This window comes from Erithacus rubecula (genome assembly GCF_903797595.1).
Source record: "Erithacus rubecula genome assembly, chromosome: 4".
In the NCBI taxonomy this organism is placed as follows: Eukaryota; Metazoa; Chordata; class Aves; order Passeriformes; family Muscicapidae; genus Erithacus; species Erithacus rubecula.
In genome coordinates, this window is record NC_136686.1 from 62,927,349 (window position 1) to 63,166,205 (window position 238,857).

Below are 238,857 nucleotides of genomic sequence, written 5' to 3' on the forward strand. Positions count from 1 at the left end.
TGGGCACCAAAATGACAGCAAAGAGAATGGGGCATGAGTCAAACTCTGGGGACATGATGAAAGACCTCAAAATCCACAGAGATTTGGGGTCTCAGAGCAGGAGGGATCCCAGTGTGTACTCTAGCCACTGGGCTGAAGTTCTGTTTTGGGATATAAGTGGGTTTTAGGTGTTCTCCTTTTGCTAGCAAAGTTGAAGGAAGTCTGAGAAATGTGAACTGGAATCAGGTTTAAGATTCACGTTTTACTGTTTTCTTTCTCTCATTCTTCTTCTGTGAGGACGTTTGTTGAGGTGCTAAGTTTTCTCTTTCTGAAAACGTATTTGGAGGAAGAGGCAAGGACACTGCAGATTGATTTTCTGAGTTTTGCTCAGACTCCATAATACAAGTAGCAATTTAGTAGGATAAGCTCATTCCTTTTTTCACTTTTATGGATTTCATTAAGAAGCATGAACAGGCAAGAATTCCTCTAAGCAATCATATTACCAGCCTAATTTGCTAGACTTTCATTAAAGCAATTAAAGATGGAATGATGCAATGACCCAGTTCAGGACCCAATTAAGACTGAATCAATAAATCAGTAGGTTTAAATCACCACCATAAGGCCACAGATAATCAAAACAAGTTATGAGGCTGAAGCTGAACAGAATTACTGTATTACATTGCCATAGGAGAATTTAAAGAATTAAATACTTTGCAGTTGAGGTGCTCAGCTCATCTTACTATAACCAGCTTAGTGGTAACAGGCACAACCTGGTACAGGTCCATCAGCTGCTGGGAACCATGGTCTGGGTGCACAGCACAACAGCCCTGCCAGGCCATCCACAGCTGTAGGTATTCCTGGCCATGGTGACTTCCAGGAACAGGTGTCAGGACCCTTCCATCTGTTCAGACACATTTGGTGCTAAACCATCTTATCAGTCTGTCACCACCTTCTCTGCACAGATAAGTGAAGCCCCCAAGGTCCTGCTAACAAACCCATCTTGACCACAGCTGTTGTCTCTTTCCTGAAGGTCTCTGACTTTCTTCCAGAGGAATTGCTAGACAGTCAGTTCTTTCCATAGGTTTAATGAGAACCTTCAGTGAACTCAAGCACCCTCTGCATACTGCAAATACTCAGGGAAGAATTCCTCATTTCAAGCCTGGAAGGTGATTGTCATGGACTCAGCAGTGAATTAGGTGTTTGGTGGCAGCAAAGCTGCACACTGTCTTCATAATTCAGTCCTAGCTTGATCATAGATGAATTCCCTCTGATGGAGACAATGTAATAGTATAATATTGTATAATTCTGCTGGTTTGAAAGCAAACCAGTGGGAGATCCCAAGTCAGAACTACAATTTGAGGAAACTTAAAATAAAATGCAGTAGTCAAAAACACTGTCTGAGTCAGAATACAACCTGACACCCTGTCAGTCAGGGTGCCTGCATCCTCCTGCAATGGCAGGTGTGGTTCAGCTGAAGCAGTGCTCCTGTAGAAGGTGCAGTTTCCCTCTGAAAGTCCAGTGATGATGCAGAAGGGTCTGTTTTTCCTCTGGAATCCAGTGGAAAAAGGCTGCTCTGAAGTTCCAAATCTCAGATTATATTCAGGTTGGAAATGCTTGGCTCCTCCCTCCGGGTGGAGCATCTCCCAGTGGGATGATGTAATTTTATCAGTCATGCAGTGGGACTGAATGGCCCATTAACAGAAGATATCTCCCTGGAGGGAGGATGGGCATGGAAGAGATTAAAAAACATTCCCCCCACCAGGTTTTAACAGCTGGCCCATTACAGAGGATATCTTCCCTGGAGTTATGAGAGATGGGTCATGAAAGAGATAAAGAACACTGCTCCACCTGGTTTTAGCAGATGGTAATGGAATCCATGCTTTTGGTTATATCTTGCATTGCAACCTAAGAACATAACATAATATAACATAATATAACATAACATAAACATAACATAACATAACATTCTATTGTATTACCATATATTATAACTCCAAGTGTGTCATGCACCTGTGTTCTGTTTGTTGAGAACAGGGTTTCATCTGTCTACCCTCATTCAAGATTAGTATGGGCTCACCTTGACTATAATTTTGGTTTTTCTTTGCAGTTGAACAGGGATCTGATCCACTTAGGTGCTACACTGAACTGCATTGGGTCAAAGACTGGGAGGAAAAGTTACATTTCAGATGGTACTTTGAGCAAATGCAAACTTGAAGATGTGATATGTGATTCTCAATATGGTTGGTACCTGCCCAGCTGGCCCAAAACAAAAAGGAGCATTAGTTTGAGATTTATTGTGCATTTCTGGTCACTGTTAGACTGCAGGCTGAGGCACAGATGTGAACACAGCTCTTGCTTCTGCCCTAAAGAAAGAAAATGAAAAACATACAAGAGTCTATATGGCGCCAAAGAAAGCACAAAGTTCGTGAGTTTGATGGGAACAACAAATTGCCTCTCAGCTCTATTATTATTAATTTCCCTAAACAAAACACTTCCATGAAGAAGGTAAATGAATCATCATTATTTGACCATAACTTTATCAGAGTATTGAAATTCTAAAAAGAAAAATCCCAAAGATTAAAAAGGAAAAGAAACTCTTGAAATCAGGATAAACAAAGTTTGGAAGTCAGGAATTTATCCAAATGTAATCCAGAATGCCCGAACACCAAACAGTCTGGAAATACTCAATTGAATACTTGCAGTGTTAATCCAGATGGTCCTTCTTCCCCAGCCCACAGATATAAAAAATGGCCATAATCATAATAATTCAGCATGGCTGAGAGGGCCCACCAAACAGGGACTCAGATGTGCTAGGCAGGGCACACACCCGTGGTGATGTAGGTGGATTTTCTCCCTGAGGGGTGTCCAGAGCTGGGAGGAAGCACAATATGGTGGGAAGAGTGCATCCTCTTATCCCTGTGACAGCTTAGAGTGTCCTGGGATTGCTTTTGGGCAGTGCAGGCTCAGGTTGTCTCCCAACCAATATGGTTTTGTGGATTCACAGGGCTGGGAAGGTTTGGCTTGAATAAAAAATTCAATGTAGGCATGAAGAGGATAGGACTGTTTACACTGCCAAGCACTCACTAAAAAGCTCTGTGCAGAGTGAATCTTCCTCAGCATCACCTGCTCCTGAACCACAGGGGTCAATCCCTACCCAGGCTGGATGGTCTTTGAAGTTGTGCACCTGCACTTTGCTTGTGTCACTCATTAAAAATTCCTCTTGGCTGAGAAAGAAGAGCTGCCGCAGCCCACTGGAGCCTTGGCTCTGGGAAGGGACAGCTCTGGGGAGCAGGAGTGAGAAATGCTGTTGGTGTAGCACGAAGAAAGGCTGATGTATGGCATAAGCCATACCAACACTCTGAAAGCCTCCAAAGAAAGGACAGTTCCCTTCCCTCCAGTGCAAACATGGCTGTGGATTTTGGCAAGGTTGTAAGCAAAATATTTTCTACAGTTGCATCTTGGTCTTGTTCCTCTGGTTTCTCTGTAGTGATATTTTATCTCCCTTGTGGCAAACAGCCAAGAATTTGTGGCTGTGCACATAGCAGCAAAGAAAATGTGCAAAGATTAAGTGAATATTGACAACATCAGGATGTCATGCATGAGGATTTCAGTGGTCCTGGGATGATCTTCTGCCCAGTCTCCCTGGGAGCTTAGAGGAGCCTGGTGCACTCTGTGACCACTGAACCTATAGAAGGATCCATGACTTTAAAACCAAAACATGAGAAAGTTTTTCTGGCTGAGATTTTAATTCCATGGTGAAATGTGGGATAGACCTTTATCCAGTCTAAGTGCCAAATTTGAGCTAAATCCAGCTAACTTGCACACAGGTGGGAGTGAGGACCTTAGTATGAAAGGAAAGTCAGAGTTCAGGCTTATGTCAGATGGGAAGGCTGCGCAATCTTTCTACAGGATCTGCTTCTCCTCCAGACACTGCAATCACGTGTTTGTGCCTCAGTGTCACACCCCACTTCCAACAAACTTCCAGACAGCATTTTTGTGCATGAATGTCCTTTTCCAAAGATGCACCTTGCCATGGATGTGCTTTCTCTAGAGCACAAATTGGTGGTTATCTCACCTGTCCTGGTACAACCACCATGAAAACCTAATTCTGAGAACACAGTTCCTTACCCCTGCTTCCAAACTTAACATGTTTCTGTGGGTTGTTTCTTCATTCACATAGTAAAAGCTTTATAAGTAATTTGCCTCTCTCTTTATATTGCTGTGCATTGACCACCATCACTGCTGTTTGTTTCAGCTCTGTTACTGAACCAGTGTCTAAAACCACCTAGCTTTGGCCTCAAGCACAGACTGTGCTGGGCATGTTGGCTTTGCCACCTATTTTAACAGGGGAGGAATTCTTGTGTGCCAGTGAGTGAAAACCAGAAAATAAGAAACAACAGTGGAGAAAAATAGGAGGGAAAAATGAAAAGCAAGTACTAACACACCTCAGGAACATTGTCTGGAAGAAAATTAAGCCAATAATGGAGGACACTCAACAGTCTTTGGAGAGCACATCTGACTGCAGAGGGACTCAGGAATTCTCACTGATGAAAATCCTGTCTCCTTTGATAATTCCCACCACAGGGTGTGTAAGTCACCAGGACCAACTCAAAGGTGCAGCAGTCTCCAACAAGTGCATATCCTTTCCCCAGCCCTACACAGATATTCTCAGTGCCCAGGAGACAGCCATGTCTCCATATGTTGGCATTCAACACCATTTCCATCCACAGCCTTAGGAAAAATCCAAAGGATAAATCATCCTTTTTATTCTTTTCCCTATGGAGTGAACTGGGGAGAAAGCCTTATCATTCTCCTTTGGAACATAAAGGAACATCATTGCATAAAACACATCAGGGCAGTGGAGCAGCCACAGAAATTATTCACTCCCTTTCTTGCATGTGGGTGGAGACTCATGCACTCAAAATCATCAGACTTCACATCAGGCTAGTTTAATTGGATTTATTGGAGGAAAACAATTAGTAATCCCTTTAAATTGTCATTATGATAGAAATTTCGATATGTATACATGATTGTCAAGGCAGAGAACCACTTGCAATGTAGCCCCATTAACAATTTGCAGAACTGCAAACTCATTACGCAGATAAAACTTTTGCAATGCCTTAATACATGCATGGAGTAAATACACATTTTCCCTTCTTTTTGGACATGGATGCTGTTACGAACTTGTTATCAATCACAAGACCTGCAATATTAGGCACACTGACATTCCTTGATTAAGAGTTAAGCCTTTGTAGAAAACATGCTTGCATTTCCATTAGAAATCAACTGAGGGATGTTTTGCAGTTTGGGATATTTGGGGAGTCACTATTCTGGGCAGACTAGGCTTTTATTTATTATTTATTTATTTATTTATTTTTCCCCACAATGTTTTCTGGCTCAAATAAAATATCTATCTAAAAAAGGCCCAAACAGGCCAAAATACTGTTTCTGAACTAGAGGTCAATGTACAGCAGATCACTGATGTTGTGTTGACCAAAACATGAGTTGCACCAACTGAGTTGCAACCTTCCACACTTCACTTTGGGGGTTATGCTTGATCTAATAAGACTCAGCCTGTGTGATGCCATGCTGTGCTCAGAGGATGCAAGATAAGAGATGGAAAAGCTCAGAGCTGCTCTGACCAACCTCCTGGGAGCTCCCACCCACCAGGAGCCACCACATCCACCTCCTCACAGAGCCTGGTGCTGCCTCAGCAATCTGAACTCAGGCTGGTTTACAGCTGTAATTGATGATTTGTTGTGCTGCCATACAGTGATTTGGCAATGGCACAGCCCTGCCTGAGCACCAGCCTTCAAGGGGAGGATCAAGATTTCTTGGTGTTTTCAGCCACCATGGAGAATAATTTCCAAGGACTATACACCAGCAGGGTGCTTGCTCCCCTGGCCTGATGCTTGGCATGCCCTTGCCAGGAACTCAGAGCAGTTTCCCAGTCCTTTCAGATGACTCTGCTTTGAGTGTTGGGAGCTCGAGCATCTTCCACACAACAGCCACTCAGGGACCAAAACCCTGCTGATGCCCAAAGAGGTTTGGGCTGGAGCTAATTCAAGAACCATCCTGTACCCTGCCTTGGAAAGACCAGCACAGATGAAAATGGGTCAATGACTAAGGGGAGAGAGGCAAGGGCATGGTTTTCATGTGAAAGAAGGAAAAGTACCACACCAAACTCTTCCATGGATAAATGGTATTACTTGGAGGTTCAGGGATTAAATGGCAGTATTTAGGTGGTGATGCTTTGGAAAGGATGGGATAGTTTAGCTCAGCTCTCTGCCCTATTTTGTGCAGGCAAAGAATGTTAGTCCCCAATATACATTTCATTCTGCAACAGATGAGAAAGAACTCTCTTGTAGGAAGAGAAAAATACTAAGAATTGAGTGAACCAATCTGAATTTTCACTAGGGAAAACAAACCAAAAAGAAAAAAACAAAGAGACATACCAACATGTTTCTTGGTAGCTCTAAGCATTAGTGACCCAGGGAAGAAATTTTTGATGCAGATCAAATTTGCAAGTGTTGTATAAAGAAAGGGATTCTCACCTCCCCAGCTCCCTGCTTCTACACTTGTGTATGTGACTGCTGCCTAATTTTAAGCTGCTCTGGATGGTGACTCTTCCTGTACATGCTGCAGAGCACTCAACAGAAAGACAAAATACATTACCAGGCTTTGCAGTATCTTGTTTACAAAACATCAGCTTTTGCATTTACTGAAACATAACAATGGATTTCGAGTTACAGATACATTGAGTCATTTAAAAGCAATACACAGAAGTAATTCCCTCAGAGAGAAGGTTGGGTTGAATGTGCATAAAGAAAAGGCTTGGGAAATACAGAAACAGTGAACAGCAGTTGAATACATGCAGTGCAGTATCATGCATTTATTGGACAGCTGATGCCATCACCAGCTCAGCACTGTTTTTTCACAATGCTTGCGAGCGCACATGCCCTGGTTCCACTCTGGAGTATAGAAAAACTGTAAGAACCATTCCACTGACCTTAGCATTTATGAAGAGGAGGGGAAAAAAATGTTACCTGGATAGATAAGTGGCACTATATGTGGTGGGGAAGGGGGTCTTGAAATCCAGAGTCCAGGCTAAAGAGCCTCTATGCTCTGCTACAAACACTAATCACACAGCTTGACCCAACCACGCAGCCAGACCAAAAACCTGGGCCAGCTCCTAATCACCCACAGGAGGGATCTGTGATCCCAATATCCACAACACATGTGCACACACAAACACACACGTGTCACAGAGATCAGAGCACCCACAGACAGGGTGGGAAGGCAGGACCTGGCTGTGGGGATGAGAGGAAAAACAAAAGGGATTGGGTAAAACTTGCAGCAGGGTGTGAAATATGGGATGGCTGGTTCACCAGGGGAAACAAGAGTTCATGCAGCGTTTGTGAGCAGGCTGCTGTTCCCTCACTCAGCCATTGCTGACAGTGATTTGCCAACCACTCCTCCACTCTTGGTTTTGATGCTGTTTTCCTTGGATACCATAATCTCCGTGTGTGTTTCTGCTTTTTGCTTGAATGAGTGTTCGAGTTTCTGGTGCAAATAAACACAATAAGGAAGGCAAAACTCCTTCCCTTTAGTAATTTTTGGGATGCATTCAGGACACAATTCAGACAGGTAAATATGTATGGGAGCAAGAACAGGAATAATTGCATCAAATGAAAATTTCCATATACTGAATGGAAGCCACTTCTGTACCCTGGGGCTCAGCCTAGAAACTGTTATTTTGCCAGTAGATGAATCCCCTGGTTCTTTGGAAAGAGCAAAAGGAACAAGCTACAGCATGCATGATCATGCTGGCAAAGTCAGTCTGGTGTTTTTATCTGGTGCTCTTTCAGTGCTGCTCAGAGCTGGAGCTGTTATCACAGGAGGAAGTAATAGCACAGGTTTCCCTAGAGCTGATCTTGTTAATGCCAAGTTCACATCAAAGGGCAATATCCTCTTTGTTTGCCAATGGCTGAAAGCTATCTGGCTTTCTCTGGCAGTTTGCTTCCCTAAAAATAGGAAGGGACAGCCTTGGGGCCAGCTGCAGCCACATTTCGTGGGCACCCTGGAGGCCCGTGTTCTGGTTTGCAGAGGGCTTGGGGAGAAAAACCTGAGATTAGGGGTTATGCTGGCCCTGGCACAGAAAAAAACCTCAGGACAAAACCTGAATTTCATCAGAAGCAGCCAGGGACCCAAAAGAACTGGTAATAAAAAAATTACTGTCAATAGTCATGGAGGAATGCAGGACACAAGCACAGCAGAAACCTCTAATCAATGCCTACAGCAGAACTACATGGACATGTCTACCAGTGGGATCACACCCCTTTTTATGGTTTGATACATGTCAGGAATGAACCAAATTTCTTGGTTTTATTTCAGCACCACAACCATAACAGATATACAAAGCATAGGTAAAATCCTACCTTTTTTTTTTTTTTTTTTTTTTTTTTTTTTGTACCCACTACTCTAATGCCACCTGTACAACAGCAACCAGGACAAAAGAGACAGCAGCAGCAGCAGAGTGACAGTCTCAGGAAAGCAACACTGCCAGGTTTCCCCCCACTCCTACTTCCCCACTGGCCAGGCTGCAGGGCCAATATCCATTTTGTGCTGCAGAAAGGGTGATCCAGCAGAGAGTTAGGGTGCACTGGGAATGAAGTCACATGCAAAATCATCAGCAGAAGCCCTTGCCACTGCAATACTGACTTTCAGCTCGCAGAGTTCATGGGCAGCCTGTCCTCACAACTTCTTCTGAGGCTAAGGGGCCAGCTGGAGCTTTTCTGGATTTTTTGTTTGTTTTGTTTTCCCAGCAAGAGCACTGCTGTTGGCATCAGAGATGGCCTCTGTGACTCTGGAGGTAAAAATCAACAATCAAAGCTGCAAGCAAAGAAAAAGAAGGGGAAGGAGCTGAGGAAAACAAGTTACAAAGGAAAAACACATCGGTACCAGTAAAGTAAAGCAGAAAAGGGTAACAAACAGAGTCCAGGCTGAAGTCCTCATGCAAGCAGCAAATCATAGATTGTTTAGTAGGACAGTTCATTGGAAAAGAGCCCAGAGTGATTTTTCTACCTAGTCCTTCATGGCAAGGCCAGCTGGGAATTCGCTTTGAAGCTTCTACTGTGGAGCTATTTGGCCATTCCCCCATATCCACATTATTTATTCTACACTTGCATTCTCCTGTGAGTGGCTGAGCAGAAGCAGGCTGGGGCAGGGGAAGGACATGCAGAAGCACTGGAGCATCCCTGGCAAGCAAGGCTGGAGTGTTTGCCCTAACAGGCTCTGCTGCCAAGGGCCAAATCCCCCGAGGTCTGCCCTGGGTGCTGCCAAGTCACCCCTGTCGACAGATTTACCCAGATTCAAACTGAGAGGTTTTAACCAAGTGATGCTTCAGGAGAGATCTCTAAGCATTTGGTGAACCTCTGTCAGGTCTCCAGCTGTGTTTCACTGATACCAAAGAGGAGCTCCCCACCACAAAAAAGTAGCAGAAAGAAACAATTTTGCTCTTAAGTGCTTCTATTTCTTATCTTATGACCCCAGCAGTTGATAGCAAGCCAAAGAGAATGATAATAAATTACACAACCAAGGCAGAATATTACTTGCAGAAACAAAACCAAATCACACTAATTCCAACAATAGAAAGAAAGAATACCCCTCCCAACAACAACAAAAAAAAAGCCCACAGAAAGCACCTGGCAAGGAGGGGCAGCCAGCATGGGAGCCCCCATCTGCAGGACAGCATGTCTGCCTTTGCTCCTGTCACTGCTCTTTGTTTTGGAGATGGAAATCCATTCACTTTTCTTTTTTCTGCAAGATTGATTTGGATGCTGTATTTTGATCAGTGGCCACAGCAACTGCTGAGGTTCAGTTTAAACCAGACCTCAGGTTTCAGAAGAGAAGGCGCAGAGGGAACACGTGAGCCCAACCTTTAAAACTGCTCTACAGAGACAAAATCATTCCCTAACTAAATCCTGCTTTTGGTTGCATGTGTGTAAACATGGGGAACTCCACTGATGCCAGACTGGGATATTGTCCATTTACAGCCTGCAACTGGAGCAGAATAGAGTCAACTGTGCTTATGAAATCACGGGGTTCAAAATACCATTAATTTCTCAGGGCTGGAGTCTCTCTTGGGGCTTTAGTAGTGTTCTACTTGTGTTTTGATGCTTTTGCAGCAAGACATAAAGAGCTCAGATGTAAATGCTCGCAGAAAGTGTATGGTGGCAATGGCCAGGGTATGGGGACAGGAGTGTGACTTGCAGCAAGGGGATCCCCTTCCCCTCAGTCTGCCCTAATCTTGGTCAGAAATCTTCACTGTGCAAATTATATGGAGTTTTGCTGTAAGCCCCCAACAGTTCAGTATCTGCCATCTTTCCTAAAATGAGGAATTGAAGTTGAAGCTTTTCCTGTGTGAGTATCCATGCCAGCTGCAGCACGGTGAAGTGCACACAGAGCACCCAGGGCTCAGCCAGATGTGCCACAGCCCTCTGGAAACAGGGAGCAACTTAGCACAGAGGAAACCAGACATGTGGTGCAGCAGATTCAAGTGCCACTGAAGGAATGGCTATTTCAAACAGAGCCAGTGCTCACTGGCACCTGCTTTCCCAGCTTTTATTTTTTTTCCCAAGGGTTTTTTTAGTGTGATGGATGAAATCCTAGTTCTGCCATGTGAAGCCAACCAATTAAAGCTGGAGCAGGATATAGAAGTCCCAATGAAAAATACCTCTCTTATGGCCTCTCCCAGCACAGGCACTATTGCCTGAGACATTCAGTTCTGTCTGTGACTGGCTTTCAGAATTTCTTGTGCAGGATAAGTGAGGCAAGTGTGGCAGCAGAGCAGGCTGCAGGGAATTGTGCCTCTGGCAGGGATGGATCTATCTGGGATGTGAGAGGCTCAGAGTGCCCAGGGAAGAGCCTGTGCCACCTGCCTCCCCTCCCACCTCATCAAAGCAAAATCAGATGGGAATTTCATTGAGGTAACCTGGAGGGAGCCCTTTAGCAAATTGGGCAAATTTGCTCTCTTCTCTGTTTCATGATGCTTTAATGCACAGCAGCACAGCAGTTGTGGTGGCTGTTCCTGCATAGGCACCAGCACAAAGAGCCCGGGAAGTGCATGCATTCAGTAATTTAAAAAAGGGTAAATTGGGCTTGCTTTGGTATATGAGCATCTGGGGAGGAGAGAGAGCCAGTGCCACCACTGCCACCAGCTGTGCCTTTCAGTGGGGTCCTGCTTTCCCAGCTCAGACTCCTTGTCAACCCTCACCTGATCATGATGGAGCTACACTACACCAGACCCTGCACTGGCACCCAAGAATCTCACAGTGCTTTACAGAGGGCTTCAAGCACCTCTCCTCTCCCCACTTTTGGCTACTCTGAGAGGTGCTGAGCATCAGCAATGCCAGGCAAAGCCCCAAGGAGCTGTGGGTGCTCAGAATCTCTCTCATGAAACCCTTGGGCTGGATGCACCCCATGAGGGCTGCACAGCAAATCAGTGGTGGAGGAGGATGATTGTCACCTGTGTATCTTCCTTTTCTTTCCCTCTGCTTACAACACATAGCAGCTAGAAGGAGATGGGAGCTTCAGGATGAAACTGTGCTCTGTCATTTCCCTTTCACAGCCTGACTCCATCTACCTGCCTCTCCTCTGAAACAAGGGTGCTGATCCCCAGCACACCAGGAATGAGGCCAAGGATGAGCTGAGTCCCAGCTGGTGGCAATTTAATTCTCCCCATGGCCTTCAAGGAGGAGGATGGGGGGGGGGGAAAGCAGAAGTTTCTTATTTTGAGCAGTAATAGCTCTGCTAAAGCCAGATTTGCAGTCCAATTTGAGGAGCAAGAAATGGCATGCCATTGAAATCCTCCCATGTTGCAAAGTTAATGCCGATTCCTACCTACAGAAATAGCCTATCCCCCAGCAAACTGGAAGAGGGATATTACTTGAAGTAATTTTAAAAAGAAAAAAAAGCTCAGAAAAGTATTTCTATTTAAATAATCCAGTTGAGATGTTTGTAGTTAATGGAAAAAAATACAACATATACTGTTACCTACACTGAGAAAAAGAGTAAATCACTGGGGGAAAGAATGAGTGTTCATTAGTTAGAACATTGCTAGACTGACATACATATATATATTTATGTATATATGTATATATATATGTATATATATGTACAGCACCAGAGACTGTTAGATTCCGTTCCTCCTGGAGTCATTGCAGTTTGTGATAAATGAAACATTTCAGAATCGCAGTATAAAATATGGCCATAAAAAAATCTTCTTTCTTCTAGTCCTTGGCCGAGCAGGGCAGAGGGCCCGGGCCCCTGGCAGCCCCTGCTCCTCGCCGCCCCGGCGCTCACTTGCTCCCTGTGTGCACTGTGGTCACTGTGGTGGCTCTGGGTCTCCGGTCCCCTCCTACCGCAGAAACGCCTGAAGGAGCAGATGAAACAAAACTACAGAGAGTGGATGGAGACATACCTAAAAGGGAAGCCAGAAACACAGTTAGAAATGTTATTTTTTTGGAGGCGGGGGCTTGGGCAAAGCTGGGTTTGTTTCGTAGCGCGGTACGGAGAGGATTGCGGCTGGAGAGGGGCTGCTGCTCTTCCTGCAGGGTGGGTTGGCTGGGAACATCCACAGGGCATCCTCTGCCCATGGCCATGCACCTGCATCCACCTGCAGGGCACACACATCTCACAGGGACCCAAGGCCCAGTTTTGCTATGGATTCAGCCACACTGATGCCACGGTTCCAGGGCTGAAGGCAAAGAGTTGTGGGATGCAAAAATCCCTCCAGCACTGCACTTGCTGAGAATTATTTCCTCTTGGGCATGTTAAAGATGATTAAATGCCTCACCATGGCCATCTAGCTAAACAAATAGACTGTGCACCTGGGCTAAACACTGCTCCCCAGGCATCCTGGGAAGCTGCTGATAAAGAAGTACAGTGGGTGAAATTCGCTGTTGAGTTCCAATAAATCTGGAGGGAATGTAAATGTGTGTGACTTGGACATCACTCTAGTGACAGCTCACATTGCTCCAGGATTTGTTGGGATGTCTCCAGAACTTCCAGCTGAGATGTAGGTTGACGTGAGGTTGAGTATCTCTTGAGTACCAGCATTCTGGTGCAACAAAAGCTGTTGGGTGGGAACCTGGCATGGTCACCTTGCTCTGATAAGATGCAGGCTCAGAGTGATTAGAAATATAGTTCATTTTTCCAGACTGATGAATAAAGGATGGATGGAGCCTATCTTAATATACTCTCAGACTGAAGTTTGGCATGGCCTTTTGACTCTTCAGGACCTTTTTGATTCTTGTTAGGACTTTTAACTACTTTTCCATGCTCCAAGGAGGCATTTCAATTTCAAGGATAACTATGCTGCACCTATACTTGGCCACATTCCATTTCCCATTGACATTTGACAACTTGGCTGCAATTTATCTAGTACCTTAAAAACACAGAGCTCTAGGATCTATAAGTAATCTAGGCAGTCCAATCATGACTAAATTAGATAAACCAGTACAGACTGAGAATCAGGCCAATACACTTGAGAAATCCTGACTGATTCCTTAGGAATCCCTTCCTGTTTCCTCACAGGTAGCATAATCCAGCCTAATGCCTGATCTCTGCCCTATTACAGAGGTTTTAGATGAAGCCTGACATAACTTACTCTCAGGAAAAGGCTTGCACTTAATTGTCTTCACTGATGTGAAATTGCTGCATTTGAAACTACTTGGAGAGTTCATAAAGTGTCTATTAATAGCATCAGGCAGCATTCTGTTGTGCAATGGTGGCACAGCTGGATCATGTAACTTTCTGCATGGGATCTTTCTCGTGCAAGGAATCTGTACCCAGAGAAAACAGACAAGAAATAAAGAGGTAGGACAGAGACCTCAGAGATTTCCTTTTTCCTATCAGGAGTTATTGGGTGGAAAGTATTTGATATGTCAGCTCTCTCTTAACTCCTTGTATTTACTTGTGGCTCTCCTTATTGGTTCTCTGGGGCTCCAGTATCTCCTAACTCTTTAAGTGATTTCTTTGTGGAAGGAAAGCTCTTATGCATTGTCTGCCAAGCTGGACTTGATCTAGGATGCTTGGAAATCTTCCAATGTTTTTCTGTCTCGTATTTCGGACATGTAAAAACTCATCCTATCTTAACACATCTGGTTTAATCCTTCATGTTCTGGTCGACTTCATCACTGCAAAATATGGTTGGATTCTCCACAGGGACCTGCTGGTTCTGTAGTGGTTAAACAGATTTCTTTCTCTTCCCACCGTTCCTGTTCACACACATTTTAATACTTTTCAGACCACTAATTGCCATTAATTAACACCATTTGAGATTAATCAAATGGATGGATGGAGATTAATCACCCACCAGTTTAACTGCATTAATGACCCACCAGTTTAGCAGCATTCATCAGATGCTCTAGACCTGACTGGGGTCCAGCCTTGCCATACTGCAACAGGAACCAAAATCAAGGGACATTTCTCCCACACAGGGGATTTTCTACATTGCTGCTTGGCCAGTGTGTGGTTGGAAGTGTTCTGAGGATGGTCAGCATCACTCCTTTGCAGGTGCCAAGTGTGTGCCAGCAGCACAGTGATGATTTTATTGGCAGCAGCTGTAGGATTTGGCACTGGGCATCACAAACTGAATTCCCACCAGTATGCAGAGGGAAGGGGCTCACCCCTGGCTCAGACATAGCACAGGCTGAAAAAACATCTCACAGAGCACCCACAAGGCAGAACCCACCCCAGCTGAGGGGGAAAATGTGCCCATTTTGGCAGCAAAAGGAAACAACTTCCACACAGGACTGTGGATGGTGGCATGTCCTTGTCAAGGAACAGAGGGTGGCAAGCAGGGGTGGCAGAAGCAGAGAGCAGCATTATCCAAAACCCATCCTGAGTTAATGGGTGTTTTCAGCTCCAGGATAGTGCAAGGTACAGTCTAGAAATGACTACTTCAGTGCAGAGCAAAGCATTTATTTTTAGTGTTGCACTTTGAAGCAACTCCCCCAACTGTAAAGCCCACATCCCTCCATTTCATGATACAAAATATCTACAGATGGACACGACAGAATAAAATAAATGCTCGGAAGCCAGAGAATAAAAAAGGCTTCATTGCAAAGGATGCATTTCTGTCTTCTAAATAATCCCTTTGCTGCCATATCCTCTTTCCTGGCGTTCAGAAAAAATATATATCCCAAACATCTGAGTCCAGTGGGCAGCTTGCAAAGATCAATTATAGCACAAAACAAACATGGCAGAGGGCCAAGTCCCATGGTGGTGCACAGAGTCTGAATCCTGCTCAGACAAATGAACCTCTTTGTGCAGGAGCTTAGCTTGGCCCAGGAAGAAAGAAGATGGGTCTGACTGGCAGGATCAGTCTTCTCCACAGAAATGGAAAGTATGGTAATTTTTATAGAAAATAATAATACTATAAAATCATATACTGTATGTATATGATTTTATAAAAATAAAAATTTTATAAAAATGTATAAAAATTTTATAAAATAATATACTGTATGTATACCTATCATAATACTGTAAAATCAAACATAAGTTCGGCTAAACTTTTTCAAATTTCAACCAAATACAAAACTTTGTTGTTGTGGGGGTCTGGGTCTTTTTTCCAAGCAAAAGCCCTTTTTCTCCACAAGAAACTGTGATTTTCTTGCAAAACTCAACAACGAAAACCTCTTTATTTTTTTCTAATTTTTTTTTTAATTTTTTTTTTTTTTTAAGCGCATAGTCTTTTCCAATCGAAACACATTTTCCACATGCCCAAAAACAACAGCCCGTTCCGAATCCTTATTTTAAACACCTGCTTGCACAAAGCCAAACCTAGGGGCAGCGAGGACTGCAGCCTGGGGCCGGGGGAGGCGGGGATGCCGCGGGTTTGTCGCGGTAGGAGCAATCCTGGATTTTGGCTACTCACAGTCTTTGCGCGTGGCGGTGTCGGGGAGTGGCGTGGCCAGGCTGAGGCTGCTGGGCACGCTGGCACTGCCACTGTCCAGGCTGCTGCCGAGGTGTAGCCGCCTCATGTGCCGCACCACTGCCGTGGCGTTGAACGCTTGCTGCAGGAAAATGGCAAGAAAGGAATCGGGAATAGCAAAAGTTGGAGAGGGAAGGGTTATTTGTGCTCCTCTCCCTGCTGCTCAGGGTCAGAAGGGAATAAAGTTGCTATCTTTCAAATTTTTCTTGGATTCTAAACTAGGAAGTGCATTATCAAATCTTTGTTCTCCTAAAGCTCAGCTGGGATGCAGTAGTCTACAAAAAATAACATTTGACTGTCTTAGGTTGCAATACAGGATGTGACCAAAAATATGTATTCTATCACCATCTGTTAGAAACCAGGTGGGACAGTATTCTTTATATTTTCCCAACCCATCCTCCCTCCAGGAGATATCTCCTGTTAATGGGCCATTGAGTCCCAGTTCATGACTGATAAAATTACATCATCCCATTGGGAGATGCTCCAGCCAGGGGGAGGAACCAAGCATTTTCTACCTAGATGAAAACTGAGATTTGGAACACCAAAGCAGCCTTTTCCACTGGATTCCAGAGGAAAGCCAGACCTTTCCACATCATCACTGCACCTTTCTACAGGACCACTTCTTCAGCTAAACCACGTCTGCCACTGCAGTAGGGCTGCAGCCACCATTTAATGAAACTGTTGCCAACACGCTGACTGTTGGGGTGTCAGGTCACTGACTCTGTCAGTGCTTTTTTTGGAGGGCTTTGCTTTTTGTAATACTGTATTTTCTATTTTAATTTTTCTAGTAAAGAACTGTTATTCCTATTTCCCATATCCTTGTCTGAGAGTCCCTTAATTTCAAAAGTATAATAATTTGGAGAGAAGGGGTTTACATTCTCCATTTCAAAGAGAGGCTCTGGCCTTTCTTAGTAGATACCAGTCTTTCAAACCTGGACATTGACAAATCCATCCCTGCCCCAACACACATTTCTTCATGTCCCTGCATGGTGCTGACCCCACTCCACCAAAAACCACAGGTGCTTTAGCTATGAACAGCCCCATTCCCATTTCTCACACTCATTATATTTGATATTTGGCAAACACCATCCTGTATAAAAGGCCCTGCAGGGTAACCTAAGCCTGGACCAACCCTTCTGACCACAATTTTGGGCCACAAAAGCACTACGCTGCCATGGGGGTGGCAGAGCTGTGTGTCAGTGTCACCCCTCAGGACACGTCACTTACTCTCCATTTGCTTTTTGCAAAGTTCTTCCGGATCTGGGCGCTGACCGACTCATGGATGTTTTTGTTGAGTGCTGTATCTCCAGCAATCCTGAAATGGACAGAGCAGGCACATTTTAGAGATCTTTTCGTCTCCTTGAATACTCTTACTTTTTCCCCTCAGCAGAGAGGCTGCTGCCAGGTGTGGCTGCACCTGCAGTGACAATGATTTCATTCACACAAAGGCTCAAACTTCCCACGGCTGCCTCTGCTGGCAGCTGTGCTGGAAAATCTGGGGCAATAAAAGCCAGTGTAGATAAGGCTTGTAGGTCTGGCAGCTACAAAGAGGAATGGGCTGATTTTGTTGGTGCACGGCTGCTTTCTATCACCATTACAGCCCCAGATGAAAACATTCTACCTTTTTTTTTTCTTTACATCCAAAGACTTTACATCAACAGGCTGAGACTACTTTTAGCCTCAGCTATGCAGAAGCTTCCAGAGCCACTCCAACCTGCCTGATTTCTGTTTGCACTGGAGATTTTCCTGCCACCCTGCAATGTACATAGTCATTCATCGTGATTAATGCAGATTTACAGTAAAGCAGAGACATGGACACTCATTGAAGCAGCACAGGCTGCACAAAGAGCTTAAGCTGAACAACACTTAACCTAAAAGAATTGATTTATCTTGCATAGTTTCCTTCATAGATAAAGATATCTTCAAATCTTCACTAAACTCTGTTATTTCAAGGGGATTTTATTGATTCATTTAACTCCTCAAGGCATGACATCTGTTGAAAGAGCAGGCGCTGCAATGAACTGATGTTGGGCTATATGATGTGGTAATTAGAACTAATGTAGGTGATGCAAGGAGGCAAAGATTGCCTTGCATGTTGTATGTGATATTTTCAGAAATCAATTTTTTTAGCCACAGTGTAGAAAAACAATGTGCATTAGCAATAAAAAAATTATAATAAATTTAATAATCCACCAGGACCAGAGTGTCCCAGTCTGGGAAGCTCCAACAGGATAATCAGAAGGTCTGGGAAACTCAGCAGTCATCTAGTCCTTCATCCCACTCCAGCTCTGTCAAAATAATGTTGACAAATATTTGACAAACTAAAAGATCTCTGAAAAGATGGAGACTCCTCAGGCAACCTATTCCAGTGCCTCACTATCTCCTAGAAGACATGGAAAATAATTTATTCCCTTTGTCTTTGAAGCATCCTTTCACATATTTGAAGACTGTTATCATGACTTCTCTCAGTCTTCTCTTCTCTAGACTAAACAGATTCTTTCACTGTTTCTTCATAACTCATGTTTTCTAATCCTCTGATCTAGTGAGCTCCTCTGGACTTTCTCCAGCTAGTCCACATCTTCCTTCAAGGGCAGCACCCGAACTTTCTCTGTTTTCCAACTAAGGCAGCAGAATGGCAGCACTGCTTTGTGCTTCTAAAAGACAAGACTCTGCTTACATTCCCCAGCCTGCTGCTTCCATTTACGTGTCCTGTGCATTGGAGACAGCCCTTTTGCTTTGCCCAGATCATTCCAAACTGTAGCCCTGTTCTTCTGAGGACATGCTGCCTTCTCTGCCTTCATGTCCTTGGCACATCTAAGAAATGCTGAGAACAGCCTTCTCCAAATTGCTGCTGCCTTCCAGCTGACAGCCACCTCCAGGATCTTCACCAGAGAGATGAGAGGAATGACTTACCCTTGGGAGAAAGGGCTAAACCCTCATGTCCTAAGAGTGGAGACCCACCAATCCCATCCTGTTGTAACTGAGCTCATCTCTATTGGTTTATTCAAGAGTGCTGGAGCCAGCATGACTGTGGGCAGGAAGGAGAAGGGCTCCCTTTCAGGGTGACTCTCCCAGCTGGGAAGGGAAGTCTCACTGCCACTGCCACGTAGCCTCTGCCTCAAGCAGACAGAAGAACTGGGCAAAGCACAGCTCCCAAATGGCTCCTGACTTCCTCTCTTGGGTCCCTGTGCTGTTGATAGAGAAAGGGAGATGTTTGGCTGAGAACTGGATGATCTTCAGATCTTTATTTGAAGATGGTTCTTCTGATCACCTTTCCCATTGACAACAAGGCAAGTTGGATTTCCTGGATTTCCCACTGGGGCCAGGTGACCAAAATCTTTGTGAGGCACTATCTGGGTTAAGTGTCATGTTCACTGTTCCATCCTCTGTCCTGCACAGTGAATAGTGCCAGGCTCAGCACACACCCTGATGGATCCCAAGCAGTCCACACTCCCAGACAGCCCTAGCAGAGTTTCCTGATGGGAGTGCAAACCACTAGTCAGAATCATTCCAAAATGTCACGAGCACCCTGCTCTGTCCAAGAACACCTCCTTGATGAGGGCAGGTGCCCTCAACACACACCAGCTGGGAGCACTGGCTGTCACACTACAGATCTCAGAAAAAACTACAAGCCAAACCATCCCTTCAGTAACTGATCAAAGAGACCAAGACAGAAAATTCACTTGCAAAGGACATTTTCCCAGCAAAGCTAATGACGCATTTTGCTTTACAAACAAGTTGGTTAACAAACTCTATAAGAACAGATCCTATTTCCCACCTGTCAAATCTTATTTTGGAAACATAGAACAAGTTCTTGGGGCATGATGCCCTTGCCAGCTCTTCCAGAAGACTGCTCTTGCCAGTTTCCACAAGGATTTGAAAATATTTTTTGTCATATGAAGCTTTTGATTGGGTGTGTAGCCCCAGTATAGGCTATATATTTTTTTTTACTATTTAGTTTAGGGATCATTTTCTGAAATGCTGGTGGTTTCAATAAGAAACTGCTGGTTCCAAGAATTCACAGACTGTCTTCTACCACCCCTAACTCTATGTTCACTATGCAATTCTTGTAATTCCAGGAAAAAAGTCTTGGTATTTGGGTGTTTTCCAGATAGGCAGAATAGTATTTGCTTACTTCACAAGGGGGTGGACATCCTGTAAACCCTCAGATGCTACAGCAGTGGAACCGTCCTACACCTTAGGTCTCTTCAGCAACATTAGCACCTTGCAGATGATAGTTTCTAATCAGAGCAAACTAACAGCACTGCTGGGGCTAATTGAGTGCAGCAGGAGCTGTTCAAACACGTGCTGGAAGGCTGAGTGGTGTGGCTCAGAATGCAGCCTCAGCTGCCAAAGTCGGGAGTGGGATTGTTCCCCAAGCTGCCTTTGAAGAAATTCCCTGCTAATCCTGTGATGCTGTAACAGGAGCACTGTGCTTCCAGACTGTATTTTGCACTTGGAGGATCTTGTAACTTTTATGAAATACTCCTGGTGTTATAGTGTTTAGAGTATAGTTTTATTTCTAGGAAAACAATAGCAATGTTATCATCCCTTTGCTGTTGGTGCTGTTCTGGAGATGTGGGGGTTTCAGGGCACAGAAGAGGTGGAGGGAGAAGGGAGAAGTCACATCTTTTGTACTCTCAACTGGTGGATATGAAAACTGAGATATGCCTTGGATACACAGATCTACTCTGTGGTGGGTATCATGAGCATCCTCACATCTATACCAAATGTATTTAATCATGAACTTTAGTTCCCTTGCTGATAAAAGAAAGAAAGAAATTAAGATATACTGGTTTTAGTGCATTTATAATTTCCTTCCTGCATTTCCCCAACTCTCCAGTCCACAGGCTATAAACCATCTCCTTTTTCCTTTTAGGACAAAAATACCTTAGTATCTTTCTTTTTTTTTTCTTTCTTTCTTCCTCCCTCTCTATCAGAACATACACTTTGCCTCTAGAAATCAGCTCCATTTTCACTGAGAAACTGCAATCAATTTCAGCTAATCAGACTGATGTTTATCTAGTTTTGAACAATAGTTTCTGGCTTTGCAGTTAACTTTGAAGTTAACTATGTCAGCACTGAAGTTTTTTTTTTTTTACCAACTGTACTACTTGGCCCAGTAAAAGACATTGTTTCTACCTACCACACACATACACAAAAATAAAATTAAACAAATCAGAATAATGTATCCTCTGTAATCCTGCTGAGCATCACCTAGAACCAAGCAAGGACTAATTAGTCCAAGTGGAACCTGGATTTTCTCTCAGGATTCTTTTTTTGCATCACCTGAAAGCAGCTGCATCCTAACAATGGAACTTTATGTAGAAGCTGGTTTTCCATCCAGTTGTCAATATATAACTGTCTCGATGCACAGAATTGGATACCAAGAGACCAAGAATGATGGCTCCCCATCCTGAACACATCCACTGAAGCTAAGAAGGGTATTTCTCATGAATAACCATAACAAGTCTAATCCTGCACATGAGAGGAATCTAATCTAATGATCAAATATTATTTCATAGTATCTAATTTATTTTAGCTCTCTAGCTGACTTCAAACTTATCACACCAATTTATCTGGCCATACCACTTCTAAGCTTTGAGAGGAACCTCCAATAAAGACAAAACAAACAAATTTCCTTTTGGGCAGTTCTTCACTAGCACACTGCAAGCAAAAGTCTCTCTCATCCTCCCTGCCCACCAAGGCAGGCAGAACCTTTCATCTACCATTATTTTCTGAACCTTCCTTCTGAAGGCAGCCAACTCAAATGCTGTGCTGGCCAAAAAGTGCTTGGAAATACTCCTGAGTATGATGACAGGAAACATGGAGTTAGCTGTAATGGATAATGCTGAGGGATCATAACTCTTCTATATGCACACACACATCCATGCATGTGTATAAATATACACACACACACTGTATCAGTGATGTTCCAAAATAAATAGAGTGCAGGGATGAACTCGATAAGAGTTTGATTTAATGTTGTAAACATCAGCAGTTCCCTTCAGGAAAGCCTTTTCACACTTCAAACAATTGTCTGAGAACTGAGCTCTTTGTAAACCATGGGTGGAAATTATTATCTGGCTTGTGCTCTCTGGCACATCATCAACACTTGGAGTCATGGTCACCATTTGCAGAGGCTCAGTCCTTGCCAGAGCTTTGTGGTTCCTCAGTTTAGGTGTGGCTGGACATTGGTACATCCCAAGGATCTTCTCTCCCTCTTCACAAGCAATGGGGAAAGGCCAGGACCACACTCCTACCTGCAGACACTGGGGTTTAACTGGTGCCACAAGCTCCTTCTCCCTTCTACAGTTTGTGTATTCACAATCTCTGTATGGAGGCAATTAATCCATCATCCTTTAATTTAGATGTCTCAAATTGCCTTTGATGCCATGAGTGCCTTCAGCACACAGACTTAAATCTCATCTAAGTTCACTTGTTTAATACATGACAGACTAAATAAATTCATGGCAGCCCTTCTAACTTCTGTATTACCTTCCTAACTACTGGACTTTGTCCTCACCCTCTGAGCACTGCTTTCTTTCCCTCTGATCCCAGCCTGGAGGCTGAATTTGGCTCTGCAGGACCTAGTTTGACCTGATGGGGAGCACACTTTGATAATCCTTGTGGGTCCCTTCCATCTCAGGATATTCTGTTTCTATGAGTCTATAGCTGGAACAAAACAGGTCCTCAGGTTTCTGCTGCTCCCCCCTAAACACTGCAGGCTGAGCCACTGCACTAAACAGGATGTGGGCTCTGACATGGCAATATATTTAATAAACTTAATTGCTGTCTTTAAAATGAGCCAGGGAAGCATTAAAATGTATCAGGCTGCAGCAAAATCACCCCATTCTTTTGTTAACTTCATTTTCCATGTCCTTTTTGAAAAGTCACAGTGGGAAAAGCTGTGCAGAACATTGCACCTTTGCAACACACCATAAACAGTGCAAACCTCACTGAAAGATACACTATAAAATAAATAACTTTTGCAGTGGAAAGCATAAGTCACCTATATTAGACTGGAGAAATCTGTATAAATGGACAGGCAGGGGTGGAGTCATTACACCAACAAGTCTCACACACTGTACTGTTTCTGCTACCATACTCCACTGCAATTATTAGCCTTGTTTTCTGCCAGCTCTGAACATACCATCCCCCTACCAAGGCCATTTGATTATAAATAGCAAGACACCACATAAATGCAGGCATGTGGTGAGCAGATACACTGCACAAAAGTGGGCCATTGGGAAGAAGTGTTGACTTTTTTTAGGGTCTGATCCCATGTAAAATGTTTAGTCATGTGAATAGCTGTCTATTCTGGAGCAGTTTCCCAAAATTCAAAGATATTATTAACTTTAAAGGCACAAATGTAATATCTTGCAAGATCCAGTTCCTGCAAACCCTGTTTGGAAGGTTTTAATGAAACCATGGTGATTAAAATAAAAGGTGTGTTTTAGAATGTCCAAGAATCAGTTTGTTCTTCACAAATGCTACATATTGAAACAACAAAATCTCCTGGCCAGGTACCCATGTCATGCACAGTTAACTACTTTCAGCACAATCAGATTATAAAATATGTATTCATTATTCATTATTTGATAGATTTCTTCCTAATTGGTGAAGATCCAAATGATCTGATACTGCAGAGGAAGATTTCACTGGAGGAAGCAAAAGGGAAAGCTGGAAAATGTTACTACATGAAGCCACCTCACCAGATACATATTAATTTTATACCATTTGCACAGCAACAGTGACCCAGTGAGGTCTGTGTTCTGCTGTTGAAACAAGGAGAGAAAGCCCAAATCTCACTGAAGTCTGGCAGAACTCCCATTAGCCTCAGTGGAATCAGGATTTCTCTTCATGAGACCTCTGGGGTTCAAAGATGCTTCTCCAGTTATTCTGCTTGTGCAGACAAGAAAAAACACCTTTTATGAGAACACATCAAGGGCTGCTTGCAATGCCAACACTCTGCAAAACCAATTAATGTGTCCATTCCATCTGATCATCTCTTCCCACTAAGCCAGCAGTCTGATGTCCCTCTCCTCTGATAACACACAGAGAAGATGCTCTGATAACACACAGAGAAGATGCTCTCTGGGCACTGTGGAAGGTGATGTATCCATGCTCATCTGAAAAGGGGGTTTGGGATGATACAGAAGCTGAGGTACCCTCTCTCTGCTGGCTGCACACATGCACCCCTGTTTCCTGCTGCTCCAACACTGAATGCAACCATGAGAGAGAGAGGAACTCAGGCCTGGAGCTGTTTGGAACTTAAAACCCCCAGGCTGGGAGAAGGACGCAGCTGACCACTGAGACAAAGCACAGAACTCTCTTCCACCTCCACTGAAAAAACCCTCCCTCCCTTCCAGGAGAAGGAAAGGATGTCACTGCCACAGATCTAATGGCTAGATTGAGAAAAGAAACAGTAAACCCCTCACTATTTCCTGATATAAGAGATCTAGGTGGAAAATGCTCCTTGAGCAATGCTTTGGCTAAAAGAGATCCTATCACTAATTCCAAAATAACATCTGGATAAGCAGCCATGATTATCCAAAAAGGCGTTTATCACTACGGGATCCAAACCCTCCAAAAAAAAAAAAAAATCACTGCACAACTCTCCAGAGAGGTCCATACCTGCAACATCCATGTTACAGGAAGCTTTTCAGAACAAGGGGAATGAGATGGAATGCTGCTCATGAGAACATGAGGAAGAGAAAGGCAGATCAGAAGCCACAGCTTTGGAAACCTCCATGCTTTGCCTTCAGTACAGCTGTCCTTAATCCCCTGGCACAGGTTGTCTGTGTCTAAGGGAGGTGGATTCAGGATGTGGGGTGGAAATACAGTGAATATTTTCATCCTCCTTTCTGCAGTGCCACCTGCATGTCTGACATTTCAAAGGCTGACCCTGAGCTGTGCTGGGAGCAGTGTCAGAACTGGAAGTCTTTGAAATGAACCACTGGATGGCAAAGTCAGCCTGGCAGAAGAAGATCCCCTGCCACAGAAATGGAGAAAAACCTTTTTGGGGGGGTTGTTTTTAAATGGGGGATTGGATTCTGTGGAAAATAGTATGAAATATGTAGCAGTCTGTGAGTTTCCATTGGGCCTTGGCCACGACATGCAAAAGAAAAAAAACAACAAACCACACAAAAAAAGGAATGAAAACACTTTTTATCATTCTGTTCCTTCCAAGGGCCCAGAAGCTGTGTGTGTTACCAGTGCCACGTTTCTTTGTTGCACTCCAGCCACCAACACAGATGCAGCAGGGCCAGGAGCTGGATGCTTACTTTTTGTGTATCTTGGATGTAAGGCTTTGGAAAATCTGTCTCTGAGTTGTACAAATGGTCACCTCACTCCCTACTGGGAGCTGCATTCCCATTGTTTACTCTGTATTCCTAGTACTGACTTGTTTAATTTCCTGAGGCTCAGGTCAGTATCATTTAGAACCAGGCTGGGATTTTTTTTCATCTCACAAAAGCAGGATTTAATTTCTCAAATTTCCTTTTTGTAGCACAGACAATGCCAAAGGAAATGGCATTTGGGGCAATTGTGATAATATTCAAACAGAGTCTAATGCACACCTGGGGTGAAAATGTCATGCCATTAACTCTTTTCTGTGCAGCTATTATAACAACAAAAATAATACCTCACCTTGCTTATATAATGTTGCCTGCCCTAAAAGAGTTAGATTCAGAGTCCATGTGTGGGTGCAGCTGTGTGGGATGATGCTCTCAGTCACTCAGGGCTGGTCAAAAGTACATGAGTCACCCTTGTTCAAGCTGCACAAACCTTGGGTAATGTCGGTGAAGTCACTCATATGCAAAGGCATCATTTAACTTAGAGCACTTTAATAATTTTGGCACATCCCACTGCTGCACTACAGTCAACATACATAATTCAGCATTTACTGATCCTTACACAGGTTGGTGCATTAAAGTCCATTATAGTTTTCCAGGAAAATCTGGAGGACAGAGGCAAAGGATGTAAGAATAAAAGCACAGAGTTTTGTAGTAGAGGTCAGTACAGTATGTGACAGAAAAACACTTCCATGCATGAATGTAAAAAGGTGCTCTGTGTCCTGAGGCTTTCTCAGAGCAGTGAGTGCTGCTTACCAAGGGTGCCTTGCTGCTTGCTCACAGGTGTATCTTTTATTAGGGTCCTTCTCCATCAAATTCCGAATGAAGTCTTTAGCTTAAAAAAAAAAAAAAAAGAAAAAAGAAAACAGAAAAAAAGAGAATGATTGAAAGCAATAGAGTTGATGCCCAGTTCTGCTGCCACATGATGAGCCAACAATACTGATCAGACTACCAAGTGCCATCTGGCCACAGCACAAGAAAATGGCCCTGGGTCATTTGTCATTTATTAGCATAGATAGAACCAAAGTGATTTAGGACCAAATCCAAACTATTTAGTGTATCAGATAAAATCTGAAGGCATCTACTCCTGCAGGTATATTTAGGAGTGGGATGGATAATTCAGAATCAACAGAGTACAACCCTGGCAGCTCCTGGGTCCCTGGTCAGCCACGTGCTGCATCTCCTTGGTGGTCTGAATGTGCCACTGGATGTGCTGAGCAGGGAGGGAGGAGGTCAGATGCCACAGCAAGGGGAGCTTCACATGGCTCCTTCCAAGCAGTCGCACACATGGACAGCTGTGAGAACATGTTGCCTATTTAAGAGGAATTCAGCAAGGCAAATGGACTCCCTGGAGCAGGAGGCAGTGTGTTTTTAATCACACTATAATGGAAGGAATGGAGGTTGCAGCGTGGCGTGCGTCCAGCAGTTCCAGGACAGTGCAGCTGAAGGAGCCACAGCAAAGCCAAATATGGCAGGAAAATCTTTGTGCTGATTTAGGTGATGGACTTTCCCCCACAAGGCAGAGAGGTCTGCCAGCAGACCTTCATATTTTCTCTGAAAATCCTTATTAGTTTAAAAAAACTTCTCATCACATATATTTTTGAGCAATCCATCACAATGATATCTGGACTGCAGATGTAAGCAGCATAAAATGTTGCTCTGTGTGGAGATAAGGGAATATATAATCATCTTTATAATAAAAACACTAAATTTTTATCTCCCCTGCCTCAATCAGTAGCACTAATAAATCAGAAAACTGTATTTTTAGGGATAATTTAACATGATGGAATATTCCTAGAATTAACTTCTTCTTCTGTATGAAGCAGCAGAGTTTCCCTGGGTTGGACAGAGCAAGGACACTGAGCTTGGGTGACCTCTTGGAGATTGCACAGTGTGTCAGGGACAGATGCAGGTGCAAGGCTGAATGTCCCCTGCTGTCACCCCTGGACACAGACCCACACTGGAGCCAGGAGCCCTTAGGAACATCTGCCTGTAGCACATTTGGTGTATCTGCCCCTCTGCCAGGCTGACTGGAGCAGGGGCAGGTGGGTACTATGGGTTAAATGTCTCCTGCACTGGTGAGGAACATCCACCCTCATGGACAATCCTTCAAGTTTCTGGATTTGTTCACCTGCCTCATTTGAAAGCCATTAATTTATTGGTTATTTGCTGCACCGAATGAGGACTTGCTTTGGAGCTGCAGTGTCAGCAACAGAGCCAAGCTCATTTGCCACCTTTTTATTAAGGACAAATTAACAATCTGCTTTTCATTTGGATACAGTGAAGAAATTAAGCTGCTTCTTCTTCTTGGGACTGCCATCTTTATCTGCTGTTTGAGTTATGTTTTTGTGTGTGACTGGGCAAAATAGTACATAATTTGTCTCCTGCAGAAACAAACTCCCGTGAGTATTTGAGCCAAAAGAAATACACATTTCCACTGGTGTTCAGTTTAAAGGATCTCTGCACAGGATGGAGAGTGCAGTTTCATGCCTGGGGGATGATGCATGCAACAGGCACATGTGCATGCATGGTTGTTGTAATTTAAAGAGCAGTAGCTACTTACCAGACTCAGAGATGTCATCCCAGTATGGAGAGTCAAACTCATACTCTGCCTTAAGGATCTGCTCAAAGAGTTTGGAGTCGTTTTCATCATAGAAAGGGGGATATCCACAGAGCCTAATGGAGAACAGGAAAAGAGAGAGGTGACCACTGGACCCATCTCTGCCCAGAAGGTAAGAAGGAAGGAGGGAGAAGGAGAAACTCTCACTTAAGGCTTGCCCCACTAAGTTTTCAAACAGGCATGTGCTATTTCTTCAGGGACATGTAAACCCACTTCTGTCCTGGGCAAAGTGGAATTCTGCCTGGAAACCTGGTGCTGTTTATCCCATGCTGACTCATGCAGATATCCTGGCCTCTCTCTGTGTGCTTTTGAGTGTTCAACCAGAGAAACAGTTTTATTTCACAGACATGACCCCTCTCCTGTACAAGTGCTGAGAGGAGATTTCATGAGCTAAGCCCCACATCCACAGAGCATCAGTCCCTCTAATCCCTCAGCACATCCAGAAGAGCTGGTGCAAAGCAGGACAAGGAGTCCTGCTGAGCTCTCAGGCAGAGGGTATAATGCATCTGCAGGGTGTGCTGGGCTCTGTGTCCCCTGGCACAGTGAGGAGGATGCCCAGGAACCCATCCACTCTGCAGCAGAGCCTGCAAGGGCTGCACATGGTCCTGCTGCTGCTGCAGACACAGGGAGAGCCTCTCCCTTTCTCACTCCTGCAAGTGATTTCGCTGACCACATCCAATTGCCTGCCTTGCCTGAGGCTAACAACAGTCCTGCCCTGGTTTTCAGCATTTATAGTCAGACTTCTCAGAAAACCTAGCCCCAGGACAAGCAGGACATTCAACATTAATTGCCTGGTTTGAGCTAATACATTCAGGGTGCACCCTCCCAGTGCTGCAGAGCAGGATAGCCACGATGCAGAGGAAGGGCTGGATGTGGAAAAAGAACATCTGGCACTGCATTAAGCAGTGCAGTGATAAAACTCGTGTGTCAGAGATCCCTCACACCCAGCTGCTGCTGCAGGCAGTATTCTGTCCCACTCTGCACAGACATGCCAGCACAGAAAACCCTTCTTCAAGTTTGGACACCAATGTTGCAAAGTGCCAGATTTACCTCTGAGGCTGGCTCAAGGTTTTAGCAAACCCATCCTGCTCACAGTTAAACAGACCTTCCTGCCTCTGTGTAGACATGACATAATTTTCCCCTCTTATCACTGTTCTATGGTCTAAGTCCTTCTTTCACATACTTTACTGGTATTGAAATGATCTTTTTTTCCTAAAGTTTTTTTTAAACTCTGAGTCAATCAATCTCAATAAAGCATTTAATTGGAGAGAGCCAGCCATTACAAACAGACTGTAGATCTAGCTCAGAAGCAACAACAGAGAAAGGGGGGGAAACTGCAAGAAATGAAATACTTGAGTTATTTATAACCCAAAGCCAGCCGGCTGCCCTGGAGGTTATTTGAAGCAACTCAACACTTGAGGGTGAAAGGAGCAATGTTTTGTTAGCTCTGAAGAGCCAGTGTGCTGGATAAATAATTTAAATACTGAGTGAGATGTTGATCTGCGTCACATCCACTGACCTGGGAGAGCTCTACTGAAATTTGCAGCATGACAACAAATCTGCTGTGGCTCAGCTGAACCAGAAATCTCTATCTCAGAGAGCAGATGAGCCAGTCCTCATCTGTGTCCCACTGGATGACTGCCATGATCAAAACCAGTCAGAGAACCTCATGCCATACAATTGTGTATGTGCAGAGCAGGACTGTGCACCCACTTAATGGGCATGTGCTTGTGTGTGGGGCTGGGTGTTGCTGTTTGAAACCCTGTGCTGCAGGTGGTGAATGAGAAGGGTCCTCAAAAATGCTGAATTTAAGCAAATGCCAAAATGCCACTATATGCATGGACAACGAAGGAAAAACATCTGATAGCTTAATGAAGAAACTGGATCCATAGTCAGTGTCCAGCTCTACAGGTATCTGTGAAGAGCTTCTAAGTTACTTGTTTTAGTGTAATTATCACTGCTTACATCCCACAGTCTTGAGGTGGGATGCACATTAACTGATTTTTACCTTCCTCCTCTTTTGGCACAACCCTCAAAATTTTGACCACTTTACTGAGGGGAAATGATGGAGCTGACAGCACCAGCACTGCAACTGGCAGGATGAGCACTGGGGTGCAAATGTCCATATTGGAGCAAAAAAAAAAAGAAAAAAGAGAAAAAACCCCAAACTTGAAGCCATTGCTCTGTCCCCTCCTCCCTGTGAGACTCAGGGGGCTGCATGTGAGAAGCCTGACAGCCCTTCATTAATTTCTTGCCTTCCTCAGCACTTTCCTTAGACAAACCCAAAGTGCTCCAATAAAGCATTTTAAGACAAGCAGACAGTGCTGTGCATGCTGAGGCATTGGCAGGCTGCTCTGCAGAGAGAAATAACTCTCTTCAAATGTGCTCTGTACTAATTGCCTTGGCAAAGGTACAAGAGCACAAGTTAGGACTGCTGTGATTTATACACACTTGTGGCAGCAAAAGGTAGGAGCAAACTGCTGAGCAGCACAGAGCTGGAGGGCAACAACCCTGCAAGGGGGAGCACAGAGACATGAGTCCCACAAGACCCCCAAACCCTCCAGAGCCTTTCAACCCAGCTCCTCTGCTTGGCTTGAGCATCCACACATCTGGGGAATCAGCCCCTGTGCCCAGGAGGTGACTGCAGCCCATGCTGGTGCACAAGGAGAGAGAGAGGGCACCAGAACCGCCAGGAGCTGGGCACAGGGCAGAAAACAGCCTCTTTTGGCACAGCTTTTCTCTTGCTAGGAAGAGGTTGAGAAGTGTTAGTTGCTTCTACAGGCAGGGAGATGCCCCAAAATCAGCCTCTCACCTGAGGGCTGAATGAGTGCAGGGCAAGGGCTGATCCTGGCTTGGCCAGGGATTGGATGAACCTCCTGCATGGGGGATTCAAGGATGTTCCTCTGGGAGAAAAATCAATGAGGACCTACACCAGGAAGCACATGAGAAGGAGCAAGCCCTGTAGGACAGAAGAGGTGGGAGAGGAACATCAGGGCAACCTGGCATAGGCATGGGTGAAGAGCCAAAACACAGGTCCCTGTATTTTATGTGCAGCCTTGCTGTCCTTTCCCTTACAAACAGAGTTTAGGAAGTCATGGAAGTTTTATTGTTACTGAAGGTTTGACATTACTGGCTTTGCAGAAGGGATGGGAAAGCCCCAGCTAATCAGCCTATCTTGCAATTTATGGCTGGAGGGAATCTTGCTGGACTTCCAGCAACTGGGCCACTTTCCAAAGTCCATAATGAGTTTTTGGTTAATTCTTACAGAATCAAAATCCCACCGACTTCATTTCCATCTGCTGGGACATTTCTGTGTGAAAAAAATGACCTCACTATCAGAGGTTCTGCTGCTTTTCTTTAGATATGCAGAAATGCAAAAATAACCCCTCTGTCTTCGATGTGAAAAAATCCTGCACTGTCCTGGGGGAGTTTCAGGCAGCTCTTAGCTGTCATCATTTTCTTGCAGTTTCACCAAATAAAAGGTTTTCAGAATTATTTAGCAACCTTATCACATAAGCAACAGATTTCCCCCTAAACTCCTATTCCCAGTCTTGCCTTAAAAATAATGGGATACAGATAAGAAAAACACAGGTGGATGTACAAGAGAAAGATATTGCCAGAGGTAATTTCTAAAAGTGATCCTGAGAGCACAAGAGGAATAGCAGGAACACCTTGTCCTCACCAGGCACAGAAAGCAAATCCCTGCAAGCTCCCATTACATATTGGGAGGGATGCTGAAGGCTAAATAACCCATTCACATGGTCAGAGTCCAGTCTGTAACACAAGAGGCCCCAGGGTTAGTTTCACAAACAATTCTACAGTTAGATTAGAACAAAGAATTCACTAAGTGCCCAAAGACCTGAGATGTATGGTGTGGGAAGACATCCAACTGCTATTTATAGGGAATAACACATATATTTCTTCTGTATATTTTGGGAACCATCCCTCATATTGGCTGACACTGGTGCCCCCACAAATCTGTGGACAAGGACATACCAGCATAGGGAATCACAAATTAAGAAGATAAAGAGTATCACAGACAAATTAAGCAATGAGGAATGATAATTTGGGGTTGTTTTGCCAAAGTTAGCTGGGTTTTCCTGAGCTACTCGAAATGCCTGTGTCCTCTGCCACCACTGCTTTTCCTTCCAGTGCCAAACAATAAGTTATTCCTCACTTTTTTGCTTAGGCTTTTGTGTGATGCCAAGCAGGCAAATGACTGACCACTTTTCCCCAGTGAATGACTCCTAGGGTGATGGTGGAAGCTTCTTTTGGCATGACATACTTTGCACTGCCCCTGGTTAATCCTTCCATACAAACATCACTGATGATTCATGCACATCTACTTGAAAATCAAAAGCAGCTCAGCAGCCAAGTGTGAATGTATCATTCCAAGATTTATATCTCCAGATAGGTAATTGTTTATAAACAATAACAAATCAGTAACTCTCTGTCCAAATAGTGAATGGAAATAGAGGAAAATTCAAGCCAGAATGTATTTGACCTGTTGCAGAAGACTATGAACAACCAGGGGCTGAGGCAGAGTATTCTGTGCCTCCAGGTTCTTTTCCAGTTTCAGAACATGATTTTCTATTTTTTTGCATAAATTAACCTAATCTTCTCTATATAAGGTATGCATGTGATCAGTATTTTAGTTTCCCAGGCTTTTATAATCCCTTATCTGACCCAGAAAGGTCCCAAATCCAGCTGCTGGGAATCCAGTGAAGGCTCTGGCTCTTCTTATGCTTTATATTTTTAAGCTGGACACATTATCAAAACTACCTTGTGATAAGTGGAAGGCTGAGCTCAACAGTGAGGCTGTTTCAAATTGGGAAATACTGCAACTGGAATAACAGGAAATTTCAGATCTAAAATTAGTTTTTGTGAATAATGACTTCTTATGCAAAACAGGTTTTGGTAAAAACTCTGCTAGTGTGGCCTCTGCAATCTGGCTGTCATTAACAAGAAGCATTAGAGACTGGCACTGAAACAAAGATATTTTTTTCCAAGACATCCTTGCATATCACGGAAACAAATATTTCTTTACAGCACTGGTGCCACAGAAACAGTTTGTTCTTCCAGTGTTATAAAGTGAGAGCTCTCAAGTGAGACTGAGCTTGGGTCTGGAGGCACTCAAACCACTTGCAGTAATATTAGCTCAAAGCATCTTTAATTTATGCCTGGCTTCTGTGTTGGTTTCCTTTGAGTTTCCACCTTCTTAAATGACAGCAGTCTGTCCAGAGTGGCAGTGAGGATCCGTGGGAGAGGTGAGGAGGTGAGGCAAGACATTGTGCTTGGATTGTCTCATGCAAAAATGCATCTCCAACTGGTTTAGGTAAGTGCAAGTAGCTCCAGCTGTGCTGATTGTGGAGCTGGAAATGGCATATCCAAAAGGGTGCAGCCACATATTGGAGCTAATAATTCCTGCTCAGGGCAGGTTTAGCTCCCAGCATTTCACAGCTCCTTGTGCTGCTGGTCCTTGTGGCATCTCAGTGCCTGGTCATGCTGGGAGCCCCTGCTGGCACTGCTGAGACCACAAACCTACATGTTAAATCTGTGCCCATCACTGCTGGCATCAGACACCCCACCAGGGACAATTCCCTCCAGCTTGGGGAAGGACCCTCCTCCTCTCTCTCTTTTTACTTTGTCCCAGACTGTCACTTTCTTCAGAGACCACATCTGCAATTTCGGGCTATGAGACCACATCTGCAGCTCCTGGCTATTCCTGGAAGCAAGAATGAGATCCAGACCAAGACTAGGACATGTGAGATGTGGACTGGGTTTCTAAGATCACATTGCACTCAGCAGAGATGGAGTAAGAGAGGCTGGAGAGTGATGCAAATGTAGCACAAAGCAGATGAACCCACACTGAAAGCAGGGCTCTGAGCAGGGAGCAGGGTGTGATCCACCCTCAGCATGAGCATCTGGTGCTATTTGACACAGTCCATGCTCTCCAGCTTGGATCCCTCTGCCTCTCCAGAATGAAGGTCTCTGCAATGTGTTACATTTTCCAAATCCATGTGGCTGCCCTGGACTGTCAGCATGGCACTAAATCTGCAAGTTTAGGCAACTGAACAGCCCACCCTGGTGAAATGGCAGCTTGCATCCACTCAGGCTGGGATTCTGGAGAAGTGCACAGGGCCCCTGATGCCACTGGCTGTGGGGGACCAACCAAAGGGATCCCCGGAGTGCTGCTGACTGCTTCAGGAGCTGAAGGATGTGGCTTAAACATGGAAAGAGCTGGTTTGGTCTCAGACCCAATCCCACCCAAGCTGTAAGAGTCTGGCAAAGTCATTAACAGGCTCCTTCTACAGCAATGCCTTACTGCTGCTTATTTGGGCTGTACGAAATACAAATCAAGACATTATTAGCTGAAGCACAGAAACCCTGAAAAGGTTTCCTTGTCCTGCAAACAGGAATTCATAGAGGCTCATTCTTACTGAGATGATTTAAGCCTTCTGGGTTGGGAATTCCCTGTATAGAGAATAGGGAATTTGAATTTGAGGAGTGTGCATGCCTTGCTCGACAAGCTGAGCATGTGCTGATTTGGAAAACAGAGCAGGAAACAGAGCTGAACCTTGAAGAGAGAGAGCAGCCTTGCTTAGGCAGGGGAAAAGATTGTGGAGGAGATTAAAACCTTCCACCTGCTGAAGAAATGTCCATAAACTGGGTGTGGAGGACACATTGCTTAGCACTGTCTCACCCCTATTCCCCAGCAAGTCCCATGAAAGCAGCAAGTGAAATCAGACCACAGGTCTGCCAGCAAAAACACCTTTGGTGCACGAGCCACTGGCAGTGGGACTGACAACCTGGGGGAAAGCTGAGCCAGGTTTCTCTCCAGGCAGCCAGATGCAACAGTTCCCAGCCCTCCCATGGGCTGCCAGATGGACACATATTTTCATGGTGGATATTTGGCAATAAACTGAACCCAGGCAGTGACTGAGCCTGGATGTGAGGCTGAGTAGTGCTATCTCCTGCCTGCACTCTCTTTTTCCCACTCTCTGAAGCTGGTACTCTGCAAAGTGCTAAAAAGAGCATCAGAAAAGGCTCCAGCTGTGTCCTGCCATGGCTGGCAAGGACTGACAATGCCAAAAATCTCAACCCCTGGGACTTCCATGATTAGATGTGCTTGGGAAAAAAGGTAACTGAGTCAGCACACACCATCCTCATCTAAAAGAGCACTAAGGAATGGTTTGTGAAGCAGCCTCCAAGATATTTTGGCATGTCTGTGCTCTTCCTCACTACTGCAGTAGGTCCTGCTGGGCATTGAAACAAAGTCAGAATCAGCACTGTTGATTTTTGCTTTGTTTAGCAAAAGCTTTTTCATCCTGCTATTGATGGATGCTCCAAGAGAAATCCATTCCCATGTAAGTTTTGTACTCAAGAAGTTTTCAAAACAGTCAGTCATAAAACTAATGTTTTCAGGCAGGATTTTGGCTTAAATAAATACACACACATGCAATAAACAAAGCTGCTTTCCTATACTATTTAATATAAAACCTCCCTGTTTTGGATAGTGTATAAATTATGCAAATTAATGCAAATGCAAAGAATGAATATTGCACAGAGTGGATAGCACAGCAATGAGGTATATCCTGGCAAAAATAGCTCTACAGCACCATCAAAAAGTTATTCATGTTGACAAGCCATGAAATGTCTGCATAAGGAGAAAAGGAACAAAGTAGGAATGCTTTAATGCTGTGCCTCATTGAAGCTGCTTTTTCCTTTAGTCTTGTGTAATGGTGACAGTTGTGTAAAAGGGAAAAGTTAAAAAAAATAAAGCAGAACTAATGTTGACAGGAAAAGACATTTGTTTCTGTGGCAGCTGAGTGGACAGAGCCAGATTTGTTTCTTCTCAAATCCAATCTGAGCAAGGAACAACAATAACTTCAATAATGTCACAACCTGGACAAGCCCACACTACTGCAGTGTAGCTCTGGTGGGAGCAAGGATTTGGTCAGTTGAAGGGTGTTAACCCACTTCCCACTTCAGCTCAAATTTCATCCTTTATGCAACTGGGAGGTGTCCAGGGTATGTGACAGGGAATCAGTTATTTTGCCCCAGGCTAAGCAGGTAACTCTGCAGGTCCCAAAGGTTCCAGCCCTGGGGACTCAAGAGGAACTCACAGGATGTAGGCGATGACCCCGATGGACCAGCAGTCCACGGCTTTGCTGTAGGGCTTCTGGGCCAGCACTTCAGGAGCTGCAAAGAAAAAGCCAAACAAGCACATGTTATAAGACCAGACATTTGAATGTGGTCAAAAGGTAGGACTCTGAAACTTGCAGACCCCCAAGACCTTGTTTTGCTCTCCACACACAGCCCTTGTGTTTGCAAATGTGTCCTGAGGTTTTTGAAGGTCATATTCTCACGAGAAAGGATGACTCCTAAAATTCACAATTTTTTTTTGTCTCCAGGCACAGAAAACAAAACAAAGCACAGAAAAATGCATGAGAGGCAGAGGGCCATCACCTCCCTGTTCAGGAGGAAAATGAGGCCAGGCTCTGCTCTGCAGAAATGCACATTCTCCCTGACAGCATCACAGCTCCAGAGAGGGGGGTCCAGAGCAGCTCAGGAAGGGCAGAGAGTCAGGGAGGAGACAAGCTGCATCTGCAGCAGAGGAAGGACAGCAGCCACCACTTCTTCCAGCAGCTGCCTTCCAAAGCCTGCTGGATGTCAGACTCAGAGGGAGGAATTTGTCCTTCTGCCTCTGAGAACACAAACACCTCAGAGGGAGAAATGGAAAGTAGCAGGAATTGGACATGTGCACAAAGGAACTGAGCCTCTGCCCCTATCAGCCACCATAGTCTGAATTTTGCTAGAAGCAAGAACCTGGGAATTTGTTGAATCTCTTTGCAGATCTGCTTTACTATCTTATACTACTGAGACTTAAAAAGTGTATTTTTTGTTTGGGATCCTGAGGTATTATGTTTTCCCTGTTGGGACCTTGCAGTGCAAATGCTTAAATCTAAATTTCAAAACCTTGTGACTCTAATATTTTTCATGTAAAAAAGCTTTTGCCTTTTTCAAAGCAAAACATCCACAGTAATGCAAGAAATCACTGATTGTGGCACTCCTAAAGCAGACTTGCCATACTGGGTTTAAAAAAGTACAGTATTTCCTTTGAGTAATTTGGAGTTCAAATGCTGAAAAGAATCATGAAGTGACAAGTCCCATAAAAAATATTTCTCTGCTAGGACTCTCACCAACACCAAAGCACTTAGATACTTGAAGAGGAGCAAAAAACAAATTGTGAAGCACAGAGATGTATTCAAACTTGAGCCCCACATTTAGTTGCTACCTACCCTCTGTTGTACTGGTAGGACTTTTCAAAACTTATCTTTTTAATCCAGACAAGCCAACAAAACCAAGGTCAATACTGCCAGCAAGGTATGGAACAAGAAGAAATAATGAGAAACAGAAAAGGTTTTTTGGTGCTTTGGCAAGAGAGCTCACAGAGGAGGCTAAAGGAAGACAGTGCATGAGGCAGGTGAGGCCATCTGCATTTCCACAAGTAGAAAATGATGTAAAGGGTCAAATTTCACCAGGGACATGTTGCAAAAATGAAGAAAATTCAGGGGGATGTGGGTAGAATTATAGCTGGCAGATTATGAAGACTTTGAAAAGTGTGATATGTCCCAGTCTGCAGCACAGGTTAAATACTACCCCAATTTTCAAGTCATTCAGCAGATTGGGACCACTGTATGTGAACTGGAAATTGGGACCACTGCATAAGAAATGAGCCAGTTTCCTGTTTAGTTCCACCCCTTGTAATCGAATTTTGTGACAAAATATGAGGAAGAAGGGAGTTAGTGTTCTCCTGGCTTTATGTGCTTAGATGTCTTCCAACTCCCCAGTCCTTCCAAATTCCCAGTATTTCATTCACATTATCTTCTACTTTTGACTGTCTGCACCTGTTTACATAAATTTCAAGACTGGTAAACATTACACATCTCATAGCTCCTAAAGAAAATATTATGCAAATGACTGCTGAGCACCAGTGAGCTCCTGACATTATACAGATATGCCACATTAACGTAGCAGAAAACAATTCTGAGATGAGGGGATGAGAACTATATAAAGATATTCCCTTTTAAACATCAAAGCTGTGCTGGGGCATTTCTCTGTTTTAAAGGAGTGAAGAGCACTGATAGCTGTTTGTTGTGGATGGCAACTCTGGAACAGAACAATACAAAGTAAGCATTAATGCAGAAAGGTAGGAGGTTTAAATACTTCTTTTAAGGCCAAATGGATGCTTTTGATTTTTGTTCCAATAAGCAGCCATGCAGCAGGAACAGGAGGACACAGCTCAGCATCATCTGTCTCTGATAGATGGAAATATTTAATGAGCTGACAAACAAGTCAGAGAAGCTCTCAGGAATGATGGCACATTGGTGCCAAGAGGCAAAAACAGGAGACACAGCAAAAAAATACAGGAGCTGACAGGATTAAACACAGACAGCTGGGGAGACAAAACAGCAGAAAGGAGAAGGGGAAAGCCAAATCTCCCATTTCTGGCACTGGGGAGATGCCAGCAGAGCAACACTGTCACACATCCCCAGGGAATCTGGGCTCAAATCATATACAGTGCTCATCCAGACAGGGAAATCAATGGAGAAAACCCAGACCCTTCCTTCACATCCAGGTAAGTGCTTCAGGCTGAATCAGCATTGCCACAGTGCCAGGTACAAGGTGGAGGCTCATTCCACCTTCAGGTTCATGAAGATGTGCTCCCTGGGACAGATGAGCCTGCTGTCTTACAGTCAGCTTTTTTTTTGGTTGTGTCTTGTTTTTAATAAGAGAAAAAATTCAAGGGCTTGTTTCAAATGAAGGTTTTAATAAAAGGTACAGACCAGAACATTTGGAACCTTTTCAGAACACTATGCCACCCTCAGAGAGCACAGCTATGTTAATAAGCCCCCTAAAAATGCAGCTGCTGGATGCCAAAAACCGCAATCCATGTTCCTGCAAAGAGCTCAGGTGATGGGGATTGCTGTGATACTTTAAGCCTGTTGATCCCACTGTACAAGCCATGAGGGTGCCTGTTCCTCCTAACAGCCTGGACTGACCCTGAAGGGCCACCCCAGCCCCTTTCCCTGAGTCAAATCCTACACAGCACCCTCCTCACAGTGCAAACAGGCTGAGATGCACATGGAGCAGCTTCACCACAACACCAGAGTCCTTACACTGACTGCTGGGGTGAAAACAGCTTCTTTCTATTTTTCCACACATTTCTACACTGTTCATCTTGTTCTGGTTGGCCAAGACTTGAAGTTTGAGGCTGTTTCTGAGAGAAACAGGGTTTCAGTGCAGCTTTGCTGACTTTCTATGCTCCTGTTATTCTTATTTCATGTTACTGAGTCAGATTTAGATATACGCTATGGATAATAATGCAGTTTATGTTTAGCAAACACAACTCTCTGTCAGACTTCAGCAACAGAGCTGAGAAGTTGCCCTGCCATGTGCTTCTGCCTGAGCAAAAATTAAAGCCCATGCTTTAATTTTACTTGATTACTCAGGCTACTGCCTAAAGGCTCCTGAGGTAGCTTATTGCTAATAAGGATATTCTGAAGGCTCATTGAATATTTCCCAACCTTTGACTCAAAATTCAACGTGATAAATCTATTGGTTACTTAAATGCTGTGGTCTTGCACAGGGCTAGGAGGAGCATTGGCTTTGGTGAGACCTGAAACTGCTGGATTTCTGGCAGAGCAGAGATGAAAGTTGTGAAATGACCTCACATAAAAGCACTACAGAAAATGAAAACAGTGAGTGAGGTGGGGTGTACAGGGACCAACCACATACCCAGGATCCAGACCAATTTTTATGAGAGAAAGTACAAGAAAATTTTACTTGAAGAGGGATTGGGACTCAGAGCAAGAATTTTAAATCTCAGTGGGATTAAGATATTAGTCAGCCACAAACGCAGCTCATAATTCAGTGTTTCTGCAAAAGGAGAGCAAATTGCTTCACATAGGCTTTCTAATATTTTTTTTCTAACTTTTTCAAGTGCCTTGAAAGTCCAAATTCTATCTGCAGAAATAACCAAAGCTTTTGAGGGACCACCTCTCATGGAAAGTCACTCAGTGAGACCCAATTCCCAAACATCCAAAATCTCTTTAGAAGAATTTGCTGAGTGACTGCAGTCACCTCCTGGTGGGTGCCCAGCTTCACACACCTCAGGGATGGCTCATTTTCAGGCAACTTTAAACAGTTCCTACATCAAAACTGAGTTATTATATAAGGTCAAGAGCTGACCAGCCCAAATCCATGATGTTTAAAATTATAAATCACTAATGGCTTATTGAGCTCTTGCCCATAATCACACAGATCACTCAGGGTTTTGAAAACACCACTTCTTCTCCACATTAGCCAGTGGGTTCAGACCCATGCAGGCTAGTCCTCACACCTAATTTGCAGTGAAATGAGCCACACAAGCTGCCTCCCCTTTCCCAGTTCAGGTGCTATCTAAAAGTTGGGTGTCTAGTCCCAGCTCATCACTCAGATTCTTTCCATAAGAAATGGGGATAAGAATGGTAAGCAGATAAGAAAATGCAAGATCTTCTTAGAAGAGGTTGTATTGTCAGGCCCTCTTTTCAGTAAGCAAACATTTAGATTGGCCTCTTAACAAAAGTGGCTCAGATAATTGGGTTAAATTATCTTAACCATCAGCTTTTCATCACAGGGCCAAAGTCTCTGACAAAACTCCTGAAAAAATAAGAACTCAGAACTCTTGACAGTAATTTAATATGTAAGGCAGAGCTTTAAAATCTGAAGTGCTAATGCACTACTGGTTATGCACATTTTAGATTTAGTCTCATTTGAAAAGTAATATCTTGATTTCCAGAAAGAAAACCTGATATTTGTTAAGGAATTTAATTATAATTACACCCTTCCTTATTCAGTAAATTTCCAGACCACATAAACAGGCATTTAGTGTCACAGATACTACTGTTCTTTGCAGATGAAAATAAGAAAAGTTGAGATAAAAACTGAAGCACAAGGATTTGAAAGTATATCCTGATCAGAGAGATTAGACAGGGGGGTTGCATACTTGCAAGTACTTGGGCAGCAGACATGAGTTAAGATCAGGTCTGCTCCTGAGTCAGAAACTTGTCCAGCCCTTTGCAAAGTGGGATCTGAATGGACCCATTTCTGGAGGTGAAGTATAAACAGCAGTGGATGCCAAAGACTTCTTAACAGAGCCCTGGGTGCCTCTGACATGTGATATGGGCCTAAATCTCTTCCAGCAATTAAAAAGCAAAGTGATTAAACTGATAAAAATAACCAATTCTAGTAAGATCTTAGAAAACAGAGTGTTCTACCTGTGTCTGAAGAAAATGAGGAAATGAGTTTTAAGTGATGGATCTCTGAGTGTTACTTAACCTGAGACAAAATACGTGGGAAAGCAAAAGCAAAGCACAAAAAGAGGTGGCAGAAAGGGCATTCCAGGGCTGGGACTGTGGCACTGGTCTGCCCTAGCCAGGCTGAGGACTCTTATTCATGCTGTGCCATTGGGAGGAATGACTCTTCCATTTGAGGGCAGCTGGCAGGTGCTGCAAGTTGGAGTGACGCTGGAAGGCATGAAAGCTTTTGGATGTGGGCAAATTTCAGACCACCACAACATCAGGTGTAACCTCAAGCAGGACCATTCATGGGCATCACCACAGTGACCAGCAACAAAAACATTCTGTTCTTGGAAAATGTTGTCTGAGCAACCTATAACGTTTAAAAAAAAAGTACAGCACTAAAGGAGGAGGGGGTGTGAGGGCATCCTGTGCAGGAGAAAAAAAAATAGGACAAATAGAACAAATATTTAAAGCTGTTTTCTTTGTGAAGGAGAGGGAAAAGTCCCATCAGCACTTCAGAAATAAGTGGCCATGACCTCCTGAACCAGGATGAGTAAATCCTACTCAGCAAGGTAACAACAAGCCTGGAGGCACTTGTGCAGCCATCAGAGCCCACACCACGGGTAAGGAGAGCTCTCAAACATCTCTCAAAGCACTACAGATCCTGTCACAGGCTCCAAGAGCTCCCTCTCCAAAATAACACATTTTCTCATGTAAATAGTAGTGATGAGAGACTGCATGAAATCACTGAGAGACCAAGCAGAGTCATTCCCTCATTTTCACCAGCACTTCTGCAAACATCATCTAAGCTTTCCTGTGGCTTGAGACTCACTCTAGTCAGTACCTATTCCAGAGCAAAATAAAACATGTTTGATAAGGACAGAAGAGCTGACAGCAAATGTTATGAAAATTGTTGTCTCAGCTCAATTCCTGCTACTGCTTTGGAAGATTTCCAGTTTGGTGTGATTCTCAGAGTGCCTCCTGGCCCATGTCTGATAATAAAACATTGATGGCCTGATGGCTCCACAATGGGAAAGCACAGAAATCTGTTCCTTTTCCTGATTTTATTGAGATAGAGTGTGTCTGCAGAGTGTGGAGACAAGGCCCATAAAAAGTACCTTGACAAATCTGTATCACCGTCATAATCACCTAATCTGAGTTGTTGTACCATGATCTCATTAGAACTATGAGAACAGGTGAGGTGGCAGCTGCAAAGTAAAAAGAGCTTCTGACAGCTGAAAAACATCCAGTATTTCCTGCTGGAAAGATCTGAGACACATCTATCCACTGCCAGTTTCATGGATTTCATGGGTACCCCAGAGTTTATTTTCCCACCTCAGCTGATGATCTTGGTGTGATATGAGGCACAGGCTTGCTGGATGTCTTGTACACAAAGGGAGCCTTTTAAATAGTGTTTGCTCAGACCTCATCAGCACCTGCCATCTAATGCTCACTTTCAGCCACTTTAACTGTGTTCAAAGGCTGCTGGTAAACATGCTGCTAATAGGCAGCCTTGTACTATCACTACCAAATGGACAGAAGAGCAAAGAATAAATGATAGAAAACAATTTAACATTGTTCAGGAAGGCCCAAGGATCTAAAGACCTTTTGTATTTTGGTATCTGAGCCAGTAACTTAATGTGATTGTAACAGAGGATTACTGAACACGTCTGAATAAATGCAGCCCTTTCATTTTACTGTCTTCTATCAGAGGAATCTGGAAAATGCTATTCTTTATAATTAAAATAATACATTTCATTAGGTAAAGCCTCTTGGTTTTCTAGGTGCTTGCAGAATCAATAAATTTGAGCCTTTTCTTCACATGCTGTGGTGTAGCTAAAGGAATGTCTTTGAGAACACTCATTCCTCAAAAGACTGAAAACATGGAAGTGAACCACACAAACCCAGGGCTGGATTGCAGGACTGTACCCCAAAGGGGAAGAGCACACAAGACAGAGCACAGGCAAACATTAAAAAGCAACAAGTATCTGTAAAATCTCACCTACATCACGTACCAGCATCAGAAAATGAGCATTATTTTATTTTCACTAAAATATAAGCAAATCTCTTACCGACATAGCCAGGAGTTCCACAGGCTGTGGACATCACATCTCCTTTACCCTCCATCTTTGACAATCCAAAGTCACTGATCATGATTTTTGATTCTTCATCCTGGCTGTAGTAAAGCAGGTTCTCAGGCTAGAAGGGAGAATAAGAACATGAGTTTTGAATATGTGAGTTCATTAACAACACCTGTTGAACCATCCACTGCATTTAATACAACCCCTAGTCACACCATACACAAATATAATTTGGTTCCCTAAGCCTAAAAAGTTGCTCTTAAAACATAGATGGAGATCCTCTCCAGACTCCTGTATGGCAATAAATGGAAGATCCTGACACCCTGAGCTTTCAACAACTTTTCTGGGATAACAAACTTCTCCTCTGGCTCCTCAGATAAGGCTCATCCCTTACTTGTGAGATATGTCTGGTGTATCATCACTTCAGAGTGGTGAAACAGAAGGATTCATTTGAAAGCAAGCAAATATAGGCAATCCAAGTAGTGTACTAAAAAAAATTATGCAGTACTTGAAAAAAGAAATAAGGAATCAGGAGGTATTACAGGATTTTTATATCTTCTCCACTGGAAACAAACTGTTTTGAGAAAGGAAATGCCTTTGCAGTTAATAGACTTAGAGCAAGGATATTTCAGCTAGAGCTGATTAGGAAAAAATGCTGAAGGAAAAATGTGCTATAGCACTAAGCACAGCAACTTGTTTATGGCAAGAGAAAACAAGGATCACTCCACAAAGCCCTGTGACATTTTCTGCCACAGTCAGGGGGGTTGGAGAGCCCAACCAGCCTCCATCTGCTCCAGACAGTTCTGCATCCATGTGTTTTGAATGTGCTGCTGCTGCACAGTAAAGCTCTTGCTGGGTGCTGTGAGAGCCCATCTCTCCCCTGCTCAGCATCTGGGCTCATGAAAGTCCACATCTGCAGCCCTGAGCCTGGACCTTTGGGTCTTCACTATAGAAGTGCTGGGTACCCAATGTTTCCAAATAGCCTCGGTGGATTTTCTGCCCAAAGCTGGTACAAACTCTGACACGCAGCCTGCTGTGTGCTCCAGGAAATGTGAGCAGCAGCTGTGGCCACACAGCATCCTCAAACTCCCTGGGACACATCCAGGCTTGGATTTGTGAGGAGGAGACACTGCAGTTTAGCAGCAGCAGTGTCCATCTTCCCTTCTCCATCTGCTCTGGGGAAAGGGGGATGGAGGAGTGAGGAGGGTGATGTCCCCACTCAGGGGTTGAAGCATTTCCTGCATCCCCAGCCCCAGCACTGAGTGATGGCTTTGTCCCAGGACTTGTGGAAACATGGGACACGATGGCCATGAGAGGATCTGCAAGCCACAGCCACAGCTGTGGGCCAGCAGGGATGAGGCAGAAAGGGAAATTATTCAGCTCCTAAAAATAAACATGCAGTTGTGCCATTTATGTTTCTTTCTCATGATAACTTGCAAGTCCAGTGCTTTAATTGGACTTTATAGTGTTGACAGTTTTAGGGACTACAGTTTCATGCCATGTTCTGTCCTTGGCTGGAGTCACTCCTAATTTTTACTACTGCCCTTGTGATCTGCTGAGGGGTTGGCAGATGTGGAATTAAGGGAAAAGCAGTTATTTCCTAAAACCTTCAACTAACTTGCCTCGGGCTCCCACATACTCACATTGAGTAAGGTCAAGAAACCCACACATTTAAAAGTCAAACTTGTTTAAAAGAACTATTTCCTCAAGCTAGTTAACTCAAAAAGCATTAACAAGGTGACTCTGTACCAACTGGAGCTGCTTGAGCCTTTCAGTCCTTTTTGTGCAACCTGGACTTGCCCTGGACATCACCTGCTGCCAGCTCTTCTAATCTACAGTTGCATTACTTAGACTAGAGACTTGGAGCCCAGAGCTGCTTTTATCAACTATTTTGGTATCTGAATAAACACATAATTACAATAAATAATTGTTATGGATGTTTTGTGGGTTGCATTTTTGTAGAGTGGATTCTTTTCCAGAGTTTCATTTTGAACCTTATACTTAATTTGTTATTTTGAGATCATAAAAAGCCTTATTATATCTCTGTTTTTCTCATCATGGTATGTTTTTGCAAACAGAAATTCACAGCAGGTGTTCCTCATATACTGAATTTTATGAGTCATTTTGACAATTGATACGGTACTGAGAAAAACCTGCAAACAAAAGAGAGAAAGATAAAAAGAGCTACTCTTTGCTACAAAATACCACTGGAGAAGATTGGTTTGATCTAAATTCAGCTGAAATTGATTTGTACATGAATTTAATTCCCAAATCACCAGATCCCGTATTTTATTACAGGAACTTTAAAATAAGATTATTTTTTAAAATGAGAGGTATAACCTGCTTTAGAGATTATAAAGACAAGTATATCAAGACCTTGTGCAATGGAATATCTGATTTAAGAGATCTTGGACTTCACTCCAAAAATGCTGGTGGCAGAAAGAAGCCTGAAGTTATTTCCTAAAAGTTGAATTTGAGAGCAAGATGGTAATTTTAAAATACAGCACTTCCATACTGGAATTCTGTGGAGGTCTTATAAATATGAGAATGTTTCTATGTACTTCAGCATAAATGCAGGAAATGAACAGGAACTGAGGGCAAGATGTGGAGACTGCAGGAGATGGAAGTTTAACCAGTGCCTCCTTACAGAAAACCCATTATTTGGGACTGTCTGGACTGGACTGCAGTGCCTCTTGACTCTATTAATGTTCATTAAGCCTTTTTATAAGGCTTATATAAGGCTCATAACATGTAGCCAAATTCCACTCTCTTTACAGGGGGAAAATACAAGCTCTGCCTCAACATCCAAGGAAACTCCTGTTCAGAGCATCCCTCCAAAATACAGCCAGAGGTGTTATTTCCATCACTGAAATCGTCATTTCTGGCAGCAAACTTTGGCAGAATTAACTAGCTCAGGAACAGAACTCACAGTTTTCTTTTGAAATTTGTATCTTTTTTCTAGTGTCTTCTGCTAATTTATTATTTGAAAAATGAAAGTGCTATCAAATCCAAGACTTTCTGCTTAACTTAATGACAGTTTAGGATACTGGAAGAAAACAATAAAAAATAATGTTTAGGGGTTTTTTACTGGAAAAGCTGAGAGGTTTAGATTGACAATGTGGTGTAGCTGAAAGGAAAATCATAAATATCACATTGGCACACAATGGTCCTTAGAAGAGCCCTTGCTGTTACAGTGTCTCCAGAAACACTGCTCCAAATTATAGGAAATCACTCAACTTTCCCCCACTATCATTACCAGTTATTATTAAGTGAAGGCAAATATAGCACAGCAAACCTGCAAAATGCTTTATAGCCGTGACCACACCTCAGCTGAGAGGGGTTTTCTGCCTTAGTGTAACATTTTGGGTCTTAATGACCTTTCCTCACACCACACATGCAAAACTCCCGCTGTAACTGACTGCAGAGTGTTGACTGAAACCAAAGACACAGGGAGGCTTTGGAGCATCTCTCCAGGGTAAAAGCAGTGCCCAGGGCCCAGGGGGGCTGTGGCCATACCTTGAGGTCCCTGTGCACGATGCCCATGCGGTGCAGGTAGTACACAGCGTCCAGGACCTGCCGGATCAGGGTGCTGGCGTCCTTCTCCGTGTAGAAGCCCTTCTCCACAATGCGGTCAAACAGCTCTCCCCCAGACACTCTGCAAAACACAGGGGCAGGAACAAGGGTCAGGGTGGGCTTTGCAATGCCCTTTCTGTGTCATTAAAGTGTGGCCAAGGTAGCCAGAGCAGATCTGCCTGCAGCTCTGGGGCTGCCCCTGCCCAAGCAGGGCCATGAGGATGGAGAAGGGCCTGGAAGGGTCTGGACCCCTTTGTGTAGGGGTCATTTGGTCAGAAAACTGAGGGGAGACCTCATTGTGCTCTTCAACATCCCCATGAGGGGCAGGCACTGAACTCTTCTCTGGTGACAGTGACAGGACCCGAGGGAATGGCCTGGAGCTGAGTCATGGGAGGTTTAAGTTTAAGAAAAATCTTCTTCATCCAGAGGGTGGTTGGGCACTCAACCAGGCTCCCCAGGAAAGTGGCCACAGCACCAAGCCTGACAGAGTTCAAGAGCATTTGGACAATGCTCAAGCACAGAGTGTGATTAAGGTGTCCTGTGCAGGGCCAGTTGGACTCGATGATCCTGATGGGTTCCTTCCAATTCAGTATATTTTATGATTCTATAAATTGGGTTTGATTTTCTCCAAGGACTGGTCAGGTTATAATGGAAAATAAAACCCATCACACATCAGGGAGTGGTCAAAGACCCTAGAGAACTTTGCATAGGCAGTTCCATCTGCTAGTGCTGGACCACTCCTCCTATGAACCCTTGGGGCTCTCTTTTCACTCCACTGACCAAGGCTTGGGGTTTGCCCTGGAGGAATGATCCCATTCTTTCCCCACTAGCAAGCTAAATGCATTCAAGAGTTGCTGCCATTACCTAGAGAGCATTAGTTTGTTAAAGTAGCCTGTTTTTAATTTTAAATGCTCTCCTTTACTCACACATGTATGTTCATTTATCTACAGTCACAAAGTCTTTAGGCAGAGCACAGCCTCAGCCTGCAGTGGTAGGAGAGAGTTATTGATGAGGAGCACAGATTATCAGTGCAATTAATCACCAGATGGCACAAATGAGGAAAGGATTCCACAACTCAAAGAGGAAAGAAAATAAAACCTTGACATCCCACTATTTAATGTCTGCTGTATTGCACTTTTTCCCTGCCTTGCTAGAAATAACACATTCTGAACCCAATCTTAAATAAAGAATGGCACATTAAAACTCCCTGGAGGAGTATCTGAGGAAACAAAAGAGGAAAGAAACGTCTGAGTAATTGAAATAATAAAACTGTCAGCAAAAAACTGCCCTACTAGGGTAAATAAAAGATTTCCATTTTAGCAAACAAAGCCTATTAAAAAATAAAATGTATGCGATATATTTCTTCAGCAAGTTGCACCACTTAGCATATCATAAATAGCACAGTAAAACTTTCTTTAAAAACAAACCTAATAAAGGGAAAATAACAAATGATTACAGTCATTAAATGCATATGGACTGAGAGCTTGCCATTACATGAACACTAGGTAATTCAGCCACTCCAGGCAATAATCTGCTTGAATAATAACATGAAGTCACTTCCTAGGGAAGTTTGGAGCCTGAATGGGAGAAAATGCTACCACTAAAAATGAACACATTCAGCTCTGAGAATTAAAAGCAACCTTGGAAGAAAAAGAAAAGAAAGCAGATAATTCTTCTATTAAGTGCTAGGCAAACAAAAAAGAACAGCTTACTAACATATTGTCACTAAATTGAAACTGCAGGAGAGGTGAAGTTCACCCAGGGTCTGAAGTCCACCAGCAGCCTGAATTAAAACCCCTTCTTTCCTAGTTTCTCAGAACAGGAGCTGTATTTCACACATATATTATACATTTATTTATAATAAATATTCATATTTATATCTATTAGAATTTATATATACATGTGTGTGAATACACAGAGTGTTGCTCCAAGCCCCTCCTGGCCCTGCACCCCTGCCCAGCCCATTCTGTGCTCTGCCAAGGGAGGACAGACACACCTCACCCTCACTGATGGCAGATACAACCTTACTGAATTTGGCTCCTATTAGCTGACTGTATTTTATATTTCCCTTGCAGTTCCTTTGTTTCCTGTGGATTTATTGCACTGAAAATTGAGCCCACACAGTAATTAATATCACTGAATACAGTACATTTCCCCATGAAAATGCAGTGTGTGCTGTTTTGCAGTTTCATACAGTTACTTTTGTTACATTCAAGCAATGGACTGCTTTAGTAGATACCAATTTATATCACATGCTTTCCTGCACAAGGAAATTCTCCTTTGATCTTTGCAGAGAGTATATTTCCACAAAATATTTTTCACTAAATTGACAGAATTTCCCTCCATTCCAGCCCACTCCCTGCCCCCCCTTAAGCCTCATTCCTTAATTGAAAGCTTTTCTTAGTTAGATTTAGTCCAGTGGATCTACTGTACCCAGGCTCAATCTGTTTATAATTTTATTTCAAAACACGGAAAATATTTGCAACCTCTTAAAAGATGCACTGCAAACCAGAGTTTAATCTAAGAATTCAGCCTCACATTTGCAGGCACTTACTCATTGAGAATGTTGAAGCACCCCAGGTATATGCAGAGACCCAAGGTCCCTGTTTTTAGTGTGGTATCTCTGTGTTATGGTGCATTTCATGTTTGCTCTCATCTCTGGAGTCTCCCTGCTCTGGGCAAGACTCCTGGCTGAGCTCCCCCTCCCTGGGATGCTCTTCAACTCAGCACCCAAGGCCATGGCTACTTTCCACATGGAGCTTATGTCCCTATGGCTTTTCCCCTCCAGGACAGGGTTAACTCAACTCTAGTGTCATTGGGAATGCTGCTCCCTGCACAGCACCCAAGGACTGGCCTAAGCCAGTGCAAAACAGGAGCAAAACAGCAAAGGCAGCTGTGGGAGAGCATCTGAGCTCTAAACTCATGGTGATGTGGCCTGTTTGCTGGTCCTGATCCCAAACCCTCTGCCCTGCTGAGATGGGACATGGCATCTGTTCTGGGCACTCACAAAGCTCTGCTGCAATTTATTCCAGTCTGTAATACTCCAGAATAATTATTTTCTTTTTAATGGCACCATCCAGCTCTGCCCTCTCTGTGGCAATTTTGAGGCAGAATTGAAACTGAAGGCAGTAAGAGCAGAATTAGGTCTTTGTTTTAAAGGAATTCAAGACAGAATTTTCTGCCCAGAAAGAGAGGGTAGGAGGTATTTCTCATTAGTGGAAATTAGAGGACTGCTCCTGTCTTGCAGTTGGCACTGGCTCATGGAGCTGGACACACAAAAAACATCAAAAGGAACCTTTTTCCCCTGATGATTTCAATCTTGGTTCCCAGCAGAGAAAAAGTCAAAGAACGACGAGCCAAGTTCAGGTACTTGAAAAGCATTTAACTCTGGAGCAGCTCAAGTGTCATGCTGTGCTCCAGAGTAGCATCAGCCCTTCCCAGGGACCCAGAGTTGGGAAAAACTCAGCAAACAGCCACAGCTGCCTCTTGTGTATGGCTGTGTCTGCTGGGACTGCCTGGATGGAATCTGTGTGGCTCCAACCCTTGGTCCTTGCTCAGCCTCTGAGCAGTTTCTTTTCCCTGGTTCTCCAATCAGCACAGGAAAATCCCAGCACTTGGAGAAGGAGCTGAGCCAAGTGTCCCCGTGGCACATGGACAGCCCAGCATATGCCTTGCCTGCCTCCAGCAACAGGAAACAATTTTAAAAAAATTACCAGAAGAATAATATTGTTTAGAATGAAAAAACCACAACCAAACCCTGCCATAAATATGAATACTTTAACTCCTGCTACATCCTTACCCGAGGCTACATGCCTTTAGTATATATTACTAAATCACATGAAAAAGGCCAGAACAAATATTCCAGGTGAGAGGAAATAGGATTTGAAGGGAGGCCTCACCAGTGCCCAGGACAGGAGGTGGTCACTGCCCTGATCCTGCTGGCCACACTGTTTCTGGTACAGGCCAGGATGTAATTCCATTACTCAGTTTGAGGAGGGACAGTAGAACCCAGCTTGACCATATGATAAGAGACATTATCTTCAATTCCACTGGGAAACACAGATTGCACTCTGTTTCCAGGGTTTCCTGAGATAAAAGCTTCTGGATCTAGTGTTTCATTAAGGAGACTTCATGTATGGATCATGCAGATAATACAAATCTTTCAGAGGACCTAGCCTGGTGATGGACTTTGCAATAAATTCCTACAGTTATATATGTATAACATTTTATTTTCTTGTTTGGATTTGGGGGTTTTGCTTTTTGTTTCTTCACAGTTTGATGCTTAAATGCAGATCTAAACCTTCAGCACAAGCTGCCATGCTGAGTGGCTCAGTTTAGGACAAGTTTCAAAAAACCTTGAAAGTACCAGTGGTCTTGTACATGGACGAGCTACCTTGTTAACTGGACTCTCACTGTTGGCTGAACACCCTGCATAGACAGCAAGAAAGGACCCTGAAAAATCTTGCAATGCTCATCAGAGGCAAAGGACACTCTAACAGTGTCCTAACTCAGGCTCACTTGAAGGATTGGTGGCAGTCCTTGACACTACAGTTTCCATATTTGTGCAATTTCTAATTTACAGTTGTAACTTGTGAGAGATGAGGAAACATTTCAGCATTACTATTATACCTTCCCTTTACATTAACCCATTTCACCATCAGTTGATCAGGAAAGAACCAAACTAGCAAACAAAAAGAAAACTGCCCATGCTGCAGGTAAAGAGAAAGGGCATTATCAACCTTTATCCAAAGCATCCAGTTCCTCTGCAGCACCATCAGGAAAGCAGAATGTGCAAGTTTCAGAGAAGTACTCTGATTAAAAATTATAATGAAACAAAAACTCCCTTGCAATTTAAGGCCCCTAAACTCATAAACAGAAAACAAGAGCCCATCTCTCTGAATTTCTGATGTTTTTGCCAGCAGAGTGAAACCTGCACCCACACATTGCAGGTCATGGTACCAGATACCTGCCAGACTGGCACCTCACTGGGGCTGCCTGGTGGGGGGACATCTCTACATATGTTAGCCTTCAGTTGAATAAATGCATGAATAAAAAAGCAAATAAACACTGGAATTAAAAATAAGTTAGTAATATATTAATATATTCATGTTACCCTTTCTTTCTGTCAGTGGGACTGTCTGTGTGTACAAATAAATCTCATTTCTTCACCCCTGCATCCCCCACTGTTACTGATTGTAGGAACCTTTCTGCTTGTTTTAGGAGCTTCAAAAATAACATCCTTTGAAATATCACTTCGACTTCTTTGGCATTTAGTAAAACATTGGTGCTTTTCTGCCTTTTTTGTACTACAGGTTGGAATTCCTCTGGATCATTTACTGCTTGACAGTTTAATTGCTTTTTATCAGGACTCTTATTGATGAACTCATCAGTGGTGGATTTACATGAAGAATCCCAGCAAAGCTATTCAGAGCCTGTTGGCTTTTCCCTCCAGAAGGGTGTTAAATTCACCTGATGTTTCCATGCAATTCAAGACATGGTCCATTCTGCATTGGATAAGTCACCAAAACACCATGCATCATGTTGGGTTAGAAGAACCACCCTGCAAAAGTAGACACATCCCTAATGCTGTTCAAACTTGCAGATTAGGAATGCTAAACAAAAAGAGGACTGATTTCAGAAATTGAAACAAGAGGCCTCCCAGGATAGCATGAAAAGTAAGTTAAATATGAGCACTACCCTATAATTGTGAGCAGCTTATTGATCAGAAATTACACATGCACAGTTTCCTACAATATAAATCAGAAAGAGCACTGAACTCAGCATGAAGCTGAAGTGTGACGGGAGATAAGAAAGACTGAAGGGACTATTCCTGAGAAATTCTGCCATTGAGTATTACATTCCTCTAGTGAAGGAATTCTTATTAACACAAATACTTCATTTTTTAAAATGTATTTTGATTTTAATGGGGGGATTTTCTGTTTGGCTTTAAACTTCCTCTGCATTGTGAAAAATGCATGAGAACCAGAAAGCAAACGTGGCCAGTGTGGTGTTCGAAAGGAAAGAGAAATTGGCTGCCCTCATCTCATTGTTCAAATGAAGCAACACATAAAAGGAAAATGAGTAAACAGATTAATAGATTTTAGACCCAGAAAGGAACATTATGATTATTTAGTCTGACCTCTTGCAAATAGAAGTACGTGATGAAAATTCTCCTTGTACCCATAATCTAGGGTGTTAATCAGGCAGGGACAGATATTGCTACAGAATTACTGTATGGCCTACAGAGATTTGCTTTATTCAGTAAATATGTCAGAAAACTGCCCTGGCTTTCTCATTTGCAGCAGATCACAAAATACACAGCTTGAAAAAGGCGAGGGCTTTCCTAGTTATTGCATCTTTAAATCACCCAGCTTAAAATCTGCTGGTAACATAAATAGATGCTCGAAGGCCACCAAAAAAAAAGGGCACAGGATTAGTTTTGGCTTATTTTTCTAGAATGCAGGTGTGTGCATATGGCAGGAAGGGATGGATAAGTGTTAGCACTCTCTCCTTTGATAGTGCTGTTCAATCATAGAATCATTCAGGCTGGAAAAGACCTTCAAGAACATCAAGTATAGCCTTTGACTGAAAACCACCATGTCCACTAAAACATATCCTGAACTACTACATCTACTCCCTTTTTGAACATTTTCTGGGATGGCAACTCCACCACTTCACTGGACAGCCTGTTCCAGAGCTTGACCACCCTTTGAGCAAAGAAAATTTTCCTACTGTCCAACCCAAACCTTCCCTGGTGCAACATGAGACCACTTCGCCTTGTCCTATCCACAATTTCCTTGGAGATCCCACCTCATTACAATCCTTCCAGGTTGTGTAGAGAAAATGTAATGCAACATTTCCATTGTATTTATTCTTTTTTTTCAGCCCTTTTACCACTGTGGTGATGGCTGCTCCAAAGGGCTGCTTCCCACCCTGAAGGGTTGTTTGGGAAACAATTGGGCAAAATGCTGTGGTCACTTTTCTGAACCAAACTGAGCAAACTAACTAACTTTCCCCTCACATTAAAAGTTTCATATGACATTTGCTGAGTAGCTGTGGCGAGGTTGTGCTTTGGAGAACAGACTTTTGTTTCCATAGGGTCAAGACTGTTAAGTCTCTGGAAAGCTCTGCTCTGGGATGTAATACAGTTTGGCAGTTAAAATCTTTGGAGACAGCATTTTCCTTCACAGAATCCCTACTGCAGAGATCTTTTGAAGTCTACGATTCTTCAAGGTCAACACTGTCTTGTTTTATTCAAAATTTTATTCCATATTCAAAGATCCAATATTATATTCAAAATTTCCCCTGATCCCATCAGCTGTAAAAAGTGTGACTGAACCAAGGGCAACCAAATGACAAAGGACATCAGGTTTTTAAGTCTTTTGTGATTACACTGTTGTGAGTGACAGCTTATAACAGCCCCTCAGATGGCAGCAGCCCACTTGCCCCTGTTCATGCTCATCCCCCCAGGCAGTGGTGCATGGGCAAGAGGTGGGACCTGCCAGTGACAGCAACACTCCCTCAGTGCTGCCATCATTACAAGGCACAGGAAAGAAAACAGTGCTTTGTCTTGGGTTGCAATACAGGATGTGGCCAGAAATGTGGATTCTATCACCATCTCTTGAAGCTGGGTGGGGCACTGATTTCCTTATCTCTGTAGCACATACTATCTGCTAATGGGTCATCTTTTCCACAACCCATCCTCCCTCCAGGAAGATATCATCTGCTGCTGGGCCATTCAGTCCCACTGTATGACTGATAAAATTACATCATCCCACTGGGAGATGCTCCAGCCAGAGGAAGGAGCCAAGCCTTTCCTACCTAGATAAAAACTGAGATTTTGAATAGCAAAGTACCTTCTTTCCACTGGATTCCAGAGGAAAGCCAGACCTTTCCCCATCATCTGGACCTTCAGAGGAAAACTGCACCTTCTACAGGAGCACTGCTTCAGCTGAACCACACCTGCCACTGCAGGAGGATGCAGCCACCATTGAATGGGACTGCTGCCAACACCCTGACTGACTGACTGACTGACAGGGTGTCAGGGTGTATTCTGACTCTGGCAGTGTTTTGGGATTGTTCTTTGTAATACTGTATTTCCATTTCAATTTTCCTAGTAAAAACTGTTATTCCTAATTTCCATATCTTTGCCTGAGAGCTCCTTAATTTCAAAATTATAATAATTTGGAGAGAGGGAGTTTACATTCTCCATTTCATAGAGAAGCTCCTGCCTTTATTGGCAGATACCTGTCCTTCAAACCAGGATGATTCCAGGTGGATCATACTCAAGTGGGATCCTTGTCATTTGAGAAATGAGCTGTGGAGGGTAGTGAAATATTGGTTTCCAGGCTGCCTAGACTGGTGTGGATGTCCCATCCCTGGAAACATTAAAGGTCACATTGCACAGGGGTCTGAGCAACCTGGTAGTTGTTCCTGCTCATTGTAGGAGAGTTGGACTGGGTGATGCTTGAGGTCCCTTCCAACCCAACCCAAATCCATGATTCTATGACAGAGATTGGCACTTCAGCCTGTTTATCTTCATGGCTGTGCATTAAATGGAAAGGTAAAGCTGAAACTCAGCAGTGTTGACTTTTACCTGTGTCTGTCAAGAGTTTGATATCACCACATCCCTGCAAACAAAGTATTCACCAGTGAAAAAAAACAGAATTTTAAAAAATGTCATTAAAAATACACACTATGTATTAAATAGCTCAAAAGCATAGTTTTAAAAGAATAAATTGCTCACTGGTTTATTCACTTCCTTCTGTGGGATGTCAGCAAATCAGCCCACTCTTGCTCTTTGTGTGTATGTGTGTGTATACATATATACTCATGTGATCTTTTTGCCTCAATCTTTTTCACTTTACTTCTAGGAAACAGAAAAGTACAGCTCTGTAGACAAACCACTGCTCAAAAAACATTTTCCAGTATCTGAGGGCTGGAACAACCTATTTCCAAACTGCTGTCTCCATCTCTCCATAAAATAAGTGAATAGTTAAAATCTGGAGGAGATTCCTCACCTGACAACAATTTAAAACTAGGTCATGTTTCAGCACTAATAGGTTTGGTTTATTTTCCTTTTCACTTGTTTTCCAGTGGAAACCAACCTCAATGTCCTGCCAGCATTAACTAGGAAGAACAGACCTAAAAATAATGTAAACTGATGCAACTGAAAACAGATACTGTAAATTACACAATGCATAGTAAACCATTTTGAAATATAAGGTGAATGCAGCACTGAGAATTGTTCTAAGTAATGAAAAGGGGCACAGGAAAGTGCAATAAAGTCAGCTCTCAGCTGCAGCTTAAACAGTCCAGATTTTCAGTGAAATATATTTAACAGAAATTTGGGGTGGTGTGTATATTCCTTTTTCTGGAACTGACCTGTTTTCCACTTCCATTCTCACAAGTAAGTTTGCAGGCAGATGTCATCATAGAAATAGCCAATATAAAGATAGTATTGACTAATACTTGCCTCAGTGCACAAAGAGCTTTGAAGATTCTTATATCCCCTGTATCCCCTGTATTATTTTTTAGCTTATCTGTAGGATTTACAACATTGAGCCATCCCATTGTCCTAGAGAAATACAACCCTGGAAATTTTTTTTGAAACAAAAAAAAAAAAAAGAAAAGAGAAATGCTGTCAGCTAGTCAAGATATATTGCTGCAAATACCAACTTACCAAGCAGTTTGTAGAAACAAAAAATTGGGAGCTAAATATTAAAACCAATCAGACCAATTTAAGTTATATAGGAATCTTGTTTTATCAAACTGTTGCAACAACTATATATACATTTAAAATGTCATTATTATGCTCTTCAACTTCTGAGTGCCAAGAAAGTTGCAGAGAATTGATAAAGAAAGCTTCAGAATTCTAATTGCTTATATGAAGTATTTCTTAAGAAATGTGCAAGTAAGTCAAGAAGAGCAAAAACCCATTTTATTCTATAAGCACTAATTTAGATTATACAATTTCTATAAATATCAGGAAATGCATATCAGTGTAGAAATATATGTTGGAGTTACCAAGAACAATTCCCTGAAACACTCTGTGGCCATGAAAAATGAAACAGAAGAAAACAGGAGAAAAATGAGTGCAAACCAGAAAATAATTTGTCCACCTAAACATTCATGGAACACTCCCCCTTTCAATACTTTGACAAAGTTAATCTCACCAAATCTTGCAAGTCTAGACAATAAACACCTGTATGAGAGTGACCACACTCCTCTCCTCCAACCAGCACAAGGAAGGGAGCATGTCCAGGATGTGAGGAGCAGAAATGTTCATTTCTGGGTTCATTTGGGCAAATCCCACCCTGATGATCTTTATGGGAAGAGTTCTCAAGATGCTTTGGCCAAAAGCATAACCAAACTTGGGGAAGTACAGAGAAGAAAAGCAAGCAGGACCAGAGAGCTTCTCTGTGAACAGAGAGAATGTGTTTTACAAAAAGAGATGGCAGAGGAGAACACTCTACAGAATCATAGATCCACAGAAAGATGGAATTATTTAGGCTGGAAAAGACCTCACCAAGCCCAGCCATTAACCATTAACCCAGCACTGCCAAGTCCATGACTAAACCATTCATGAGAAGGATGGAACATGGACAAGAGAAATATAAAGAATTATTTCACACCAGAGATGAGAAATGGGGGACCTAACGGAATTAGCAGGTGGTGGATTTAAGACAAAAGCCTTTGTCATCTGAAGAGCCATCCTGGAACAGATGAATCTTTGGTATGACCCAATAAAACTGCACTCATGTTCTTATGTTTGTGCTCATCAAATTAATTATTGAATTATTCACTCAGCTCTGGTCTGAATGTGCATACCTACGTTAAGGGAGTCTTTTGATTCATTCACTTAAAATCAAATATGACAGATTCATAGATTTTAAAGCCATTATGATAATCTAATCTGACCCCAGACAAAACAAAGACAGTGCAATTTTTGCCTCTGATCCATTGCTCCTGGCTGGACAAAAGACTATCATTTAGCAGTGTAGACAGGCTTGACTTAGAAGATACCACTAATCCCTTGTCTGCTTTGTCCAGTAGTTAATTACACACACTGACTAATTACACTGAGGCTTTTTTCCAATGATAATTTCAGATATTCTGTCACTGGAACCCTTTCAACACTGCCTATAGACTCTTTAGCTGTACTAGAGAAACTTCACTTAGGTCTTGGCAACCTCATTCTTTTTGCTTCTATCTGAAGTTTCTCTCCAAAATTGTTATATTCAACAGCCACATGAGAAGGTATCCATTGAGAAGAGCTAACTATAAGCTGAGTGATGCTCATTTCCAGTTCTCCACTTGGAATGCTAAATTACCATGTTAAGTATCTTCACTTACATATGCATCAAAAAATGAACTAACTGTTCCTGCACAGGATATTGACCTACTGGGTACCTGCATTTCAGAACTGAATCAAATAATCTAAACAGGATATACAGTTTCCAATTACTCCCTTCTCAATATCATTTAATCACTCTCCTTCATCTTGTGAGGTTTATCTCACTGCTGTTCAATCAAGATATTCTTGTTTTCCACAGTGAAGAGTGAATTTCTGCAATTTTGAGTGGTGTAGAGACACATTAATCTACTTTTTTACAGCTTGGATGAAATACCAGCTAAATAAAACTTACATGACTGTTAAAAGCAATACTGTATATTTAGCCACCAAATTCAGTTTCAAGAGAACACTTTGGAATGTCACTGAAATAAATAGGTATTGAATTTGGAAACCTGAGGATTGTACATAAATGGATTAATCTCCTGCCCAGTCACCTCTAAAGGGGGACAGTGAGCACATGGTGGGTGAGGATGAGCCATACACAGAGCCAGATCAGACCTGTCCAAAGCAGTTTATGGCAAACACACTGGTCTAAATCCCATTGCTCCAACCCCACTGCAACCCACAATTGCTGAGCTCTCCTTGATGTGTCCCATCTGAGGCTTTCCCCTACAGTTTTTCACATCACCCACTCCCTGCCAGCTCCCTCTGCACAAAGCCTGTGGGTGGGTTCATGATGCTGCTTGTGCATTGCTGAGGGGCAGGAGCTGCACAGGCTACTAAAGCTCCATGTTTATTTGCAGATGGCCAGCTGCCCTCTCCCATTAACAGCAGCTAATTTCCAAGCTGAGCCTTTGCTCAGATAAGGCACAGCAGGGACCAGCAGGACCCTCTGATTTATTGTGGTTTGGCTGGAGGGTGGGCAGCACAGATATTCTCTCACGGCCTTGAGGGAAGATTTATGATGTACAAAAGAGGCAGTTTCTCTAAAAAAAAAAAAAAAAAAAAAAAAAAAAAAAAAAAAAAAAAAAAGCATCTGGTCCTAATTCTTGATACTCTCAAAAAAAAACCCCTCAGAATTCAGGCATGTGAAATAGGATGGCTCATGTGATTTCTGCTCTTCAACTGCCATGGGATGAGCTCCTCAAGGAAATGCTGCCCATGGCACTCCCAGGAGAGATGGGAAGAATGAGGCACCACCAGCAGAAAATGAAACACAGGCAAACCTGGCCAGCAGAAAGGACAGCCTGCAAAAATGCTGGGAAACCATGAGGGAAACCAGCTGGGCATGGAGAGGGCAGAAAGGGAGATCCTGCCAACCTTGCTCACTCTGTATTGGCTGCCTGGCACTAAAACCAGGTACCACAGCCACAGATTTACTGCTTTTATTTTGTGCAATAGCTGAATTTACTGCCTTTAGAAGGAAATAAACCCCAGCCTTCCAGGAAGGCAAGTATTTGTTAAAAGACATTGTAGGAGCAGAGCTCACAGAGGAGAAAGTTTCCAGAATGTCCTACATAACACAAATGTGCCCCAGGGTTTATTTTAATCATTTTTCAATTATTGCCTTGCTGGTGTCTGTTTTAGTCCAAGCCATGGAGATGTTTCTAATGGAAATCATCAATTCATCACAGAGGCAATTTCCAAGAATATAATCACAGAGAAGAAAACAGACACATGCTCGTGCTAATAATGAGGACTATGGAAAAAAGTGGGAAGATTTTATGATTCTGTTATTTTTAATGGCAGCTATTTGCTCCTGTGTCTTAACAAGCCAGGCTGGACTATTGCCAGGCATTCTGGTTTTTACTGGGACTGTCCCTTGGCCTGGGGAGAGATTTTAAATATCCATTTATACATTATTGCTCCAAGGCTGCCATTTATTCTAACACTTTACATTTTCCTTGACACAGCAAATGCAAGGCTCCAGCTATTTCTTCGTTAATCAGCACAAGGAGCTCCACAGTAATTTTATTTTCAAGACAGAAGAGTGAATTGATGCCAAGAAGCCAACCCTCATAGGTCATGCTCAATATTTTAGGAGTTTGTGTTACAATTGCCTTGTCTACTTCTGTAATAATTTTTAATGGATGGATTAGTGACAAGCTGTAAAAGCTTATGTTTGTGAAAAGTAAACCCATGATTAATATAACAAATAATCAAAGTTAGCTGGGAAAATGGAGAAAAGCTTAACCAGGCTGCCTCACATGCAGAAATCTGTGGGAGCTGAAGTCCAACACAGGGCTGTTCAAAGACTCTTCTCTGTCTCACAGCAAACACCTGGGTCATCTGCTGGGGCAGGGCACAGTGACACTGCTGCCAATCCCACAGGGCAGCATCCTGAAATTCCCTCTCCCAGGAGGGGCACCCCAAAGGCAGCTCCTGGTAAGCCCCACCCCAAGACAGAGTGGTCAAGATATGGATATAATTCCTATCAGGTTCCCCAGCCTCCAAAACATCCAACAGGATCATCCCACAGCCTCAAAGAAACCTGGCTGATGCCTCCTGTTAGCCAGGCTCTGTGCAAAGCTCTTCCTTGAGCCCTACCCTGGGGATCATATAGGATGTCATTTCCCCATGTTTAACATTTCATCCTTACACTGCCCTGTAAAATCCCATTCATTTGGTCAGTATAGGATCTGTTAAGATCCTGGGCATTCCTGCTCACAAAACTACATGACCTCATAATGCCATGGATTCAACAGTGATTTAAAAAAATAAGTTCATAATCTTTCTTTTCCATTTTGCAGGGATACTCCTAGGCCCTGGACTATCCCAGTATCTCCAATCCTGGTTCCTAAGCATCTGTTGTGTATCTTAAAAATACAGAAATGTGGAAATTAAAATCAAAACCTCCTCCTCCATCCTAAATTGATCAAACCTAAAAAATAATCTAGCAAATATAACCCTGGGATGTGTGATTTATACACTAAGAACATTAGGGAGTTAATAAAATGGATGGACACAGGATTGGTTTTTTCCTAATACGGTAGTCAAAGCACATAGCAAAAACTCATGGACAAAAATGAAATGCAGACTTTGGCTACAGGGCTCATCAGCCCTGCACAGCAATCCTGAGTGTCCAGATTTTGGCAATAGCATCTGAAAAATGATGCCCAATGCACTTAGCTGAAAAATAACACTATTTTAACATTTTTTTTAAAAAAAATCTATGCCCTGTATGTGCATATAACCCACGAGAGAGCTTTTTTATGGTCCTTATTTTAGTCAAGCTGTTGCCTCCCTCCTTGGAGGGAATCTGCACACTGATGCACAAATATTAAAATAAAATTATCAGTGCAACTGCTTTTCTGCACAAGAGGGATTCAGAGATTGAAAACAGAAAATGGTTTTAAAAGTCAGTGCTCTCATTCCAGGCACTGCCAAGCAGGCACCATGCATTCAATATATTCAAGTCAGTGAACTGCTACTCTGCTGGTCCAGAGGAAGAGACCAAAACAAAATACTAAGAGAGTAAATACCCACAGCTACATGCTGTGACTTCTCTGCTATCAGGCAATCTTTGTTGCCTGTGTACCAAGCACAGTTCCATTAACACCAGACATGGCAAAGAAATTACTATTACTGCAGTATTTACATCTGATACTCACAATATGAAAGCTACCACATAACCCCACAATTCCCCCCAGAATTCTGGTGCCAGGTGTGAGATATTCAGGGTCACTGCACTCCTGTACAAACAGGAAGGCCAAGGCAAGAGCTTCACCTTGGGGATCTGCCTTTAATCTTTGCTCTGCCACACACAACCTTGGGCAAGCCAGTGAAGAGTGACTCTAAAAACAGACAAGTACTTGCAGAGGGAATTTTGGATAACCCAGGTACTGCTGCTGCTGGCAGGTCAAGGTGTGACAGCTGAGTAGCAAAGCTCCTCTTGTGACTTGAGGCACAAGCTCTGCCCCCTGTTCCAGATGTAAGAGAGGGGAACCAAGTCAACAGATCCAGCTCTTGGAAAGTGCCATAAACCACAGGATGTTTTCCATACTTCTGAAAATATTCCACCTCTCAGAAAATAACTCAAGACTCCCTCAGCACCATAACACTTCCTCAGCACTGTGACTGCCATAGTGATGCCAATGTCATGGAACAGTGACAGGGCCCATTAAAGTGAATGTCAGTTGTTCCCTTGACCTTTGTAGGGAGACAGATTAATCCCTTTAAGAAATATGTTCATCCTGTCATGCTTTTATGAGATGGTAATCTTAGTGCACATCTCCCACAACTGAAGGAAAAGTCACCATGCTGAAACTGCCTTGCAGCCAGAGTGTGTCCATCCCTCCTGCAGGAAAACCAGGTGCATTTATGCAATGGAAGAAGCCATTCACTCTCACTGTGTGTTACAGACCAGTATGGAAAACAGATTTCACACTGATGATTTATAAAGTGCTTTAGGCAGCCCTTCAATAATGAGTTATAGCCAGGTATGAACATCCAAAGCCACTGATGAAAATGCTCTCCTGCTCTTGCTGTGTTATTTCTGCTGCTCTGGTTGCAAGAGCTCAGCTCCCTGGTTCAGGTCCTCAGCCCAGTGCCAGAATTGACCCATCTCAGTGCCACAGATGTCTGTTTTCTATTTGGCCTGTGGTATTCCCTGTGCAATATTAAAATGTCATCAATTCAGTTTAATAGGCCAAGTGCACGCCTTACTCAACCATTTATTAGCTAAGTAAAATAAAGGGCAAATGCATATCAGTCCAGGGACTGCATTAAAAGTTTAAGGGCTCAATTAAGAGGAATCTCACTGGTGTGTTCTCAGGAGGTTAGGAAAACAGAAATGCCAAATGTTTCCCCTGGTGCAGCTGTTAAACACCAGGCTGGAAACCCCTTGTTAAAGTGCTTTTTGTTACAGTGATATTCCAGTACATTAAAAGCACCTCTATATAATACTCCATTAAAATAAACTATTTATTGTGAAAATGGAGCAGATATTTATATAATTTGGAGTCTTTTATAATTGTTTTTATTGTTGTTGTGCTGCAAGGTCCTGCCTTAAGGGCCATCCAAATGCAGAGGTGCCTGACCCTCCCATAAGTCAATGCCTGATAACCCAGTGCTCCCAAGGCTGAAAGTTCTGACACAAAACCAGCTGAACTTGACTTTCAGAGCTGCCCAAAGCCCTATTTGAAGATGCAGAATCAAGCTGCATTATTAAAGTTTTTTCTATGGTTTACCTAGAGGAAAGAACATGTTAATTAAGAAGTGCTTCCAAATTCAAGCACTGACAATATAATGGACTAACAATATTGTTGTAGAGTAACAACCACATCCCAAAACACTTCAGCTTGCAAGAACAGATATCCCTTGGGTGAAGTACAAGGGACTCCAGGTTCTGGGCCTCAAACAGTCTGCTGTGTTCATCACACAACCATGGTGTTCACCACAAACCTGGCCCAGCAGAGAAATTGGCATTGCTGCTGCAATAAGGTTGTCCCTGCAGTGTTAGACTCACTCTGGCACCCACAGGCTTCTGCACTGGACCTCTTGGCTACCCTGAGATCAAGGTCCCCAATAAAAGATCAGAGACTGCAAAAAAAACAGCAGCTCCTCAGTGGAGCAGTGAGATCACAAGACTGGGCTTGCTCCAGAGACAGAAGGCACAACAATAGTCACGGTTTCTGCTGCCATCGTTATTTATAGGCACAAAAATGTAGATCATTTAGAAACCCAGAGTGAGCTGCCAAACAGAGAGAGAGAGAGAGACAGCAGCTGAACCCAGTGCTGAACAGGCAGCCATGGTTCAGGATATTCCCTCCTGCAGCAGCAGATGCAAACGCTGCAGGGCAGCAGCACTGGGTGGGACGGTGCAGCTCTGCTGGCAGCTGGTCCATGCTGGCACATGAGCCACCAGCCAAGGCAAGATGGGAAATTTCAATATCCATCCTGAAAAAGCAGTGAGATGCTGAGCTTTGAATCCCTGCAGTCAACTGGCATTTTATTCTCTGACTAAAAAGAAGCTTTGATTTTGGCCCTAAGGTCCTCAAACAACAGATGGGACATGGCATAAAGATGTGATTCCGCAAATGCTCTGTGAAGAACCCCAGCTGCAGGGAAAGACAAATGCAGCCACCTAGAAAAAATTGATATGAGTGATTTCAGTAGGTCCCAGTACAGTCAGTGGGGTATTAGAGACTTGCCAGGTCTCCTCTCTGCTGTGCTGCTCTGCCCTGTCACTCTGATGAAGGTTTTCTCTCCTGGTTTAGGGTACTGAGGACAGCCAGAGCTTATCCCTGTGCTCCTCCTCTCCTCACAGCTCACTGATCTGGGGAGGTCACCTTGTCCCCCTGCCCACACCACCCCACTTGGAAATACCCATCCCACATCCTGCAGTGCTGGGGCTTCAGTGCACAGGCTGCCACCATTCTCATAATGAGCACAACATTGAAACTGAAAACTGGGGAGAATTTTTGTTTATTTTCTGTAATTTGGTACAACTAAACCCAAACATTAAATGTATTTTCAAACAGTCATACTGGGAATAGATCACAGGGCACAGTGCAAAAGCAACCAGTAATTCAAACATTAATGCTTTTTATTAAACAAATAAAACACTCTGACAAATGCCTCAGAGTCTACAAATTATTCTCACAACTATGCAGAACTACTTTATGTTTCAGCTTTGGGGCATTGTTTAAAATTTACTCTAGGGCTGTTTTTAAGAAGTCAATTTATTTCACCCAAGTGTAGATTTAAGACATCAGAGAGCCATCTGGTGGTTTGATTGCCTCCTAATTAAAATTCGTCTCTTGGGCTCTTGACTTCCTCTGATGCAAAGGAAGTTAAGTTGTCTACCCCAGACCATAAAAGCAGAAAAATTAAGAACAGTAAAATGTATGAAAGTAAAATTTAAGCATACAGAATTTTATAAAATATTTTTACCATTGATTTGCAAAAGTGAGCAGTCCAGAAAGCACTGATCATGTCTTTTCTTTCTGATGTATCTTTTATACAAGATTAGGCATGGAATAAAGTTTCACAAAAATCATCCTATGATGTAAAAAGAAAAGTATTAAGTAATCTTATGCTGCTTTTCTATAGAATTGATGTTTTATTTTGTACAAAGCTTCACTATTTTCTCTATGACTTCATAAATCTTGAAAGAGAATTGTATATGTGGCTTTAGGAAGACAGAATAAAAAAAGGGAATAAAAGAAAAACCTCAGATACTAAAATTAAGCATTAAGCTGTTTCAGGCATTTCCCTGGCATTTTTTCCCAGGAGGGAATCAAAACCCCATCACCAGTGTCTGGATGGGAACCCACCCGGGCACAGAGGTCTGGAACCAGCAGGAGCTGCAGCTCCCCTTCCTGGGAAAGGTCTCTGACCATGTCTGTGTTGGGTGTGCAGGGAGACTCCTGCCAAATCCACCTTGCCCAGGGCTCAGCAGAGGAAGAACTTGATCATTTAGCTAATTAAGTTAGTGCCGAGCTCATTACTGGTCAGAGACTGGAGTAAATAACAACGAGCAACTTAGGAAGCTGTTCCCACCCTCAGGGATAGCAGCAGCTGAGTGTCTTCATTATGACAGGTTTGACTGTCAACCCCTACACTCCAGCTAAATACCATTTGGGATACCCAAGTCCCTCCTGGAATCTGCCCCTTATCTCTCATTTCTGCACAGCCCAGTCCTTACCTCTCCACTGTTGTACTGACTGAACTCTGCAATTTTATTCCTCCTAAATGGAAGTTCAGACAGGGCCAGAGTGGATGTGCAATACCACTCTTGTGACAAATCCAGCCTTGTGATACATCCCAATCTGGATCAGGGTCACCACTGAGGTTATGACAAACTAATGCACCTGCTTTGGTGGATATCAAGAAAACCCAAATTTGCAAAGCTTCATTGCATAGGTCTGATTAGTAATTGTGCAAACCTCTCCCTGGGCTATGAGAAGTGTTAACCAAGAGTGGGAGAAGATGGTGCCCAGGCAGTATGTCCCCTCAGGAGGACACAGCAGATGTCATTCCAGGAAAGGGTGGCAGGAGTCACACCTGAGCCATAGCAAAGCGACTCTGTCCTGCTCTCTGCAAGGCAGCAAAGCCTGAACCCTGGGATGCCACAGCATTCCTGGAGCTCACACATCATTAACCTGTCTGTGTTTGCCTGTAAAAAGACCCAAAGCAACTGATTTCAGCCTGAATCAGGGCTACTGCTTCCAACAAAAAGCACAAAACAAAACAGCAACTTCTGAGTGTTCACAGCAAGAGGAGGACAGATATTGGGTTTATTTTGTACACTTGGCAGGAATATTGAGTGATTCATTCATCTTTCAGTGTTTAGCTGGTGTTTCTCTTCCTTCCTCAGCCACTTTTTCTCCTTATTTCTAGTATTTTCATCCTTTGTATTTCTCCCTGATCCCCACAGGAGGAGCCTCAGTACCACGTTAGCAGGGAGAATTTGAGGCTGCCAAAGAGTTCCTGCAGTTTCACCCCATACACACGGCTGTCCTTCCAGTTATTAGGAAAGATTTATTTTAAATGACTGTGAAAGAGCACACTGATCAGTCTGGAAAGATTTTCTAGGGATATTTTCCATGGACTGAGATCCCTTTAGCCAGAGGCACTTGGCACATCAGGAGCTATAATCTGAGAATGTGATTCTCAATTCCATGTGTAGAGGGTTATTTATGGGGGCAAAGTTACATCAGAAAGCATTTGCAGGATCACAAGATGAAATATACCTTCAACACCTTCTCTTCCAGCAAATCACAGGAGATTTCTGAAGTGTTGGAGAGTGTAGCTGGTTATACAGCTTCAGCCTGGAAACGGGCAAAGCTAGGTTTTGAAAATTGTGTCTTTCTGTTTTGACACAACCACAGGCTCCTTCTGTGCCCTACAGCACATTTTCCCCTTCCAAATGTTTCCCATCACCTTCTGCTGTTTTTCTGATCTGTGAGCTGCAGGACTTGTGAGATCTCCAAGGTAAGAGCAATGTACCCATGCCTTACCAACCCCTCAGCATCCCATAGTCAGGCTGGCAGCACAGATGGATCCTTCCCTGCCCATCCTCTCAGGTTTTCCAACCAAGAGAGGATGGGATGCATCACCCCACAAACCAGGATCCACCTAGAGCACAAATATGGGCCCAGAATGGTGGAGATGCTCCCAAGGTGCCACCTTAAATTTGGCCCTTGTGCTAAAAAAATCTCAGCTGGCCTCTGGTTTCTGTTCTGGAACAGAAAAAAAATTAAACCCTATTTCTCCAACTAAAATTTGCTGATAGTATAAACAGTTGCTGGAGCAACTACTTCTCGGTGCTCTAGGGCTGGTTAATTAGAAATCTATTGATTGACGTTATATGAGAAATAAGAGATCTTTTATTTTTCAGATGTTTAATTATTAATAAATTAATGAGATGAAAACTGAAGTGCAAGGGAAAATGGTTCTTAATCTGAAGGAAGTTAATATAAAATCTAAAATGCATTCTCTTCCACCTTATTAACTTTGAGATTGATGTAATATCCTCAAGAGGTTTAGTTGGTCTCTTAAGTTTATATTCAGATTTGCACAGAAGTAGTTTCTATATTCAGACTAGATCTTGAAAGAATTTTCTTTTACAGAGTGAATTTTCCTAAAAAAGGTAAACAGAACAAAGCCATTTATAAAATGTGGTAAAATCTGAAGACAAATGTTACTTAGAAAATTTTTTACTCCAGAGGAGAATCAACCTGAGCTAAGTTTTCCACCACTAAAACACAAAATGTACTATGCAAAATTTTAGGAGGAAATTCATTATATGGCCCATTACAGACTTTGGGGAACCAGGCCCAATGCATTGGCAATATCAGCCAGTTTCTGCTCTAATTTTCTTGGCATTAGAGGCAATTTCAAACTGCACTGGACAAAAGCATGGAGAAAAACTCCTGCATCATTATGTCCATCAAACTTTAATTGTTGTCTCTGAGTTGCAGAATTGCTCTCCACTTCTCTGTACTGCTCAGCTTTGAGCAACAGATCTGAACACATTTTATTCAGAGAACTTCAACAACTAGGAAAGTGTGTCCTCATATTCATAATAAAAATTTCCTTTCTTTCATGCTTTTCTTCCTTTCACACTATTCCTACCCTCTCAGAGGTGGATGTCTCAAACCCAGTACCACCATGGAAACCTCAGCTTTGATGTCTTTTCAGAGTGTGGCTGTTCCCTAAGGTCTTGCACCCAATGGGATGGTTCCCAAATTCTGCTGCTCTTCCCCTGTGAGGCACCACTGGAATCAGCACTGCTGCTGTATCACAAACCCTGTCAGGATCTCCTTCTGAGGGCATCTGGAAACCTCATCACCAACACCCAAACCACAAACACTTCTTCTCTGCCACTGGGAAACTCTGAGCTGTTTATGGAGCACATGTTACTGTCTTCTAAAAATCAAAAGAATATGTTAAAATTACCATAACTTAATGTCACAGGAGAGATGAACTCCAAAATTTTCTTTGGAATTTCTTGCTGAACAGAATTTTCTGTAGCCAGTATGTACTTTTCCCTGAGAAAATGGATATTTCCTTCTCCTCACCTCAGTAAGAGCCTGAATCACAGCTCACTGAGCATATGGAAAAACTCACTGTGACTTCAATGGTTTTCAGCAGTGTCCCACATGCACCTATAAGGTTTTTTACCCAAATGCCCTCCTAGAGCATGGTTTCACAGTCACACAGAATCACTGGGTTGGGAGAGACCTTCAAGATCATCCAGTCCAACCCATGCCCTAAAACCTCAACTAGATCATGGTACCAAGTGTCATATATATATATATATATTTTATTTTTTTTTTTTTTTTAACACAACCAGGGATGGTGACTCCATCACCTCCCTGGGCAGACCATTCCAGTATTTTATCACTCTTTCCATAAAAACTTTTTCCTAATATCCAAAGTGTATTCCCCTTGGTGCAGCTTATGACTGTGTCTTAGACTGGGGGTTTGCTGATGTTTCTTCTTGAGAAACAGATTTACAGAGCCATACTTGCTGCTGCAGGTTAACTGCACCACAGGAATTGTCTCCTGGCTTTTTTCAGCACCTGCAGTCAGAGTTTGGAATCAGAAAAGTCTGTCACTCTTTTCCAACAGCAGCCAGTTTCTCTCCCCTAGCAGCCTGCATCCACCACATACTGTTCATAACATACCCTGCATTCACCACTGCTTGGTCAAAGTAACCTTTTGAGCTCTTTTAAACTCTTCTCAGGCGTCTCTGCCAGCCTCTTAAAACACTTCTGTACTTCTTGTTCAGATAGTCTCAATATCCTAATGCTTTTTCAAACATCGTGGGTGATGCATGAAACTCCACATTCCCCTGTCAAGCCCTCAAAATAACCACTCTATACTTGGAAAAGGAAACACCCCTCTGTTTCAGTCACCAGGAAACACTGAGCTGTTTATGGGGTACATGCTACTGCTTTCAAACCTCACCAGAATATGCATTTCCTTCTGTTGAAGGCACTGCAGTAGGATCTCTCTTTAGCAGGGAGATACTGACATAAAAAGCACAGGGATCCACTTATATCCAAGATATAACTCTACTCCTCCATCAGATACATCTCTGATTAGTCAATGGTGATATGTGGGGAACGAACAGAAAGGCCCATGTTTCTCTCTGGGAAATCAGCTTGAAATGGATGCTGTAAGTAACACATGCAAATATATTTTTGTGTGTTTGACAATTTAGTTTAGACCTTAATTGCTGAACTGAATCACTTTAAAACTGCATAGTAAAATGAGTGACTGCAAAAGCCTAAATGGATGAGTATAAATACCTTTTAAATATCTTGAAATTTCAGATACTGAATCAAACAGAAACATAGGGATGCAGTTTTATTTTTAATCACTTTCCTACTACTCAAATTATAAGAAATTATAAGAAACAAGGAAATGCATCATAAGACACATCATGGAATATTTTGGCATGCTGCTGAACTGAAATTCAATGGCTTGACATGCTGTCTTGGATAATTTAACTTTGAAGCCTTTGTTAATTCTTCTTTGGATTACTGCTGAACATAAACTTGATTTCAAGGCTCACCCTTGCACATCTGAACTGAGAATGATATAAAGCACATTAAGTAGCTCCTGGAGAGCTCTTTAAAAGTGTTATTGATCAGAACAGTGTTTGGGTGCTGGGCTGGCTCTGTGAATGAACCCAAGACACGAGGGCTGAAGGGCAGCAAGAGCAGGAAACTCCTTGGATGCTGCGCTGGAGATTGTACATCTTACTGAGCTGCTCTCAGCACCCTCCAACGTGGTGATTTCGTCCATGCTGAAGGCTGAGCCTAACAGCCAACCATGATGCCAAATCATGATTTTCATACAGCTCCTTCCACACACACAGCCTTCCAGCACAGTCCTCCTCACCCCCATCCACTCCGCAGCACCAGGCACAGCCCATCAGGCTTGAAGCCCCCCAGATGGGGGGTCCTGCTGGCTCTCTCTACCCCACTCTGAGTGTGGCTTTCCCCGAGCCCAGCCGCTGTCTGGGCCATCCCCAGCTCTGACTCAGCCAGCGTGGGACAGCGAGCAGCGAGGGGCGGCAGAGCCGAGGCAGCTCCTTCCCAGCCTGATCCCTGCCTGCCTGCTCCCCTCCCTGCCTGCCTGCTCCCCTCCTTACCTGCCTGCTCCCCTCCCTGCCTGCTCCCCTCCCTGCCTGCCTGCTCCCCTCCCTGCCTGCCTGCTCCCCTCCTTACCTGCCTGCTCCCCTCCCTGCCTGCCTGCTCCCCTCCCTGCCTGCTCCCCTCCCTCCCTGCCTGCTCCCTCCCTGCCTGCCTGCTCCCCTCCCAGTCTGCTCCCCCCTCCCTGCCTGCCTGCTTCCCTCCCTACCTGCCTGCTCCCCTCCCTGCCTGCTCCCCTCCCTGCCTGCCTGCTCCCCTCCCTGCCTGCCTGCTCCCCTCCCTCCCTGCTCCCCTCCCTCCCTGCCTGCTCCCTCCCTGCCTGCCTGCTCCCCCCTCCCTGCCTGCTCCCCTGCCTGCTCCCCTCCCTCCCTGCCTGCTCCCCTGCCTGCTCCCCTCCCTCCCTGCCTGCTCCTCTCCCCGCCTGCTCCCCTCTCCCTGCCTGCTCCCCTCTCCCTGCCTGCTCCCCCCTCTCAGCCTGCTCCCTTCCCTTCCCTGCCTGCTCCCTTCCCTTCCCTACCTGCTCCCCTCCCTGCCTGCTCCCCTCCCTGCCTCCCTGCTCCCTCCCTGCCTGCTCCCTCCCAGCCTGCTCCCCTCCCTCCCTGCTCCTCCCTCCCTGCCTGCCTGCTCGCCTCCCTGCCTGCTCCCCCCTCCCAGCCTGCTCCCCTCCCTGCTCCCCTCCCTCCCTGCTCCCCTCTCTCCCTGCCTACTCCCCTCCCTCCCTCCCTGCTCCCCTCCCTCCCTCCCTGCTCCCCCCCTGCCCCCCTCCCTGCCTGATCCCCTCCCTCCCTGCTCCCTCCCTGCCTGCCTACTCCCCTCTCTCCCTGCTCCCCTCCCTGCCTGCTCCCTTCCCTCTGGCCCAGCAGCTTTTCACACACTGTGGAACACAGGAGGCTGCTCAGCACTCTCTCCTACCCACCAGCTGCTGTGCTGGGACCAGCAGTGCCCTCAACAGGAGCCACCAGCCCAGCTCCAGCACCAGACACCGAGCCCAGCTCAGATCCTCCCCAGTCCTCAGCTGACTGGGGTGGGACACACAATGTCCTCTCAAAAAGGTTGTGGATTTGCTTGAGGATTTGACCATGCCAATCCACTGTCAGGACTTTGGGCTCTTCCTCTGCTTGGAGGGATGCACCTACAAATGCCAATTAAAGAATGGTCTGGAAATGGTCTGGAAAACTCACTTTGGCACGGAATGCATGAGATTCAAGGATTCCCTCCTAGGTCACACCCTGGCTCTGGTTTGGGTCAGTACAATGAGATCTCTCTCCAGCACATTCCAGCTTCTCACACTGGTCACACACTCTGTAAAAGAGGCAACATGATCCTTCTCCTGCTGTGAGACCCTCCGACCTGGAAAATGCCCAGCAGCACACTGATCATATTTGAGGGACATCATGGCACCATTGGAGGCCTCAAGGAGGGAGACAAGGGCCCTGCTCTGTGCTGTGGATGTCCATGAGCTGCAGGGCAGCCTGGCCACAGGCAGGGTAGGGGAAGATTGCCCTAGGCTTGCCCAGAAGTCATGAATGAGCCCTTTGCACTCTTTGTTTAGTAAACCTGAACCAGACAGGCCTGGGAAGAATTCCTCATCATGAGCAGCAGGTTTGGTTCACTCCTACTCTTCTATCAAATTTCGTTCACCAAAGTATTTGCTTCCCTAGCTTAACACAACCACTCTACCATCCTATGCAATGCTGGTTTGTTTGTTTGTTTGTTCTTTTTAATTACAGCTCTTTCCAGAGGCAAACCCTAATCTTTTGCCTACAGGACTGATTCCATCAAAGTTAGCAGAAAATTCCTAGCTGAACTCAGCCATGACATGTTGTGCCTCTAGATGTGAGCACAGACACACACAGCCTGTGCATCCTGCAGGGTTTAGAAAGCCCTGGGCAGTGCCAGAGCTGATACCAACTCCTTGGCCAGGTACAGCACATCAGTGCTGCTCACCACCATCCCCATCCCACTAGTCCTGTTTGTTCTCTGTCCTGCTTCCAATCCCTCCACACAGTCCTAAAAGGTGCCTTTAAGGCATTTGGTTTGCACCAAGGAAAGGTAAAAGGAAGAGGGTATTTCCAGTTTATCTGACCACACATCCTCCAAATTACTCATAAATCATCTGAGGAATCTATTTCAGAGGAAATAAAGAAAGTGCAGCTCAAGACAGTACTCAGAATAGCCAAACATGAAATTCAGTCATTCAGATCAATTTGGTGCAGAATTGTTGGGTCTATGGTCTCTGTCCTGTATGTACCCTACAACTCCATAATGTACCACTTCTCAACCTCATCTTCATGTGTTTTTGTTCTGCAACAGGACTGCTAATAATTTCCCTGCAAAAATCATATCCAGGGGATTACTAATCTTGGTAATCTATGATTTATGAGATTGTGGAAGTGGGTCTTTGTTTCCTGGACAGTTATACTTTAACATACTGCTTGGACTTACTAATGCACATGGCAGAAATACATCTATTCACTCTGGCTCAAATTTGTAAAGGGCTCATTGAAATGATAGGGGAAATGTTTAGAAAACTGCTGGAAAAACACAAAGCCATCAGTTAATTAACACTGGCTAAGGAACTGCAGGAATAACTGCATTAGCCCATTTCCCTGCTGTAGGTAAAGATTAAAATGTATTCAATTCATGGCAGTTTTCAAGTTGCTAAGGATTATGAGAACAATGCACGCTATTTTCAGCTTGCCAAGGAGAGTGAATCAAATGCAAGATCCCAATCCTTCACGAACAGCCCTTCAGATGATTCATCTGCAGAAGCCTGGCTGGAGCACCCTGCATGGCCTGACACCATCACATTGTCTCTGCAGGAGCCAAGGCCAAATCCTCACCACACATTCAGACATGTAATTAAGAGACAGAAAGTGTTCAAGGTCAGGCTGGATAGAGGTTCGAGCAACTTCATCTAATGAAAGATGTCCCTGCTCAATGTGAGAGGTGGTTGGATAGATAATTTTTAAAAAGTTCCTTCTGATCCAAACCCTTCCATGACCCTACAACTTACTAGAAAATAAAATTTTAGAATATTCCAAAGAAATTCTGAATATATTGCCAGAAGTAAAGCCTTACATGAAATTGTATTTGCTTTTCACCTCTCTGTGAGTTTACAAGGCAAAGGCTTCACAGCTTAACACTCAAGACTAAGCTACCCTGGAATCTGATGCTATCTGCTGATATTCAAGATGAAGGGAAGCAGGATACATTTTGGTTTAGGAATTTCTCTTAAAACCATGAAGAATGTCCAATTCTTTAAAACGAGTCATTACAAAAAGTAAGGCTTTGGAAAGAAAGTGGTTTTTTTTTTTTTTCTGAACACAATGCTAATATTCACATTCTAAAGGGCACTTGCATCTTCAGACTAAAGAAAATGGACTATTTTATGCATTCAAAGTCCAAACAGAATAAAACCAGTACATACTTCCTTTGCCTTGCAAATAACTATTCAAAGGGAACAGGAACTGGAGGCAGTGAATATAATTTACTACCAAGAGGCTGTAGATTAAGTAAACAGCAAGGAAGTAAATTTTGCATTCACAGCCACGTGGTGTGGTGCACGCATGACTGAGGGTACACAGAGAATGTCTCAAACCCAGAGGCAATTCCCCTGCCACAGAGCCAGCTCTCTTGCAGCTAGCTGGGGTTCCCTCTCCCATTTATCCTCCTCCCTGTCCTGCCCTTTGGAATCACCAAGCAGAGGGACCTGTGGCTAAATAAGAGCTGGCATCTACAGGTGGGAATTGGTCAGAAAGTGACTCTGTAAAGCACTAATGAGACCCTTGTGTTCCTGCCTGGGGTGAGACTGTGGACAGGCTGAAGTTTGAATTGTGTCAGAAAGCTCTGAAAGGATCATGCCAGAAGGAGTCCTGGTGCAGTGATTTGTGCCACAGGGTGATGGACAGTGGTGCCAGACAAACCCTTAATGGATAAATGGAGTTGTTCCCACTCTGAAATCTAAAATTTCAATCCTGGAGAAAGCTTTTAGATGCTTTGCTTTTCTTTGTTAATGGCTTTTTGGTGACAGTGTCCATATTTTTTGCAGAGAGGGAGCAGGATTCAGACGACTTATTTTGAGAAATCCTTTGAAATGGAACTAAACAAGCCTTTAAGCAATATCACTGTGCCAGAAGTTGTACTTTAATCCACTCAGTGTTTGCACAATATATTTGTCCGAGGCACTTACATGCCTAAACTGATATTATTATCTCAAAACCTCGTAGAGTTTAACACATTTATACTCACAGCATCCACATATGGCAGAAAAGGTTATTATTTTCACTTCCCAAAGGAGGAGTGGGGGCTTGGAGGCTGTGCCTGGTCTATCCCTGAACAGAAACAGGGACACTGTGTCACAATTGCCCACACTGAAAGGGCTGATGGCACACTCCCCTGAGCTGGTTCACCCTGAGCCAGCCATCCTCCTGGCCAGTGCCTGCACACAGCTCAGTGGACAGCACCAATACACACCTTTTGTATTTATTTATAGAGATAGGAGTCAAAAAGATCCTTCATATCCACCCCCAGAGTGGGAATATATGATGCTCAAGCACACCCAGACAATTTTCACAGCAGAGCTGATGGGTCTGATTACACACATAAAATGTAATCTTGTGCCCCTAAGCACCCTCCTCCAAAGGCCTTTCTGGTGTTTATTATTTAGGACAGTGAGTTTTTCAACATAGAGCTGCTAACTAGTTATCTTACTTGTTCTTGTAATGCATCCTGAGACATGCTTCACTTTGAGCTTTCTCCTCTGCATGTACAAAGAGAGGATGGGGACAAGACACAAGTATGACTTTCCTTCTGATCTGGAGGGCACCCAGGCACTCTGGGGATTCCCAAAGCACCCAGCACACCTTGCCTCTACAGAGATCCAGTCACACTGCACAGGGGGAGCACGAGCAGAGGTGCTGGAGCCTCCTGTTCCACGTGCTTTGGCACATTGCTCCTACATCCCATATCTGTAATAATCACTTCCAACTCCCTGCAGCACAAAGAAATGGATATTAGAATTCAGGATAGTGCTGCTCAGTTTCTATCCAACCTGGGCTTCAGCTGCTGCTTTATAGCTCTTTCTTACCAAGTTTTAACTGATGACTCTTGTTTCCCTCCACTGATGGTATGATGCATTTGGCTGCCCCCACATCTATGCACAGTAGGTGAAATCCTGGCTTTATGTAAGTGGATTTTTAACTCTGCATGTCATACATCTGCTGCTTGAGATTTCCACATACCTACATCATAAGGATAAATAAATCTATGCAATGATGATGGCCATCACCAGTCATGCTGTTGCACTGAGTCACCAGACAGCCTGGGCTCTGTTCACTGTAGGTTTCTGCACAGGCATGGATGGGATGGAGGGATAAAGCCACTGCACAGCTACAGCAGAGTGTGGGATTAAGGCATGCCTGAATATGTTTTTCAAAAAACTAAATAGGTCCTAGCAAACAAGTCCATTCACTTTTACATAGTTACAGCCAAACAACTTACTCCACAAAGAGCAGCACTGACTCAAGGAAAAAAAGCCCCAACAAACAAAAACCTAATTAATCTTACCCAGAATTAATTAGGAAGGCATTCTCTTTCTGCGAGCAGGGAAATTGACAAAGTGATCTGAGACCACAATGTAAATCAATGACAGAGCAAGACAAGAACTCCAGATTTTCAGATCTGTGTGCTCTTAACCACAAAAAACATCCCCACAAGACCTCCAGAGCAGCAGCCACTGGTTCCTGTCATTGTTGGTGAACAGGCTAGAATATTTTTCCATAGATGAAAAGACCTGTCCTTTACCTACTCTGCTACATTTTTCAGCTTAGAGAAGAACATTAGAATTCCTTTAGCAGGATAAACTCAGTCTTCCCAGCACATCAGAGACAGCCTAATGAGCACCTACCACTGAGATGCTTTGTCTGCTTCTGCTTTCTCTTCCATATGGCTCAGCTTCTGCTTTCCCCTCCTCCTCTTTTGAGCCATGAGCTGCCTCCTCTGTCACTGTCCCTGGGGTTGCATTGGGAGCCTCTGTTCTAGGGGCTGTGCCAGTAGCCACAAACCAGAATTTAGAGCCAAACAACCCTTCCTGACTCATTAAGGGCCCACAGGGGTTTGCAGTGGTCCTTCAAGATGGCAGAGCCACATGTTTATGCCATTTTCCTTTGCCAGAGGCTGTCACACACCAAGCAATAAAATACACCTGTGCCTGCCTCCCACTAGCACCAAGGGTTTGTATGTACAGACTGGCTTTAGGTGACCCAGAGCATAACATGAGACAAGTGACAAGAAAAGCTTCCAGTGTCTCTGCACACCATGCTGCTGCAGTCTTGAGGAGCAGTATGTCCACCTGTGTGACCAGGGAAACCTTGGCAAAACACCTTGTGCAGGAAGAACCCCTTGGATGAAGACAGATGCCAAGTGGAGCAGGCTGAGAGCAGGCATGTGCTCAGGAAAGCTCAGCCACAGGGGAAAATCTATTCTATGACTACCACCTGGCCACACTTCACAGCATGTTGCAAGGAAATTCAGGCCAGGGAGAAGCTCTAGACCTTCAGCCAAGAACAGACAGCAGCTTATCAGTTTTTTTTTTTCCTTTCCTTCCTACTTTTTTACCTGTGGTGTTGTGCAAACTGTTGCCTTTTTGCTCTAAACTTTCAAACATACACAGCCATGAAGGGAGTAGCACATTTCTTTAGTTAATTAAGCCCAGGTGGGACCAGGATTAAAGGAGACACAGTTAAAAGCACTTCTCTCCATCTTGGTGTGAAGTGCTTCCAGCAGCAATCCTGTCTGTAGGCATGAGCACTCCTGCACATTACAAGCACTCCTCACTCCCATTCCATTGTAAAATAAATACCCATACACATCAGAGGAATGCTCTTTCCCCAAAATGTTCCCACTTGCTGTTTCTAGGAGCTGCCATGGCTCTCCTGGCTGTGGTTACATGTCAATAGCAAGGAAAGGGATTCCAGCTGCAACCATGTTAAACTGTGGAGGAAGAGTGCAAAATAAAATGTTTTTCTGTAGGAAATTTGCCTTTAAAAATACATTTCATCCAGTGACACAAACTTCAGTGACAGAGAGCTAATCTACATTTCCCTTGCCACCCTTCAGACAAGGCAGGACAGCACCAATGGGAAGCAAAACCTCTCTACAGCAAATCCATCTTCAAAACCATCTGAAAAGAGCAGATTTTAAAGTTTCTGGCAGGGAGTTTTCAGCCCCCAAGAAGCAAAATGTCAGAAGCACTTAGAAAGTGGTCCTGCTTACAGGAAAACAAGCCTTAATGGACAGGAAAGACCTTGGGCTGGAGGGAGATAAATATTCCTGCAGATATATTGCTCCTGGAGAGCAATCAGAGCAAGGTAATTTCTCTCTTCTCTGCTCAGCATTGCTTAATTATGGTTACACCTCTCCTGTCCCATGACACTGGGTAATGTTTTGCAGCAGGGTGACCATGCACTTTAGGACTGAGTGTATCTGACATCACCATCAGGACAAGGAGCAGCACAGTCATGGCAGAATGGATGCTTAGCTCTGTTTTCTGCTAAAGGAAAAACCCCTTTTCTGTAGCACATTTTTCATGACAAAAGCCCTAAGGCAGAGAAAAATCGTTGCATGAATTTTAATTTTCTACCTGATTTTTCATATTATAGATGCCAAGCCCAGTTTTTAATAATGCAGCCTCTGTTTATGCTAATGTAGGTCTTAAAATCTCAGCTTGCTTTCAGTGGACTTCAAACTGTATTTCTGATTCTTTCTTTACAATGCATTTTGTTGAATTGTATCTTCTCAGGGACATCTGGACATTTAAAGGCTCCACTACGTCTCAAAGATATCTGTGCTCCTTAGAGCATCATGAATGAGGGATGAAGAAAATACAATTACAGAGTGGTTAAATGCTCCTTGCCAACAGAACAATCAGACAGAATAAACACCAAACTCCTCCAAACCATCTTCAGAACCAGCAGAGAAAGCCTTTTACAGCTAAAGCCAGGATCACACCACCCCAAATGGGAATTTTGTCTTGGAGAAGGGAAAACATGACATAAATATTTGGGTCTCTGAACACACTTTTCCTCCAATTTAAGAGAAAAAAATGGCTTTTACAGGCTAAGATATAACCATGTGGCATGAATCAGAATGAAATGAGCACATGTTCTATAAATGCATCAAAGAAAGGCTTCACCAGCAACAGTATTTTCTTTTTCTATAAAATGCTTAAAGTAAAAGTTTGGCTACAGCAGACCTAATCACCATTTCAGGAAAAAAAAAAAAAAAAGAAAAAGAAAACCACAAAATCCTCCACATTCATTTTCCACTGAATAATTTTCCAGGGAAAATGTTTTAAGCAGAAACCTATGGCAAGTACTTGTGCACTCCTATGAAAATAGTTTCTGTAAGAGGAGGTAATCACAGCACTGCATAAAGAAGTCATACCAGGGTTTCAAACAGCAACCTGTATTTCCACTAAAAATTCTAGGTTTTACACTCTCCTGTTTAAAGCCTTGACCCCCAAGTCAGCCACAGAAATCTATATAAATCAACCTGGCTTTGAAAATACACTCTATGTAGAGTTTTTGGGGCACTACAGACAAAGTGTGTAGTGGGGGATCTTTTTTTTCAGTGTGGGTATGAAGGGAATGATAATGTTCCATCATCACCTGCTACAATTCAGTGCAAGTGTAGGTGCAAGTTAGCCCAGCACTGACTCTGGAATCACTTACAGACTCTTGACCAGAGTCACCTACCTGGCTGTACAACCTAGAACATAGCCTGGAGCTAAAACAGCAACATGTTTGGGAAATTGAGCCATTTTTCTGCCACAAAATCATGGAATGTCTTCTAGAATACAGTCACATGTAAGACTCTTCAGCCTCCTACTGTCCACTTCACCACAGCCTGTACAACCTTCCTCCAGAAGTAAACCTTTAATAATGTTTTCCATGCAAAAGAATGGATCTGGGAACGCCCACGTTCATTCTGCATCTTGATTCAACCCATGTTATTTCACTTCAGAGCTCTGCTGGTTGTTATGAAAGGCCTTTTCGGTTTAAATAAGTGTAACCATTTAATCAGAATGACTCCACATCATGCCTGAGAGAGATCCTACTGTATCATAATGAATTCTCACACTGTGGCATATACAGATTTAACATTTATTATATGCCTTGCTGCATAGCCCCTTCCATCTGAATTAAACACCAGCTATTTAATTGACTTTTGTGCACCACAGTGTAAATTACCAGGAGCTGAGAGAAGCAGAGCAAAATCTAAAAGACTCATTCAGTGACTACGTGAACATCAAGTAACCAGCAATGAAACTTCTGGGCAAAGCATGAAAGGAAGGAGATGCTTATCCAAAGGCAACAAAATGGAAATAAAATTGCTATGGCTGTAAATAGCCACCTTCCTGCTGTTTGGAGAGAAAAACCTCACTCCTGCTCTCAGGGAAGCAGTGATATTATGCAGGATTACTGGCAGGTATGTAGTGCTGCCCCATCAATTGCCTGTTCCAGACCAAGCTACACAACACAAGCACATACACCCCCATGCCCAGCTGCAGGAGAACCCTACAGGAGACTCAGCAGCAGCTGCTGCAGGGCTGAAGGAGGAACTCAAGCTGATGCTGCCAAAACCTATTGCTATTTAAAAAAAAAACAATCAAGCACATACTGTCATATTAAAGATTTGGTACCAGCCCTTGCTGGTGAGTAGGCATTGCACCAAATAACTCTCAGAAAGTACTTCTTTATTGTAATCACCAGCATAGGAAAATAAGCAGATTTGTGAGACCTTCAAATCTTTCTGTAATTTTAAAGATATATTAGAACAAGTTTTATTTTGAATTTTGGCCAAACATAATTTTCTTTATAGGTAACAGCAGCTTTGCAACAATAGGTACCTTAAAAGAAAAAAAATCCATTTTCATCTGAACTGTTCACATTTCTGTAAAAGCAAACAATGTTATAATGCTGTCTGTTCAATGAAAATGAGAAAATTTTTCTCCATTACATCTTTATTCTAAAGGCTATAGGGAAAAAAGATAATCACTCTCCATCAGAAGCAGCATGTCACTTCAATTGAAAAAAATAACCCCAAACCATCAGTGTTGCCTTGCTAATAAGTCCTTACTGGGATGTTTTGACTAAGGTAACAATAACAAGTGCAAGCTTTGGAACAAGGATGTTGACAATTGTCTACAGCTGTTGAAGGCGACAGAATATTCTAAGTGGTTTTGGAAGTCATAATGAGAAAGTTTTTCGTAGTCTCCAAGGTGAATAAGACACACCATTCCTCTGTTGCTGTAGGAAGGCTGGGCTGCTGCCCAGCAACTCTAAAATGCCTGGTCTTGGCCACAGCTGAAGCACAAGGAAGGAACAGGACTGCTGCTCAGGAGAAGGGGCTGTGTTTGGAGGAGACATGGGGACTAGGAGTTACCAAAAGTTCTGCCACAGCCAGAAAAAAACACAAGGATTAAAATGAAAGGTGCTTAGGGCAGCTAGGACTAGCCAATGAGCACACTCACACTTCCAGGATCACACAGAATCCACAGTTACAGGTGTCTAAAAGCCATTCTGGGGGTCAATCTATGGTCTAATAACCCATTACTATTAAATTTGCCCATGCCCCAATCTCTACCCTGACATTCATCTTTTCTACTCTCCTTGTAACCTCTCTGTCCCTGGAAAAGGAGAGATCCTCCTTTGTATTTAGCATTGACCAGTGTAACCCAACTGATGGAATAATCTTTTATTCCACAAAGGAAAAGATAATTGATGCTGGATTAATAACTGCTACCTTTCTTCTCCTGAAGAATCCAATATGGTTTTATTATCCATTGGTAAGGCCCTGGAACAGGCTGACCAGAAAAGTTGTGGATGTCTCACCTCTGGGAGTCTTTAAGGCCAGGTTGGATGGGGCTTTGAGCAACCTGGTCTAGGGTAAGGTGTCCCTGCCCAGGGCAAGGGGGTGGAACTGGATGGTCTTTAAAGTCCCTTCCAACCAAAATCATTTTTTAGTTCTATGATATAAATTCTAGTGTGAATGCAGAGAGATTTCCTTCTGTCTTTTGCCTAAAGCTTACCCAAAACCCCCCAGGTAGGGGAATAAGCCTCACCTAAGGAATGTGGCATGGCAGATCTGTGTTTTGCTTTAATTAGCATCCTGATGTGACACTGGCTTGGCGTGCAGATCGCTGTTTTGCCCTTGCTGGACTCCGTAAGGAACCTGGCAAACACAACACTTCCTTCCATTGTCTGCTGTTTTTCTTGGAGGCTGAATATTTTCATTGAAATGTCACTTACATACACAGCTCATGCTCGGTTGCTCTCAGAGTGCACTCAGGCACTGGGCTTTCAAAAAACAAAGCCAATTCAGAACTTAATCACAGCTTAGCACTCTGCTTACTTACTAGCAAAACATACACTTGAAAGGCAAAATCACAAGCAAAGTGGTCTCTGCTTACTTATTAGCAAAACATACAGTTGAAAGGCAAAATCACAAGCAGAGTGGTTCTGGTAATCACAATAACTTGTGCAGGTTTCACCACTGGTGAGTACCTGCCTGTTTGAGCTGCCTCCCAAGGCATTGCAGGGTTCTAAGGTGCTTGTGTGTGGCAGGGTAGAGCTGATAAACAGCAGGAGCACTGGGATTCTGAGCTTGCAAACTTGTGGGCAGAGCTCTCCTCAGTGCGTGACTTGCACCCAGCAGGAAGGAGCCTCTGTCATCTCAACTTTTCTGTGACAAAAATCATCTGAATAATTCATCAGAGTTAAGAGACCAAGCTGGAAAAACTTCAAGGTTGGGGGTTTTGGCTCAGCTTAGGCTGGGTTTTTTTTGCAAATGTAAGGAAAAGTACTTCAGGTTGGGTCAAACAGGATGCTCACCCTAAAAACTTATTCTCAACAGAGACACCAACAGCTCAAAAGACATCACACAGGGAAAATACTCTGGTTTCTTTGGAGAACCAGAAACAGCAGCTGACAGGATTTAGGTAAAGCAGTCCTGCCAAGGGGATCAGATCACAGGTGCTCCAAAGAGGTGGAACACTATACCAGACAGACACCAGGGTTTTCACTTTCTTTAACTAGATCCCAGTACTGATAGGAATTTCTCTGGATTTGTCAATATTCTTGACTCTGAAAAAAAATTGCAATGAAAGTCAGAGGTGGGTTTTCAGCTTTGACCATTATTTACCTAGCTACATTACTTACCTACATTACCACCCTGGGCTGCTCTATATGGTTTGGAGGTGCCTTTTACACCCATTTTTAGCCTATTTTCCATTGGTAGTGAGGCAGTGACTCTCCATCCCAACTTGCCAGCTCTTAGTAATTTCTGACCCATTGGGTGAACTTCAACCAACTTTGACAGAAGAACAGAGGTATCAAAAATATTACTTTCCTACATATTTTAAGCAAATATGGATGAATAAATAAGAAAAAGGAAATTACTGTAAATTTATTTTTAACATGGTCCCATATTCTTCTGGAGAAGCAACAGCCCCAGATCCTGTGGCTTTGACTAGCACAGGTTACACAAAAGCCTCAGGGAAACCAAACTCTGCTGTTTCACACTTCAATGCAGGTGCACAATAGAGATGAAATCAGTCAAGCCTTGTAAATCTGCTCTGATCTACCCAGGCAGCACAGACAGAAACAGTGTTTGCAAATGGACCCACAGAACTCAGATAAGATGTTTAGATTGGATTATTAGGAAGGATTTCTTCACTGAAAGGGTTGTCAAGCACAGGAACAGACTGTACAGGGAAGTGGTGGAGTCTCCATCTCTAGAGGTACTTAGAAGATGTGTAGATGTGGCACTTGGGGACATGGTGGGATTGCCAGTGACAGGTTAATGGTTGGACTCGATGATCTTTGAGGCCTTTTCCAACCTAAATGATTCCAAGATTCCATGTGTTTATGTAAATCCCTTTTATGCATGATTTTCCAGCATGCAGAAAATGAATCATCAATACCCAAAGAGGCTGATTATGCTAATGGAACATTAGTATCTGACATTACCAACCACAATAGATTATCAAGATCTTTCCCTATACTGTCAGGTGAAATAAGGCAGATCAGTAGGGTAATTCTCACCAAATGGCACCAACAGCAACCAAAAATCCTACAACTTCTCATTAACAGAGCTTACTCTTACACCAAAATAGCTCTATAAACCTATTTCTGAAAGCAATTTATTTTTCCCTGTCTTCTACAATATCCTCTGGGGAAATCTCAATCAGCATCTAGAATGAATAAAACTTCCAGAGTCTCATTTTAGTTTTTGTCTTTGTTGCCTGTGTAGTTAAGGTCTTAATGGCACTATAGGAAATCCAAGCTTGGGAAGGAGCAGATTTTCTCTTGGTTGGAAAACACATCACCCTCATGGAAATATGACAAATGTTCTACAGTATTTTTTTTTGTAGTGCCTGCAAAATTTTGGCAGAGTCATCACAGGAGAGAGAGAGTGATTTTCTACATTTGTATTTGGCTTTGCAGCTGCACCAGAAACCACCTCACACCAAATCTGAGCTACTGCTGGGTGTGAAAGACAGCAAGGAGTTGTCCACAACCTTGCTGAACTTAGAGGCACTGGGTTGGAGTATCTTGCATTTTGGGAAAAGAAATAAAATAAAAATTGCCCAGCCCAGCCCCTTCTAAGGAACAGTATAACCCCTTGACACATGAAATTCTGAGTTGTCAAATCCAGGAATCTCCAACCTGGACTCCTTTCACTAAGAAAGTTTGAACAGTTCTGTGATGGCTTATATACAATACATGTGAGAACAAGGTGGTGAAACCAAAGCCAAAGATCTTATTTCCCCATGAACATGCTGGGAAACACACAAGACAGATTCACCAGCAGCTATGTAACCCTGGGATGTGCTCCCAGGGGGGACTGGCAGGAACAAATTAAGTGTCAAGCAGACGTGGACAGCTGCCTCTTAACCTCCCTTCTTTCCAACTCCAGCATGGACACTGACACCTTTACTTGCCCATATCTTTGACAGAATAAATGAGGTGTGACATTTATCCTTCAAGCTGTCCTGCTAACAAGCATGGCTTTCATGTAAAAGGATGCACTCAAGGGCAAACATAAACAGAGAGGCTTGGTCTGCTTTCAGAAACCTTCTCCCACAGAGGTGCTGTGAGATGCTCAGGGGCTGTAATGTGAATTTTCCACATCATAGCAAGGAGTTCTTGAAAGGTTGGTAATGAAAATGCTGTCCACACCACAAAATAATCCTTGGGAAGTATTAGCTAGAGTCCACTTAGCAAGCAATGACCCAGGGAGAAGGGCATATGGATTTAAGATTTGTTGTGCTCGTGATACTGATCTTTGAGTGGCCCTGATTTTTATTTTTTTTTCAGTTTAAATGGGGCATTCTCAAAGCTGCTTCATCAGAACCCCTTCTGCTACACAGAACCCAAGCTTTTAAGATAGGCAAAATTAGGAGAAATAGTTTAGGAGAAATACACAAAAATTACAAGCTGAAAAACCCACAAGGAATCTAATAATAATCAGGGCAGAAATGTAAACAAAAAACCACTTCATGCTGTGCCATGGTTCACAGCCATTGTATCAACAAGTTGGTGTTACCTTGGAAACAAGACATTATCCATACATGCCTTCTCCCAAACAGGAATCCATGAAAGGGGCATGCAAAATGGATTTTGAGCCTCCTGGACTTGGCAGCGTTGCCACCAATTGATCCCAACTGATCCTAACTATTGATGAAAACTCAGAATCAGTGCAGAGGCTGCACCATCTTTCATGCAACATCCAAAGAGATGAGGTGAGTACCTGGCCTGTCCTCTCCACCTTGAGATAACACAGCATTTTCTCCAAAAAATGCAGAAAGATTATTCCCTACACTCAGTTTAGTGCTCTTGTCTATCTGGTAACACAAGGCACAGCTCTCTGTTGGGCTGGGACTGCTTGGAGCTGCTGCCCCAAACTCTGCTGATGGCTTCAGCTGGGCATCTGACCCCCCTGGGGACCAGTGAACCTGTGTCCCCCTGGAACAGCTCAGTGCTTGGCCTTTGCAAAATTAATTGGCTGAGTTTACAAATACAGCTGTAACAGAAAGGATATTCCCTAATAAGTGTTGAATACTGAGCAAGTAAAAATTTATACCAAGATATAATCAGTGTCACCTCTCATTACAGAGCTACATTTTAGATAAACCAAATATCTGGATGCAAGGATTTTATAAAAGTGGTGGTTACAGTACATTAAGCAAGCTAATAATACAGAGCAATAATATCTATTTATTTTTATAAAGAGATTAAACAAAACTAAGGATTTGTAAATCAACTTATCACAAAATTGGTACTTCCCACAATCCAGCTGGCTTGCTGGAATTTGTACAACACTGATGTTCCTGTGTAAGTCCTTTTGCAGCACTCTGAACTAAAATGTAGGGCTACAAAAACACACTAAAAATTTACAGGATGCCATTCTCCCCAGAATATCAGCACAACAACTTCTGAGGATATCACCATGCCTGGACCTTACCAGCAGACAAGGGACCAGTATTTTCCCCAAGGGCTTCCCCTGAGGTGTTTAACCCCAGAGCTGCCTCTGTCAGATGCTCCAAGCTTCCCTATGGCACATCTGGCTTTTCTCAGCAGTAATTTACTTTCCTGCCCTGTCTGTCTAATCTGCTCTTTTTAATGTGATCTCACAAAACCAGTCTGGTTTGATTTGGGTGAAACTAGTCACAAAACAAATCAATCCACAATTTTACAACAACACAGAACATCACAACTAGAGATCTGATTTTGACCTGCCTCCAGGGATTTTGCAGTCTGTAGCACACAGACAAATACCTCTTACATATCCCATCTTTTGGGTTAAAGAGCAAAACCAGAACAGGAGGAGTTGGCAACTTTTATATAAAAACTTCATTAGGTTCAGTACTTACAGCTGCATGACCAAATATAAATGGTTTGGGCTCTCATAGATGTCTTCCAGAGCAACTATATTTTCATGCTTGATCCTGAAAAAATGCAAAATAAGATAGGATGAAATAGTAATTTTAATTTTTTTTTCACATGACTGCAAAACACAGAGCCATTTTTTAGTTACATAATACTTGACAGTATTTTTTTTTTAACATCATAAACTTTTTGCAAGGACATCTAGTGATAGAACAAGGGATAATGGTTTTTAACTGAAAGAGGGTATATTTGGATTAGACACTGGAAACATTATCTTTATTGTGAAGGTGGTGAGGCACTGGCACTGGCACTGCCCAAGGAAGTTGCATCCCTGGAAGTGTTCAAAGGCAGGCTGGACAGGGCTGTGAACAACCTGGTGTAGTGGAAAGTGTCCCTGCCCAAGGCAGGAACCAGATGAGCTTTAAGGCCCTTTCAACAAAAGTAAGCAATCCAAAGTGTTTCACAGCCCAGAATACCAGTATTATTCAGAAAAAAAAGCTCATCTCTGAATCTTTCAATCATCTCTGAAGCCAAAATGTGTACCAGTTAAGTGTCTGAGGCATTAGAGGTTTACAGTCCCTGTGTCAGAGGAGTGGAGATGCTTTATTGGAGGCTGAATTCTCAGGACAGCTTTGCTGCAGGGTGCAAGGGAGTGACAGAGGCTGGCATGGAGGAAGCAGGGACCTGACCCTGTGCAGAAGCTGGCACAGGGAATCAGCAGCCATATGACAACACCCCCTCCTTCCACCAAATTTGTGCTGCTCTGATGTTAATCCTGGTCTTGATGCCCGAATTTCCCTGCAGCTTCCTCTTGCAGCTTTGTGTGCAACAGCTGCAAGAGTCTTCATGGTTCTTCTACATCCTCACCATTCCCACCAAGCCTCTTGCAAAAACAGTAGCTTTAAAGGAAAAATCATCTCTACAAGCACGCATCTAATTAGCTACATCAGCAATGCCTCTAAGGGCTTGTTCCCTAAATGTTTACAAATAATTGGCAAAGGATATATTAACTTGTGCAAACCCTGAAGAGACTACCCCAGCATAAACCAGGGCAGAACATTATTTACACCAATTCCAGACAATATTTTAAAAGCAAGAGAAAGATGGAAAATTCTAAGAAGAGGCCACTCATTAAACAACAGATGGGCATGTTCAGAAGGAAAGTAAACATGCATTGTCAGCAACTGCAAAACTCTCTACATGTTTCTAGGTTCAAGTAGCTTAATTAAGAAGCTTAATCATGTGTCAAGACCTTGTCCTTCATGGTCACAAGTGTCCTAACACCTGTGTGATGACGTGGAGAGCAGAAGGTCCCTCGTGCCCAGCAGGATCTTTCCCGTAAGCGTGCAGACTAATTCAGTTTCCTCTGAATTCACTGGAAATATTATGATTGACCTGAATTTATGCCCATAATTAGTCATCAAAAGCTGTGTTCATGCAAGGGCTTTTACACACAGGAAATTTAATGTCAACAATAAGCAAACTCAAATGTAATACACTGCAGGATGTTAGAGCAACAAACACATGACTTGGCTCTTCATTCTATCTAAATGGTTGGAAAATCCCATGATACTTTAGCAAAATTTCCAGGTAAATTGCATCACAAATTAAATTCTTAATATTTGCAACAGGAAACCAATGCACCTCCCACTTGGCTTTACACAGCAAATGTTTGGAAGCATTTATGTGTTGTGCAGGTCTAGTGCCTGGTCCCTTAAGGGTTAGTTAGAGCAAGGTCAGGTTAGCCTTGTTTAGTTTAGTTAGTTGAAGGTGTGTTAGAAATGACATTTCAAGCAATTTGGTTTTTTTAATGAAAATTACTGCATTTATTTATCCATTTTCCTTTATGCACCACACACATTCACAAGATCCTTTGTGCTCCTCCTACCACCACGGTGATGGCAGTTTAACACAATCAATCTGCCACAATGCTTAAAGCCTCCAGTTTAGTCTGTGGTGTGGTTTTCACCATGCATACACTAATGCTTTGCATTTCTGTTTTTGGAGAACCTCAGAGGTTCCCCAAAGCAGCCTCACCATCACACACATGGTCACCCACACAGAACAGCCAGGGAGAGCTCATCAGAGATGCAAGGCTGAGCACTGGGGCTCAGCAAGACCCTCTCCCCTCCCTGATTTGCAAACCAAATATTCACCATGCCCTGTGCTCTCAGAGGAAGGGCAGATAAACCTGCTCAGTGCTATAGAGAAAGGGAGAAAAGGTTTAGTCCCACCCCTGTGGGGTCCTCTGTACTGAGCCCATCTGCCCCACTCTGAAATCAAGTGCAGGATGTGAGCAAGTGGGAAGACAGCAAGTATGAAGTGTAATTTGGGAGAAGGCAGCTGAAGGAGCTGAATCACCCCCAAAGGACACAAAGAGCATCCTCAGAGGGATGATGGCATGTGGAGCACCAGGTCCCTTTGGGAGATGCTGTCTGTACCAGCCACCCCAACTGCTGCTTCTGCACCCCAGGGGCACAGTGAGAGGGCAGGAGGCATTTTTCTCCCCTTTGTCCCAACCTCCCCAAGACCAGCACAATAATTAATGCTTCAATGATTAACAAAGTTCATTACAATGACACTCTTGGGTTTGGGCAAACAGGTGTGGCATCCTCACAATGTTTTGTTGATACCAAAAAGTCCAATGGGAATGGAGCAAATTTGTCCCACTCCTCTGCAAGCAGATCAGCAGCTCCAGATGTGAGTAAGAGGCAGACACTCAGTTCTGGTTTGCAGGGATGGTTGGGTGCATGAGAGCCAAGGAAAGCACTGTAAAGTGGCAGCTCCTTGCTGGTCAGGGATCAGGAGGGATTTGGGGATGGGTTAATTAACTCCACTTTTATTCCCTCCTAGGAGCACCAAGTGAGTCTCAAAGGTTCAGAGGATTCATTCTGCTAAGCCTCCAAATGCCTCCACACAGCCCTGAAGAAATACTCACTGAACTGTCTGATCTACTCAAGACCTGACAGGATTTTATTATTTCAAAAGGTGCTGCTCTCACTTTACAGAAGGGGAACCATTGTGCAGAAAAACTACAAGTTCTTCTGTAATCACTAGAGAGAATGGAGCAGAGAGGGCTAAGATTTCTCAATCCCTGAGTAATATCTTCATCAATGGGCCATATTATTTCAATTCCTTCTCCTTCCTATCTCTATGAGAGAATCTTAACCCCACTTCTCTGCAGACCTTTTCTTCCTTCTGTCCTCTCTCTCCAAACTCCTCCCTTCCCAACATGTGGCTCCCACCCTGCAACAGATAAATCTGCCTGATTAACTGTGCACAAAGCAGCTCATTGATGCTTTTAGGATATATGACAGTGCAATATTAGGGCTGTAGCACTGGGGACATGGAAATGGGCTGGGGTGACAGTAGTTCCTATTACTTGTTTCCAAAGAAAGAAAAAGAGCCCTGAAAGTGAACATCAAAGCATGGACTTGCTTAAAGCAAAATAGATCCAATTACATAAATTGATATGAACTAAGGAAAATTGCCCTGCCACCCTTTCATCACATTTGCTATTTTTCCTGATATTCCCCCTCCATCCTGGCAAGCCCCGTGTGCTGCTTGCATCTCCCACATCCCGATGTGTCCCCAAAATTCCTCCATCTCTGGCACAAAGGGCAGGCACCATCTCCAGCCACCACTGCTTTGTTCAATTTCAGGAATATTCTGAGGCCATTAGACAGAAAGAAGATGTCTAGACATAAAAATACAAATAAAGAGAGGCTAATTCTTTTTTAGACTCAGGACTTTCCACCTTACAAGTCTCATGTGATGCTGCAATCCATGGGAAAAAGAAGAGGAAAATAAATCTGGGAGTGACAATCAAGGGAATTTAAGTGTACAAAAAGAAACATAAAGACAGATTAAACCTGTTAAGAAACAATGAAAATTTTAGGATAAGAAAGAAACTATGAAACTATGTAAAGAAAGGATGGATTCCCCCTGTTCAGAGCAGCTCTGGGTTGGATTCTGTGCCTCACGCAGACACAAACCTTGGGGCTTGATTCAACCATGCAAAATTATCAAGATTCCCCTCCAGACTTTCTGTCTGTGACTCTCACAAAGGTGTCAATGACACAAATGCATGAAGGCAATTTTGCACTTGAGCCATATTTTAACACATGGCCAGCCAAGATTTAAAGGAGCAAAATGAACTGGGCAACCAAAGACTTCAGGTGAGTTTTCTGGGCATGGCAGCTGTGCAAACAAGGGCTGACAAAAGAGTTCTTGATCTGCAGCAGAGCCCCAAACACAGACTTTGCTTCTGTGGAGTCACTGAATGAGAGCACTGATAGAATTGTCATTTTTTCCCAACTGCTGTGGCTGAAACACAGAAACATCCAACTCTAAAGAGGCTGAAACACATCCCCAGACAAGACCTGGCATGACCACTAATGACATTTGGTCCTGTTCATCACCAGTTCCCATCATGCCAAATGGGCTGTGCTGCAGCAGGGAGTGGTGCTGAGCACATGGCAGGGCACCCCAGCAATGCTAAAATCCTCCCTTGGCCCTGGTGGCACAGACACCATGTCCTACTCACTGCCACCAGAAGTGCACAAGCCCCCACGGGTCCAGATCTAACTTTAATGGACAGTACTCACTTCAATGTTTGAAAAAAAAAAAAAAAAAAAAATCTAAAAATCAATATATTTCATGGGCTTTGGCTGGAGATTACTTTTAAAAAGCAAGGGATTAAAATTTGGAAGTTGATTTACAATGAGGGAAACAAAATCCTTTAATGACTGAGCTTTCTGTACATCTCTGCTGGTTCCTGACCATCCCAGAGGCCAAAGAGCTGGCATTAAACCTGCTGGGTGCTGCCATGGATCATTAATTAGAGGGGTTGCACTCTGCACAGATAAAAGCAGAAAACCCAGATTTTGCTGCTGCTTTGGCTGCTGATCTGCCAGGAGAGCACGTGGGCATCCCAGCTACAAACCACAATTGAATCACTTATATTAACATCTATCATATTTAACACTAAAAACCAGGATCAGTTAGAGGAATACCATACCAAAACCTTGGGCAAACATGAGAAATGCTTAAATAGGGCAGCCCTCCCCCAACAACTCTTTCCAAGTCAGTGTTACATTTGCAAGATGTGACATTTAATGCTGCACCTCCACAACCAGCACGTGTCATGGGTAAAATGCCACAAGGAAAGCACAAATAATTTTGCAAAAGCCAGAACTAACAAAGCAGGAGTCTGTAAGGATTTGTGGCTTTCAGTAACCAAATGTCTTCGAGAATCAATGTTCCATTATTCCCACATGCACCCTGGACAGTTTTACCAGCAGCATGAGGGTTGATGAATTCACCAGCTGGCCAAGGGAAGTGTTTAAATCAGTTTCAGTGGAGGGCACTGCAAACTTATATTTGTTTGAATTGAGTCAATAATTTAAACAGATAGTGGGATGGTCTCACTCATGTTCACAGGCAGTGATCAGATCAGATTGCTTTCCACTTGGAAAAAACTACCAAAAAATCTTCATGATGGCTCAGAGGATGTGAGGATGAATGGGAACAAGCCAGCCTGATCTCAAGGAGAAACTGGCAACTCTAAGAGGGGAATGGGTCAGAATGAGATGGCAAGGGTTGGTATGGGGAAGGACACTGGTGACTGTCCTGGAAATGGCTGGCTGGCTGTAGCAGAGCTGTGCCCACCATTCCTGCTCCCAAAAAACATCCCAATACTGATGCTGTGTGTGGGACTTGCACTGCCTTCCCTCAGTGCCACTCTGGGGTGAGGGGCCCAAAACTGACCCCAGGACTGGAGCTGCAGAGCACAGAGGGACAGCACTGCCCTGCTCCTGCTGGCCACACCACTGCTGGTTTGGGGTATGGGAGGGAGGGAGCAGACTGTGGTGCCTCACATCACACATGTCCAGTTGATTTTCCAGAGTCCAAATTGTGAGAGGCTCCAGACTGATGTCACCATGTCAACCACCATCCCCTGAAATGGACACCCCTGGAGACAGCTTTAGAAGAAAGGTGGAAGGTTTAATGACCCTGAGATTAATTTCTGCTACCTCATATCCCACCACAGCCAACAAGAACATGGTCCAGCAGTGGTGACAGCTTCTGTGGCTGCAGAAGGGCTTTCTTTTCTTTTTCCTTTTTTTTGCCCACCATCTCAGGGCAGCAGTCTCCCCCTCTCTCATCCACAAACACACATGCAAATAATGCACAACTCAGAGAGCCTCAGCTCAGACACAGAGCAGAGATGTGAACACAACCAGGCAGATGTCAGTGGCTCAGCAAAGGTGGCTCTACAGAGTCTGCAAATCCAAAACATCTGGTTTTTCTCTCCTGCTACACTTAAGATTGCTGGTGTTTTTTGAAGTTATATCCTTAATTTGCCTATTGCAAAGAGCTGGAGGAGGTTTTCTGGATTCAGTACGAAATATTCCCTTGCATTAAAAATAAAAGAGAGCTCATTTTTATGAGCTGTAATGTAGAAATGGTGCTACATCCCCACACCAGACGGTGTTTCTTGACCTCCTCTGGTCTCCCTCCACTGTGATACCTTTTGTTCCCACCCACATTACACATCCTGCCTTGCTTGATCTAACAACTGGGCAGGGACAGCTAATTCCAGCTCACAGCCAGATGGTTCAGTGCCCATATGGTGGCTGCCTGGCCAAATTAGTTACATCTCTGTGGCTGGAAGGACAAGGAGTTGAACTTTGGGGTCACGTGGGGGCTTTGAAACACAGACTGCTCACAACACAGGAAGGAAATTATTGTCTTCCCTAATATTTTTAAAGTTGTCTAGGCTTCTGTCAGGTTAATTTGGTCTGCTTTGGGAAACCAGCTAGAGGAAAAGACCCTGGATGCCCTAGAAGATGGTACACAAAGGTAAACATGGAGGGATGAGTCACTTCATAACCTTCCCTCAGCTGTGACTGAAGAGGAGACTGTGACAAAAGCTCCAGTGTTCATAGCAAGCAGCAAGTGGCTCAGAGCAGGTTTCTGGAGGAAGTAGGAACAGTCAAAATTCAGGAGAGGGATGCCCACCAAAAGACCTACTTCTTAGAAGATTGGCCTTAGAAGATAGTGATGATTTTAAAACTAACATGGCTTCCAGTTGGGTTTTTTCACACTTTAACACTTCAATTAGGCATGTAATATTCTGCATGGAAAGCATGGGTCAGGATGGGATTTGCCCCAGTCCAGTGTCCTTGCAGGATGCTGAGTGATTCTGCTGTCAGTGCAGCTGCCACCTCTGGAGGAGAAAGGACAGAGAGGCATCAGGACAACTTGTCTCATGATTATACAACTTGGCCTCTCTCCATTTCATTTTCCAGATCCTACCCATCACCTCTATAAGCTCCTGTTACCCAGGAGTGAACACCCAGAAATATTTCCATCCATTTCAATGGTCTTTCTTCCCCAGCACTGCATGTCCTCTACAGCAAATCCCAGCCTTATGCACAATGAGCATAAAATGTTCTCATGAGATTTTGCAGTGATAAACTCAAGCTGGAGACATTCCACAGGTAGAAACCTGAGCTGTGTAGTTAATCAGCTGTGACTGGCTGTGTGTGACTGGCTGTGACAAAACCTACCCACATACACCTTGAAATTTCTGATCCCTGCCCTTTATACTTCCTAGTGAGATCACACTAGAGCTCAGACAAAAGCTGAAAACATTTTCAGATTCATGGGTTTTCACCAGGCATTGGTGGAACTTTATAACACCCCATGAATATAATGCATTAATTTAAGTACTTTGAGGATAACCATAAGTGATTCCTGGATCACACACCTGGAGTTAGGTGCTGACCTTGTGCTCACTTGTCTCAAGCATTTTCAGGTGAATACTGCTCAGCAGCCTTTCAAGGGAAAGAAATTGAAGCTCTGGGTCTTCTATTAATAAAACTTGCAACTCTAATGGGGAGATTAGGTCCAAATAACCTTCTGGAATACTTGTATTCCTGCAGATCTGGCAGCCCATTCAAGAATAGGAATGTCCCTGTGTCAGTGCCATTTCAGGAATATCCCTGACTTCCACAGGTAGCAGACTAAACCATGAGAATGATGGTTTCCAATTAGTAGATCCCAACTGGCAGTGATTAGAAAGGCTTGCAAAGCTTGAGCAGAAGCCTCCAGGCTGTTTAATGTGAAACACATCAAAACAAATAATGATTAATTAATCATTAAAGGTGAAAAAGATAAAACAGTGTCTGCAAGGATTTATCTCAGACAAAACCAGTGTACCATCCTTTATATCTTGGCAGCAGTCCTGTTTCTGCAGTGTGGACTGTGGATTTACATTGCAGCCAGTAATTGGGGATGATTCCCACTGCCCTGCCTGGGAGACTGAGGAGCCACATGCAGGTAAACGTGGTAAGCAGCTCCTGGGCTGAGCTGGTTGCTCTGGAGGTGTTTCACAAATGTAAAAGCAGACTCTGCTGGCAAAACCTGTGAGAAATGGGAAGACTGACACTCTTGGAAGAGTGATCTGGCTGCAGTCAGAGCAACTATCCTTGTACATTGCCTCACAAAATGAGATCTTATTAGTTTCCAGTGAATGAAGAGCTGAATAACTGATGTAACACTTAGTGTGGCCTCCTGGCTCTCAGCTGAGTGCAGTGTGTGCACACAGACTCAGTTCTATCTGAAACCTGGCAGCAGACACTCCACCTCTGAAAGAAAGACCTGCCATCCGTGAAATCCCCATTTGACACAGACACAGGGGTGGTGTTGTCTGCTGTTATCTCCTTCACTGGTTTGAATACATACTAATGAAGGGTGAATGCTCTAACACCCACACACCTGCATAGGTAAGTTACATAGGAGCATGGAAAAATGCCTATTCACACAAGCACAGAGTTGAAAGATATAACAAAGCCAGGTATTTCATTCCACCATACAGGGTACAAATGTAGCTGTCACCCAGATGTGACAGAGCTGGGACTCCCATCTGTGACTTTTATAGCATTTTTATTTTTTGGGTTACCCTAAAAGCTTATACATATGGGTGAGGTGGAACTGAAGTGGTGATGATAAGGACAAGGAACAGCACGAAGGCTGAGATGGTTTATGTGATCAGAAAACACTGGTGTAACCAAAAAGACACTTAGGGTCACAGCAGGAAGCAGGGCTATGCTCTACAGTCACATCCAAAGTGGTTTACACCCCAAAATCACACTCAACAAGAGAAGCAGAAAATAAAGCGGGCAACCAAGCAACAAAGGACATCCTGAACATAAATTTCTTGTCCCCCAACGAAGCTGAGTTGTCCTCTGCATGCTCATCTCTGCTGATTGCTGCTGGGCAGCCTAGAAAACCACAAGCTTTGATTGAGTCTCATCAGACTGGGTGTGCATGTGACAATTAAAGCAGATTACAGTTCCTCAGTGCCATCCATGCCAGTGGCCAACAGTGTCACACTTGCCCAGCTGCAGGTGGGGTGAACAGCAGATGGCCTCCAAAATGGCTTGGAGACCCTGTGTGTGCAGGGGATACAGTAAAACCCCTCTGCATCTCTTAGCAGGTATGGGTTTGAGTTTTGATCAGGTCTCATGTGCTTGTGGCACTGGGGCCACTGTGCATTGGGTGTGCTTGCCTGCACCCTACCCACCTGACTGGCCCAGGGCTACCTGTCCAGGGACAGGGAAGCCTGGCAGACTGGGATGCTGGAGCTCAGCTCTGGGGCTCCTGGGCAATCCTCAGCTGGCATCCAGGCAGTGCCTCTGACTCAAGTACTCGTTCTGCTGGGACAAGCCACATGACAAACTCATCAGCAGCAACCTGTCAGAAAACCCCCTCCTCCCCACCAGGCTACTGGGAAGCCAATTTATTTTATTTATTGAGACAGAGGGATAAGTAAGAGGCTAGGCAGGTTTGCACATTTCATCATCACTGTATTAGGACACTCCTACACAGAAGACTGCTCCCCCAGCTGCCTGTGGGAAGTGCCAATAGCCCCTGGGTGAGTCACAGACACCCTGTAGCATAACAGAGTAAGGAAAGCTTTGCACAGAAGGGGATTGATCTCACAGGACAGACCTTGCCCCTCCATGTTCATTATGAGTTACTGCCCTCAATCACATAGAAAACCAAGCTCAAAGGCAGATCCAGCTCTCCTGACACCTGTGTGAAAGCAGTGGGACTCCTGGCAGCCCCAGCACTGCTGCACTGCACAGCTGGTAAAAGAGAACAGCTCCAGCCCTCCATAACTAAACCTGCCATTTCCAAGCTACTGATGTTCAAGCCTGGCTTGTTTTCAATCTTCCCATATCCTAGGGGAAAAAAAAAAAAAAAAGTCTTCCACTTCCACTGCTATTTGGTTTGCTTTGCATGTGGTCTTCAGGAAAGAAGCAGAGGAAAAAAAACAGGAAAAAACCCTTCCAGCAATGGGGAGAATTAATAATGGAGCAATTCAGCTGGGCCAAATCTTGGAATCTTTAATCAGGCAAGACTGCTGGGGGTCTCACTTGGCTGGATTCACTTCTTGGCAGCAATACTGTAGAGTCCAAAGTAGACTTGGACTCAATACATCGAGTGGGAGAAAAGTAATTTAACCAGAACAATATAATTAGCAGAAATCCTTGTTAATAAGGATGCATTTTGCTTGTGTATAACAGCTAATTGGTTTTTAACCAGGTGAGAATAAGTTTGAGAAGCTTAATCTCCCCAGTTTTACAAAGGATATCATAAAGGGGGTCTAATTAAAATTTAAATAGTGAAGTTCATTTATTCCTGCTACATGTATCAGTGTGGAGCATAGGGACCCTATGCATAGGGTTCTATTTTTAGGAGAGAGAAACCTGGATTCACAAATGTCCCCACAGTGCCTTTGGAGAGGTAACAGAGGAGTTTAAACCAGAAACCAGCTCTTAAACCAGAAGTGCAACCAATTGCCCAGAAGAGGACTGTAAGCAGCAATTCCCTCTTTTCCTATGGCATGGAAGTATAATTTTTAAAAACACTCAGCAGCCAAGGAGCAGACTTCTAAAGATAATTAGGTACCATATAATGCAAGTAACTTCTTACAGTAACTAAACATCAAAGTGCTTCCAAACTTCCTCCTGGGTATCTTCAGACAGCTAAATATATTAAAAATATATATCTAAAAGATTTTTAAGGGTGATATAGGCACTGAAGGGCTGGAAGACTGGAATCTTTCCATGGTTTTAAATCCCTAATAACCACTGCAGAAAGAATTTATGTTTTTAAATATGTCACTGTGGCACTGTCCTGAAACAGGGCTTGGAGGTTAACAACACCAATATTTCAGACAGCAACAAGGACAATATTAATGTCATAAGCAGCAATTAGTGTTAAAAGACAGCAAATCCTTCATGTAAAATAAATGCATGTCTAGCTGTGGGAACAGTAGGGCTAAAGAGCAATATTGCATTGACATGTGGTTATTTTTCCATTACTCTGGCTAGGTTTTACCACTGCCCACTGACTTTTTGCAAGTCATGATGAAGCAGAAATGGGAATAAAAATACAGGAAAGAAGGAGTTAATAAATGTACTTCAAAGGACATTGATAGCAAAATTTCTCTTTTAAATTCCTTGTTTTCATTCCTGTCATTAAGAAGAAATTAGTATGAAAAAGTGGGTTGTTACATGGCATTCAAGAAAATGCTTTCTAACCAACTGGCTTATAAGCTACAGTTCTATAGATTTCTAATATTTTATGCAGCCAAGTCACACATACAAGTCACACGTGGTGACTCATTTTTTCCTAAGCAATGCATCTAATTAATTCAAGGTATTTAGAATGAAAGGTAGCTATTAGATGAAGACTAAAATAAATGGTACTAAATGCAGAGTTAGTGATGATGGACACAGGGCATTCTGGTAACATCCCCTTCTCTGCTGTGCTAAAAGCTGTGTTGCTCCCCATGAATAAAGCTGAATTAATGAAAGCTGTATCCTGCTTAAAGAGCATCATCTGCCAATGCAGCTTGTCAGGATGATGCTGGAGGACTCCTAGGACACTAAATAGATTTTGTTTCACAGTTTTGATCTGGGTGGAGCATGTGTGTGGGGAGAGGGTTTTCTCCAGCTGAGCCTTTGAGGCAACTCACTACCTGGCTTCTCCCAGAAAAAAAAAAAAAAAAAAAAAAAAAAAAAAAAAAAAAAAAAAAAAAAAAAAAAAAAAAGTTACAAAGCAAGGGGTGTGATTTTATAACATCCACTCCTGCCTATTGTCTGCTTAACTGGAGTGATGCATTCATTTATGACACATTATGAAACAGTCATCAGCCCTTTCTTTTTCATCATTACCTCATCTTTCTGTGGCATCAATAAATCCAATGCCTTGTCACAAATTGCAAGTGTATCTGCTTCACAGATGCTGAGCACAACAAGCAGAAAATGCTGGGAAAGTAGCTGGTGATGTGATTAGCATCACAAACTGATGAGGTTAGAAGTTCATTTCTAGATGAATGTACACATTCTCACGGGTCTTATCATCTGTGATCTGGTGATCTCTCAAGAGCTGGATTTGGAATAAAATTTACAGAATGTCTCAATTTGGAATGCAACACAAACGCAGGCACAGATGTTTCTATACAATTCCTAATTTGCGCTTTAGCTTAAAACCTAGAATTGCACAGGTCCTTATCAATCATGTGTCTTCTCATGTGTCACACTCTCCTGCACTGTGCCCCTTGAAGTTCAAATCCAAACTGCACCAGAGTACCAACCTGTCCAGCATCCTGTCCCAGTCCTTTTGCCCTCTTTTATTGCTCTATCCATCTAGTTATACTTCAACTTGTGAATTACTGCATTATCAGGTTACTCTGTGTTCTGGTGGGATTTTAAAATAACAACATATTTGATGGAAATAATTATTTCCTCCAGCCAGGAGGGCATTTGTGTGCTCTCAATAGGATGGTAAGAGAGAGGAAGCTACCTGCTGAGTTAATGCTGTGGCTCTGAGTTTCCATTAGTCTTCTAACTTCAGCCTCTTTTCATTATGAAATCATGAACTTTAAATCTAGCACATAGAAAATTGTACATTTATCCCCACTCACATAGCTCTGAAGTATGACTGGAAATGCTGTTTTCACACTTAAAAAAAAATTCCACCTTTGACCTAGGACTGAAAAGCAAAGTTTGCAAAGCCAATGGAATTTGTTTAAGAAATTTTGAGGATTTCCAAGTTAGCTTGGAAACATGCTCAGGCTGGCATGCTGATTAGCAAACACTGTGAAAAATTCTTTGGAAATGTTTCGGGGAAAATAAACATGAATCCAATGCCCAAAATACATTTGGGCTTCCATGTGTGGCTTCATACCAACTAAAGGGCACAGTGAGAGGCACAAACTTACTGCCAAGAAACCAGCCAGGAACCTCCAGAGACGCCAGACATCAAGGAACCCTCTGGCACTTATTTGTCTTTCTGAAAGATAAAACTAAGTGGAACCAGCCATTTGGAATGGTCAGGAAAGTGTCAGTTCTTACTCCAGGGACACACACCTGCAGGTATTTAGAGGATAAAATAACATGTCTTTATCCACATGTCATATCTTTATTCACACCTGAGCTGGTCCACACAGAGATGGTGTCAGACCTCTGAGCTGGTTCTGGTGACACCATAATGAGCAAGCCAAGCAGATTCCCCAAGGGACAGACAGATTTCAGTGGCCTCAAACCAGGCCTATAATACCAGTGAAGTGACACTGTTGAAATGCAATGTACAACATCTGAGCAGTTAATATTGCATCAGTCATGTATGTGCTCAGTTCAGACACAGTTCACTGTTATCATTTTGATTAACAGACTGTTGAACTGTGCTTTGCAAACTCCATACCAGATACAGGTGGGGCAGGTGAGCCTATGTTTCTAAAATGTGATTTTGTTTTTGATGGACATAAATACACTTCTGAGTAGATAACCAGAGCTGTCAAATTTCACAGTACTTAATCACACAGTGTGAACAGTTAAAACAATCTCACATTAGTCTAATTGTTACCCTGTGTCTCCTGCTCTGTCTGCATTTCTGCTTTTGTTTCTATGTCTTATTTTCTCCTCTGCTTTGAGCTGCTTCCTCCCCCCCACCCACCAATCCATTTACCCTTTATCAGAAGCTCACCTGAAGGTGGAAAGCTCTTTTCCTCCCTGTGGCAGCTGTCTCACTCACAAAGTCATCTCTGTGGCTGCTGCTTGCACCAGCCAGGCTGTTGGTGACAGCAGATCACAGTTTACAAAGCCCTGTGTTTCCATTTGTGCTGCCTGTGAGACCCTGCTCAGAGGAGCAATCAGGAATGAAATAAAGAGAAGGGAAGAGCCACAAACATGCAGTTTCAGTTAGTGCAATCTCTTCTTCTCTGGCCTTTTTCATCCCCTCATTTCTAGTCTGTGTTTTTGACTTGGTATATCTATGCACTATTCACTGCCTATTCTCTGGATCTGATACTTTCATTTGTGTTTTTAAGAACCTTCTTAGCCTATTCCCATCTTACCTATTGCTTCTCCTGACCCCTGAATCCTGCACTCCTGGTGCCACTGTCACTAGGAAGGGCTGAAATCACCTAAAACCAGGAGGCTCTTAGCCTGGTGGCAGGGGCAAAGCCACCAAGTTACTGGGACCTGTGAGCTGCCAGGAGTCTCAAAAGGAAGGGAGGTCACAACCACGAGGAGGAAGCCCCTCTGAGGTGGATCCCCCCAGCAGGGACAGCAGGGCTCCAGGGGAGCAGAGGCTGCCCAGAGGGACATCCCTGAGCCCAGTGAGCAGAGCAGAGGCAGCCCCAGCACTGCCTCTGTCCATTTCTGTGCATATCTCATCCAGCAATTTGAGAGGGCTGCTCTCAGGCTCCCAGCTCCCTCTGTAGATCATTTCCTCAGGCCTGGGAACACATGAAGGCAATCTGCATCCTAGCCTGGCTCTCAGGGTTTCCTTTTCCTTCCAAATAACAATTCTACAATTCAAAGGTGGGACTTGGCTAAAGAGCTCTGCAGATAAACAACTTCCATCTCTTTTTTTTTTTTTGGCCAAAAGAATTGTCTCTTGGGAGGAAGAACACAGATGCCTAATGGCCCAAAGGAACTCAACTTTCAGTTGATTAAAGTAAAAGTGGCCCTTGAAAGTGGAAACATTCACCCAGCAAAGGGACTTCAGCCTGAAAAGGATCTGAGACCTCTCTCAGCACCCACTGAGAGGGATTTGCCAGCTGGGAGCAGGGCAGAAGCAGAGCAACCTGAGGTTGTGCTGACCCAGCACAGAGCACAGCTCTGAAAACTTCCCCATCCTTGCAGAAGCCCGAAGGAAGGAATCTGCTTTCTGAAAATAACTCTGTCAGCTGCCTCCCAGGATGAGTCCACCAGCTGTGCATGATCCTTCCTAGTTCTAGACTTCACCTGGGTACATCTGCTGAGGATGTCAGCTATGAAAAACACTTCTAAAGATGGTAAAAAAAAAGCTAGAACACAACTCTCCATCAAATGCTGCTATACCCTTCCAATAATTAAACATCTCCTTGCTTGCCCAGGTTGCCCACAAAAAAATACTGAAAAGAACTTCCAGAGAAATCTAAAATTAGCTACCAAACTTCAAGCAGGTATGTGTGTGACCTGTGTTTTATAACCTCAAAAGCAAAGTGATTAACACCTCTGTTGAATTTGCCAGAAACTGGCAATTCCTCATCCAGCTGGTGCACTACTCAGACATTGTGGGGATGGTTTGCAGTATGAAACAAGACAGATGTGTGCACACCCTCTGTGCTCACGGCAATCCCTTCACTACATTAATCCTCCATTCCAAACAGGATTTACTTTTCATCATTTTATAAACAGGGTGAGTGGTGTTGAGGATGAAATGTCCATCCACAGCAGGGAGTGAGGTCAGCAGCTGAAATCAAGAAGCATTTTACTCACTGAGCTTCAAATCATGGCCCACAGTTGATGAGGAAGGGTCTATTTCCCTGTCCCTCAGCAGGACCATCTGCTCCCATCTCAAGAAATCTCACCCACAGCCTGACTTCTTTGGTCAAACACTCATGGATTTCTAACACAGAAACCTGTGATGTCCAGGTGAATGCCCTTGAAATGGGGGCTATTACACATTTTACAGTATCAATGCATTTTTTAAGATTAAAACACATTTTAAATAATTTCTAAGGATTCAGGATGATCAAATGTGCTGTTAGATAATGAGGATCCCTCCCATGTGCAGTGACAGTGGTGATAAAACCATCTTTCATCCAATGAAAAACCAAACAATATCCCCTGTAGGGATCCATGGTTCATATAAACCTGGTAAGATGGTACAACAACTATTTTAAGACATTTTCAATGAAAATATACCTTTACTTCTCACAACCATAAGCTTCCAGGTCCTCTGGCTGATCCATATAAAAAGCCTTAAGTATCCCACTGGCACTGTTTGCAAGCTGCTCAATCTAATCACTGATTATATCCAGTTAGATTTTATTTCAGAAACAAACTTACTGAAGTAAAAGAAAATTAAACAAATGTAAAACTAGGAAGAGATTTAGACCCTGATTCTCCAAACAAAGTATTCTATCAGATAATTTAAAAGGAAGGTGATATACTACTTCCTTGTGGTAGCATTTATTATTTGTTTAACTAAAGGTCAGCAAAAATAATAAAAAATCTGTCTCAGTGGTTACAAGGGCAGATTTCAGGCCTGGGAAGCTGCTACACTTTGGAAGAGATAAATTTCTTCTCCCACCTCTCTCTGGGTTGAAGGCAGTTGGTTAAACCCTCTTGCCCCATAACTGCAGTGTGCAGATTCCTTGTTTTCCTGACACATTCACACAAATGGTCTTCCACTTCTGGCACCTCTCAGCCTTTTTTTTTTTTTTCTCTGTAGACACTGAATGTGGGAAACACTGCTTATTTCTCAACAGCTCTGTGGCAAGCAAGAGAACAGGCTGAAACCTGGAGCCCACCCACCTTGAAAATCTTCCTCCCTGCTGGAGATTCCTTGGCAGCACCATTCCCCAACTACTCTGTTCTCTCCCCAAAGCCAGGGTTATCAGATCTGTAGAGCCCCTTTGGTTCTCCTTTTAATTTTGAGAAATCTTGACTTTGCCAGTCTACTGAGAGCTGAGGAAATGTGTATTTCCCCACCAAGAACCCTCTCTACTCCCTGTTTATTTGAGGACATTTTCTCCCATAGTGCCTTATCTTTGCCATTGTTTCATGGTCTAATTACTTCCCTTCTGAGAACTTAATTTAATTTATCTCCTTGGAGTCAGGCAGGATCACATCAAATATGTAAACTCAGCTGGGCATGACATTCATACAAACAACAGCTCCTCCTGTGCACAATTCCTGCCCCATCACAAGCAATCCCACTCAGAAAAGGGAATGAGCATCTGGGAAAGTCACCATTTATTGCCTTTATTGCAGCAATCTTGTACTGTGCAAACTCAAGCTACTGCTAGTCAAAGCATGCTACAGTTTCCTCTGAGGAAACTAAAATATTTTCGGATGAATAATAAATAATCAGCTCGGAAAGTGCTGAACAAAGAAGCCTCTGACTGAATTCTAATGGAAGGAAATTGTTTAAACAAGTGCTTGTTTTCTGAAATGTTAGCAGGTTTCTGGTGATCTGTACTGATCCATCAAGTGCAGTACAGCTAAAAATGGCTTTTTTCCCACCTTCTTTGCTCTTTATATTCCTGTGCTCTTTGCTGAGTGTCTGTCTAGTTGGTACCTCAAGTGTTGTTACGTTTGGCCAATTCCTGGATGTGTTGCCAGGATGTTGTGGCTGCAGTCAATGGTAACATTCCACATGTTTTGTTAAAACATGGAAGAAATATCAGATGACATGGACTTCAAATGAAATCTTTATTCTCTCTCTGTTACTAATATGGGCTGTGGAGATCTTGCAGGTTGGGATGCTGTCTAATGGTTGCTCTCTCCAGACAGGTTATTTTCCTCTCAGAGTGTGAGAAAGAGGGATTTTATGTACACAAAATGCCTTACAGAAGTGACAGAAAAAGTCCATACAAATAGGAGGAAAACAATCTCAGCCTAAATAACTAGAAGGAAATTTCATTTAATTATATAGCCAACCTTTGACTAAGTAGTTTCAGATTTTTTTAAAAAATGAAAGCATAAAGAGCATTTGGGAAATTCTTAAGAGACAATAAATAATACAGAGTAATTATAGTCCTAATCTCAACAGGCTGAATGGGAGAACTTCTAACTCTACTAGTCAACACATGGAATAAAAAAGTGACCCAAGTTGAGGCTGCTGTTGTTATTAATTCCCACAGAGGAGAGCAGAGAATTCTGTTAGGGCCCATAACTCTGTCAGCATCACTGCTGGTGGCATGGTAAAGGCAGGGGTGGCAGCTTCAGAACACACACAAGTGTTTAGCAAATACCAACTTGTCTAGTGGCCTGCCACTGAAACCAGATCAGCTTCATTTTCTTTTCACACTGCAGAAATCAAAACAGCCTGTTTGAAAATAAATATATCATCTTTGAGGGCAATTAAATCTTGTAAGCTGTGACCAGGGGGAGGAGAGAGGATCAGAAGTTGGGCTTCATAATTAAAGCTGACTGCAATCTAAATTATTGAGAGATTTTGGCTTGTCTTGCTTGCACATTCCCCAAGATAAAACTCCAATGACTGCCTGATCTGATCTCCCTCTGTACCTCACATGTGGCTGTCAGGAGCCTGAGACAATCCCTTTGCAGAGATGGGCTCTTCCAGTTTAGGCTGTAGTGTCTCCTGCCTTTACCTTGACAGGAGAGCCCTGTTCAGTCCCCAGCTGGCATTACAAGCACTCACCTAAAATATGCATGGGGAAAAGGAAATAATAAAAGTAAAAACCATAAATCAGAGGCCAACTGATGAGCAAAACACCATTTTTGCAATTTGGGCAGACACTGATCCCTGAGATAAGGATCTTTCATAGGAAATATCACACCCAAGATCTTACTAAATTCAGGGCAAGCCAAGCAGCATGCCAAGCATAAAGACAGGTTGTTACAACTTCAAGACATTTTTTTCATGCCAGTGCCAGTTTGACATGAGTCCCACCCTATAAAATTATTTTCTATTGCTTCTTCCTATGTGATACCACCTTTAAAACAGTAATTAGGTGTTTGTTTAGAGGAAAGCAAATTACTGCTTTGCTTCAGGGCCTGCTTAGCATGTCAAGTTATCCTGGAACCAGACTAAAATCATCAGTGAAAAATAAATATTCTGTGTACAGTTTCATACAGAATGTAACACCTCCCTGCAAGGTGCTCATGCATCATTTAGTGCTTAACACATTCCCAAGAAGCAGGAAATAACTCAGACAAGCATCAGCACTTAACCATTTGAGGGCAGGCATCCTACTGCAGTGATGTTTTGAGCAAGGTGAGACAATTCCAGTTCCCAGAAAGGAAACAAAAAGACTTGGTGTCCCCACCTTGACTCCAGGTGAGCCTATTTGCCTTGCATGTCTGAGCTAAGAGTTCACAAGAAACTGGGCTTGGTGCCTGGTTTCACTCTCAATCAAACATCTGTGTCTGCATCTCACCACAGCATCTCTGCCTGTGCTCTCCAGGACATCCAAGAACAGGTTTTGGTACTAATCTAAGGAATTCATACACTAAATTAAGCTTATCCAACCCCAGGGAGCATCTGCCTTTCTACCAGACTCAGTTATTCCAGCAGTCAGACACCAAAGGTTTGGCAGGTACAAGGAGGTGTCTCAATGGCTGAGCCAGCACTCTGGGAGAGCTTTCTGGAAGTGAGCAGGAGGACACACAGTGTTTGAGCAAAGTAATGGGTTTTTTTCAAAAGGAATTACTATTAAAGGATATTAGTTCAGGGTGGACCCTCAATCACCACCATAATCCAAAGGATTTCTAGCAATACCCATGTTGTTGCTACCATCAGATTTGTTAAAGACCTGTTTCCTCATCAGTGCCTCTCTCATAGATATCAGTAAAACACTTCCACCTCTTCACAGGCAGAGAAGGATTTTTTGTACTTCATTGTTTGCAGTGTTGCCAACACAGCACCAAGATACCATGGTGAGAGATTAACTATGAACCTTGATGCTTAAAGATATTCCTTTGAGGCTAAGAAATGCACACACAAATGGGTTTATAATATGGTCCATACCACAATGCCCATCATGTCATAGAAAGAGAATCATTATGGAAGAGCCCCTAGGATCACCAAATCCAACCAGCAGCCATGTTCACCACTAAGCCATGTCCTCAAGTGCCATATTTTTATGGTTTTTGAGCACTTCCAGGGATGGTGATCAATGACAGCTTGCATGTGGCTTTTCTGTTGATAGTAGACAAGTCATTTGTGTGAGGAAAGCCATAACTCCAACAAAGGCGTGCAAAAAAAAAATACTGGAGGTCTACAGCACACCCAATCCTACTGAAATAATTTGGGTTAGAGAATTGCCAGGCAGAGACTGGAAAAGAAGGTGTTAAAGTAACTGGTGGGCAGAGGCAGCTCTGCAATGGCTTAGCCTTTGCTAAGGCAGAAATACCACACGCAGATTACAGAAATCACAGTGCTGTCTACTCGGTGCAGGATGTCTCCTCAGGGCTTTCTTTTCAAGCAGCCTGAACCACGGTAAAGGTCATCACCATTTACAGACAAATCTATTTTGTAATACATGGAGCACACTGTGCCTCACACACAAACCCCAGATCTACACAAATCCTCCTGGTCAGCTCCCTGCAGAGCAGGGAGGATGGCAGGAGCTCAGTCAAGCAGCAGATCTGCCATCCCTGCATCATGCACATGGCAAAACCTGGGTTAGCTGGTGGTACAAACACCTGAGCCCCTTTGCTCTGCATCCCCAGGGCTCATTGATCCCTGCTTGACTTTGCTTTGACTCAGGCAATAAACACAGGGCAGGTCCTACCCTTGTGCAGATCTCCAGCCATACATCTGGCCATGAGCCTCAAACTTATGGATGCACCTCTGACAACATGTGGAAATGCAAGGATACTTCACATTTGAGTGCAAGGATGATCTGGCACATAGATTTAACTTGGCTGTTTATAGCTTTTAGAGCTTAGCTGCAAAACTCCTCCTAGCATTTCATAGTCTATGAAGTACTAAATGAGAATTTGGACAAGCTGTAAGTTTGCGAGGGGATTCACAGTTCCCATCCAAATTCTTGGCATTTGTGATCACTTTCAGATTTTTTTTTTCTATTTTAAGTGAGAAGTGAAAAAATATGCAGCAGGAATTAACTGCTTGGGGACCTCTTCAGCATCCAAGTTGGAGAAAGTTTTTTCTTGAATCTTCTCATCTTGCTCCATTCCTTCTCCATTCCCACTTTCTCCTGGATTACTCAATCTCAAAAGCATCCATGGAGCCATGTGTCATGCTTAAATTTATTTTCTGTTTAGAGTGATTTGTGTGTTGTTCCTCCAAGGGAAAGGAGGATTACTACAACTGTAATGATCCCAAGCAAGGAGCATTTTTGGTCTGATACAGGACAATAAGTCCTATTAGCAAAGCTATGGAAAAGCTTCTTGAAAAAGCACAGCAGACTTGATGCAGCTTCTTTGGCCAACAGTACAATTCCCCACCATTATCAAAAGAAAAGAGGAGAAAATGTGAGGAAAATTGTTTACAAAACAGTAAGACCAACTGCTCACGATGTTCCACTTTATTTTTAATACAAGGAGAAGCACAGCACTGCAAAGCAGTTTTTAATTCACTGCTTTCTCCCAGCAATACTTCTGGCTTTGTACAACAGTGCCAACTGCTGATATTTATATAACTCAGTAATGGTTATGATTGTTGTTATGAAAATGTTATTTCAGTGTAGCTGTGCCATCACCCAAGGAATCCTCTCGCACATGTGGCTTCAGGAGGAGTCTCAGGAAGAGATGGTCTTTGAGGACCCTCAAATGAAAAGTTTAATCTGGAATAGGCTCAGAAAAAAATATTTTTTGGGCTTCTTCCTCCACTTTGGAGAAGGGAAACCATGGCCAGGACCAAGCACAAAAGCACAGACACCAACACTCTCAGTGGCACCAAATCCCTTAACACCATCTTCTCCCTTGTGGAGTGGCCACAGCACAGGAATGGGCAGGGACTGGCTGAGGCTCCTGTCAGGCAATTAAAAGTGATGTGAGCTCAAGTACTTATTGGAAAGAAAAGTTAATATATGGGGATTTCCTGAAAAACTTATCCAATACTAACTCCTTCACAGTTGTATTGCCACTGGAGATGCTTTAACTTGCCAGTTAGCTTCTGCTTTCTCCTGTTATTATTTTTTTTTTTTTTCATTCCTCCTCACTTCAGCATGGTGGTTTCGACCCAGGGGAGTACAGATCCTTTGGAATCTGTGGACTTCACAGGGTCTGTACAGGATAACTAAAAAAGTAAATCCATCATTCAGGAGTTTTCAAATTAAATTGCTGTGGAGGAGCTGGCTCTGCTACTGAAAAAAAAAAAAAAATTAAGTACCTGCCTATTCAAATGGCTGAAAACCATTATTATAAAGCCATTTCCAAAATAAGCTCTTGGGCTTATGATTTTTTATTTTCCTAAACACAAGATACAAATCACCCACAGCAGTCAGAGCACTGATCCCCCACCAAAACTCCTCCTTTTGCCCCATTTCCATATATTTCATGTCCTTGGCTATATGTCCCTGCTGTGTCTCACCCACACAGCATCAGTGTGCTTCTGAAATCTACCACTCAGTTAACCAAAATTTACAAGGGGTATAAATGGATTTAATAAATGAAGATAAAATCTGGATTATCACCAGGAATTATTGCCATATCAAGTGCTCTTTTCAGGATTATCCCACTCTAAAAATGGTTTGCTTTTTTTTTCTCCTGACATGATCCCTGTAAATCACTGCATGTCATAGGAACGCTTCCAGTTACAGAGTATGAGTGAGGAATGTCCAAACTATTCTCCAAGTACTCAAGGGTATCTATAAAGAAGATTCCTGCACTCAATTCTGTAGAATAAAAAAAGATTCCACAAGACAAGGACCTATAGAGGCAGAATATTTAAGAAACTCAAGATATATTGATATAATATATTCTATATATTATTGAGAAATATATTGAGAAATACATCCACAAGTAAATAGAAACCCTGACAAGTTCCCAGACAAATAACAATAATAGAGTATTTTTTGGAAGCAGTACATGGGAAGCTTTTGCAGCTCTAGTGTAGAAGCAGGAGGCTTCCATGAAGCCTGGCTACCTTTCTAGCCACGAGTCCAACCCTGTTATCAAGATCTGTGCAGCACAAACAGATGAAATAAAACAACCCACTTGCTGCAGTGGGTCAGACCAGGTCAGTGGCTTTCTCCTTCCAGAATCAAACACAGTTTAAAGGTGCTGAAACACAAAGTGTAGTCCAAAATGAGTCTGAACTTTTCGACAGTTTGGGTACTGTTTTTTCTTTCTTAAAAAAGGCCAGTTGATTTTTCACAATAGAGTCTTAAAGAGGTTTCCAAGCTGGTTTAAGGCCCAGACCAGCACTGAGCTGAGTGCTCCCTCTCAGGATTGATATTTCTTGTTTGTGGATCAGGACTGGAGGACTGTGATGGATTACCTGTGACCAGAGATCAGTCACTCCCACGTGGATGCTGTAGGCATAACCATGGCACAGAAAATTCTATAGCTGGCTAATAAAATCCATGAAGTCTTCTAATGTCCTCTGGATAGGGGATTTCAGTGGGATCCAGATCACTGTCCTGTGCAGATACTTTTAAAAATGCCACTCAAGTGTGCTTGAGATAGAGATGTGACAGTGTCAACACAGGATCACATCTCTAAAGCTTTTAAGATTTCCCTGTGTGTCAACTGATGCAAAGCACAACCCTCTACACTCACTGGCATCCTCTTTCTGTTATTTACTAAATCCTCCCAAAACCATCCCACTAATGAGTTTACCTGTATCAGCTACTCTAGGACTGTATACAGCACAAAAATAAATCTAATTATATTAAAATAAAATGGTGTAGGTGTTCCAACTTGAAAAGTCATTTAATACTTAACTATGGGGAAAGAAATAAAGAAATACAGTGAAAGACTGCCAGAAATACTGACATCAATCTTCCATTTCAAGAGCAATTTAGAGTGATTCCAAATATAGTTAGTCCTACTAAGAAAACAGCTCTTTGGTTAGAGTGCAAACTACGTCATCATAAGAAAGAAAATCAGAAACGTGCTTCTAATGGTAGGAGGAATTTTAAACAAAGTCAGCAATTCAGTGTTCTAATAGTAAAATCAGAGAAAAGAGGGCAGAAAATCTCTGTGTGCCAGCTCAGTCCTTTCAGGGTGAAGTTTGGTGATGAACTCTTGTCTGGTGTTTCAGTTTCTCAAAGGAAAAATAACTTGATGACACCAGCAGGAACAACCCCACTAGGTAGCACACAGACCATGTTCCCCACCCTCTCACAGGAGCAGTATTTGGATTCCCTTCTTCCAGTTCTGTGGCTGCCTGGAGGGAGGAGAGGGGACATGGCCAGTCCTGGCAGATTCTCTCTGCAAGCTGAGGTTTGGCTCAGCCACAGCAGCTGAAAGCAGCAGCAGCAGCACAGGACACCCCCTGCTCCCAGCCAGCATCCAGGGGAGGCACAGAGCTGTCAGTGGGAAATCCAGAATCCTGGGTGCACCCAGCAAACCTGAGCTGGAAAGGAGCAGCCACCTTTGGAACAGTAAATCCCCACCTGGGCCACGACCCTTTTCTCAGATGTATCAATCCAGGAGAAACTGAGGAAAGGGAAAGGAGCTGTGCAGCACCTCTGCTGTGTGAGAATCCCTGAATCCACACTGCACAACCACCAAGACAAAGCCCTGCAATCCACATGGGTGACCTCAGCTCAGGCTTTCTTTCCCCTTTAGCTTTGGGCCAAGATTCTCAAGGGATCTTTGAGGAGTCATGTAACCAAGTTCAATGACTTTGAATTTTCCTATTGACCAGAATAGCATTAGATCATGTTACCCATGTCTATTTGTTAATGAGTGCTCATTTAGCCATGCTGGGGCTACATGGCCTGGGTGTGTGTGCTGGACACCATAAATGGCAAGGATGATGCCTCCAAGACATAAACACTGTGGGACACACAGGGGTTTCACTCAACAGCAATTTTCTCAGGAACACATACTGTCAGAAGGAAAAGTTTCAATCTTCACAAAAATTTTCAGCTTCCCTCCCACCAACCCTCTTGTAGTAAATATAGATCAGACAGCCATTACTGTTAAAAGGGGAGAACTGGTATTTCTATATAAAAGCAAATAAAGCTGCATCTTTTTGGATTGTGTCATATCCTCTTATTTGTTGTGGCTTGCATAAGAGAGCATATATAGAACAATGAGAAAGTCCTTTCCTCTTTGCTTTCAGTTAGAAATCCCCATTATCCCCTTTAAGAGCAAAGCTGTGAGCAGCCACTGTTTTCTCTTCTAATTATCAAGTTTACAGCAGACATGGGAGTGACCAGATTGCCTCAGTCTGGAGAGATGCTCCTTGACAAAATGCATTATGCCAAATGCTGCTGCTGCATGGGAATTCTTCTACTTTTGGTGGAGGGGAAAAAAAAATTGAACAGCTGAGATACAACCCCACACCGATGTGGACTTTTCAAACCAACATTTCAGAACAAGTTAATTATTGCACTCAGAGCCCAGTCCAAGGGCTGAATCCATTCCAGTGGGTGCAGGGAATGGCTGCTTAGCTGAGGCTGCACAGATATGTGTGTGTAAGTCCAGAAAGGTCTCAGTTTAATCCCCAGCACGTCAGCCAAGATAGGAGATATCACAAAGGTATGAAGATATTTGAAGCAGGTTGTTATTTTATTTAGTGGGAACTAAATAGATTATATATAGAAATTTGGACTAATCTCAGAAGGAGACATGGCTGGTGTGCAGAAATGTATCTGGCACAGCTCACTGCTACTTATTTGTCAGTTGATTGTTTTGGTACACTGTAGACCTGTAAGACATATTAGATTATTTGCAAAAGCTTCCTACCAATGTCTCTTTTCAAAGTTATTGAACAAACTTTGAAGAAAAAGAAATAAATTCTGGTATTTATATGTTTAAGTGCCTTCAAAGAAGAACCTATTAACCTTAAGGAAGCTTGAATTCATCTATGTCTACTTTCCTGGACAAAAAAATTAAGGGGTAAGTCAAGGAGGCAAAAGCATTCCTGTTTAATGTAATGCTCCATAATTTTCATTTGATAAAATAGCTGGCAGAGTAAAAGCTGGCTGACACCTGTCCTCAGGGAAATTATTTCATAGTCCACTTACTGATACAAATTGTCACCATTAAAACTAACCCAAAGGTTTCTGCACTTAGAGAGATTTAAGACCTGAGTAAGGTGCCTCTTATAACCAGAGATGTAGAAAAATGGATTTAAGCAAGGAATATTTTCTTTTGAAAACTGGTTTGACTGATAGACTTAAGTTCTATAGTTGTAGAAGCACAACCCCTTACTAGGGACACTCTTAATGCAGAAGAAAAAGATTTATTCTAATAAAGTCAGTGCCTTATGAACATAAGACACAGTTAAAAAAATTAGAATTTCTGATTTTAAAAATATAATCAATGTTTAATTTGGAACAAAAGTATCAGCAGCATTTCCTTGGTCAAACTGATCACCAGGGCAGCCCCCAGACTAAATGAGTGGTTTTTATGTCTGCCTTTGTTGAAAGATAAATTCTGTACATAAAGTTTTTGGGGTTTTTTACCTTTTTTTCCCTTAAAAACTTACTGAACACGAAGTGTTGTATGAGTAAGCATTATAAGAAAAAAGTCAATATGTTTCACAGTTTACAGTTGCAGGCTTAGTTGGTCAAACAACAATTAATTTATGCAGCTGTCAGTTCAGGGTATTTTGGATATACTCTAAACACAGAGGCTGCTGTCAGGTTTAACCTGATGCAGCAGAACATGGGATAGAACACAAATATTTTCCCATTTTATTATAGTCAGAACCAGCCCCTTTCTGCCAAATTCTGGTATAAAACATCCAGAGCTGTTACCTTAAGGAGACACAAAATTTAATTGTGATTCATCTCCTATAAATGAAAACAGGAGGTGTAAGTTGCCAATGGAGTTGTTTTAAATTCTCACTGGAGTCTCAGGAAAACCTGCCCACTGATAATATTACTGTCTAATTTCATATAAAACGAAGGCAAAAAATACAGCAACTTGTGTTTACAATGCATTTAATATGCACCTAAGAGCAAAAAAACTGCTTTGGACAAGGAGTACTCAAGAAAACTGTCATTTCTGATAAGATTTCTGTTTTTACTTTCTTGAACTGACACTTCTGGAGTACTTGTTTATCCTCCCTGTACATTCTGATCCACTTAGAAATGCATATTTGATGATTTCCATAGCAAGTGAGGTTGGAGCTGAGATGCAGCTGTACCTGGAGGATGCTTCCAGCTGGCCAGATGATTCTTACCTTGCATCTGCTTGTTTTCTTTATGCAGTGTTTCACAAATACAACTCTACTGCAGCACTCCAATAGCCCAGTGTTTTATGAGTTACTGATATGGATTTTAGTGTGAAAGTAAGATAAAGGATTATCCATCGAGCTGCTTGAACTCTGCATCTAAAACCTTACCCATCACCCTGAGGTTAGAAACTAACTGGTTCCAAACAGCACATCACAACAGCTTATTACAAAACATTTAATTATTCTAGTTCATGTTTCAAGACAAAAATAGAGAATAGAGGCAAAATGCAATAGGTTGATAATATTTAAACAAGGATATCTTCATTTTCCTAATGCCATGAAATGTTTAAACAGCTTTTTTACTTCTTCCAAATGAAGAAATTACTTCCATAGGAAAAAAAAACCCAAACCCTTATTTTTGGACAAAACATTCCAGATTACCTGTAAAGAATCTTGGGAGAAAAAACAGAAGAGCAAGTACTTTGCCTACTGCAGCCACTTAGGAGTACATTGAGTACATCCTTAGCTGATTTATGCACCAAGACATCCTTGATGTTTTTAACTGCAAGCACTGGAGAAAATGCTGTCCCTAGTACCAAAGCCATGTGCTTTCAAATTAGGTAACTCTTAGGTTTAAACATGTGGGTGCAACAAACCTTATGAATCCAGATTTAAAACTGAGTCATTTATCAAACTTTTAGATCTTATTAAAAAGGCTTTATGCATCTTAAGTCTTTCCTTATAGGTAACAGTAAAAGGCAATATAATCAGATTCTCATAACCATGAGAATTACATACTGGAAAACAGGTCACATATTCTCATTTTTCACCTAGGAGCTCTGAGAGAGCCCTGGCTTTGTCATTCCACCTGTGCAAAAGACAGGCTCCCAGGGAAGTGATCAGAGCACCAGTCCTGCCAAAGTTCAGGAAGCATTTGCACAATGTGTGACTCTTGGGGTGTCCTCTACAGAGGCAGGATTTACTCAGTGATCCTTGTGATCACTTCCAAGTCAGCATATTCTGTGATTCTGTGTGATTCTGCACAGAAGCAGACCCCACCTAAGGCTGACATTCTAAACTGAAACTCATTTTGCTAATTTGGACCCTTCTTAGAACTCTTTCAGAAATCAATTGTTACTTCATTGAATTGCTTTGGAAGTTGGAGCATTGAGTGACAGTATGCTTCCATGTCCTCCTTCTAACATGGATATGCTATTTTTTGAAATGAGTCAAGGTATGGGGTGACCTTGGACAACAATAATTGTGCCAGGGAGATCTGGTAAACCAGGAGAGAAGAAAGCTGTGTCACCATCCAGCAATTACAGTGAAATGACTTTATCACACTCTAACCTCCCTGGGGGAACAGAGCTGTCTGGCTGTGCAGGGTGTGAGGTCAGGCTGAGACTCAGAAATGCCACCCACCATCCCTGGAGCCTGACCCAGGACACTGCACCTGCATGGAACTGTGCAAGAACAGAGAAGATGTAAAGGATTCTGTGATTACCACTTCAGAAGGGATTATTTTCTTTCATTTAATCATCAAGATGATCAGTTCCCCTACATCTGCTTACATCTAATCTAGCATGAAATGGAACCCAGGCAGTCCTGGCTGCAAGTCTTCCCCTGCAAAGTTTCCAGCATCTTAGTGATGAAGAATGGTGTCAGCTTTGTTTCAGGTTTCACTTTTTTTTTTTTTTTTTCACTGGGATGAATTCTTTGCAGCAAAACTATTTGCTTAACACTGAGCCAACTGTGAATGCCAAGGCAGAGCTGTCCTGTGCCATATCCACACGGGGAGGGTCAGATTCCCTTTCACCTGAAACCCGAGAAGGGCAATTCATCCCCTCTGCATCCCCTGGATCCAGGAGATGATCTCATGGTTTAGGCTGATGTCAGCCTCCAGGCATGCCCAACTGTCCCCCTACCCTGGGTTTTGTAGATCCTGGCTCCTTTCCACGCCTGCCTGCCTCCCCAGCAGGGATTTCTGCAGAAGTGCACAGCTGTAAGGGAGGCTCCACAGGCAGGCACTGGGGTCCCTCCAGGCATCCAGATCAGCCCAAAAGGTGTATGGGGGCAATGATGAAGCAAATCTATGCATGATGCCAACAAATATATTCTTGGAAGGGCCCTACCCTGCCATCAACATCATTAATGGTACCACTGGGTAGTTCACTCTAGCTGGTGGCTGCGTGTCTGAGCACCCTGAGCCATCCTTGGGGATGCAGGGCCCCTCTGAGGAGCAGGTTTTTGGGATGTCCTGGATTTGCAGTTGGCAGGGCTTGGAGCATGGCAGTGCAGGGAGAGCAGAGTCAGCCTTCTGTCACCCCAGTGCAACTGCAGTGGCATGAGCAAGCCAGGTTTTAACAAGTAAATCTACATAAAAGCTTTCTCAGAGAGTGATTACTTAATATAACAACCAGCTGTCTCTTCAATCTTGCTGAGGCAGCTGATCTTCTCACCATTATTCACAGAGGAGAAAAAACAGGGAAAAAAATAAAAAAAGCAAGCCTGTTTTGTCTGTAGAGTAAGCAAAGCACCAGAGAAATTATGATACCTGACAGAAAGAGATGCCAAGTGCTTTTTTTTTGTTTTTTTAATTTCCTAACCATCCATCCATTTCTTGACAGAAAAAGGAGCTCTTACTGCTGGGGTACAAAGAGGTAATTATTCATTAACCCCTTAAAGGTCAATCCCAGAGCTTTTTGTACATCAGTTACACAATCTAATTGCCATCATTTTCATGTTAGCACTTACCAACACAGGATCTGAATGTCTCCTCTTTAGTTCAGCTAACCCTGTACTCTGCTGTGTAACCTTAGACAGAAAAACAATTACCATAGGAGAACATCAGTGGGCACCAGAAGAGCCTCCAGACTTGGAAACTGGAGTGTGGGACCACCCAGGCCTGCAAGGGCTGCATTTCTTGACCCAGAGACAATCATGGCTTGAATAGATGGGTCTGTCCCACAGAGTCATTCAGGAACACTCACCTGAATTAATTAAATGCCTGAATTTATGTTAGGGCACATTAAACTTCTGCATGGCCAATTTTATTCAGAATTAATGTAGCCTTTGATTCTGAGTTAAATTCCACAGAAGAGTTTAATAAGGGGTAACTAATGGGTTTCAAAACTAAATTTGGATTTATCTTCGTGAAGGCTGTTGGGTCAGCTCCAGAGGGATGGGGTATATCAGAGATAAGAATCTGGGACAGAGAGGTTTTACAGGAGTTTGTCAGTGGGCTGCTGAAAAGGAGCAGAGAGGTACAATCTTTTTAATTACCCCTGCAGGCTTCATGTAAATCTTGAGAAGGGGCAATTCTAGATTTGTTATCTTTACCATGAGGAACAGCACTGGCTCCTGGCATGGAGCAAGGGGCTCCTTTGACCATCATCTGATTTATGGGAGATTTATGGGATTTACTTCTACCCACATTAGGAAAACATTTCATTGCTGGTTTTTGTTTAGTTTTGCTTTGAGTATTGCCCTGACCTCCCAAGCTTTGCAGAGGACACCCCCCTCCCCTCTCTCTGCTCTTTATCCCAGCAGCAGCTCCTGGTTGTAGGTGCAGGCATATAAGGAGTGAGGCAGTGCCTGGGCATGAATCACTGCCTGAGCATCCTGTCTCCTGAGGAAACAGGGATGGAAAGCACTGGCAGAAGTTTAGCTGACCTGCTGGGAACAGCTCACTCTGTTTAACAGGAAAAATGGCCTCAGAGCTCAGGAAGGCACGGATTTCATTTGTAATAAACAATTTAATGATGCTTCTTCCAGAGGATCTAAGATAGTAAAGAGGTGGGAGAGAAGGTAAGAGACACCTAAATAGGTTAGAAATTATTTTTTAAATCCCTGTTCAGCAGAAACTAGCTAAAGCAGAGTATGATTTGCTAGCTAGACAGTATTGCCTAACAAGACACATGTGCACATTACTGCCATTAAACAATCAATAAACCTGAGTGCAGGGCTACACACAATTTATTGTTCCTCCCCTTGCTTTGCTCTGACTCAGCACTGAGTACAATTGGACAGGTATTACCCAGGCAGAGAATTTCTTGTGATAAATAGTGGTGTAGCAAAGCAAAACAAAACAAAACCAACCCCACAAGCAAATCAGGCATGTTTTTCTCTCTCTGACTTATAAGATTTTTTTGTTTTTCTCTTTAACTAGAACCTCAGACTGTTGCTTCTCTGCAGTCCAACTCTTCACACTGCCTTCAAGAACATGTCAAGCAGATGATTCCTCTTTCAGCGTGTTCACACCTGCACAATTACCTTAAGTGGAAGAAATTTCCTCTATTCTACAGCAAACAATGGAAAGGATTGCATTTCTCTCTCTGCTCAAAACCAGAACACAGTTGCTTTCAGAGCAGGTTATGAAATTCCCCAGACATCAGTTCAGAAAAGGCTGTGTCACACAAAGGTGACTGTGTGCTGTTGCTGCCCACAGGCACTTAATGGAGCTGTGACAGTCCAGTTCCAGAGATCCCATTTTCTTCCTCAAACAGGTTCTAAGCCATTCTAAGCATGTTTTCCACATGTCTTAATTGAACATAATAAGAAAAGTCCCCTCTTGATGTGGTACCAAACACAGGTGCCCAGTGGGACCCTCACCTTCTCTGAACCATCCAAGCCAGGGCAGCTCAGCCTCCTCACCCATTTCACTGAACTAATTACTGCCTGAAATTAGGCACTTGCTGAAATGCTCTGTCAGGCCCAGGCTCCTGGGCTGAGTGCAGACTCAGTCTCTCCCAGCACATCCCTGACAGTGAGCTCCTTCCCACTGGGTCCCCACCCATCCCATCTCGAGGAGGTTTCCATGGAATTCCAGGGGACACCAGAGTCCATATTGGAAGAACCCTGCTGGGGTTGCTAGGTGTAAATATTGACTTAACGGCTCTTCCGCCTTTTTTCTTTTTTAAGAACAGATTTGTTGGCCATGGCTGGAAAAACAGAATTATGGAGTATGCATGATTCACTCTGGCACTCACACAAACATGCAGATCAGTTGGCTGGCAGCTCCTCTGTTCACAGAGCAGAGCTCCTGAAATGTGTCATTTTGTTTTGGCAGCAAGAGTGCCCAAGCCCACAGACAGGGAGATAAAATCTCCTGCCTTCCATGTACCTCACATGGGAGTCACTGACCTCACGCTGCACAGAATTTTAGATTAATACTCCCAACAGCTTTTTAGTCCAGACACACAGAAGGACTGACAGAAGTTTTGGTTTCACATTAAGAGCCTGGCCCAGAAACCTCCCCTCTCACACCCACTCTCCTGGGTCTGCTGACACAAGAGAGGACAGGAGAGGAACTGCAGGTAAAACTGTTTATTCAAAAGTCTTTTCAATAAGGGCTGTTTCACAGCCAATAAATATTGAGGCAGACAATAACTCTTGTGACAGAAGGAAAGCAGCAGAGGTGAGAGGGGAATCAAAACTTTTGGTCACTGGATTCATGTTTTCATCACCAGTACCCCATGCTCAGACATTTAATCCTGACTGCAAAAAATGCTCTTGAAACATTACTTCAACACACAGCATCATGCAAACTCTCTCTCACATTGATTCTGCCAGATCTGAATGATTTGGCAGGACTGGCAGGGGGATAACCCTCACCAGAGATGCCTGAGGGTACAAAGTGTATGGGACTTTGAGCATTGATCCTGGACATGCCAGCACAACCTCTGACTGTTCCTAAAAACCAGCTCACTGCACACAGGGGCATGAGCAGCTCACCTGAGAGCTGGTAGACACTGCAGGGAATATATCTGGGATTTCCTACCAGACATCAGTTTGATACACAACTGGGGAAACTCAAGAAGAGTTGTTGCATTTCACAACAATTCGCAGAGATCTGCCAGAAAGCACAGAGCTTGTCAAGAGGAAACAAAACTCTAATGATTGAAGATAGGAGGAGAAAGTCCAGTGGAAGTCCTTCTCTGAAGGATCTCAAGGAGTTTGCCTGCACTTTAGCCAGGCAGGGTGTCTTTGGGACTTTTATCCCATCAGAGTTTAAGCACCCTGAAATAATGCAAAACCAGACAGGGAGACTAGGATCAACACATGTGCATCTTTCTATTTGCTTTGCATCCATCCTCTGTGCCTTCCCCTTGGGGAGCAGGGACCAGCTGCTCCTGCCAGGCATCCTCTGTGCACATCCTGCAGATGAGGTGGATCAGTGCATGGTGCATTTAAGGCTGTGGCACCTCACATCTCTGCAGGGAAGCCCAGGGCTCTGGGCTCCCACCCTTTCATTAGGCAGCACAAGAAATAGCCATTCCCACTCACTGTTAAGCTACAAGAAACAAAAGCAAGGGCACTTAGATGGAGCTTAGCAACAGCTGCTCGGGATCCATTCAACTGCTCTCAAATCTATTTTTACTGACAGCTTTTGAAGCAGAGAATTCATTGAGCAGAGGAACAGGTTGATATCCCTTCTCCTCCAACTGTAGGCAGAATTTAGTTTGTTATTTTCTAATTGTTTCCTTGGTGGCACATACAAATTCAATACTGCATCTGCAAGCAAGGATGTCTATTTTCAGAATAAAGACAATGACAGGCAAAGTTTGTATTAGAAACAGCTTAGTAGAAGACACCAGAAGATAAAAAAAGGACATTCTCTTTTAAGGTCCTAACGTGCATAGGACAAGAAATTGAGTAGATCTAATTGCAAGAAATTAAAGAATTTTCTGCCCACTCACTCTCCTGCCTTTGCAGCTAATAGCACAGCCTGGGTGCTGCCTCCTGTTTTCTTAAGAAATTGTTTGCAGGGAACAGAAACATTTCACAATGCAGAAGCAAGAAATAATCTAAATTATTGCTCTGCTCTACAAGCTTAGGATCAAGGCTGATGCAAGTCAATTCTTACTACACGTGGATATTGCAGTTCTTACAACCCACACGAGTACCCGGGGACAAACCCATCAACACAAAGACTTTCAAGCTGTGGTTATTGGCCATTATTGCCTTACAGAGATGACAATGGTTGAGTTTTATGACAGGTTCTCAATAGCACTACACAGCAATACAACATGCTGCTTTTGTCACTGGGTTTAGCTGTACTGACCCAAGGTGGGCTCAGCAATAGGAAGGCACTGCTACAAACAGTTGTAGCTTTTTGGAGCCCCATTTATGTCTCTCCAGTGAAAAGGATCTCCTCTGCCTACTGAGATGTCTGAACTTGCCCTCAAACCAGCTCCTTTGGAGCTCTTCACCCAGTTGTTTTTTGGGATCTGTTTTGTCTGTGGTGCCCAGATGATCAGCCACCAGCTCTGACATGACCACGCACTGGGACAAGTCCCACTTGGGACAGAAGTGCAGCAGGAATAGGACTGTCCCAGTTCAATGCACAGTAGTTCTATATAACTGTGCTACCTTTAGCTCAGTGAGAAAAGAGGGTACTTTTAGAAATTTAAAACACACTACATGAACCAATCCTAAAGTAACCAATCTCTTTCTATTTCCCAGAATGAATGTCAAGGGTGAAAATTTCAGATCCAAATGTCTCAAGTCAGGTGAGATGAATCACACTTTCAGGACATAAGATGAGGGAGAGGTAAGGATCAAATCTCTAATAACTGCAATGAATTCATAGCAATTGTGAAATTCCTTTTTCTTATCCGTGTATTCCAGACAAAGTACGGGGGGAAAAAATCCCCTTTCCAGGAGTACAGAGGCACTGCTCCTCAGCATGGCACAGGCTAACACCATCTCCTATGACCATCCATAGCATGTCATCATTTTAGAGCAATTAGTAAACAGAATGTTTTAAGTATTTAAAAATTATAACCCTGTTCCTGCTTGCCTCAAAACCTGTGACACAAGTGCTGACATTCTTAGTGGATAAAGTCTTTTTAAGGCATCATAGATTTACTGTAGCCTAATTTCTCTTCTTTCCCATTTTGCAGTTATCTGGCTGCATTAACATGAAAAAAAAGAAGAGCATTTCTCAAAACATTTCCAGCACCATTTAAATTTGCATGATCTTGTCTGCCTGGGATGGGCTGAACAATTTTTCAGTCACAATTGTCAGTCAGTGTCCCTCAAACGCAAGGGTCTGATGCAAAGAGGCAGAAATGAAGGTCTGGTACTCACTTTCTCAGCACTGCAATTTCATTCTCTATGCTGCTTTCCTTTCCCTTCAGTGCCTTCTTGGGAATGCATTTGACTGCGAAGAGTTTCCCACTCGCTCTCTCTTCAGCCAAAACAACTTCAGAAAATGCACCCCTGAAAGAGGAGAAAAACCCTGGTTTAAAGTGGTGCTTTTTCTTTGAAACCTGTTAGCTGAAACACAACCATTGAATATAGTTCTGGTGTCCTTTGGAAGCTGCTCTTGTCAAACACAGAAATGACAATACAAACATCTTTCCGTGCCTTTACAAACATATGGAAATATTCACACTCAGGCAGAACATTAAAGGCTTACCAAACACAATTTTAATCAAGAACCATAGTCCAGCAGAGATATGAGCAAAGCTTGAAAATGAGAAAGCATCATTTCTGCACATAGGGGCATGGACCATAGTCTGGCTGCTGATTTGGTGGATAATGTACTTTTCCCATTCCTGAGATTTTTGGAGGTTAATTCACGAAGCAGCACAAAGTCCCCAGGACTAAGTGACAGGCCAGTGCAAGCAGTGCTCCTGGATCCCCAGTCACCACAAGAGGTCAGGGCCCCCACTCTGGTCCTCCCTGGGCTGCCCAGAGCTTCTCACCATTGGATCAACCCTGACTCAGACTGCAGCAGAATTTCTCTATGCATACAGAGTTATTCCACAACACAAACTCATGTGTGTAACCACTAAAGCCAAAGAATTGGATTAAGTCACAAGTCTAAACACTGGCCTTAGTAGCAGCCTCCCTATGGTTACCCCAGAGAGTGTTACAAAAATAAAGAAACATCATCACAGCAGCTGGTCACTAATTGCAAGAATGGGCAGTGCCTCTCCTTCATTATGAAATAACAGTGTATTACTTCTTGCACTATCAGTGCTTCCTCCCATGCCTCTGGACCTTACCAAGAAGAGGCCAGAAAATGCTACAGTCAGTCCTATACACACTTTTTTTTTTGGTTCCCAGATTTTTTTGAGCACCTGAGCATCATTCAGACTCTGCTGCTCTGGACAGACTTTGCTGTGGTACATTAGGACCATCTTTGTATTCTGGAACTTGCTACTGGTTTAGCAGCAAGGTACTAGGCAAGAGAGAGCATTGACCTGATGAGGAACAGAAAATCATTGATCCTATTCACCAAAACCTCCTCCTGAAGCACCCACTTTGTCCCAGAGATATCAGATCCAAGGACTTGTCTAACCCAGTGACAATTGAAGGATCAGGTTGAGCAACCTGGTCTTGTAGAAGGTGTCCCCTGCCCATAGCAGGGTTGGAACTATATGATCCCTAAAGTTCCTGCTAGCCCAAACCATTCTTTGATTCTATGATCCACCAATTGAAGGTTTGTGTTTTACTTAAAAGAAATAAAAATAGTCTTTCCTTTATTATTTCCCCTCATCAGCAGATTATTCTGCTCTCCTACACATCTCACTCTGATAAATCCTCAAGGTGCTGAGCAAACCCAACCATGCTCCAACTGGCTCTTAAAAGGTTAATGTTTGCTCACAGCTTCATCTGGCTGCCACCAACTTTCTCTGGCTTTCATTCCCCACAACTGCTGCTTATCTAGATGTTTTGTGGATAAACAAAAGAATGTCCTTTCCTGGACAGGCTCCTCCTTTTTAAGTCATGCCCTTGGATGACACAACCAGGCTGCTGTGACCTCACCAACAGCTCCCGAGTTGCAAACAGCTCCATGAATCATTAAGTGGATAAGCAAAAGGAAAAGGCTGCTGCTCTGGAAGCAAAGTTTACCCAGAAATGCTTTTACAGCCAGCAGATAGGGAAATGGTGATAGGAAGTTGATGAAAAAAGACTTTTCCATGCTGTTATACACCAGATGTTTGACAGCTTGTCCACATGGGGCAGTGATCCTCTGAACCAAGAAATGTTTTGCCTCATTTTTGCTAAAAAAGGACAAACTATGGCCACATTTACGCCCCTTGCAAAAGCAGAATGATTCCCTCTTTCCTGCTCTGTGTATAATCCACCACAGCATGTCAGAGCATCACAGGATCCAATTTAGGGTCCACACAACTGATCCAAAGGGTTTGCACAAATAAACCACCCAGAATGTTTTTAATTGTGTTCCTTGCTTTTTCCATTTGATTTACCAAACCAGGTTTTCATCCTGACCCTCAGGCTTGGGACAGCCAGACCAGAACTGCAATAAAACCCTTTTGCTGGAAAGCCCTAAGACCTCTCTGTGCTTTCCAGCTTTGGTTGCAGACCAGAGCACTCAGAAGCTCTCAGGGCTGCTCCCAGATGTATTTCATGAACCCTTTAAGCCCCATCTGCTAAATCTTTCAGCACTGCACTTTGCTCCAGCTGTGTCTTGAACAGGCTCCTTGCCTTCTGTTAAATGGTGTTGGAAGCTGCAATATTCACACCAGTCATTTACTGATCGCACAGCTCTCCCAGTGTTTACAATATTATAAAAATACAGGGAGCTCCCATCCCAATCTGCATTTCATTGCTCATCTCAGACAACAAAATAGTGGAAATCCCTTTATTTTTCCTCTACACAATATAGCTAACTTTGTGAAGCACTTCTTTCTCAGCTGGCTCCATCATTTCACTGGATTTCTTCCTCCACTTATCAGGTTTCCCTGGTTGGAAAGAGCCTCTGTGAATTTAAATGATTTTTTTTTTTTTTTTTTTTTTTTTGTGGAGCTCTGAAATACTCAAGAAACCCAATTCTCTATCTTCTTAACAACCTTTCTCATTATAGCATGAAATATCCTGAAGCTCAGCTAAAGTGTTTGGTTCCATGTCAACCCCAGGCACAGACAGGGTGCTTTTTTACATTGATTTTTATATGAGGCTATGACATGAAATTGCTAATGCTGGGAAGAGCTCCTGGGCAACAGGAGGGGGAGAGCTGGGGTGGATCTGCTGGGAAGGCAGGAGGGAGATGTGAGCAGGCAGAAGTGAGGGAGTCTGCACTATCCTGGGCACTGCATACACTGCTGTGCTCTCAGAGCAAGGCTGGGGGCAAAGCAACAAAATGCATAAAAGAAAGAGAAGTGAAGTGCTGGAGGGAAAGAGAAGGAAGGGAACAGATGCAGAGAGGGATCAGAGTGTTAAACAGAGATTCAGCAATATGGGGCAAGAAGAAAGAAAGAAAGTGTGGGAGGGATCACCAGCAAAGGAGAGACAGCAGAAATACTCCTGGAGTCTGCTGGACTCAGGGAAGAGTCAAAAATAATACTGAATAGATGGGCAAGCAATTATCATAATTTCAAACATGCAGCTGAATTCATCCACCCTTAATGACACAGTCCAGCCTCCACTAAACCCCTCTTGAACTCAGGCATGAATAGGTAAATATCAGAGAGAAAGTCAGAAAGAAAAGGATGCTTATTTTCTTTCTAAGAGCAATATATCCTACAGCAAATCCCCATCTCCATAAAAAAGTTCCCCAGAACTACCAGCTCAGCAGGCTTGCTAAAGGTTTTTTCTCTCCCCAAAAGGAATTAATATTGCCTTTAAAATCATAGTGTTAATAAATAAAGCAATGTACCTCTAAGAATTAATTACAATTATTTTTTGAGGTTTAAAATGTAATGGTATACAAAGTTTTAGAAAGACATTTAGGGTTAGGAAAAATATTGCATTTTACACCATCAACATGACTTTTATGAAAAGGCCATGGCTTCCATTAAACATCATTAAGCAGTGTTGCATGATAAAAAGGAATAAAAGCAAATATCACACAATGATATAGATTTTATTTTTTTAATTGGGAAAAGAGGTTAACTAGTTAAAAATTATGATTGTAAACTGTCTGCAATAGTTGGGATGCACCATTCCCTTCAGCTGGGAAGGAGGTAATTGCAACCTTTCCAACATGCCCAGGGACAAAGTCTTTGCCTCTCTGAAGAGGAGCTTCAAAATCCTTCAGGAATTTTCCCTGTCCTGCCTGCAGATGATAGCAAACAAGTCAAAATGTGTCATGGCTTTGAGGAAGTAGGACAGTGGTGGAAGTGGGTAAGAAAGAAACTTCTGCAAAATGAAACCACTTCTAGGTGCCAAAATCCTTGTGTGGCAACAACGTATTTTTGAAAGTTTTGACCATGTTATCATTTACCCTGGAGGTAAATGCTCTTTTCAAACTTCGAATTAAGGCATGGAATAATTTTATGATTTAGATCATTTCCATGTGAATTAGGAGCAATGTAAGAAAGAAAAAGAGGTTAAAGTCACTTGGTGGGTGACTTTGAGATAATGGCAGATTCCAGAGGGTGCTTGAGATGCTTTGACTCCTCACCCCTTCACAAACACCTGGACTATGCAGTATCCCATGAGATGCCAATCTTTTAAAGTTTTGATTCATTTAAATTATTTCTCATGCATTATTTTTCTTTTCTGTAGATTTAAAGATTAGAATTTCAAGATTAACATTGAAATATGAACATTATTCATGCTCAAATAGATTGGATTTTCTATGGGAAAGCAGCGGCTGCAAGGGTAGGCAGATCAAAGTAAAATAAAGAACAAGTAAGTTTTCCCTTCTTCTGTTGGAACTATAATTTAATATGAACATTTAATTTCTGAAATACAATGAACAGGATATAATGTGACAGCAAATCTGTTCTCATTCAACAAAAAAATTGCTGTGACAAAAATACTGACAAAATGAAGACAAAGCTGATGGAGGGATAAAACTTCATTTTTTCCATTCAACCTTCATGTTGAGCAGTTTTCCACTGCATTAGCAGGTGCTCTGTACCACTAAGTCAACAGACATAGCCAGGAAACAGATTTCATGTTTTCAGGTTGCATATAGCTGATGTTCTTAATTATGATACAATTGGCTTCCCATGTGGACTTTGCCCTGGACAAACCAAGGGAAAATAAAAAGTGAACACTCAACATCTGAAAAATACACCATGTTCACCCTGAGACAGGAGACTGACTGAATCAAAGGGAGACCAACCAAACCAAAGGTCATTTTTATAGTGTGGCATTTGCAGCCATGCTCAGTTTCTGCTCCAAAGAAAGGTGACTTTGGATTGCATCACAAAGAGAGGGAGGAAAGTCTTCATTAGCATTTTCACAGCTTCTTCCATGGGCCTCAAGGAGTTAACTGTGGATGAGCTCAGGCTCTGTGTAACACACCAGAAAGATTCTCGTCCTGCAGAGCACTTTTCTACTAAGCCATTTTCCTGCACAGCTCATGTTCTCTCTTTTGCTTTTTTTTTTTTCCTTTTTAATTTTCTACTCAGTTGTTTTTGTAAACACCTCCTCATTCTCCTCACACATCATCCAGGTGCATCCCAACACAAACCAAACTAAGCTGGAAATAAAGATTTTCATTCCAAAGTCCTGTCCATCAGTGTTCTGAGAGCTGCATGAAAATAAATTTGCAATTTAACTTTCAATAGCTTGGTGATGTCTGAATGCAAAGTTAACAACACTGAAGTGTGGAGAGGGTTTTTAGCCAAGAGGGAAGATGAAGGACTTTGGGACTATGCTAAACATGGTACAGAAACCAAATTCCCTACATACTCCCAAGAACTGAATATAAATTCATGGGAAAAGCTGACTAATCTGGTTGCAGCCATTTTCTAGCTTCATTTTCATTTTTCTAGCTATTTTCATTCATCAAACACACAGATCCAACCCTGCAGCCCTTCTATGGCAATGCTTCCTCTGCCTGGGCAAGAGCACAACAACTGGGATTGCTGTATTAGCACTGGTATTTTTAGCCTCCCTACTCATTTAATTTCCACTGAGCCTCCCAGCCACAACTGAAAATGCTGTTTCCTACCTTGGGGCCCCCAGAGTGCCTGTCTAGCAGCAGACATGCCCTGCCCTGGGCAGTGTCTGACCCTGGCTCCCCTCTCCAGGGCTGATCCTGATCCCTGCCTGCAGGGATGGTCCTGTGGAGGTGCCTGATGGGGCTGGGACTGCTGTTAACCCATTACAGATGGTGAACAGCACCTCCCTCTGTGCCAAAATGCTGTTGCTGTATCCTGATGGACACTCCAGCCATGGCAAGGGGCACAGACACTCTGCTGGGTGTTCCTGCAGTTCCCTTCTGGAGCTCCTTTCTCTGTGCCCTGAGCCATTGCCCCATGCCACTCCCTCAGCATTTTGTCCAAATTAGGAGGTATCTTAAAACCTCTGGGGGCTTGCAATGGGCAGCCACAGTGTGAAAGGACCCTGGGAGTCACCATGCCCAGGGATGGGCAGCACAACCCCAAATCCAGACTTTTCTTCCCAGTCATTCTGCTGCTTCCCCTTTAACAAAATATTTCAGAAGAAGAAACCCCATCAATGCCCAGATCTCTGCTATCTTCTAGCCATGACTAAAACAGGGCCACCCAAAAATGCCACACTCCAGGCAGAGCTTTTTCTTTCACCATCTTATAAACCAGTTTGGCTTCCACTTACCATTTCAGTCTGCAACAGAATGAGCAGCACAAAGCTTTGATCTTGTGTAACCACAAAGGGTTTTCCCTTTTGTTTGGATTTAACTTCTATTTTTTGGGGGGTACTATTATCTACAGTTACAACAGCTTAGTGTTTTTACAGTTTTTGTCACCAGAGTGAGCTGCAATAATTTTGATGTCCACTTGAGGCTTGTAATTTCTTCTAGTTTAGCTGCTCAAGACTTAATAATCTCAGGGAATAAAAAAAGAGCCCACTCACTAAAAGAACTAGGATTAAGATTGGAAATCCATGTCAGCTACTTAAAGGAAAGCTACTTAGTGGAAAGAGACTTCTATGAAGCCAGAAAACACCAATTTAAAGCTGCACATCATAATGCATGCACTTATGAGAGTATAGTGAAGGTGGTTTCCTTCACAGCCCTGGATCCCCTTCACCAGAAGGAAACAACCCCCTTAGAGGCAACAATCATTTTCACTCAAGGAAAACATCCCTGGATATGATGTGAACCATTCTGTAGCTGGAATTAGTTCTTTACTCCAGGATGAATTCCAAGGTCACAGCAGGGCATGGCACACACCACCAGCACTTCTTGTCACTCCAGCTCACACACCAGCAGGGTGAAGGCACTAAACACACAATCAAAGAGACTTCCAGGCAAGAAAAGCCATCAGGTGCAGAGAAGAATGAGGCATGCAGGCTTCTGTGCCATAAAACTTGGGTTCAAAGATGAATGAACCACAGAAAGCACAGAAATTAAGCCGAAAAGGAAAGTTTCTGAAGAACCTCTTCCCTTTCTGGGATGAACTAATTTGTTTGAGCTGCCTGGTGTATGCTAATTTAATAGGATTCTATGCAGTCTGTTCTGAGACAGTGATGCATGGATGCTAAAAAGGGAAACTGGCCCAGCTCAGATCCCCAGTCATGTTTGTTATTACAGCCATCTTCTTTCCTGAACTGTTTGCTCCTTTCTGATTAATCCTGGCCCCTATTAGAAAGGGAAGTATTGTCTTTAAAGGCCTCTTACATTTACATTACATCCTCTGTGGCAGTCACAGCAAAGCTATCAAGAAAAACACAGTTTCTCTCTGCTGAGATCTTCTTTCTATTATACGCTTCACAAATGAGCTGTTAAGCAGGTTGTTTTCCCCACTGATGATCACTTTCTTTCCAAAGTGAATATTTAAGTACCTTTTTTTCAATTTTCATCTTATGAGCCAAAAGGAGCTCATCCTCTCCCAGGATTTATCTGATGGCAGCATCCTCACAAGAAATTAACCTTTTTTCTTCTAGTAATGACCTCAAACCTTTCCAGAGGCATAAGTGATCTCCATAATTTTTTTTCCAAAAGAATTTCCCTATTATAACACTGACATATGCAGGGTCTATTACTTCTGGAGATCTTATCTGGCCATATAAAGTAGATTACACCAATTTGAAAAAGCCTGATTCTTCTTCTTTCTCCACATGGAAATTTAAGAAAAGTTTATGTTACCAACCATGGAATCAATTATGGAACAAGTAGATGATATTGCAGCAAAGCAAAGGAAGGCAGACACTGTAGTTTTGCTTCAAACAATTCCTAAATTCCTTCTACAGAGGTCTGTAGTGAAGGTGGAACTATCCACTGCCAGAAGATCAAATAATTTTGCAGCTGTGACTAATCCATGGGAAACTCCCATTCAGCCAAGAGTTTCACCTAAAGGTGTCTGGAACTTAACAAATCCAAGATGCAAAAGTCTGCACAGCCTCATTCATTCAGGTGGCATTTCTATCTCTCCAAAATAAAGCCACAGTGTGAGTTCTGCCCCAACAGCCTTCCCCAGTGATCAGAGGCAAAGGGTTGTATCACTTGAGCTGTGATTTTCAAACACCAACCCTGCCTTTCCTGAACTGCTCTGCTCATTCCACAGGTGAGGCACTTGAGGAACAGGAACTCCATGGCCTGATGTGGCACCTGGGGACATGGTTTGCTGGTGAAGATGGCAGCATTAAAAGCTGGACTCAGTGTCTTGGAGGTCTTTTCCAACTTTAACAACTCTCTGATTCTTATTTAGCTTAATTACTTAAAAGCTGTGAGCTTTGCATCATCTGAAAGTGCATATTCCTGCTGTACTCTGAAAAGCATCTCCAGCAGATGTTTACATCCTACCCAGAATTACTGACAGCACACTCTGTGTCTGTAGGATCCTTAAACCCTGCCAGCGAAAAAAACCCCTGCACCATTTGCTGCACAACTTTGGTCACAGATCCCACCTGAGATGCCCAGACTTTAGTGCACGTGATCACAGCATGGCTCCTGCCTATTCTAAGGGCATTAGATTAGATAAATTAGATAACAGAGATGTGCACCATGAAACCACTGCAAATCTCTTAGCATCTGCCTTTTCCACTTGAATCCTTTGGATCCAATGTAGAGTCAGGAAGCATCTCCATGGATGTGATGAGCAGCCACCAAAGGAGGCCACAGGGTTCAGAGCTGTCACAAGCACAGCTGAACAACCCCCATTGTCCAAGAGCCCTTCTGGCCCTCTGTGAAACTCTAATTGCCTTGTTCTCATCCTGTTGTCTCAGCCAGTCCTGCATATCCATTTTAAATATGGAATAGAAATGATGTGTATTTTGTATCTTTGCCCATTCCAAGTTGCAGATTAGAATAAAAAAAAAAAACAAAACCAACCACAAAAAACCAAACACAAATAAATAAAAGAGAGAGAGAGAAAAAGACAATTCAGTGTGGTGGAGTACAAATAATTTTTTTAAGAGCTCATAACTCAGCTCTGAAAGGAAAAGGCACTGTAGGATACTCAGAGCTCCATCTGCAGCTTTCCTCCCAATGGACACCTCTCTAAACACCAGGAGGAGAGTTTGCTTTTCTACTCCCCAGCCTCTTCACTCGTGTATCCACATGTGGCTTCATGTCTGAGCTGAGGCACATTAAGAAACTCAGCAAACTGGTTTGCCTAGCAACTGGCAAGCTTGAAAATAAACACTCTGGCTAAGATTATTTCAGTCTAACTGTACACCAAGTTACCAGGGCCTTTGCAACTCACAGCAACTTCTGCAAAAAGAATTGCCACACACTTTCCACATGTGCCACCCTCGGTCATTCTCATGAAAACTCAGTGCAAAAAGGGGGTTTCTTTCAGCTTCTGCTGATGAGGAATTTCTCCATGGCTCTGTTTTTATGGTGCTGTGTTGAGACTACTGAGATTATTTGCCAAATAGACTCAGCACCAACACACCCTTCCTCCCATGCAGTCACTGTCACAATCCTCCACACTGCTCTGAAGGTAAGTCTTTTGATGCCATGGAGTTATGGCAAAATAATAGGGATAGGCAAAACAAAAAAAACCTCCCCAGGAGATGTGGGGAGCCAGAGGCTGTACCAGCTTCCATCCAAATCCTTTGCAGCCTAAGCACAGACCCAGATGAAGCAGGGAGCCAGTGAGGCCTGGCAACAGGGATGCTCTGAGCTCATCCCATGATTTCAACAGCAGAGAAGGGCAGTGACCCTGCAATAATCCTGTCCCCTGAGGATGGGAGCCATCCCTGCCTTCTGCTGCCTTGCCCATGTGGTGTTGGAAGGCAGGGAATGAGGGAATGAGCCCTTTCAGCATGGCAGAGCTGCATGAGAGCAGCTGGGCAGGTCAGAGAAGCACAACAGAGAAAAGGTGCTGGTGTTCCATCTGAAAGCAGGACAAACCTCCCTCCCCAAAGAGGTCAGTCTGGTCTCAATGTGTTCCTGAGATGGTCCATGAAGAGATCAGCAGTGAGACACACACTGATACCTCTGCCACATTGTTCAGATTCCTGCTTTAATAGCAACTGGTTTAGACTTCATAGAGAACAACCCTAATGTATTTCCAAATTTGCTGTTAAGGAGACTTTGCAGCAAACAAAGACTGAAGTCCTACAGATTTCCCAGGGCAAGCTGCTGCTCCTGAGCTTCACCTGACTCACCAGAGCCACGACAGACTGGGGGTGCCCACAGCTCCAGCACACAGTGAAACACATGCAGAGCCAGGCTATTCATCCCTCTGCCTTCCCCTGCCATCCTCCAGTGAACAGCACAGGGGAATCATCTGAGTGCCTCAACCAGCTCACAATCAGCCAAAGCCAACTGCTGCATAGGGATGTCCTTCTGTGTTGGAAAACTTCAGCAGAAACAATCTGACAGCAATGCTGATTCCCTTTATCTGAAATGTAATCCCAGCACATTACAGTCTCATCATACAATGATGAGTTTCCTAGGAGATGACTGCCACACGCCCTGACTATTTTTAAAAATGAAGTTTCTCAGAACTAATTTCCATCTCAGGTTGACAAGCTACACACACATTGACAGTGCCACCACTGTGCTTCCCATCCTTATGTGGGTCCAGAAAACCCAGCAGGGATGAGAAGCACTGTAAAATGGCCCAAGAGCTGATGAGGGTGGAAAGAGGAGAACACACCTCTTCAAACCTGACAGCAAAAATTTCTGTGCTTCTTTGGAAGCTGTTGCATAATTTCATGGACAGAAAGGAAGGAGCATATTTTCCTCCCAGGTGACCTGCACTCCAGAAATTTAAAGAACCCCAAAATGATTGCAGGAAAACCCTGGCAGAGTGTCAAGGAACAAGCAGAATGCAGGAATATCCCTCCTAATGCCCTGTAAAGGTTACCTGAAAGCCAGTTCCCAAAAATACTGCAAACAACAGGCCACTGGCAGTAGGCTGAGGAGCAAAGCTCTGCATGTCCAGCTGGGAAAAGCTGCCACAGGTTGTGTGGGGAACAAATGTGCTCTAGTTGATACACCAGCCCAGTGAAGAGATGGGCTGCAGAGTGTTCAAAACAAGTTAAAAGTTGATTAAAGAAAAAAATTCAAATAAGATTCCGGAAATTTGTCTTCCTGAGGAGCTTCTGTTTATTGTCATTGAAAAGGGCTTGAAGGGGAGGATGGGTTGGACACTTGATGCTGACAGCAAGGGCACAAGTTGATCCACAGAATTTAGGAATAATCAAAATGAGACAGCATCTGCCCATAATGACCATATGAGGAGGTTCACCATGAAGAAAAAACCTTTGAGTCCATTAAAACATGACCAGTCAAAAGGATGTATGTGAAATTTTTGTAATGGCAGAAAAATCATGGGACTTCCTCGAGGAAAAGTTTTGCTTTCTTCCAGGGGTAGGAATTTAATTATAGCAAAGAGCATAAGAAACAGAGCTCATGTAGCACAAGATTTCCTCCTACCCTGTTTATCCTCCAGCCTCCAGCAGCCACAGATCCAGGGAAGGGATCTCTGTTCAGGTGACAGTTGCACTGACCCATCATGTCTTAGCTACTAATCTCTGTAATTCATTTTCTCCAACCCATTTACACTTTAAATTTCAGTCTTCTGCAGAATTAAGCACAGTGAAGTACAAATTATAGGAGAAAGCATTCTTCTTTGTTCATTCTAAATTTGATGCTCAGTATTTCCATAACTCTCCAGTGAAAGACATTTTAAATATGTTAAGTAAACAACTGCTTTTCCATGTCACATAATAGGTTTTAATGACAAATCTACTGAATGGTTCTTAAACTATGACTAGAAGTTGGTGCTAGAAACAATCAGCAAAAGAAGTGTGCAAGAACTGGACTCACCCTCACTCTCCATGGCAAGAAACTCTCAACTTATAGTAGGAGACATGAGACAAACCCAGAATTCATGGGAAAGAATTACTTTTTACACTGTGTTAAATCTTTGGTATTGTGTGCAATTTTAAAGGAACATCTGTAAAAATGAGTAAAGTTGTTAAAACAAGAAGCAAGAAGGTCCTGGGAGACAGAACCAGGAGAGCTAAAATTTGCAGGAAGCATAAGCACTGCTTGAAAATATTGATGCTGGAAACACAGACCAAATATATACCCCAGGAAAATTCTTGAAACACAAAGTCTGGCATGCTAAGCAGCTGGGCAAGAGAAAGTGTGAGAAGTAAGACAACATCCTCAAACCCAGAAATTGGGTGTCCAAATGAGGAAGCAAAAATGGATTTCAAGTTCCGGTGGCTGAAATATAAGAACTTCAAAAGGTGGGGAAAGCAGCTGAACAATAATTGCAGGGAGGGAACTCAATAAAGACTTATTCTGCACATGTAAGAAGCCAAATATGTGATGGACCAGGAAGAAACCAACTACAGATGCAGCACAAATAAACCCATATGGCTATTGTAAAAAGATCAGGGGTTTTGTCATATGTGATCATTGCAGGGAGGCTTGGGAAGGTTCTTGCACTGGAAACCTCCTTTACAAGGATGGTAGAAGGGGTTATAGACTGGACTGACCCAACCATTCTAGGGGAAGGTGGGCATGAAACTAAACATGAGCTGGAGTCTCCCTCTTAAAGCTTTATGGGTACCCAAAATTTAGAAGGCAGCTAACATAATGTCATTTTAGAAAAGGGATGCAAAAGAATAATTCAGGAGTCACAGAGTACTCCAGATCAGCAAAAGTGACATCAGCAGGTCAGTAAAAACTATACTGAAGCATATCCCTCTCATCAAAGATACAATTACTGAACACTTTGAACAATCTGATAGATTGAGGCTTTAGAGAAGGAAATCCAGGCTTCATAAATGCACTGGAATAGCCTGGAAGGGTCAACAGCTATGCAGATGGGGAAATGCTGTTTATTATTTATTATTGTAATTGTGGTTTATTCAGATTTCAGTGGAGTACCTCAGTGCAGGATCTCTGAGCAGATGAGCTGTCAGATAGGAGAAACTTCTTGCAAGAACAAAGCAGTGGTTAAAAGACATGGAAAGCATGGAATAAATGGTAAATCCATTTAATACTCAATGTTAGGGGTCACCAAGAAAGTGGTTTGCCACAGCCTGAAGGCTTTGTGTTGTTGAGATCCTTCTCACATCAGGACATGGCACCAGGGAGGGCGACAGTGATGATCAAAATTATGAAACAGCGACATTATGAGATATTACTGAATCAACTGCAATTTTGCAACCTGGAAAGGAAAACTGAGAGGGGCAGAAAAAAACTCTGAATGGAGCAGGGAAGGTGGTCACTGTATTTTCTAAGGCAAGGATGATGTGACAGCACATGAGGGTTGGTAGCAAGGACACACTTCAGAACACTCCATCCAGCCTCTTTCCATAGGACACAGTGGCCATTAACAAGGATTCAGGAAACAACTAGATAAATACTGATAAATACTAAATAGATAAATACTAACATTCACCCCAGACTACTAAAGACACCATATGAGTGTCACAAAATCTGCACACATCTCATAGGATGCTAGGGGAGTACCCATGGTATTATAATTACATTATTGCTAAATGCATTCCTCCCCAGACATGGTCTGCAGGGAAGGGGCACTGCATGAGCTGCATTTTTGGTCTGACCCAGTTCAGCTGTTCTTAGGGTTGATCAATGCAGCAGAGCAGCAGCAAGCAGCAGCTCATAGGCATAAATGCAAAATGCATGGACAGAGAAGCAATCACTGAGACAGACAGGAACTTCCTTGGGCTTAAGTCATGGCAAAAAACCAAGGAAAAGTGCATGTAAAATATTGCCTAATTCCAACAACTGCATTTTCAACTAAGCAACCCAGTCATCTAGTATCACATCAGACACACAGTAATAAAGACAACCTCTGACTTCAGAGGAATAAAATTAGCAGAGAATTAATCACAAGATGTCCAGGGTGTTTCAAAACTCAGTTTTGAAAGCTGCATCTAAAATACATGGAGGAAACACTCTGTGAACTTCTTGGGCTGATGTCTGTGGAATAAACAGAGCCCCTGGCTCCCTTTATCTTGCTGTAAGTGGTGGGCCTTTTATTATCACTGTCATCTCTTCATTGTGGGATCAGAACAGCTAGTTAAACTAAAGTTCACATCTCAAAGTTTTAATGCCATCCATCAATCTGCCTTTGCATCCCTGCAGCTAGAACAGCCCAAACCCTCACAATTTCTCATGCCTTTATCCTTACAACACCCTCATGGGATGTGATTGCACACATATAAAATACATGGGAGTTAGGGCAAGGAAGGTCATAAAGCAGCTTAACCCCAGGTCTGGGAGACTTTCCACATGCTGCCAGATCACACACAGCCTCTTCTCCCTACACCTTTTGTTTTAGCCCTCCTTGTGTATCACAGGCTGCTTTTTCCACTCTTTCATCATCTGTGATAGGGCTAAAGCTCAGCTCTTCCCCAGAAAAGAGATTCACTAAAAGGCTGGCACCTTTCTTCCCTGCCATCATGCCATGAAAATTTAAAACTGCAGAAGTGTTTTTTGCTTTCTACATTACATGCTGCTAAAGCTGCAGTAAACCAGCAGAACCATCAACCCAGTGAGTCAAGCAGTAAACTTGTTTATTGGACCCCCATGTTTGGCACTGAACTTATTTTCCAAACTTTAGCAGGGTAAATACCCTTTGGTTGAGTTGCCATCAGAGTCTTTATAAAGAAGGAAACTTTTTCTCTTTGCTGACAAAAGCCTCAGAGTGGCACACACGAATGTTAGCAGGTGTTCATATTTAACTTGTCTTTGTGGTTTTTTTAAGACTGAGATGCATATAGTGATTGAGAATTACTGTTTATTCATTTCTGTGTAATAGGAGAAGCAGCATTTCATCTGTCTCATCCATATTTAATAGCTCCAGGCACAACAACCATGAAAGGTCTATTTTTCTCCCACTAGGGAAAATATTATTATTATTACTACTACCATGACTACATCTATATTCTGAAATTATTCATCCCTGGCTTTCTATATTATTTCCATGTTATCCATGGGCCAGGTCCTTCCCTGGTACTTATCTGAGTTACTGTGCTGATGAAGCTATACTGATTTATGCAATGCTGAGTCACATCAGCAAAGGACAGAGTCAATTCAAAGCTTTTCAAAGCTTCTTGGCAATATAGACCAGACTGAATTTTGCTGCCCTAAGGATGGGAAGGAACCTCATAGAAAAATACCCATTTGCTGCTCCTGCTTTTGCCAGGAGTGCTGTTTAGGGAGGTCCACTCCTCTCCCCCAGGTTGAGCTCTACTATGTCCATTTTCACACTTACCCATCTTGGCACACACACAGGGTGAAAGGTGGGGCAGGGATAGTCTCTGCAGCTTTTCTGTGTGTCACTCATGCCTAGAGAGCACCTCTGCTGCCATTAAATATGAAGGGTGGCACCTAATTTCCCCCCCAGCATAGCAGGGCACCTCAGGGTCTATCCTGACAGCTCCAGCACAGCCCAGGCTGTGTGTGCACTGCCCTGGTTAATCCCAACTCCAGCACAGGATGCAGCTCCCATAAACTAGAGGCATCCCTCCAAGCATCATCCAATAAATCACAGCAGCCTGGACTAATAAATGGTCCAGAGTGCCATTTATCCAGTTAAGCAGAAGCAGAGGAGGTACAATCATCAAGCAGTTTTTTCCCTTCCCAGTGACAGAAGAGATCTCAACGAGCTCCAGGGAAACCTCTTCTTCCTCACCTGACTCTGGACAGCCTCCAGCACACCTAGCAGCCATGCAGTGCCAATTCCAACCACACAAGCAGTTAGGACATGGGTTTTTCCAGGTATTTGCTCCTGGCAAAAATGTTCCCTGATAGCATGCCATTAAAATGTTAACCATAAAGCTGCTGAGGGCCCCTTCTCAGGTCACCTGTCCAAACACACACAATGTCAGCAGTCCCTGGCACGCTACCACAAGTTGTTTACCCAACAAGAAACAAATTTCCTAAAATCAACCCAGTCACATGCTGGAACTCACAAGCAGGAGCTGAGATAGATCCCTCAGCAGCAGCTCTGCCAGGGAGCTGCAAACACATGGGCAGTTTCACACTGGGGGTTTGCCCTTCCAAGGCAGGACTGGTGAGTGCTGGCAGCACAAGGGTGACACTGGAGCAGGCACCAACCAGAATTGCCTGTTTAGTCTTAACTCCAATTCAGGAAAGGAAAAAAACTCACCCAATATCCCCCACAATTTTTTTTCAGTCTTATTTGCCTAAAGAATCTAAAAAAAATCCCATGTTAAACACATTCAGGGGCTGAAAGTTATGATGAAAACACCAGCATTGCAGAGGCTATATATATATATATTATATATACACACATGAAAAGAGACATCTTTTTTCCTATTACTTGTAATTTGGAGTTGTAATTTGGGTTGGGGGTGGAACACTCGTTATCCCCTTTCCTCTGCATGTGTAGTTCTCATTAGGGCCAATTAGGATGATAATCACATCTGAAGGGAGGCTACAAGCCAACCCATGTGATCAAAGCAGAAGTAAACACAACTCTAGAGAGCTTAGGGAGCATATGGTTTCCTCTCCCAAGTTCTCCAAGCTCCTGTCTGGCTTTGTTCTGCCTGAAAGCTCAGTCCTATGCAATATTATTTGGCAGAGCATCTCACCTGGGAGAAGATGAGGTGGTACCATGGGTCTTCAGGGACCCACAACCTGTAACAAGCCTCAGCATGCAGGAGAAGAGAAATTAATTGCTCTTTCCAGTGTTTTTTTCCATACCTAGCACAAGGCATTACAATTTCCACATTAGGAATCAATATGTTGCTCAGGGTGAAGTTAAAGAGAAAATCCATCTGAGTTCAGTGACAGCAGACCCTGCACTTGGCTCTGAAATGCCTTTTCCACCCTCCCTCCCCAGAGTACAGTGGTGAGTACAATCTTAATGGGAAAGTCTGGGTGAGTTTTCTGCACATTGGTGCTGCCTCCCACCTCTAATATCTGCAATGCCTTCCCCATCCCAGGTGACTTCATGCAATTACATTCCTAATTGTGCCACAGTGGTGCTCTCTGGGATGTTACACCGCTGTTTAATTTATAAATGTCAATTTGGAAGCACAATACAATGAGAAATTACCCACATCAGACACAGAGCAGCTCCCACTTGTGAATAGGTAAGAAGGCAACAAAAATAATTAAGTACTTAACAAAGAGAGAAGATGAGGGAATGCAGGCATCCCTTTAGTGCAGCCCTTCCAAATTTTACACACGCTCAATTTTGAGCTGTTTAAATGGAAGGGCATAGGTAGGCAGTGCCAGGTTTAATATTGGACATGACATTGCACAGTCTGTGCCTGTTTGGGAACCTATTTCATATTTAAATCTCAATTAAACAGTAGAACTGCCTTGACATTTAAAAATCCAAACAAAACACTTCAAGCGCAGCTCTGCAAAAAGCATCTGTAAAAGCATCTTCTTATTCCACTGACCTGCTCATTCTTTGCATTCTGAATAACATCTTCAGGATGAGAAAAATAAAAGAAAATAAATAAATTGGAATGTGTTGATTTTTGCCACCATTCCCTTTGAATAGTCAGCCCAGCTAAGCAAGAGTGTATTTGGTCCCTCTTGTATATCATCAGCAGAGCACCTGCAGAGATAGCTGAGATAGTTTTGAACTAGGAAAAAAAAATTGCTGTGCAGGGGGAAAAATCCACCCTGAATCACCAACAATGATGCTTTCAGACTATCTTGTCCTTTTATACAGTTGATCCCAAGTAACATAAAGCATAAAAAGAGGGTAGATGCCAGAAGCAGCAACTGGGGCAATGGGAAAGGAGAAGCTACATGGATCATCCTGGGTTCAGGCCAGGGACACAAATAAACAAGATTTGTCTATCAGCCATCCCAGCCTGCCACAGCCACAGCCACAGTCTCAGCACCAGCTGTGGCCAGAGCTGGGTCAAGGAGACCCCTTCTCCTGGGCTGACTCTGCTCCTCCTGCATCAGCCCTGAGGCAGCACAGGCAAGAATGGGAAGAGCTCCAGGGAAAAGCTCCAGGGATGAGGCAGGTCTCTTCAGACCCAGGATCTTCTCTGGCTCCAAGGTTATGGATATTGCTGTAGCATGGACAACCTTCCACTCCCCCTGGGTTGGGCTGGAGCACCCCAGGCTGCCTGCACAGACCCTCTGTGTTCCAGCACTAACAAACAGCCCCACATTCCAACTTTCCTGCTGTCTGCTTCTCAGTGGCATCACATCAAACATGCTGGTGGCTGCCAGCCCAGCTCCAGGTCCCAATGCCACAGCCAGGTTTGGAAACAGCCCCTGGAGATGCTCTCACTTGTCAGCCACAAAAACCTCCCCCTGGGCTTCTCATCACTCAGCTGCACAAGCATAAGGAAGCTCATACTCTGCAGGTTTCCATCCCTTCTTTTTTCATGTTTGTCTCTAAATGCTACATGCAATGATCAACTCTGTGAAGGGTTTATCCTCTTGTCTGAATGGAGATCACCTCAAGGTGCACTGACTCTGCAAGGAGAGCACTGTGGTGCTTACACACACAGCCACAAAAGTTAAACTGAGCAAGAGATAAAGTGGGGTCAGTGCTTCCTCTTTTGTCTGCCTATGTGGAAATTACAGACCCCTTCAACCACCTGTCTGTGTGGAGGAAGAGAAGACCCAGCACACGGGGTCAGACCAAAGGGCAGTTCTAGCAAAATGCCTCCCAGTTTGTAACAAATGCCTGTATGAAAAGCATTTTTAAAAGAGAAAAATATGGAGATATTCCCAATTCACTCTCTTGATCTCTCAGGATCAACAATTCAGAGGCTTCCTGGGTGCACTGGGACCATTGTGTGCCCACCCAAGCCATGGCCCCTTGCACACAGATGAGACATTTTCTCATACACAAAACTTGGCAGGGGTTTCCACGTCCTGCCAGCTCTCAGACAAGCAACACACTGCAGCTCTGCAGGGAAAAGCCAAAGAAGTGCCTCAGCTGGTGCCAGCTGCATGCCATTGATGCTAATGGACTTGTTCTGCTTTATACCAGCTGATGATCTCCCTCTTTTCCCTTTCTGCCACCAGATTTTCTGGTGCTCAATATATAAAATATCCATCAAAAGGGTGGATCTAGTCCAGCAAGTGCTGTGACACTGGTTTATGTCTGTTACAGGAAGGTGTAAGAGCACTGCCATAGGGCTGTAACAGAGAGCACCAGCCCTGGGAAAGCTTTGTGCTAAGTGTCATTAGTTAAATATTGGCTTATTCCTTCAAGATGAGGCTTTCTATCCTTAGAAATCCCTTGGATTGTTCTCGTCCCTGCCAATGTAATGCCTGATATTTTGCATGGAGAAAAGTGTGGGACACACTACAGCCCTTCACCCACCTGAGCACAATGTCAGTCCCACTAGGGACACTGCTTCTCCATCCTGCTTTAAAGAAACAACCTGCAATTATTCCCAGAAAAAAAGCAACTTCATTTTAAATTACTGATAATATCAGCAAGCTCTATCCCAGCTATGCTTTCCAACAAATCAGTGACCTCAGTGAAAGATGAAGGGAAGATCTGAACTCATTTGGAGACATGGCTCCAAATTTCTGCTTCCATCAGTTCATTACTCAAGATGACTTTAGCCCTCCTGCCTGCATTTCCGAATCCTGGGGTCATCAGTGGGTGCAAACCATGAGAGGCTCTTCCCAAACCTAAGTGCTGATGGCATCCCTGACTGGCAGGAGGGTTTCAGCAGCACCACCACCCCCACAGTGTGTCCTTGCCTTGCTGAGCCCATTTCTAGTCCTTCCAGGTTCTGTTTGTGTGCAAGCTGTGCTAACAGGCTCAGTGGAGAGCCTGTCCACTGCAGAGTGAGCCACAGGAACACTGCCTGCCACAGAAAAGCAGTTTTCTCATCTCCTTATGACCATAATGATGCTCTGATGCAAAATATCAGCAGGAGAGCTGTGAAGTGTTTAGGGTGGGAAGCTCCAGCAAAAACCAAAAATATTTCCATGTTGGCAGGACTTAGGGGATCAGGCAGTGTGTGACAGCCCTATAAACCTTCCCCAAAGTGCAACACAACACAGAACCAAAGGGATTTCCCTGAACCAAAGATTCAGAGCAAAGTTCCTACCTTTGTCAGCTGATGGGATCAAGTTCCCACACTGATCCATGCTTGGCAAGAAGAGAGAAAAGGCTTCTTATTTTTTCCACCCTCTTTCTGTGTGCGATTAGAGATGGGCCCAGGAGACACAGATTTGCTGGTAAAAACCTCCCCTTTGATCAATTCAGTGAATTCTGAGAATCTGCAGTTAAAACCTCTAAGTCTGGTACATCCCAATTAGAGATAATCCTAAAATGTAAGGTTTGCATAAAGATGTGAGCTCTTTTCTGGTGCCTGGAAGGGAAAGAGGGAGGAATTTCTTGTTTTATTACCAATGCTTATCCTGTCATATTTCATACCAACAACAGAGGTCACGTGCTGTTTGCCCTTCCCTTATTTTATGAAGAAGTAGAAAGGACACATTTAGAACAGAAAAGAAACCCAAGTAGAACATGGGTCAAATGAAATTTGGTGCCTATTTTTCCCACAGGAAAATTTGCCAAAGAAAAATAAAAGTAAATCCAAGAGGCAAGTACAATGCTCTACATGATGAAATTTTTTTCCAGCTACTTTCAAGGCATAATTTCATCGTGCAAAATAAAAAAGGGAGATAATATGGTTCTCTTTGGTCCATAAGTCTGTCACTAAAGAAATTTTCAGCTGGCTTATTCATTTTCAGGCTCTCTGCCCTGATCTTTCTTTCTCCCTTTTATTACCTGTGTTGAGGCTGCAGTGCCACTCACTCACTGCCAAGCTGCAAAGTTGACTCACTACAGCTCCTTTTTTATTTCTCACTGATCTCATTGAATTATTGAAAGGGTACTGTCAAGTTGAAAAGAATATATCTTCAAAAATAAAATAAATTTTCATTCCTGAGTTCCAAATGGCAGCTTAAACCATATATTTAAGGACAAAAAAAAAAAAAAGTAAGAATTTGCAGGGGACCCATTTTCTTAACATTAATAATGCCTTTGGTTTTCCTTTTGCACATTTCAGTCCAGACACCCTAAGCTCACCATCAATTTCCAGACAACTTCACACTCTGCTTCTCCTATACTTGCAGTAATGATATTGCCAAGTGTCTTAAGTTTGTCCTCAGCCTTTGGGTACTTGTGGGCTTTTTTTGTAAAGTCTGAGTTTGTAAAGACATGAGTAATGCTGTGGCTCAGCTCTCATTTTTATTTTGTTTTATTTTGGTATCTGCTAACCTTCAGGCTTACAGGGAACAGTTTGGCTGCCTGGCTCAAGTACACCCTAAAGGCTCAAAACCAAGAACCCAACTGAAATTTTTATATAATCTCATTATTTTTAGAGAGATTTTTATGATTCCAGGAACACTGGATGATTTCTTGGGTTTTAACTCTGAGACTTGGCTTCTCTACAGTTTTAGATTTAGCATCTGAATTTCTTTTATGCTGGGGGTTGTTATAACCAACATGTAAGTACAAAATGTCCAGAGCTCAAGACCTGTTTCTTTTTCCTTTCCTTTTCTTTTGGGGGCCCCTCATGTCCCTGGCTGATGAGAAACCAGAGCACTGCAGATGATGCTGATTAAATCCTCCTACTCTTCTATCCCTACTGACCACAAACTTAGTCTAAGTGTGCCCATTACCAGAGCCAGGCACCTTCTAGAAACACTATTATATTAGAGGAAAAAACCAGGCAAAATCCACATTGTTTGTAAAGCCATTTCTGAGTAATTGTGGTATAAAATGAGCAAAACCACAGTGCTGGTACTCAATCCTTAATATTTAAAGAGTGTGCTGAAATTCTGGGTTTATAGAATAAAGGTGTGAGTTTGTCACAAACATTGAATATGCTGGTGAGAACAGAAAGATGCTGGGCATTAACAAAAAAGACATTCATAAAAGCTAACATGAATTGGTCAGGAATCTTTGTATAAAACTTTTACAAGAAACTGTGCAGTTAAAATCCAGAACCTGAGATGAACTGAAAGAAAAAAAAAAACCAACACCCTCCCTGCCCCGAGTCCACACTTCTTTCTTTGTTAGAAGTTCTTTTGGAACCTTGTTATAAAATCCAGCAGTGCATCATCTCTCCAACAAAGACTTTTCTCACAAGACTCCAGGAATAAAAAAAAAATACAGTTCAATCAACCTACCTCTAGGACATATTTACACAAAGGTTTTTATTGCCTTTCAACTTGATATATTGTTTTCAATACCTAACTGAAAGGTAAAGGTATTAAAATATACATTGCAGTGCAGTTTATTCCAGGAGAGCTCCACAGTGCATCCTGAGCAATGCCCATGAAGACATCCAATTACTGTTTGTGCCAAACCTGACCCCAGCTGTGTAACCAGGCCTAAAACTTCAGACATGCACGACAGGAATTAATTTATTCTTTTACTGCAAACCTAATGCAGAAGAGAACACTTCAAAAATCATTTTGTTTACTCTGGTTTGAGAAACTTTGGGCCACACTCATTAAATCACTTATGTGAGTTGTGGGTATAATATGTATGAAGATGATTGTAGACAGAAAAGAAATAAACTGCCCTGTTTTCAAAGGTGTGGGCTGAGGGCTGTGTTTCCCTGGGCCAGCTACATGTCACATCTTTTGAAATTATTCAGATACAGGAAAAGCCTCTCAAGATCTTGTTTTACCTACTAATAGTAGGGGCTTTAAAGGGATAAAACTATTCTCTTAAAGGTTTTAATTTCAAATTTCTATGAAAAAATCAAGTGAGAATTGACTGAGTGAATCAGTGTGAACCTGAGGCCAGCTTTACCATGTTCCTCTCCATAAGCAGAGACACAGCTCCACCAAGGCTGTCCCACAAAACTCAACACAGGTTCTGTCATGCCAACACACTCCCAGTGGGGATTGGTCATACTTGAACTTACCCAAATCCAGAACTCAAGACCCTCAGGCTTCCTACAAACACACACTTTCTGCATGAGATGCTTAAAATCTCAACAGTACAGCAAAAAGGGTGAAGATACACAGTGAGGCTGTTTGTCCCAGGAGGTGGCTCACAGAGCAAACTCCAGATGTGATTTACTGAATTAAGACAATTAATCCCTGAATGAATGTGTTGTGATTGCTGGGTGTGGGAGATGTCTGCTTCTCTGAATTAGGAGGTAGCAGACTTCCAGAAAGGCCCCCAAAACCACATCTATCCTCTTGGTGCACAGACTAGAGTGGCAGGGACAGAATCATCTTCCCCTCAAGAATCATAAAGGCTGCATGGTCAAAACATCAACTGAATTTGATTTTTCGCCCAGTTGTTCTGTGTTGTTAATATGCTCTTGGTCCACTTGATGCCATCACTGATTGCAATTAGATGTTCCTAATCCAGACGTCAGTATAACACAAATTATAGCATTTGTTAAGAAATGCCCTCTCAAGAATGAATGTACAGCTCTTCTTGTGCTGTCTCCCTTCATAACCCTCCACATCCCATTGCCAGCTCTCATTATGTCTGGCCCTCTCATTTTAATTGCACCCACTGTACAATAAGGACCATCCAAATAGATTTTTTTCTGTGGAGCAGAACATGTAGTCACTCACAAATGACAGAGAAAAATATGCAAACATTAAACATTTTTAAAATGGGTAAACATTCAAAATAAAATGATTCTTTGGAGAATGACTGGCGACCAACTGGATAAATCCTGTCACTGTTTAAGTTAATAAAACAAATTTCTTGACAGGTGTTAGGCAATTTTAGCAATGTTATAAGGGTGTCACTATAGCTAATGTTATTAAAAGCTTTGATTAGTTATAAGAACAGACATAGGTCTAAATCAAAGCTGCTTACTGAAGCTGGGGAGATAACTGATGTTCACAATCAGAAAAACAGTCTTTAACTCCAAGAAAACTTCACATAAGGAAGAGGACACATACACAGGAAAGTAAGATAATATATGTGACTTTTTAGATGCTTTCTGGTCCATCTTAAGCTGTGACCCCATCTGAGAAGAGGCCTTTGGTGCATGCTGAGGCTGCAGAGGTGGCAGAATTGCTGCTCACCCAGGTGACAGCAGCTGGTGTGAGTGTGCAGCCCTGCCTCACTGCACTCGGGGCATAAATCACATCTGCTTTAATGCATTTACTCTGGATGAGGAGCTGTGTTCTCTGGGTGCTGTGGCAGCAGAAATTACACAGCACATAATGAGAGAAAACAATAACAATAAAGAAATACATATGAAATAGGCACCTCCTGAACCACTGGCAGCACAGAGGACACTGTGCAGCATTTAGATGAGGCTTATTCTGGCTGCTGTATTTATGAGTGAACATTATTTCTTCCTTTGCAGTCATTTACATTTCACCCCTTGGAGATTCTCCTTGGAGCACAGAAACACAGACCATTCCCCACCCTTCCCAGGAACAGCCCATGCTCTGAATGTGCACAGTGGCTGAAAACCCACACCAGCTGTGGGGCATGCCCTGGCCCAAGGCTGGTGCTCCAGGGGATTATCCCTGTTCAGCTGCTGACCATCCTTCCCTGCCCCACAGCCTGCACTTTGCAGCAAAGAGAGCAAACCCATAAGGAAGAAGGAGTTACACTGGCTTGTATTCTCAGAAATGTGAGTCCTCCTGTGGAGCTGACAATCCCTCAAAAACAAATTTCCCAGAGCACAGCCCCTGTGACCTTCCTATGGGGAAAGCTGAAAACAGGACCTCATTTGAGTCTGGAAAAGGGCAACAGAGCTGGGCAAGAGTCTGGAGCAGGATCCTGTGAGGAGCAGCTGAGGGAGCTGGGTTTGTTGGTTTGTTTATCCTGGAGGAAAGGAGGCTCAGGGGTGACCTTAGTGCTCTCTACGAGTCCCTGACAGGAGGGTGCAGCCAGGTGGGGTCAGGCTCTGCTCCCAGGAAATCAGCAACAGGATGAGAGGACATGGCCTCAAGCTGTTCCAGGGAAGATTTAGGCTGTGAGTAAGAATATGTTCACAGAAATTCCAGACTTTGGAACAGGCTGCCCAGGGAGGTGGTGGAGTGACCATCCCTGGAGCTGTTCAAGGAAAGCCACTCAGTGCCATGGGCTGGTTGACAAGGTGGTGATCAGACTTGAAGGTCTCAGAGGTCTCTTCCAAGCTAATTGATTCTGTCATTCTGTGACCTAAAGCTCACTGGAAGGTACAACCCACGAGCTGGGTCACTGAGCTGTACAACCATACAACAGCTGAGGGATGAATTTAGCCTGAGTTAATTTTATAAGCCATTTTTAGAGTAAATAAGTTTAATTAAACCTCATGCAAAAAGCATTCAACCAAAGGTAAATTCACATCAGGGTACTTGCCTATCCTTAATTACATTATTCCCTTCTTTCTGTAAAGATGCATTGCTTTCAAATACAGAGGGATAAACATGATGATGTAATATTAATTTGTAGTGAGTGATATAATTAGTTACTTCTCAGTAAATGTGAAAAGATTAGAAAAATCACATTGGTTTTTTCAGTTGGCAGGTGGAAACTACTGCTTCCTTTTACATCTCTGAAAAATTGCAGCAGGTAGCACAGCTTCCTAAACCCATTTGCCTTGATTCAAATAGACAGATTAAATAATTAACCAGAATTAGAAATAACATCTAATATAAGCAGAGTAAGGAACTACAGGTGTTCACTGCAGGCTATGTCTGCTCTGATTTTAAGATGCCCATGATATCCAAAATCTGAATTCACATGTGAGAGTGCACATAGTGTATCTTGGGGAAACTTTCTGGGAGACATAGGTGATAAATCAAAGAATTCTCTGCTATTCCTTGCACACCTCTGAAAAATGCTCAGCAAGTCCTCCTGGTCTAATCTTTGTTTAGATGAATAAAGAGTTCAATTAACTTCTAAAGCAAATTTTTAAATTCTTTTTGGAATCATTCTTAGTAGACTCAGGTATGTCTTGTATGCCAGATCCTCCAAACAGGGCACAAGGTACAGGTAATAATCCTCCTGCTCCTGTTCTTACCTTTTCCTGCCCTAATTTCAGCAAGGTCTCAGGACCAGACCAAGTGCTCAGACAAGATTTAAAAGCCTCTCTGATGGGAGGCAGCAACATCTTTCTGCAGTCTCAGACCTCTTTTGACAGATATAAAAATCAGTTTTCTCTGCTGTCTTAATCCTTTGTCCCTTTGTAGAGGCCTCCTACAGAGAAGGCAACGTGTGCTCCTGGAGATGGCAGCTTTGCCCTGTGGACATTCCCATCCTGAAATAAATTCAGTGAACAACTGTGATACTGTGAGGGCTTCTCTAGTCACACAATGCTAAATGTAAATTGATATCCTACAACAAGACTGCCAAGGAGACCAGTAATTTAGAAGGATTCAAAGCCATATGCCAAAGGCAAAGGTAAAACAATGCATTTAAGTACTTAGTCAAGCTGAAATCCAGTTTATGCACTCTGTCTTCATCTCCAGTATTACACAACCTTATAATTGGAAAAAAATAGCTGCTAGGAACAGCCACATTTGGAATAAGATTGATTCTATTGTTCTTCCATCCAATGTACAGAATCAGTGCAATCAAACAATCAACTGTATGTCCAGAAAAAACTCAAAACCAAGATTATTTCAGCAGATCACTCAAATAGCTGCTCATCAAATCAGCAGAACAGATAAATATTTGTGCAGGACATTTACCCTCAACACCTCTTTTTTTTTTTTTTTTTTTTTTTTTTTTTAAGGGGTAGTAAGACCTATACTCCCAGTAAAAAAGTCTTCTTCTGTCACATTCCATGGAAGTCTAATTTCAGAAGCCACTCTTCTCTTAATGCAACTTGAAATGCCCAAAATTGAGACTGTTCCTTTGCCAGAAGAGCAGAAATGCATTTTTTAAATTCATCATTTATAATGTGTGTGTAAGTGTGATATGATATATATGAGTCTATAGCAGCAGGGCTAGTGCTGGCCAAATGCAGTCATATTCACATCTCCTCTCCTTGATTACAATGAAAAATTTATTGCACCTTGCTTCACAGAGGAGTCATAACTGCCCAGATTTGTCAAAACTATGTATGCTTTAATAACTGAAACTCAATCACATCCAAATCACAAATGGATAAATGTAAAAGATAAACATTAATGCAATCAAATAGAATCACTCTTTGGCCATCTGACAACATGCTCAATGCCAACAGGTGGTGAGGGATGGTAGTATGATTTGTATCTTGGCACCTCCTCTCTTCCTAACCCTAGAGAAGAGACCAAGTGATGCTCACCCTGTGCAGACACCAGCACTGATGCAGAGGAAACCAACTTTCTTTCACCCCTGTCTCAATTCTTCCATCTGAAACATGGGACACAAAGACTGTCTTGTCTGGAGCCAATCAGAAGTGGAGACTTGTACTGGTTTTGGTTGGGACAGAGTTAATTTTCTTCAGAGTATTGTACATGGGGCTGTGTTTGTATTAGAAACAGCATTGATGACACAGGGATTTCATTAGTACACAAGGTCAAGGCCTTTTCTGCTCCTCACCCCATCCCACCAAGGAGGAACCTGGGGGTGCACAAGGAGCTGGGAGGGGTCACAGCCAGGACAGCTGACCCCAGCTGACCCAATGGACATCCCAGACCATACAGAGTAATGTTCAGTTCATAAATCTGGGGGAAGAGGGAAGAAAGGGGGGACACCCAGAATGATGGTGCTTGTCTTTCTCAGTCACTGTTCCAAGTGATGGAGCCCTGTTCTCTTGGGGATGGGTGAACACCTGACCACAGGAAGCAGTGAATGAATTCTTTGTTCTGTCTTGCTTGTGCATGCAGCTTTTACTTTACCCATTGAACTGTTTTTACCTCAAGTTGAGAGTTTTCTCCATGTTTCTCTTCTAAATTTTCCCCCCATTCCACTGGGGGAAGATGAGCTGCATGGAGCTGGGTTATCAGCAGAGTTAAACCATGACAGTCCTTTCTCATGCCCAACATGGGGCTCAAAGAGTTCAAGATAACAACAGATTTGATTGAAACATGCTAGATCGAATTTATAGCTGTTACTGCTGATTAGCTATTAATTGGCAGACTCCTGTGCCTGCCATGGGGCTTGCTTCCCTCACTGGATATTTGAGTTCAGTGCTCATTAGTGACTGCTTTTGCTTTCTCTGCGTGCTGTCCCGCCGTGTGGATTGTCATGGTGCTCTGTGTGCCTGGAACATTCTGATAACAGCAAGAGCCATGCAGCTGGGCTGGCAGATGGCCAGGGCATCACTGCTGCTGCTGTGCTGGACAGGCTGGGACCCCAGAGTGACCCCAGCCAATGTGACCTGTGGGTGAGCACACATGGGAGCAGGACAGCCCAGAGTGTTCACAGCCATGGATGTGCCCACACCAGAGCAGGTCCATCTCAGTTGTGTCTGTGCCACAGCAGGTACACCCCTGGGAGAGGCTCTGGCTCATAGATAAGGTTCCATGTAGAGTGGATACACCCTCAGGGATATGTGTGTGGATAAGGGCAAGCCAGAGCAGGAGCAAAGGTAAGAGTTCATCAGAGTGTCAAATCCTGGCTCAAGGGCCCCAGGTTTGGAGGTTGTAATGGAAATACATTTAAATTGTTGTAAGCCATGATTTGAGTGTTAAAGGGATTACTGTAGCCTTGGAGAAGCTTATAAGAATCACCCTGACCTGAGCTGGCTTTGGTGCCCAAAAGTTCTACACAACTCACCACTTCTCCTGTCCCAAGTGGCCACCATGCCAGATGGAGCCCAAAATCACAAACCAAATGAACTCAACAGACATTTGAAAGACTTTTGTGCACATTTTTTGGGAATCCTATGGACCTTCTACAGGAGTGGTCCACAAACAAGAGAAATGTCACTTTGTGTTTTGTGTCAGAAGATAGGAAGCGGGTGGTGGTTGAAGAGTTTGAATTGAATAGGGTAGTACCTGAGCATGATGTAAATGGTATGGAATAAGGGATGGAGAATCTGCTGTTCCTCCCCTGGGAAGTGGTGAATGAATTCCTTCTTTGGCTTTTCTCACATGCTCAGCTTTATTTTACCTATGGAACAGTCTTTAGCTCGATCCACAAATTTTCCCACTTTTACTCTTTCAAATTGCCTCCCCCATCCTGTTGCAGGGCATGAGAGAATGGTTGCATGGGGATCAGTTGCCAGCAGGATTAAACCACAACAAAATTATTATTACTCTTCACTACTTCAAGTACTTTCTCCTTCCCATCGTTCATCATTTACCCAGTTTTGGACTGAGTGCTTTATTAAAGCATTGACTATTGGATAATTTGAAACAAGTATATTAATCTCACATTATGCCTAATTTCATTAGCTTCAGATGTGTCCTCTAAGTATGATTTACATTTTGAAATATGTCTAAGACACTTTTCTATCATCTCCTTTAATGAGATCCAATCTCTGAGGCCTTTCTCTCTTTCTGATTCTTTATTCTCTGTGAATTTTCTTTCTCTTGGAAATACTGCATTTCTATGAAACCTCCCTGAGCATCTTTGACACTGACAGTAAGATGGCACTAAGTCAATGAAACACTAAATAAAATAACCATAATTAATAGTACTTTTGTTCCTTATTTTTTTTCCTTAAATCTCAAAGTGCTTTGCAAAAGGCAAATACTATTACATTTAACTGATGGAAAAAACTGAGGTGGACCCAACATCCCAAAAAATCCCATATTAAATCCCAAATATCATAGGGTCAGTGAATCCCATTAGGATAGAAGACAGGATCCTGCCTGAGGTGATGGAGCTGCTCAATAAAAATAATAATAGACATCAACTTCATCTTTTTAGCCTCTAACTTTCTCAGCACATTATTTCTTTAAGCCATTCAGTAACTGTTAATAGGTGACAGACTCGTCAAACCACTGAGATTATGTAACTTCCAAACCTGACAGATTAAAGTATTGTTCTTCCCACAACTTTATCCATTACTTTAGTAACCACTTCCAAACCAGCTGCCTATGTGGGAGCAAGGGAAGACTCACTTCAGTCCAACAACTCTTCCAATACACTCCTTCAGAAGTTTGAAAGCCAGCAAGGCCTATTGGGTGATCATTCTCTGATTTGTGAGATCCTGGCTGGATTTATCACAGTGTTCAGAGAAATTCATAGGTAATACTCAGAACATATCAGGTCTCAGATGTTTCCAGTAAAAGGCCAAAAGGAGAAACATTCACATTAGGGCACAGAAATTCCAGATCTCAACGTCACTGAGTACTGAGATCCCTCCACACCCTGGTAGATGGCATGAATGACAAAGTGGGATTAATAATTGGGAATGCCACTGGCATCCACAAAGGCAACACAACACCAAAGAAGCACAAGGGAGATGCTGACAGCTCCAAAAGGAACAGCTCTATTTCACAACCCTTATCTCACTGTAATTAATTTTGAAGCAAGCTATCTTCCCCTGTGACACTTGTGCACAACTCCCAGCTCAGAGAATGCGACCCTGGGAAAGAGGTGAAAAAAGCTCTCCTGGGTCAAATTCCTCATGACACATGGTTTCATTGCATAGGAAAGATTCCCTGGTCTGCCTGCCTGAAGCTGTTCAACAATTTTTCTTTCTGGGTAGATGCTGCCAAATCAACAAAAGCCTAAATGTCATCGTTTTACTCAAAATTTGTAAACAAACTAATAGCAAAGCAAACTGTACTCACAGAGCTTCCTCCAACCCTGCCATAACACCAATTTCCACAGAGGTTTCTGCATCAGCCTGCTTTTGAAATTAGTTTGAGTTAACTTGCATGATGATAAAAAATTTGGAAGGAAAATCCAAAGTCCCACTGCAAGCCATAGGCCACATTCATCATGTTATAACCCTATTTTTGTCAATTTCCAATAACTTTCTGTTGAGCTGAGTGGGTATGTCAGACTTTCCAGGGCCATGACTCCCATGAATCACCTGTTGAGCATGAAAATGAGCATTTACATATTATTTATGTATGCAAAATTACATTTCCTGCCTGTCTCCATGAGGCATGGTGTGACCTGTAGCAACAATCAATCTTTTTCAGAAGTTCCAAAATGTCTTAAGGGCAATAAAGATCACATTTTATTTATATATTTTTTTTTTCTTTTTATATTATGTAAGAGCAACTATTTCAAAGCATGCAATACTGAAAGCCAGTGGAGGAAAGATACAAACAGGAAGGGAGATAAGAGCACAGCTCAGAACCCTCAAATGCTACATGAGATATGCACAAAGCCCTGTGCCACCACAGCCCATCCTCCAAAACAAGACCCCAATAAAGATCTGGGTTCCCAAACTGGACCCACCCCATGCTACCAAATTCCTCAAAAAATTCAGGTGATCAATCTAATCCTGCTCTTCCTCTCACACTCATGGACAAACAGAAACACAGATCAGGAGAATCAATCAGTGAATATTCATAGGTGAACAAAACAGAAACATTTTCCTGTTAACAATGACAAAAACATGACAAAAACAATAAGAATGTCTGCAGAAGCTGAGAAAAGGTGTCTCCTTTTCTTTCATTCCCTAACAAGCAGTGGCTTGTCTGGGACTGAATAGGTATACAGACAGAAAAACACCAATCTAGATACTGAAAAAAAGATCAGTTTCTAGAGCAACATCTGCAGATACATAGTCTGTGCATAAGTTTCTCTTGGCCATGGACAAGTAAGAAAATCCAATGTCAACCAGGCAGCTGATGACCCTTTTTATTTTCTACAATCCTAGAGAATGCAGAAGTGTAAGAATGAGCATTCAACTTCCTCAGCTCGTTATCTTAAACAGGCTGTGCTGTGTCAGAATTAGCAAAGCACTCAGGGCTGCATGCAGCCAAGCCCCAGAAATACAGATACAAGGTACATGAGGGGCAATGCCTTATTTTCTGCAGATTTTTGAGTACTGAGGGGAAAACCAGGATACTTTACACTCTCTTTCTCCTATTCCCTTTGAAGAACCATGGAACAGAGAAGAGAATTCAAATTTGCATCCAGTAAATAGATGAGAAGCCAATGTGTTCTTTGGCAATCTGAAGTATGAAACAGCTTTCTTGGACAACTTTCAGACCTTATCAGTTTGACAGAACTGTTTGATACACTTGGGACATGTGTTCTGGCTGAAGTGTGCCATGGGACACTGATAATTCATTCTGTCCCAATGTGTAAAACATTCTACCTCTGACACTCCACCAATGACATCCCCTCAATGACAGGTATTTGTCCAGTTGCCCTGGTTTAAAAAAAGTCCCATCTTTCAACACATCTCTCTGGTAAACACACTGGAAAACTAAATTATCAACATCAACACAGTTCACTTAGGGGGAAAAAATCCCACTAGTAAGAGCCATGTAAACTTCTATTAGATAATTTCAGAAAAAGCCATGGTAAGAGATTGGCCAGGAGATTTAAGATCACAACCTAGTTCTGATTCACTCTTGTTTTGCTGAGTGATTCTGGACCTTCAGGGTGTTTTCCCATCTGAAGACTATAAATAAATAAAGGTACTTTCATGGATCCCTTGGACATCATAATGTAAAAAGAACTAGATAAGAGCTGTGCTATTGCTTTTTTGCATTGAACTTTCCTGTTTTGCTTGATCTGAATTCTCTTTCATGCACAAGTCATTTTGTGGTGTGACCTGGAGGAGGGCACTGAGACTGTCTGCAGGATATTGCCCAAAGGCACAATATCAGAGATCAGCCTGTAAAAAAACAAAGCAGATTCTAAGGGGATAGAAGTACAACAGAGCTGCACTTCATTAACAAAAAAACACTGACTGTTAGCTGAGAAAATCTGCTGGAAATGATCACAGTATAACCAGGAAAGTTGTATTCAGTGTGTACTGTTTTCCCCCCTTTTGAAAAATGAGTGAGACGTGACTGTCTCTTCTTACTGGGAACTAGTGCCTGCTGAGCACTTAGGAAAAACTGGCCTGAAGATTTAAATCACCATGTTTGGAAAAGAAGGATGGTCTTCTGGTTAGAAGACTGAATTCCAGAGACCTGGCTCCAAATCCCATTGGGTTACAGGTCTACCCTTGGTCTGGAACTCAGAGTTCTTTGGGACACAATTCTCCTCTCACATTTACTTGCAGCAATGAGCTTTAATTTCATGTGGTTCTCCATGCACAACTTTCATTTGAGGTAAATTTGCAAGCAGTACACACAAATCTCTGCGAGCTCCAGCATTCTTGAAGAAAATTTCAATTTCCTTTGTTTCCATCATGTACATCAAAATGCCAAGCACAAATATCTTTATTTCCGACATCCTTGGAAAGATGAAGAGTAATAGTAAGATATTGAATAATTTGATTCATATTCCTGTTATTAAAAATAATTAAATATAGGCTCTCCAAGAAGGGAAATGAGTGTAACTATGAAATTAATCACTGAAGGTTTTGAAGTAAATGGATGGGTTATTACAGAACAGCACTGAAGCAGGCTTAAGAGCTTTTCCCACAAACCTTTATATGAAAAAAAAGATAGTTATTGATAAAATTGCATCTTCTCTACATTTTTTTAATATACAAAGAAGAAAAAAAGAGCTAGACTTCTGATAAACATTTCTGAGAAAAAATCATATTTGTTTGCATTTTCAATTAAAACCACCCAAAAATGAGGCCTATAAAATATTCACTGTTCTTATTACTAAGCAGGAAAAAGAGTTTTCCCTTCTAAAGGGCTTATCCTTCATATAAGCCCAATAAAATCAGTAAATTTACAGATAAATTTGTCTTCAGCTTACTAGAAAGTTTTTTGCTTTCTTCTGATTTCCCTAAGTGTTGTTGAGCAGTTTCTGCCCCGGGACTGTACTGGTTTTGCTGAACACAGTGACAGATGCCCATTTCTCTGACTGACACTCCTGCCCCTCACATGGTCCAGCACATTCCCAGCAGTCTCCCCACATCCTTTTCCACCCAGGATGTTACTCCCAGGCTGATGAAAAACCAAACTTTGCAGGAACACCTCACTGCTAAATTCTCTCCCTTGTAATGTCAAGAAAGTGGATTTCCCATTGGGAACTGTTGTGGGACATGGGCTCCTCTCCTCCACCTCAGAGTGGAGGGGTGGCTGCTGTAAGAGCAGCTCACCCAGTGCCATCAGTGCTCCATGGGGCACAGAATGAGTGCTCCCTTTATGGGGCATCTCTGTGCAGGTTTGATGTGCTTCTTACACACCAGCCTCCTGCTCCTGGCAGAAAATGCCACTTCAGTGACACCCACCCCTGCAGAAGTGTCAGCTCACAGGGGAACAAAAGCTCCAAGCAGAGAAATGCCAGAGCTCTGGGCTCACAAGCACAGAGCTGCTCCTCATTATCACACAGCCAAGGTGCAGCAATTCCAGACATCCTCAGGCTTCCTACATCCATGCAAAGGAGATTTGCTATTAAAATTCTTTGAGAACATTGCCAGCCATTTTTCTTTGTGCTACAACAGATCAAGGCTCTGTTTCCTTCTTGGAATCCACATCTCAGGGGTCATGGTCCCCCCCCCCATTAGGGCTCTCACATCTGCCTGCCTTGGCAAAGTGCTGGCTGTGGTTTTGGTGGTGTTTTTATTCCCATCAGACTTTCTCTTTAAAGGCATCACTTCCCATCACTGCAACATCTCAGTCCTGAAGCCAAAATTACATTAACTCTCATACAGTGGCTCCTGCCTGGGCTGGTTCCTTCAATCCTACTCCTGAGGAAGGAAGTTCAGCTAGAGCCAAAAGCACTGCACTAGAAAAAAACATCACATGCCACCAAGTGAAAACATGCAGGGACAACTCCAGAGCTGCATCCAGCAAGGGATGTGACAGTCCAGAGGGAGGTTCTCCACAGAATTCAGCTGTTCAGACTGTGCAGATGTCCAGGTAAGCCTAAGGGAACCTGAGTCTTGCCCTGAGGTGATTTCTGCACAGAGAGACACATCTGCAGCCTGCAGCTGGGTGGCTCCAGGCTGTGTGAGGAGCTGCAGGCAGGCTCAGTCACCTGCCCTGTGTCTTACCTGCAGCACAATGGGGCCAATCCAGTCACTGTAAGGACACTTCAGGAGCATTGACCCAGCTCTGATGCCACCACTGTGGCTCCAGGGTAGCCTGGAAGCTTGCAATGGCTCTGATGATGAGTATCTGGTAGTTAGGTACTGTAAATCCATCCCTGCTCCTGACTGCTCCTTCCAGAAAGCACAAACCTGTCCTCAAAGATACTGGAAGAAATCAGGCTCAAAATGTGCCAGTTGAACCAAGGCAAACTCCACTGCTCTGCAGTAGCCAAATGCACACTTAATAGGGAAGTTTAAGTCTGAAGTCAAACTTATTTTCAGGTCCCAACTTCTGGGGGCTGATCCAACAGTTCAAAACATATTTGGAAAAATGGGAGTTTCAAAGAGCAAATCAGGAATCAGAGCATAGAGCTCTCCTAGGTCCTGGTCAGGTCTCAGATGCCTCAGCCAGGAACAGCCTCACTCCCAGAGTGGAATATAACATGCATGGCAAGAGAGGGAAATGAACTGCTGTGACAGTACATTCCAACAGCTAGCACTGTCTTATGTTTTCCAGTATCAGTTTATATAAATACAATATATAAATCTGTATACAGACTGTATACATATACAGATTTATAGATTTGTATAATACATTATGTATTTCAGAATACTCATTATCAGCAAAGCACTTACACAAAATACGTATATGGAAGAAAAATCAATTTCAAAAGAATAGGGAACTGCCTAGATATATAAATAAATATATAAATATATATAAATTTATATAAATATATAAATCATTACTTCAGCCCTCATGGATAGGCCCATCTGGGACAGGTAGATGACAAGAGATCTTCATCAGAGGAACCTGTTTCTCTGTGTAGCACAAAAACCTCCAGTAATCACCCCCCTCTCTGTGCTGGTACCTTGGGTCCTTTGTGGTGTGGGGCTGTTTGGCTACTCCAGACTCATTTCCTACACACTCTGTCCCAAAGTTCACTTCTCACAGGACATGTATGAATTAAAAGTGGATCCTTGAACACTCCCAGCCCCAGGAGCACCTCTCCTTTACTGTTCTGACCCTGAAGAAGGGAAAGCTGCCACAGCTGGCACTCTACACCCAGACAAGATCTGGCAGTTCAATGAACCTCTGCAGCCCCAGAGCTTTCTCTGGGTGACAAGATCTGAATGTCACTATGGGAGCAATTCAGTCTCAAGGATAACACCCACAGGCTCCCACATCATTCCTGAATTTAAGGCCTTGTTGGGGGAGACATCAGGAACTGACAGATGTGAGTGGACAGTTTAAAACTGCTCATACTCAGGAGCAGGGTCTGCTCTGCAGCAGCTGCAAATCAGGGTATGAGGGTACCTGAGAAATAGCAGGACTGGGCTTAGCCTTCCTTAAGGCTCAAGAGAAATGAATTTTTTCCACACCATCCTGCTGGGCTGCTGGCTCAGGACAGAAAGAAAGCAAGCAGAAATTCTCAATTACTTAATATGTGGGAGAAGCTTGAAATCCTAAGCTTTAAAAGCTCAAAAGTTAAGCAGTGAAGAGAGAGAATCCAAACAGTATTTATTTGCCCAAACTCTTGATTTTAAATTTTCTGATGAGTTCACTGTGAACTAAAATTCATTATTTCTTTTCTTTTTTTGTTTTTTTAAACTTCCTATACAGAGAATCCCTAAAGGAGGAATGGAGAGCTCCAAAGTTTGCACTCATTGACACTTTGCAGTGAAGCTGCACACACAGAATATGCAGAGAAAAGACAATTGGAGGTGATTCTTACCCAGCATTCAAATCTCTTTTTAAAAGAACACAGAAAGACATTTTCCTGAAATACTTTACCTGGAAAAAATTCAATTTTTCTGGCATCAGCATGAAAAAAATGCAAACTCTCAAAGCAGTCCACGCCACAGCTCTCTGTAGGGCTGGAATGTACAATTCTGCAATTCTGAAATTCTGCATTTAAAAATTGCTGTTCACCCCCAAACACTCCCTGAACTATAGCACTTACTGCTTAAAGTGCAGCACAAACAGAACAGTGATGACTAAGTGGCAAAGATCCCAGAAACTTGGGTCTAACTCCTTTTACCACCTGAAGGGTCATCTTAATCTACATTTCACAGAAAAATGACACCTCTGTTCAGCCACTGGCATGCCTAGAGGAGCCAACACCAAAGCCAAGTGCCCTGACCTGTGCATATAAACATGTGGGAGTCACACAGGAGGTGGCCTTGGCTGAGTCTTAGGAGGGATGCAAACAACTGGAAAAATGGATTAGCACAGGCTCAGATGGAAGATGTGCCCACAAAGGCAGTGCTACAAGCAGCAGAACTCTTCATCCCTTTTCCCAAAACTCCATGTGGAGATGGAGCCCACCTAGAACTTGGGAGAAGGAACTGATGCTGGTCACAGTCTGATCTGCAGATCACCTTTTTTTTTTTGGTTTGCTTTTGGAGCCCCATGAGTCCCTCATGCAAAATGCATGAGCACATTTGGTCTTGCTGCATTGGCTCATTGTTTATGGGTGGACTTTGTCTCTCCTCACATCAATAACCACTCACATCATGAGTAGCTGTTGGTTAAATCAATGTCACTCACACCAGCAGCTCCTTGGAGCTGGATTCAGGTGACAGTGAGCCTGTCTCTGCTCAGGTGCTTCATGAAGTACCACGAGCTCCACAGAAAGAAATTGATAATTGCAAAAGGTGGCAGCTCCTGGGATGCAGGGTGGTGGAAAGGAGGCTGGAACACCCACATTTTCATTTGCTTTTTCCTATTTAATTACTTTGTGACTTAGTATTTGTTTTTCCACGTCCTGTCTGTTTAGATCACAAACTCAGCAGGGTGAGGCCTGTCTCTTACTATGAAGCTGAAGAAAGAAATAAAGGTAAATAAAGTAGGATTCCAGGATGAAAAATAAAAACAAAGCAGATGACACCCTCAGCAAGGCTCTGCTCAGCTGATGATAACTGACAGCATCACAAGATGAGTTGGCAAGTTAAGAAACTGTTTTTTTCTCTTTAAAGTCCCACATTTCTGTGTCAACAGCATTTTCTAAACAACTGACACTACTGATTCCCCACAGAAACATAACAACTGCAAGAAGAAAATAATCTGCCCATGGATATGCTATGGATCTTTTATTCTTCTTTCCCTCCCCCTTCTCTGTTCAAATATTTGTTCATCAGACTTCAGCACCAAAAGCTGGAAGCATGCCATTCTGGCCTTCTAACATTTTACAGAATACTGCATTTATTTGCAATTATATTCTCCCAATAAAAAATATGCTGCTTCAAAAAATCTTCCTCTAGAGAAATTTTATGTATTCTGGCTAGTTGTTTACTGCAGAATTTTTGTAATAAATTATTCTCACTTGCAGCCTGACCTTTGCAATTTTCATAATACAACAAAAAAAAAGTATACTCCTTCTGCAGATGTACATTTATAATCTGCTCATCTTCTCTTTCCTCTGTGTTTTGCAGCAGATGTCAGTGAGGATAGCTGCTGTACAAGCTCCTCAATACACTGATCTGGCATCTTTAATGATGACACCTGAGCCTCAGATCCCAGGGAAATCTTTTATACTTCTTTACAGAAAATACACTTTTTTTTTTGACTGAACACCAACATGATATCAACAGTGCAAGCTTCAATCCAAAGATGTCTCCTGATCTACCATTTGGTCCCTATTAAAGATTCAGGCTCACTAAAAAGTGCAAATCACAGAATATTGAAGATGCTTTTTATAACCTACCAGTCCCTGAGGCCCTATGTACCACTCCATGCACCATGCAAACTGGGAAATACAAACCAGTCTTATCATTTCCAGATAGAAATGGGAAGAGAAGGGTAGAGGAGGGAAGGACAGAGAGCTGGGAGCTGCAACAGTAAAGATACTTGCATCTCACATTTTGCAAATTGGTGGCTGCAACATTTCCATACTGTCTCTAATTTCCTTACTTCCAAATTTCCCTCATTTCTGTCTCAAATTTAAATAATAACCAACTTTTGAAAGTATACATTTCTAGCACTACTTATTTTTTCCACTTTCAGTGTCCAATTCTTCTTCTTGGATCTTCCTATGTGGGAGCTGTATCTACCTCTACAAAAATGCACTTCTAATTGACTCTGTCCCTAGAAGTTTGCCTTGGCATTAGGAAAATCCAGATCTAAGCTATGAAAACCAAACAGGATAAAATACATTGCTCAGCTATATGGACTCTGTAGGGAAGAAGAGAAGAAGCACAAGAAGAGACAAAAGGTTCATCATGGCTCAAATCACACTACTGACATAAATGTTCTCATCTGAGCTCTCCTAGAGCATTTTGAAATAAGAAGGTGAGTTCTAGATTCTCAGAAAATTGGAATCACTCAACTGAGCATATTTAAGATCAATTCTGGGAAGAGAATTCAGGCTTTTCTAATGCTTCCTTAGGTCACACTGCCTTCCAGAAAGCACAGTGACCCCTCAAAACCAAATTAGTAAACTTCATCATTACTCTGTTCCACATTGGTTATTTCTGGTAAAGGAAAGGGCATTTTTCAGGGAAATCTTGGGGTTAATTTGCTACATGCATCTTCTCTGTCATGTTTTTTTTGGCAAACGATCAGTGAGCTCATTAATTTCTATATCTAACTTAGTTTCCGTCTCAAAGTACTATAAAACAGAAACAACCAGACACTCATGCCAAAAAGTAAACATTAAAGAGAATGAGACTATAAATGGTCCCTTTAAACATTGATTCAGATACAACATAAAGCAAAAGACCATCTTAAAACTAAATGCTCTTAAAATAAACAATGAAGATCTCCTTACCCTCAAGTAAGTATTTAAGCTAATGAGAGCTAGGAAATCAATGAGTGGATATTGAATTGAGGCTTCAGACAGATTCTGGTAAACAAACACAAATCTAAAAATAAAAGTGATGGGGAAATCTTTTTTTTTTTTCCAGGAAATTGAACATTTATAAGAAGGGAGGGAGGAGTGGGTGGAAAGAGATACTGTAAAAGACAAGTGATGAAGAAGAGATCACACCTAAGATTTTTCCATTTAATGGAAAAGATGTTTAGGTCGGTATCCAGTTTAATAACTGAGACACATCAGTTATTATCCATGCTGAATCCATGGGCTAACATGCCTTTGGCTCACATCTGCACACTCATCTACAGGGGGTATTTAGGACAACAGAGAGGGGAGCACAATTCTCAAGAAGAGCCAATGTGGATGAAACTTCAAATGAGGGAAAGTTCTAAACATTGCTAATGCTTTTTGCTCTTCAAATTTCCTTTTGGTTTATTTTGTATAACTGGCAGTTTCACAGAGAAGCTTTGTTGTTTTAGAGTGGCTTGTGTATGTGGTACTAGAGGAGAAAACCTAAATTTTGTAGCAACACCTACTATCACTCCTCTCAGTGCTGCAAAATTTTTCACTAAGCTGAGAGTTTGGCCACCCCACAGTCGTGCCACACATTCATAACTTCACTTGTACCAAAATAAAGTGCAGTTCTCCCGGGTTTGTGGGCATATTTCTCCAACAGAGCAAAAGAGTTATGGCTGGAGTTTCCATATATTGTCATATGCAATACTCATCTGTGCACTTTTGGTGCTTTCAGGCACAGGATGATGATCCCACTGGAAAGGTGCAGTCACCTTGGTTCAGACCTCAGTGGCAGCTCAATGACATTGAAAAGAGCCCAGCCAAAGCATGGAGTTTTAATTTAGTTTGGAAAGACATGAGATCTGATAAACTGCAGCAATGATTCCCATGCTTTTTATTCACATCCTGGGAAAATCTTACATGCAGTGGTCCATCTCCAGTAAAGCTTTTTGCAGTAGGCCCAGGACATGAACTGCATGATGTGCTGGATGTGGAGCCAGGGCAGAGGGCAGGACAGAGGCAAAATATTCACAGGCTCACATTGCTAAGTAGGAAACCTGCTGGTCAATATTACTAGTGCACACATTAGGTCCTTTTTCACTGAAAAACATGAGAAGAAGTGTCCTCAATCTGCTAAATTACTTTTCATTGTGAACTTTGACTGATGCTCCAAACAAAAAACATAATTTACAGCAGAATACCAAGTTTTACCACCTCTGACACTACTGAGTTCACATGACTTAGCTCACCACAGACACAACCATGGATGTTCATGGTTCAACCTGGCACTGCTGCCAGGGAACAGGAAAGGACCACCAGACCATTTGTTTTCAGCAACCAAAGTGGAGCTGCATTTAAAGCCCCAGTTTCCACACTAGCACTTCAGAGGGCACCAGCTGGGTTAGTACAGCCTCATCTGTGCCCTTCATACTCTCCTCTGAACAAAAGAAACTTCTTGTCTATATTTTACTTTATGGCAGAGATCAACTTCTGTCTGCATTGGCTGCTACCAGGCATGCAGCAGTCTTTAACAAATTACTATTCTGCAGGCAATTTCAGAGAATCAGATAGAAAGCAAAGAGGCCACCAAACCCACCATCAACATTCAAATGGAGAAAACATTACAATGGATAATATTAGAATGGCTTGAAAATTGAGCATTTCTACAGAGAATACTTTATTGAAGATTAAAAAATAGTATTATTATGCTATTAAGACAGCTGTATTCTCTTGCAGATAGACCTAGAAACAGTAGTGGTAAATTTTATTTTTTTTCCAAATAAAAAGAGTGATCCTGTGTAAGTAGACATTTATTTTGCTTCTGTGTGAGAAGAACAGATGATTACACAATGCCTAACTGGAGAGTAACCTATTTTAGAAAAAGGAATCAGGTGGTTTTATAAGGAGATGGAATTGACTAATTTAGAAGTTCCTCAACAGTCCAGTTAGTGCTCTCACAGACAGATCCTGGAAATGCAATAAGCTGATGCTGCTATTGCAAAGTTTTACTTCCAGCTTTGCTTTTTCATAGAACTATATGTAATTTAATTGCACAAGCCCAGATACATTGTATTTTGGGCTATAGGTGAGCCCTGAAAAGGATAATGCAACATGGTGCCTTGTGCAATGGAGAAGCAAAGGGGAGAGAGCTTTATTTAAAGAAACACTACACTTTATATAGGGTAGAAAAAATAGAAAAGACTGATTGGTCCAAGAAGACAACACTTCTTTGAAAACATACTTTCTGCAGAATATCACTAGACACTCACACGGCTCTCATGCACCCTGCAGGTGCATAATCATTGTTATAATTTCTTGTTTTTGTGAAGCCTGAGAGACTCAAGGCTTCAAGGCTGCTTTTTCCCTGGTTCCCAGTAGTATCCAATGACACAGATACACCCCTTATTGCACTGTTTCCCAAAAAGGTACCAGAGAAATGATGACAGAACCAGGGTAATCAAGGAACACAAAACTACTTTAAACCATGGCTGACAGCCCAAGGGAGGTCCATTGCTCCAGCCTTCCCTATAGCTGGACAATCTACCTGGCACAGTGTTCACATGGGCACTGTCAGAAATCTTGACCTGCTACAGAAGCAGCTTCAGCCTCCCAAAAAGCAAGGAGGAAACTGGCCAGACACAGTATTCCTCAAAAAAAGTGTCAAGGAAACGAAATAGAAGGGATTATAGAAACAGATAACAGGATGGATTATTTTCAGAGCAGGAGCCCAGTTTGGTTGTCTGATTTTTGTTTTGGCAGCTGCACATCCCGGGGATGCCTATTTAGGGACAGATTTTACTTAAAGCTTCCGCAATGTTGTGTATAGAAGAAACAGGAACAAAAATGTGTCTCATGGACAAGTTCATTTTTAGAAACCCAGAGGAAGTGAGCCACTGGGGCAGCTCCAGGCTCGTGTTGTTTGGCTTTGATTTCTTAGTTATGAACACGAGTGGATTTTCACACTGAGTGGACCTGGGATGAAAACAGCTTCTCCTAGCACAACTCAGCCAGATGAGGGATGCAGAGTTTCCACTCCCAGCCACTGTTTTAGAGATCAAAGCAGCAGCGAGTCAGAGGGAGCCCAAGCATTGTTTGCTTCATGGACTCTTACATACAATTATGTAACGTCATTAAGAGGTGTAATTATGGAGCCCAACCATGCATTTTTGTTATTGAAGCCAAAGTATGCTTAATGGCATAATTACTTTTTAAAAAAGAGCTCCCACGACTAATTATATCCACAGGGAGACAAGCAGCAAAAAGCTTCGTCGTGTAATATTTGGAATGAATTATGTGTCTGGTAGTGTTGCTTCTTATTCCAAGCACAGCAGTGTAAATACTACTGCAGACCCCTCAGCTCCTTCCACAGCACCAAGATTTTCACAAACAACAAGTCCATGAAGAGCAAAATCCTCTGAATAACAGTCAAGGCCAAGTGACTTCCATGCTGCACGGGAATGATCCCATTTCACCCCAAATGAGTAGGGATGTGGCACTGTTGGGGTGTGCAGGCTGTGACCAACCATCACAATGCCACACAAAGGAGTTTATGGGTGGCTGACAGATCTTCAGCCATGCCCCTTGTGCTTCCTGCCTGTTCAACCTTCCTGTTTGCCAGGTAGCTGTCTGAGGTTGATTGGAGTCATAAGGGAATCAAAGGAGTTGACCTTGGCAAATGCTTGCCCAGGGCCAAGTGTCAGTGCTGTACTGGCCACCAACCCCTCCAGGCACCACAGGATGCTCTTGGCTGGTCAAGGAGAGCCACATCACAGAGCACATTACCTGAATCCAGCTCCTGCCAGGCACCCACACTATGCTCTCATCACTTCAAAACCAACAGCAGGAGGAACTGTCTCCAACCCACCTCTCCCTGCCAATCCTTCCCATCTCACATCACTCATGGACTCAGGGCAGGTGGGGATTTGGCCTTACCCCACCCAGGAGCCATCCCCTCCAGCCCCATCAGTAAAACACTGAAAAATAAAAATAAAAATCTACCCAAAACATCGGTCTGAAGCCAAGGAAGTCTTACAGTATTCCTCAGATCCATTTGTCTTACTGCCTGAGATGGAGTTTATTATTAGGATGTTGTGACACTGTGAAATTTATGGGCAACAGACTCACTCCATCCATCCCAAAAAGTCAGGGAACAATTAACACCTCCATATTCCCAATCCTACTCCCTTCTGCTTTTGGCTTTCTATTCCACTTTATTTCTTTATCCTCCTATTATAGAAATAGCAGAGTACAACCAGCATTTATCTTTTATTCCCAGGCTGCCTTTAAGAGAGCAGAAAGCCTCCCCAGGTTGGACATTTGCTGTCACCAGCTCCAGCCCCAGGCTCCAATGTCCAACTGCACAAGCAGAGATCTGCTGCAGCCATTAAAATGAGATCTGCTGGGTTATGCCTGGAAATGCATTTCACTTTGCTAGCAGGATTCCAGCAAAGTTTATAAAATTTGGAATGTGTAATACCTAGCAGAAAGCCTGAGTGGTTTCCTAACAGAGTTTTGCTAGCCAGTGCCACGTCTCACCCAAATTGCTTCTGCAAGTTCCATTTAACATCTACAGCCTCTGCTCCCTTCAGTGCCTCACAGCTCAAATAACCCCCTGCCCTTTAGTTTTGGGAAGAATATCAAAATCCCCATGATCACACAAAAAAAGCTCTCTCATTTTGGGGAAACACAGGACAATTTCAGCTGAGCTGCCTGAGGAACGAGTGGGTCCATGTAAATTGAGGAAAGCATCTTGAAAAAATGAATGTTATGTGAAAACCCAGAGCCTCTCAGTTGATGACTTCAGATCAGTTTTGCTGAGTATCAATTCTAGCAGTAAGCAAGTTTGAATTTTTTTTCCCCTCAATAGGAGCAATGGATGATGCTCTTCAGGGCTACAGTGAATTACGTGGGAAATGTGGAAAAAATCCCTTGGGACAGGAAGAAATCAGTCCAAGGGCAGGGCAGTGCTCCTTGCTGTGCTGGAGCTTCATTATGCTGATGCCAGGCAGCTGCCACAAGTGCAGGACAGCTCACATGGGAGGACCTGACACACAGACTCGAGGGGAGCAGAGCAAGACTGAGTTTGGGATTCAAAAGGGAAAAGTATAAAATACAGGTGCAGTGGAAAAAAAACGAATAAAAATTTCAAAAGAATTCCCCACAATCCTCCCTGCTGATATTGATCATAAATAATGGCACAAGCTCAATCTACATCTCTTTCTGATCCCAAATAAATTCTTTTTAGCTTGAACTGATGGGTGCCTATAGTACTTTGAAATTTTTATACAAAGTAAGTTTCAAAACTCCAGAAAGAAAACACCATGATAAATACTTTTACTTTTCAAAAACATGGGCTGCAAAGCTCCTCACAGCAGCTATGGAACAGCAAAGGGAGATAATAAAAGCAGACACAAAGCTGGTAGACGAGAAAATACATGACAAATATTTTGGAGCATTTGGCTGTGGACAAGTGGATGGTCAAGCAACCAAATGAGCTGTCTGCATTTTCAAAATGTGAGAATTCAGCTTGTGGATATTGATTTCCAGGAAAGCCTGGTTCACTTCATTCCCTAGGGCTTAGCTGCCTTTGAAGGTCTTTAAGAGCCAGTCCAGAAAACATCTGCTTACTTCAGTGCTGTTTTAACCATGGCTTATTTCCTCACTCTGAGAGCAAATCAGCAATACACTGACTCCAAAGAGATGCTCCAGCCTTCATTGAAAGCCTTTCCCATTCTGCCTGCAATATTGCTTTCCTGGGCTCATTTTAACCACAAAGCAGGATACAGAAGTGGCAGCCATCCATCCAGCAAGGAGAAAACTTCTATTTTTGGTATAGAAAGCTCTGAACTTATAGAAAAAAACAGGATTGATTTAGATCATGTCTACCTTCCACACCAAGCTCTGAGGTCTAAGGTGCTTCCAAAAGAGGCAAAAGCCTGGGAGCAGCTGAAACAGGAAGGAGAGGTGGGGAAGCAGCTGGAAGGTCCTGGCAGGTTCAGAGATGGGTCTGGAATGCCCAGGTGGCTCTGCTCATGGGGTGTCCATAAAACTGTGACACTGAACACAGGTTGGTGGGCAGGATGGCAGCTGGAGAGCAGCTCCAGGGCTGGGGCTCAAGGAGCAGTGCTCAAAATAAGCCAGAAAATGAAACATCCTTCAGCCACCTGAAATTATCAAGGAAACAAAAACCAACAGAACTGATCTTGATAAATAGCTGGTAAAATCCTGTGCCCTCATTGGAATCAATGTCTGCTTCAGGTCACAACAGGACTCCTCTTCCTCTTCCCAGCCCATCCAGCCCCCACCCCAAGGTCCTGCCCCAGAGCAGGCATGGTGCCATGCTGGGAGTTGCTCATTCCTCACCCTATCTGTGATTTCCATCTGCCTCTGAAACACCCACATCTACCCTAATTAAGACAGAACAGGCCATACCATGAGCCCAGACCACTAACACAAGGGGGGAGAACCAGCCAGAGAAAAAATGCTATTCACCTCCTGGGTTTTGCATCTTCAGTGGGATTCATTACTGGCCACAGAGTAATTTTGGTAACCCTGGAGGTCTCCATTCTACCCCAGAATGTAAAAAACATCCAGCTAGAAACTGCAACATTTTTTTTTGTCCTAAACCAAACACAGCACTAGATCTCTTCAACAAGGATCAATCTAGGCAAATCTTCCCCCAAAAGCCTTTTTTTCTTTTCTGCAACCTTTGATCTTTTAGCTATTCAGGTGAATTATTTTTCTGTCTCTACTCTGGGGTCTGTGTTTGGGTGGTGAATGTTGAATTTCATACCAAGAGAAGGGGACTATGTGCCAGGTAACTCTAAAAATGCAATCAATCTGCTCAGAAAGGAAGGCTTTGGAGGGAGTAACCTGTGGCTAAAGAGACTTAACTTCACTCACAGAAATTCAGAGCAGCTGCATCTCTGTAAAGCTGGTTCAGTTTTCAGTGGAAGTTCACATGGCACACTGGGGATCTCAGGGCTCTCTGTATTGGGTGGACACAATGAAAGTTGATGATGGTGGTCTCCAGAAAATAATGTATCTTCATTTGCAGCCCAAATTATACAAGAGCATCATTATTAGCAATAAATAAATTTTTAAGAGCATTATTAGCACCAAGGGATTATTTGGAGATATCAGTTGTTTAAATACAGCAAGTGTGGCAGAGTGGTTGTTTGTTCATATAAGGACAGAGAAGGGTGAGACAACTGTGCTATGCATCATGTAATTAGAGCAGCAGGGCTGGGCTTTTTCTGGTGATGAAAAGCTCCACAGTAACTCCAAAATGTGCTCAGCTGGTTTTTATTTATTACTGGCATCAGCACAATCTTTCTTAACGATTAGGAAAAAACAGAAAAAGTGAAAGTGTTTCACAAAATTCACTTACTCTTTTATGTGTGACCATAAATGTGTCTGAACACTTACTTCTTCTTTTCATTATTTTATGTATAAGCATCTCTGAACATGCTGGATTGAGGCTTTGAGAACACTCAGGGGGCACCTGGTTTGAAAGTTTTACCAAGGCAACAGAAGTCTTAATCTTATTCTTGAAAATGTTTTGAAAACAAAAGATAATATTCATTCTAAGAATAAATTTCACTTGATCTTGCCATGCTCAGACACATGACTTGATTCTGAGAGCATATATATAGATCAGTTCAGGGCTGAACCTAGGACTTTTTACATGTGTGAAGCAGAAGGAATAGATGCTTTATTTTTCATTTCACTGTTATTTTCTTTGGCTAGCTGTTTGCACAGGCCTCACTGGGATGGTTATTAGCATTCAGTTTCTTTGCTAAAGGCATTCCACCCAGCCCTGATCTCCTCCAAAGCTACTATAAATGGATTTAATTCAGACCCTGATATTGAACTCTGTGTAATGAGCCAAAGATTTTAGTGGACAGAAGTTTTACAAAGTTCTGAGAGTGGCACACTGGCTCCCAGAGCAAGGCTGGCTTAAACAAATGGAGCTCAAGCTGTGTTTCCACCCCCTTGCTCTCTATTCCACACTGTCCAGTGATGGTATAAACTGCTGCAGCTCTCTGCTCCTGGTCAGGAGGTAAAGCAGGTGTGAGCTCTGCCTTATGTCACCCAGGAAAGTTTGGCTTTTGGGGGTTTTGTCTGAACACCCCACATAATCTACACAACTGTTCTTTTTTTTTTTTTTTTTCTTTGCTTGGGATTCCTTTGGTCCATTTCTTGTTTTGGTTTTCTTGGTTTCCTGAGAAAAAAGAACCAGATGCTGTTTATTTCCCTCCTGTAATTTTCAGTCTGTTGGAAATAACTGACACAGGGCCAATCCATTGCTGATTTTCTATTTCAAAAGCATGGATCTTCTCAGTTTATACAACCCTCTAAGCAGAAGTAGATTTTCCTCATCTAACCCCATGCTGGGTTGTAAAAGACCCATCTCCATCTTGCCTCATGTAAAGCCATCAAGTTTCACTATATGCTGCTTTCTTTTTTACAAGATATCAAGTCATATATAATTAATAAGCCCTGACCCTCAGCTAATGAGGAGTGAGAGTACACAGATTTATGGGTGGCTGTGTGACTGCTCCACTGGTTCTGGCTTTGGCAGTGCTTCCCTCTCCAAACTGCAATCCCAGCCCATAAATACCTGAGGCCAAGCTCCTTGTTGACCCACACTCTGCAACATCACCAGTGTTCTGTGCCATTGCTTCTCCCCATTAGTCTATTTCTCATTATTTCATAAGTAACACAAAAATTAAACTGCATCTGAGGCAGCAGGGAAATCAATCTTCTCCAGAGAATAAATCCAGTTAAAAAATTCAATATATCTTTTATCCATTTAGGCATTATATTTATAGATACCAAAAAAAAGTCTCAAAAATTTAAGAGAAGGCAGAAAAAAATATGTCCCAAATAGCCAGCAACTACACTGCAATAATATTCTTCTTTACACACTCAGACAAGTGTTTTTAGGAAGACAGATGATGTCTAAATGTTCTATCTTGATAATTTCTTGTGTGCTTTCAATTTTCTGCAGATAATTAATCATTGTAATAGGAGCATTTAGACTTTTAAACACACTTTTTTTCTCAAAAAATAAATTCAGTCAGGCTAGTAATGTGATAACTGTTCTCCAATTAATTAGATTTTCAGTGTGAGGTATTCTGGAAAAGTACATCTATTCAGAGATGTGGTGTAACACCAAGCAGTCTTGTAGCTAATATTGGGTCTTTGCAGATTTAAATGAGGCTGCCACATTTTGTCTGTGGTTCTTGAACTAAAATATTCAACTTTGTACAGAAAAACCCATATTCAGCCCTACATTCCCCCACAAACTCTGGTTATCAATGTGACTTACTCCAGGAACACAAGTTTGACAATCCCAATCCATTTTAAAGAGTCAGGAGTGAAACAAAGGCAGTGTCTAACCTGATCAATGAGAGGCACAATATCAGACCCTATTCCCCTGATTAATTTAAAAGTTGATTCAGGAATCCCTGAGGGCTCTGTGGAGCAAGAGCTTTCAGCAAATCACGAGCTGGCAACAGAACTGGGGGTAATTCATTTATATCCATCAAGAGAAGTAGCAGCTGTGCCCTCAAATAGTGAATCCTGAGCTGTAGCATTTTCTTTCACAGCCTCACACCCCTCAGAGCTGGAACCAAGAGTTATTTGTATGAGTAGGTCACATTTTCACTGTGCTTCCCTTCTCTTCCCAAGTGGGATGCAATGGATTTGGGGGAAAAACAATATCCAGAAACACATTTTTTGCCTTAGATCCCTGAATATCCAGGTCAGTGGATAAACCTTCATCCTCCATCACAGCACCAGAGCATCCCAGAGGAAATGGGGATGTGTTTTACTGTCCTTCCTCAGAGGGAACCAAGGCTGGCAGTGTCTGTGTCACAAAGACTGAGCAGTACCAGGGGCATGAAGCAGCAATGCCACAGGCTGGACACCATTCCCAAAACACAGGTGTATGACCATTTTCCCAACTCTAGCAGCACTTATAGCTTCTTTCAGGGAAATTTTACAGCTACAGAGGGACCCTTATCTCTCCTGGCAAAGCCAGAACATTTTTGAAGAGCCTGCCTAGTGCAATATGTGGGTATTTTCTCTCTTTTCACCTTGACAACTGCACACTGTCGCCCTCACTCCTGTTCCATTTATCCCACTGGGAACTCTTAGATTAAGTAAGCCTTAGATAAGAGTGGGAAATTAGTCATCATAAACACGTGGGCCCAGTGAAGAACTCCAACTTTCAAACAGCAAAAGGGCTTTTGCTGGAATGCTAACACTGTGCTGAACTCCACAACTCCTGACAAGATTGCTATTTTTTGGTAGGATAAAAAGCTTTCAATCAGCAAGTAAGTGGTTCTCCCAGAAAAAGAGTTCCTGTTGATAAAGGCTGGAGAATTATTTTTGTCTTTCAAGATGTCTAGGACAAAAAATAATTTCCAGAACCTGTGTCTACCATGATTTCTGAGCAGCATTGCATTATTATGCACACAATTTGATTGGTTTCAGCAACAGCATGGAAGAATCTGATCCTGATTGACCATTCAGAAGCAAGGGCTTGAATTCACAGATTTTCTGATAATGTATCAAGGCCTGCAAAATTTGGGAGTTAAATTGGCTTCACACCTTTCTAACCTCGGCATTCAGCACATAAAACTGTTCCCTGGCTGGAACTGTGAATTCTCACAGAAATATTCTGCACCTACCATCAGAGCACTTTGCAGATATCAATTCATTCAAGCTCATAATCCTGCAGTGACTAAGAGATGCTGTGGTCCCTGTTATACTGGTATGGAAATAGAGATCTTGAACAGTTATATTTTTTGGACAGAGGAATGTGAAGAATCACTGCAAGAAACAGCACTAATGCTACAATTTTCTAGCATCCAGTCTGTGTCTTCAACCTTAATAAAATACATCTGCTTTAAAAGATGAGGTTTTGGATGGATTGTTCAAAGAAATATTTAGGGTCTAAAGAAAAGAGATGGTGCTTGTTCTGATAACCCTCCTGCCTCTTTCACATCCTAGAGCCACAGAACTACACCTTGATTTTGTACCACACAATATGCAGAACTCCCAGTTGCTCAGTTATTGGCACTTACATGCCAAAGCTGAAGAGCTTCTCCTGCCAACCAGAACTGCTGTGTTATTGTTATTAATCATCTGTACAGGCCACTGGTGTGCAAGAATGTAATGCTGGAAATGCTGCCTTCTCTCCATGGCTGACCATCTCCTCTGCACTGTTGCAGAGAGTTTCCAAAAGCAGAGAAAATTGTGAGCTGAGTCTACTGTGCTGCCAATGAGAGCCACGTGTCTGTGAGGCTGCTGTATCACATTCTCCTGTTTTCTGTAAATGGGTAATTGCAGAAGAGGAGAGCAGCTCCAGAGATGAGGCTGCACTGAGGCTTCCACTCAAAACAAGGGCTCAGCCTCTTGGTTGTTCAGTAATTTTATAATAAAACTCAAGAGATTTGAGTTTGGAAATTGAAGCAATGCAGGAAATGAGGAAGGGCTTTGCTCCGACAGTTGATTTCTCTGCCTTTTCCATGAGTAGAACAGTAATAATTGGTCCAGAATTTATGATGCCATGGCAAAAGTCTGCTGGCACTGTCAGCAGGGCACAGGGGAGAGACCCAGCCCTGTAATTCCCCAGAGGTGCCATGCTGCCCTGCTCCATGGCCAAGAGCAGTGGAGCATCTTCCACATGTGAGATTCCCGCAGCTGCCCCGAGCAGAGTCATGACCTCCACATCACTGCACAAAGGCCACTGGCTTGGGATGGCTGCTGTCCCTGCCAGCCCAGGGCACACTGCAATGATTCCAGGCACACAGGGTTCAATATCCCAGCCCCAGGCTCGCTGCACTCAGACCTTTGTCCCGTGGACGTGTCGATAAAACAAATGATCCACGCCCCAGTGGGTCGGCACAAACGCACCAGGCAGAGAAGCAGCCTGGAGCTCAAAGAGCACGATCTGCAGCTGAGGACACTAATGACTCAGCCTGGTTACTCTGAAAGCAGCTCTCGTGGGTGGTAAGAAATGGATGCAAGCACAGTAGAACCTGGCAATGATGAGAAATAATCCAGTATGCTTCAAGTGTTTGTGCTTGACATGAAGACCAGAATTTTTTGCATATTTTCCCATTATTATAGAGCTGAATTCTGATGAGACCTGATGTTGATATTATTTTCTTGCAGAAGTTAACTTTGTTTTTAAAAGTTGGCTCAAGTCACATAAAGAACAACCTGTAAAAGCAACCTATATGATTGGAGCTGCCATTTTTTGTGGACCCAAAAAATTACACACTGAAATTCTACTGGACAATCACTACACACTTTATAGAGACAGGTCCTGGCCTGAGGGATTTGCAGAACAAATAAATGCAAATAGAGACATCAGGTCAAATGAATATGGAAAGATTAATGGAAGAGAGATGGAGGAATATGGCTAGTAGAAGGCATCTGTATGGGAGGAAGGTAGAACTACATCCTGGGGATTGGAGCCAGGTCAACCAGATTTCAGTAAAAATACTAGAATTTTTAGGAGGAGCAAAAGGTGGTTTTCTGACAGACACTATTCACTCTTCAGCTCTGTCCCCTAGTACATGTTCAAAATGAATCAGAGTTCTCCTTGGACATGAGGACCTTTTCCACTCGTGCATCAGTATTCTGCAAAGTTTGAGAGGGGCTGCACCAGCCCTGGCAAAGCTCTGGGATCTCAGTTTACCTGGGATCTCTGTCAGGAAAGATATCCCCAGGTGATGACACTGAACAGCCTGTCCTGTCACACCCCTTGTGTGCATCCTGGAGCCATCCAGGCATCTTGGATGGGTTCTCCAGGACAACCATTTATCACCATTTATCAACCATTTATACTGCAGCTCCTCAGAGATGGCAACTGTGCTCTCTGCATGAAGCTTGCCCAGGAAATATCACAGAGTGAGGCATCATTTTGTGATCCTTGGCTGTAAATTTACTCTTTCCAAAAATGTTCATATCCTACTGAAGACATAAAGGAAAGACAGCTGAAAATTGCTGTCTGCTGAGTGATTGCAGTCTGAGGACTCCTCTGAGTATAAAAGAAGGAAAATATTGCTCTCTTCAAGCTTATGGATCTCACCAATCCAGGGATGAGCTTCAGGGTCAGGCAATTTCATGTTTCACAGATGAGTGCTTAGAAGCCCAAGAAGAAAATGACCCCAGTGCAAAAAATAAAACCCCAAACCAAGCCACAAATACCTATTCAGCCAGTGCCAGGAGGGCTGTGCAGGCTCAGAGCACTCATGAGCTTAACTGCAGCAGTGGAGCAAGAGCTGGCTCCTGCTAAGCACTGGCAAAAACTTTCCCCTGGTATCCACTTGTACTGCCAGAGCTCAGAGCAGAGGTTTCCATTTCCACTCCCAGGGGAGGTGAGGGTGAGATGGGACACAGAGCTGGGCCAAAGCAGAGAGCTGGCACACACAGTCCCTGCCCTGCAGACAGAGATTATTTTCTTTTCCAGTTTATCTGTAAAATCTGTTATGTGGGGACCTCTTTTTTTTTTTTTTTTTTAACTGCATTTTATATTAAAAATAGATGTCTTAGTGATGTTACAGTACTTGTTTTTAGCTGCCTGCAGCATCTCAGAAATCAGGTTTGATGGAAGGGATGGTGTCCCTAGCAGCCCAAACACATGGACATATTGACATGGTCTAATCCAGCTCTTGTTCATCAGGCAGCCACCACCCACTTTGCAGCAGCCCTCTCCCATGCAGTGGGAATTTTGCCTTTTTCTTTGAAAAGAAACACAGCTGGACTACCAGTCTGGGTGTGTACTCCCATGAAGCAGCAAATGAGAGGTGGCACCAAAATTTAAAAATACCTTGTGGGAAGTTTGTGCCTCAGAGGAATGAAGGAAATGCAGCCCTGGGATATGAGGCTTCCCCTCCTATACCACCCTTGTGACAGGGGTACAGAAGGAGAGACCCTGGGCAGTTATTTGAGGGTTCATTGCAAACTCACCCCATTACATGTGGCTGAGCAGCCTGTGTTCACCTCTTTATACTGTGCTGGGTATGAACAGCAGGAAGAGCAGGGCCAGTCTAGGGGACTTGAACTTGGGAGGGAGGTTTAAACAAGGTAAAATTAACTTTGGACTGTAGATTGGGGATGAATGAGTCCTCCCTGGCATGCTGGAAGATGTAAGAGTTCCCCTGGAGAAGCACTGGGATCCCTCTCACTTGAGTGAGTTTTGACTGCTTTGGACAAAATGATGGAGAATATTTTGCAGGGAACAACCCTGTGGGTGGAAGGGATGATCTCATAGGTCTTTTCCATCAGCGATTTCCAGGTTTTTTGTGCCTCTGACATAAAACCCTGAAATAGCAGCATTAGTCTAGGTCAAGATAACACTAAAAGCATGTGTTTAATTTTACATCTGGAGAGGAGTAGATGTGCCATACAGCAGCTGTATGAGTCATTCCCAGACACTGTATACCACCCCCAGAGTGAGCCCTGGGATGATGGAAAACCAGAGCACGCAACACAATGATCACAGGTATAAATACCAGCACAGATTCTGCACAGCAGCCAGGGAAACTCCTTGACAAAATGAGGGCTTAGCAAAGCCTTCAGGCTGCCCTGTTCTCCCTCCAAAACTCCTACTCCTACTGTTTCTGACAGCTTTGGGAAGGCTTGGAACCTTCCAAAAGGTAACATAGCCTGAGCCTCAACCTCATGGACCTGAGCAGATCCCAGTCCAGTTCCCACATCCTTAGAAATGTTACAAACACACTCACTAAGTCATGGGAAATGTGTGCACACATAACCTCACCTGTGTCAGTTTAATCACTTCTCCTCTCAGGCTGAGCCCATTTCCCCAGGTTGAGGACACCCACAGCCCCTCCAGAGCACCTTTGAGCACCTCTTGAACCACAGCACCCTGACTATGCAATAATCATTCACTTTGCAGCAGATCATGTTATTTACCCACCTAACAGGCAACAGCTCAGGTTCCCCATCTTGAAACAAAGACAGTAATACTTGTTTTTATCACACACTGAAACTAAATGAAAAGCATTCCAGAAAGCAGAGAGACAGTCTGTGGCCCTGCAGACTGAGCATCACAGGTCATTAACTAATCCCCTCCAAATGCACTAATAACTCTTATTATGGTGAAAGGAGCCACAGACACATCAAGAGAAAACCAGACCCCTCAGGGATCAGCAGCCACTGTCTTACTGCAGTCTTGTGGCTCATACAAATGGCAAATATGAGAGGAGGTTGAGGCAGATCAGACAAAGTCAGTCTTTGAGTGCAGTGCTGAGAGAGCCAGAGAAAGCTCACTAAATTCTCTTAGATGTTGCACAAATGCTGGCCTGAACATATACAAAGGAGAAAAATGTTTATTGGAATCATTAATCCACATAAAACATGATAAAAATGCACTTTTACCATCTGGCTTCAGTTGGTGTGTTTATTAGCAGGGGATTTGAGGCAGTGCCAGCACTGCCCACTGCTGTGATTCCTGGGCCTTTTCCAAACGCCCTGGCTCCCAGAGCCAGCCTTCCAGCAAAGCTTTCTAAGCTTTGCTTAGGGTGGGGGAAAGTGGGATGGCATGCACCTTCCTTTTTTCAAGCTCCTGATCCCCTCTGAAAGAAAAAAAAAGAAAATTCAAGCATGGAAATCTAAGTTCCGTAACCTAGAAAATTAATTTGAATAATAAAAACTTAGATTTTTAAACTTTTTTTAGATCCTGTAGTTTTGGAGACATGAGTTCTGAATATTGATGATTGCCATAAAAGAACACAGTGAGTCCCAGGTAAAACATTCTAACATTTTCTTCTGTTTTTCTCTTTTCTTTTTTTGATAGGAGTTTTACCAGCAAAATCTTTCTCAGTGGTACAAAGAATTCTTTTCCCTTATGAGATTTTGATGGAGTTGGTTTCCCATTTTAGAACACCAGTGCATACTAATTTAGAGTATGAACAAACTAAAGGAGTAAAATGCACTAAGAGTTGACTTTGAAAAAAAAAAAAAAAAAAGAGAGGCTGTTCTACACACACTTCTATGGATAGGATGCAATTGATGCAGCTGATTTTAGAATGAAATTAACAGGTGTCTCCTTGTAGAAGCCAAGGCATTCCAAGCTGTTGGGCTGGTTCCTAGGTTTAACAGGGCTCACAGCTGAGTTCCAGTTCTAGTCCATCCTTTGCCATTGCATCTAAACACGATCCCCCCTCCCACAGACAGCAGTGGACTCACCACCATGGAAAGACAGGCTCATTTTCCTATCATTTGGATTTCAACAGCCCACACACACAACACTGGAGTTCCACCTAATGCTGACTCACTGCTTGCCTTGCTTGCAACCCCAGAGGCTCAGTACTAAAGCTGCCTGTTCCCTAAAGCTGCCAGCACCTCCAGCACCCATGGCAGATGAGGGGCACCCAAGGAGATCCAACAAGGAGCCCTCAGCTTTGCCCTGAGCTGCCAATCCCAACAGGAGCTGCCAATCCCAACAGGAGCTGCTGTCTCTGAGTCATCCCTGTGCTGTGCTCAGAGCAGCCAATTTATAGAACTGCAAACCCAGCAGGTTTAGTCACCTCCCCTCGTGGCATAACCCCCACACAACACAGACCCTGCTGTGGGCTTCAGAAAACCAGCATGGCTTGGGAAGTCAGCACTGGGCTCCACTCACCCCATCCCAGGCATGAGGGCAGCACACAGAATTGTTTTCCCTGGGGATGAGAGGGTTAAGTTCAGAACCTGACTCCAAACACATTCCCGGGATTGTTTTGAGGATTGAGAGGAAAACAAGTATTCCTTAGAATTCTCTCACTGTTTTCTAAATGACCTCTGCTAGAGATCTTAATCTGGCTTTTAATAGGTTGAGCAACGAAATCTCATCTCAGGGGGTCAAGGCCAAGTTGGAGCTGGAGTTAAAACCTACCTCAGATGAACTGCAGAGGGGTCTCTGGAGATTATTCCCCCTTTGGAAATACTTCTGTCTTTTCACTAATGAAACACATCCATCCCCAGAGACCTGAGCTTATGAACCACCATTCAGGTGAAGGTCTGCCAGATGTGCCATTGTGATTCAGCAAGAGCAAGAGTCAGCAGCACCAAGTACACAATGATGGAGAGTCCAGGACTTTTCTGTGTTGTCCATTTGCCACCACAAACTCCAGGTCTGGGGAATTGAGCTGAAAGCTCAGGCTTGGCAAGACAAAACTTGTGTTGCACAGAGCAGCATAGCTGAATTTCTGTTTCTAAAAAGGGCAGAAAATAATTTTCTTCCAAGATTACTAACACTTTCTCTACTGAAAGCACATTTCAAGCTTCTGGTTTAGTGTGAATCTGCTCAGCTCTACAGGGAATGGGAGTGCTACACTGGCTGGCACCAATCTCTTCTGTCGTGTTGAAACCAATTATGGGTCATTAAAATTTGGCTAACTAAACTGTCCTTGCCCTCCCATTAAAAAAAAAAAAAAAAAGAAAGTTTTACATCTCTTGCCACAACCTAGAGATAAGCAGGATAATACCTGTGACAGACAAAGCAAGTTTTGTACCTAGTCTGGGATGAGTGTAGTCATCAGATACAATTCTAGATACTATGATCACGTTTCCAATTCTTTCTCTCTGCCTGCAGTTCCTGTGTAATCTTAAGAGGATACCAATTACTTAAATAGCTCCCTACTCATTGCACCTGGACCAGAGGCACCATTTCATTTAACAGTCTGGGCACCAAGGCATAAAGAAACACAGATTTGCTGTACCTCCCACAGGATTTCAGAGTGTAAATCCTATGGATTTATGTTGCTGCTTCCACCTCAGGTGAAAGCTTTGGTTCCATGAGACCTTTTCTCACTGTCCAAATGAATTCATGGTGGGGCCTTTACCAGCTTACAAAGTCAAGCAGAAACTGGGCCTGACATGTAATGGCAGAACTGCCTCCAAAAGTGAAGTTAGATGGGTAAGAAACATCCATAGTGGAGGACTCTATATAAATAGATACTGTGGTACTCAGCTTTTGGAGGGTGGCAGTCCTCCCCCAGGGTTAGGCCATGGCTGGGAGATGAGGGGCACACAGCTCCATGCCTGTGTTTGAGGCAGTCTAGAGCTCTCCACAAAGCCAGGGTGGGATGGCCTCTGCAAATAGAGGAGGGGTTTTGCAGGGAACAGCTCAGGGATGAGCAGGGGACATCATCCCCATGCTGAACAGCAAACCAGCCTCCATCTCCCTGCCAGAGCCAGCACATGGCCTGGATTCAATGCATGCTGCAATCTTCAAACTCTCATTGGTACAGCTGTTTCCCAAAATAGAGGCACCATGACACATCCTGGGAGCAGGACCTGGTGTGATTTCCACCGTGGGATGAGAGGCACCCAGCACAGGGTTCATCCAGCATGGCTCACAGGCTGACTCAGAGGCTGCACGGGGCAAGGCACAACAGCATCGCTGCTCTGGGGGGTGTAAAGCTGCTGCAGCAGCACACAGGGAATACCCTCTGCACCCTTAGCAGCTGTGGTTTTGTCTGCATTTCTCAGGGCAGCTCAGAGAAGCCAAAAAAACTGAAGGTTCCCATGAGAGAAGAGAGCAAACCTCATCTGGGAAAGTTGTGGAGTTTGCTTATGTAACAACCTGATTCTAAGGTAAGGCAGAAAGAAATTCCATGCTTGCATGACTCATTAGTTTATTATGAGCAAGCTGACTCTTCCAGGAGGGCTTCCACTGAAAAACAGAAGCTGACAAAGGTCTACAGGCAGCCAGATACCACAGACCTGAAGCCCAAGGTCAGCCACACCACACAGGTTACAGGGATTTAGGAGCCTCCTGCCCCCTCAGTGGAGATGTGGACATCCAATTTGGACTCCTATGGATTCTAAGGTTATCCCCAACCTCAGCATTTCAGCCCTCATAGGGAGTGAGGGTTGCCAATAAAAATTACTGCAATTGAGAGAAAGTAAAAACAACAGGGGAAGCCAAGGGAAAATGCTGATTTTCCTAAAGGCTTTCCACCCCTGCCTGCTTGACCTGGTGGACTCCAAGTCCTCTAATCAAGCACAGGGACAGACAAGTGGGAAATGAAATGCCTCTTGCCTGGAAACACATTTCAGAGCACTGTAACACCGATCACAATGCAGGCATACCCACACCTTTTCTTTCTCTCTTGCAGGGCTGGCCAAGGAACTCCAAGCTGACCCCAAAACCACACCAGCAATGGCCAGGAATGCTGCACTTCTGCTTTATGTGTAAAGCAACCTTGAGGCCACTCACCAGCTGAACAGCCACCTACCAAAGGGTCTCTTCCATCATTTGGTCTTAGTCATCCTTAAATCCCACCCCTGCCCCAGCCATTGCACAATCCTTCATAGCACAGCCTCCTTTTGCTTCCCAGCATGGTTGCTTAGCTGCACCAGAACCCATGACCCTCTCCTGGCTGTTTGCTATCAACACACTCTATCAAGAGCTTTCTCATCAGAAAATTGCTTTCCTATCTGTATTAAAATTAGTTTTGGGGGTGGGCAGACTTCTCATGGCTACAGCATTAGGCAGCATTCATATATTTGCTTTCCAGATTTGACTAAGCATCAAAACTGTTTTAGAAGCCTCTAGAGCACCCAGTACCAGCCAAGTACCAAATTCTGATTCATTAAGGAATCAGCTAATGCCCCTTTACTACACAACCACATACATTATATGTATGCACTGCAGTCTAGTGTGCAAGTGAATGGCCCTAAATTCCCATCACACTGGCTTCTTCAAATGCAGTAGACTTATCTCCATCCTCCTGCTTTTCCCCAGTCAGCTCCACACCAGGACTCTGAGACTCCCTCCCCATAAACCTCTTTCTCACTCTACCTCTTCCACAAAACCTGGAGCATTTACCTCCACACTATCCTAGATGCCCTGCCCTTCTTATATTTATAAATAGGGCTCTTTGCACAGGCAAAGAGCTTCAACCAGCTCCACCCTCATTTCCTTTCTATCCCTTAGGGAAATACAAGCAGCAACGTTTTAATTTGCATGAGATTGATGTGTAAAGTAAAACTGATGAGAAGGCAAATTATGCTGCAAGGCATCAACAGCTGCCATCATCTCATAGCTGTCAGACTCCTGAAAAAATTTGGTGGCTTTTTACGATGAGGTTACAGCATTGTTGGAAAACAGAAGAGCAACAGACATCATCTACCTGGATGTGCACAATGCATTTGAAATTGTCCTGCACAGCTTTGCTGATGATAAAAGCTCTGTGGTGTGTTGAACACACCAGAGGGAAGGGACCTTCCAGAGGGACAGGCTTGGGAGCTGGATCTGTGTGAACCTTGAGAAGCTCAGCAAGGCCAGGTACAAGGTCCTGCAGCTGAGTCAGGGCAATCCCAGGCACAAGCAAAGGCTGGATGGAGAATGGATCAAGAGCAGCTCTGTGGAGGAGGTGAGTGAGTAAGCAGCACAGCATGGCCCATCACTGTGCCATGAAAGCCAAACATGTCCTGAGATGCACCAAAAGCAGTGTGGGCAGCAGGCCAGGGGAGGTGATTCTGCCCCTCTGCTCTGCTCCCATGAGACCCCACCTGAGTACTCACATTTGGCACTGGGATCCCCAGCACAGGAAGGACATGGAATATGGACTATCTCACAAGTACAAAAAATACTTTATTTTAGCTGGATTGCCTTCTTTTCTTTCTTACTTCCAGGTGGATACTTTCAATTGGATAAAAATCACTGTATATTAATCTAACCACTTGATAGTTTCAACAAACCTACCCCTCACCTGCCTTCTCCTTTCTCCTTGTGGCTGAAGACCAGCTCATGAAGTCTCTTCACATAAGGAGCTGATCCATCCTGCCAGTCATTTTAGTTGCTTTTCTTTGGATCTTCTCTGCCTCTGTTCTGAACTGCACAAGCATTGCTCTGGCACAGGAACACCTACAGCAGCAATTCACCTCCACACACCTCGTCCTCAGCACCCTCCCTGAGCACACACAGGGTTTGCCTTGAATGCCACTGCATATGAACACATGATCCCAAATCCCAACCACAGCTCCAAGATCTCTCCCCAGATCAGCTCCCAGCTCTGGAGCTCAGCATCATGAAGGCATGTGGTTTAATTTCCCCTTGATGGATTACTGTGCATTTATCTATGCTGGAGCTCGAATGCCCCATTTTTGACACTCAGTCATTTTTATGAGGTCTGTCTGGAGATCCTCACTGTCCTTGTGGCATCTGACTACCCAGAGGAGCTTGGCTTCATCAGAAAACCCAATTTTCTCTTTACACTTGACCTGATTTTACAGCCTTCCCTATTCTCTTCATTTGAACAAGATTTCCATTCCTCAGGTTCCAGTCCTTTCCTGTGATATGCTTCTTAATTTTCCTGCTGATTCTGCTGGCGATTTAGGGGACAACTGGGGTTTTTTTAGCTTCTAAGATACTGTTATTAACAGCCTTCAGACTCCATGCAGGTTTCTTCCAGTTTTGAACTGCACCCTCATATTTCCCTTATCCCTCTCTCAAAACTAAATATCCACATACAGATACGTGCTGTGCTTTTCCCTGCTGTGATGTTAAAACTAATTGTATTGTACTTGCTACCAGTGAGTTCTGCCACTAATTCCTCCTGGTTCAGGCTAAATCCAAAATAGCATCTTTTCTTGCAGGATTTAGAATTAATTGTTCTAGGAAGCAACTGTGTACTTACCCCAATGAAAACTTTCTCACTACATCTCATCCTGATGAGGCACTGACCCCTTCTATGTATGGACAGTTGAAATCTCCTTCTATTAATACCTGTCCTAAATTTTCAGCTTCTTTAATCTCACTTAATATTTCCTGGGAGGGAAGGAGGGGATGTTCCTGTAGTACAATCCTAGTACTACATTTATTATTAGAGTTGGAATTTCCACCCACAAGGATACCACAACACTTCTCTTTTCCCATGACACTTTTACGCTGCTGCATTTTGTATTATCCTTGCCTTGCACTGTCACTCCTCCTCCTGTACATCCCACCCCAGTGCTCCTATAAATCTGGTACCTTGGCAACACCACAGCCCTCTCATTACCTGCTCTCCTCCAGGTTCTCAGGGTACTTGTGCTGGGTTTGGCTGGGGTAGAGTTAATTTTCTTCACTCTGACTGCTATGGGGTAATGTTTCAGATTTGTGCTAAGCACATTATTGGTAATAAAGAGATGGGGTTTTTTTAATTTTTTTTTTTTTTTTTTTTTTTTTTTTTATAGCTGGTCAGGGCTTACATAGAGCCAAGGCCTTTTCTTCTTTTTATAGTGCTACACTGGCAAGAAAACTATGAGTGCATGGGAAGTTGAGAGGAGACACAGACAGGGATATTCCAGATCATATGGCAGCACATTCAATACTTTAAGCTGGGGGAAAGAAGCAGGAAAAAGAGGGAACATTTGGAGTGATGGTGCTTGTCTTTCCAAATACCATCATGTGTGATGGGGCCCTGCTCTCCTGGAGGTGGATAAACTCCTGTCTACCCATGGGAAGCAGTGAATTAATTCCTTGTTTTGGTTTGCTTGCATGGGCAATTTTTGCTTTCCCTATTAAACTGTCTTTATCTAAACCCATGACTTTTCCATCTTTTATCCTTCCAATTCTCTCTGTGATCCCACTGGTGTGGGAGTGAGCCAGGGCCTGTGTGGTCCTTGGCTGCTGGCTGGAGTTAACCCCTGACATGCCACACCATGGCTGTCAGCTGTCACCAAGCCCTTTTCTTCCCCTGGATTTTCAGGCTTCCATCACTGGGTGAGAGCACATGTGTTTTTTGTCTTCTCTCCAGCACCTGAGAGAGTGCCCATCACTCCACTGCTCTTGCAGATGTTACTTCATCCCTTTAGCCACCACTGTGGTTAGATACAGAACCAAAGTCCCAAGGCTTAGATCTGGATTCACATTTAGACACAACAAAAGAGATCCACTGCCTAATTCAAAGCCAGTCTGGATTCATATTCAAAATTCCCTAAAGGTCAGGCAAATTTGAAACCATTACTGCTATCAAATCCAGTTATCCATGAAAAAAAGATGATTTAGAGCAGGTGTATTACTCTATGTTTTCTGGACTTTTACACCTATCAAATGCAGTACCAGCCATCTGGTACTCTGGTAAGGTCTGTACTTAATTTTTATCAATTCTGCGTTGCTTCCATGGTTTTTTTCTACTGTCTTTCAAGGATGAAAGATAAAAATGGGCCTGATATGATAAAAATTAGGTACACAACTTATAGTAAGATACTTCCAGCTACAACTTGAAGACCCTACACAGAATACACAGAAGAGCTGAACTGTAAGTGGATCCACCTCATCTGGGTCTCAGAGCCAGAGAGCAGAGCCCTGGCTTTGCTGTAAGTTTATGGAGTTGTAAAATACAGTATAGTTATGTATCTGTTTGCTGAGTGGGGTGGTAGGGGAAAAATCAACAGTCTCCCAGTTTTAACCTATAAACCCAGCTTAAAGTCTCTCCTTGAAGGTCTGGTCTTTGCAATCAAATTAAGTAGTGTTAAGTGCACAGCAGGATTGGAAGTTACTGTGGCAACAGAGACCAAAACCAGAGACTGTAGGTAGCAGTTTTCTCACCCATGACAATTTTCTGCAGCATCTTGCTGGGGCCTGAGTTCCTCCTTACAGGAATGAAACCTCTCTGACATGCATCCCTGACTTCTTCATTAGAAAAAAATAAACAAATAAGCAGACAAAAAACCCTAACAAAACCAAAATCAGCATTAGCCATTCAGAAAATCCAGGAGGCTTAAGGGTGAATGAGTTAGAGCATCCCAATTTTTCCCAAGATGCTCTCCCAAAAGGCACAGGGTGACAGTTAATGTAAAAGGAAAAGCTGACTGAAGGGAAATCATCCAAAAGTCTGAGCATTGTTGACAGACCCTTTAAGAGAACTGCAGTAACACAGGAGCTACAAGACTCATATCATCCAAACTGTCAGCACCTCTCCTCCTCACAATATTTTTGTCACCCACCATATAATCCATTTGGACTTAAACCCTCGTGTTACAAGGCTTGCTTGGTTCTCTCCTAACAGAGTCCTTGGATATCAGAAGAGCAAGTTCTAGTTCAGCTCCAACAAGTAGCTCTACAAAGCATGTGTGAGAAGGTAAAAAAACACCCTACCAAACTATGAACAAATCTCTGTGTTTCCTGAAGAGCACCTGCAACTAAAACATCCACTGCAATCCCAATGAGACAAAGAGAGAGGCTCAGATACAGAATCCTGGAGTGCTCCAGGCAGAAAAACAACAACCTTACTATGTAAGTCACCAGCAAGAGACAGACCTCAACAGACAAGTCATTAATGTCCCCAGTGACTGCCTCTGCCTATTAGTATAAGCTGCATTAGGGGGAGCAGAGCTGCAGGGAAGTCACAGAGATTAACTAAAAATAGTCAAAGAGGCAGGGAGGCACACTCCTGCTCTAAACTCTTTATGAAACTTAAAATAAACCCGCCCCCAAAGACGGGGTGACCCATGTGTGAAGCAATTCAGCAGCTCCCTGTTACTAGAGAGGATGAGCTGTGGTAAACACACCATAACTTTCACATGCCACTGGGGCTCAGCCACAGGCTGGAGGGGCCAGCTGGGGGAAAGGCTCTTGTCTTATCCAGCCCAACATATACAAAGGAAAATTGTTTATTTAGAGAATCATTCATTGGTTTCAGTGGGGAGGGAGGTTAAAGCATTATTTGTGATTCTCTAAAACCACTTGCTTTTAATTCACTGCCTAATCCTCGAGAGGCATGTAAACCAGACACTTTTTTACACTGAAATAAAAGAAGCCATTCAATTACATTCTGGCCGTGTTGAAAACAAATTGGAACGGTACGAATGGGCAAAGACTGCCAAATAAAGGAAATCTTTTCCAAGTGCAAGGCACCAGTTCAACACAGCCCAGAGAGCAGCTAAGGCCCATCCTACAGGTGCCTCCCCTTGTTCTCCACGTGCCATGCACCCAAAAACCACATCTGTGTTGTACATGATGTGTGGATTAGAATGAGTTCAATGAGCACAAACACATTGCATGTGCAGTAAGACAGGGAGATCACATCCAAGCCCAACACAGTGATCAGCTAACAGCATCTGCTGCATTAAAATTCATCAGACCAAATATAAAGCAAGAGATAATTAAATATATGTACAAAATGATAGTGCTCTATGATATTACTGGGCATTTATAGAGATAACAAGACTAAGCAGAGTTACAGATAATGATTAAACATCTTTTGAATGCATTTTAAAGGTCACACTCAGGGCTTATGCCAGACTTTGAAGCATAAGGAATCAAAAAGGGCCAGCAATAAGGTGTGATGGGGAGGGATCATACCCTGCACAACTGCTTCTGGTGAAGGACACTGCCAGCAACAGGAGAAGAGGAGAGACAGTGCAGTGGCAATGGAATTTATATATCAATAGCAACAAAAATCATTAGGAAATTACACGCATGGCCAGATCCTCACCTTCCCCCCATCTCACTTGTTCATGCAATCACATGAAACTTTATTTCTACTACAGCTACAAGCAAAACTTCAGACTTTATCACCTCTTTAAACCTCTTTGGTCAGTGTTTGAAGGAGGAAATTCAGGAAGAAGATACCAGGGAGAAAAATCTTCTTGCCACAAACCACAGCTACTGCTCCTCTGAAAGCCCAGAGTGCTGCAGAACATGTCACCATGAGACAGGGGCCACAAGCTGTCCTTCTGCACAGCAATGACAGCTCTGCCCACTCCTGTTTGCTCTTTATCACCCTGCACAGGATGAGTGTGGGTCTCGTCAAGAAGCGCTTGACAATGCAGAATATCTTATCAACATGAGAGCATGGAGAAAGGGCTGGTAGGAAAACAGGAATGGGAATTGGGAATCAGCCCCCAGACTCTTCATTTCTCCCTGTGGCACTGCATGCTGGAGAGGGGTGGCTCTCTTCTACCCTGGAAAACAAGAAACCCAGACTCACCAACAAAAGTTTGGGGATTGCCAAACTTGAACCTTCCCTGCAATGGGTTTGGTTCTGCACATCTCACTCCCTCCATCTGCCAACACAGCACTACTGTGGCTTCCAGCCAAGCTTTGCTCTACCTTACACCACTGTAAAAATTAAAATAATAAACTCCATTGAAGTCAATAAGTCACAGTGAGATCAGATGCCTGTGTTTCAGAAACAAGCCAGTTATGCCTGTGCAACCAGAGTAGAATTGTCCCTCATGCAGCAGCAAGTTTGGTGGTGCACAGCTCCCCATGCTCCTCAGTGCTTCCCAGCCAACTCTAAATTCAGCAACCCCATTATTATCTCCTTGGTCATATCAACCCAATGAGAAAAGCAGCCACACTTCAGCACAGGGAACAGCTGAGACCTCAACGTGTGCCCCGAAAACTGAGCAGAGACTTTCATGCTCATCAAATCCCTTCCAAATCAAATGGTAGATTAAAATTCCTTGGGAACCTATGAAAGCCTGGAACTTCAAAAGTGTAAGGGAAAACCCTCTTAGCTGCTATTTCTGCACTCTTGGCAAAAAGGACTTTCACCAGGATTACAGACACTTATATTAATTTGAATTATTCCCTCAACATAAAACTCCTGTGCTGGCATTTTTTGTCTGTGTGCCACAAAAATAGGAAAGGATTACATAGGCAAATTGTATTCTTAATATGTGGTTTCCAAAACATACTAAATCCCTAAAACTGAGTTCAAATTACATGGCAAGGATGAGGTTTTCAGTTAAACATAGCCACACGCTCTAAGCAACACCAGGAAAGAAAACACAATGATGTCATGGTCCCAGCTCTGGTTCCTACATTCCCTCTCGTCTCCTCCAACTCTGCCCTGAATTAGCCCACCCTCCAGTTCTCCTGATAGGAAACTATGGGCAGCAGGCAGCCCTTAGTCATCAAGAAGTCCATGTGACTGTGAATTTTTGTGCTTTATCTTTAGCTCTCACAAGCCCTAGGTTGACCCTCAGGCATGATCTCTTTCCCAGGGAGGTTTTGGGGTAGCCTTGGAAGGTCCCAAGTGCTGCAGATCTCTGGCAGGGAAAGATTAACTTCACATTGGGCAAGTTTGGGAGATGTTTGGGCAAAGCCTGGATGTACTGAGTGAAGGGAACATCATGGGGAGTAAAAGCTCTCAACAGTATCCCAAAATTCTTCATGCTTCTTTGTAGGTGGGATTTGGCTTGGAGCAACCTGGTCTAGTGGAAAGTGTCTCTGCCATAGCAGGGTGCTAGGCTGGATGATCTTCAAGGTCCTTTCCAACCCAAACCATTCTGTGATTCTGTGTTAGCTGATGGTAGCACAAACCTCAGAGGACAGAGACTCACAGCACTGTGCTCACACACACAGCAGGAGATGGACAGCCCTGCAGGAAAAGCTGGTCTTTGCCAGCTCCTCAGGACAGGAGAGGGGCTCTGAGCTGTAGTCATCTCTCTTCATTTACTAGGTTGTAAAGTGAATTTTTATTTCTATCATTGCTTCCACTTTTGCAGAGCATGTCATTCTAGGATCACTAAAAATATGGAGACAGTCTATGTCACAGCTTCTTAATTCATGCCCAGTAGACTGGATTTTTTTGAATAAAGATTTTATAGCGAAAATCATGTGAATCCACCTAATTGCTCTTCTTTCCCAGCCAGATAGTGAAACAACCAGAAAAAAAAAAAAAAAAAAAAAAAAAAGCAAAGACAATTTACCATTTTTTTCCCAAAGCAATCAATTTAATCTGCTTTAAAGAAAAGATTAATTAAACTGAGCCTAGAGCTATATCCAGATGAACCAGATCTGACTTCTCAGCACAGACACCAGAGCAGAGTTGTCCTGGGGTCAGGCATCACAGTGCCATGGCCAGTGCACAAAGCCTTCACTCCAAGAGATAATTCAGGTAATTCAATCCCCACTGCTGCCAGCCAGGCTGGAAATCAAAACCTTGGAAAGGCAGCACACTTGTGGCTGCCCAGAGCTGAGCCAGCCCATGGCCCTTCCAGGAGCTGCCTCCTGCTCGAGGGATCCACAGGGGAAAGCTGAGTGCTGGCCTTGACCCACGGCAGCTCAGCACAGCTGAGAGGGGGAGAAATGCAAAATATGGCAAGAGGGATCATGGAAATTGCTCAGTTAGTGTTTTTATAAAGACTGACACACAGGAGGTATCCTTTGATCCCATCCTCCTCCACGTCACCCAGTGAATTCAGGAGACTTGGGAACAGGCTGCATCCTGCAGCCTCCAATCCCATCATCTCTGCAAGAACAGTTTGTGTCTTCCAGTCTGTCTCATTAAACATCATAGAAGTTTCAGCAGATTCACTCCACCAACTCTGTCTTCTTTGAACTTTGCCATTGCAAATTCCCCAGGATATCCACTCTGACACTTGGGTGGTGGATGTTCTCCAGAATCAAAGCAAATTTTCCTACCAAGAGGGGGGAGCAGAAGGTGTGGAAAGTGCTCACCAGTTACTGCTGAATCTGGAAAACATCTTCATTTCTTTCTTTCAGCTGCTACTGCTTAAAGACAGGCACATCTGAGCTGTCCCTGCTCCCAGCCCCACACTGCAGGATTTGAATTTCCCCCTGGGGGGGGGGCAGCTTTGGGCTTGGATCCACAGCCACAGCCCCTGCTACAGAGCTCAGATGCTGTGCAATGGCAAAACTTCTCTTCTGCTCTTTCAGAACTGTTGTTTTTTCTTGTTCAAAGAGCAGGCTGGGCAGTAAAGTGATGAGTTTCCACTCAGCTGGGGCACAGAGCATCTCTGCTGTGTTTCACAGACGGACGGGAGATCTCCCTGCTGTGCCCATGCCAGCTGGACACGGGCCAGCCCTGAACTGGAAACCATCTAATGACACACTCAGAGCTTGCACAGCCCTGGAAATGAGGATGCTGATCAGTGCTTCTCACTTTTCTGTAATCCAAGAATGGTCAAGCTAATTTCTATTATTTTTAAATTTATTTTTTTTTCTCTTCTTCCTCTTTTTCCTTTTTTCCCCCTTTTAAATTTTTTTAAAATTATTTTGTCTTCACCTTTTTTTCAGGTCACAAAGCCATTTTATGCAGTGATTTTCCTTTAAAACCACCTACAAAGTGTTTAAAACTCAGCCCATCCAGCTATGACTCATACTTGCCCCACTCTCCTACCCCCCTCCAATTTTATTTGGCTAGAGTTGGGGGATCTGAGGTTTGGTTTTCCAATTCTTGTATGTTCTCACCCTCTGGCCCCCAACCCCACAGAGCACACTTTATGCAGGAAAGAACAGTAACACAGCTTCAAAGCCAACAGGGTGACCCACACCAGCCCCTGCTCCTGTGCTTGACCATTGCTGCTCTCACTGCACAGGCAGGAAAGTTTTGCCAGCTGGAGGAGGGTTCAGAAAATACAGGGCTGAGGCATGCCCAGCTATGGAGCTGGAGTTTCCATTTCCCACCCACCCACTCTGCTGCCAACAACCCACTTTTCCCTGAAGAACCACCCATCCAAAGTCGTGCAGGGCCAGCTGAATCTCTGATCTTGCTGATTTTACCATCTGAAGGCAGAAATCAGGCTCTGCCACCACCCACTTACTCAGAAGCATTAAAAGTGCCTGGGTTTTGGGTAATGACCCACAAGTAATTCCAAGCAGAGTGGCCACACTGATGTGATGTTGCAGGATTCAAGCCACTTTCAGTGCAAATACCAGCTGAGATAAAGAGTGGGCAAGTGCTTTAAAAGCTTATAATCAGTATCCATACAAAAAAAAAAAATCTCACAAGTGCAAAGAGTAATGATGACAGCTCTTTTCAAGCAAAGGTAGTTAATGTTTAATTACTCTGGATGCTGGTTTAGCAGAACCAGTGGATCACATGTGTCCCAGGTTACAAACCCAGCATGAAATTCTCACAACTCAACCCATGGTACAAGTGGGGATGTGTTTTGCCATCTTTTTATAAGAGCTCCTTTTTAAACTACCAATATTAAAAGAATGTCCTATTTGTGCCAAAACCAGGGAGAGAAAACAGTGCCTCTGCCACCTCAGAAGGCTGACAAAGGCTGTCTAAAGTTTCCAAATGTAATTTAAAATCTGGCAAATGAAGCCACAAGTGTAGAGAAAAAAATTAAACCCAAGCAAAATAATTTTGACTTTTGATGACATTATTTAATGGAAAACCTTACATGCAGTAAAGGGACTGGACCCAACCAAGAAGGAGGAAGCTGCTCTACCCAACCCAGCCCTGGGACCCCATTCTGCAGAAGATAAACTGCCACAACAAACTACAGGGAATTCCTAAATTTAGGGAAATTCATCCAACCCCTGTAGGGTCACTGAATCCCACCCAGCCTCTTCACTGTCTCTGAAGGAACCAGTAATTCCTGGGAAACCTCTCACAATCTCTGCAGATCCTGCAGTGCACAAGGTGAAGGGATAATGACTCCTTTCTTTTATTCCCTCAAGACTTTGAAAGACAGACAGGTTTTATACTGTCCACATAAAGCACAGCCTCAGAGGAGAACAAACCCAAATTGCATGCAAGAAATTGGTTTTGTTCAAGGCCCAAATTATTGTCTTGGGTTATTCCTTAAGCTACAGTCCTCTTCACAGAAAAACTAAAGCTATCTGAAATAAAAAACAATGCAATTCCTTTGCCTGTGATTGAGGAAGTTACTTTTCTGAGTACTCAGAGCTTATTTTAAATGTTTGCTTGAATAAATAGGAATCTATTAATATATTGAGTTTTCTTACTGCATTTTAAAGGGCATTTCATGAAGGCTGGTGTTCCCTCATTACAGCTTTTATGGAACAGAGAAAAATATTTATGGTGCACCAACAGTGTGCTGAGCTAAACAGCTTTTTCCCTCTGCCAAGATTCTCCTGCAAGGATGTTTTACAAAGTGGCTTAGCAGGGCTCTAGCTGGTGCTGGGTGGGTGCAGGACACCAAGGCCAGACCTCACCTTGGTACTGGCGTCCAGCAGGGCTGAGCCTGACCCACAGCTCCCTCCCCACCAGCTGCACACAGAGATCTCCTCCCAAAACCAAGGGAATTTTTTGGCTGCTGCAATGAGCTCTGGGTGGGATTATCAAACCTGGTCCTTTGCATTATGTAGAATGTACAGAAATACAGAGGACAGTCACTCAGGAGAGCCCTGCTCAGTCACCTTTCAGCAGTCCATACCTAGTAAAAAAGACATTAATATTTTGGCTCCTCTGAAATGCCTTTGACTTCACACCTCTAATAAGACTTTGGAGTGAACACATGACACTGTGAATGAGCAAAGTAATCACATACTGAGCAGGGTGAAGCTTTAATAAATGTTACAGTGAACTGTGAATTTCTCTAAGTCACTAAGGAAATTTCACTTCAGGAAAATCTCTACACATGTAGCTTTGCTAGTAGAAGTCTTGCAAGAAGTACAAAGCTGTGCTAATAAAATCTGAATGGAAATATCCAGATATTGGGATCCTAATTCATGAAGATGCCAATGGTTTTCTAACATATTTTTTGAGAACCCACATGGTTTCTTGAGTACAGCTGCTGTCTTACCCACAGCCCAGCTAAGCATCCTGTTCCCTTAGGGCTCAGAGCAGCCACAGGTGGAGCAGTGAGACCTGCAGCTATTCACCTTCCCTGCAAGTTTATGAGACATTTGATGGGACATCCATCACCTAGCCCAGTTCATCAAAGTGGAAAAAGACAGAGTGTTTTACCTTCCAACTATATCACTTTGCATAATAAAACTGTTTAGACTTGGAGATTTTCCTGATGAATTCCAAATGCTCTACAGCAGCAGCCTTCACCAGCAGATCTAAATCACAGAGCTTAAATGAAAGCCTACTTGCCAATTTATGCATGAACTTCACTTTTTTCCAGAATCAGAGAAAAAACCTGAATGCACTGTGCCTACAAAAAGGCTTTTTAAAACAGTATCTCTGCAGTGACTGGAAACACAACTCCATTCCTCTTGCACCTCACAGGTATAATTTTTTCCCCCAAGAAGACATGGAAATGAAGATATTCCTACATTGCTTTCACTGTTTTTTTGAAGGTGTTTCAAAAAGCTTTACCACTTCAGTAGCCACTCACTGTGCTGGCTTTAGTTGCTGAGCTGATTTTCAAGAGGCACAAACACTGTGAGACATTAAAAAATATAATTAGCAGATAACACATGGCTAATGCTACAGATGTGTCTTCAAGGCAAGACCACATCATCTTATCATAGGAGGGCTCTTCAGGGCAGCACAAATCCTTATCCTGCTCTGCAAATCCCACTCTGCTGGCAGAGTGATGCTAAAAGGGCCTCTATTTTCTGACTCCCAGTTAGAACATGGACTGCATAGGAGGAGGAAACTGCTTTGCAGTTTCTTACAAGTGCCTCCCTGATGTCCATCCACTGATGAACCTGTACTACAGAACCCATCACAGGCTGGTGCAGAGTGCTCAGAGACATTTCTGGAAGGTCTTTCTACCTTGCTGGGGTTCCCAGCACTGAAAGATAGGAAGAGTTTCAGAAAACAAAATGCATTTCAGTTGGATTTACTCTCTCATCCCGTTTCTAGTGTTTTTGAGGTGGAGTTGTCCACTTCTTTTTGGAGTGGTATTTTTAGGAAAGGGATCAGATTCTGGGTTTGTGTTCCCCAGAAAGCATCATCTGCCAAACACAAGCATTGCAGCTGAGTTCCCAACATATTTGGATACAAGAGGGGAGATTCTTACCACATTACCATGACAAAAACAACACCTTGCACAGTACATTCTGAACATCTCACATAGCAAGCTTTAATGAGTTAGATCTCAAAGTGAGTTACAAAGTAGGTCAGGAACTGTTTGACAGATGGGGAAACCAGGACAGTGAGGTGCTGCAACTTCTGCAAGGTCACAAAAAAAGACAATTGCCACACTCAGAAACAAAACTCAAGTCTCCCAAATTGTTATTTAGTGCTCTTCAACCCAATACATGCCTCCACCATTAGTCCACATCATCCCTAAGGCTCATGACTTCACAAGGTCTGGCTCCTGAGTGGGGACCAGGAACACCAGTCCTGCAGCCATCAGCAGTGGAAGACCAGAACAGGGGACACTGGGTCAAAGGAAGTGACTGGCAAACTCAAAGGAGAGCCTGTACTTTTGCCATCACTTTCATGAGAGCTCTAATACACATGCACAGCCTGAAGGCTCTCTATAGCTTTCACCCCAATCCTGCTCATGTGAAGCAGAGGCTACTCCAGCTCAAGGACAATCCAGCCCTGCTGGGACACAGGTATTTCAGACTGGTGTCCCACTTCTGCTGAAACACTGAGCACACTCCTGTCTGTCTTCAGTGCTGTTTGGAGGACTCTCATTTCTCTGCATGACCCTGCTTCTCCCTGCCAGCACTGCATGTGTGAGGTGTGGAGAGGTAAAGGGGTCATAAGCATCTCAAAACTGGATTAATGCTGTTTCACTGACATCCAAGGCTAACTGCTTTTATTGGGATCAAAGTTAGGCCACTACAGATAAATCCTGACCTATATAATTTTTGATGCTTGCCTGCACTTGTCATGAGCAGAGACAGGGAGTGCCAGGAAATGGAATTTCTATTGCATTTCACAGTTCAGACACAGACAGGGCAACTGCAATAAAATCCACCATAAATACTGATTCTACCTACTAGGAAGGACAGAGTGGAATAAGGAGAGCTAAATCCAACAGGATAGAGGGCTACTCAAAAACAAGAATTTTGTTCTGGACTCTCAGGAGACAGGATATATTTTCCTACTTGCACCCTCATCAAAACTCTCATCTAGAACTTATCCAGCTTCTGCCACCAAAACCTTCACATCAGACACATCTAACTATGTTAAAGACTTACAAGAATACCATCAGCCTTACAGATACAGTTAGTGACGTGTTAACATCATTTATTTTGACTATTTGTTAGACAGTTTTGTGTAAAGGCTTCAGGAAGATTTAGAAGTGTATTCCACATCCCTCCATGATCAATGGGGAGACAAATATACAGCCAGAGACTCTTTTTCTTCCTATCTGCAACTTTTGATATATTTGCAGACACACCAACAATACATTAAGAGAGCCAAGCATGAACAGAGGGCCAAATTTTTGCCTCAAATATGCTTTTTGTAATAAACTGTATTAATCTAGATGGTAAAATATGTAGGTCTTAGGTTGTTCAATGTTCAAACTCTGCTCTCACTGATTTCAGAAAAATAAAATGGACATAATACCTTGCTGACACTTTGTAATTTGTCCTTACAGAGCATGATGCACACAAGCATTCAGCAAGAGCCACAGCAGAAACAGATGCCAGCAGATGGTATTATCCTGAACAAAATCAATTAAGGACATTTACAATATGTCAAAAGTGCAGCTACAAAAAACAAAGTGTAGACCTGTACATCTGTTTCTTAATGAAGCCATGAGTATTTGACAGTTAGCCAACAAACCACAATCTAAACACCACAGCAACACCAACAATAGATAAGGAAATTACAGACATATTCAGATTCTTCAACAGTCACCACAAAATACAAGATATTGAGCAGAAACTGAATAACCAGATACTGGGAGTCCATATGTCAGGCATTAATGTAGCTAAAGTACAAGCATAGGAGTTTTCAGTATCACAGATTTTGTAAGGACGTGATTTGTTCAAAATGTACAGTAACAGGAGTCACATGGTAACAATAAGTTAAGAAATACTATTCTATTCCATAACACAGTCTTCTTGTGTATTTAAAAGACTTTTTGGAACTCTGTCACCTTGACTGAAATAAAAAGAAAAGCACTCACAATTCCCTAGAAGTTGTTACAACATCTTTGTTGAGAACACGGTGAAAATACAAGAGGCATGAGGAGATGGACAGCCAGGTATGTCAATGGCATCTTGTAGATTATATAAAACACAAATGGACTGAGGGAATTCAGGAGTTATTTGTGCAGGGTACAAAAATCTCCGAGTTCCCCATGAAGAAGACAATAGGTGAAAACATTTCATAGGGAAGAAAAAATTGTCTCTTCTGTGCCACAGCTTTATTCAAATCATTGAGGACTCATTGACAGAAGAAAAGGGTAAGACAGTGAACATCTGCTGCTGAAGATGGCACTTATTGTCCACTGTGACAGCTGTTATCAGTGTTTGTTGATTTTTTTCATCAGTCTGATGATTTATCAGATTTTCACCACTACAAACAGGGCTGGGACTGTCCCATTCCCAGTCTGCTGCAACATGATGAAAGCTCTGGTATTAAAAGAGGTGATGGCATCAACTTCATATAAAATGGGTTTTATTTAGCTTCTAGGGAACTCATAGCAATTTTCTCCTATATTAGCTGCCAAATGAATAAAATATCCAGAAATATTTACATTAAGTGTTAATAAGGGCTGAGGGATGGTTTCTTTAAGTCTCTGGAAAAATATAGCCTTAGCAGTGGAAAACATGCTTACACTGTACATCAGAGCAATGCATCATTCATTTTTACTGAGGCCCAGACGACAGTCTCATTAGACCAGAGATGGATTAAAGACAAATGATCTGGTGAAAAATGTCACTGTGGGCCATGCAGCACTTCATCTAAGCAGTACCACTGAAAACATGACTGGGTAGGCATTGTAAGGATAAAAACCACAAGACTTTAGACTGGCATTCGTGTCAGAGGGCAGGGACAAAAAACAGTACTGCATGTTTACATTTAATCTGCTTCATAAACTGATTTTTGTAACGTTGCCTGTCAAACCACTGAACAAACTGAATAATTGCTTAAGCAGCACTGATAGAGACACGACAGATTATTCAAGCATTGTGATTCTTTGTTCTCATATATCTCATTAAGAAATGATGATTGGTTCTATTTACAGCTCTTAAGTTGAATTCAGTAACCACTGACACATGAACTCAACCTGGCATCTACTAATTTTTATTGTTCTCAAGCAGAAACTGTTCCAGGCAAAGTGGCTCTTGCAAACCATTTCAGTGTAGTGGCTGATGATTTTGTAATGATGCAACACAGAAGGGGGAAAAAAACTGCAACTGACTTCTCCACTGATTTATAGCACCTATGGAATGAAAAGAAATAAAACTTCTTGTATTCTGTACTTGTCCCCTTCTCCCACCTCCTTTTTAGAGAACTATTTTTAACCTGTATAGTTTCATTAAATAAAATCACAGCTTATCCCTGTGAACAACTGAGCTGGCAGAAGATGGGAACTGTCTTGTGGGATGTGTTCAGCCACTTCTCTTCTGTTGTGGAGTTGCAACCTGTTCCTTCAGAGCCTGATAACTTTGTAATGATGTTTGAAAGCTGAGTGTAAGCAGGGTAAAATGCTGCAATTCCAGCCTGCTGCTGGGGAGTAGGGGATTCTCTCGACTCACACAGCAAAACCTCCAAGCTGTGGAAATCAAAGGCAGAATTTTACAGCAACGTTGAGATGCCACAAATTATTTAAGGGAAAATAAGAGAGAACCAGTTGTGCTTTTGTGTGCTACCCTCTGACTTCAGGAATATCTATTGTGACCACAAAGCCAACACACAAGGAGACCTCTAAGTACACATTTACAGGCACCCTCCAAAGCCAAAACTGCAGGTTTGAGACAAGAGGTGGAAAGCAGAGATTTGGTGCAGCAGAGGAAATGTGGAGATGGAGGAGAGGGAAGGACCATTGTGCTTTTAATTTCTTATTTGTCTGGGTTCACCCCCATTAGCTAATTGAGCACAGGGGCAACACAGTTTCTGCTGTCCCCTAAATGCAGCCCAAACATGAAGAGAAAGTCAAACTACAGAATAAATTAACAATATTCACAACACTCTTAAACAGCTTTTCCAATTTGGTACAAGTCATTGTCTATTCAGTCATTAATGAAACCAAACCACATGCTATTTGGTAAAAAACCAGTGCTATTATTGTTGTATCTCTATATATCATTGTATTAAGAGTACTTTTAATATATGGGTATACATGCATTTATATACATTTTATATTATATATATCCATGTGTATTTTTTATATATATGTATATTGTACACAAACACATACATACACACATAGACACTCTAGTTATATGTACAGAGAGGGCTCCTCCACCTTTCTCACAACCACATGGCAATGCAAGACAAAGGTGTCACAACACCACACAGTCTCCAGGGCAAACACTGGCCCTGAAGCTGCCAGTCATTGCAATGGTCATTGAAAATGAGGAAAGTGTTCTGGTGCAGTACAAGCTGTCCTGTCCAAAAGACCCCTATCTGTGAATTTTTCCAGCTCAAGAGCAAGGAAGGGGATTTTAAAGTCTCTGGAGTCAATTAGGGTGCAGCTGAACCCCTTTGTTCTCCTTTCCTCTTTCCCCCAGTGCCACTCCCCTCATCTGCAGAACCAGCCTGTTCTCAGCTTCAGTTCCTCTTGTGCTCCCTTCCAACAGCAGCCCAAGGGCACACCTTTGCTTTCTGGGCACAAATCATCTCAGCTGTTACTCAGGAATCCTTCAATCACTTTCATTCCTTTCCATTAAAAATACAAGATTCATCGAGACATTGTTCAATGGACTTGCCTACAAAGCTCTGCAAGATTTTTTTTTCAGGATCTCTCTCTTAAGAGCATAAAATTTATGTCTGTGACATAAATTACATGGCTATGGACAGGAAAATTAGCCAGTAAAATTACTCCAGATACACCTTAATATTTCCAAGAGCAGAAGTCTCCCTGCAGCCTGCAGTACCTCTATGCCCTATGTCTATGTGCTTTTGAGAACATTTTTTTTCACCTCATTTCTTGGTACATTCTTCCCTGACATCCAAATATATACCCCCCTCCTTCCTAAAAGGCATAAGTCAAACCTGTGACAGGAGACCTTTCCCTTCCTTCTGAATTATCCCTCTTGTGCTCCAGTGCCTGGGTTATTAGGCCAAAAGGACTCACACTGTTTTTCTGCTCCATTAATATTTTTATCTAAGCATCTTCCCATGGTGCTTGGCTAACAAGCTGTGTGTTGGTTGCCCCCCTCTTCTCTCCTCAGAAAAAGTAAGAGGGGTTTGTGCTGTTTCATGGTGCTTTTTTTGCATTTCAAAATGTTTTATTTTGGGAGGGAGAGCTTGTTTGCTTTGCAATATTCAGGTTGCTATGTAATTATGCTGGAGAAGGTGTCTCAAAACACCATGGCTTGCACCCACAGAAGGAGGTGGTGTTTTTGTGATGCTCATCATCAGCCCGTGGAAAAGCTTAACACTGTCAGATTTTCCCCTCAAAAAAAGTTGAACAAATTAATTACACCCCTGCGGCAAGAAATCCCATTAAAGCAGAGGTGTGAGGCAGATGCTGATCCCAGAGCTTCAGATAGTCCTTCAGATAACTCAGGCTGCAGCTACAAAATGTCCCAAAGTAAAAGACAAAGCCTTTGAATTTGTACAGGTGTAATTCAAGAAAACAGAGTGGATGACGTTTAATGAGCTCCCAGTGTCTTGTGCCACTGACAGCACACTCCAAGCACTCTGCTGTGCCTGAAATTTCCAAAACACCCCAGGCTTCAGGGCTGGGCACACCGTGCCAAGTTACACTGAGAGGCAGGAGGAGATGAGGGAGCAGTGGGAGGAAATCTCCAAGCCAACTCAAAATACCAGAGGAGGATTATCCAGGGATGCTCCAGCAATCTCTCTCAACTATGGCTGAATTTGATTAGCAACCTCTGCCTTCCCCAGAGGAGTTTTCCATGTGGCTGCAAATCCTCTAAGTGATCTCTTCTCTCTTCAGCTCTCTTCTGTGTTGTTTGGATTTTCTATGCAATTTTGGGGATTTTCACAGTTTTTAATACAATAGTTTTCATCATTTCTGCCCTGGCTTATCACAGTGGGGCAGTAGGATCACAATCAGTGAGTTTGTATGGAAAACATGTCTGGTTGAAGCTTGGTCCTTTGAATTATTTAAGCTGGGCTGGGAGGATGGGATCCTGCTGGGAGCAATCCCACATCACCCCAAGAACTGCCTGGACTGTTCCAGCTCTTTATAGCCCTGGGCAGACCTGGATTCCTCTGAGCAGCTGAAACAACACAGCAATAAAGCACCCACGCTGTTACCAACAGCACAGAGACAGTGCTCTGCATCTTCAGACCTCAACTAGTAAAAATTATTTATACATTATGACCCTGGCTGAATCACACACAAATAAATATATTTTGAGGACATTGGTGCTGACACAGTGCCCACTAGTAAAAGAAGCAGGACAGTCCCCAGCATAAGTGGATTTAACTGGAGTTAAAATTCAGGCTCAACTCTGGGTTTAGGAGTGACACACTTGTCTTTAACAAAACAGTGTTACCATTTGTGTCTTATTTATTTCGAATCTAAGTTCTCCTGGGCAGGAACAGTCTTTTACTCTGGTGTTTGCAGTAGCCCTCATTCAACAATGCCTGATCTCATCTGAGGCCAGTCAAGGGCACAGTAAACAACCCCAGGTATTTTAGACCCTTCACACTTCCCTTGCCCATCTCCAACATATGGACCAGCTTCTCAGCCTTTGCCAATCTCTACATTTGAGCAGGAGTGGCTGTGCTGGTTTGTTTTGTACTGCAACAGAAGCACATCCATTCTGTGATTTCAGTGATGCAGCTGGTGGAGAGGGACAGCCACTTTTCCCAGGGGTGTCAGGCAGGTTTTAAACACCCTGCTCACCTAAAAACTGCAATGTCACAGAACAACTCCACAGCACTGGGGGGTTCTGTCTTCAGGGAGATACCTGGGATAGCCTGGAACCTCCCCTCTGGAGCTCCCAGGAAAACCTGCAAAGCTTCACACCCCACCCCTGATGAGCAGGGATGTGTTACCCTCCTTGCCCTCTAAACAGCCCTCACCAAAATAAACAGGGAGGTTCAAAACTCCCAGAAATTCCACACATCCTGACCTCACAGCACTCCCACCAGCTATGGATGAAACTTCTGGGTCTACTGCACTCTGGCAACTGAGCATGAGATGGAATCACAACTTTTGGGTGTTCAGGCTTGAAAGAAATCCTCAACCTAAAATAGGGGAGCATTAAGAGCAGAAAAAAGAGAAGAACCCTGCAGAAAAAGGGTGCAAAGGAAAAGATCTAAGGGGGAGATGCCCCAATTCTTTACTCTGTTGCTGTTCATGTTCATTTGCATCATTGCAACAATTTCCATCTTGTTCCTCCTGGAAACTGTAAGAAGACAAACTGGCTTATCTCAAATTAGGGATAAAATTAAAAAAATAAAAAAAAAAAAAAAAATCCTCAATACAACTAAGCCAGCATGTTTTCTCCATGCTTCTTCTCATTTCACTCTTGAAAAAGGTAATTTAAGAACTAATCTTATGCAGTCCAGTTGTCCAAAACTGTTAATATTTTAACTGTGCCCATGATATTGCTCAGAAGAAGATCAAGCAAAATCAGTGAGCTATTGTTACAGAGGATCCCCAACACTGTGCTCAGCTGTTCTACACATGAATCAGATCCAAAACAGAGCTTCCCAGTTTTTTTCCTGGTAGCTTTCTCTTAGCACATCCAGTGTTTAAAAAAAAAAAAAAAAAGAGTTGAAAAAAAAAGGCTTTTAAACTCAGCCAAGAAATTCTGCTTAAGAGTATTATTTTGATTTAACCTTATACAATCTGTTTGGTGAGTAATTCTGGCATAAAACTCAATATGCAGCTTTCAACATGGAAACATCAGTGAAAGGGCCTTCAAAAGTTTATTAACAATCTGTTATTTATAGCTTTCTTTTTCAAAAATGATTGGCACAACATTCAGAGGAAAATTATAGGAACCGCCAAGTCAGATAATAAAAAAACATATTGGTGTTAAGATTTGATGGAAAGGTTTAAGGAACACTATGATTGCTAAAAATGAGACATATTCTGATTGCTAAGCCAGCTATTTGTCATTCAACAGCAGCCCAATCACACACATATGTTTGCAAATTATTGTTATTGTTGTTAATTATTATTTACCAAGAAGCACTGAAATGCAAGGTGGTTTGAATTCCAATGGAAATGACAGATTTCTGCCCCAAGGAATTTTTTATCCCTCCTTTCACTCATTACCTGTTTACTAACAGTGCCCACTTAGTTCCAACTTGTTTTCCTGCTATCTAAAATGACTAGAAAATTAGGTCCTATTAAGTAATCATGAATATAAACTGTGAGTCACCGGTTAAGTGAATACCATTACTGGCAATAAATTCAGAATCCTATTATAAATGATGGTTTTGTCAAGCAAACCAAAACAATACTGCTTTATTCAATATTAATTGTATCCTTGGATGCTTGAAAGGATTAAGTAACCCCAACTAATATTTTGCATGTAGTCAGGAGAACTGTGTGTGAAGGACAACAAAAAAAAAAATTGAGGTCAGCAACCAAGGTGGAGAGAAAAAGAGGCAAAAAGGAAGGGAAACACACATGGAGAGATATTTCAGCTCCCATGTGAAAGCAGATGGAGGGTGAAGGAAGCAGACAGGCTGCTCCATATGGTGGGAGAGGCAGAGAAGAAGCTCTCACACCCACTGTGTTGTGGCTGTGATGGGAACAGGAGACTTTTGGTGAAAGGATTGCTGTGGGGCTCCAAAGAGTTGGGTTCAGCTCTGTCCACCACCTCTCCACCCTCTGGGTTTTGCTTGTTGGGAGCTTTTGGGGTGTCAGCTACATCTGTGGCTGCAAAATACACCAATGTTCTTATGCACACCCTACACAAAGGGAAGCTGTGGAATAGATATTTGTTATATTGAAGTCCTGAGGGCTGAGATTAAGTGTTGGTCGAGGCAAGGATCACATTTTTCTAAGCAAAAAATAGCAGGAGAAAACCCAAACTGTCTATTCCAACCCAAACACCTTACTGTCCCCTTGCTGGTCAAGATCCTCCTTGGCTGCCCAGGCCAAGGTGAGCAGGTGTCCTCTGGCAGCAGGGAGCTCAGACAGCACCAAGATGTACTTCAAAAAGAATATCCAAAGAAAAAGAGACCAAGCAGAGAAAAAAAATGAGGTAAGACATCAAAAATGGTGGACAAACAGGCTAGCAGGAGCACATATGAGAGCTGACAAAACAGCAGCTGTGCGTCTCCAGAATTATGTGTTTACCTGAAAGCTTCTGATTATTGAGTATTTTGAAATCTTCATTTCAGGTGATGAAAGAAAATTGGCCTTTAGGCTACATTGCTGCCCTAAACAAGCACTTTCCAAAATGCACCTGTGAACCAAGAGCTGTCAAAAATCCCTTCCCATCAATGGCTGCCAATTTTTCTTCCCAATCCTCACCATCAGCCTTTAAACCCATTGGCCATTTTACTTTTCTTTCTTTCCTATTTCAATTCCAGCTGAACCCTCGAACCTGTTATTTTCTGTAACTGTACTAGGAAGACCAACAATTTACATCAAAAGATACTAACTCATTAGTTTTAAGTCTTCAAGAACAAACTATAGAAACCCATGCCAGGTGATAGCAAACAGGGTTACTTGGTTTAAAACAAAATTCATCACCTTAAAGGAGTCCTAACAGTAGAAAAATACTGTTATTTTTCTGCTTTCACTAAATAGAATACACAAACTAAAACATCTGAGTTGTTTCACACCACTGAGTTAAATATTAATATTTGGACCTCAGCTTTCACTCCTCCCACAGATGCAAGAGAGGTGCTATAAGCACCTCTTAGCACAAATTATCCCTGACTCCACATGGGTTTGACAGCAAGATTCCCAGAGTTATGGATTTTAAGGTCAGAAATGACCATGAACTATCATCCTCTATAAACATGGACAAGTGGCACTTTTCTGCTGCTTGAAGCCTGAGAGCTTTCAGAGCTCCCAGAAAATCCTCAGAGGAGATGAGATCCACTTGCCTTCATGGTTTGCTCCAGTGGTTCATCAACTTTGCTCCTGAAAACCTGCACCTCAACTTCAGCCCTTTGGGATACTGAAGATTTTTTTAGGTGAAACGTTTATTTAATTAAAAAAAAAAAAAAAAAAAAAAAAAAAAAAAAAAAAAAAAGGAAAGTACTGAACTGAGGAAAATATGAAATAATCTGGCAGAGCTACTGCTGCCTCACTGAGGTGTAATAAAAGAGAGGCAGCAATTGCTGGTAATGCCTGCAGAAACTCAACAATCAGACAAACCTCTCAATCATCACAGGAGGCATTGAGCCAAGGAAAACACAAATATCAACCTCCTTCTTTATGTCTTGAGAACTTCCAAAATCAGAAGGGAAAAAGTGAGTAACTTGCATGATGCCTCAAGATGAATGGCAGAACAGGGATGGTCTGTTGGTGAATCCAACAGGAGTGATTTGGCACCCAGCTGATGTAAAGGCAGGATCTTTGACCAGAGGCAGATCTTGAGCCCTCTGGTACCTCCCTGCCAGGACCACCAGCACCTTCTCACCAGTGGGACCAAGGCTGGCCCAAGGCAGACAAGGGTCTGAGCACCCAAAACCAGAGGAGGAGGATCAGCCCATGGAGTGCCAGTGGGAGGCTCAGGAGGGGAAGGCAGCCTGAAGGATGTGAGAGGACAGAGGCACAGCACACATGGGTTTGTGACCATGGAGTGTTTGTGTGCACGTGGGATGTGAGAAGGAAGGAGGTGTGAGAGGAGCACGAGGAGTGACTGCATTTCACAGCATGAACCAGCACGTTCTGCTGTGTGAGGAGCCATGGACAGTGCCAGGGGCACATCAAGGGTGGAAGAGCATGGAAGTGACACAGACAAATCAAAAATTACCACAGAGCCCCTGAGAAAAACAGAACCACCTATGTGTTTTCTCCATACAAAGTACTGGAAACTTATTTGAAGTGAATTTGTCTTCCCACCCAGCTCTTACTATGTTATGGCTATATCCATGCAACTCCCTCTGTTATCCTTACTAAGCTTTAAGGAATCTACCACACCATTTTTAAGGACAGCACAAAGTTTTCATAGTTACTAAGTTTGAGCCTTTCTAAATATTAGAACTTCATCATAACTCTGATGCCAATTAGGCCAAATTACAGATATCTTATAAATGTGGGGTTGATCTAATTAGGCAGATCAAGTGATGGAACCTTCCTCTTTTACTACTGGATGAAATGGTATTTCTTATTATTTCTCAGATGTCAAAAGCTAAGGTTAAAATGCTTTAGACATAATATACTTTAAATGTAGAGGGGGGAAAAAAGTGATATTTCTGTGGTCACTTATCAGATTCCTGTATTGTGAAATTCACATCTCTCAAGGGCACAGAAACAGAAATCCCCCTCTCCAGGCAGATCCTCAATTCCCCTCTCAATTTGTCTTCCAGGCAGAACTGAGTACAGCTACAATAGGTGAATTTGTGGAAATTTAAAGAGAGAAAAGTCAGATCATCTTTTTTCCTCAAGCACACCTGTTTTGACTTGGAAGCAACTCTAAATTACCTTAGTTGGGGATCTGGCCCCTTTGGCAGGATTTTATTTTATCTTTCGTTTACTTTTTGCTTTTTTTTTCCCCCTAATTACTTTTTCAGGATCTGTAATTTCTCTGTCAATGGCTTAGCAGCAAACAGGTCCAGTTCCAAGAAGGGGCACTCTATGAAAGTGCTTCACTGTCCCTCCCACATGGACTGGCACAGCCCAGAATGGATCAGGACCATCATAAATATTGTAATATAATAACACATAAATGATACCAATAACCATGCATTATAAAATATGTTAATATTAATTAACATTATAAAAATCTTTTGTTGACACTCCAGTACCTGAGAGGTTGCAGCCTCAAAAGGAGATTGCACATGCTTTAACATCTGCATAAATACAGAACAGGGTAAATACAGGTTTGGGTACATCTGAGTCAACCACTGCATGCTAATTCTTCTTTAGAAAAACATTATTGTCCAACAGCACAGAGCAGAGCAAACAACACAGGTCTCAGCCACCAAAAGAAATTTTTTGGGGTGGGAAAGGGCTGCTTTCTTAAATGTGGACATGGCATCCAATTCAATTTCAGCATCAATGTGGCTGGACATGATTTACAGAGACGTGTAAATAATTTATTCCAGCTCTGAAAGAGAGAGCTGGGTACTCATTAGAGGTTCCTTGAAGACCAAATGATGTAATGATTAACTGACTTAGGATCTTTTTAATAATTCCAGCAAATTTCTACTCTCCCATGTTAAAGATCTGCTGAAGAGCTTTTATTCAGATGAAAGGCTCTTTTCTGAGAACAAATTATTATAAGGTGCACACATAGATTTAACATCCACAAATCAATGCACTTAAAATAAAATAAGCTTTTAAAGTTTTTTTTCACTTTCTTTCCTGATTTGGGAGTTTAGTGCTTTTCTTTTTCTAGCCAATTTTACTCCAGGCAGTTAAAACAGCTGCATGAAAAAGGGCTGTTTTTCTGTTAAAAGTGCTTTTAGTACTTTGGCATCCTGAAATGGAATAGCAGAAAAATGCAAAATGCAGCTACTACGATCCAGTACATTTCATGAGACATGCCAAGTTTTTCACTCTGTGCTAGAGAAAAATCTATTAGCTGGTGAGATCAAGTGTTGGCTGTCCAACATGGTTCAGCATTACAGTGCAGGAAGGATCAAAGGAGATTTTAACCCTGCTCCTAAATAATGCCAGAGGAAAATATTTTGGTACAAATACTTTAAAGATATTTATACTTATATAGTTTAATTCCTATTTGAATACTTTCTTATCAATAATTGAGAATGTTTCCCATCCTTTAGGGTCCTGGATCCTGTATATCTGCTGCTCAAGTCAGTGGAAATGGAACAAGCACTTCAGTGATTTGAACAGCAATGGCCTAAATTTTTCAGAAGCTTCACATCCTGGTAGGTCACACCAGACCTGGTAGGAACTGCAGGTGCTGCACTGGTGGGTGGCCAAGGACAGAACCAAAACTCAGATTCAAATCTTCTAATTATCAACCTGCCCTTGGAAGCTAAGGAATACACAAGCAGAAGGCAACCCACACGTAGGCTGCTAAACACACATATATTCATCATTAAATACAGCTGTGTCTGAAAAAGAAAGCTGATCTATTTTCTTTATATGGGCCCAGGTTCATAATCCAATTATTTCAATTTTCTAAAACTTTCTAGATTGACCGTTAAGTCAAATTTCAAAACTTCACAGCTTCCACTCCCATTAGAAAGAATCTACTCACCAAACTGTGAGGCTCAGACAATGGTTAATAGTTTGAGACACTAATTGGCCATATTTAATGAATTTAATTTGAAACAGCCATGCTAATATGCATAACTGTTAACTCTGAGCAGCTTTACCTTCCTTGGGACCTGCACCAGCTCCCATCACCAGTGGGATCTGGATCAAGGCCACAGCATTAATTCCTCCTGAACCTCTTCAGCAGCAGAAATTAACCCTCTCAGGTGGCTTCAACACCACAACCACAGAGATGGCAGAGAGCTGCACAGTGGGAACCCCAGTGAATTGTCCTGCAAACCTCAGAGTTTTAAAACTTTCCTCCCCAACACCCCTTTGCTCAGGAAGGGAACTGCACACCTAAAGTGACAAAGCAGGTCACGTCTCTCCCATCCTGAAATTCCCACAGCAAAAACTCAGTGAAAGTGACAGGAATCCATCACAACCCTTGGGAATTACGCTGCATTTTGCTTCATCAGAGACCTGGACAGACATCGATTTGATTTAGTAATCAATCGATTTGATTTGTGCCATCAAGCCCATCGCGGAGGAGCTGCTGACCCAGCTCCCGGCTGAGCCACCAGCCTGTCTCCTGCTCACCGCCTGTTTATGGGAAACCAGCGAGCCCACGAACCAGAAATACTCTGTTTGTAGGGAGCCCTCCCTTGGAAACAGAAAGAAACTCAAATATTACAGTCAAAACTTGCTCAACTGTGTTTTGGAGCGTAGGAAAAGCACTACTCGGGATTAACAGCGCTTCGTTTTGAGAGACGCTTGAAGTTTCAATTAAAGCGGTGGGAATGGAGCTACGAGGAGCACTCAGTCCAGCCCAACTCTAATTACAATGTATACACACACAGCAGCCGTGCGCCCGCTCCTCCTGCACTCCCGGATTCCTCTTTATAATACCCTGAGTGCAAAAATTAGTTTTTTACAAAAATAAAACTCTTCGCTCGGCCAAAAAGGCATCAGCCTGTACCCCGCTCCCTTGCACCATCTGTGCGTGTTTTTCTTCAGCCTTCAAAAAAAAACCTAAAAAACCAACAAACGGCTCTAACGTTTTACTAATCTTTATGCCCCGCCACTATAAATAAAACAAATAAAGCCCAACAACAGTTAAGCATTGTAGCTAAAACACATCCAATCCACTCCGATTATTTCTGCTCGTCTGTCCACGAATAGCTGCAGCCATCGTCTTTAGGGGAAGCGTGCAAGTCAGACCGCATTTATTTACAGTTGCACTTTGAAGAAAAAGCCTTCCCCTGTCTCACCGTTCTATGAATATTTTAAAACACTTGGGTTTTTCCTTTTGATCGCTTGTTTGGGGGGTATGGGAGGAGGGTGAGGGGTGATGCTAGCCCATCTCCTGCCCCACAAATCTATTTTTGCCGTGTTCCCAGGTGGCTCGGACTCCTCGCTGGGATGGATGCGCGGGGTGCGCAAATCCCCGAGGGACCCGCACCCTTCCCGGGGAGGGACAGCGCCCGCCCGCCGCCCCGCAGCCGAACCCGCCACCTACGTCCCCAGCGTCTCCTTGAACTCGAAGATCTTCTTGATGTCCTCCGCCTGCTTCTTCCAGGAGCCGCCGCCGTCCCCGTTCTCCCGGGCCATGGCGCAGCCCCGCGGGTGCCGCCGGCTCCGAGCCTTGGGCGGCTTTTGCTTTCTTTTCTGCCGCGGCGGCAGCGGCTGCTGCTGCTTCTTCTTCTTCTTTTTCCTCCTCCTCCGCCTCCTTCTTCTCCCCTTCCTCCTCCTCCTCCTCACACTTCCTGCCCGCCGCCGCTTTTATTTCCTCCGCGCTCCGGCGGGCTCCGCGAGTGTCACTTTTCCTGGGCTATTTCCTCCCAACTTTCTCTTCCCCCCTTCCCTCCCCTTCTCTCCCCTCCTCCGCGCACCCCCCGCGGAGACGCTGCCGGGGCTGCCCCGTCTCTCCGTCCTCCTGCGCCCCGCGCAGCAGCTGCGCGCACCCGCGTCCCGGGGTCACTTTGCTCCCTGACTGACCCACCCCGCCGAAAACTCCCTCTCTTTTTTTTTTTTTTTTGTCTTGTTTGTTTGTTTTTCTTTTCTTTCTCCCTCTCTCTCCTTTTTTTTTTTTTTTTTTTTTTTCTGGGGGGGGGTCACTGTTTATCTTCCCCCACCCCTGTGCGGGGCCCCCATGGGATGCTCAGCCCGCCGGGAGCGGAGCGGTGCGGAGCGGCCCCGCGGGCGCAGCGGCTGTGCGTGGTTGTTATGGCAATGGGAGGAGGAGGAGGAGGAGGAGGAAGAGGAGAAAGCAGAGGAGGAGGAGGAAGAAGGAGGAGGCAGCCCCGCCGCTGCTCTGCTGCCTGGCGCTGCCCCTTCTGACTGAATGAAGATAATTCGCATTGCACCAAAACCACGCACGTCAAACGGGAGGGGAGGGAAAGCAGCGAGAGGAAAAAAAAATTTAAAAGGAAAGCCAGGAAGAGAAAAAAAAAAAGAAAAGAAAATTTAAAAGGCACACCACAAGCGGCTGTGCTGCCTGGACGGGCTCTGCGCTGGGAGGCGCTGGGATGCGCTGGGGCAGCGGTGCCCACCTCGCACACGCACACACAGTCCTGGGATGTAAAAAACTCATTCCTCAGCAAGGACCACCCTCACCCAGCACAGCCCTCGAAGCCAGGGGTGCTCCAAGAGGGGTCAGGCAGCCCGGGCGCCCCGGTGGGCACCGCGCAGCCCCGGGCACGGTCCATCCCCGGGCACGGTCCAGCCCCGGGCAGGGTCCATCCCCGGGCACGGTCCAGCCCCGGGCAGGGTCCAGCCCCGGGCACGGTCCAGCCCCGGGCACGGTCCAGCCCCGGGCACGGTCCATCCCCGGGCAGGGTCCAGCCCCGGGCACGGTCCATCCCCGGGCACGGTCCATCCCCGGGCAGGGTCCAGCCCCGGGCACGGTCCATCCCCGGGCACGGTCCAGCCCCGGGCAGGATCCAGCCCCGGGCACGGTCCAGCCCCTGGCACGGTCCATCCCCGGGCAGGGTCCAGCCCCGGGCACGGTCCATCCCCGGGCAGGGTCCAGCCCCGGGCACGGTCCAGCCCCGGGCACGGTCCAGCCCCGGGCAGGGTCCAGCCCCGGGCACGGTCCAGCCCCGGGCACGGTTCAGCCCCGGGCACGGTCCATCCCCGGGCAGGGTCCAGCCCCGGGCACGGTTCAGACCCGGGCACGGTCCAGCCCCGGGCAGGGTCCAGCCCCGGGCACGATCCAGCCCCGGGCACGGTCCAGCCCCGGGCAGGGTCCAGCCCCGGGCACGGTCCAGCCCCGGGCAGGGTCCAGCCCCGGGCACGGTCCATCCCCGGGCACGGTTCAGCCCCGGGCACGGTCCAGCCCCGGGCAGGGTCCAGCCCCGGGCACGGTCCAGCCCCGGGCACGGTCCATCCCCGGGCAGGGTCCATCCCCGGGCAGGGTCCAGCCCCGGGCACGGTCCAGCCCCGGGCACGGTCCAGCCCCGGGCACGGTCCATCCCCGGGCACGGTCCATCCCCGGGCAGGGTCCAGCCCCGGGCACGGTCCAGCCCCGGGCACGGTTCAGCCCCGGGCACGGTCCAGCCCCGGCACCGCCGCCCGAGCCCGGCCCGGCATCGGCCTCTCACGCTGTCACACACACGCGTGGATGGCATTACTGCTAAAAGCAGCTTTTCCTCAGCGACACTGAGACCTCTAGCGTCGTCACACCGGGCATGGGCTAAACTCTGATGCGGGGTGACAGGATTCGTCAGGGTAAACGATAGTCTACACCAACTGAGACATGTTTATAGCTAAGATCTTTGGGCTTCCGTTTTGGAGTATGTAAGGCACTAAAAAAGTGCAATTCTTTTGGGACACCCAAGGTAGGTTCCCAAATCAGAGGTTTTGCTGTTGTCTGTACAGGCACTCTGCTTCCTCAGGGGCAGTCTCAAACCTGACCAGCTCCCAACCTGATCATCAAATCAGGACCTGAAAATAAATCCAAATACGAGCAGCTAAATAATGTTTACTTTAAAACACATGGGACAGCATGCACTTTGTTGTTTAACATGTATTTTGCCTAACAGATTCCTTAAAAATCTGTTCTGAAAGGCGATTTTCCAGATTTCTTATGATTTATGAGCAGAATTTGCACAGTGTCAGCCTATGAGAATTTTCCCTGGGCCTGGGCTAAGCTGTGCCTCTCATCTCAAAGGGGCTGTGTCAGTGCTGGGCATTCATAGGGGCTGAAAGTGTAAACCTGGGGTCAATGTTGGGGTGTTTGGTCAATGCTACCCTCTGCTGGGCAGAGCCACTGGGCTTTGTGTGTGCTGGCTTTGTGTGCACCTCTCTGGGTTTATTTCTGCACCCCTCTGATGCTTTGTCCAGCCTCATGGATAGCCCAAACATCTTGGGATTTCCTGCCGTGGATGTTTGTGTGCTGTCACAGCATGGACTTTGGAACAGGTTTCCTTCTGCTCCTGGCTTACTTCCACCTTCTCACTACCCTCAGGATTTATTCTGCTCCATGGGAGTGTCACCAGGAGTCCCCAGGCAGCCTCACAACCCCACTGCATGCATACCTGGGAAATGAAAGTTGTGACTGACCTAAAAACATGCAGCTGACTATTAAACCCAAGTTGCCCTTCAAACAGCATCACTGTGACATTTCTCTCACTCTTTCACACGTAAATCATATGGTGTTAGAAATGCCATGCTCCTGCCTTGAGAAGATTGAGAGAGTGTGAAGCCAGGAAGGGCAAGTGTGATGGTCTGCCCTGACCTCCAGCATGGTGGGGGCCAAAGAGCTTCATCCATCCAGAAGATGAGCATCATAACTAATCTTGGGGCTATGGCATCCAAAAATCATCCACCACTTTTATTTATGACACTACATTGTTCCTATGGCACCATATTCAAATCTCACTACACAGACAGTGTCATCCACTTCTCCATTTTGGCTTTCAGTGAGCAAAATTTTGACTTAAAATTGGTCAAATCCTTGCCAACGCTGCAATTTCTCAGCATCAAAATTGTGTAAAATCTAAATTCTATTTTCCTTATTTATCCTACATCTTTAGTATCCCATTAATGTGTTTTTGGTATTTTTATGATGAAATAACTCACATTTGAAGCAGCTGATAATATAGAAGACTCTGGAGCCATTACAGTTTTAATGAGAAGTGTAGGACATGCTTCTGTTGGGCAGGGACCACTGGCACAATAGACCATAAAAGCCCCTTCAAAGTCATTACAGTCTGTCATGTCAGCCTGAATTTAGAGAGTCTTGTAATCTTGCTTGACTGACAGGCTCCTGCAGAGATAGTGTAGCTATTTGAAGAACAGGTATTTCTAAAAAATTAAAATCTTAGGTGGAAAGTTGTCTCAGGAGTGGCTGTGAGTAGCAGGGCGTGCTGCAGCTGCAGGGATCTGCATTCAATGTTTAATTACACACAGCCCAATTACAAGAACAGTAATAGAGCAGTAAAATGAAATGCACAGAAATGCCAGCATTAAGACTGACAATGAAACATCAACTCAAGCCCTTTTAGTGGCTGCACAGAGGCCATCTCTCATTACTTGGGCATGCACTGCAGCTCTGCCAAGGGCTGTATCTGAAAATGGCTAATGAGCAGAGGAGGCTGATGTGTGCTTGAAACAGCTACACAAGCTGCACATGCACCCAACCACTCCAGCAGCAAAACTCCAAACCCTTACACTGCAGATGGACAAGTTCCAATTGCTTTTTAAGGCTTTCTCTGGAAATAATGTCAACTTAGGGAAGAAATTAAAAATAGACTTCTATATGAGATATTTTATTTCAGGATAAAGAAATTCAAAATGGACTTCTATATGAGATACTTTATATCAGGATAAAGTGGTAGGATTTTTGGTGTAGTATTTGAAACTGTATTTTTACTACTTGGTCCTTCCAACTGATGTTGGGGCTGGTCATGTATGGTATGGCTACACTTGGCCATGTTCACTTAATATGGGAACTGTGCAAATCAGTTTATCATGAGCATAAATAAAGGAATCATGCCTATTTCTCAAGCTTTTCCACTGGCAACCTGGTTTCCCTGTGCTTAAACACCACAATATCAGACCTTTTTTCCCAGTGTAGTTTCTGAGTCATGCAATATAATCTCCCTTTCCAATTACAAATCAGCACTATTGATGCTTTTCTGCAAGAACATCAGGAACGTGGCTGTGGCTCAGCTGCTGAGGTCCAAGCCCAGGAGATGATCACCCACACATCCATGGCCATGTTTAGGGTTAAAACATCAAGTTCAAGCTCTGGAGCAGCACCAGTGTAAAGCAACCAACACTCAAGCCCACAGCTGTTCTCTGCTACCTTCACTACCACATACCAACCTCAGATAGGGTTTTTTTTGGCTTGTGACAAAAAATTTGGGCCAATCCCAGTGAGAATGTGGATTATTGGTGTCACACACATAGGAGGAGCCAGGTTTTTTGTGCTGGTCTGGTCTCATGGGCATACAGGAGTGTAGACCTTGGTGAGAAACTCAAGGCAAAATGTGCTTCATAACCTCTGAGACATGCCTGAGATGAATTAATCCTGGGGCAAGGCATCTTCATATTCGGCAGCACAGGTCTTAATTTTTTGAGATGCCAGGTCTGACTAGCATGGTAATAATTCCATCTAAACTCACAGCATTTCTTGGCATTTCCAATGGTGGGAATGCTGCAGCTCCAGTCCCATTTGGAAATCTGGAGGAAATCCTCTTGGGTATTACGCTTAGTCATGAGAAAATAAAATTATAACAAGATTCGCTTGCATAAAAAAGAGAGACAGGATTGTCTCTCTTAAATTGCATTTTCAAACATTTATTTAAACAAGAAAATTGTTTATTAAAAAAAAAGAAAAAAGGGTTCTCTGCTATTTGATGCATTAGATAGTAATTTTAAAAAACTGCAGTTGGAAAAGTGCACTTTGATAGGGAACGACAGGTTTTGGATTTTCACCACAGGTGAAGCTAGTGATTATGGTTGGGTTTTAATGTTTTCCAGATCAGTTTTGACACTACAGGTTCACTACAGAAAAAAACAAACCTGTCTCTAAGGGTGTCCACAACAGAAGGCTGAGCCTGATGCTGCTGATGCCAACAGCAGTGCTCCTTTCAGCTAATTTAGGACTTCTTAGTGATTTTAGGGAACTTTAACTTGATCTGTATATCAAGAGGATGCATGTGAAGAAAGGAACACAAATCCATGGCAAACAGGAGACTTCTGGTTGTCTTAGGTACATAGTAGTTTGTGGATTTTTAGGGTTAAATATAATCAATGTCCTTCCACCACCTTTAAGCACATTAAAGCCTTAGATCAGTTTAAGCTCCCTAAGATGACCTAAGGCCCTTGCTCATCTTAGGTAAAACACTGTCCTAAAACATGCAAAAGCAAGGGAGAGGAGGTGATAGATGGTTGCTGCCATTGCTGCTTTTCTCAGAGGGAGGAGGGAGTTTAAATCTCTGTCAGGTTTTTAACCATTTCTGTAAAGAGGAATGAGCAGGAGCTGATGTAGATGTGAATCCTCAACCTGCAGTTAATTGCCTGAAGACCATCTGGTGCTTGGTTAAGCTCCCATGTGCTTATTTAGTTGTCAGGTTTACAGATGCCAGCCAAACTCTTTAAGTTGCTTCTCTTCCCCAGTTTTATCCTCATCAGAATAAACCTCAGGAGCTAGAGGACAATAGTTTTGACAACATGAGGCTGCTTGTTTCACTTTGGAGAAATTGCTATATAAAAGAATAATAACCAGGCTAAATGCATCACTTAGAGGCTGCTGTGCCATGTGTGCATTGCAATAAATCTTTAAACCCAGGTCGTAAATCACGGTCATATACAAGTGTAGGGGGAGGAAAAAAACCCTATCAGTGCCAAAGCAGAGGAGAGAGGAGCAACAAGGAGGTGTGGATGGATGTGGGCAATGGGAGAGCTGGCAGGACACAGACAGGGAGCAGGGAATAGATGAGATGGGCAGGACAAGGGGAGGAGGAACAGGAGATGTTCCCAGGGACAAAAGTTAGAAAGAGCAAAACCCCACACCCCACTCAGTTCCTGTTATTGAGCTCTGGGATCCCAAATCTTGGTGTTTCCCTGGTGTGAAATCACTGGATATTCCATAAATTCAGAGAGCTGCATGGCCAGCACAAACCCTGCTCACACACACTCCTCCTCTCTCAGTCCCTGGGATGTGAAGTTGCAGATTTGGCTCAGGATCCAATGGGCTGCACCCCACCAATGAGATAAGTACTGGTTAAAATGAGAACTGCATCTTTCTCTAGTTCATTTCATAGAATTGGTTTTGCACACTTGGGTTTTGAGGTGAATACTTTGGGACTCTACATCTCCACAATTTATATTGAAAGAATTTTGGTTGAAGTAAGGACTGAAAAGCTGAAAAAATACCGAAAAAACAAGGCTCCCAAAGACTTCTAATTTGACACTGCATTTGAATTGGAAAGCATCTTAAAGATCATCAAGTCCCAGCACTCTCAAGGCCACATATACATGTCTTTTAAATACCTCCAGGGCTGGTGACACAACCACTTCCCTGGGCAGCCTTTCCAGTGCTTGACAATCGTTCTAGTAATTTATTTTTTTTTTCTAATATCCAATCTAAACCTCCCCTGGCACAAGTTGAGACCTTTTCCTCTTGTCCTGTCCCATGTTACTTGGGGGAAAAGGCAAAGCCTCACTTGACTTTGTCTTTCACTTACCTCCTGTCAGGGAGTTGTAGAGAGCAATAAGGTCTTCCCTGAGCATCCTTTTCTCAGGATAAACACCCCCTCACTGCTGCTCATCAGATTTATGCTCCAGACCCTTCTCTGGACACACTCCAGCCTCTCAATGTCTTTCCTGTCATGTGGAGCCCAAAACTGGTGCCAGGATTTGAGGTGTGGCTCACCAGTGCTGAGTACAGGGGACAATCCCTGCCCTGGTCCTGCTGGCCACACTAGGCTGATACAGGCCAGGATACCCTAGTGTTGGTCTCAGTGAGTCAGGGATCTCTGAATTTTAAAGAGAGAAATCAAAGTGCAGGGATTGAATTAAAGCCTTTGGATGGACTGAAGTATATTAAGCCACTCACAGATAAAGTAAAAATTTAAGTACAGGTTTAAGTGTAAGTTTTAGTGTAAGTTTAAGTTTTAGGATAAGTAAGTCAGTAAGTTTTAGTATGAACTCTAATGCTTTGAGTAAGTAAAAGGTTTAGATGCCACAGTCGAAGTGCAAGTTCTAGTGAAGGTTGGAAAACATGCTGATGTTTTCTGTAGAGGCTCCAGGACTGTGGTTGTAGATGGTGTTTAGACATAATAGAGCTGTAGTAAGAATATTGCTGACATTTTCCAGACAGAACAAGATAGGCTATATGCATACTCTATACATAGCCTGGTGTGCTAAGGAACTGGAATTGTAATAGCTTAAGGAGTGGTGATCTGAGTTTGTGTCTGAGCATGTTGGGAAAATCCTATATAACAGTGTATACTGGGGAGAGTTGGTGCTTTTGCCATCACCTTCTCTGCTTTTTCTGCCATTGCTTTTCTTTTTGCTTTTGAGACCGATGTGCTTTGTAATAAATAACATTTTTAGCAGCTATTAGGTACTTCACTTATTGAAGATAACCCAATGAAGTTGGTGCCTAGAGCACCAAAGGTCCATAACCTCACACCCTTGGCCTTCTTGGCCACCTGGACCCACGCTGATGGCCAAAACAGGTTTGCTTCATTTTTGTTTGTTTGTTTTGTTGTTGTTTTTTTTTTTTCCTCCAGGATTTCTCCCTTGCTCTGAACACTTTAGCACAGGAAATTCATGTGCACAGCAAAGGAGCTGCCCAAAAACTTCTCCTTCCTATTCCTGCTGCCCCACACGGGGCACTCAGGATGGATGTGCAGGAACATCCATCAGCAGGATCTGTGCTTCAGGCACAGCAAGAGCAGCGAGACGCTGAGCACTGGGCAAGATCAGACCCAGCAATGCAAATCAAGCACCCAAAATTAGCAAGTGTGTTTGATCATTGTGGCCTAATCTCTCCATGGCTCAGTTCCCCAGCTGGTGCCATGGCAGGAGCACTGTGCAGATAAATGCATTAATATTGATCAGGGTTTTACAGCAAGGAAATTAATGCTGAGTGCAGCGTGAGGTTTGAGCAGCGTGTGTTCATGTGGCCTGCAGCAATTCCCCAGATTAAAACAACCCCAGTGATAGGTGATCAGATAATTAAAGGATGCCTCACATCTGATGTGCAGAAAGGCCCACGTTGTGGCTGTGCAGGCTGTTAATTCTGGGGTTTTCTGGCTCCTGAGAGCTTGGCTTTACAACCTGACTGTCTTCTACAAGTGGGGTTAATAGCCCTCCCCCAGGAAGGGAGGATTACCTGATCACCTCTCTCTGCACCATCTCTCTGTCCATGTGCCTGCTGGTCTCCTCCACCCCCAACAAATATTGACTTTCTACCCATTTCCATCACAGACCAGCCCAAAAAGAGGAGTCTACTGAAAATAAGAAGTCAGAGTAGAGAGGAGAGATCCAGTTATTCCTCCCTGGAAAGACATATTGCCTGTTTGGACACCAGGGATCCTGGAGAGGCTGCAAGGGCACAAGAGGACTCAAGAGTGTAGGGTATGGGGCTGGTTTAGCTGCCCCTGCACTGTTCTTCTGTCCAATGGATTATCCATCAGGGAACTTGGTTTCTGAGAATCTAAATAGTACTTAGAGGCCAGATACTCCTGCCTGTGAAGCACTCAGTAGTCACAGTTATGCTGATTGGAACCATGGAAAACCCTTCCCTCTCCAGCCTGTCCCTACTTGCACTGGGTCCACATTCACCCTGAGGATGCAGCACACCTCCTTAGCTTTGTGTGATTTCACTGTTGAGGCTGTAAATGCAATGTGAGCTCTCATCTTCCTGAGCTTGATGTGATGGTCTGAGCCATGTGAATGTTGCATCAACACAAATCACTTCCAGGGCTCACAGGCCAGACTCATCCCCTTCAAAGGAGGTGACTTTTTCTGGATGTCACTTCCACTTGCACTGAGGAGAAATGTCAACAGCCTCCAGCACCATCTCACCACACCAACGGAGTCAAATAATAAAAGTGGAGGGAAAAAAATTAAATTACAGAAGCAGGGGAAGAAGATATGGAAAACCATTCGCTTGCCTGCGAAGTAATCACTTTTTTCATTTAAGCAGAGCACTCAGCTATCTTTTATATTGTTATTGGTAAAGTCCTCTTAGAAGCTGGAAATTAATTTTTTTTTATCTCCTCATTTTCTCTTTTTCCCATTTGGTGAACATTGCTATTTTTCCGGGTTTTTCACAGGAGTGAAATGAACTTGGCTCATTTTGTTCTTTCCTTCCACAGACATTAACATTGCTGAATAATGACAGGAAAAGGAGCTTGCTAATTAACTTCAGTCACCACATTAAGTCCAGGCTGACACTCACATGCAAGGAGCAGCATGGTGCCAACAGCCAGTGATGGGCACATGGGACAAGAGCCAGAACAGAGTCCTGTTGCCCAAATCAATCAAAAAAAAGTTCTAGTTTTTATTAATGGGCAGGTTCCCCATCCCAACATGCTTTTTAGGGCTGCAACAGGATTGTGTTGCAGGGATGACAATGGAAATGTGATAGAAATGTTCCTGGGTATATCCTGTCCCCTTCCAGCCTGAAATAGTTGGCTGGATCTTAGCAGGCCATGGGAAGCTGGAGATCCTCAAATCCAGGGTGGGACCTATTATAAGCTCATGAAGAGGTTGGGGAAAAAAAAATCAAAAATCTAATGGGTGAAGAGAACCTATGTGAGAAAGGGAACCTGCTGGCTTGGAAGGGAAAAGGAGAGTTTCACATAAGCATGAGATTATTCAAATCCTAATCTATGTTCTTTACATAAAACATGATTTTGCAATGGGTTTAAGCCCTGTCATAGTGCTCCCTGGCAGACAGACCCCCAAATTCCCTGTCATAGTGCTCCCTGGCAGACAGACCCCCAAATTCAGTGGGTGCTTCACAAAAAGTGTGGGAGCTTCTTTCCTCCAGAGCAGGGGCATCAGGACTACCCTGGGCTCTGCCTGGAGCTCAGCTCTTCCTCCATGGAGGGTAAATATCTGAGCTCAGGCCTGCCAGCACTGGCAGAGGACAGCTGACACGGGGTAATCCTGCTCACAGGACCAGGCATTGCTCATGGAACTGTAACCCTGGGGTGAACCTTTGGATCTAGGCTTAATCACTGTCTTGCTCTGCACTGAGCAAACATCCCCACCAGCAAACAAGTGATGGAGCTCAGCTGAAGCTGCTCAAGGGCTAAATCCATGCCCTCCACATTTTGCAAGCCATACTTCATTTACACAGCCTAATTACCAGATGAGCTGCCAAGCAAAGAAGAGATCCAGTTCTGCAATTGTAGCCAAAAGCCTCATTCTCTGCCAGATCTGAAAAGAGAAGTTAGGTGTGTTTAGCATTTTTTGGGAAGTTTTACTGGGATTCCTGACTTTAAGGATGCCATGGCCAGTGTCAGCTGGTGAGGTTCTTCCAACTGTGCAAATTCATTCCTGCTGGGATGTGAGCAGACTGTGGAAGGATCTCCAGGGGGTGAGTTATGCAGAGTTTGATGGTGAGGGAAAGGGTTTTAGTAGAAAGGTGAACCTCATTTTTCAGAGATCTATAATTCAGCTGGAAAAATGTGCTTTCACCTAATTGTTGAGAAAGCTACAGCCCCACAAAGATTGTTATAAGGTGTTTAATCAAACCTGTATCTCCAAGCCTTGTGCCACAATGCAGGTGTCTTTCCCTGATGGAACTGGAGTTCACTTTGTGCTGTTTGAAAACTCATTTATTTGAATGGCATATTTTAGGCACTCTCCCTTAATTAAATTTGCATGGACATAAAAAGTGAGGAAAGCCAGAATGCTTTGCCCAAGTTTGCTCCTTTCATTTAGCAATACCCACTCTTCCCCCCATCATCAAGCTGCCAAACTGTCTCTCAAGTCAGCTATGGGCTGGGCAATGCCTTCACAGGCTCTTGTTTGCCTCCCTTCCCTCATCTCCCACACATGTACAGGGCTATGAGCAGTGCCTGCTGTGAACACTCTGCTCTACAGGCACATCAAACCCCAGCAGCTGTCACAAAGAGGCCCCTCACCTCAATTTCATTGTAATTTCTGATGGAACATGATGGTCTGTGTCCTATTTGCCACCAAGGCTCTTGTCTTGATTTATCCTCACTGCATGCTCTTTGATAAGCATCATCATCATCATCATCCTCATTACTGAGGGTGCAGAGAAGCTGGTGGCCTCATCCCAGTCACTGCCATGTTTTAATCTGGTTTAGTCTCACTGAGGCTCATGGCCCTTAACACAACCCTCAATGGACACCTGACCTTCAGTCCCTCTCACATTTTGTCCATGTCTACAACTGAACCAAAAACCTGGAATGAATGTTGCATCTCTTCACCAGCTGTTCTGCCATCTCACCCTATTTGAGATTAATTAAACAGTGCTGCCCCACATCTCTCCATGGTCCTGGGATCTCATGGAAAGTGAGCACCAAAGCAAGTGTGGAAAGAGCCAGGAACCACTGGGCAGATCCCTACAACCCCCAGACTGTCATTGCTGCAAAAGCATCTTCCAGACAAAGCATTCAGTCTGTATTCCCACCACCTCGTGCTCATGAGCATCCTCATACCTTCCTCTCCCTTGTCTTCCTTCTGCTCCCAAATCCTAAATGGAGTCATGGCTTTTGTCTTTCCTCCACACACTGCATCTCCCAGCTGATCACCATCCCACCAGACAGGAATCTGGCCACTCTTTGTTCCCATGGCTGGTGTTTTGGGTGGGACTGAGCTGTGTTTTACTGTGCCTGTGTGTTTCCAGTGCCTGTGTAGTCAGATAAGATCCAATCTGACCCTGCAGGCAGCAGAACACCAGCTAGTGTAGGTTTTACATTGTGCACCACTGTCTTCCTCACTGAGCTTTTCCACATAAATCCAATCTTCTTAACCAAAAGGTTTCTGTCCTGTGTGGCCTTTGTTTTGTCCCTGTTTAACCACACTTCAGAGCTTGCCTGCTGCAGAGCAAGTTCTGTCCTGGTCCCATCTTCCTGGTAAGACTTCAAATACTTGAGCAAAAGTTTTCCTTCCCAAATGGACCTTGGTGGACATTCTGTAGGAGAACTGAAGCCTGAACCTCACCTGTCCAGCTTCCTAAAGTATCAGGGCCCATTAGCTTCAGTGTCATTTGCAGACATGGTTTGATTTGAATCATTTCCATCCTCAGAAGTCAATGAGCAGGTTGAGTTTTGGATGTCAACCATTCAGTTGTCACCTACTGTTTTCAGCTACTTCTATGTTTTAAAAAATCCTAGAGAAAAGTGAGTGTCCACCAGTTTATCTGCCATGTAGGCTGCCATGCTCAAAGCCTGTTCATTTCAAAACTAATGATGGTCAGACTGCAGACCCTTGGAAACATTATCCTGCCTCATCCAGCTGGATTGTGTGCACCACAGAAATGCCATACAACTGGTTTGCACAGTTTAATCAGCCTTGACTAAAAATGCTGGGCCAGGGTCAAATGGTAAGGAGCTGACAGGAGGGTCAGTATCTTACAGAGGTACCTGAACACAGATAATCACAGATCTATGGGCAAATGACTTCACCAGTGTGAGAAAAACTTTTAAATATGGTGAGTTCATCCTACCTTCAGCCTTCCAGTAACTTGGGAAAACAAGCATCACCAGGCATTGCAGGGACTGTCTGGAAAGGTTCAGATTTCAGACTTCTTGGAGACTGTGCATGCACTGTTCATGTTCAGCCTTAGTTTTGGGTGTATCTGCTATGCAGATAAGACCATTGTTCCCTGTCAGAGTGGAAAAATTGGGAAATCATGCTGTGGATAAAGGCCTGGAAAAAACAAAATGCATCTAAGCCAGACCTTGTGCTAATACCTGCTGCTGCCTCTTCCTTAAAAGCCTTGCATATTAAATTCTGTTTGACCCAGCTTATTTGACTCTTAATTTATGCACCAAATGGGAAAATTAGGTTTAGAGCACATGGGGTTATTTTTCAACAAGAGCTCCTTTATTTAATGAAAAGGGCTGTTCCAGAAATGCCCTCCATTCTCCTGGAGAGGGATGCTGTTTGATGATGCCACATGTCTTATTATAGCACTGTGACATGGTCTATTGTACCCTGGGTTACTCTGTGTTTGTCAGGGGCTGAGCACACAGGGTGGCTGTTCAAACAGTTCCAGGAACCCCCTGCACCAGAAGCCTGGAATAGCCACACCTGTGATGTTTTTGAATCAGCACAGGCTCGTTTGTTTTTCCTGTTACCTCCCAGCACAACAGCCCCATCTGCCCAAGCATTGCTTCCCATCCCCCAGCTCTGTGCCTCTTCTTCTTCCAGGAGGGCCCTCTGCACTAACACACCTTAAAAATCACCTCCCAGACAGAAAAAAAAGAGTTCCTTTTTGCCAGAGAATGGTTGCCTTCAGAGTATATACTATGTGAGGGGAAAAAAGGGCTGTTTTTACTTCTTTCCTATCTTTTCTGTACTCTTCTTAATATTCCTCCCTCATCTGCCTCTATGCTGTCATAAAAACAACAAGTTCTCATTGCCTTCTCCCTTAAGAGAAGTCTGGATTAATTTGGAAAAAACCAAGCTGATAGCCACGTGGGCATGCATGTGTATGATCAGTGGGAATGTTTTCCTGTTAGGGAGCAATTTTAGGGATGGCTGTGGTTTGGGGGCAGTGGGTGCATGGACTGCTGGTGCAGGGGTAGGTAGATTTTGTGGGTGTCAGTTTGAGACTGCTTCTCCTTATGGTATATATGGTATATATGGTAGAAACTGCTCTTGAGGCAGTTGAATACCAGGCAACTTCACATCCTGATTTTATCCAGCTGTGCCTGATGGTTCCCACCTTCAGCATTCCAAGTACCAAGCAGTGACCAACAGGTCTGCAGGTGGCACATCACCATCATCATCATCCCCTCTCCAATGTCAGTTTGAAGCCAATGCAGCAAGATTATGGTAAAACTCCAGTGGAGAATTCAAAATACAGCTATTCCCATTTTGGTATGGTGGAAATTGCCAAAGTGCAAGGACCTAAAGAAAGAGAAGTTATAGAGATGTTTGTAATTGGCACTGCCTTTTGCATACTCTACAGGAACAAGGGACATTTTGGGAAAGTTAATAAAATTCAGTAAAAAATTTAGTAATTATTAGGGCAGAATTCAGCATTTCTTCCATCCTTGGCTGCTCAATCCTGGTGAAGGGTGTGAGGACCTAAAGGGCTTTCACAACTTCCCAGCCCTGGTCTTCAGCATGGCAGGAGCAGAAAGGACTCTGTATTTATGGGCTTAAAGATAAACACTTTTCTACTCATTTTTCCCCTTTTCTAGCAAGGCACTAATTAATCATTATGAGTTTCTTTTGTTGGGCTATTTTCAGCCTTGGTAAAATAAATTTACATCCAAGGAAGCATCTTTTCTGCTTAATGGCTTGGCACTGTGGCCTTGCTGGGGATGCTCTGCCACCCTGCTATTTACTGATACTAAACCAATATTAACCACAGCAAAATGCTTTCACACAGCCTGTTTGTGCTTCTGATGTGCCCTGTGCTGAGCTGAGAAATCAAGGAATTACTTTTCACCCTGCCCTCCCTGTGGGAGTGACGCTCCCAAAAACATTCCTCATTCAGCAGTTTCCTCAAATTCTGCCTCCAGGCCTCCTTTGCTGCAAAAGCTGCAACAAACATCATGCTAATTTTGCAGCTGAGATGAAGCAGGCCTCTCCAACCAGGATTGGTTTATATGAAGTGGCTGCATGCTCCTTTTGTCCCCTGGAAATGCCTTGTGGTAAAAACATCACCTTTTTGATCATCACATAACAGAAGGAGGAAAGTCAGGGACCAAGGGCTTTTCTTCTACACAGCAGGTGGCATTGCACAGAAAAAATTAAAAGGGATTTTTTTTTTCCAAACTTTACATAGATTAATTGAAAGCATGAGCCAACAGCAATGATTCCAGAATCTCCCTGACCACACCCTGGCATCAAACACCTGTGGAGGGGATGATGCCAGAGCCAGCCAGGTGCAGGGCAGAGCTCTGTCACGGGGCTGGGAAGGATGGATCCTAAGCAGGTCATTTGAATGCAGAACAGGGTTGGCTTTCAGTGCTTGGTGGTTCAGCAGGAGGGCCTAAGGTTTATTTTTTCATGCAAAAGCCCTGGTTTGCATGGAGAGCTGCCCCAGGTGGCACCAAGATAAATATGAGCTGCTTCCCAAAACCATTTCCTGCACCTTCCCTGCTCCCCACTGGCCTTCAGCTGGTGCTAAAGAGGCACAGTGCTACTCTTTGAATCTCTTCTGCTGTTAGGCTGTGGTCAGCATCTCAGAGGGTATCACTTTGGTGCTGTGCTGATTTCTATCAGCAGAGAACATGGTTCTCTAGGGTTTTTTTGAATGAGAGAAGATATGTGCTAAGAAGTACATACATTTCTACTTTTGTATTTGAAAGGCAACTATTTTTGTTTGGGGAGAAAATCTAAAGCCCTGTTGGCAGCTCTTTCCTAATGCATAAAATAACTATTATTCTAGCCATAAGAAAATATTGTTTCTGCCTCTTTATCCACACAACTGAACATGTGAATTAATGACTTGTTTCTTACACTCTTAATTGAGAAGCCCAGAAGCTGGATTTTTCTGCCTTTATCCTGAGTGTGCAGCTCTCACAGCAGGGACAGTGAAATGACATCCCCCCAGATTTGCTCCCCATGGGAGGCAGGGCTGGAAGTGCTGCCCATGCACTCATTAACTCCCACTATAGGAAAAGACTAACCAGAACTCTGGAATTATGGTGCCTACAACCCCAGGAAACTGTGCTGGGGTTTTGCTCAACAAGGATCAATATTTCTTTATAGATGCCATCAAGTTTTCCCAGTGTTTTAGAACATACCTAGGGAATTGTGATGCTTTAGTAACTCAAGGGCTTTACCTGATGCAGACTCCAACAGGACTGATGTAGAATGGCTGTTCGATTAGAAATGACACAACCAAGAGCATTTATTAAAAAGTCATTGGATTCTGGATATCTAAAACCTGTGGCTGCTTTAATGATTTAGTCCTTCATTCAGAGAGAATAGCAGTGCAGCTGGTGCAATTGTGCAACATCGTTATATTTATATTAATTTATATCAGGAAGACAGAAGAAATACACCCATCTGAAAGTTTTCATACTCCTATAAAATCTGAGACCAAGTTTGTGAAATAAATCTGGAATCTCTATCTTCACAGCCTGTTCATGGGGCCTTTGAGCTGTGAGAGCTGCACTGGATTTCTCCCCAGGATGGGGATGTGCTGCCAGCCCTACAGCATCCAGCCCTACACATTTGCCTGTGCAAAGCTGTGCTAAATGAAGGAGTCTTTAGATTCAGACAGGTTTCTGTGCAGCAGCCTAGCACAAGGCTTGTGAGCAGGTCTGGGGTGTCCTTCACCATTCCAGCTTTTATGATTTTCCATAAATATTGGCTTTTGTGCTCCCTTAGGTGAATTGGCAGGCCCTAATGAGCTGTGAAGGCAATTTAATAAAGCTCAGTCTGTAGGACAGAAATGGTTCTGTGGAAAGCAATGAGGGAAGGGTGGGAAAGGGGACAGAAGGCACAGAGGTGCATGGCCTCAGAGCATGAAAAAGCCAAAATGAAATTATAAGAACTTGTCAAGGTTTCAGACTTAGAAACAGTCAGAAGGGACTATCTGCTTCTCCCAGTTAGCTTTTGGGAATTGTTAAGTTATTGGCTAATATTAAACTGCTAAGTTAATTGTTCCCAAACAGGCTCCAGGAGCTGTGACAGGAATGGTAGAGATGAAAAGCTGGTCTGACACACCTGAGACCTTTTCCAACAGGCTCGAGGCTGCAGCAGAAGCCACAGAGCAGTGGCAGTGACAAGGGTGACCTTCACTCCAGAATGGTGGGGCTGGCCTTGCTCTGGGGTGAGCAGCCACTCTGCAACACCCCAAACTCAGGGGCTCAGCCACACCTGACTCTGTGGGAGTGAAAACCTCTCTGAGATGTCCAAGGTGCTGGGGCAAGCATCACACTACAGAGCAGGTTCAGACCCAGACACCGATGGGCTCCCAAAAACCCTGTACCTGTGGCCAGTCCCTGGCCAATCCAAGCCAGAAGTTCTGACACTGCTGTTGAGGGTGCAAAAAGAGGTCCAAAACACATTCCAAACTTGCTTTGGCAGCCTCTTCCAGCACAGTACCAACTTCTGGGATGTGGCCATTGCTTAGCTGGCCTTCATCACTGTAACCTGGGCATCAGCATTTCTGGCTCCCTCTGTTGCCACTCTCATCACTCTCCAGAGCAGAAGTTGGCTCCACACACATCTAATTTGCCTGATCAAGCACAGAGAACCAAATCAATCACTTTAGACTGAGAATATGCTTTGCTTTCTTGCTTTCCTGCATTTTTTTTTGTTTGTTTTGTTGGCTTATATACCACTGCACCAGGAATCACCTTTGTAGCAGGTTCACCCTCAACCTCAAGGACAGGTCAGTTCCCTTTCTTTGGACTGGATGATGCCATGTCATGGACAGCACCTCCAGGTGTGGAAATAAATTGGATTATTTCAACATTCATTTGCATCACATAGCACAATGCTGTGTAAATCTGCTCCCTTCTCCTCATTCCTCCACGGGAATGAATTTTGGAGAAGGTGTGAGGTTTCTGTGGGGGTTTTGGTTCTCCAGGGTGGGTGGGCTGTGTTCTCTCTGTGTTTCCCGGGATTCCTCTATTTAAGAAACAAGCTCTTGCATAACTGTGCTCAAAGCCATGCACACATTCATAAACCATCTCCTCCCACACACCCCAGGCACAGCTAAAACATGCAAGCTGGAACAAAGAGCCACCTCACACTACCCTGGAGATACATAACTGCAGCAATATAGGCAATAACGCATATTTTATGCATCCTTTTTAATTTTTTGATGTCAGAGTACCAAACCTGGAATAATTAGGTTTGTATCCAACTTGCAAAAAATGTCACTGTTGGAAAAGCTCAGCTCAGTAATTAGAAATTCATCACTGCAAAATGCATGGTATCATTGTTTATGACATGATCCAGTTCAATAAAAATCCTCAGCAAGGTCAAACTACACACACATATTGCTTGGATTGAGTTAACCATCTCTCTCTAGTTCCACTCTTCCTTTTTACCCCTATATTCCATTCTAGTAACTCTCTGTGCCTTATTTTTATTCCTCCTCTACAATCCCTCTTAATCCTAATAAACATCATCTGAATTTCAAGCTACTGAAATTTACCAAAATTCTGACATTCACTGACATTCTACAAAATTCAGCCTTTAGTTACTGAAATCCTAAATAATTGTCTCAATTTTTCCCAAATTCACTATATTTATTTTTGCCAAAAGATGGTCTTACGGTACCAAAAAAATTGGAAGAAAAATGTGTAAGCTAGAATCTAAATGCCATAAATTGTGCTTTAATTAGTGTGGAAACCAAACATTCTGAAGATAGCAGGTATGATATGATCTCATCTTAGTAGTGTTTTGGGTTTCTTACTTAATTTAAAGATGTCTTTCACTTTATTGATGGCAGAATATATCCAAACAGGGAGAATTGCCTTTAATTCAGAGAAGTGCTCGATCTATGAATGGAAGCGTTTGTAGGAAGCATGCAGCCAGGATTATCCTATTTAACAAGCTGTTGGAGGTTCATGGAAAATATTGTGAAATGTTATGGGCTGAGCACCAGCTCTGTGCACACAGGACTTGGGGCAGAATGATGGATGCAACTCCAGTGGGAGACAGGGATGGGAGAAAGTTATGTCCAGATGTTGAGATGCAAAACACACCCCACATTTTAAGCTGTGATTTTTGTGACTGCTCTGTCTCCATCTGTGCCCACAAATGGCCCATTTCAATCAATTTTGACAGCTAGAAATCAAATACATCAAACAGCTGCACATGTTGTGAAAAACAATGTTTGGGTAGAGGAAAAGGAGAGTCTGGAATCAGTGCCTCCCCTAATGACAGCAGTGTAAGGGCAGCAGTTTTCTGTTCTGCTTGTCCTTCTAGCTGACCAGAGAGCCCAGGAGCTGGAGAGCCCAGACACAGCTCAAAATTATCCACAGGAGGTTGTGCCCTGCCCATGGCTGAGGGACACAGAGAGGATGAGTTTAATGCAAGGGACTCTGTGTAGGTACAGAGGATGTGAAATTTGGAAACCAGAATTTGTTTTCCTACTGTTTGCAGAACAATTTACTGGGCTTATTTGTTTTAGCCTCTGCTTTGGCTCCTTCTGCTCCCTTTCCTACAGGGATACTCAGTCCTGCAGTTCTCGCCCATTAAGATCCTGTCCCTGCACAGGTTGGGGTTCTCTGCATGCAAGGTGTGTGCTGCAAGTCCTGACTCCCATAAAGGGATTCCACAGGAGGTAAAAGCAAGCTACAAAGGAATATCCCATCAGGGAAGACCTTTTTCCCTGGTTTTAGCTGTGGTTTTCAGCCCATCACACAGAGGCCCTGGAGGTCATGGATGCAATTTAGGTGCCTGTATGGGGTGACCAAGGCAACAGCACCAATTTCTCATGTGAACTACTGCACTTCTGCTGGAAAAGCTTCTGTGTTTGAGAAAGGCTGAAAGCCACTATTTTCCCTGTTATACAGCACAACAACACTATTTCACTGTTTTACAGCAGGCTCTTCCAGCCTGAATCTCTGTGTAACACACTCATCCTGCCCGTGCCTCCTCCCTGTCCCCACGCTCCTTCCAGCCTCGAGAGGGGTGGCAAAAAACCACTTGAGGAGCTCCTGTTGTGAGAGAGATCCCTGCACTGAGCACAGAGCACGAGGAGAGCCTCCTGCCCAGGGAGGACCTTCTGCATTGAGAAGTCCTTGCTGCAGAAGCCTCAGCATCGTGTGCTGCTGTTCCCAGGCTCCAGATGTTCCCAGCAGCTGGTTAATGCCATTCCAAACAGAAACCTGCCTCTCCAGCTATAGACACCAGACTGATGGTTACACGAGGCAGTTGCAGGTGTCTGGAACAACCCAGGTTAATTTATTTCAGGGTTGAGTCCTGTTTTTCCCCTATGTTTAAATTTAAAGAGGGCTTTGAATCCATGAAGTCAATACAGCCCTGATCTCCTGACACATGAAAGCTGTACGCTGAATAACTTATTAGCACACTCAATAATGAAAAACACTTCAATATTTAGGACTAATGCAGATTTCCTACTGGGAAAAAAAAAAAAAAACAAACCCAAAAAACATCGTGAACAGTATTTGCAGCCATGTGCTCAAGGTAATAATTAAGGAGAATTATCTTTGCTGTATGTATTAAAACAACATAATTGGAGATTATATGTCCATATTAAAGAGAAGCAGATAATCTTTTGCTTAGGAAATTAATAGCAACTGCACTGTTTCCATACCTGGAAGAATCTCAGACTGAATAGCAAAAATGTGAACAAGATGCCCAAATATAACATCCCAGTTTCTGTTCTCTACCTTGAGACCCCAGTGTGGAGCAAACTCCATCCTTGGTAGTGTTCCAATTTCCTCCTGGAATGCACATGGCAGAGGCTGTGTGCAGTGAGGGTCTCAGATGTTCATGGATTTATGAAAAAATCTTATTTTAGGAAAAAGATTTATGAAAAACCCTTTTTCCTAAAATACCAAGAGAAATTATGAGCATGATCTGAGGAGCCAGATGTAAAAAGTGGTTCTGTTACTGATTGCCAAGGTATTTAAGATGTCGAATATTTATTTAGAAATCCTTGCTGCTTCTCTAAGGCTTAACCGGTAAATAAATCACAGGCACTGGAAGGAGCCATCATCAATCACTGCTTAGGGCTATATAGGCCTGACTAGTGAAAAAGCAGCAATTAGCACTCATTAGCACTTATTTCCAAGTCTTCTCCGTGAAAAAGAGTCATCCAAAGCAAATTAAAAGTGTCCAGTGTCGAAGTTCTTTGACAGTTTAATGTTTCTGACTCAAACTCATTTGCAGTTTACCTGCAAGGTAACAGAATGTAGGCAGGGCTTGTGCAGACTTGGGTTTGAGGATTTATTTCTATAATGACTCATAATAGAAATTTGTGTTGAAGTGCTCCTGCCCTCGGGGCATTTGCAATAGATATTTCTATATGGATTAATTACCCATTGCTACAGAAACCTGTACTGCAGCTTTTCCTTCAGGAAGGGGCTTCCAGAGCATCTCACTCCTGCCCATCTCTCCATCGAGCTGCCTCTTTTCAGGATATTTAATATGTTTAAGAAAGCCCTTGACCAAATTAGGTTAGAAATGGAGATCCATGATGTATGATTCCATCATACTTTTTTGTTGTTGTTGCTCCTTTCTGGGGGTATTCACACTCCAAAAAACACCAAATCCCAAAGGGCAAACACTTTGAGACAGAGGCCTTTCAGCAGACACTTCCCTCCCTCTATGTGCCTGATCCCATTCTGCATCTCCTTTTCAAAAGATCTCCTATCCCTTTCCCAGGTGTATGCAAGTACAAAGGATACCAGATAAGCTTTCTTGCCCTTGCTGTGAGATGAGAGAGAAAAACCTGTCTGCAGGCGATCAGAATCTGTCACCAAGCCCACCGGGTCTTTTTGCAGCTCAGTGATGCCAATCAAATGGTTTCTATGAGAGACAAACTGCTATTCCTGGACTCTGGCTGACTTCTTGCTGTGGATCATCGCCTCCTGCAAAAGAGAGAAAAGCCAAATCCAAACCCAGTGCTGGAGCTGAATTTCCTTTCCTCTTCAGCCCTGTGCACTGAAAAGGGCTAAACCAAAAGAGGTAGGAAAGCACCAAGGGCTTTCACCTGGAATCAGTGCAATCAAGCATGAATACCACTTTGAAAGGGAATGTGGCATCCTCAGGTGAGATCTGAAGTTTGGGGAGGGTTGTCTTGCTGTATAAAGCAGAAATTTTCACACCACATGAAAAGTGAGGGAATAGGATGAGGAAGGGCCTCAAGTAAGATTGAGCATAATCAGCATTATTTCTGCAGATTCCCCAGACTCTCTTTGTAGTTCATCTTAGGGCTGGAATTATTTTCTCCTCTGAGGGCTCTCCCTGCTCATCTTTGCTATGTATTGGCTGATTTCTTTTAGAAACAACACAGAGCTCAGCTCCTTTTCCCACATTGAAGAAGTCCAATTTTGCCTTTTCTAATAAATCACATTTTCTTGCAATAACAATGAACTATCCCACGAGCAAAAACTCACTGAGAAAGAAGTCCTTCTTGACCCTGGACCTAGGGTACAAGTGGCAGGTGCATGCTGAAAGAACAGCAGGCAATAATTATCCAAAACACCCATTCAAGTACCTAAGCAGTCCTGGATGGGAAGAAACATGAATTGGCAAAACAGCAGGGACTGGAGGCAGCTCTTAGTACATCTCTGAGCCCAAAACCAGGACACAAGGGGCATCTTGCTCTCACAGAAGCAGCAGGCAATAACTTTGAAAACACAGCCAGAGAAGGCAGGTTTGCCCCTTCTGCTCTGCACAGGCCTTCAAAGATTTTATCACAGGCCAAGCTGTTCTTTCTGGGATTAGTGTCTGACATCCAGTGCAGTTAGAAAAACATGTTTCATTACTACATGACTACTCTTTTTCTAAGCAATTTGAGCTCAAAGATGTCCACCATTTCTAGGGTGCTCCTTGGAGAAATCTGACACTGGAACATCTCTCCTGTGAGGAAAGGCAGAGAGAGCTAGGAGGAATCCATGTACTGAGAAGAAGGCTCAGGAGATCTTCTGAATCTACATAACTATGGTTATAGTTATTTCACTCTAAGTGAAATATGCTCAACAGTGTGTTCTGGCAGCCAGGAGGGCCGACCCTGTCCTGGGATACATCAGGCACAGCATCAGCAGACAGGTAAGGAAGGGATTGTACTGCTCTGCTCTGAACTGGGACAGCCTGGGACAAGTTTTGGGCATCACAATACGAGGACACCAAACTATTCAAGTGTGTCCAGAGCAGAGTGACCAAGATGGTGAAAGGTCTCGAGGGCAAGGTGATTCGGTTTGTTCAGCTTGGAGGAGACTGAGGAGAGACCCCAAGGTCTGCACCTCTCTCAAGGTGCTGGTCTCCCCTCTCTGGTGACCAGCAACAGGACATGAAGCAGGGGAAAGAAGCTGCATTGGGGATGCTGTTCAGTATGAACTCAGGGAAAAGGTTCTTCACTGAGCAGGTGCTGGGGCACTGGAAGAGGCTCCCTGGGGACGTGGTCACAGCAGCCAGCCTGGCAGCATTCAAGAAGGGTCTGCATGATGCACTCAGGCACAGAATTTAGCTTTAGGTAGTCCTGTGAGGAGCAGGGAACCAGGCTCAATTATCCTTATGAATTCTTTCTAAGTTGAATTATTCTGTGACTCTTTATCCAATCTTGGCTGCTCTCCAATGACCAATGTATTTCTTGCAACATTGTGCCTAAAGCCACTCATCTCACTACACCATCCTCTCATCAAACAAAATAATCTCTCATTTTTTCCATCCCTCTCTCCTGCTAGCCCAGAATGACACCTGCCTTTATCCTCCCCCAATAGCTTATTATCACCTTGCATTTAATGGTCTCTACTGTAACTTATCCACTCCCACTGCACTGCTGCTCTGCCAGCTCTCACCCATTTATAATTGAATGTCTGATTTTTTCTCCTAACTACAGCTCTTTGCACTCGCCTTTATCAAATTTCTTCTCGTTATTTCAGGCCATTTTTCCTGTGTATTGTGGTCATTTCAAATTCTGATACAAACCTCCAAAGTGCCTGAGTGTATTCTCAAGTCACTGCCAACCACAGATTTTTATACAGGCTATTTATTTCACTGCTCCAGCCATTAATGAAGCTATGGAAAAATACAGACAGACCCTGAAATAAAATGTATAGTGGTCTCACAATGCCCTCTCTGGCTTCATACCAATAGCTATTCCAAGTGCAATTTTTCTGCTAAATTGTGTTAATTTGCTTCATTTCTTCTTTTCCTTGAAAAAAGGAAAGAGTATAGTGAGGCAAAGAAAACATTAACAGCATCAGTTTTCTCTGAATCATCTGTCATTTTTTCTCTATTCACTCATTTTTTCACACTAAATCATGCGCCTTTCCTTCAGATTTTTGCAGTTTTCATTTTGATTGATCCTTACAAGCCCTTGCTGTGCCATTTTACCTTCACATTAGGACATTGCTGATGGGCCATTAAAAAAACAACCTCTTCAGTTATCCCACCCACCTCTCCCAAATGGATCCAGGCACTGACACCCACACTTACCAAAACTGCCTTTGAGGACCTTACTCTGCTTCTCTCATCTCCCTGCTTTCTCCAGAGCACCAAATGCCAACTCCACAGCCACTTGCACCTGAATTACTTCTGACTTCTAAAGTTTTAAGCTTCCAATAAGCCTGGCTGCAACCCAGAACAGTTAACTCTAGAATGACAACACCCTGTACCTTCTGAAATAGAAACTGTCCTTTGGAAAAAAAATCTATTAACTCTCTGTCTTTTCAAGTCTTCCCATATTAGGCACTTTCCCAACAGATTCTCAAGTATTGTTTGGAAATACTGGTGGATGAAAAATTGAGCACAAGCTGGGCATATGCACTCCCAGCCCAGAAAGCCAAACACATCCTGGGCTGCATCCCCAGTGCTGTGGGCAGCAGATCAATAGACACAGTAGACACAGGACAAAGGGCAGCAGCTTTAAACTGAAAGAGGATCAGTTTAGACTGACATTAAGGAAGAAATGTTTAATGATAAAGCTGGTGACACATAAAACAGGGTGCCCAGAGAAGTCATAGTTGCCCCGTTCCTGGAAGTGTTTGAGGATTAGAGGACATTTAACACTCCAACCCAAACCATTCTGTGATTCCCACATTTTGGAAATGCACTGCTGGTGTTCAGCACAGTGCCTCCAGCCTTTCCTGAGCAACAGACAGGTTTGTGATCCAGTGCTGCCATTTATCTCCTAAAGTCACTGAAATGCACATCAATCATTTCTGACACATCCTGATGCTGAGCTCCTCCTGTGTATTCCTCATACTGGTTACAGACTTTTAGCTTCACATGTTCATTCTCTCTCCTGGATATTACAGTCCCAGCTCTCATGAATAATTCATTTACTTCAATGAAGTGCAACAGTCTGCCAGGACACAGTTTCATAGCAGAAGCCAAGACAGAACCCAAAATTTCAAGCCTCTCCACCAGCTGGATTTGAGCCCTAAAGACTAGGAACAAGTATTGATGATTCTTTCTTTTTTGGACAGTAATGCTGCTTAGGAGCCACAAATCTCCCCTGGAAGTTCAGCTGTAACTAGCAACCTTGCCTGAAAAAAGGTCCTGAGCTGTCAGTGTTTATGACCAATCAATCAACCAACCTTTCCCTATAAAGGCCAAAACACATCCTTGACAGAAGCCTGCCCAGCTGTTAAAAGGATCTCAGAGCAATCAAAGCACTATTGATACCCAGGTAGGATACCCATTGCTGCAACAGTTCACATGAAAAATGTAGCAGGATCTCCCCCTCACCCAATCTGCCCTCCCCAAAAGAAAGAACCAAAAAAACCAAAACCAGACTTCCTGCAGGGCCAATGCCACTATTACTACAAAATCCTGTCATCACACAAAACTGCTTAAGAGTTCTGTATCTTTGAGAAAGCTTCAAGATTACACAAAATACAGCAGTTATGGCAGCAAGTCCTATTTTAGCTCTATATAATGTCAGGATGACCTCAAGTTGGAGATTTTCTCTTTACAGAAGTCACCAAATTCAAATATAAGACACTGTTAATTCAACACCCAGACGAGCTTTTGCTAGGTAGATTTATTCAGATTCTAAATATCAATATCACCAAGTGCCTTTCATTAATCAAAAGCACCATGGTCTGTTTCTGTGTCACACTTCAGGTCCATCTTCTCTTGGCGAAAAATATGTATTTTAGTCCAATACTATTTCTTGAACTAATGTTCAATATATAACATGTCCAAACACAACCATAATTGATACTTTTGGTCTCTAAGGCTGAAAGAAATTATCAGTTGCCAAGCTGATTTGCCTATTTATGCTCACTGACAAACACCCTGTGCTCCTCTCTTGGCTATTTGACACTTCAAATTTGGAACAGTTTTTGAAAGCTGAGCTCAGCCATGCACAAAGGTACAGAAAGATTTTTACTTATGTTTGTGCCATGCTGTTACCCATCTCCACACTGCCACTACCTGTTTTGGGGTTCTTTCACCTGGCAATGCTCACCTGAAAGCCTGTTAGAATCTCTGTTGCTCAAATGAGCATCTGAACTGCATCTCACAGGGAACCTTTTCTCTGCATCCTGGACATGAACAACAGGTGAGTATGTAATAATGAGACAGATGAGATTCCTAGCTAAGGGTGTCAGATGCAGTTATGTGGAGTTTTACAATCCATGATCAGCATCCAACAAGTGCTACTGATTTTACTGAGACTCAGACCTGGATATTACTCCCCTACTTTTAGAGTTTAGAGGGGTTTTTAGGTATTATAGAGCACCACTCAAAAATATGCCTTTGTAACAATGGCTAGTTTTAAAACTAGTGGATAGTTTTAAAATTCAGATCAGAATTATCCATGCTGCTGCTACTACTGCTACCAATTTGGATCTTAATATTATCCAAAGAAGAGGCTGAGGGCTGAGGAAAAACATGGACAACACTGGAGAAAGAAGAGTCAGAACCAACAGCATGGACAGTCAGAAGGACAGTCTGAAGCCCAGGACAGGAGTGTTACTCCAAATCCTGAACTAAGTCAGGACATGTTAAAAACTGCTGCTTAGAGGGTTGCAGGGATCCTGATCCCCAGTATCCATCTGGGACACTAAACAGCACAAGTATTGGCTGTGAAACAATGAGGACTTTTCCTTGGCACTCCTGGCAGAGCTGCAGCCCAAGAACTGAATCTCACTGCTGGAGCCATCAGACACAGCCAGACTTCTGCAGGGCTTGGCAGGCACAGGATCTGTAGAAAATCACTGCAGATTATCTCCCTCTAAAATTTCTGTTTGTCATCTAGATGAGACTGCAAGCATCTTTACTCTGTGTTTTAAGCATATAATTAAGAATATATAGTATATAGTTGGCCCTTACTCAGCAAATGGTGGTAATTGAATCCCGTGAAAAAGGACCTGAACAACTGGAAATTTTAATTTTCAAATTTCTGTATATGATAGCTGGAGGCAGAAACTGGTTTTTTGGTGGAAAAGTGTCATGTACTATTCAGTGTAAAATTGATCTGAAGCATTTTTAATCTATCAAGATTAGCTCCCTCAGCTCCCCAAAGGGAATATGTTTGTTAATTTTCCTAGAAGATCAAAAGGACATATAAAGTGAAAATTCTTTTAGAAGAGGAATCTTTAATTTAACAGACAAATAAAATTCACTGTCTGGTTACCTGAAGTTGGGAAAAAAAGCAAAGTACATTTAAAGTATGTATTTAAATGGTAAGGATATGGTATTTTTGGGGACCTGATCCTGTAGATCTTATTTTTATATTGGGGATTTTTTCTGTACCAGTTCTGAACATGGGACCAGTATTTTTGCTTTGCTACCTTTTATGGTTCTTCACTACAACTAAGCCCAAAGGAAGTTCCTGCAACTCTAAACTGCAGTTCATGATCAATGTTGGATAGCCTGGCTGAGCAGGCTATGAATTCAGATTGGGCATCTGTCAGCATTTCACATTTCAGAAGAGAAAAACTCCAGTCTATCCACCTAAAGGGACACTCCAGAGTACACAGGGTTCCAGCAAACTGGTCCCATCACCAAATATATTCTGGTAAACATTCAGCAAAGACAGCTGAGAAAGTGGAAAATTAATTAGTGGAGCCCACTTGGAAAAGGTGGGAAACTATCTTCCAGCTTTAAACTAGGACTTTGTGTTTTTAAAGACAACCCTCTGTAGTTTACAAGCATTTATGAATCCACTGGAAGTTCCAGGGCATCATCTCTGTAAAGGAAGTGTGGTTAGATCATCACAACAATTTAAGTTACAGCTAGAAACTTTAAAACAAAGAGGAAAGCTTTTTAAAATTTTTTACACTTTGAGGATCCTACCTGATTGAGAGATATTTATACTCAAATTATCCCTCTGATGAGGGTGAGAAACACTCATCCAAAATCCTGCAGTGTGGTAGGATTAGGTATAGCCCAGCCCTGAGTTAATGTTCATCTAATTTGAATACAAAAAGTATGCTATTGAGTAGCAGGTTCCAATGCTTCAAACAGGGCAAACCTGTTCTGACTCCAGGAGCTTTCATCTGTGATATTTCATCAATGTGTACATTCTTAATCTGCACCATCTTTAACTCAAGTAAGTCTTCATTCAAAAGTGAAGCTAAATAAAGACAATAAGTAATAATTTAACAACTTAGCTCAGATTTAACATCCAAGAACAGATTGTAACCAAGCACCATTCCAATCTGACAGCAAAAGCAAGGCAAAGAAACACAAACAGCTTTATACACACACACAAAGTATCACATAACTGGTTTG

General features: G+C 43.3%; 1 protein-coding gene across 3 annotated transcripts; it reads right to left on the reverse strand.

Moving 5' to 3' along the window:
- Positions 1-4,926: 4,926 nt before the first annotated feature.
- On the reverse strand, positions 4,927-210,318 carry CAMK1D (calcium/calmodulin dependent protein kinase ID). Of its 3 annotated transcripts, none has more exons than XM_079304370.1 (11): positions 209,849-210,318; positions 122,270-122,401; positions 86,797-86,871; positions 46,896-47,034; positions 43,371-43,497; positions 36,079-36,154; positions 27,896-28,008; positions 26,089-26,167; positions 17,204-17,291; positions 15,920-16,058; positions 4,927-8,871 (listed from the first exon to the last, which is right to left on the reverse strand). In XM_079304370.1, the coding sequence occupies exons 1-11, from the start codon at positions 209,938-209,940 to the stop codon at positions 8,825-8,827; spliced, it is 1,107 nt and encodes a 368-aa protein (XP_079160496.1). In that variant the 5' UTR covers positions 209,941-210,318; the 3' UTR covers positions 4,927-8,824. The 3 variants fall into 3 exon arrangements, with proteins under 3 accessions (XP_079160496.1, XP_079160497.1, XP_079160495.1); XM_079304371.1 differs by having other exon boundaries at positions 4,927-8,845; positions 209,849-210,317; XM_079304369.1 differs by lacking the exon at positions 4,927-8,871 and adding an exon at positions 11,468-12,460 and having other exon boundaries at positions 209,849-210,315.
- Positions 210,319-238,857: the final 28,539 nt, after the last annotated feature.

Bases quoted from the DNA above. Each gene is read 5' to 3' on its own strand.
- CAMK1D (XM_079304369.1), bottom strand. From the start codon at position 209,940: ATGGCCCGGGAGAACGGGGACGGCGGCGGCTCCTGGAAGAAGCAGGCG. The intron at 122,402-209,848 runs GTAGGTGGCGGG...CTCCTCTTTCAG, and splicing joins TTCAAGGAGACGCTGGGGAC to GGGTGCATTTTCTGAAGTTG. The intron at 12,461-15,919 runs GTGAGTAGCCAA...CTTCCCTTTTAG, and splicing joins CACCGCCACGCGCAAAGACT to GTATGTCTCCATCCACTCTC.